This window comes from Hylobates moloch, unplaced genomic scaffold, assembly GCF_009828535.3.
Source record: "Hylobates moloch isolate HMO894 unplaced genomic scaffold, HMol_V3 SCAFFOLD_3, whole genome shotgun sequence".
Classification (NCBI taxonomy): Eukaryota; Metazoa; Chordata; class Mammalia; order Primates; family Hylobatidae; genus Hylobates; species Hylobates moloch.
This window is the reverse complement of record NW_026652278.1, coordinates 134,538,892-134,781,526: the sequence shown is the minus strand read 5'-3', so window position 1 is coordinate 134,781,526 and position 242,635 is coordinate 134,538,892. Positions and strand designations below refer to the sequence as shown.

Here is a 242,635-nt window from a genome sequence, read left to right as displayed (position 1 = left end):
GTGTGAATCAAAATTTTCTTGATAGTATACAAATAAAACAGGGCATAGCTATACACTGGCTGCTGGTTTCATCAACTATGTATAACTCCACATTTGTGTTATTCAGAAATAACTCAGAATCTTATGCTTAGTAATGAGCGAAAATGAATAAGCATAAATGTGAACCCAAAATACATTTATATTGATAAAATTGAGTTTTCAGGCTTTATGTATTGGGGTTATACATAAAATTTCATCTAAAAAGAGTCTAGTGCTAAAAATGTTTGGAAAATACTGCTCTGTAAGAAACTTTTAATTTAATTCTCTAATACAATGTTCAATGTGATTTAGTTTTCTAAAGCAAACTGCCTTTCTAATACATCACCATTTTAAAATTATTCAGAATGAAAAATTTTCTGAAAATCAGAGTGCTACAGATCTTCAAATATGGTGACTTGTAACAAGTTAATGATAAGTTAGACTAAAAACATTAAGTGCTTTAGACCATTCTGATAGGCAGCTGTAAAGATTTTTATTTTTTAATTAATCATGTATTTATTATTGTGTTTTAAATCTTAAATATATTCATCCTCCAAGTAACAGAATTTAGTATCTTTACACATTAGCTGTATCGTGTGTTTTGATAGTTTAGGCACATTTCAGTGATTTTTAGATTTTATTTTGTGGTTTCATTATAAAACAGCTTGCACACCAAACTCAATCAATCTTTTTTATTTAAAAATCCACCTAAAAATTCACTTCTGGGTTTTAGTTTTTGTTTAAAAAGAAGCAAATATTTAAAAGCATCAAATGTTACTAGTCTACAATTCATCTTGTTATGAACATTTTTAGTTTGAGGATTGGGAAAATAAACCTATTACATTGACTAGGCACAGTACTATGGCCAATGGGCCAGAAATCAGGGCATATCCGTGTACTCAGGCAACAGTTAGAGGTTGGAATGGAGGGAGTCATGCCTCAACTGTGGGCACTCCTTTCTCTATGCCCCCTCTAAAAATTGTTGTAAGTCTCAAATCAGTACATGAGATTGTATGTAACTTGGTTAAAAAACAACTATACGTGCTTTCTAAATTATGTTGCAAAGCCAAGACAGATGAATATAATTGTAGCCTCACTACAACTTGTGGTCTTAATATCTATGTCACAGGACCATGTTATAGGTGAGACAGAATTATACCATCCCTCTGGTGGTTTCAGAAATCTGGTTGGAAGGAGTCCATGACTATAACATTTCACATTGCAGCAAGGCTCCAATATTTCTTGAATTGGGGCAGTGAATATAAATCACAGTACAAAATCTGTAATTCTTTTAGTGGAAAAGCAACAGGTGCTACATATGAGAATCACTTATATAACATCTATTTTTTTAAAAAAATGTAGATATAAAATATTAATTGCATAGGGATTTAAATATAAGGCCAAGAAGAATATTAAGTAAAAAAATCATAGAAAGGGCACTATGGTGTCAAAAGACAGAATTTCATAGAGCAATAAATCTGAATTACTAATTAAAAATCACAGTATGTTGCTGTTGCTGTAACTAAAAGTGAATGTCAATTGCTTTATTAATTCCACACCGAAAACCAATATTAGGACTAACAAGAACACAACCAAAGCTCATTGTCTAAACCTGATCAGTGTATTAGCACATCACTGCCTGGTACGTACCTGATTGGTTACATAATCTACCTTTTGCAAATAACACCTAATACATGTTAACAAGTGTAAGAGCACATCATCACTGCATGCCATCAATGATTTGCAGGCTTACTTGGTAGTGTAATTATTCAGTCTTTCAAAGGTGCAAGATCCCACCTGGCAGAATCTTCACTCAATGAACCAAAAACACTGTAATTAACAAAACATAACAAAGTTCCACCATTAAAAACTAAATGTACATGAACCAGAGAACTAGGTCCTGACACCAGTACATACATTATCCTCAGCATTTTGGAAGGCAACAAATGATGAGTCCAAGTATAAGCTAATGGTTATCACCTGAAGCTTCAGGTAGAAAGCTAACTTGTGAATCAACCTCTCATTTTATTGTTGTTAGACTGTGGTTTAAACAGCAAATTCCAAATCTAAAAGTAGCTTAGTTGACTTAGTATTGTTATATAAAGTAGTGTGACAACGAACAAGAACTCCCAAAGGAATTATGGTAAAGTACATTGGGAATACCCAAAACAATGTTTTAGATGAAAAAGTGCATAAATACAGTAATACTACGAGTGTGTTAACTATGGAACAAATGTTTCTCTGGGAGCTAAACAATACTATTTTCCCACATTATTTACATGTTATGAATTGTTCAGATACCACAAAGCACCACTTAAGTCTAAATTGCTTGATTATGTCAGAAAGGTCCTTTGACTTCAACTCTACTCATTTGAGGATCTACCTAGAGTGGAAGTGTCAAGTCATTCTTCAAAAGGGATTTATCTTTACAATTCAGTTTTCTTTTGTTCAGAAATGGCAAGGCAGTATTTTCATTTCACACTCTTCGTTGGCGTTTCTGATTCTGTGGACTGTCTCCCATCTGTCCAGGCTTCCCGGGTACTCTTTAGAGCCAAGGTCTTCTGTTGGTCAACAACAACATAATCCACTCTCTCATCTGCTACACTGCTGCCTGAGCCACTGCTCTTTTGCTAAAACACAAAGAAAAAGCAAAAAGTCCAACATATAAAGGAGTGTTTCTGAGTACAACTCAGTCTTAAAACACAAAACACATGTACTGTGAATACTCTTTTTTTTTTTTTTGAGAAGGAGTTTTGCTCTTGTTGCCCAGGATAGAGTGCAGTGGCATGATCTCAGCTCAATGCAACTTCCGCCTCCTGGGTTCAAGCAATTCTCCTGTCTCAGCCTCCTGAGTAGCTGGGATTACAGGCATGTGCCACCATGCCTGGCTAATTTTGTATTTTTAGTAGAGACGGGGTTTCAGCATATTGGTCAGGCTGGTCTTGAACTCCTGACCTCAAGATCCACCCGCCTTGGCCTCCCAAAGTGCTGGGATTACAGGCGTGAGCCACCATGCCCGGCCATGAATACTCTTAAAATTCTTCTGGGTCATACACAAAAAATAACATCAACTACCTCAACTTAAAAATGTCTCTCTCCTAACTATATACTATTTTTGCCTTAAATTTAAAATTATTATATTTAAGAATTCAAAGCTGGGCGCAGTGGCTCACGCCTGTAATCCCAGCACTTTGGGAAGCCAAGATGGGTGGATCACGAGGTCAGGAGTTCAAGACCAGCCTGGTCAAGATGCTGAAATCCCATCTCTACTAAAAATACAAAAATTAGCCTGGCATGGTGCCACAGGCTGTAATCCCAGCTACTTGGGAGGCTGAGGCAGGAGAATCACTTGAACCTGGGCGGCAGAGGTTGCAGTGAGCCAAGATTGTGCTACTGCACTGCAGCCTGGGCAACAGAGCAAGACTCTGTCTCAAAAAAAGAATTTGTTAAATAACTATTTCAATGGTAACCACTAAAAGAGTAGAAAGTATAAAATTCTAACCATCAGAAAGGAAAAAAATAATCAGTCTCCAGAACTATGTTATTTGTGGTTTATGAGATAGCATCAAGTAGCAGACCAAATTTATATTAAACATAACTTAATAAAATTATCCCAAAGGAAATAATTCTTCAGGTTTGAAGTGTGAACTAACTATACACAAAGAAGAGGCATGTCACATGTCACTCACCTTACGTGGTGGTGTGGATTTCCCAGAATCTAAGTCAAGATCTAGATATTCCACCTGTTTGTCTCCTTTGGGCTTGATCATAGGGCTGCTTCCTCCATCAAGACTGTTACTGCCAAAGAGATTCTGAAAGTATTAGACAACAAAATCAACGGTCAGACATTCACCAGACATACCACTTATACTGTTGGACATCTACGGAAGCCTAAATATTTGCTTTCAAGAGGACATAGCTTAAAAATTTAAACGACCTTTTAGGATAGAAAGAAAATATGTAATATTTTAAAAACTGATTAAAGCCTAGCTTAGAGCGAGCTAAATGTAGTTTCAAAAGTTAAACTTGGTTCACACTAAGATTGAGACATCAAGAGATAGTTAGCTATGATAGCCCAAATTGAACATTATTAAAATTATATCTGTACTCAATTATGCATCTACAGGATCTTTATATTCCTTGGTTTCAAATTAAATAAAAAAAAAACTTTCTACGTTTTATTTAAAGGCTTTCACACTAAAATTTGTTTGACTTCATTGGCTAAGTCTATTTTGTTTCAGTCATCTGGATTTTTTACCACTTAATTTCCTTAGCCTGATCTTTTCCTTCCTGAAAGGCACACATCCTAAAGAACGTATTTAAGAGAGAAGGAAAATTATTACCTAATGAAGGCCTGAGATACAAGAAGTGATAAGCCACTAAACATGCAGAAAAACGTAAATAAGCATAGTTTATATAATAAGAGCAATAATATTACTAACTTACGGGTTTAAAAAGAATTAAAATTTTGGACAAAAATAGTGCTAAGATTTTAAAGAGAGCAGAGTGAAGACAACTCTGGAATTTGTAAATAACCATTTCAGATGATTTGTACAGTAGGACTACTCTCTAAGAAAAAGGGAAAGAAGGTAGGAAGATAGATGACAGCAATAAACAACAGGAACAAAAAACTTGAGGCAGAAAAATGAAAAATAGGCACTGGAACATCAATGCTAAATAGAAAGGAAAAGCTGGCATGAACTCAAGTCCCTATATCTTCCCTCCACTAATTACAACAGGGTTCTATTATACATGTGCTCAAACAAGTGACTTGTTTCCATGCCTTACTCCTTTCAACCCCATCTAGAAATGTTCTTGGCTTCTCATATGCAAGACTGTGTATTTCTCATTAGGGATTTTCATCCTTGTGCACTGTTGATATTAATGTTCATATATTATCTCATACTTTTGAAGAAAACCATGATGATTTAACAAAGTTAAAAATTTATACATGTTATGATGAATAAAACAATTTGAAAACTGCATACATCTGGTGGTTCTGTTGATTCTTTTTATGTTGCTACTTCATTTCTTTTTGCTTAGGTTAAACAGAAAAAACTGTGCCTTAGGGAAAGGACACTTCTAGGAAAATATTGAGACTATTCCCTCATTTCCTAGCAGGGCTGCTAATAGCTGGTATGGAACCTTTCTGCAAATTATTAAAAGGTGCTTCTTGCACTGGGGTGAGACAGCTCTGTGCTGTGGGCGACTGCAGCTTGGTGAGCAGCACATAGCCTGAATTTCATATAATCAGGTATGCAGTATGTTTATTCAGTAAACAACCTGCACAACTAAATGTAATGTTCCTATTTGAAGAAACAGATTTTTTAAACCAGATTTATCAATTACTGTAAATAAAACATTAAAAAAATATATAAAATGGCTAGGCACGGTGGCTCAGGCCTGTAATCCCAGCACTTTGGGAGGCTGAGGTGGGTGGACCACCTGAGGTCAGGAGTTTGAGACCAGCCTGGCCAACATGGTGAAACCCTGTCTCTACTAAAAACTACAAAAATTAGCCAGGTGTGGTGGAGGGCGCCTGTAATCCCAGCTACTTGGGAGGCTGAGGCAGGATAATTGCTTGAACCCGCAGGCAGAGGTTGCAGTGAGCCAAGATCCCACCACTGCACTTCAGCCTGGGCAACAGAGGGAAACTCTGTCTGAAAAAATTAAAAAATCAAAAAATCAAAAATAACATGTAGAGCACAAAAAATGTAAGCAAGTTTTGGTCCTCAATATAAATAGCAATCCCTCTCTTTTTTCTAATTCATGGAGAAACTGAAATCATCACGAAATTTTTTATCTGAATGACTCTATATATCATTGTCACATAAAATCAGCCATGAGTGTGTGAAAAATTCTATATTCAAATGTGATCAATGAAAGACCCACACCCTCCATTTCTCTGATTAGAAATATCTAGAAGTGTTCACAGTATTACAAGGCTATAAAAGAAATACATAAATTTGTTAAGACCTGCATGCATAATACCAATAAGTTGCTCCTAAACAGAATTTCTCAGGGTGGCTAGTTAACCTATTTTATGTCTGTTATTACTAGAACTGAACGTTTTTCCATCTTTGAGTATAGTTAACATTTGGGTGTCTACAAGGAAGTCTATTTGCTCTTGATTTAATCTCCACTGGAACAGCCTGTCTGTATTCTAGCCTTTCACCTAGTATTTTCCCAAAACAGTTTAGAGAAACTCTGATATTCTATAAGGTATTATAAGTGCTCTTTGAATTAAATAACGAACCAGTAGTGCGAGATTTTTTTTTTTTTTTTTTGGATAGAGTCTTGCTTTGTTGCCTGGGCTGGAGGGCAGTAGCTTGATTTCGGCTCGCTGCAGTCTCTGCCTCCTGGGCTCAAGTAATTCTCCTGCCTCAGCCTCCCGAGTAACTGGGATTACAGGCGCCTGCCACCATGCCTGGCTAATTTTTGTATTTTTAGTAGAGACGGGGTTTCTCCATGTTGGCCAGGCTGGTCTCACACTACCGACCTCAGGTGATCTGCCCACCTCGGCCTCCTTAAAGTGCTGGGATTACAGGTGTGAGCCACCATGCCAGGCCTAGATTTTTAAAAAATTCTTTAAAAATTATGTAAAATCATTTAACATATTTTTGTTATTATCACATAACAATATGTATGCCTTTAGTTATGGTTTACCATCATTTGAATTTCAGGTGTCACATTCAGAATTCACTTAATAATGCATGATTTTTGATCCAAAATTAAAGAAGTTTGTTAAATATTGCTATAATTCTCATATTCTTTTCTAAGGGAGAGTTGAATGGACTACAATGAGTCCTTGTATTTGGCAGCATGAGGAGATGGAATTGGCACTGTTGACTTTTCTATTGTACTTGGTAGATAGGTGCATCCTCCTGGGTCATTTTTGCTTTTTTCTAATACATATGACCTAAGTACTTCAGAAATTCATCACAGGCCAGGTGCAGTGGCTCACGCCTGTAATCCCAGCACCTTATGAAGCCAAGGCAGGCAGATCATTTGAGGTAAGGAGTTTGAGACAATCCTGGGCAACATGATGAAACCCCGTCTCTACCAAAAACACAAAAATTAGTCGGGTGTGGTGGTGCAAACCTGTAATCCCAGCTACTCGGGAGGCTGAGTCAGGAGAATCGTTTGAAACCCAGGAGGTGGAGGCTGCAGTGAGTTGAGATCGTGCTACTGCATTCCAGCCTAGGTGACAGAACGAGAATCTGTCTCCAAAAAAAAAAAAGAAAGAAATTCACCACATTGTTTATTTAGACACTTCTACTGGTGGCAAGTAAAAGTACCTTTCTGGCTTACTGTCATTAGGTGTAAAAAAAAAAAAAATTGTATTTTGATTTCCTTTGATTTCTGATTGTAATGCTCTTCTTTTTCATCTTTTCCCTTCATCTAACACCCATGACAAATCATATTTTTAAACTTTCCTATTACATGGGCCTTTCCAAAATTTTTATGGCTATTTACTATTTTAGGCAAAAAGACACACTCTTTAGTACCTCAGAAAATACTCTAATTACTTTACGATAAGAAAACAGTTCACTCAACTACCCAAAGTTGAAAATAGGTGACAATATCTACTCTGACCGAGAATTTAGGATTTAGAGTTTTACTAGAGTCAACTTACTATACTGAGGAAAACTAATTAACTTAAATAATAATAATAGAACTCCACTCAAATTGAAAAATAGTGAATACAAAAGCAAAGGTTTATAAAAATTGCCCTGCCTTGAAAAATCAGTGAAAACATTATTGATATATTGATTATATTATTTTTGAATACTTTATAAATTTGACATTTAAAACATTTTTATAGACGAGGTCTCACTATGTTGCCCAGGCTAGGTGTGAACTTCTAGGCTCAAGAGATCCTCCTGCTTCAGCCTCCTGAGTAGCTGGGACTACAGGCACATGCCACTGTGCCTGGCTAAATTTGGTAATATTTTAAAGTTAATTAATTTAAGCACAAAATCAAGTTTTTCATATCACTTAATTATGTTTCCTGACAATATGTAGTTTTAAGAAAGCTGGTTCTGCCTAAAGTCTATTAAGGATGAAAAGCCAATTCATTGATAGAATTGGGTTTTATATTTTATACCTCTAAATAGGGCTGTTTTAAATAATATAGGGCCACTAAAGTGTTACTCATTCTAAATTTTGACATCAGGTATTTGCTTATCCTGGTAGATATGGCCTGATTGTCCCTCAATACCTGCTTTCCCCTCTCCCATATGCATGGGATTTTTAGGTGGGCCCACTGTTCCTCGGATCTAAGGCTATGTTTTCTAGCTCCTTTGTGTCTAAGTGTGGCCACACAGGCTAAGTTCTGGTTAATGGTTTGTATACAGCAGTTTCGAGGAACTGTCCTTATGAGGCAGTTGGGCTGTACCCTTCTTTTTCTCCCTTTCCTCCACCTGGAGTTGGAGTGTGACTCTGCTGGCTGGAGCATCATCTTGTCCAATGAGCATGTGCCACACCTAAGGAAAGCAGACTGGAGAGCTGGAAAAGGTCTGAATCCCTAAAGACTCTATGGAACAGAGCTGCCACAACAGCCTTGGATTGACTCTCTCTAGACTTTTCCATGAGAAAGAAAGAAACTTCTCTCTTGAGTCACAAATATTTATTTTCTTTTACTCAGAGGGGAACTTAATCCTAATGGATATACTTATCTCCTAACATACAAATAACAAAGCAAATATTAAACCTGACTTAAGGAAAAGCTAAAGCAAAATATTTTTAAAAATTAAAATTGGTTTGTATTCTTAAACATTTGAAGTATTTTCTGGCAACTACCTGATTTCTGAGGAACAAAATGCTCACTACCATTAGAAAATTCTCATGCTTTGTAGTAGTATAGCCAACCTGAAACATGTTACGTTTAAAGAGGTCTTCTTTGATCTTTACACCTATCTAAGGGTATGTTACTTATTTATAGGACCATTTCACCATTAGAGTGCTGTGACATGGCCTTAGAGAACTGCATTATAAAATGCTGCCAGTATATTTTCTTGAAGAGTATCAAAAATCAAGTATCTCTTAAATGACATATAACTGAAAACTTAATTTTTTTCTAATTAGAGACAGGGTGACATGTTGCCCAGGCTAGCCTCAAACTGCTGGACTCAAGGACTCAAGTGATCCTCCCACCTCAGCCTCCCAAATAGCTGAAACTACAGGGTTGTGCTGCTGTGCCAGGCAACTTTTTTTTTTTTTTTTTAACTCATTTAGAGTTTATGACATTATTTTTAATAAGCTTTTAAAAAGTTGTCTTTTATTGCTTTTTCTTAAGTATATAAAGATATGAGGATAAAATTTATAGACAGAACAGTTCTAGCTTGAATGACTGAAAAGGGCTGCTCAGAAAGGGAAAAGTTAAAACGTTACATACTGGGTCTTCACTGGACAGGTTTGGGTTCATGGGAACATAATTCTCTTCACTGTCGTGTGAGTCACTGCTTGAAGTTGTGCTATGCACTGAATCTGGTCGGGGGGACATGGGAAACCTAGAAGAGCTAATTACAGAAATTATCATCACAAACATAAGCCTTGACAAAAATATCTAAAATTATTCTCCAAATAAAAATGAGAGACAGTCTGCATCCTTTCAGAAATATTCCCTTATGTTTACAATCATTCATTGTACACATTTATAACGACATAATTTTTGTGCACAAACATATAACTAATATTTATAATTGTATTATAAAAGTGTATTTTGAACAGCAAAATATTTTGTGTAAAACAAAAAAAACCCACTGCCAGTGACTTGGTGATAAGTAGAAAGTTACAGATATAAAATGGAAGACTTAAGAATTCCTGTATTTTAAAAAACTATATATGTATACACAAACACATAAAACATGAACATATGTTTAACATAGGTTTGTAACTTCATAAATTTCTCTCATTTCCCTATATACATTTAAATAAGTCTCGGTTACATAATCTCCACGAGAATACCATATTTTCAAGATTAGTAGCCCTCAGAAATTTTGGGTTTCATAAACCTTTTACACTCTTAAAAATTATTGAGAATCCCAAGAAATTTTTGTTTACTTGAGTTGTATCTATTAATTTTGCCATATTAGAAATGAAAATAGACATATTTTTAAAACACAAGTAATACACAATACACATTTCTATTGGGTGTCACAATGATATCATCACTTATCACGTAGCCTCTGGAAAACTCCACTGTATACTCAGAAGGAGAATAAATACAGCAAATAATATCTTAATATATTAATGAAAATAGTTTTGACTTCACAGAACCCCCAAAAAGGGGGCTCTTCAGATCATCCATTGAGAACCACTATTCTAGATATTTTCCATGATAATGAACAAGTCTAGATAGTCACATTATTCATACAAACTACATATTTTAGACAAAGGACTTACTCTCGAGCAAAACTCCTAGTGATGGGAGATCTAACTGGGGCTTGTAATTCTTCCCATTCTGGCAAAGGTTTTATTTCTAAAGGTGCTGGCTTGACTGAAAAGAAAAAGAGAAAAAGAGATTTTTAGTGTACAGAACTTTGGAAAACAAACAAGATTCTCTCTCTGTAACTCTATTTATATTTGATAGCCAAGTAAACCTAAGACCACCTAGTTTCACATGTGAAATGAAGTTCATGAATGTTACATGATTTGCCCAAGGTTACATAGCTAAGTAATTAGTGGTAAAAGCTAAATCAGATGTTTCATGATTGTTATGTCAAAGCCTAAACCTCTATTACAACATGTTGCCTAAGTACATATTTTATGAATATAAACTAAATGAGATAAAGAAAGAGTAATGTGACCCAGTTCCTCTATGGTTGCCTTATATGTTTCATTATTTAATAAATTATTTCACCAATTTCATACTCAATAGGGAAATTTCATCATCTATGTAAAATCATTCCTATTCTTCAATATTGAAGTATATAACTATATATATATAAAACGATGCATAGAAACTATTACAAACAAAACTTTGTTAAAACCCCAAACTGAAAAAATGTTCGAATCTTTTAAAATAATTCATGCCCAGTCTGGAAACAAACAAAACGAAACAATATTTGTATCTTTAGATCCAAACTCTGCTCTGAAAAAAGGCCATAATTATTTTATTTCAAATTGTTAGTGTAATTTAAGCAACAAATCTCTTGCTAAATTATATACAATTAAGTAAATGCTAATAATAATTTTCATTTATAAGTGATCTTTATTTACCTTATATTGCAGTAGACAATTAAACCAATATATACCACAGAGTTCTTAGCCAATTTCTTGAAGTCAAGACTGAGATTTTTTCAGAAATTTACAGAGTGAGCAAAAGAACTAAAACAATGCTATTTAATACTAGATATTTTAGGAGACTACCTAAACATGTTAGGTAAATATTTCAGTTATGTTTCATTCTGCCACTCTTAACAAAAAATTTCATCTTTCCAGATTTATTTATAGTCTTTGTCCATGTATGTTATGGCATAGTTACCATTACACTATAAAATGGTCATTTTAAAGGACCATACACATTGAGGCTCATAAGTATTTTGTCAACTCACATACAATGAAGACCAAATTAACTTATTAAATTTGAGCTAAAACCATTTTGCTTGTCTATATTCTTAAAATAGACACATACAGAATATTCCGCTGACTGAAAGTATTTCTTTAACTGTTAATGTTTTACTTTTTGACACCCAAAGGCTAATAGCAGTTTAGCTGTCAGTTTTTAAATAATGGCACAATTAATCCATGGAAATGATTCTTTATTCTGTCTCAGAACAGAATACATACACATAAAGACAGAAGACAACAGAAAATCACAAACAGTTCACAAACTGAAAGGATAAAATGTTGTCCAAAAAGTTAAAAGAATAATGCAAAACGACAAGTCTGAATATCACATATTATCAAATATTTAACATGCTGTTGTTAATGGCATAGTAAGTAGACTCATTGTGTATTACAGGAAGCATTCACTTTATAAATAATGTGCAGGAAAGTTTTATTTACAACAGCAGTAGTATTTAAGGTTCTTCTTTATTTTTAGAAAAAAAAAAAAAAAATTACAAAATAAATTCCCAATGCCCCATACAGCATGCGGTGCTAAAGTACATACCCTTTCTTCTTGTAGCAAAGTCACCTATGGTTTGTGAATCAGTTCGCTCTAAACCATGGGGTTTGAGTCTTAAAATTTTAGGACTTTGACCTAATTGGTAAAAAGAAGACTCTCTTAATATAATGTTATTTATTAATTGGAAAATGGATTCTGTAAAAAAAAAAAAAAGCAACAGAGCCCTGTGCAAAGATGTTACATCTAAAAGCATGAACAAAAGTTTGTTGTGGAGAATATTTCAGTCTTGTTACATAAAATTCATGCTCATGCTCAGCACAATGGAAAAGAGGAATTTACATGCAACAATGTAAGCAGCAAGGAGGTATAAAAGATGGTAGGATTTTAGTGCGATAACCAGCCTGGTTAGTTGTTATCTTCATTTGGGGGAACAGAGGGAAAATATGTGCCATGTTAGTTTTTCTTCTAACATGTCTTAGAAAACTGGATCAAATAAAAAACTTGTAGAATACCCTAGTCAGATCTCAATTACATCTTTCTTTTCTTTGAAATCTGGTGTCTCATATGAAAGCCCGAAGGCCTACGTCCTTGTAGTATTACTTTTCTAATTTGGTAGAGATGTTTTTAAAACCTTAATCTATTCCTGCACCTCCTGACCAAGACTCTTTTAGAGAAGCAAGTGGCCACTACTATATTTACTAATCTAAAACCAAAACAAGACCAACATTTCTTTACTCTGGATACTCACTGGTTGCCCAATGGCTTCACCTTGCAAGAATTATATGTTTAGATTCTGGTTCTACTGATTGCCTAGCTTCAGTTTAATTAAGTATATTTCTGAAAGCATAAATTCAGTTACCATCATCTTCCTTTCACTTAATGTCTACCACATAAAAGCACTGCTGAAAAGCCTATGAAAGGGCATCTTTCCCATTAGAAGCCTGGATGCCAGAGCTGCAATATCATTTGAACCAGTGATTTAAGCTACTCCATTATTAGTGGCACTAAATTTTCTTTTTTCTTGGAATTTACAAAGTTGAGTTGACATCTATTAGGTGGCAGAATCAGAATTTGCTGGTTAAGTGCTGATATCTAGCACCTTACCTGTGGAAATCTAAGTTTCTTAAAATATAATTCAGTAGAAGTTATAAAAAATAAAATTTTCTAACCAATTTTCTAAGTTAGACAATACATTGAGTTTATTCAGAAATGAGGTAGCCCGAGTTTAAAAGGTAAATACTAAAATTTTGGGCAAGATCCACTCCCTACTCCTAAAATTCCCTAATCCAGGGCCCATACCTGCAGGACCCTTTTCTAAAGCAAAGGAAGATGACAACTTTTTTTTTTTTTTTTTTTTGAGACGGAGTCTCGCTCAGTCGCCCAGGGTAGAGTGCAATGGCACGATATTGGCTCACTGCAAGCTCTGCCTCCCAGGTTCATGCCATTCTCCTGCCTCAGCCTCCCGAGTAGCTGGGACTACAGGCGCCCGCCACCACGCCCAGCTAATTTTCTGTATTTTTAGTAGAGACGGGGTTTCACCATGTTAGCCAGGATGGTCTCGATCTCCTGACCTCATGATCCACCCACCTCGGCCTCCCAAAGTGCTGGGATTACAGGCGTGAGCCACCGCGCCCAGCTACAATGACAACTTTTTAAACTCCCCCAAATAGTGTGCTACCCTTCCAAAAAAATAAGAGGCAGAAGGTAAGTCTTAGTATTAAAATAATACGATTATTTTGGAGTGAAAGGCCCTTACAAATCTAGTTTCTTCATTTTATGAATGAGATTCATCCAGAGAAAGAAGGAGTTAAGTGATTTGTTCAGGTTACACTTTAACCGGAGGCAGAGTTAAGACTTCCTTTAGCCTGCCCCTTGCTGGTGTGGCACTCTTGTTCTATACCACATTGTCTTACCTTTCCAGACCTTTAGGGATATAGAGAATCTTAGGAAATTTAGCCGGATACTATGTTGGAGCTGCTTGGAGTTCAGTTTTGAACTCTCCATTGTGGCTGGAGATCTTGCAGCACTCTGTGCTACACAGTCACAAACTAAGGAACCCAAGTAGAGGAAGGAAGAAATGTGCTCATTCCTAAATTTATGTCTATAGTTGATACTACTCTGAATTTACAGATGTGGCTTGGGGGGACATCTACGTGAATGCCACAGAGAGCTGACACACCAGTGATATCAGGTTTAATTACAAAATGCTCTTAGAACTTCTTCTGGTTTGCTGCTCTTGACCTACTGTGTGAGATACACTCCTCCTTTTCTGAAAGATCCGTTTTCATTAGCTCTCCAGCTCTCTCCTGATTTTTTTCACCAGTTATCTCCCAGTGGTCACTCTTTGCATTTCTCAGCTTTGCAACCCCAGTATCTTATCTAAGTTTGTGGTTAAATAATCAAGGTCACATGACTGCTAAATCTTACCGAGTTATAGTTTCTCACTTTTTCTCTAGTTCCACCTTCCAACTGCCTGACAGGTCATCTCCAATTATCCTTCTGAAGCTGAAACTGATTGTTTCTCCTCTAAACCAATGCCATTTTCCACCTCCGAAGCCCTTAGTAATGACACCACATCCTGGATCCTTAGGTACAAATTCTCGGAGTTATGTAGTCCATCCCCTTTAAGCATCTGCATTTGGTCTCAAAATGCTAATGATTTCCCAATATGACAACAAAAAGAGCTTTTAAAATGGGAAGGACTGAAATGGAAGGAGCAGGGAGTCAAGGTCAATGAGAAAGTTACCCGAGCCTGTGTGAAAGCTGGTGTGATGACTATAATCCAGAATGATCACGGCCTATGAAAAATTACATGGAGGGTCTTTTAAAACCTATTCCTGGAGGAAAAGAAACAAGGCAAGAACAAACCTGTTTGGGAAGAAAAACTAATCATAATAGATTAAAAAAAAAGAGAGAGAGAGAAACTCAACTCCTATCTTGCTTTAGTCTTCTCTAGCTAGGAGAATGATTTTCAAACTGAAAAGGACAGAAGAAAGATAGCAGCCATTAAAGGCCCATTACGTGAGAAAGGTGTGTGAAAGTTGATTATACAAATTGGGTCATTCTTGTTGTAGCCAACTAAATTAGGGTTGAGGGCCAGGGGAAAAACGACTCATGGCACAAAGCAACTGATCCAAGAATCAACATTTCCACAAACCCTGGTGCTGAAACAACCTGCTGCAACCCTAAGACCAGTTATACCTCGCAGCTGCTGAAATGACTTGCCATGACTCTAAAGCCGGTTTTACCTACCACCATCCTTCACCAATCCGATCTTGCCAGCTCCCAAGAAATTCTCTAGTGCCAGTGAGCTTTCTTTCAAAACAATACATAAGATTTCTCTTCCTAATAAAACTCCCAACCTCCTCTTTGTTCTTCAGACATAACAAAGACCACTTGGTCTGTGTATCTCAAATTGCAATTCTTTCTTCCCAAATAAAATGTTAAGGATTCATCTGTGTATTTTTATTCTGAGTTCAACAAGTACAACATATTATCCAGCTACTTTCAAGTTCTATTCGATGAATTACATTTCAAGACAGCAATGATTTTACAGACAAGAACACAGAATACATATGACTTATTTGGGGAAGTCATGGAGAATATGGAAATGCCGTAAGAATACGGATGTGTTTACATCACATTTTTCTCTTGAATTGTGCTCTGCTCTGGCTAGACCATTCTGTTCTCTATTTCTCATGTACATCTTTAAAATTTCAGCCCTTTTCTACATTCTTTCACTATCAATATCCATCACTGCTTTATCAATCAGTGACTTTAATTTCTACACAAAGCTCAAGTTAGAATACGTTCTCTAAGACTGCCCAGAGAAATGCCATTACACTTAATCATGAACATTTATTGAGGAGTTCTTAGGTACTAGACACTCTAAAACCTCCCAACAACCACGTAAGGAAGGTACAATTTAAAAGAGATTTTAATAATTTTATTACCAAGCTGGTTGGGGGCTTATAGAACTTAAGTAACTTGCCCAGAGTCACACAGATGATGACTGGTAGAGCTAGAATTTAAATCCTGTGAATCTAGAGAGAGGGTTCATGTTCTTAGTCCCATATCCTTATTTCAAACCTATAATCTTTACTATAGTTACTCTTAGAAGAGTATTTGTATTGCTTTGCTTTTGTATACAGTAAGTTCTCTCAACTAAATTTTAAGTACTTCCAACATTAGAGATGTAAAATCGTTACATTTCTCTGAAGGGTCTACCTTCGTGACCAGTAATTTCTTGTTGGTTACAGTGAAAACATATATAAAATGTAAGTGATTGTAATGATGAAGACAATGTGGATTAAGTAATTTTTAAAGATGTCACATGTTCCAAGGAGACTCGTATGAGCCAAAAGCAGATGCGTGAAATCAGTAAGCCTTTCACTCGAGTTCTTCTTCATCTCCATTACCTTTTTTTCTGGGGTGGGTACTAAAAGGGTACTCCTTTTCTAGGGTATTCCTTGGTTTTCTTAATAGAACAATATGATATAATCGTATTGAAATTTTTAAAAATGCATTTATAAAATTTACATGTATTTTCTACTCTGTGCAAAGCTTAAGGTTAATTTTAGGGCAGAAGCTACAATGTGGAAATGTTGCACTGAATTGTACTATGTCACTTAGGCATTTTGTTAGCTTGATTTCTCTATGCTTCCAAACTCAATTTGACATTTATGCTCCAAACAGAAATGAAAATCATGCCCAAAGAATAGCCTTATATTACTTAAGAGGAGAGAAACGAGAAAAAAAGTCCAAGGTGTCTTAGCCTTTTCTCCTCCTTTACTGCCTGTATACAATAGGCCAATGTGTTACTGATTGCTGAAGAAAAGTGTGAAAATAGATAATAAGAAATAAGAATACTAAAGCAAAGGCAAAAATAAACCAACTTTGGTGATTCTTAAATTCTGAGAGTAAACAGAGAACTCATGTGAGCCTGAACGTTTAAGTCCAAGGCAGTTAGTTACAACTTGGCTTTTGCTAGACTTGGTTTGAGCAAAGAGTGCAGCATAATTTAGTGAAGAGCACTGACTACTGGGGAAATTTCTATCTGTGCTTTAATCCTTAAGAGGGTTGTTAATATCAATCTCTTGATCATGTGATCTGCTCCCTAATTTGGAGTACGATTAGAGATGATCTAATTTTACATTTTAAAATAAGAAAATGTATGTGAAGAAAAGTCAATGGATTTGCCCAATGTCATTTAATGGGTGGGAGTGGTTGTTAATAGTATTACCAGAAATGAATTCTGGCTTTTTGGATTCTTGGTCTAATATTTTTCTAATATACTGCTGTATACTATAACCTCATCACTGTAACTTATTTTAATGGTTTTTAAAAGAAAAAAATGAAAACACGCTAACTAGAAAATATATGCCATCTAGAAGAGCCTGCAGCATATGATTCATACCCTCCCTTTGCTTTGCTCTCTTATATCATGTGAATTCTCATGGAGGAGGACACTTTTAAACTCTTAAAAGCTAAAGCCCTTCAAAAAAATGAGACAATTTTAATTATAAGGAATTGTCCCCAAGTATGCCAAAGCAAACAGCACTGCAGGCCAGGCACAGTGGCTATGCCTATAATCCCAACACTGTGGGAGGCCGAGGCGGGAGGATCACTTGAGCCCAGGAGTTTGAGACCATCCTGGGCAACACAGTGAGACCCGTCTCTAAAAGAAAAAGAAAGAAAATAGCCTTGCAAACTGCATAAAAACTTTCTGTGCAAACACTGATGTCAAGGCAAAACATAAAGCTAGTCTTAATGTAGCACCACCATTTCATGCAACCCTAAGAAACAGAGCAGCAAAGAGTGGGGTGCTCTTTTAAAATGAAGGCCCTGACGTGCTTCAGACATTCACACCAGAAAATAAAAAATTGTTTGTCTGATATTTTTTTTTAAAAATGAGCACTTCATTTACCTGTTTTGTTTCTCTGAAAGTGATGAACTTGTACTGTATGGCTGTATGAGTTCTGCTTATACTCCAAGTGCCTCAAAATTTCCAAAAATCACTGTAAGTTCCCCAAGTTGAGGGAGCCAGACAGGGGGACTTTTGCTATGCCTTTCCTGTTTGATCCTGTCTCAACAAAGGCTTCAAGAACCCTGGATTTGGAAAACTGGGCAAAGCACTCTCTGAGAAAGAAAAGTGATTTTTATAACATTTTACATTAAAGGATACAATTATTTTCTCTATTGTATTCTTAAATCAGAATGCGCTTTCTAGGGCCAACCTGATTATGCACTCCATACTTATTTCCTTTAAACGGTAACAAATCTAACCCAAAGCTTGACTTAAGATTTAAATTTATAAATCTTAAAGTTTACGTGCCTGCATAAAATTCTTTAATGGTACACTCAGAATAAAGTCCAAACTCATTACCATAAATTATAACTCCTTCAGGATCAGGCACCTGCAAGGCATCTGGCATTCATCCCTCCTTTGGTACTTACCTCCCTCCCTTTTGCCCACCCACCTACCTCCCCACGACTCTGGACCTGTCTCATCTCCCCTCTTTTTAAAGGACCTGGGCATGTTGTTTATTCTAACGAGAAGATCCTTTGCCAGGCTGCCCTCCCCTACCATCATTTAATTGCCACTCACACTCTCAGACTTTCCTCAGGGGAGCTTCCCTAATAGTGCCAAGAGTTTACTTCAACCACAGCCCCTTCCATGGTAATTATGATAATGTGTTTACTTCTCCACATCCCCTCCTAAACGGTGAGCTTCTTCAGGGGTCCTAGACGGTGAGCTTCTTCAGGGGAACAACCTTTTCCTTGTTTGGAGAATTTATATCCTGTAACTGATAGGTGCTTAAATCTGTGTTGTATGAATGTTAATGAACTGCCTTTCTCTTAAAGCTAGTGGTGTTTAATCTGATCAATCTCACACATTTTTTGCTTTTGTTTTTTTTTTTTTGAGATGGAGTCTTGCTCTGTTGCCCAGGCTGGAGTGCAGTAGCATGATCTCAGCTCACTGCAACCTCCAACTCCTAGGTTCAAGCAATTCTCGTGTCTTAGCCTCCCAAGTAGCTGGGATTACGGGCATGCACCACCATGCCTGGCTAATTTTTTGGTATTTTTACTAGAGACAGGTTTCACCATGTTGGTCAGGCTGGTCTCAAACTCCTGACCTCAGGCGATCTGCCCACCTTGGTCTCCCCAAATGCTGGGATTACAGGCTGAGCCGCTGTGCCCAGCCATTTTTGCTTGTCATTTAAATGGAAAAAGGGAAGAACTAAATTCTAAGGGTATTTCAAGTCGGTCATCTCAAATACAGTCAAGGCAGTCATGCGAGGTCATATTTCAAATAAATAGATGTGATCTATTAATGCATTATTCTAATAGGTAACTACTTACATAAGTTCCACACAAAGTGGACATTTTATTTTCTGTATTATTACAGGCTTTACAAAGCCTAAATTTTTTTTAAGCCCAAATTTTTTACTCTTCCCAAAGTTTTGCAGATTATGCTACTACTTCCAGTAGGCATCTCCAAAATCAAGAAAGAGTAAAAGTAATTCACATTATCATTTGTTAATTCCAGAAAGTAATGAAGGCAGAAAACTGAAAAATTTTTATATGTTTTAATGGTCTCATGGTATAAAGAGAAATGTAATAATGATAATTATACTTTGAAGTCAAGAGAATATTGAGAGGAAAAAACCCCACATTAAGGCTCTGCTGTAAAAATGGACTCCATACTTATTTCCTTTAAACGGTAACAAATCTAACCCAAAGCCTGACTTAAGATTTAAACTTTAATACCTGTTTATCAAAATCTAGTTTCATGTACTGGTATTACTCATACATTCTCCAAACACTTATTAGTGTATACATGTAGTTTTTAAAAAGCATGTTAATAATCAAGTAGGCTTTATTCCTAAGGTGCAAGTGGTTCAATATATACAAATCAATAAATGTGATTCACCATGTAAACAATTAAAAACAAACAACATATGATCATCTCAATAGACCCAGAAAAAGCTATTGATAAAATTCAACATCTCTTCCTGATAAAAACCCTCAAGAAACTAGGCATTATGACCAAGTCTTCAAAAGCAATTGCAGCAAACCGGAAATTGACAAACGGGACCTAATTAAACTAAACAGCTTTTGCACAGCAAAAGAAACTATCAACAGAGTAAACAGACAACCTACAGAATGGGAGAAAATATGCAGAAACTATGCATCTGACAAAGAGGTAATATCCAGAATCTACAAGAAACTCAAATCAACAAGCAAAAAACAAGTAACCCCATTAAAAAATGGGTAAAAGACATGAACTGATACTTCTAGAAATGAGACATACAAGTCGCCAACAAATGTATGAAAAAATACTCCATCACTAATCATCAGAGAAATGCAAATCAAAACTACAATGAGATACCATCTCACACTAGTCAAAACAGCTATTACTAAAAAGTCAAAAAACAACAGATGCTGATGAGGCTGGGAGAAAAGGGAATGCTTATATACTGTTGGTGGGAACGTAAATTAGTTCAGCCACAGTGGAAATCAGTTTGGAGACTTCTCGAAGAACTTAAAACAGAACTACCATTAAACCCAGCAATTCCATTACTGGGTATATATCCAAAAGAAAACAAATCTTTCTACCAAAAAGACACATGCACTTGCATGTTCATTGCAGCAGTGTTTACAATAGCAAAGACATGGAATCAACCTAGGTGCCCATCAACAGTGGACTGGATAAAGAAAATGTGGTACATATACTACACAGCCATAAAAAGAATGAAATCATGTCCTTTGCAGCAACACAGATGCAGGTGGAGGCCATTATCCTAAGCAAATAAACACAGGAACAGAAAACCAAATATCACGTGTTCTCACTTATAAGTGAGAGCTAAACATGGACATAAAGATGGCAACAACAGACACTGGGTACTACCAGAGAGGGGAAGGAGGCAGGGGGAAAGGGTTGAAAAACTAACGATTGGGTGCTATGTTCAGTTCCTGAGTGACAGGATCATTCATACCCTAAATCTCAGCATCACACAATATACACAGGTAACAAACCTGCACATGCACCCCCTTGAAACTAAAATAAAAATTGAAATACAAAAGAATAAAAATTTTAAAAAGTGCATGTTAATTTTTAATCACATTCAGAAACTTTAAAGGATCTCTTGAAAAAATGTTTAGAGCAAATCCATCACTGTGCCAAAAGAGTCACCCAGGGAAACTCTCAGGATTAGTCTTCTGTATGCTCCCCACACAATATTAAAGATCTAAGCCTGAAGGTACTTTAACCAGACTGGTGTATAAAAACACCATATAAAACCTTGTACTGGCTTAACAAAAAAAAAGTCAGTACAGTAACTAACGTTCAGACTGTTGCAGAAAGGCGTGAATGGACAAGGCCAAACATAACAACATAAAGACAGCATGTGGGCCGGGCGCGGTGGCTCATGCTTGTAATCCCAGCACTTTGGGAGGCCGAGGCGGGCGGATCACGAGGTCAGGAGATCGAGACCACGGTGAAACCCCGTCTCTACCAAAAATACAAAAAATTAGCCGGGCGTGGTGGCGGGCGCCTGTAGTCCCAGCTACTCGGAGAGGCTGAGGCAGGAGAATGGCGTGAACCCGGGATGCGGAGGTTGCAGTGAGCCGAGATCGCGCCACTGCACTCCAGCCTGGGCGACAGAGCAAGACTCCGTCTCAAAAAAAAAAAAAAAAAGACAGCATGTGGGGCTCACACAGCTGCTGCATCATGCTAGACAGAGACTAGACAGAGATAGGGGGCCTTAGATAAATTTAGCGATTAAATATAGTAGATTTATGTCATGACATAAAGAGAAGCTACAACAGATAAATTTCCCAAACTTTACAAAACTCCCTTTCCATCAGAAATATAAAATTTTCAATTGAAGAGGTCAAAATATAATTTGTCCTGTATTTCCAGTGACTCATCTGCTTTCCCAATATTTAATACAGTATGCTTAAAATACATTTCTCTTAGTACACACAAAACTTAGCTCAAAACAAACACTATAGTGACAGAAATAGTATGATGAAAACATCACTATCATGAATTGGGTGATAGGCAAAGGGTCTAAGATAATTATGTTTAAGTGTTCAGAACATCTATGTATTTCAGCAGTTTCAATTACTCATAAGTATTTGAAAAGCTCATCTGTACGCAAACTACAGCAGCTGACATCTATAATTGGGACTATAAACAAGACTAGAATGTTACTGGTTTCTTATAGATCCTTCCAAAGACAATCTCAAAAGCCAGACATATAGGGCGATGAACTAGTTATATGGAGCTCTGAAACTAATCAAGCCATATTTTACAGAATTAGATTTGATTATGAGTTTTATATGAGATACTGAAATAACAGATTAAGTCATTTATCTTATCTGATGTCATGAAATCTGAAATTAAAATAGATTCATCTGATGCTATGAACACTGGGAAAAATATAGGACCAAACGAGACATTATTTTCATTTAAGTGTTTGTGGATAAACTTTGCTTTGAGATCTGAATTTGGATTTTAAAATGTGTTTTTCTTGAAGCTGTAACTTTGTAAAGTGAGTTCACGAAGTCATAACTTTGTAAAGTTAGTTTACAAAGTTTGCCTTGTAATGTTAAATACATTCTCAAGCCTCCTCTCCTGTATCATAACTATTTAAAAAGTAGAATAGTACAGGCCGGGCGCGGTGGCTCACGCTTGTAATCCCAGCACTTTGGGAGGCCGAGGCAGGCGGATCACGAGGTCAGGAGGTCGAGACCATCCTGGCTAACACGGTGAAACCCTGTCTCTACTAAAAATACAAAAAGTTAGCCAGGCGTGGTGGTGGGTGCCTGTAGTCCCAGCTACTCGGGAGGCTGAGGCAGGAGAATGGCGTGAACCCAGGAGGTGGAGCTTGCAGTGAGCTGAGATCGCGCCACTGCACTCCAGTCTGGGCGACAGAGCAAGACTCTGTCTCAAAAAAAAAAAAAAATGTAGAATAGTACTAAAGAAAAGCAATTTTTTTTTTGAATACTATGACTTTAGGAACCTCTTTTACTGCTTTGCTAAGTCTATTCTTGATTCTAGCAAAAACTATATGGGTATTTCAATCTGGGTGCTCTTTTTAAGTTCATTTTGTATCTAAGCAAATATGCCAAATAAATAATGTGACCAATGAACTCACAATTGTCTCTGAACAGTTCAGTTAAATTTTAAAAGAATGAACACAATCTCCAGAAATAAGAACCTACTTTATTCTGTTCTATTAAGTTCTTTTACGTTAAAGAACTAGTGCGGTTAGTCTCTAGTGTACTAGAATAATAGTACTTTCACTAAATACATAGGGATATATAATTATAAAATATGTAGTATACATGACACATAGTATATATTCTGATATATACATAAAATATATATCATAATAATGTGGGATACATAAGTGATATCAGACCTAGAGGATACTAAAAGCTAATCATTATGATCTTAGGTCTTTTTTAACTTATAAACAGCGATGTTTCTTGATTTCATATTATGCTTACCGCATGGAATCACAACTGAAATATACTGGAGTTTTCAAACTGTGCTCTACAGAGCTCGAGGGGAGAAAAGAGCAGCAGAGGAGCAAGAGAGGTAGGACTTAAGAGCTTTGTACCCTCACACAAATCTTACTCCCTCCACATTTATGCGAGACCTCAAAATATAAAACTGTTAGGTTTGGAATTAAAAAGTAGAGATCTGCCACTAACATGCACTCGTTACTGGAAAATAAGGAAAGCACCAGTTTAACATTAAAAAAGATATTTCAATATTTTAAAGAGTTCCTGACACTTGTATCTCAATCCTTCAGTGATCTGTGTGAACCAATTATAAAGCTATACATGTCCAAACATATTTTTGCATATTATATGCAAAGAAAATGACTAGTAGTATCTAAAATAGATTTAGAGACAAAGAAAAAGAGAAACAAAAGGAAGCATTATCCGATAGAAAGCCTCTGATGCTCACATCCTTTCTGAGATCCACACCGCAATCACAGCCCTGCTGCCTGGGCAGACTGGGTCGTCGTGGGTGTGACACACATAGACCAATCACATAATCTCTAAGCACTCTAAAGTGGGTAAATAATAAGTAGGGCAATGAGAAGCTGATGCAGAAGCTGCAAGGGCACATAACAAGCAGCTAGGAGGCAGAACTGAGGCCATAGAAGGGGAGCATCGGAGGCCAAAGCTCTTGGAAAGCAGAACCCATTTAAGTAGAGGATACAGAGTAAGAAAACAAAAAAGAATCAGAAAAGAAAACAGAAAAGAAGGGAAGAATGTGAAAGAGAACAAACCAGATGCAAAGATTTCCCATAAAACGGAAATGCACAGAGAGAGCAGGACATAGCAACAGTCCCCTAGAATTGCTTCAATTCCAGATAACCTCCTTGTTGAAGGAGGTTAACCTCCCGTTGAAACGAGGAGGTTATCCTTACTTACAAACAAAACCAAATATTTTTTTCTTAAGATAGTCTGAGCCTCAATCTCTTTTCCTCACAACTAGGACTTAATTAGAACTAATATTAATGATCTAAGCACAGGTTAAGGAGAAATTCACGCCAACATTACGTGGTCTTAAAAAGCTACATATAGCACATGAGACTTTTCAAATGTGCTGAAACACCCTCACGTAAGCCAGATATTGTATCATTTACATTTACATTTATGCTAATCTACTTGGTTGTCAAGATTAAGCCACACTAACAGCATGGTGCGACACATCAAATTGTCTGTGTTTTAAACACTTAAACCCCAATTTTAAAAACCTGGGTAGATATTACCCAATTTGGCTAAACAGTTTCTTTTACAGACTTCTTAACAAACTATGTTACCTTAGATCTTAATGTTACTTATGAAGGCCAGCATGGAAAAAAAATGACAGACTAGAAGCATTTATTACCCCAGCAAAGGCAAAGTAATTTTTAAGAAGTTGTTATATGAACAGAATGGAAAGATTATACAGTCTCACTGTTCTTAAATAATTATGTCAAATACATTAATAATCTTAAGTCTGATTTGATATTATATACTCTGGAGAAGAGGTTACTAAATAGCAGCTGAAGGCCATTATCTAGCTTGCAGAAGTGTTTGGGTTGGCCTGCAATGTCTTCTTAATAATTAAATTAGTTGATAGAACTTTAAAAATTGAGAATAATACATATAAAATCTGAAATCTCTGGCTTTTCCTGATATACCAGAAGATTTGCCTGCATGGGTGCATCATTTCACAAGTCAACAAAGGATTGTAGCCATGTAGGTTAGTTTACTCCCATTAGATGGGGCTACGGCAGTCCAGTTTCTTCTAATTCTCCCCAGTTGTCCGCTCACCCCATGAGTATTTTAGCTTGTAACCTCTGCTCTAGAGATAGGAGACTTATAAATATCACCTCACATCAACATGTGATATAATGATTGTTAATTTATAAATGGCAGTACTGCTTTGCTTAAATAACTTGATGGCTATGGAACTATGAAATATTTCAGAATTTCTAGTCCAAATTCTGTCTTGGATTTAATGGCAGTTAAAAATATATCTAACTTGGCACTCCCCAAGCCTTTTACTTTGCCATGCTCTCCTTACCTTTTCTGTCTGGCTTGAGGTTCCTATCCACGGGGGGTGGTTCACAGTCTGCAACAGGAACTGGCCTTCTGGGAGGGGTTTTTGGGCTGGACCTGAAGCCCATATGAGCAGGAGGAGGAACTTGCATTCCAAATGAGGAAAAATCAAATGTTCCTGGAGTCATTGGCACATAATTTGCTTCCTGAATTGGTTCTGTAAAACTGCTGGAATGTTGTCGTGGTGGTGAATTGGGATTCATTGGGACGTAATTTTCATCCAGTTCTTCACTTGAAACACTTCCCACTGTCAACACATTTTTGACTTTCTAAAACACATATATATTTCTTTTAATAAACAAAAACTCTTGTCACACATGAAAACACAATTGTAAGTCACACTCATTCATATGGATCTCAGCGTACTTTTATTTCATGATATCACTTAGTCTCATGGCACTAATTATGAAGATTCAGACAATGAAATACACTTGATGATGCCAAGGTCAATTATACTTACAAAGTGGTTATGGAAGCCTTCAAGTGAACTAGATCTATCACTTGGAAATGTTCGTGGAATATCATAGCAGTCTTGAGAACTAGCATCTGAAATAAAGAACAAACTATCAACATTTCTTCCCATCTTTGTCAGCTCTCAGGGTCATTGGGATGACCTATTATCTTTCTCTCATTATACATATGCATACACACATGCACACACACAGAATTTTAAAAAGGATGCTCATAGAATTGTATCTTGAATTGGCATATTAAACCACTAGAAAATGCAGACACTCACTCATATGCTAACCAATACCAATATCTAATTTTGAGTGTGAGTGAATGTCTAAGTCTGGGATAAGACAGGTTATCTAAAGGCAAAGAGAAACACCTCTATTTTCTCATCGTTGGCACCATCTTGGGCATAACTTACATCTCACTAACTTATAACCGGGTTATACAGTCACTTCAAGAAAAGTTAGATATTGTTATTGAATGGTGAAATAAGTACTGATTTAAGTAATAATCACAGATACATTAAATATTTATCTTCTTGGAGATAGCTGGGGAAAACTCTACCACAAAATACAGAAATTTTAGCACATACTATTTAGGATATGTGCTACAGAATCGGACAGTTTTAATTGCATTAAAAACTTTAGCTTTCTGTTTTTAGGACTTTGAGAATCTCAGAGAATCACCCAGACTAATTTTTTCTTCTCCTCTCAAGGTCTGTAACTTTTGGTTACAGACTCTAGGAGACAGTATAGGAAAGTATACTCACTAGCAATGAGTGAAGCGGGTAGTGATAAGGGGAAAGAAGATTCAGCTCTTTAAACACAAGTAAAAATCAAGCAGCATAACGGCTTGACTGGAACAGAATATCACCTGTTAGACACAACATAAAAACTGCTTATATAGGAAGGAAGGAAATAGAGCCCAACAGATGTGACTTAGAAGCGGCCATAATGGCACACAAATACAGGAAAGGGTATGGCTCGGAGAGGCTTTGTGGCTGGTCCATTTCCTGCCCTTCTGTCCCAACAGAGGGCCTATCCACCCAGGATTATAGAAAGTGGGAGAGAGAAGGGCACACGTCCTGAGGCAGGAAGGCATTACTAAGGCCATACTTCTTCAGGGGTGAGAAACTCCAACTTTTTCCCTTCCAGCAGAGCATGAATGCACATATACCCTTCCAGGTAACTGTAGAGCTGAAAAAAAATGGACTGTATTTTGTAGCATAGTATATTTAACTACACTTAAAAGAACAAATATTCAGAAAAATCGATTTTCTATCATTAACCTCTAATAGAGAAGAAGTCAACTAGAGCTGACCTTTTCGCAATTTGTTTAAATCCACAGTGGAAATGGTATTACTACGTGAAGGCGACATCCCTGCTGTAGGGATACAGTAACTACTGTCAGTGTCTGACGCGGTGCGTGGGATACTACACGTTTCCACAGGAGATCGGTCATGAGCTGGATGTGGTTTCGGTGGCCGAGGTGGAGGAATATCTGGAATAGTGTCTAGCTTTGATGTCTGTCCCAAGGTTCCTTCTGGAAATGTTCGTGGAATCTGATAAGTATTACCAGGTGTTGGAGGAATGTCATAACTAATAGATACATGCCTCATTTGAGTCTCTACACTCGATGTCCCAGATGGGGTATTAAAAACATAGAGTTCTCCATCTGCTTCAGTACTTGATGGAGACACCTTTGGTAAAACATCATGGGAATAACTCCTGGGCAGGTTATAAAGGCTGGAGTCAACTGAAGCAGATGGGGCACGTGAAGGTGGAGAGTCGTATATCATTTGCTGCTGAAAAAAGCCATTCATTCCATGTTTGCTCTGGGAGGAAGCAGGATTTTTATGAGAAGGGACGTTATCATTGCAGTCTGTTTCAGAAGAGGTGGATTTTGCAGAATCAGCATGTGTTCTAAATAAAAATTGTTAATGACAGAATAAACAAGGTGAAGACTAAGAATACATTTTTTATAAACACATTTATAGCTAAGCAATCAAAAGATAGGGCTTTTCTCATTAGATTTTTTGTGTGATCCACAGGATTTAAAGCACAAATGTTCTTTAGCTTTTATGATTATACACCAGACAACAAAACCGCCACCACAAAACCAACAAAAGCATTCTCTCTAATTCTGTCCTATATCTGCCCACACCCCCAACTCCACCTATTAAATCTGCACATAGAAACACAATCCCTGAAGCACTGGAATTAAACATTACAAAACTCTGGGAAAGGTAAATGATTAATGCATAGACACAAGGAAAAGCATTTCCTCTGAAGAGCATGCAAAAACCTAGTACTAGTACAGTTTATATAGTTGATCCATTGGTCTTAAACCTCCCCATGGCAAATTTGTTGTTCTGTAAAATTAAAAGTCTAACTATTACTTGGTATTGAATAAGGTCAATGTGACTTACAAGGAGGGAAAATCTAATTGTTTTCATATATCTTCCTTTCCACTATTTTTCTTTAACAAACATTTAGCCAACATTATAAAGAGGATCGAAATACATGATACAGAGTTAACCAACTCCAAACAATAACTCACTTTGAGAAATCTCATTAAAGTACATTTAGGTACAACATTTTCAGTCTCTGCATTTTGAGGTATCAGAAAATTTGGGTATACGACAAGATGAAGCTAACAACACAAGCACACTCTCACTTCCTTAATGCTAAACAAGATACCTGAACTACTTCTGCATGTTGTCCGAAGTCTTGTAGGAATTTAAACAATATTTCTTTAAATAACTATGATTTTTTTTAAAGGGCTTACCTTCCTTGACTTCTTAGTAACATGTGGCACTACGCACTGTAAAGTCTCCCCCTTTACTATCAGAAAACCCACATTATGCCACATTGTGCTTTTGTTTTTCCATCTTAAAAACATCTTAAAACCCTCCATCTTAAAACCCTTCTCCCTTGCTGATTATTTCCTTGTTTCACTTACTGGCTCCTTCCCGTCTCTCTCCCTGGGAATGGCCAACAGAGTTGAGTCCTCTAACCTTTTACCACACACGCTATTAGAGATCATCCTCCTTTTTCAGAACTTCATTTTCTTCTCTGAATGCTGACGACTTCCATCATCTTACCAAATTCCAAGTCCCATATTCTCAAACTAATATTTCTACTTGGTTACTTCAGTATTACCTTGCTTGTGTGCCTCAAATCGAAATCCATTTACTTCTTAAGTTGACTGTTTTTCCTGGCTTGCATTGAAAGAAATGACTTTATCCAGATTGTCTAGGCTTAAAACGCAATCAGCTTGATTCCTTCTCTTTGGTTCCCAGTCATGCAGGCACCGAGCCCTTCTTCTTAGCCGCGTACTTATTCCCTTGCTCTATGGGAATACATTGCCACCATCCCAAGTTCAGGTCCCTGTCCCTGCTGAGATCTACATGACTGAACTCTCCTTAGTGGAATTTCCTCTACTCTGTGCCTCTTTCAATCGATTCATGGGGCCAGACTTCTATAAGATCAATATTTTCAAAACACAGTTGTTATACTACTCATGTATTCAAGAGAAAAACCTAGTAAGGGCCCCTACAGGGTGTAGGAACTATAAGGCCTCACACTAATCCACTTGACATTGAGGTTAGTAATAACCCAGCTCCACCTTCTCCATCCTATCCTCCAAGAGGCTCTCCTCCTCATTATCTTCCTCCCACCATGCTCACTCACATCTCTCCTTTCCCTCAAGCTATTTTTGCACAAATTACTAATGATTTTCTTCTCTCACCAACTAGGTGTAGTTCACATCCCATTCTTCCTATGAAGCTTTTGTTTTCTCCATCTTAAAAACACTTGCACTGTCCCTTTGTGGAATTTCTAATGCACCCATGCATATTCTAAAATTTGTACTTCATTTAATTCAAATGCAGAGTTAAGAGAAGCTAGAGGAATTATGAGTAATAAGTAAAGCTCCTTGCTCTGACTAGCTTACAGTTAGTGAAGAGTAAATAAAAACATCAAGTCGTTTCTAACACTGCAATAAAACAAGATATGAAGGCATAACCAGGATGCTATAAAAACCCAGAAAGATATTTAAGCTAACTTGGGAGTTTAAGAGGAATGCTTCCTAGAGGAGCACATTCTAACCAAAGTCTTGCAGAACAAACAGGAGTTTGCAAGGCAACTCTTGTATATTATCTTCATCTCTAAATATTTAATGCTTGCATGTTTTCACTTCTTAACAACTCTTTACTTGTAAACTCCAAAGGTGACTATATCTGAGTAGACTATATCTTATATAGTTTGTACCTTCATAGCACCTAGCATAATATTGGGCACATAGTGGTTACCTCATAAATATTTGCTACTTAACTGTCATTTTTGCAAAACATAGATAGCAAAATACATCTGGGTGATGATTTTGAGCACAAGTTGTACTGCAAGAGGAATGCTGTGATACCAGTGAAATCAATGAAATACACTATATAAAAATAAAATATACTGAGAACTGTCACTTGGCTGTTGGCTTCTAAAAAGTTGCTAATGAAAAATGATGTAAACTTTTGTAAAATATTAGTTAGTAGCATAGGTAACAAAGTTGCCAGTGTATAATTTTAAATACTCACAGCAAACAAGCAAAATCAAGTTAGAATTTGATATTAACAAATGTTGATTTATAAATTTTTTTCTGCTCTTACAGGTAAAATCCCATTACAACAAATACATAGAAATCCAGCTTTGGAATGAATGTGAGCTGTTTCCATCATCTCAGGGTATGGTTCACAGAAACTATTTCATGAATCTTAACATATTCTAGGTCGGGAGCAGTGGCTCACGCCTGTAATCCCAGCACTTTGGGAGGCCGAGGCGGGTGGATCACGAGGTCAAGAGATCGAGACCATCCTGGCCAACATAGTGAAACTCCGTCTCTACTAAAAAATACAAAAAAATAGCCAGGCGTGGTGGCAGGCGCCTGTAGTCCTAGCTACTCAGGAGGCTGATGCAGGAGAATGGCGTGAACCCAGGAGGCGGAGCTTGCAGTGAGCCTGGGCAATCGAGTGAGACTCTGTCTCAAAAAAACAAACAAACAAAAAAAAAAACCATATTCTACATTACAATTTTTGAACAAGTGCTTTGTCTGATCCTAGCCCAGTAATAATCATTTCCCGCATTAAAAAAATCTGTCATAAAATAATGCTTAAACATAATCTTGTTTAAAAAAATTTTTTCATGTCTATAAAGAAATATACTGTCTATCAAGACCCCAGTTGATTAATACATAAATAAAATATACTCAATTACTGGTATCACTAATTGTCACATAGCTATTAATGGCAGAGACTGGCCTCTCAATCATCATTTTTCTGCTCCTTTTAAAAACAGTAAAACAACTGCTTCTTGACTCTTTATTGCCTTAACTATTCAACATCAAGTAACATGGAGATCCAATTAAAATGCCTTATAGCTTAGAAGAGGAAAGGGGTGTGGGGGCAGGGAAGGAGATGGTAGAGAAACCAAGAATTTGGGACAGGCTTGATGATTCCTTCAGTCAAGTGCTGCACTCCATATACTTCTACTTAAAAATTTGTGAAGGGAGGCCAAGTGCAGTGGCTCACACCTGCAATCCCAGTGCTTTAGGAGGCTGAGGTGAGAGAACTGTTTGAGGCCAGGAGTTTGAGATCAGCCTAGGCAACAGAGTGAGACCTCGTCACTACAAAGAAAAAATTAGCCAGCATACAGATGGAATGCACCTGTAGTCCTAGCTACTTGCGGGCTGAGGCAGGAGGAATACTTGAGCCCAAGAGTTTGGGGTTACAGTGAGCTATGAGTGAGCAGTGGGCAACAGAGCAAGCCCTTGTCTCTTAAAAAACAAGGTAAATAAAAAGGCTTAGGGTAAGCTCTGCTTCATTGCTAGATACGAAGACTAAAAGTTTCGTAATTTTTAGGAATATATTTATTGATCAAATTTCACTAACATCCAATTTGTATATTCCATGGAATTTGCTATATTGGGATTTTACCTGTATGATTAATTTCTCACACAGATCCAAAACCACCACAACACACTCACTGCAATGGAATCGTTTTGCTTTCAAAATCTTCTAGTAGAAGGTATTCCTCTCCTTCTTCAGAAACAAAAGATGACCCTTGGCTGGTTTACAATCACATAAGAAATGGAGCAAGATCACCGTTTATAAATCAGTGAAATCTGTTAAGCAAGTAATACTGTGAGTCTGTAACAAAGACTACAAAATAGTAGACAGATTTCCAAAAGAGCCTTGTAGGGAAAACTGCTCTTTGCCAAAGATGGCAGAGATTGTGTCTCTTCGATACAATCTCCTGAATATCGGAAATCAATCAGGGAATGTAAACCTGAAGTATAAAGCCTGAAACATATGCCTATACACATGGTTTCTTACAAGCCTGCAAATCGAAATTTAAAAAGTTTAAAGGTAAGACTCTTAATGTGTACACACATACACACGCCTCTGTCTCTCTCTCTCACATGGGCATGTATAATTTACCTGGTGGGTTCAGGCTTCTTGCTTTGACAGTTGATGAGCAACAGGTAGTCTTGAGGATCCTCCTGAATGCCAAGAGTTTCCAGGTGTGGTGGAACATTGATTAGCTGATATGGAGGAGGTAGAGTAGCAGAGGATGAATCCGCCTGGGTGGATGGTGGTGCTGTATTTATAGCTAAAGGTAAATCAGCTGGTGCTTGTAAGGAGCTGCCAGGTGGCTTCACAGGATCTGCAACACCAAAGTTTAACTATCACGTCTATCACAGTTAAATAATTTTTGGAAAAACAAAGCTACTTTGGAGACAAATTGTTTCAACACACAAAAACAGAATAAATCATGACAACGTCAGCTAAGACAAACACTACCTAAATGGCGAGGTTTATACAGGAAATATTTTTTTCTTCTCAAAGAGATCTAAAGAGTAGGACTCTCTCTATATTCCAGATCCTCTAAAAAAGCCATGGCTAACCTTTGCCTTGGACAGTCTTCAGTTTCGAGGCTATGAGAAGGAAGCTGTTCTACAACCTTAGCAGAAGAGAAAGATACTTTAAAACTCCATGATAATAAAGTGCTTCCTAAGCCAACCCAACCTTCCAAGGAGACCCATTTAATTACACGGTATTTACCAGGCCCATGGTCCTGTGAGTACCAGGGTCAGCTCTTTACCCTATGTTTATTTTGATGATCATTCTTTTCTTTCTACCTCTTAGCAGACTAGAGAGAAATACTAATTCTGGGATTGGTGAAAATAAAGTCTACTCATGTTCAAGGAAAGAGCTTCTTTAAGGCATCACCTCTTCCCTCAGCTCACAACTTTATTTGCCATTTAGTGGATTTTTGTAGTATTTTCATGGACAGAAGTCCAGCAAGTAAAGAAGTAATTTATTATTCTCTTAACTATGTTCTGAGAGAAATATGAAAACAGCTAAATTGTACAGAATGAAGCAATTTGAAAACCATGTGAAATTCTAGAATAAAATCCCACTGTAGTCACTGACATAACCAAGTATATTAAAGGTCCAGAGAAAAATGCTGTTAGTCTGATTAGGAATAGAAGGCCATAAATAATCCAAAAAAAGGCAAATGCTCATACATAAATAAATTTGTTCTTCAAATTTATATAAATGTTATTTATGTTATTATAGAACAGAAAAAGCTTGGTTGAAACTGAAGCCTCTTCAGTTCCCGTGTGGTGGCCTCCTATTCAATCTGTGAGGTGGGCACCTGTTAGAAGGACCCCGTCTCGCTTTGCTGGAAGTTTATTTTTCTTCTTTTCCTTTTTTGCCCAATAAATTCTGTTTCCCTCAAAGTGTCCTTCAATGCATTCCTAATCCTTCCTGGTCATGTGACAAAAACCCAGTTTTAGCTGAACTAAGGAACAAAATTCTGCATCATTTTTGGTGCCCGAATGTGGGGCATGAGAAAGGGTAAGATGCAAACCAAAAACTCTTTTTACCTTTCATTTCTAAGCCTTTTTGTCCTCAGACTTCTTCTGAGGTTAGAGGGAGTTATGCCTCCCCACAACTCCCGTGGCTCCCAGGGATCAGGAATGTTGGCCTTTTCCTTCTTTTTTAGACAGCAGTGGCTAAGGCCAAAAGGCTCAGTGCGATGGGCTGGCCAGCATTCCCCACCACGTCTCTCTCCCGGTAGGAGAAACCTATTTGCATAAGAATGAGAGGTTCTTCCCCAGGCATCTTTTTCTTTTCTCCACCCTGTCAGCAGTTAACACAGCCTTGCATTTAAGCTGTCTTTTCCTTTTCTCCACCAGGTCAGGAGTTAGCTTTAAAGCGAGGCCTTTTTTTTTTTTTCAGATGTTTTACTAGACCAAGAATGGTAAGGAAAACTGTTTATTTCTCTGTAAAGTTTTAATTATGAAAAAGGATTTGTGAGGTTGGTCTTAAGCTTTAGCCAATCTGGTGTGCTCTGCATGTCTTTCTGTATGGTCAGTAGCAAACTTTGCTGCAGGCCTCTATCTTGTTTTATGTCCTTGGAAGTGTGACCTGTAACCATGTGGCAATGCCTTGTTTAGCCTCCGCCATTTTACAATGGTGGCCCAGGCTCAATCCTGGCTTAGGCAAAGAGTCCTTTCTGGTTTGATATCGATGTGACTTTTGCTATTTGTTTATTCTCTTCCTTTCCATGAACTGCCTTGGATTTTCCTTTCTCTGAGCCTTTAGTAAAGTTTGAAAGCCAGAAATACTGACCACTTGGCGCAGCTAAAGTCGGATAACAAAGAATTTAAAAGAATTTTCTTAAAGAGCACTCAGCTTAATTAAAAGTGGATATCCAGATTACAGGTATATTTAAAAGGCCTTTATGGTTTTCTCTTCCTGGATCTTGCTTTGCTGGAAAAGGGCTTTTTCTAGTCAACTGAATTATTTTTCTCCATTTTGCCTTGCCACCCTTAATGCTTGCATGAGAGGGGAGAGACCTCTGTTTTCCTCATGAAACCCCAGGAATTAAAAGTGAATAGATCCCTCTCAAAATCTGTTTTTGCCTCCCAGTTATGCCTGTTTATTAGGCCTTAGAAGCTGCATGTTTTCCTAATCCTGTCTCCTTATGGGCTCAACCCAGAGGCTGGCAAATGAAAAATCTTGTGGTTACTGGATTTTCTTCTGCCTTTCTGTGTAGTTATAGATGTGTTGTATGGGCAATGTCTACAAAAAGAGCTCTAATTAATTAAAGAAGGATAGGTGCTTCGATCAAATATTGAAAGGGAAGATAAAAGCTGTGGTACCTTTTAGTTCATGTGACTTTAATCTTTGAGACATAGAAACAGCCTAAAGATTATTGGTAAAATGCAGATGTCAAAATGTAAATTTTTGCCTGGGGCTAAAGGATTGTTTTGAATTAGGTAAGATAAAGCTAAAAGTTCAAACAAGTTGTGAAAGGATTGTAAAAATTAATCCTGCAAAAGAAATTCCAAATGTGAACATATTAACTAAATTCAAAAGGGTATAATATGGTTTTTCTGTAAATTGAGCACTGAAATAAAAGCACAATAAGGTATTCCTAAGGCACTAATCTCTTTGGCAAAAGTTTTAAGAGGTTATAAAAGGTTTCTGCTTTTTCAAGAATTTCTGAGTCATTATTTTGGCAAAATAAATAACTTATGGTAATCTGGAATTCTATTTCATAACATCAAGTGCTTTAACCCTCTAACATAATTAACAGGCTTCCCAAAATCAAACTTCAGTTTCAAAATTGTCTTTGCTGACACCTGGCTTTCTGGATGCTACAGAGGGCCCCTGGAGCACCCAGAAGAGAGATAAACAGGACTATCTGACATGTTTAGGTACATGGGATTGCCAGAATGATGTTTAATCTTCTTCAGGTTATATCTTAGGGAATAATATTAATACATGTTCCAAAATTGTATGGGATTTTTAAAATTCTAATGTCTGAGTATATGCTATCAATCACAATTAAGGTTATGTTATTGTAAACCACAGAGATAACCAAATTTCTTTTTCAATTGTGTTTCTGACTGTAACTACTGTAGACATTTCATTACTCACAGACAATTGTCTTGTTTTGATCCTCTCCAAAAGATGGTTTATAATCAGCTACATAACTTTGACAGGTGCTTTCAAAGGTAGGTTTCTGCTAACTTAGGAGATTGTGACATTGGAATAAAGGAAAAATGTACAGGACTCATGGAGGGCTGAAATGTTCACGAATATCAAGCAAAACAAGAGTTAACTAAATGGACTGAACTCATAGAAAACTGAAGTAACCTTTTTGACTTTTGTTTGGAACACTGCTGATCCTTGTTTATCAGAGTCCAAGGAAACTTATTTTGAGCTATTCATGGCCTTTAATAATTGAGTAAGGTATAATCCTGTGAACAAAATTTGGAGCATATTTGTCGCTCTGCCTCTCTTCTCCAGAATTTGGAAACTAGTTGTGAGTATTCTTAACTTATGGCAATATGGTTGTTTGCATCAGTGCAGTAAGAATCCATTTTCTTTTGCAACAGGATGCAATTGGAGAAACTGGTTGTTTTACCAAGGCTTTGACTAGAAAGGTATGCTTCCCTTTAAAGAGTCAAGCTCTACTTGCACAGCTGAATAAAGCCCCTTGGGAAAATTGGCCTCATAGCTCATCTACACAGTCCCGTACAGGGTTCCTAACCTGTGGTGAGTAGAGAACGCCACTTTCCAACAGGCCCAGGACCCACATGTTCTTGGGATCTCAAGGAGAGAGGCGTTTACCCAACTCACAGGTATTTGAGGTACAAACTCATGGATGGACTTGGCTTTAGAAAGTCCTATCTGAAATTCCTTGTGGAACAGAGTTCCATCAAAGTCAATCTAAAAGGCCTATGTTAAATTAATTATTCAGGCTGGGCACAGTGGCTCACACCTGTAACCCCAGCACTTTGGGAGGCTGAGGTGGGCAGATCACTTGTGGTCAGGAGTTCAAGACCAACCTGGCCAACATGGTTGAAACCCCATCTCTACTAAAAATACAAAAATTAGCCAGGTGTGGTGGCGCATGCCTGTAGTACCAGCTGCTCAGGAGGCTAAGGTGGGAGAATCACTTGAATCCAGGAGGCGGAGGTTGTAGTGAGCCAAGATCATGCCACTGCACTCTCACCTGGGCAATAGAGTAAGACTCCATCTCAAAAAATAAATAAATAAATAAATAAAAATTCTTGCTGCACTTTATGCAAATAATGGGGCCACATATAAGACTAAAGTCTATTTTGCAAACAACTCTGTCCTATCATGATTGTTTTTTACTTCATTTATTTTTTATTTTTTTTATTATACTTTAAGTTCTAGGGTACATGTGCACAATGTGCAGGTTTGTTACATATGTATACATGTGCCATGTTGGTGTGCTGCACCCATTAACTCATCATTTACATTAGGTATATCTCCTAATGCTATCCCTCCCCCCTCCTCCCACCCCACAACAGGCCCTGGTGAGTGATGTCCCCTTTCCCGTGTCCAAGTGTTCTCATTGTTCAATTCCCACCTATGAGTGATTTGTTTTTAACAAAAATGAAGACTGGAGAGAGAGAGAAATGTTTCAAAACTTGTCATACATTTGTCATTATATTCTAGACTCATTAGTTGTTTTTAAGTTCTTGCCTACATTTTAAACTAACCCTGTTTATTCCTGTGAACCAACAAGCTATCTTTGGCTGCAGCTCAGAAGAAGCTAAGGGGATGGATAATGTAAAAATCTGGATCAATATTCTAGTTCTAAGCAAATATCCTGCAATTCCTGTCAAGTGATGGGAAAAAAAAAAGGATGCCCATCACCCAGAGGTTTCCTTCTTGGAAAAGTAGACCAAGGGAGCTAACCAAAGCCAGGTCCCATGCACCCAAATCTTAGCAAGCATAACTACAGCCACCAGTTATCTGGGTGTGTCACAAGACATCCTTTTCTCTCCCTTGTTGGAGGAGGACTCAATTCCACAGCTTCACCTTAGCATTCAGCTTATGATAAGGAGTCCATACAACCCCCCAAGACACATTTTTGTCTCAAACTCAATTCTGAGCTTTGGGTAAAAGCCCTAGGAAATAAAACTAGATCTGACAGGTCCAGAGGCAGACAATGGAAGTTAAAAGGCACAGCTCAGGTGAGCATGATTTATCCCTACCAATTAAGCCAGACTTCTTCTTTCACAGATAAAGGTTATGCCAATATCCACAGCATAAATGCAGTCTAGGGAATTCAAAGGCTACTGGCAGCAGGGGAGACAGGGCATATGTGGGTAAGAGCAGATATTCCCACCCCCGTAAGCCCCCCTATTAACACAGGTGAAGGCCACTTTGACACCCATGGGTGGCACCCTGTAGAGGTTGCTGGGACTTGGGGATATAATGATGGAAGAAAGAAAGAGATGCTTCACTTTCTCTCCCTCACACACCCTGGGTATTCACTAGGAAGAGAAGGGAACCTGGGATGCTTTGCTCCCCTCTTTCTAGATGAGTAGCCATTCACCTTTAGTCTGTACCCCTTTCAAATGCATTCTGAATCCCTAGGACTCCTTAGAAAAAAAAAAATCTCCTTTTTCCTCCTCTGTCCTCCCTTCGCTGATAGGTAATTGTGTCTCTGTACTATGGGACACTCCCCTCTGATGCATCCTCCAAACTGGGAAAAGTTAATTTCCCAAACCTTAAACTGGTTGACTTAGGATTGCACTTAGGGGAAGGGAACACAGAAGCCTGACATGCCAGAAAAAGGGTAAAAGTTTTTTGTTTTTTTTTTACCAGTCAGGCTTTGCCCTCCCTCTCCCTGTGCAAACTGATAAAAGGCCTTGGGATTTTTTAGCTGTATTTACCCCCCACCCCGTTCTGTTTTGATACATGTTTCTAATAATCCGGTTTGTCTATTCTCGCCTTCAGGCCATCAAACTCCAAACAGTTATGCAACCAGAGCCTCGAATGATGGCCTCTTTTGCCAGGAACCCTTAGATAGGCCTCTGAGGGGGATCTGACTGCTGTTTTCCCAAAACAGGGACCTTTGTCAGCAAGAAAAGGTTAAGATTGGTCTTCGTCCTTATCCTTATTCTAAAGGCAGTTAGACGTACTTCTTTAGAATGGGGAGTGACAGATACGGGGAGGAGCCTGGCCTTTTCAGATCCTGTGAGGTGGGGAGCCTATTAGGAGGACCCCCCTCTCACTTTACTGAGAGTACTTTTTTCTTCTTTTCCTCTTTGGCCCAATAAATTTCGTTCCCCTCACCCTTCAATGTGTCTGTGTTCCTAATCCTTCCTGGTCTTGACAAGAGCCCGGTTTAGCTGAACTAGGGAGCAAAGTTCTGCATCAGTAATGCATGTCACTTGGCTTGTTAATTTACCATAGAGAGGCGAAATATCTGCTCTATTTTCTCTAGATAATAAATTATAATAAAGCCACATGCTTTTGATAATGCCTTTATGTATTTAACTATAATATTCATAAATGTACCACAAGCATGTTTATTTAGCTCATTTTATAACCTCCTGAGCCTAAGAAGTCATATCCTAATTATGAAGCCTGAATAATAATGTATTAATATGGCTAAATATGAGTTTATCTCTAATTGTGGTTCCCAATAACAAACAAGAAAGGATCAGAACTCCTATGCATTATGCGTTACACGTTGCAGATGCTGAAAAAATGTTTCATTCACAGGGCAGACACTCACTGAGCACTCCATTTGTTTTATTATTTATTTATTTTATTTTTATTTTTTGAGACAAGGTCTCCCTCTGTGCCCAGGCTGGAGTGCAGTGGCACTATCTTAGCTTACTGCAGCCTGGAACTCCTGGGCTCAAGTAATCTTCCCTTCCTACATAGCTGGGGCTACAGGCACACACTACCACATCTGGTTAATTTTTTAAATTTTTTGTTGAGACAGTGTCTCACCATGTTGCCCAGGCTGGTCTCAAACTCCTGGGTTCAAGAGATCCTCCAGCCTCAGTCTCCCAAAGTGCTGGAATTACAGACTTTGTGTCAAGTCAGAAGAAATTAAGGCAAGGGGCACTTCCAAATCTGTTAAGACCCATTCACCTGCATGTGCGGTTTTGGGATTTGCTCCTCAAAAACTCTGAGCACTCCTAGATGAATCAAATTCAAAAATTTTGTTAGAGAATCTGGCCTGAGTAAATAGAAGTTGAACTAACTTCTAACTTTTTAACTTTACTATGCTCCATGTAATGTCAAGTCTTCATAGCTCATCTAACAAAATCCAACATTCAAAAAAATTTTATTTAGATACTGATGTTTATTTTCCATGTTGCTTAAGAACCTGTGCAAGAACAGCTTAAGACAATTCAGTGGTTGCTCCTACCCATTCAGTGGCCTGAGCAGTGGGAGCTGCAGACCAGTCTTCTATGGCAGGCTGAGTGCTCCAGTCTTCAGGAGGGAACTGCTGAAGAGGCACAGAAGGCACCTGCACGCCTTCAGACCAGTGTGCAACCTCAGGCTGAGTAGCAGTGAACTCAGGAGCTGGAGCAGTCCATTCACACTGAAATTCCTCCTTGGTCACTGCCTTTTCAGCAGCAGCCTGCTCTTCTTTATTAATCACTTCAGGATCTCTGTAGAGCTCAGGCATGACCTCCCATGGGTGTTCACAGGAAATGGTGCCACGCATGCACAGAACTTCCCAAGCCAGCATCCACATCAAACCCACGGAGTGAGCTCCCTTGTTGTTGCATGGGATGGCAATGTCCACATGGCAGAGAGGAGAATCTGTGTTACACAGAGCAATGCTAGGTAGGTTAACATAAGATGCCTTGCTCTATGAGAGGCTGGTGTTCAGCCCTGGGGTCAGTAACCACAAGAAGCCATGGCTCCCAGAAGGCTGCCTGCATCTGAAGGTTCCAGGAGTGAAGCGGCCAGCAATTGGATTGGCTCCAGTGGCAGCAGCAAACTTCAGCATGGCCCTCTGGCCAGTATTCCTGGAGGATATAACACTGACATCTGCAGGGTTTTCAATGGCAACAATGGCACGAGCTGCCAGCAGAAGCTTCTCCCAGGTCCTCTTCAGATTTATAATGTAGATGCCATCATTTTTCCTTTTATAGATGTACTGTTTCATCTGGAAGTCAAGATTGGTGCCACCTAAGTGGGTTCCTGCTGCAAGGAACTTAAGGACATCCTCCTTCATTTGCAGGACATCAAGGGCTCTGGACATTGTGAAAGCTTCCCTTTAAGTTACAACGGGAATCCAGAACAACACCATATGGACCCCTCTGTGGGTAGCACAGAAAGGCCTTTAATTTTTCTTTTTTTAAAGTCAGAGTCTTGCTCTGCCACCAGGCTGGAGTGCAGTGGCACATTCTTGGCTCACTGCAACCTCCGACTCCCTGGTTCAAGTGATTCTCCTGCCTCAGCCTCCTGAGTAGCTGGGACTACAGGCATGCATCACCACGCCCGGCTAACTTTTGTATTTTTAGTAGAGACAGGGTTTCACCATGTTGGCCAGGATGATCTCAATCTCCTGACTTCGTGATCCATCTGCCTCGGCCTCTCAAAGTGCTGGGATTACAGGGAGCCACCGTGCCTGGCTTTTCTTTCTTATATATAAACATAAGAATAAAAAAATGAATTTTTGGATATTTATATGACATAATGCCCTAATTTCAGTGGATTCTCATAAATATCTGTTGTGGTATCTAAAAATGTTGATTATAAAATGGTCATCAGACCCTACCCTGTGAAATGTTTTACTGTTTTGATTCAGTTGCAAATACAGAGATTTATTTAAAAGGATTTAAAATACCACAAATGGTGACTCAAGAGTTAATCCTTGAGGATTTAAGAGAAGTATGAAAAATATTTATCTTTTAAAGAAGAGCTTAAGAAAAATATATACAGCATTGAGGAAAAAAGAGCAGCCCACTCAGAAAACTGTTAACGTATCCTACAAACTGTATTCACAAGTGTATTCCACATACTTCCCCTTTCCTCTACAGTACAGGCATGGTAAAATGGAATAAACCAGCTCAATTTTTAGTTCTGACCAAAAACACTACTCACTGGAAATACTTCCCTATATGAAACAGTATGAATTCTAGCTTTTCACTGTAACTACTAAAATAACTTTTTCAGGTGGTTGTTTTTACAGATACCCTTTTAGCACTTTTTTTAAACTTCATGGCTAGACACTAAATGCACTGAGTAGAAAAGAAAATCACCTAGCCAGGCAATTATGTTTGTCTGACTTTATTAACACAATGGGACCATCTCATTTTTGACCTTCCACTTCTCCTACCTGTAAATGACAGAAGTGTCTTACCCTCTTTGTTCTGAAAAGAGGACAGAGATTCAAAGGTTCCTTTAAAAAAAAAAAAAAAAATCCTTTTCACAGCATGTGAAGACATATATATATATATATATATATATATATACACTCTTTCTTTTTTTTTTTTTTTTTTGAGACAGAGTCTCGCTTTGTTGCCCAGGCTGGAGTGCAGTGGCGATCTGGCTCATTGCAAGCTCCGTCCTGGGTAGCCTCCTGAGTAGCTGGGACTACAGGCACCCGCCACCATGCCTGGCTAATTTTTTTGTATTTTTAGTAGAGATGGGGTTTCACTGTGTTAGCCAGGATGGTCTCGATCTCTTGACCTCATGATCCACCTGCCTCAGCCTCCCAAAGTGCTAGGATTACAGGTGTGAGCCACTGCGCCTGGCCGAAGACTTATATACTTCTAAGAGGCAATAACTAGAGAAAAACTTTCATTATGTTTGCTGGTAAGATCACGAAAAGACCTTTAAACAGCCATGAAAGAAACCCCAACCGCTCCAAACCACATTAACATGCAAAGGACTTTAAAAGGGAAGAGGGAACCACTCCACTACTTTGGCTCAGACAATGCATTATCTTCAAAGTTGTAGTCTTTGGGATTATTTTACTCATGTTAATTTGACTATGTACTCAGCTCTGCATATTTTAATACAAGCATTGCACTGTGTGTAAATATTCTCTAACATTACATTTCTGACCAAACCTAAGCAACTGGTCTGAAAAAATAAACTTCTGTTCTACTTTATAAAGACAAATGATTTGCCTCTATTCTATACTACGGTACCGGTAATGGAACAGACCATTTTGTTTTCTGCCTTGAGTTTCTGACTTACTGCTCTTTCTAAATAATGCTGGTATCAAGCTTCTAAGAACCAAACATTAGTTTATGGTTTGCTTATGTGTGTAAAATTATTTCCCATTTCTTAAATCAGAAGGCATGAAGAGCATAATTAACATCCATTAAAGGCTAATAAGCTGCTGGAGCAAATTCCTAATTGAAATTTACTTAGGAAGCTATTAAGTACTACTAGGGAAAGCCTTTCAGTGAACAAGCTTCCAGTGAAGAGTAGATTATCATGTGATGAAATCCACAAATAATAAACTGGCCCACATGACCCCTAGCTTAATGCACAGTTTATCCTATTTGAAACCATAATACCCTCGTGTTAGTATCCCTCACAAAAGTTGGGGTGCCAAGACAATGCCTCTAAACATTCAAAATAATTACTTAAAGAAACCCCAAATGGCAGAAGAGTTGAAGCCCTAGGAAACAATTCTACTCTTTCTTATTGGTAAGGTAGAATGTTTCAAACTTGACGTGATAGGCTCTTTGATTTTGTAACCACTAAATTACTGTATCTGAGCATACCATAATAAAACTGTGGTGATCCCCATGTTCTTTTCAGGGGACCAGATAGGTTTATTTTCTCTGACAATGGGCTATATCTACTGACAGAATAATTTTTTTGGTTTCTAGTGTAAAAGTTTACCTTTATGTTCACAATTAAATGTAAACAGGTCAGGGTTACTCTGCTTCTATTGATTAATGATTTATCTGGTGTGGTCAAGAATTTTTCTTTCTGTAAAGAGAAGCATTTCGAATAGAACTGTCTAACTTAGCAAATAAGGGTCTACAAAGAGCATGCATTATCATTAATACTAACATACCATTTTCTCACTTCTAAATACACCGTTTTTTATGGAAGAACATTTCAAACAGGCAAATCTAACAAAGTGGATACAAATAAGACGTAGCAGTAGTTTCAATTTTCTGTGAGGCAGCCGGCATTTCAGTTTCTTCAATTTATTCACTCAACTACTGAAGACCCTTAAACATAGCATGATCTGTTTAATGTGTTTCAAGTAGAAAAACTTTTTATTTGTCATGACTCTCTCTTTAGTAGATTGTGAAATATTCTTGGAGACTTTAAATTAAACCTTTAGACAATGCTGACAAATGCCATAATTCTTATACAGAGGTTTGAAGGCTTAAGAATCACTTGTGGGGAATTTTAGAAATCTAGGTGACTGGGCCCCACCACAGGAGACTCAATAAATCAAGATCTCAGGAGCAGTAGCTTGGAAATATGCAAAAAAAAGAAAAAAGAAAAGAAAAAAAGAGAAAAAAAACACTAAAAACTCTCTGGTTGAATTGGTTCTCAGGAAAATGCAAATTAATACCACAAGATACCACTAACACCCAACAGAATAGTTAAAATTAAAGACTGACAACATCAAACGTTGACAAGAATGTAAACTCTCACATGCTGCTGGTAGGTAGGCAACTGGTACACTAACTTTGGAAAACAAAGCTGTTAAACCTATTAAAGCTAAATATACGTCTGTACTATAACACAGCAATTATACTCATGGATGTATACCCAAAAGAACTAAGTGTTTATGTTCATCAAAAAACATATAAAGAAATGTTCACTACAGCTTTGTGTTAACTAAAAATTGAAAACAACCCAAACATCAATCAACACTCGAATAGATCCATAATTTGTGATATATTCACACAATGAAATGCTATAAGGAATGAAGAACTCTTGTTACATGCTACAACATGGATGAATCTCACAGGCTTAATACTGGAAAAAATAATGGTTCCAATGGTTCCTAAGTTCAAGAGTAGGCCAAACTAATCCATAGTAATAAAAGCAATTTTTAAAAAAGTTAATTTGGGTGAAGCCTTTATTGGAAAGAGGCATGAGAAAACTTTCTAGGGGAGGGGAAGTGTTCCATTTCTTAATCTGAGGGGCAGTTACACAGACCTTGTATCTACATGTAGATATAGATCAATATACAAAACTACATTGAACTGTATGCTTAAGATTTGTACCCTTCACAGTAATAAGTTATACTTCAATAAAAAATTAAATAAAAAGAAATTTTAAAAAGTCCCCAAATGAGAAAGATTGCTTTACAGGAAAGGAAGTGTATGTATATTCTTACATGTTAGTTTATACCTACTTGACTCAAGGGGAGAATATCAAACAGAGAATTGTACTTTTTTTTTATTAAGCCACTATGATCTGGGCATTTTGAGAAAAGCAACTCAGAGGCAACTTTCTAATCCTGCATCTAATTAGACTAGGGGCCTTTATATGAAGTTAGTGAGCTGCTTCCCAATACTTGTTTAGCAGATCTAACAGCTTCCACCTTGTGTTGTAGAAACAAAAACAAATCTGTACATTTCCAAGAAAAACAAAGAAATTAGTTTCTACCCTCAAATCTACTAAAGAAAAGCATTCATAGGAACCACACACAGTTTAATGAGCTAGGACTTAAAAACAGATACAGCCTGCCAGCACTTTCAGTATTCAATAATAGCAGTGGTCACCTGGGGCAGCGGAAATAACATGGTAACGATATTTTGAGAGGTTCCTGGAATCAAAACACAGGTCAGATTTTTCCCTTTTCCTTTTGTTTTCAGGGGAAAATTAGTTATTCTCACAGGGATTGGGGACAGTTATTTTCTTAGACTGTCATAACCAGGCATGGTCTATTTCTTCTCACATCTAGTCTGAAATTAGCATAGTAAAAAAATTATCTTGTGCTGTTAGCTAATTTTCAAGCCAACAGTAGGAGGACAGTCAGCTCTCTGAAACAGGAAGAGCAGAGGGCTTGGGACAGATCTAGATAAAAACAAAAACATCTATTATTTAGTGATTGGTGGTGACATCTATTTGGACACAAGAGAATATAAAGCAGGTAGTCAAGTCAGTGGAAGAACAAAGGCATTTTGATGTTTACCTTGTCATATTAAACTGCATGAATATGATTACAAAGGATAATAGCAGTATTCTGCTATTTAGAACTTAAATGGCTGAAAAACTTTGAAAGTCTTTTTGCAGTTTTGCCATTATAGATCAAAAGCCAAAATTACAGAATAAAATATGATTTTGGCTGCTTAATACTACATAATGAAGAACTGTTCATGCTTTACGGATTTATTCCAAGAAACTCAACAAATACTTCAACACAGTATATTAAGACACTTCTAAATGTGGCTATTTGGGGAAATAACCAGGATGAAGTTGTGAAAAATCTCAATCATAGAATTTAAAAAATAAATGCAGTTGCATTTAGACATAGCTCATGACCTCGGTGTAGAACATATTGGCAGATTAAAGTCCTTAGATACTTGTTTTATCTATTAATGAACACATAAAAATGACTTGTGATTAACAGAGCTGTACTTGGTAGCCAACTCACAGACTATATATAAGAAATCTGATTAATCATACTATGAATTTTCTTACAACTCTCCCCCAACCATGGATATTGTAAAGATGAAAAGTTCACAAATCGAGAGTTGCACTCAACCTAAATATACCTCTCATCTATTTTGTAAGGAATTGGGAGTTTTGCACTGAAAAGATCACTACAGCTTTTAAGTTTTGAAACTTCACCTCTCCCTATTTGGTAGAAATTTTGTAACGTGAAAACAGACATTGGGAAAGACTGATTCTGACTTCTAAAATTGATGAAAATGTTCTGCTAAGTACAAAAATAAAGCTCTCAGTACATTATCAGTTATAATCACAGAGCCACTGTAAACTACCTAGGCTTTTCCTGACCCTCTTAAGATTAAATCAGATGCTGCTGCTAACTATGCTTATCTAGTTCTTCTTTAGCAGAGCGCTTATGAATCAGTAGTATAATTCCTGGATTATTTGTCTCTCCTAGACTGACTGTAAGCTCTATGAGCACAAGAACTATATTCATAAACTTCCACAGAATTATACTTTTACACATATATATACACTGTATATATATTTTAATGCATAATTTATATATACATATGTATATATAAACTTGCACTCATCAATTATTATAATGAATTATTTTGGATATTTCTCTTAATGACTCCTCTCCCATTAGATGCTCAGTCTGTGATGTTTACCTTTTGTCTCCTTAACTAATCACCTAATATATATTTGTTGAATGAATTCCCACAGCCTAGTAGAGTGTCAGCAAACTCAAATAATTTGGTGAACTAATCAATCAGTTTTCTAAAAGCACACCAAGCTTTCCTTCCCAGAGCGGAGTGGGTGTTTGTCAGGCTCCCAAATGATAAGAATCATCCTAAGGTGGCCAAATAGACAAGACGCTGTGCCTTAAAACTTGCAAAGTTAATCTCAGACACTTGAGAATTAAAAATTCTTATTTTGGGTTCTCAACCCTACCCACCCTTGAATAGGCTTCAAAAAATTAGACTCACATTCCTTGACTGAAGAATGCACATCCTCTATGAGAACATCTCATTTCCTTTGTAAATATATTTAGGAGCATTGTAAAAAAAAAGTAAGAGAGGTGGAAGAACATCTACGATTTAGCTTTTTGGATCAGCTCAATCTATACAGACAACCAACAGAGACAAAAGTCTGCCCTTATGTCCCCCCAAACAAATTCTACATTGAAAAGGCAATAGGCAAAGGAACAAGAAGAAGATAATAAAATGACAAATTATTTTAACTGAAAATCCATCACATAAAAAAACTAATGTGCTGTCTAAATCCAATAATTATCATTGATGTCATTGACATCAACTGACTAGATGTTAACCATTAAAAAGAGCTATCTCATTTGTAATTTTAACTTTGAAACCCTCTGCTGCACTCAAATATAAACTATAAATGCAAACAGGAAAGGGTTTTAACTGAAGTTAGAAGTAGCACCCCCATGCCCACTTACACTGTGACCACATTAATTCCTCCTGTGAAACAATTTCTTGAAGTTTTTAATCACTAGAGCTCTGCTGAAGATCTCTATTTCATCAGCCCCCTCCCAGCTAAGCTGGATCCTTCCTTCCCTCCTAAGAGTGCTGTTCCCGTGAGATTCTGAACGCCCTCATCAAGGGGTTTCCCCGACCCCACTGGGCAAACCCCAGCCCTGGCAGGCTCCTTTCCCCAGGGCTGCTGACTGGCCAGAGAGGAAGCTGGCCTGAGCTCATTAGAGATGATTAGTTGCACTTCAATCCGAATCTTGGTGTTGATTATTAACACAATTTTCCACTCCTTATGGTATCTACAGCACTCCTAAATGTAGATGTTCGGAAATGCACACTTCTAAATGTGAGTATAACCACAAAGACAAGAAGGTCAAAGACCTCAGTTCACCTTTATTTCTGATTCTTGGCTCTACAAAACTACTTTGTGCTGGAGTCCCCTACCTACATGTTGAGCGTTTGTTTAGAAAGGAAGAGCAGAGAGAAGTGGTCAGCCAGCTATTAAAAAGTGCCTGAGGTCAGGTGCGGTGGCTCATGCCTGTAATCCCAGCACTTTGGGAGACTGAGGCAGGCGGATCACTTGAGGCCAGGAGTTGAGACCAGCCTGGCCAGCATGGTGAAATCCCATCTCTATTAAAAATATTAAAAATTAGCCCAGTGTGGTGGTGCACACCTGTAATTCCAGCTACTCAAAAGGCTGAGACACGAGAATCGCTTGAAACTGGGAGGCAGAGGTTGCAGTGAGCAGAGATCATGCCACCATACTCCAGCCTAGGCGACAAAGTGAGATCCTATCTCAAAAATAATAATAATAATAATAATAATAATAAAGTACCCGAGGTAGAACTCCACTTGTAAAATTCTTCTTGAGCCCTCTAGTCACTCAGCTCTTTCCAGGATAGGCACCCCAAATCTCAGTCCCTCATTCAAGATCTGTAAGCAACTGTCCCTGGGCCTTTTTCATTCAGAGCCCTACTGCCCCAGTCAAGTAAAATTCGACTCCTTCTCTGGATCTGTTCTTTCCCAAGTCCCTAAGCCTGGAGGGTTCTGCATCTCTCCTTTCATTGACATAGAAATACTGTTTCTTTCAAAAGCCTACATTTTGCAATTTATTTTCTTTTCAGAAGCTTTCCCTCACTACCTCTTACCCAAACGTTGAGCCCCTCGTCCTTCCTCCATGCTCCTTGTAGGACCTGTGCTAAGTAATTCATTTGTTTGGTACTTGTTCATTGTGTTTTGTGACTGATTCTCACTTGCATTTCATAGGTAATGATAATCACCTTGGCTATTTCCTAACTTCATAACCTATTTATGCTTGAGGTTGCAATTTTTTGAATGTCTGCAATCAGACCTTGGCGATGACCTTGAGTAGTGGGATATAAATAACTCCCACATGCTTAGTGTTCCAATAATGGAACACCAGGCATAAATGGGATAATCTAATATAGTTTTTTGAGATGGCGTCTTGCTCTGCTGCCCAGGCTGGAGTGCAATGGTGCAATCTTGGCTCACTGTAGCCTCTGCCACCTCGGTTCAAGCGATTCTCCTGCCTCAGCCTCCTGAGTAGCTGGAACTACAGGCGTGTGCCACCACGCCCAGATAATTTTTGTATTTTTAGTAGAGATGGAATTTTACCATGTTGGCCAGGCTGGTCTTGAAGAACTCCTGATCTCAAGTGACCCACCTGCCACAGTCTCCCAAAGTACAGGGATTATAGGTGTGAGCCACTGCACCCGGCCATAATCTAATATAATTTTTAAATATATTTTTAAATAGCACCTAAAGAATTGGGTTGAGCTACATAAAAGTGCTTTTTTTTTTTTGAGACGGAGTCTCACTCTGTGACCCAGGCTGGAGTGCAGTGGCGCGATCTCAGCTCACTGCAAGCTCCACCTCTTGGGTTCACACCATTCTCCTGCCTCAGCCTCCGGACTAGCTGGGACCACAGGTGCCTGCCACCAAGCCCAGCTAATTTTTTTTTTTTTTTTTTGTATTTTTAGTAGAGACAGGGTTTCACTGTGTTAGCCAGGATGGTCTTGATCTCCTGACCTCATGATCCACCCGCCTCGGCCTCCCAGAGTACTGGGATTGCAGGCATGAGCCACCGCACCCGGCCAAATGTGCTATTTTTAATAGGTGAAAAATAGTAAAATAGCAACAGTGTTATATGGTTAAACTGAATATTTACATTGGAACTCAATAAATGTTCTTAAAATGTCTTCTTGTCACCTTCTACTTCACGATATTTAAAAACTGCCCCAATATGTCTAAGTCTGTCTCTCTAAAACTTGTAAACAGTTTCTCCCCAAACTAATTAAAGGATTCGGTGCTTTTTCCAAACGTCAAGTTCCTATTATAAAAATAAAACATTATATCGTGTAACTAAAATAACAAAGAATTGTATGACATTTCTAGAAATGTAGCAGAAAAGAATTCAGGTTGAATAATAATATCACGAACTTACCTTCTTCTGTTGGATTAAACCCACAGATGTCACAAATACAACGAACCCACTTATTCATCTCCTCCTCGCTGTCTGCTACCAAGTAGAAAATCCGGTCAATAGTGTTGATATCAAAAATGTAGCTGTTTTCAAACTCTTTTTTGTTAAATGTCAATCCAGCATCTACTTGTTGACATAAATTTAAATCAATAATACGAATAGGCTTCTTGGCATGATCATTTTTGTAATATTCCAAAACATCTGGATCTCCAGTTAAACGGCCACTGCGTAACACGAACCATCTCCTCTTCCATGCCTAGAAACAAAAGAAAAATATCCATTCAGTATTAACTTGAGATAATGTTTTCAAAAAGATGCACATTTATCAAACTGATTTTACAAATGCATTGTTTAGAGAAAGTCACAATATGTGTGTGTTTGTGTGTGTGTTTTTACCACAGGATAATCTGCCACTCTGAAAAGCAATGTTTACTCATAATTCAATTAACTTAATAATGTTTATATATATTCAGTATCTTCTATTAAATCTCCTACTATATAATATTGAGGCAATACATCAAGGAGGATTCAGTTTTTACTAAATATGAAAAAGTCGTGGTTTCAACAAATGGTGTTAGGAAAACTAGAAATCCATATGCAAAAGAATGAAGCTGGACATTATGCTAAGTGAAATAAGCCAGTCACAAAAAGACAAATATTGCATGATTCCACTTATATGAGGTAGTTCAAGTAGTCAAATTCATACAGACAGAAAGCAGAATGGTGTTTGTCAGGCCCTGCGGAGGGGGAGGGGTGGGAAATGGAGAGTTATTATAGTATTTAATGGGCCTAGAGTTTGAGCTGAAGAAGATAAAGTTCTGGAGATGATGGTGGCCATGGTGCAATGGCGCTGTGAATGTATTAATACTTAATGCTAGTGAACTGTATATTAAAAATAGCTAAAATGATAAATTTTATGTTGTGTATATTTCGCCACAATTTTTTAAAAAGCAACAGATTTTCATGCATTAATATCATGCCATAAAGAATACACATAAAGCTGCTTCTTCCTAAGACTCCTACAGATTTTAAACACTTAAAAGGTTTCTCTTTTTTTTAGGTGTAGTGGCAAGGCATAGGGAGGGGAAAAGGTTTTGAAGCTTTTCTGGCTTCTTGCCTGGGAAGCAATTGATTCTGTCTCTCTTTTGGCCACACAGCCTGTTGTTCAAAGACTACACGAGTAAGACCTGTATTCTTGAGTATGAGATTTAACTCTTTTTAATATTTCCCCTCTTCTTCCCAACAAACATACATGGGCAATCTGTACTACACTCACCACATACCCCTCCACAAGTTCTGGTAAATTTTGAGTTTAATACTACACCTAGAGAAGCCTAAAAAATTATTTTACTATCACCCTCCCTAAATCTGTGGTCACCAAATAATAAAAGCAGAACCAAATGACAAACAGCCTTCCTTATCAGCCTTTAACCCCAACATGTGTGCCTGGAAACAAACTTATACCTTACTTCTCTTTGAAGTTCTTCCTCAGGGAGGCAGCCAGATAGAAAAGAGGCCTATTTTAGCAAGTCTCAGTCATTTACTAAGAAACATTCTCTGCTCCAGATTCAACATTCTAGGTAAGACTACCTCAAGAGGACACTCTAGGGCTGGGCGCAGTGGCTCATGCCTGTAATCCCAGCACATTGGGAGGCCGAGGTGGGCGGATCACTTGAGGTCAGGAGTTTGAGACCAGCCTGGCCAACATGGTGAAACCCCGTCTCTACTAAAAAATACAAAAATTAGCTGGGTGTGGTGGCAGGTTCCTGTAATCCCAGCTACTCAAGAGGCTGAGGCAGGAGAATTGCTTGAGCCCGGAGTCGCTGGTTGCAGTGAGCTGAGATCACTGCGCTCCAGCCTGGACAGAAGAAGACTCCTCCTCAAAAAAAAAAAAAAAAAAAAGGCGGCAGGGCGAGAGGCGGTGGGGACACTCTGGGAAGTGGAAGGACTCAGAAACCCCCAGTGGAATAAAACATTCCCTTTGCTACTTGTGGGAAGAAAAACAAGTATATAATTCATTATTCCTACCTTCAAAGAAATGACTAATTGTGAAGAAAATATTTAACATACATGAAAATACTTGAGACTATAGCATCCCAGGCAGAACGTCCGCAGAGGTATTGCTACATGAACAAGCATTCCTCTACAGAAAAATTTAGGCAATCCTTTAACAAGAGGATTACCAGAGATCATAAAGGCCTAAAAACATTACATAGGTCTTTAATCATCAATATTTTAAATTAACTTCTCATTCTTCACGCAGCTCAAAGGAATAAGTATATAATTCGTGTCCAGGGAAGGCAGGGTAGAGTCCTATAGATGTTTTAGATAATATTGAAAAGTCATAATGTGTTGGATTCACAGGATTTTAGCACTGTTTCTGGACTATAAAAATCCATTCATTGAATATGCATCTACTTACTGCAAAATAAATAAATATCATCTCTTAGTAAAATTATGCCTCTATGGATACTTCTCTATCAAGCAGAAAGCTTTAAAAAGTAATGCAGAAGTAAAGCAAAAGAATATAGAATATGATGTTATTTATGCAGGGCCCTCAAGAAATCATATCATTCAGTAAGTGATTTCTCCAGATAGTGAAGCTTCATCTTTAAATACAGAAATGACTTTTTAAAACTTTATTGTCTTGCACACAAATCTTTCTAAAATGCTTTACTACATACTTCACCAAACATAATCCATTCCCCAATGATTCAGACTAAGTATTATAAGCATCCATTTCTACATGGCACTTTAGGAGGCTCTCAGAGGCTGTTGCACTGTATGGAATGTCATTTGCCCCTATACTATTAATAAATAGTACCATATTGCTGTGCTTGTATAGTTCATCTTTTAAATACAGTTTCTTGTCTTTTTTCTCTCAATTTTTATCAACTGTCACTTATCCCCCCCAATAATAGGGTTTATAGGGGGCTAAACTCTTACCTGCCTCAGGGACTTTGCACATGTTTTCCCCTAAATACATTATATTCTTTCCCTCACTTTTTGCCTGGCCAACTCAAAATTCAGGGCTTCTCTTCCCTGACCACCCTCAACGCAACCAACTCCAATGTAAAGTAATAGCATAGTTTTAGAGATCCTATTACTTACCTATGTAGTGATTTGTGTTAATTTTGCAATTCAATTTTTCTTTGTATTTATTTGTGTAGTATGTAACTCCTCAAACAGACTGAAAAGTTCAAGAAGATAGTGACCACGCCTGCTTTATTTGCCATAGCACAGTGCCTAGTATATAGCATATCTGTACAATACATAAATAGAATTCTCCTGAGAGAGTAGACTTGTAAAATTTTTGAGATTAGATTTGATACATGGGCCACAATGAAGAGAGTGTTTTCCAAGCATCTTCCACTTGAGAAAAAGAGCTCCAATACTGAACATATACATAATAAAATAAACATAACTAAGATAACTTTACCAAAACACATGCACAAAACATCTTGGGGAAATGGCAAAAACAGAAAAGCATAGGACATGTCCTTTTGCTACAGCTTATGTGTCACTCTGTTTTCCAGTTAACTGTGGCTCTCCCCCATCCATTCCTTGGCTTCCCTGTTGAAATCACATTGTTAAAATTCAAAAAGCCCTTAGGAACTAAAATAAATAATCAAGAAATGAGTAGCAATGAATTGAGGTACACTAGATATATTGGGCTAGTGATTACAGAGGCTGAGTAGACATTATACAAGACGTGAACCCTTACGGCAGGAAATTACAGCATTAAAACACAGAATTTAGCCAAGCAGCACCTGCCATTTATTTATTTATTTTTAACATGGTCCAAATGTGAATGTTTGTCTCAGTCACAAAATGAGTCACCCTCATTGAATCTGGCACAGATTAAACTGGAAAACAAAAGCAATTACATAAACTACACACTTTAATAAGGCAGATACAAAGGTTCTCTGGATTATGGTACAAAGCACAATTTAGCCACAGAATAAAGCTTGATGCTCGACAAGAGAACTGACATCAGCACCCTTGCTAATCACAGCACAAAAGCGTCTCTATGTTTTGTCAGAGCACAAAATGGGCCCACATAAATCAGTCTTTGTTATCTGAAAATATCTGAGATTCTTAAAGTTTGTCCTATTTTTATCCTTGCTGCCTTGGTAGCTCCAGAGAAAGCCGTATACTGCCTTGCCAATCCTGCAGAGCAGTAGCAGACAAAAAGGACAGGCTTTCCAGAAACCTTCAAAACCAAATACTCAAAGTAATTTTAAAAGAAATTCACACAAAAAATCATTTTAATGACTAGACTTCCATTACAAGCAGAAAATGAAGAAGCTGAAATTTGCAAGATGTCTGCATAGTTGAGAAGGACTATGTAAAAACTTATTTTGTAGCCATTTCTTATATGTAACAGTCACTCCAATTTTGAGTTGAACAAATAATCTGTTAACAAGAAGTAAACAGTTAAGTCTGGATTTTGGGGTAACTTAAAAGTACCAAAATCTGAAGCCAATTCCCTATGCTCAGTGACTGCCTCCTGTGCCTACAGGATAAAACCCACACTCTGGCAGGGTACACAGGACCCTCCAATCAACTCCCGCCCCATCTCCACCCCTAAATCTCTCCAGCCTCACTTCTTGCCTCTCTGCCTTCCAACCACATTGGAAATACTTGTAGTTTCCCAAACACTCTGCTCTGTCCTGCCTCTCACCCTTTGGCACAAAATCTACCCCCTAGATTTAGCTCAGCCCTCTTTGGGGCACCATCCCTGAGTTGGCTCTGAGCTCTCCATTTCTACCTTTTTGCTAAATCATTTAACATCTCTATATTTGAATGTACTGAGGGCTGGAGCCATTTTAACCTTTCTTCTTTCCTTTCCCATTGCCTAGCGCCAAGGAGGTGCTCAGTCAATGTCTGCTAAATATGCAATCGAAAATGTTTGAGGCAAGGATTAAAAATACAGAAGTTCTCATACTATTTATGCATTACAGGGATAGTGATATAACTGTGATCTGCCCAGCCCATTCAAGAATTGGTCAGGCAAGCATACAGGTGTGTAAACAAATTAATTTGTTTTTAAAACTCTACAGACATATGAGAGATGTTTTTAAACATCATTTTAAAAGAACTATTCTTTTAAACATTTCCTGTATTTAGCAAATTGGATACGCTAACCTGTAGAACTGTCACACTGAAGCTAGGTCTTAAGACAGGCTTATCACACACCCTAGAGTATGGGTATGTACATACTGGCAGGAAAGTACAGATGGAGTCCCACTATTTGGTGGGAAGCAAACATTTTTTAACCTGGATTAACCCCAAGCCATTAATGGCTGTAATATTACTAACAAATTCACAAATTTTGCCTATATGGCTGTAACGTTACTAACAAATTCACAAATTTTGCCTAAGTAACCTAACTAGCAAATGGCTTCAGCTTTAAAGAAAAACATTGTAACTGCTGTACACCCTGTTTTGTGAGTTCTCTATGGTATAAATGACAGCTCACATGCCTGGTGTGATGCTTGCCAAAATTCCCTCATCTTTTCCCTGTACCTTTACTGGAAGAGCTAATTATTGAGGAAGTAGCCAATATATGGGAAGGCAAGAGAGAAGATCAGAGAAGAGGTCGGGGGTAGTCCATGGGTTCTCTGCCCTGAATGCACATTAGAAATATCCGGAGAGCTTTGCTTCAAAAAAAAAAAAAGTTTGGGGTTTCACCTCAGGCCAACTAAATTGTAGTGTATGGGGTGGGGGTGAAGATTGGAATAGGCAGCTTTAAACATTCAACAGATGATTCTAATGTGCCACTGTGATTGAGAACCATAGATCCAATCAATAGGATTATATTGCTCTTTAAAGTAAAATTTCCAAAAAAAAAGCCAAAAAAACCCAAAACACAGGTCCTTTCAAGCTTACGTCTCATTCTTCATCTTCTTATATTAATACCTTCTGCTCATGCCAATGCTGTCTCTATCTTCCTATTGTTCACAATATTTACCCCACTAGCAAATATCTTTCAAACCCAATTCATTCTTCAAGGTTATTTTTTCCCAGCCTTCCCCTTTCCTCCCCACACCCTCCCTTTCTACCACTGACAATCAATTACTGCTCTATAATATCTCTTGCATTGCTGTAGAATAGATTGGAACAGTCTATTATTTTACATTTCCAAACTCTCCAAATACTTATGAATTATTTTCCCAACTGGACATTAAGCTCCTTGAAAGCTAATTCCTCTTTTTTTTTTTTTTTTTGTATCTGCAACAGCGCTTCACACATTGTAAGTGCTCAAAGCCTTGGTGAGATGTTGTCCATCAGAATAATCATCACAGAGAGCCACTGAGACTAAATGAAAAGATTTCAGGGGGGGAAAAAAGTTCAAAGTTGTTATTGAAGTCCAAACTCCTTCAGTAAGATGGCATACAAAGTTCTTCCAAACCATACTTACCTGTCTCATCTCTCCAATCTCTCACCTCCACAGATGGCCTCAGACAGCACCCACATGGTCCTTGTTTCTTTTTCACTCTGAAATACCTTATTTCCCTCACCATGAGCTCCTACTCATCCTTCAAGACCTAGCTCAAGACCTGTTCTTTAAAGCTTTCCTCAACTTCCCCTGAGATAAGGCATCAGCACCTGTTCCTTTGAGCTCTCAGCAACATCACACAAGTAGTCCATTAACAAACCCATTCCCTTAAGCACTTGAAAAAGAACTCTGCTGACTGCATCTTGGGGTCTCTTGGTAGTTGTTAAGCCCTAACAAAGTATACCTTGTCGAGATAGCTGAAAAGCAATATTTTCTATATTCCTGAGCCAACTTCCCTTCTACCAGGAAGCCTCACCACTGTAATTTTACTAACCTGTTCTTTTCCTGAGAAAGTGTGGGGAAAAAAGTAGAGCGGAATTTTTTATTTTGAAATCTCTTAAAAGGTATTTCACAACTGATATTTAAGGAAAGATCATTACTGTGACTTCTTTAGTAGAATTCAAAATTTCAATATACTCTCAGAAATCTGTAAAATGTTGGGGTTGAAGATGTGCGTTTCACAAGATGAAAATGCTATTTTTGATAAGATAGGTTGTAATCTAAATTTTATCAGCAGGATAATGGTCAAATAAATTATGGGACATCTACACAATAAAGCTAGGCAAGTCATTCAAAAAGTGACATGGATATATATACATGAGCAATGCCCACAAGATAACTGTTAAGTAAAAAAAACAAGGTGAGGAATTGTACATATGGTATATGCTTCCATTTGTGTGAAATAACTGTGTGTTTGTAAAACACGGCACAAACTGTGTGTTTACACAAACACACACTATGTTTAGAGAACAGGTCTGGAAGGACACATACTAAGTTGTTAACTGTGATGACTAGGAATAGGTCAGATGAAAGGGCCAGATGAGTCTCATATTTTATATACTTTGTTTTTTCAAAATGTTTCCATTTATTGCTTTTATAATTTTAAAAAATTATATGTTTAAAATAATCTAGGAATGATGTGCACAAAACAAAAAGTTTATGTGTATATGGAAATGCTATTTTATTATTACTCTGCAATTAGTGAATGGATATTTAACCTTTCTTTTAAATATAGAATTCCGGGATACATGTGGAAGGAGTCTCAGCCAGGAAATAGCCTAGACAGATAAAGAGTCACGACTTTATTTTAAAGACTGGCACTTTGGGGGTTAAATAAACAAACAAGGAAAGTTGGGAACACTTAAAATAGAGGAATAAATTTATTTTTCTTTCCTAAAAGTCATTATAATATATTGCTTTAATTTTCTCTAAAAACCATGCAGTAAATGGTAATACACTGAGATATTTAAATATCTAAAATAAGCACTTTAAGAATTATTTTGCCTATTAAAAATATTTCCATAATACTATTACTAGGGTAAATAAAATAAAGAAAAACAAATTAACCATGAAGCAGGGACAAAGGAAAACCATTTGCTTTAAAATACTTGAGTTGTTTTCCAGGAAGCACCATCTTTTCTCATAGAGCAAAATAAGGAAAAAACAGGCTCGGTGGAAGTTTCCACTCCACTGGCTCTATGATTATGATCATCTGTTCCAAACACACAGAAGCCTAAAATTTCCTGTTTTCAAACTATTGTCACCATTTTCTAGCCTTGTGCTATCCGAGCTAACTTTGGCTTAGTAATATAAACAAAAGAATACACTGAAAATAATGCAGAACAATGCCTAGATCTAAGCTTTCAACTGTTCCATAAACTTAAGATATTAGAGTTTACATACATTGCCTGGATGCAACAAATTAGTTGGAAATAAAACAATTTCATAAGAGGAAAAAAATCAAATTTGACTCGGAAATACTATACTAGCTAGGGAAAGACTTTGGGAATTTTGAATTCTCAGTAATAGTGCATATAATTTACTTGTTGAAACTACTGCTAAATTAATGCCTACCTCAAAGCCTAGGCATAAGCACTACATAAAATAAAAAAAAAAGCAAAAAAAAAAAAAAAGCAATGACAAAAACCCCTTAGTATTTAATATACACAGGTGGTTCTTAAACCTTTTCTGGGTCATAGACTGCTTTGAGCATCTGATTAAAGCAATGAAAACTTTTCTTAGAAAAAAGGCATATAGGTAATATTGTATAGTTTCAAGTTTTCACAGGACCCCTGTTAACACGTTAAGAACCCTGAAAATAGGACTTGACTTTAATACATCTTACTACAGAGAACAATTTGGTATGAGGCTGGTCTGCCTTGGACCCCAATTAGGGAAATTTATTTATTAAGTTCCACAGGAAAGTGTGTCACCTCATGGCTGTATTAATTCTAAATACAGCACTGTGGGGCAAGCTGAGTATATTTTTACTTGAAAGTACCATTTCATTTCTCTCCTCATATTCCCAATTGTTGGGGCCGTGCCCATACTCTAACTCTGGTGGTTTTGCAAGCTTCCTTACCCTAACCAAGAGACTGAAAAAGTGAGAAACTGGCTGGGAGCCAAACAAAGTTAAACATGCAACGTTCCATGTGAGTCAGATGGCGGCCTGGGGTGACTCACAGCTCAGTGTGTACTGGGAAGAAAGGCCACTGGCCTTGGGTCCACTGGATCTCACCCTTTTCTTACCACCATGTGCAGTCAGAGTCAGTGAGCTCAGGTCAGGATGCGGGCAGAGGAAAATGGGGACACAGAGTTCACTCCATCTTTTGAGACTGGCTTTTGGCCTACTTCTGGCCAAGGCAAGAGTTAGTTGGAGTTTACATGCAATCTGGCCAGCTAGAGATTTGGAACACACGTTGCAGCTAGTGAAGAACAAGTCTTTGGCTCATCTCCCTAAGAACTTATGGAGGCAGAGGTGGTGCAAATGTCCAGGCAGACTCCTGCCAATCTAGCTGAATACAGCAAAAAATGCAATAAAGAACCATGAGCACTGCCATGAGCTCCAACACATGTCCACATTCATTGAGCCATTAATTCCATTTCTAGGACTCTCATCTAAGGAAATAATGGAAAAAAAAATGTGGCTAAATACCTAGGCACCAAAATTTTCAGCACAGTATTGTTTCTATAAGTAAATACTTGAAATGATCTAAATATTCAGTAGAAGGTAGGATGATCAACTATCCCAGTTTTCCCAAGACTATCCTCGTTTTAGCTCTGCAAGTCCCACATCCTAGAAAATGGCTCAGTCCTGGGCAAATCCAGATGGTTAATCACAGTAGGAAACTGAGTAAATAAACGATAATATACCACCACACAGGAGTCTTACACAGCCATCAAAGTGATGCTTAGGAATGGCTTTTTTTTTTAAGAGTTTTTTTTCTCCCCATGGTTTGCAAAATTCCCAAAATACTGAGAGACCATGGTAAGAAACTCATCTTTTCCATTTGGAGCAGATGGAATCTGGTGTGAAGGAATATTGGCAACACCTTTCTTTCTGCAAATTCTGGCTCCCCTGTCACCTCGGCCAGGTCAAGCTGACTACTCCAAGATGTCCACAGTACCTTGTGCAAACCTCCATCATAGCACTCTACCTTGGCATTTCAATCAACCCTTTGTACAACTGCTTTCCTCCCCCAAGACTCTGTCTTATTTCTCTTTAAGTGTTCAGCATAGTGTACAGCATGCAAGGACTTGGTGGTTAAAAGGCATGGGTGATAACTGTTGCCTGAATAAATGAACAAATGAATGAATCTCTTAATTCATTTGGTAATGATTCTGTCTGTGTTCTTCACTAACTTGGCCTTCAGGTATAATGGATGATACAACAAACCAATAGTGGGTTTTCTTATTGTTGTAAGAATTCAGCCATAAACTCTCAAATCTCCAGCCCACAAGGCTCAGAGAACAAAAAGTGAAACTAACTTAATCAGGGAATAAGTCAATTATGAACCCTGGGACTGAAACCGTGCCAATATGTTAATATTAGGCACCTACAACTTCACAGTGCCTACACTACTATGAGAAGGCCCACAAATTTCAGTCATTGAATATTATCTGTTAGCATTTTTATGTATATATACACAGTTTATATATAGTCCCTCTCTCTCTCTCTGTATATCCATACATTTGTGTGTATGTGTGTGTGTAATGACTTCCCAGTCTCTCAGAAGGTAGAATGTAACGTCATCGCAGAGGATAAGAACAAAATGGCATATGCTATGAAGTATAATGTCAGTGTCCATTTGATGTTTAATAACGTCTTGTTTAAATAAAGAACAAGACCATGAGAAAATAAATATTGTTTATGCAGTAGAAAATTCATGTCATCTCTCAAATTAAAGACAAAATTTTCCTGCACAGAGGCAAATTCTAATTGCAGTTTTAGAGCAGTGCTATCCAACAGAACTTTCTGTGATAATGGAAATGAATGTGCTGACCATCATAGGATCCATTAGCCACATGGGACTACAAAACTTGAAAAGTGGCTGATGCAACTGAGGAACTGATTTTCTAACTTACTTAATTTAAATTTAGCCACATGTGGCTAGAAGCTATCATATGGACAATGCAGTTTTTTTGTTTTCGGTTTTGAAACAGTGTCTCGCTCTGTTGCTCAGGCTGTGTGCAATGGAGCAGTCATGCTCATGGCAGCATCAACCTCCTGGGCTCAAGCAATCCTCCCACCTCAGCCTGTCCAGTAGCTGGGACCACACGTGCATGCCACCATGCCTGGCTAACTTTTCAATTTTTTGGTAGAGATGAGGTCTCAGTGGGTTGCCCAGGCTGGACAGTGCAGTTTTAAAGGATATTTCTTCAACTTAAGAGACAAGCAAGATCAATTGTTGAAGAGGGTACAGCTTTAATAATAAAATCCACAACAAATATTTAAATTGTGTAATGCTACTGTAAGCAGTTGTGCCTGAGATCCTAACAAGTATGTGGGTCTATTTCCTAATTTCACTGTGTTCCACAAACTTACTCCATCCTAAAAATGTGTCTCATATGTTGTTATTATCATGATTAGGAAAGGAAATGCTTGCTTAAATAAAATTGATCATTAATAAAATACACCAATGACAATCTAGAATTTTTCAATGAAAATTTATCTTCAAAAAATGTACTGATTCTAAATTCTATTTCTTGTTCAGCTATCCAATCCAAAATAATTATTTCTGGGTTAGAACTACTGTTTAGAATTTCAAGCAAAACAAAACATTCCCATTTTCGTAGTTTCTTATTAAACATTCACAATTTACAACAAAATAAAACACTGCTATATTAAGATTTGGATCACTGTTTAAAAACAACACTTTCACATTAAGAACTAGAGGGAAAGCACTGAAGTGTTACAAATCAAATTTCAAATTTCCATAATTAGATTTATATGTAAAAAGCCAAAATAATGCTTAAATATCACTTTCTTCTTAACGTAAATCTCAGTCTAAAGCTTCCAGAACAAGATATATGGCAATGAAAAGTTTCTTTAGAAAGACATCCCTCCAAAGAGATAAATTATGCATTCTGGAGCCACTGACTATAAACTACATTAAGTCCAATAAGCAAGAATGAATAACTTCATCTAAAGAGGACTAAGTACAAGGTTGAATGCAAGACAAAAATTATGGCACAGATAATGAAATCAAGATCTCTGATGCAAATGTGGAAGGCTCAGCCCAAGTGCCAATAATGACGTCTCCCTCTTTCCCCATGAGGGCTAGGGGTGTCACCCTTTCGTAAAACATGATTCTTGGAGGAAAACGATTCTTCATGCATGCACCATGCAGATAATGATCTCACCATACAAGAAAAATGACTGCCTATTTCTTTTTGTTTTCAATAAATCCAAGTGCCATCTTGCCCATTTTATGGTGTTTTGCCCCTAAAATGAGCCCAGCTTTCTTTTTTCTGTCAACTTTTCATCTCCCTCTACACCACCCAAGCCTCATAACCTTTGGTCAACAGGAAATAGATACAATGGACTGAAAATAACAGCGGCTGTAAGGATTTGTATTGTATATGCATGATTTAATGCTTGAGGACAAGGAGAGAAGTATTGAAGGAAAAGAGAAAATAACTAGCTACTTCTGCCAGAGAAATAACAGTGCCATCTGGCAGGACCCAACTCATCTTGAGCTCCAAGCAAAATCGTTACCAGTTCATAAAAGCTTAAACAAAAAGAAGAAAAAAGAAAACAAGTACACTATGTACAGTAATACAATCACCCATATAGATAGATTAGATTAGATAGACCATGTGCAGTTGACACAAGATAACTTACACACTCATCTGCTTTCAACATGCTAGAAACCCAGTGAGACAACCAGAGTCATTCAGAAAGTGCTGGCATCTGAGGTAACAGACAACAACCGACTGTGTCTGACTTGCCAACTTGGAAGTTCACTAAAGTCTGTAAAAGCTAAAAATAACCACATAAACATGTTTACAGCAATTTAAAAATACAGGATCTGCACTGTCTTCTAAATATAAACCTTGAGTTTGGAGCACAGGGATTGGCTTTGGGTTTTCAGAGATGTCATCTGGACATCCCACATTTCACCACATTTCAGTATTTTACTTTAAATATACAATTGCTGGTATTTAACTAGAATGAAGAAGGGTAGAACAGGGGAAGGTGAAGAGGAAAGGAAAAGATGGTACCTATTCCCCCATTTAATTAGAGGGCTTCAAAATACCACAAATCTCCAACTCTTTGTGGTGGGACCTGACCTTCATGAAATTCTGAAGGAAGTTATTTGGCCTGTATTTTTCCACTCAACACATCCCCTCCTCTCCAATCCAGTGATCTCTTCCCCATTCCTCATTCCTAAGACTGTAGATGCTGGTGAAATAGAGAAAAGTAGACCAGAAGTCAAGTGGAACACAGATATATATGCTATGAACACAGATAAAAGTCCTTATATCCCAACTGGTACAGAAGCATAGGCATGTTAAAGACAACAATTCTATTTATTGTTCTGTTCCTGAAAAAGCTAGATAATTCTAAATCAAACACAGGGAAAATTTTCCAACTAAAATCCATAATGCTTGAATCAACCTGGGTTGCCTAGGGCAGTTATACTAAGATTATTAAGGATTCAAAGGAATATTTTATTAGTGTAGACAAAAGTCTATTTGGTCTCTATAATTTATGTGAAGTTATTCTTAGATATTAATTTTTGGATAGCATTGGTTTAAATTTTATCTTGTCTTTAATTCTAAGAAATCTTAAAATTTTAGCAGCTGTTAAAAAGAAGAGGAAAAAAACCCCCACAAACAGAAGCTTAACTTATACTTGTATATCATAAATTTTAAATGTCTGTGCCTCTGAAAGTACTGTGGTGGAGTCTATTATTTCTGAAGGTTGTGCAATATCCAAGCAAAGCGTTCTCCAGAAAAAAATCATGTAAGCTATATGGGCATTTACTTTAACAAATTTAAATTTAATAAATAACTAGCAACAACGTCAACTGAAAAGTGAGGGGGAAAATTATACATAATCCTGCCACCATTAAAAAATCTATTTCTCCATATTCTCATCTAATCTTTATTCATATCATACATACTTTTAAATAGCTAGTTTTTAAAATAAGGATGAATATATCTTTGGTTTCAGGAGCCACACGACCTTCTGAGGCAGGTTTAAATTTTTAATTCCTTAATTTTCCACCTATTGTGACTTTTTCCAAGTCTTGCTTACCATGCTAGAATTACGGAGGGAAAGATGAAGCCCTCACTGAAATGTTTCCTGAAACCCATAAAGAAAATGCATTTCATGATTATAAAAACACTAGGTATTTATCTACTTTCTAACTTAACCCAGCATCCCAAAAACATTCTAGCATTTAAGATATTTAATTATAACTCAATGAATGTTCTCTTAGGCCTTGCCCAATCTGGTACAGAATACAGTTGATGCTCTAAGCAAATAATGAAAAATCTGTACAATCCTCTCAGCAGAATGTTATCACCTTGTTTACCAACAATTGCAATCTCACAGTGTGCAGAATGATTAAATCTAATAGATGAATAATTTATTCCAAAAAAAATCTCTTGATATTTCAATTTATGTTAAGCATTGTAACCTGAAGACAGTCTCAGAAAAAAAATTAGCTTCACTCCTAGGCAATTCAAGTGTTTATACTTTAAAACTTTACTAGACAACGTACTTACAGTTATCTGTTGCAAACTAGAAAGTTGAGAAAACAAAACATCTGTAGTTAAAATAAATTTTATGATATAAAAAAGAAATAAAAACAAAAACACCATTCTGTATTTTGTTGAATAACTGACCACAAAGAGGCAAAGCAATGACTTTTTTTTTTTGTGTGTGTGATGGAGTCTTTCTTGCTCTGTTGCCCAGGCTGGAGTACAGTGGTGTGATCTCGGCTTACTGCAACCTCTGCCTCCCAGGTTCAAGTGATTCTCCTGCCTCAACCTCCTAAGTAGCTGGGATTACAGGTGCGTGCCACCACACCCAGCTAATTTTCTGTATTTTTAGTAGAGATGGGGTTTCGTTATGTTGGCCAGGCTGCTCTTGAACTCCTGACCTCAGCCTCAGCCTCCCAAAGCGCTGGGATTAGGGATGTAAGCCATCACGCCCAGTCAAGCAATAACATTTTCATTTAAAGATTCTGTAACCCCAGGTTGGCTGAAGTAAATACATTTTTGGTAACTGGATTTGATTCTTGCTGGAGCAAAGATAAAGGAAGAATTAAAAATAAAAAATAAAAAGTCTTCAGCTAGCCTCCCTAGACATGGCATAGATTAAGAAGGGGAGCTTATTCTCTCACAGCTGAAGCCCCAACTCCAGCTCCATATGGCATTCTAATCATTATGAGTTGTTATAAAGGAATAATTAGAAATAAAAACCACCCAGCATTAGCCATCAAGAATTTCTTCCATTTCCTTTCACAGCCTAGTCTTTTCACCAAATGGCTTAGGAGGCAGCCATAACAACCCTCCTTTTCACACTCTACCATCCAGGCTCTTTCTCTTTGCTGCTCTGTTCTCAAAACTTAACACATGGACATGTGCCTGACAAAAAGTAGAGACTCAGGCCAGGCACTGTGGCTCACGCCTGTAGTCCCAGCACTTCGGGAGGCCATGGAGGATGGATCATTTGAGATCAGGAGATCAAGACCAGCCTGACCAACATGGTGAAACCCTGTCTCTACTAAAAATAAAAAACAATGAGCCAGGCATGGTGGTGCACATCCGTAATCCGAGTTACTGGGGAGACTGAGGCATGAGAATCACTTGAACGCCCAGGAGACGGAGGTTGCAGTGAGCCAAGATTGCGCCACTGCACTCCAGCCTGGGTGATAGGAGACCCTATCTCAAAAAAAAAAAAGAGAGACTCAATTTAGTATGGATGGGTAAACAAATGCTCCACATAAGATAAACCCTATAGGGATCATCATTACAGTCATCAATACACAACTAAGTGTTCGTTATTAAGTGGTTCACTGGTAGACATACCAGAAAAACCATAAAAAATTACTATGACAATGAATTTTAAAAATACCATTAAACTTGTGGAAATATGTTTATATTTTAAATGTAAAAATAAGTGTGCTAAAAATCACTTTGAGTGCCCTTATAAGAAGGACAAATGAATGGAAAGACTTTCCCCCACAGTATAGAGAAGGAGCAGCAAACACGTCATGTAAATGTATACCGGATGCAGTGTATTGATATGGGTTTCTTTTCTTCTCTATTCTTTTGTCTGCCCCCTAGTGGAGTGCTTATGAGCACGGAAAATTTCAAAAAAGGCAAGCACTGCCAAAATGTGGGAAAACAAACAAAAACACAAAAACAATATAAAACACAAAGCACAAAGAGGTTACCTGTACTTTGAACTGCAAATCAGTCATCACTCAAAAATATAAAGGTTGCTTGTGAATTCCTATTAAATCCTTTTGTCCTAAAGACAAAACTTTTGTTTCAACTTAGGTAGGTTAACTATTTCCTTGTGCACCTTTGGACTTTTGATCATTGCCTTTTAAGGAAAAGCTGACATCTTTGATTGCATCTAGGTAGTATATTGCTTTCTTAATATTTAAGAAGACAATTTACTGGCTGCTAGTCTCTAGACAGACATGGTCTGGCCACTTTACTTTTGGTTTTCAGATGTCCTAGACATGAATAACTAAAACAAAATCATTTCCATAAAGACAACTGTGAAAATCTAAGAATTCATTTCCACAGTATTTCAAAATCAAAGAACAGGTAAAGTAAAAGACACAATGGTTCAGTGATGGCAGGTATGGCTGTGTGACTCCTATTAGAAAGCACACGCATCTAGACGGGGATCTTTCTGTTTAGAAAGGGTGTGGGTTTTGTCTGTCTCTCCTCTAAACCAACTGCCCATTTTACTTACTTTTTTTTTTTTCCTGTAAAGATGAGGTTTCCTCATGTTGCCTCAGTTGGTCTCAAACTCCTGAGCTCAAGCGATCCTCCTGCCTCAGCTTCCCAAAGTGCTGGGATTACAGATGTGAGCCACTGCCCCGGACAGCTGCCCATTTTATACTAGAGTTTTGTACTAACATATACAGTTATTTAAATATGAAGATAACAGACACTACGACTAATTTACGTAAACAACCAATCAGATGACCCCCTCACCCACCTACCCCCTACCATGATTAGTGAAATATATTTTCAAGACAGCTGGCCAGGGTTATACAAATGACACACACTGAACAAAACATCAGAAAATCATCCCAAAAGGGTGATACAAGTAGTGGATATAGTTTCTGGCCTTAAATGATCCAGTGTTCTGTTTCTTGATTTCTAGAGCAAACAGAATGCATAACTCATGATTATTATAAACAAAATGATTTGTAGAGGCAATTCTAGATTTTCTCTCATATTTAAGTACTTGAACATATAAAACTCCCCCCTGCAACAGCAGAAATTCTGCTCCTAAAAACTGCGTAAAAATCAAATGAGAGGTCCATACAAAAAATATTCTGAAATGAATAAGGGTACTAAAATAAGCAGAGTTTATTTGCTTAATTACCTTTTTAACACCCTTCATAGAAGTGCATTAGTATGGTAATTTTGGCAGGTTCTAAAAGCAGTGAGCTTCCAATGATTCATGACTACATCTTACATGTATACAGTATCAGCTTCAAACACCCTCATCAGCTTTTTCATGGAGGAAAGAGAGTAGCCTGAATCAGAGTAGATGAAGTATTCAAAGGTTTATTTTAATAAGCAGATGCTCAGGATATAGGAACCCAGGACTTGAATTTGTCTGTTCTCAGATTGTTGTGAATGCTACAGGAGGTGGGAGGGATGAGGAATGAGCCTACATCTATCTTCCTCGGTTCATTTATCTTTTCCCTTTGGACAAAACCCTTCAGCCACAGGAAGTATCAAGGAAGACAGAATAAAACTCTTCTGCTTCTAACTCCTTTTTCCTGTCTCTGCCATTGCTCATATCTCCATTAGAAAGGCAAGACAAGTCAAATTTCATGCAGGGACCTTGGAAAGATATATTTTAATTATCAAGGTTCATATGTCAGGAGGAAGGTGGGGAAATTTCACAGCTCTCTATACTTGGATATGGATGCTTGGGTTGATTTCTAGCCCTTGTCTGTTTTACTGCCAAAGTATTTATAGAGGGTAAAATAGCTCAAATAATTTCTTTTCTTAAAATTTACTATATTTAGATAATGACATCACCCCTAAGTTTTAAATACACTAACATTATGATATAATCCTTAAAGTATGTTTATACATATAATTTAATGTTTTGGAGTCTGTTCAAATTATTCATTAAAATGAGTAACAGGAACAAAACAATGAAGCAGCAGCTGTTTCATCTGTACATCTGATTTGTAGCATGCAGTGTATTTATAGTTAAATAGAGCAAAATGGGCTACTCAAAAGAATTGTTCCCACTCCCAAATAATTAATTATATTGTAAAAATTACTGCAGTATCATTATTAAAGAATTAAGTTTATACAAGCAAGATTAACCTTTTTGTGTTCTCTGAAATTAAACTTACAGCATTAATCACAATGTGTAATAATATTTTTTGTTTGTTTTTTGCTAGTTTTGGTAGCATCTTGTCTTTCCAATCAGACTATACGCTACTTGAGGACAGAGATCTTGTTTAAGTCACCACTGGTCCACCAAGCTCCTTCACATTAGATGAAATAGTAGGTGCTAAATGCAAATATTTACATTAAAATATTCCATCTCCCTGCAAGAGATTATCAAACTGTACAGAACAGTTTATCAGGCAACACAATAACTCCACCCCAAGTTCTACCTACCCTCCCTGCTGGTTATTCTTCTCTTACCCCTCCCTGCTTTACCTAACCCCTGCTCACTCTCTGCCTTTCTCTGTGTTGAGGCAGGAGTGGGAGCATTTATTCCCTGTGCTTCCAGCAGTGGCTCCTTACATCCCTGACCACTGCACCCTTGAGTGGCCACTCTTTCACTGTCTCAGTGCTCAATGAGCCTGTGTACAGTTTTTAAAATTAGTATTTATTATTTCTTCCTCTGTCCCTCAACCTCAACAATGTAAACCAGCCCATAACACCATAAGTAGTCTGTTCACTAAAGTATGCATTTGAACCATCTGGGCTGAATCCAGTCTCTTAACAGGACACTGAAAGAGAAACCCCATATTTCCAAATAATATGCTTATATATGACTTATCTCTTTTAGATCTACTGAAATCCTGTCTTGACAGCTCACTTTCCTCCTTTATCCCAATATAGTGGCACCACACATTCCAGTCCCTCAACCAGAATGACATTAAGCCACACGATTGAGCTGCTATTTTTAATCCATCTTAGAGTGTATCTTCTAACTCCTTGGAACAATCAGTTCTCATCCTTTCCATCCATCTTTCCTCATGCCCTTCCACTGCCTAATTTCCATCTGCTGTATCTATAGTTTACATTTTCAAGGCTTATAACATTTACAGTCTGTTCTGCAACCAGCTCAACTTTCTATTGTTTTTCCACTCCAAAGGTGAGTTAAAGAGCTTAAAACCAATAAACAGCATTTACACTATCATGACCATGGATGAGTCTTTCCTTAAGGTCCCAAGTAGGGTTAGGAGTACATTTGCTTCTCTCATTGTCCTGAGTCAGTGTCACTACCCCATGCCATTCGGCAGAGAATGCTCCTAGGGTCAAGTTTTAGTGGATTCTCCTTTCTTCACCTCACCAACTACCTTTATCAGATCTTTAACTTTCCCCAAGCCTCCCATTACACTTACTGTTGTCCCCATCCCCTCCTTTCCTGGGTCCCCTCTGCTGGAATCCTCCCCACCTCATCCACATGCCCTTCTCCTTCAACAGGAATGGGTCCTGACAAGACTGGCACACAGATTTCATCCTGCAATTTCCTACACTGCTCTCCCGGGGGCGGTCCATCAATCTCGACAAGCTGTGCCTTCTTCTTTCTTGACTTACTCCTCATTTTGTTACCCCCAAGTCCTTAGAAGGGGTATGTGGAGGGATATGCTTTAAAAGAGGGAGCACAGCATAACGGGTAATAACAGAGTTCTATAGTTCACCTCATTTAAAAGAACATGGTTTCAAAACTTCATATTTATTATAATGCCCTTTTATAATAGAATAAAGGGAACAACATTTCACAAGCTCTCACAAACATTTTAGAGAGAGTTACAACTAAAGGTCTTTAACTTCCAGAGTTATTTGCATCTAACAATCCTATCGTTCACCATTTAAGCTGCAAAAATACTAATCCATGAAAACATGGATTTCGTGTTCAAGGTCCCTTTTATGTAGTCAACTGTGTATTTGTTAAATAGAATTCGTTCAAATTTTAAAATATTCTTTTTACAAAAAGAAATCAAAAATGCCATCAACTGGCAACTTGTATGTCTCTGGAAAGGATAGTTCATTAAAAAATAATGATTATATTTAACCTGTTCATTCATTCACTTATTCAAAAATATTTAGTGAACACCTACATGTTCCACTGTTCTAGCCGCTGGAGGGATAGTGGTTCAAGAAACAAAACTCTGCCTACCTCAGCAAACTTAAATTTTAGTGGAGGAAGACAAAAACAAGCAGGATTAATTTTAGAATTCTATAAATGCTAAAAATTAAAACTCAAGTTGATCTGAAAGTCCTAACCTTATCTAAACTATTCAAAAGACATAGAGAACTGTTATAACACTCTCATAAGATGTGTTTAAGTAGACTAAGCCACCACTATTCTTAACACAGTCCCTATGGGCAATGACAATGATCAAGCTCTTAGGATCAAATCCTGGTAGCTGTATAGGCTTGAAAGCCCTGCAATCTTGTCTTCTCAAACATCTCCATCAGCTAATAAGATGAGGTAATCAATGTGCAGCTTTACTGTGTAATCTTCATGCAAAGCCATTACTTTGAGTCCCCTGACATCATCAAATACCCATCCTAGAACACTCATCACTCCAGTCCAATATCCATCAACAGAATAAACAACCTGAGTACAAAAGAAGGAAAAAGAATGAATTACACTTCATTAAATTTTTTCCTGTTTTTTAACCATTGTCTACATTTTGTAAATAATTAAGTCTGTCCTTTCCTTACTTGAAAGAACAAGTAGAATAAAGAAGTATTAAACATGAAGAAACATATTTAGGAACCCAACAAATGTTTGATGATGACAATGATGATGATTAAACTAAGTGGCTAAGGGTTTCAGAATTGCTTGACCTAAAAATAAAGATACAAAATATGATGCTTTTGTATACATGTGATCAGTTTTCTGAGGGAACATGTTACATGTAATGTATATTCAGTTAATATTACTTGATGATAAAAATTTATTTCTGCAATAGAAAATAAACAAGTCAGGCTTTTCTTCAAATGGAAGCATTTAAATTGGACACATAGATTAACTGAGGTGGGTTCCCAAGGGAAGGAGGGATGTCAACACTGGACTTCCTTGGAAAAACCTCCAGCTTCCCTTTTGATCCGAATCTTTCTCCTCTTCTGCTGACTACCTTTTTGTTTTGTTTTGTTTTGAGACGGAGTCTCACTCTGTCCCCCAGGCTGGATGGAGTGCAGTAGCATGATCTCGGTTCACTGCAACCTCCACCTCCCGGGTTCAAGTGTTTCTCCTGCCTCAGCCTCCTGAGTAGCTGGGACTACAGGCACGTGCCACCACGCCCAGCTAATTTTTTGTATTTTTAGTAGAGACAGGGTTTCACCGTGTTAGCCAGGATGGTCTCGATCTCCTGACCTCGTGATCTGCCTGCCTCGACCTCCCAAAGTGCTGGGATTACAGTCGTGAGCCACAGCGCCCAGCTGCTGACTACCTTTCTTATTCCTGTTTCCCCTTCCTTCTAAGATTATCTTCCACATCTTTTATTTCCACTTTATTTCTTCTTATGCTTGTCCTAAGTATATAAAAGGATTTTTGTGCTTTTTTTTAAGTGTCATTTAATTCAAAGAGCTTTGATTGTCCTTTTTTTAACTTAAAAAGCAGCTGTGGTTACATTTTTATGTTTTCAAGCATTTTTTACATTTGACTATGGGCCTCTCTTTTCTTTTTTGGGTAAAGCAGGCACCATTAAAAAGAAAATGACCCTCCACTCTTGATGCAGAAATCAGAAAAATGGTCTTTAATAACGCAGACATTCGCCACTGGAAAGCCAACATTAGTTTACATGATCTTTCAAGATTTTTTCCAACACAATAACAATTATTAACATTTATTGAATACTCATTAAGTACCATTGTTCTATGTACTTTATACATTAACTTAATCCTCATCACAGCCCTATGAGGTAAGCTGTAATTTATTCCCATTTATAGATGAGAAAACGAGTCACAAAGACATTAAGTAACTTGACCAGGTCATACTGGAAATAGTAAAGCCAGGATCTGAACCTAGTATTCTGGCCTCACCCAGAGCCTGTGCCCTTAACCACTTAACACTGTACTATTTGTCTATGACAGGGACAGCAAACCTTTTTGTAAAGGGCCAGATCATAAATATTTTAGGCTTTGTAGGCTACACATGGTTTCTGTCTCGTATTCTTTTTTTTTTTTTTTAAAAACCGTTTGCAAATGTGAAAAACCTTCTTAAACAGTATCAGGCCCACAGGCCATACTTTGCTACCCCGGTCTACAATTTTATCATTTCATATGAGCCAGTCTAGTATTTTTCATCTAGACAAATTCAGACAGAAGCAAAACTGAAAGATTCAATGTATGCAGCTTACAGCCCATAGTCCACAAATGCCCAAGAGCTATCAGTTGTATGTAGTCACTGAAACAGTAAAGAAAATGCAAAAATCAAAATCAAAGAACTGCAGGTACTTTGTGGACATATACATGGAAATATAGCCCATAGACATGAAAAAGGTACCACTATCACTAATGGCAAGTAAAAATCTCAGTAAGCTTTAACAACCCAGTATTTCAGAAGTAAAAAACTTTAGATATCCATCTTCTTTATAGAGGGATAGCTATATACAATAGTAGTTGGGCCCAAGTACTATTGTAATCTGCTCAAACTGATGTATAGTAACAGCATCTGTATACTACACAAATGCATTCTTCTTCAAAGTCCCTTATAAATACAAATTCGTTGTTGCATTGTCAAAATATTCATTATCTTCAATGTCAGAAACTAAAGAGTAGGTTATTAACTATTAACTTAGGACTCCTGAGGCATTCAGAAATCATAAAAATATTAATGTCATCAACCCATATTCTTTCTGGTCATCTGGCAAGTTCCTACCCTTAACATGTCACCACCACCACTTAGCACCCTCTTAAGACTTCAAAACTTTTGAAGTAAGTTTTGGTAGGTTTCATGTATCTTACCACAATTTAATTGTCTTTTAAAAATCAAAAGCTCTATTTCAACAATGCAGCAATCATTTTGATGAATGCTATCAGAAAGTAGAAATTTAAGCAATTTATATTGGCTTTCAACTCCACCACATCAAATACTTCAACTGACAGATCCCCTCTCTCAGAAAGACTACCTTAGAAGAAAGCATTTTGATAGAATTTGGTTCAAATTATATACTGTTAATTATTTTTACCATTTTTGTGGGGTAAAAATAAAAACTGGGGAAATAGACTCACTTCTACTTTCTTCCCTACTAACTTGGGACCATCTGTTTAAAATAACTGCAGCTATTTTCGGTAGTTAGGCAATGAACTACTTATAAAAACAAAAACAGATGCCTCCTCTTTAAGATCACTCCGTTATCAAACATCTGAGCATTACTTGCACACAAAAGCATGTAGTGTATGTTACTTGTCAAGAATAAAATTGCAGATTTAAAAAAATACCATGTGGCAGCTCAGGACATTATTTCATTTCTTATAATTGTTTTTGGCAGTTGCTAAAAACACAAGAATAAAGTAATGTAAGGAGGTAATTCATATATGTATTTAAAAATATCTGTTATAACACTAGCTCTCTAACTCACAACTTGGCTGTCCTTAAGAATTTGGGCATTTCTTCTGTTGAGAAAAGTTGCTTAATAGTTAATTTTTACCTGAAATACTTTCTTCTGAATGCAGAAACTCGTGTATTTTACCTTTGTTTTTTCTTTGGCAACAGTGACAAATCAGGTAATCTCAATGAATATCTATATAGTTTTCCTCTTTACGTGGGACAAAGTTTATCTTTTAAAAAGAAAAGCCAAGATGAATGTTTTACCTGTGCAACTGCCCCTCCTTCTCTGTGCTTCTCTGTGCCCCCCGCCACCTTTTTCTGTGCTTTGAAATAACTACCTTGCTTCCAAGAAAAAGTTTCTTCAGAAGCCAGTGTACTTTGTCCTTGCCAGGTCAGATAAGGGGTTAAATTTATCTAACTTTAGCAAGTCTTTCTTGTTGCCCAGATGGCTGGCTGAGAGGAAGGAAGAAGCATATAGCTAATTAGCATTCACTCCTTTTAACACATTCCTATCCCTTCTACTGCTTTTTATCCACTCTTTCTTTTCTCCCTTAAGGTTCACCTTGATTTGAAGTTCAATACTTAAAAGACTCCCTTCCAAAAAATAATAATAACACTTCTGAGAGATATGTGCTATGTAGCACAAATTCTGTGTTACAGAAGCTCTTCGATTCCTCTTCCCCTAGAACAAAGACATTTAGACCGTTACTTGAAATGTTATTTTTAAATAAATAAATAATGGTTGCATTTATTAAGCACCATGGGGGCAGACTGTTCTGTTCTTCCACAGTGAATGAACTGTAACTGAGCACATGGTCATCCAGGTAGAAATTATACTACTCAGCCTACCTGGCAGCCAGATGTGGGCGGCCATGTGACTTAATTCTTCCCAATGCAAAGTACATGGCAAGGATGTGTGCCTTTTCTAGGTCTGAGCATAAAGACCTTGGGCATGCTGCCTCCACGCTGCTTCCTGTCCCCTCAAGCTGGGACACAGACATACCTATGACCTATCTTTGACTATGTAGATGAACCCTGAGATGTAGGAAGCATGGAGCAACAAGATGGAAGAAATCTGGATGCCTGAATTTCTGTGAAGAACATGATTCTTTGCAAGCCTGGAATGCTTACCCTTTTATATGAGCAATATAAAAAAAGCTGTATGCCCTTTAATTCACTGTATTTTGGGGGCTCTTTGGCCTAGCAGCATAGGCTTACTCATAACTGGCATAAACACTATTATGTAGCACTGTTCTGGGTGTTTTACATGAATTATCTTATTAATGAGTCTCTGAGGAAAGTAGTTACTATTCCCAGTTTCCAGGTGAAAAAACAAAGATTTGGAGGGTTGAGACAAAACAGTAGTGAGGTTGGTACAACTGCAGGTCTCTATGATGCAAAGTCAAAAACCTAACCACTACACTAGTGTGCTTCCTAAAAAAAAAAAAGAAACCTACTTATTACTTACAAATTATCTCACTCTAATTGAGATTTTTCTTCTGTGGTATCTTTATATACTCAGAGCAGAAATATTATGAGCTCAAAATTAAGGGATATAAATTATATTTGGTTTGCCCACAAACACCCTTAATCTTATTATTAGCTGAACACCTAAATTTGTGTTAAACTCCAAAACTTTGAAAGAAATCAGACTGCAGGCCAATGAGAAACAGCTTAGTAGATGAAACTTTTTACTCTACTTCTAAAATTCTATTCTGTTGCACACAAGGCCTAGATCTGTACCTTGAACCAGCACTATGAAATATTAATTCAAAATGAACTTACTTTGGCTGTGTCTAATATTATGTTTATTATGAAAGAGCCTGTGAAACACTGTTACACAACACTAGGGTTCTTCTTTTAGTAATATGAGGACACACACCTTCACTCCTCCCAAACTTTTAAAGCTAAATCCAGGAGACGTGCCAGTGAGGCATGTATTGAAGGGGGCTGGCAGAGTCAAGTGAGGAAGGGGACTGGAAGATAAGCTTCTTTTGTCTTTACATCTTTAAAAAATCATTTTGCTTAAGAATCTTTTCATCTTCCAAAAAGCTCTTATAATTAAGTGCCAGAATCCACTTATTTAGTCATTCAACAAATATGTACTGAGCACTTACTGTTTGATGAGTACGCTGCTAGACACTGGATATGGAATAGTAAATAAAAGTAGAGTTAGGAGAGGGAGGTGAAGCAGTAATGTTCACACAATGTTCATAGTTTTTATCTTAAGCTTGAGTAAAAATTCCAGAATTGTCTTATGCTTTAATAACTTCAAAATGCATAAACCACAAGAAAAGAGACCCCTGCACTTTCTCTCCTTATCTCTTAGACATCCCTAGGTCAGAGGGGGCTGGAAGCACTACTATATTTTATGCTACAAGCGCCTGCTGTCGAACTCACAGGTTCAACCCCCGACCACACTGCCTACTTAATATCTTTCCTACCAATCCCTTCAATTTTTCTAAATACACATTTGAAATTCATGTTCATCCATCTGCTTCCCAACATTGCCGCCAATCTCACTAGGTTTTAATTAAAAGGAGATGAGTGAATGACATAAATTCTTTTCCAGCATAAGCAAATATTTGATTATATATATTGGTCTCCTCATTCTATGCTTGGTTAAAAAGACAGAAGAAGGAAAAGGATTAGATTGGTACTCCATAAGCTAAATCATTCCTATAAAAATAAAAGCTCTTCTTACATTTGATTACCAACTGCGGAAAGATGAAGCTGTGAAAATACCACCTTCTGTGAGTATAATGTGAGTGATTTTAGATGGATCTTTGTGTAGTCAGGTGTGTCCCTGGCAGGCTGGTGTAGAAAATGCTCCAATCCTCTGCAGGGTGGACTGGGCATTTTCCTGCAGGTGGCCCAGCTCTTGCACTCACAGGGGGTTCTGCCCACATGCTCCTCCTTATGGCTTGCAAAAGTGCTGTCTGATTTCTGGCTCAGCCTTGGCTTTTCAAGGAACTGTTTAAAACTTCTAAATACGAATGTATTTAGATACTGCTTCAGGTCTGAAGAAAACAGTTAAACAGTTTTTTTTTTTCTTTTTTGCTAAAAACTACCTAAAAATTGGTGTTTTTAAGATCTTAAGTGGCACTTATTTTCAACACAATTATTAGAACTCTAGGCCGGGCACAGTGGCTCATGCCTATAATCCCAGAACTTTGGGAGGTGGAGGTGGGTGGATCACCTGAGATCGGGAGTTCGAGACCAGCCTGGCCAACATGGTGTAGCCCCATCTCTATTAAAAATACAAAAATTAGCTGGGTGTGGTGAGGCACATCTGTAATGCCAGCTACTCAGGAAGCTGAGGCAGGAGAATTGCTTGAACCTGGGAGGTGGAGGTTGCAGTGAGCCAAGATCGCTCTACTGCTCTCCAGCCTGGGCAACAGAGCAAGACTCTGTCTCGCACACACACAAAAAAACCTCTATTTGCATTTGCACTTAAATTCCTTCAGGTGTTAAGTTACATTTTTAGTGAAACACACTAAATTGTAGGTAGCACTGCTTGTAGACAGCATCATTGTAACACTGATCAACAAAATAGCCACTAGGCACCTACTAAATGAAACTAATCAGTCAGATCTGGACCTGGCCTCAGATTCTTTCTCTGCAAGAAGATTAGAAACATACATGGAATAACTATAATCCCACACAGAAAGCAGTAAGTGCCTTGGGAGTTATATATAGTGCTTGGTATAATTTAAAAAGGGAGCATTATAAAAGGGAGCACTTATCCTTAGGTTGTAAGGGAAGTGGGTAGGGGCTGGAGAGGGAAATACAGACGTTGAGAGGTGCCAAAACAAAGTCAGAAACCCCCTCTGCCCAGCCATGAATGCTCTACCATGTGCTAAGCCATAGTCCCAAATCCCCAAAGCCTTTGGAAAGAAGCAAGGAGACAACAGCAAATACGTGGTGGTGGCAAAGTACAGCGCAGGCACAAGGTGTTTCTGTTGGGCTGGAATCTAGGGCGTGTGTAAGATTGTGAAGGAAGACAGGATAGGATCAAGATCAGGATCAAGGAGCGAGAGGACCTTAGGGGCTTGGCTTTATTGAGTAGGTAATAGGGACTCCTTGGAAGTTCTTTAGATGGGACTAATGTAAGAGCCACACTTAGAGGAGGTGACTATGGAGGAGGGTGAATGTCCAGGCAGGGAGACCCGTAAGAAGTCAACGGGAGGAAAGAGTCTGACCTACAGGGGTGGCACTGCTGATAAGCAAGAATCGAATGCAAGACAGAGCAGTGAGCTGCAGAAAGAGTTGGAAAAGTCCAGGAGTTAGGATGCTCTACTTTAAAGATGGAAGCTCACGTCAGTAAGCAGCCTTCTGTGCCTTCTTCCCTTTACTTCCACCAGGCTACTTCATGCCTGGCTTCTCAAATCTGTCCCTGAACATTGCTTCTTCAACAATCACTTGCCAGGCATGGTGGCTCACACCTGCTATCCCAGTGCTTTGGGAGGCCAAGGCAGGCGGATCACCTGAGGTCAGGAGTTCGAGACCAGCCTGACCAACTGGAGAAATCCCATCTCTACTAAAAATACAAAATTAGCCGGGCGTGGTGGCGCATGCCTGTAATCCCAGCTACTCGGGAGGCTGAGGCAGGAGAATTGCTTGGACCCAGGAGGCAGAGGTTGTGATGAGCCAAGATAGCATCATTGCATTCCAGTCTGGGCAAAAAGAGTGAAACTCCATCTCAAACAAACAAACAAACAACAAAAAAAAAACCAATCACCTGCATACCAACTCACTGCCCCATGGGCCACTAGTATGCCTAGGTACAAAGTTCTAACTCTATATTTCCAAGGTAGTGATTCACCCTTGTTACCATTCCCTTTACTGTGGCAGAGACTACCAGTTGCTCCTCTCATGTTCATTTCCCCATTGTCTACAGTAGACGTCAACAAAAAAATCTTCTGTAAAGGGCAAGATAATAAATACTTTAGGTTTTGCAGGCTATATGATCTCTGTAGCAACTGCATGTTGTGTATTACTAATCTGAAAATCCAAAATCTTCTAAATCTGACACTTTTTGGGCACTGACACAACACTACAAATGAGAATTCACATACCTGACCTCATTTGACACGTTGTAGTCAAAACACAATCAAAATTTGTTTCATATACAAAATTATTTAAAATACTGTATAAAATCGGGCCAGGAGCAGTGGCTCATGCCTGTAAACCTAGCATTTTGGGAAGCTGAGGTAGATGGATTGCTTGAGCCCAGAAGTGTGAAACTAGCCTGGGCAATGTAGCAAGACTTCATCCCTATAAAAAATCAAAAAATTAGCTGGGCATGGTAGTACACGTCTTTAGTCCCAGCTACTAGGGAGGCTGAAGTGGGAGAATCACTTGTGCCCAAGAGGTCAAAGCTACAGTGAACCTTGATCACACCACTGCCACTCCAGCCTGGGTGACAGAATAAGACTCTGTCTCAAAAATAAAAAATATTATTTATATAAAATTGCCTTCAGGCTATGCATATGGTGTACATGAAACATAAATTTCATATTAGACTTTACTCTCATCTCCAAGGTATCTCATTATGTATTCACAAATATTCCAAAATCCCAAAAAAATCTGAAATCGGAAATACTTCTGGTCCCATGCATTTTGGATACTCAACTCTTCCACTGTCATGTGAAAGCAGGTAATTTATAAACAAATGGGCACATCTGTGTTCCAATACACTTTAATTTTTATTTATTTATCACTCTGTTGCCCAGGCTGGAGTGCAGTGGCATGATCATGGCTCACTGCAGTCTTGACCTCCTGGGCTAAACTGATCCTCCCATCTCAGTCTCCCAAGTAGCTGGGACGACAGGTGCATGCAGCCATGCCTGGCTAATTTTCTTTTTAAATTTTTTGTATAAACAGGGTTTCACCATGTTTCTCCGGCTTGTCTTGAACTCCTGGGCTCAAACTATCCTCCTGCCTTGACCTCCCCAAGAGCTGGGATTACAGGCATGAGCTACCATAACCGGCCAATACACTTTTATTTACAAACTATGCTTAATTTGTAAATAATTTGTGGCTGGCTGACTTGACACTCAGACCACTGTTTGCTGATCTTGTTCTATAGTAACAGAAGCTCTAGCAGGGTGTCTGCTGGCTAATGTTATATTTCCCAGCCTCCCTTGGAGCTCGCTGTGGTCATGTTCTGGCCAATAGGATGTAAATGAAAATGATCTGTACAACTTGTAGATCATCTCCTTTCCCTTGGGCTGAAATGAGATCACGGTGAGCCATCTTTGACTGTGAAGATGAGGGCAACTCTCTCAAGATGGCAGAGAAACAAGAGGAAGGAATTTTTCTATTCAGGTACCATGCTAGTCCTGAATCACTATGGATCCCTTGAGTTCTTCGGAGAGGAGGAAAGCACCAACAACCTCTTAACTTGTTTAAGTCACTGTATTTTGGGCATCTTTTCATAAAGACTTGCATATTCGAGTTTAGCTCAGTACATGAGGCTGTAATTAATTCAGAAAAGAAAACACTGTTCCAGGGCTACAGAACCCCAGTGATCAATCATAAGCCTACACAGTGAGGTCAGATGACTTGGCACTAATCTATCATTTTCATAGGAACTAATTAATATCTAGTGAGGAACTAATAACTATGCCACATACTTATATAAAATACAAGCTCTCACTCGTGTTTTAAATAATTATGATTATTTTTACAGAGGAGATTCAGAGAGGTTAAGAAATATGCCCAAAGTGATACTGCTCCTAAGTAGCTATGCTGATATATAAACTAGGACACGGGACTCTCAGATATGTTCATTTCCCCAAATCAACTCCCTCGGATCAAGGACAAGCCACTGTGCTATTACGAGTCAATGGCTCTGTGACTGCAGGTTTTCATTTTTAAACTGAAAGCTGCCACTAAGATCTACTGACTAATGGCTCCCATTGGTTTAATTACTACTACCCTTTAAGAGCCAAGTAAACCAAAATGACACAAGGTTAAGTGACTTAGCCAGATTCCTTTGAAAGACTTCAAGGATGCCAAAATGTGGATTTCATCAGACAGCCCCACTAGCTGCCAACTCAGCCCCAGCTACTGCCATCACCTCCTCCTTCACTGCCCATTAGAAGTTAACTGCCTGGACACTTGCTACACCAGACTGAACACAGCCTGCAAAAACTAGCTGCAAAATACACCAGCAGAAGGGAAGAGCTCTCCCCTCTCCAGGAAAGGGTGAGCAATCACCCTAACATGTGCTGCTGCCCCTAGTCTGTCGGGTGTAGCATTTGTCTCTGTTGGGAGCTTGGCATTGATCATGAGGACCATCTGGCTCCATTTCCCTGACGGCCACAGCCTTTCCTGTCCTGTACAGGCTGGAGACTCAAGGAAAGTCAAGTTCACCCTGAAATTATAGCACAGCCAATAGCACCAACTCACCATGGTAGACGAACCCAAAATTTAGTTGCAAAAAACTTTAACCTTACTTCAAATTTAAAGGAAAGAAATGTTTCAAAATTATTTCACTTTTTTTAATGCGATAAAAGTTGATGTTTTGAAAACTTCATGAACAGCTAATTAAAAATTATTATAACTAGTTATTGTTATACCAAGGATTATACAGCTGAAGAAAATGTTTTGTTATAGAAATGCAGCAAAGAATAAACAAGTCTATCTTGAATAAAGCACAAAGTTAGCATGTTCTTAATTTCCCTTTTAAGCCAATTATTTCTATAATATAGAAGGAAGACCTTATCACCAAAGTGGACTTTTTAATTTCTCTATCTTTTTTTTTCTTTTTAGAGACAAGGTCTTGCTCTGTCACCCAGGCTGGAGTGCAGTGGTGCAACCATAGCTCACTGCAGCCTCAAACTCCTGGGCTCAAGCAATCCTTCTACCTCAGCCTCCTAAGTAGCTAGGACTATAGGAGCGTTACCACGCCCGGGTAGTTTTTTCACTTTTTTGTGGAAATAAGTCTTGCTAGGTTGACCAAGCTGGTCTCGAACTCCTGGCCTCAAGTGATCCTCCTACCTCAGCCCCCAAAAGTGTCAGAATTACAGGTGTGAGCCATTGTGCCAGGACTATTTGGCAGATCTTGAACTTTTTCCAGAGCCAAATTATAATGGGTACAAAACTATGCAGACATTTAAAAGAAATATTTTTCAAAAATATTTGGGGATGTGGAAAATGTGCTCATATATATTGTTATGTTAAAAAAGCGAGTTACAGCCGGGCGCGGTGGCTCACGCCTGTAATCCCAGCACTTTGGGGGTCTGAGGTGGGCGGATCACGAGGTCAGGAGATCGAGACCATCCTGGCTAATATGGTGAAACCCCGTCTCTACTAAAAATACAAAAAAATTAGCCGGGCGTGGTGGCGGGCGCCTGTAGTCCCAGCTACGCGGAAGGCTGAGGCAGGAGAATGGCGTGAACCCGGAAGGCGGAGCTTGCAGTGAGCCGAGATCGCGCCACTGCACTCCAGCCTGGGTGAAAGAGCGAGACTCCGTCTCAAAAAAAAAAGCGAGTTTCAAAACAGTTTATAGTCATTCTTACAAAAGAATAACTATATATGGCTATATAAATATGTATAGAAAAATCAGTCTGGAAGTAAATACCTCAACATTTTAACAGGAGTTTTTCTCTGAGTAGTAGAGTTACAAGTAATTTTTCTTTTCTTATACTTCTCAGAATTTTCAAAATCTTCTACTATAACAAACAATAAAAGTATACATTTTTTAAGGAACTAAGTATAAAGAACATGACATTTAAGGCACAGCCTCCTCCTTTCATTGGATTCTATAAGAGGATGAAGAATGTGGTTTTGGAAACAGCGCAAGTTATTCTGTGTCCAAATCATATATAGAAATCTCAGAAACACACATTTTAAACTGCACATCAAGTCTCAATGATCTGATGGTGGCCATTTCAGAAAGATCAGAGGGGTCCCATAACATATTGAAATACAGAGCCTCTGGGGAGTGGGCCCAGACTCATTACAACACACAGCTATTATCTACATTTTATCTCCACCAAATTGACTTAAAAATGGAGAGGAGAGTGTGTGTGTAGCACTCAAACATCTGCGACATATCATTATGGAAGAAGACTATTTCTAGGAATTCTTATTCATAATTACTACTTTCAAACTGAGAAAACAGCAGAAAACAACTGTTAAATTAAAAAGAAGTGCATGCATGTCACAATTTAGCAATAGCCAAAGTCAACTAGAAATCAGTTTCTATTTCACAACAGCAGTTACAAAAAACATAAAAATCCTCACGACTAGGGAACACAGTCAGAATAAAGTGTAAACCTGAAGAATGTTACTTTCTCTGCGCTCTCACCCATCATAAAGCATAACAGGGTCTGAGGCCACATATTTACTTGCAGACATTGAAAAAAAAAATCTTAACTGCTCAAGCTAACAAATCAGTGTCCCAAGTTTCACACTATTGGTCATATGATCCTCCAAGTGTTGTTTCTCAGACTATCTTTGTCTGACAGTCTCTTCTTTCTTTAAAGCCAACAGATCAACACAATAACCTAAACTAACCAAGCTCTTTCACTTTTTGAATGATGGAACCTCCTAACAGAGCAAAACAGGACTTTGAAGGTAGTATTTCAGGAAAAAGAGAAGGTAGGGAGTTTCAGGAAAATGTCTGATAAAATTCCATTGCTTTTCCAAAATAACAAAAGCATAGTTTCCCCAAGTCTCAAATACAAAAGCGAAGCAAAAAATAAAAGCATGTTCTTTTTACACTATTCCTGAGGGAAACACACTTTCACTTGCTATTTCAATGAATACTTTCTCCACAGTATTATTTCATTTCCAGAGAAAAAATATATAGACTGAACAATCCCTAAATGTTTTAGAATATATCTATAATACCTAAACAAATATACAGCTTCACTGAGAAATTCTACCTGCCTTAAATAAATATTTAGTTAACCGAAGAAGAGATGTTTCAACAATGAAATAACAATGAAGAAAGTGCATAACAAAACAGCATTAGTCTCTCTAACCAAAGAATAAGCAAAATGACAGCCCGGCGGCATAAAGGTTGTAGAGTAAAAGAAAAAAATGCTACCAAGATACTGAATAAGATTCTGATCTATTAGTATAAAAATGATGAAGAAAGCAAACACACCTTTCATGTGAGCGGCCTAAAAAGGCAGCTTCTCTGTACCTCTGACTTCCAACATCCTGTTCATGACTAGAGTCTAGGAAAGTAATACATGACCTCAGTAATGCTGGCCTGGCCTGCACCCAAGTCAGTGACTTCAACTGCTCCACATTAATAACAAAAGCCATACAGAGTGGACGTGCAGGGAGAGTGGAAGAGATGGAAGACTCTGTGGCAGGCTTCTAAAAGCAAAGCCATCTCCTATTAAAGAAACTGGCCAAATACTGTTCAGAAACAAGAGCTTCTTCAGTTGTCTTTATAATGCCTATAGTTATTCCACACGATTTTAAAAAATGGTCTTCACTGAACTCTAACAAAATGATCCTCCCTATAACAGACTGGAGCAAAATACCACCTCCCAGGGACTGTTCTAAGCACTTTATATCAATTAAGGTACTTGATCTCCAACAACCCAATTAGGAAAATACCATTAGTCTCAGTTTACAGATAAGGAAACTGACCTAAAAGTAGGAGACATTTCAAGAGCACAGAGTTAGTAGACCCAAACACAGGCTCTTGGGCTACAGAGGCCAAGGGCTGCACCACTACAGCCAGTGATACCATACTGAATCTTTCTAGTGCTTACATCCTGTCTGCCTAACACCTTAAAGAGGCTGCAGACACAGCAACTCCCAGGGCTACAGTCTTGTTGCAGCCATATGTTTCCTGGATTTGGAGGGAAGGGCAAAAGCTAACTTGCATTGAGTACCTACTGTGTGCTAGCCCTTTCAGAAAAGACAAATTCCCTGGTGATATAAGCATTATCATCATTATTCCTATATTACAGATGAAAACTAGATTCTGAAGGTTTCAGTAACTTGCTTAATGCAAGGGAGAGGTAGTGCTAGCATCTGAACTGAATCTGTTTGTACGTGGCTCATGTTCCTCCCACTACAGAAAGTGTCCTACCTCCTCAGTCACAGGTTGATCCCCTAAATGGGTGACTTCTCCAACAGCCAGAGATGATCTCCCATATTTTAACCAGTCATTTTACATATGAACGCTATTTGAACTACTGGGAAGAACATGGAGAGGGAGGAAAGATAGGTCAGTAAAATTCCAACACAACAGCAAAAAAACTCTCAACCCACAGAAAATCCCTACAATTAGTTAACGGAAAGCATATCTGGCATACACTCAGCACTGCTGCAGAGAACCATGAACTGTAAATATACGTATCTATTTCTTTCTGGTGTATATAAACTAAACATCTGTAAATCATATTACATTTTCAATGCACTAGAGGAACTCACTATTGAAAAGAATTCTGTTGGCTGGGAGTGGTGGCTCAAGCCTGTAATCCTAGCACTTTGGGAGGGCAAGGAAAGAGGATCACTTGAGGCCAGGAGTTCAAGACCAATCTGGGCAACACAGTGCGACTGTATTAACAAAGAAAAGAAAACTGTGGTTAAATTCCTTTGTAGGGTCCAAAGCTCTTTTATAATACACAGTCCTCTAATTTACTTTCTAAGTCTTTGAATTTTCAAAAGCAGTTATATTTTATTTTAGGCAGAACTATGAGAATATATAATAATCTAAATTATTTTACATAAGCTTGGGATGTAGTTCTGCCTTAAAATTGAAGAAATGAACCATTATATATGTCCAAACTTTCTCTAGCCTGTGGTTATATGAATTGTTAAGTTGCCTCTCATAACAGCATATAAATTAGTTTGATTTTATAGCTTGGCTAAGAATATCTTGAAATAAAAAGAGCACTAGAGATTCAAAATCTGATAAGTAAAATTAAAGATAGTACCATGAGACTTTTGTACACAGAATGTAAAAATAAGAGGGTTTCAAGATTCAATATTCTCATTTTATGAATAAAAAAACTGAGGCCCAAGATTTAAATGATCTCTTAGACTTAACCAGGGTCCACGTTAGAAATTCAATGGAAGAAACAAAATTAGAATCTAGTATGCTAAGGCATAATTCAAGGTATGGTTCAGAATGGACCCCCTCTGATGACATCATACTGTATTGTAAACCCCAAAAAAGCAGAAACTGTGTCATATTGCTGGTTCTCTCCAAGCTCCTACAAATTACCTTACTTAATACATATTACTGGCCAGGCACAGTGGCTCACATCTGTCATCCCAGCACTTTGAGAGGCCAAGGCAGGATAGCTTGAGCCCAGGAGTTCAAGGCCAGCCTGGGCAACATGGCAAAATCCTGTCTCTACAAAACATACAAAAAATTAGCCGGGCACTGTGGTGTGTACATGTAGTGCCAGCTACTCAGGAGGCTGAGGTGGGAAGATCACTTGAGCCCAGGAGGTCGAGGCTGCAGTGAGTGGAGAACACTGCAGGCTAGCCTGGGTGATAGAGCAAGACCCTGTCTCCATCAGTCAATCGATCAGCCAGTCAACCTAATTCTCCCTATGGTGGGAGAAGGGAATCAGAGGTGGCTGATATAGTAGGCTACCTCCTATTTCATTTCTAGCCTTTATAGTTTGTTAGATCCCAGGGTCTCTAGTTATGCAAAATCAGTGCTAACCGTACCCAGGGAATAGAGCATCGCAAAACCCAGATGTATCATCTTAAGGATATCCTTAAGGATGCAGGATTGGAAGGCGGGAGATACTTGCAAATCAGTTAACCTATCCGGCTTAAGATTTCTCTGCTCTCTGCTCCTGTATTTTTTGTATCTCTAAGTCCTCTTCCAACATTAAATGTTATTGCTCTGCCTGTTTCCTGAATTTTATACATTTGACACAAACATTAATACTTTAATAAACTCTTTTCGACTTGCCTCTTTGTTTGCTGAATTATATGCATAACTCTGTTACATATATAACTCTGAATTGTAGTCCCTAGCAACCCCTACCCCATCTCAATGAATGAGGCTTTGGTCTGCAATGGCCACTGAGTCCCCCTTTTTTTCATAACACATTTTCTACCAGAAAAGCTCCTCAGGTTTAGGGGATCTGGCCCCTATCACTTCTAGTTCCTGGCATCAGGGCCTAAGGCTAGGCCACTGACATCAAAAATACTGTTGGGAGGCCATGGACTCTCCAGAGAGGCTGCCTCTGTTTGGTCTCTAGTGAGACCTTGAGCAAATGAATGCTGCTCAGACTACTGGGAGATACAAAGGGTCAGCTGCAGGGTCTGGCAGTGTGAAGCTTGTCCCAGGCCAGAGGCACAAAGTCAGAGAGAGGCCAGGGCTTGGAGTATGAGCTCTGTTGTATAACCTGAAACTTGAGAAGGTGGTTAAGAAAGATACTCAGACAAGGAAAAAACAAGAGAGGTTTAGAGGCTAGAAAAACGAGAGAGAGAGAGAGAGAGAGAGAGATACTTTGGAAGTTCCAACAGGCTGTCTCAAAAAAGCAAATGTTTCTATCATCCATGTAGGTCAAAATGACACGCATTTATTGTATTTGTGAGCGAAATAGGACCTTACTAATTGTTGTTAAGCATAAAGATTTTTGTTACTAATATATGAGTGTCAAGAAAAAGAAAGGCCAGGATACAGGATTTTCATAATTAAGAAAAGAACCAGAATATATATTGTATATTTGCATAGGACTTTACAGTTTGCAAATCACCTTCACACAAATTCTGCTCTGATCCACACAATTATCCCCATGACATTAAAAGAAACTGAGGCTTGCGAGTATGATTTACTTGTCCAAGATGCCCAAACTGCTACACATCTGCTACACCTTCAGGTCTGCTGGGAGTTCTTCTACCACACCACCAAGTCTCTTTAAAACTACTTTTCCTCAAAAGCAACCTTTTCAGAGAAACAAAATTTATCCTTATGCATTTTTATAATTTTTCAATTTTATTTCATTCTTAGTATTGAAAGTTGCTGCAGGTTGAGTATCATTAAACAGTGTTTTTATATGCTATACATCATTGCCCCTTGTACGGCAAAGTGTGTGAGTATATGATGAGTTAAATAATCTTTGAGGGCTAATCTGGAAACTTTGCCACCGCGTGTACTATACTATCATTTCTATGGGACGTTCTGTTCCAAGTTACATTCAACAGACCTAAAAGGGATTGTTTAAAACACATGAACGTGGCTAAAAATAATCACCATTGCAAACCAGAAATTTCTTGGATTTCACTTCTCTTTTTCATTTCATTTAAACATATACAGACATACACAGAGCCTGTTTTCACTGAGCAGCACATACAGCATAAAAAGCTAAGTATTTCAGTATAACAGAAGAAATTTCATAAAACTCCCACATTATCATGGTGGATTACATAAAGATGCGGGAAAGTCCCCTCTGTCCCCAAACTGTGCCAAGACATCTGACATGCTCTTATCTGCCAGGACTATACAGTTATTCAACTTAGAATCCATTTTTTAGACAAATTAGCATAATATCATAATGATCCAAAAAAGTTCAAAAAGAACTTCTTGTCAGAATACTTAATTTCCTGAGGTTCTCCAAAAGATCTGTTCTGAGAAAAACATCTCCCTGCCAAGGGATTTCAAATACTAAAAGCAGAGTGGCAGGTTTGCAGTTATAAATTTCAACAAATCACCAACCATACATGGTTGAAAGTTTTTTCAATGAGAATCAAGGTGTCAAGTTTAAGATACAAGAAACAAAAACAAACCTTCCCCCCAACAAAAGCCAGCTTCCAAAAAGGAACTAATCAAAGCATTGTTGCAACCACTACATCTATTAAAAGAAACACGTGACCAGAACATTAGGATAAGTTCAATTAACAAGTTCTTCTGATGCTTTTTATAGTACTTGGCTTATTAAAAATGGATTCATCCACAACTTTTCGCAAACATTTTTGTTGTGTAAATTCAGATGTGACTGTATTGAGCTTAAACCAAAGCAAACAAAACAAGAAAAAAAAAAACCCACCAGACTAAATCTAAATATTATTCTGGAAAACATTCATCAGTTAGCTTTTACTCTACCTCAAAGAGCAGGTATTGTGAGGCCTGGTGGCTCGAGATCCTGCCATTTTCTCCTGTGCCCTCAACTCACAACGGTCCTTCCAGTAGAATATTTGAAAAGACAAAGAACGATAGGGATCAAAATAAAAGCAGCTTACATGCATGAGAAACTCTGAATTGCCTAATTTCAGTCCCAATGCGTCTCAGTCTGCAGATCCTCTATAATTTTTGATGAAGTACAACATAAACCTGTTTAAAGCTGTTTACAATCAAAAGGTACAAAGTGTGAGAACCAAATTCTCTTGGTAATTGAGATGAGTCTTAAAATAACCACAAGAGCTAATATTTAATTTGGTGTTCTTACCTTTATGTGAGAATTCTTATTAAGACACAAAATGCCCTTATAAAACATAACAATCTATAGAGGAAATGTTAATATCTCGGCTATTTCTCCAGTATCATGACGGCTATTTTTCAGGTTTAGAAAGCAAGTCATTTTTTGAAAAAGGCCAATTATTGTTACTTTAAATACTCTTCTATATCTCTTTTTTGATGCATGTACTTAAAATAGCCTCATATGAAGCCCAGACAGCTCCACAGGGCTGTGCCAGCAATCCAGCCACATTCCAGTGAGTTCCTTTTAATCTGAAGTGTTCAACATACACCTTGAATTCCTTTTTAGTGGTGCTGCACAATAATTTTTCTGTGTTTTTCTCCCTGACCTATTTCTATAAGCTTATGCTTTCTTATTTTGAGTAACCTGAAAGTAGACACATGTTTATGATCTGTAAGCAAACTTAAAACAAATAACCCTACAAACCCTAAACAGTATTACCTCATATACTTGTATTTTTTTCTTTTTTTATATTCATTCCTTCCCTTAGGTTATAGTTCTGCAGGTATAAAGCATAAGTATAAAGGTGGGGTTGGGGGGTGGTGGTGTAGGGGTTTGGGGAGGGGTGTTGGTGCTGATGTGGGGCGAGGAGTTCTCCAGGATACAACATTCCAGATGATTTCTAAGTTCCCTTCCAAAGCCACATTTCTATTACTTGCTGGTTTCTCTGGTCTGCATTTGTCCCAGACAGGAGCTCCTATGCAGCAGCGGTTCTCAATCTCAATTAGGGGGCCGCTATTTTAACTCCAGGGTACACTTGGCAATGCCTGGAGACATTTTTGTTGTCACAGCTGGGGATGGGGTGCACTACTGGCATCTAGTGGGCAGAGACCAAGGATGCTGCTGCTAACTAAACACCCTACAATGCACAGGGCAGGCCACACAACAAACAATCATCCAGGCCACAATATCAACAGTGCAGAGGTTGAGAAGTCACACTGTAGAGTAACAAGCTTAGGAAACTAAATGATTTGTCATATTCGGAAAACTGCAGAGCCCATTTCCTAAAAGATTCACACTCCTAAACAGGTAGCTGAAGAGACTTCAACTCCTAAAAAGGAAGCAGAAAGCAACAGCGCTTATTCACAGCCCCCTTTCTTCCCTTATCTCCCTCTTTCTCATCCACACCTATTGCATGATCAATGTTGGGAGGCAAGATAAGTCAGCAATGATCCCTGACTTCCAGGTGCAACCATCTAGTGAGGGAGATGGAATGGTCTCCTTACCACCAGGTGGCAAGTGCTCAGATACAGCAAGACGCAATGGGGTTTGCAAAGCGCACACATCTTTAAAAGGTCCGTTAGGTATAAAAACTGCATTTAATTAGCAGATACTACTAAGGAGCTTTCATTGGCAAGTTTTAAAATAGATCAATTCAGCCAGAAAACTTTAGTCCCATTAAGAAAATGTGTTTTCAGGCCGGGTGCAGTGGCTCATGCCTGTAATCCCAGCACTTTGGGAGGCCAAGGCAGGCACCTCGCCTGAGCTCAGGAGTTCGAGACCACCCTGGGCAACATGGTGAAACTCCTGTCTCTAGTAAAATACAAAAACTTAGCCAGGCATTGTGGTGGGCACCTATAGTTCCAGCTACTCAGGAGGCTGAAGCATGAGAATCCCTTGAGCCCAGGGGGCGGAGGTTGCAGTGAGCCAGGATCACACCACTGCACTCCAGCTTGGGCTACAGAGTGAGACTCCAAGAGCATTCCTGGAGGAGCATTCTTGAAAAAGTATTCCAAGAATCACTGGGTTTACCAGTCTTACAAGTCATTCTGGATTCTTTCTGTAGCAAGGTAAGTAAGGAAGGCCAGATGTCAAAGCAGTAACTGCACAATGGGAATGACTTGCTTTCTAGAATACTTTGAGACATATCCATAGGAGCCATACAATTTTTCCTCCAAACCCAGACACTCATGAAAGTAATTCTTCCAGGACAACAGTAAAAACTAGGACAAGTGTTCATGAGAGCCATGACTGTATGGCAGCACTTCAGAAGCAACTTTGGTTGGACAATGATGCCCATGTGAACCCTGTGATAGCTACAGATAGTAAACCTAACTATGCTACCTTTTTAGTCAACTAAAAGCCAGTTATCGTCAAAAGGCAAGAAATTTGACACTCAGTATAAAATACACACCGAACACACTCAAGCAAATGCCAAATCTAGAAAATCTGAACATACTGTGTTTATGAATCTAAAGTATAAGATTCCCACAATAGTGTGCACCAGATGGGATTTAGCCTTTTCTCTGCAGCACATGAAAAGCAAGAAAAATTGTTTAACAGGTTTTCCTTTCCTTTGACTAATATCCTGATTCCCCAATCGGCATAGGCACATTTCTGGTACTTGCAACCAATACAAACCCTCAGTGACAAGTCACCTGACTTGACGTGTTTAATCACATTTTGATCCATGGACGCTTTGTATTAAGCAAGAGAAGCAACTCCTCTTGAAAGTCATGCTGCCACCAAAATGTATGGGTTCTTGGGCATTTGAGTGGTGTTGAGATGTTATACACATAATCTAGAAAATCCTATAAAATATGACACCAAACTCCTTGGAAAACAAAAAAGATCTCCAGGAAGAATGAGGTCAATACTCTCCCTGTCTTTACTCCAACTCATAAATAAGGAGGCATCTGACAAAAAACCCACTGTAGTCTTACATGGAGCTTGCAAATTAAAAACTAAACCAAAACATAGACCAATGCTTTGGACACATAACTAAGACTGAATGAAAAAGAAAGGTCACTCCCTGCAAGGTTAGAAAGGTAAATATATGTATATATATATATTTTATTTACAGAGACAGAGAGAGAGACAGGGTTTCACTCCCGTCACCCAGGCTGGAGTGCAATGGTGCAATCTCAGCGCACTGCAACCTCTGCCTTCCCGGCATAAGCAATTCTTGTGCCTCAGTCTCCCAAGCAGCTGGGACTACGGGCGCATGCCACCATGGCCGGCTAATTTTTGTATTTTTTGTAGATTTGCATTTTTGCCATGTTGCCCAGGCTGGTCTCAAACTCCTGAGCTCAAGTGATCTGCCTACCTTGGCCTCCCAAAGTGCTAGGGTTACAGGCATGAGCCACCAAGCCTGGCCTCTAGTATGTTTTTTGTTAAGCCTAGTACCAGATGGAAATTCCACCATGAAATGAAGACTGTATCTTCATTTTTCAAAATGTTTGGATAAAATGCAGAAATGTAAAATGGATGACATATTAAGGCTGTTCACAGTTATTTGAAATGTCATCCTAAAACAGGATTAATTATTGAGCTGCTATAATCTGAAGGAAAAGTCTGGTGCTATTATTCTTTTTTAATTAAACAATTATATTAAACACCTAGATGAAGTTTGAGAATATGCTTGTTAATTATGTAGACGACACCAAGTTAGATGAAAGACAATATTCCAAAGGATCTTCATGTAGAATACTGCACAGACAGTGATGAGATGACATTTTAATAGAGATGTTGGGTAATATATTTATGTACATAAATTGTACAAACAGAAGTGCTGGAGACCTGGCTTTACAGCCTACCTCAACACTGATAGTTAAGTAACACAGCTGTGTGTGTGTGTGTGTGTGTATGTGTGTGTGTTTTTAAAGGAAATTCAATCCTCAGATGCATTACTAAAATTAAATAACCAGATCAAGGGAAGAAATAGTCTGATAAGCATCACCTAAGTTGAAACCACATCTGGAAAGACGAGTTGAATTCTGGAAGCATCATTTTAAGAGGAAATTAATTATCTGGAGAAAGACCAGGACAGTTAAGAGTATAGACATCATACCATTTGAGAAACTGTTGGCAAAACCAGAAAGGTTTGGCCTAGGGAACACTCCATGCAAATATGACGGCTTTCTTCAGCTGTTTACAAGGCTATCACAGGGATACCCCTGAACAAGTTTCCATTTGCCAATGTCTCTCCAAAATGTAAACGCTATACGCCAGGCTCAGCTTGACAATAAGAAAGCAAACATGACCTCTCTAACGTGGTCATTTGATTCAAACAGTCTAAGATGAATTTAGGCTTTTTGGCCACTGCATTACACAGTTGACTCAGAATGACTTCAGACCCAATTTAAGCCACAGTTTTCTCTTGTGACCATGGTTAACTACTGTTAATCTCAGTAGTTATCACCTACAGAGACCATATTATGTATTTGCTCAATGTCTGTCTCTACCTACTACAATGTAAGTTTCACGTAAGGCAGAAGCTTTGTCTTGTTCACAGCTGAATACCCAGCACCGAGAACAAGTCCTGGCCCATAGCAAGCATTCAATAAATAGATGTTGAATAAGTGAATGCCTGTTAAACAAACACCAAAAATGTCATAAAGGGGCCAAAAGACAGAAGGCAAGAGAATAGCAAACAAAAGAACTAGCAAGCAACAGAAGGTACAGGAAGGCACATTTCAATGCAAGAATAACCTTCCTAATAATTACAGTTGTTCAAAAACAGAACAAGATGCAATTTTTTTTTTTTTATTAGAGATGGGGTTTCACCATGTTGGCCAGGCTGGTCTTGAACTCCTGACCTCAACTGATCCACCCACCTGGGGCTCCAAATGTGCCGGGATTACAGGCATTAGCCACCGCGCCCAGCCAAGATGTTTCATAATGCAAAATTTTGTTCTCCATAATTGAATACATTAAACTAGATGCTGAATGAACAGGAAGTCTGTATTTTTGGATGCTTGAACTGGGTAACCTCGAGTATTTTTGAAAGTCAGTGATTCTTCATAAAAATGAGTTCTGTACAGAGCCCTCAGAAATAATACCACACATCTACAACCATCTGATCTTTGACAAACCTGACAAAAACAAGAAATGGGGAAAGGATTCCCTATTTAATAAATGGTGTTAGGAAAACTGGCTAGCCATATGTAGAAAGTTGAAACTGGATCTGTTCCTCACACCTTATACAAACATTAATTCAAGATGGATTAAAGACTTAAATGTTAGACCTAAAACCATAAAAACCCTAGAAGAAAACCTATGCAATACCATTCGGGACATAGGCATGGGCAAGGACTTCATGTCTAAAACACCAAAAGCAATGGCAACAAAAGCCAAAACTGACAAATGGGATCTAAGTAAACTAAAGAGCTTCTGCACAGCAAAAGAAACTACCATCAGAGTGAACAGGCAACCTACAGAATGGGAGAAAATTTTTACAATCTACCCATCAGACAAAGGACTAATATCCAGAATCTACAATGAACTTAAACAAATTTACAAGAAAAAACCAAACAACCCCATCAAAAAGTGGGTGAAGGATATGAACAGACACTTCTCAAAAGAAGACATTTATGCAGCCAACAGACCCATGAAAAAACGCTCATCATCACTGGCCATCAGAAAAATGCAAATCAAAACCACAATGAGATACCATCTCACACCAGTTAGAATGGCGATCATTAAAAAGTCAGGAAACAACAGGTGCTGGAGAGGATGTGGAGAAATAGGAACACTTTTGCACTGTTGGTGGGACTGTAAACTAGTTCAACCATTGTGGAAGACAGTGTGGTGATTCCTCAGGGATCTAGAACTAGAGATACCATTTGACCCAGCCATCCCATTACTGGGTATATACCCAAAGGAATATAAATCATGCTGGTATAAAGACACAGGCAGACGTATGTTGATTGTGGCACTATTCACAATAGCAAAGACTTGGAACCAACTCAAATGTCCATCAATGACAGACTGGATTAAGAAAATGTGGCACATATACACCATGGAATACTATGCAGCCATAAAAAAGGATGAGTTCCTGTCCTTTTTGGGGACATAGATGAAGCTGGAAACCATCATTCTGAGCAAACTATCGCAAGGACAGAAAACCAAACACTGCATGTTCTCACTCACAGGTGGGAACTGAACAATTAGGGCAGGGAACTGACACAGGGCAGGGAACATCACACACCGGGGCCTGTTGTTGGGTCGGGGGAGTGGGGAGGGATAGCACTAGGAGATATACCTAATGTAAATGACGAGTTAATGGGTGCAGCACACCAACATGGCACACGTATACATATGTAACAAACCTGCATGTTGTGCACAGGTACATTAGAACTTTAATTAAAAAAAAAAAAGAGTTCTGTATTATCAATGAGGACAGCAGGGATGTCCCATTCACTATAACATCTGCACAGGACTGTTTCCACTTAACTCCAATCTACTCCCCACCTATTTGTACTCTTTGAGCCTGAAGAGTCTGATCTGTCAAGGACTGCATCAATCCTTGTCCTACACTGGTTGGGTTTAGTCAAAAGGGACAATGGCTGGAGACACAGGAGCCCAGGGTCAGGGAACAGAACTGCTGGCTGTGTCCCTGTAGGTTCTCAGTGGACAGTCTCCCTTGACTGCAGACCTCAACTCCTATAAGGCAGCCATTTGTACACAGCCAGTGGTTTGATAACATTCCCTCCTCACATACAGATATTAGCCCTTGCCCCATACCCTCTTACTTGCCCTTGTATATTCTTACTATACCCTAAATTTTTATTGTCTTTTTATGAAATGTTCCCCAAATAATCCAACTTGTGTGTGCCATTTGCCTCCCACCAGGTCCCTGACCAATGCAACACCTAAGTGAGTGCTCATGCCATTTTTGTTTGACCACTTACAAGGACCAAGAGGGAGCACGCTACGTTTTGGAGAACTGTAATTGTTAGACATATCTCCTTTATATTCAGCCAACTCTGTAACTCTTATTCATTAATTTTAGTGCTGCTATGGAAATAACACTAGGCCTTTTGCTTATTTGAAGCCAGTTTTCAAAACAGTTATAATGATGGGGAGACATACAATAGGCACAGGTCACAACGTATGAGTCTCGTGTCTCAGCACAACTGCATAGGCAGCTTGACTTCCTGTGCATTCTGTAATAGCAGCTTCCCGGTTTAGCAAGCATGTTGGCTTCAAATCCAATCATTCCTTCAGAAGCAGGAAGTAATGTCAGGTTATCATGCAACAATATCAGATTTGGGGCACCAACAGCAGTTATGAGGAAATCATATATATATTGTGTTCCTTCTCCAAATATGAGTTTATAAAAGAGCAAACACTACAAAACTTCTTTTTTTGTCTTCTATTATTGAGGCTGACCTTCTGTGGGAATTACTAGAGCAACAGGATATTTTCATCCTGCATTGATTTTTTCTTATAAAAAGTATATCAAGTGTAAAAATATTGTCTTTTCTCACTATAGCCAGAGTGAAAAACTAAATGAATTAAAGTGCTTGGTAAGAGCTGGTATTTCCTGGCCAGCTGCGGTTGTTCACACCTGTAATCCCAGCATTTTGGGAGGCTGAGGCAGGCAGATCACTTGAGGTCAGGAGTTTGAGACCAACCTGGCCAACATGGTGAAACCTCATCTCTACTAAAAATACAAAAAAATGGCCAGGTGTGGTGGCTCACAACTGTAATCCCAGCACTCTGGGAGGCCAAGGTGGGAGGATCACCTGAGGTCAGGAGTTGGAGACCAACCTGGCCAACATGGCAAAACCCCGTCTCTACTAAAAAATAAAACAATTACCCGAGCGTGGTGGTGCACACCTGTAATCCCAGCTACTCGGGAGGCTGAGGCTGGAGAATCGCTTGAACCCAGAAGGTGGAGACTGCAGTGAGCTGAGATCATGCCACTGCACTCCAGCCCGGGCAACAGAGCAAGACTCCATCTCAAAAAGTAAATACACAAACAAAAAAATTAGCCAGGTGTGGTGGCAGGCACCTGTAATCTCAGCTACTCGGGAGGCTAAGGCAGGAGAATCGCTTGAACCTGGAAGGCGGAGGTTGCAGTAAGCCAAGACGGCACCATTGCGCTCCAGCCTCTGTCTCAAAAAAAAAAAAAAAAAGAGTTTGTATTTCTTTACATGGCCTGCTGTCACAGAAAGCACCAAGTATTTCTTTATACAGCTTTGTATGGCAGCAAGCAAACAAAAGAGCAGGTGAGAAAAATGCACATTGAATGAGTTTAGATAAAAGAAAATAAATATAACTTTTTTTTTTTGAGACGGAGTCTTGCTCTGTCGCCCAGGCTGGAGTGCAGTGGCGCAGTCTCGGCTCACTGCAAGCTCCGCCTGCCAGGTTGACGCCATTCTCCTGCCTCAGCCTCTCCGAGTAGCTGGGACTACAGGCACCCGCTACCATGCCAGGCTAATTTTTTGTATTTTTAGTAGAGACGGGGTTTCACTGTGGTCTCGATCTCCTGACCTCGTGATCCGCCCGCCTCGGCCTCCCAAAGTGCTGGGATTACAAGCGTGAGCCACCGTGCCCGGCCTGAAAATAAATATAACTTTATAAGTATTATAAGCAAAGAGGAAAAAATCTGAAGAACTCTAATAAATATGAAGAAAAATCGCCAAAGGAATCTACTGCCAAGAACTACTTGTGTATTACAATTAAAACATTTTAAATTGCATATATTTATAGAAATTAGGCATATTTGTAGTAACTTGGAAGAATGGGAATGGAGAAGATAATGAAAACTGTAAAGCTTTTATAATTCCTACTTCAACAAGTTTTCAAACTGTTTAAATATCTAAGTTTTAGGCAATCACCACCAGCGTCATCCACTCCAAATACAGCACAGTCTAACAAAACTGACAACTGTTATGAAGAAAACAGAAATTAAGAGATCCCAAAGAGTGTGGTACCAACACTGGGCTGCTGTTCTGCCTATGGCTCCCTTCCTCTGATCTTTGACCACATAAATTATCATTAGAATAGAAGAAATTATTTGCCAGGTAGATAGGAATGCTTGTTTTTTTTTTTTTCCTCAAAAAACAGGACCTATCAATAATATCTTTTTTCCCTTTCAAAGGCCTGTGGATGTGACTAAAAATACTAGTCCAGAATCAAAGTCCTTTCCACTCTGCACCGGAGAAGAGTGCTCCGTGGACTGCTCCACGATTTGAACTTAAGGACCCTGGCCGAGCAGTGGTGGCTCATGCCTGGAATCCTAGCACTTTGGGAGGCTGAGGCGGATGGATTGACTGAGGTCAGGAGTTTGAGACCAGCCTGCGAAACATGGTGAAACTCTGTCTCTACTAAAATACAAAAAATTAGCCAGGCATGGTGGTGGGCACCTGTAATCCCAGCTACTGGGGGATCTGAGGCATGAGAATTGTTTGAACCCTGGAGGCAGAGGTTACAGTGAGCCAAGACTGTGCCACTGCACTTCAGCTGGGGCAACACAGCAAGACTCTGTCTCCAAAAAAAAAAAAAGAAAAAAAAAACCCTCATCTGATTTGCACTTCTACCTCTGACTTAAGGTTGATCCAAATAGGGCATCAAAAAACATGGAAGACACACCCTCAGCCTTTGCACTTACAGGAGAATTTATTACAGACTGTTTCATTGAGGTATTGGAACTTATACCTCTGTAGATAAAAAAAAAAAAAAAGCAAACATTTACTGACCATATCCAAATATGGCATGTCCAATATAAAAGTAAAAAGCAATGGCTCTGGGGCTTTCCTGCAAAGAGGTATTTTATATACATTTTCCTCGTTTGACCAACGTATGTTCTCACTCTCTCCCTTTTAAACTTAGGACTTCTAAGTATATTGTATAAATAAATATTGAATTTCCTTTCCAGGGACATTGAAAATGCCCCCAGTCCCACTACAGATATTGGATCCATTTCAACAAGCATTTATTGAGTTCCAACTATGTGCACAACATTAGATCACTGTACCAACGATGGGAAGATAGGTTTTCTCCCAAAATGTAGTTATCCTCCTTAATTCCTGAGACAAAGTTTTGTAGCTTCCCAATTAGAAATAATAACTACCAATTACCCTACATTGCAGCCTTTGCAAGGCTATTTCTGATACCAACAGAAATGTCCCTGTCTCATGGTTAGAATCTGAAATGAGAGACAATTATACAAGTAACAAAAAGCACAAGCTAAAACTGTGGCCTGGACAAAATACTGTGTGAATACAGTAAACACTGTTATTCAATGAATCAAGGGGAAAAAATTTTGGGAAAAAAGTACCATTTGAGACAGTCCTTAAAGAAGGAATGGCACCCAACCACGAAAGGCATGAGACGTGGAGACAGGTAAGAGAAATGAGCCTGGGAAATTACGGAGGGTCTTGAGGACCATGCGATTTTCAATTCAAAAATTAGTGTAATCCAGGCAGGCCGGTGCCTCACACCTGTAATCCCAGCACTTTGGGAGGCTGAGGCAGGTGGATGGCTTGGGCCAGGAGTTCAAGACCATCCTGGGCAACATGGCAAAACCCCGTCTCTACAAAAAAACACACCCACAAGAAAATTAACTGAGCATGGTGGTGCATGCCTATAGTCCCAGCTACTTGGGAGGCTGAGGTGGGAGGATGGCTTAAGCCTGGGAAGCGGACATTGCAATGAGCCGAGATCGTGCCACTGCACTCTAGCCTGGACGATAGAGCCAGACCATGTCTCAAAATAATAATATAATAATATTTAGTGTAGTCCATTTTGGAAAAATTGTGATATATCCACACAATGTGACATTATTCAGCAATAACAAGGAATGAGTGTGCCTGCGTATGTGTGTATGTATATGAGGTGACAGTGAGGGAATAACACATACCTAATATAGAAACTTTGAAAACTACAGAAACACATTTAGAAAAAACACAAAAATATTTGCAATCCCAACACCCATATATATTATCCTTATGGAATACTTAAACTTTTAAAGTCAAGTCTCTGTCATTCTATTTTTATGTCAATTTCATAATGTATGTGGCTCTACTCGTTTAATAATAAAAAGCTAGAATAAAATGATTTGTTCCTAGGTTTTTCATTTTTATAAATAACAACAAATTTAGAATTACTTAAAAGCTATAATGGTGGGGTTACTGCTCTTAATTGTTATTAATGAATATAAATATGCTTTCTCTATTATCTAAAAATAAATTTGATAACAGAACCACATACAACAAGGAAATATGCAAATGAATAGAGCATAAAAATCACAGAATTACTGAATTTCAGAGCTGGAAGTGACCTTGTGGACTATGAGTCCAATTTCGATTTAAACGGAAATCTGACTATGACCTCACCAGGATAGGGTCCCTATTTTATTCACGTATGATTCCTTTGTACAAAGCCCTACATGTGCCAGGCACTCTATAAATACATTTGAAATAAACTAGCAACGTTTGTTGGATGAATGAAATTCATTTTAATGTAATGATTTATAATCTCAGAAGGAAAGACTTCTGCCTCTGGTCTTTCTCCAAAAAAATGGCTTATTGTTCATTTATATATTAGTAATGAATAAAAGCCTGACAGGAGAACATGTAATGGTAGTCCCCAACTAATGGAAAAGTTTTAATCCAAAAGTTTGCATGTAAGTAGATTCATTTGAACTCAATGCATTTTCCCATAAAAACAACGTTGTACATTATGGGTACTATGGCCAGCCACAAAAGCTCCCTTAAGTATACAGTATAGTTCCAACAGACACTAACCACCAAGCAGAAAAATGCTCTATGGGAAAATGTGTTCAGCACCCATTGTGGGAACCATCTTCTTGCTGCTGGCCAGGAGGCAGGCCCCTTCAAGATCAGAGATTGGGAGATACACAGGTGAAAAATCAGAACAGGGTAAAGTTGTCAAGAGGCATATAGAGAAAAACAGTGTACTCCCCCAATCCCCCTTTCATGCCTCACTCATTCACCAAGGAAGCACATCCTGGTGTCTTCTATATGTCAAGTCTTGTACTAGACATTGATGGGGCACATCAGAGACCAACATTGACATGGCTTTCATCCTTCTGGATCTTATAGTCTAATAGGGAAGAAAGACAATGAAGGATGAGAAAAGAGATGAGGATGAATGGAGAGATGAGGGTGAATGGAGAGAGAGTAGGGGTACGATGAAGAGAAAAGAATATTAGTAATGTTAGGTATCATTTCCCCCTCCTTCTTCCTCTACCTGCATCTGCTTCACAAATTGGGGCAGGGAGGATGAGGAACAAATAACTAAAAAGTAGATGCAGGGAGAGCTTTAATTTTTGTCTCCCCTACTTCTACTCCTTTTCACAGATCTCGATGCCAACTAGCGCAGGCCAGAGTTGACTGGCATTGATGTGGGACGTGGGGAGTGAACAAGCAAACACTGGGGCTGTAGGAGTGAAGAGAAAGGAATGAAAGGAAGGAAATTCCCATCCCCCAGAACAAAGGAGAAACACGCTCTTGTGATGAGCACACATAGGATGAGGCTGCACCTATGTCAGGAAAAAGCCATTCTGCTGAAGGCCCATACGAGACAGACTCGACTCTGGACACTTAGCCCCATAAACATTGTCTGTTCCAACACATATCCAGTTTTCCCCATAATTTTATGTAAACTACTCAGGTATATTCTCATTCTTACTTGAAACTAAATTTGTATGTCTATGCCTGTGTACTCTAGAAGTTCTCTAAAGAGGGAGGAATTAAATAAGGAACCGTAAATAAGCTAAACTGTAATCACTCATCCTTTCTGAAGTTTAATTACCATGATGCTTTAAGGTGACATTAGGCTCTTTTGATTTACAAAAACACAAATAGCATAAATGGTCAGGAGATTTCACGAGCCCATGTATATAGGAATGAAAGTGGCAGATTAGCATCAATGTGGGCAGATACAAAATAACAGACAGAGAGAATGAATCTAAGTCATTCTTTTTTTTTTTTTTTTTTTGGAGACGAAGTTTCCCTCTTGTAGCCCAGGCTGGAGTGCAATGGTGTGGTCTCAGCTCACCACAACCTCTGATTCCCGGGTTCAAGCGATTCAGCGATTCTCCTGCCTCAGCCTCCCAAGTAGCTGTGATTACAGGTGCCTGCCACCATGCCCGACTAATTTTTGTATTTTTAGTAGAGATGGGGCTTCACCATGTTGGCCACGCTGGTCTTTAACTCCTGTCCGCCCAACTCAGCCTCCCAAAGTGCTGGGATCACAGGCCTGAGCCACCACGGCCAGCACAAATTTAAGTCATTCTCGAGGGATGATGGCCTCTAAGGCAACAGATGTAACTCTAGGGTGGGATGTGGGGAACATCCTAGTCCACCTAGGCTGCTCACTGCCTGGGTGTGGCCCCAAAGACCACCAGAGCAAAGGCAGCATTAAAAAACAAGAAACTAAAAATTCAAACACAAAATTGCATGTGTCCACTGAGTATGTGAACCTAAAATAGTGCAGGGGGTTCTATCACCGCACCTCATGGCATACTTACAGAGAAGGTAAAGATTCTGGAAATTTGATTTCAAACTACAAAGGCAAGCATAACTTCCCGCTTGGCCATCCACTCCAATGGCCTATTTTCCACCTTATCCTATTTTGGTTCCTGGCTCCCAACCACACTTTCCTTCTTCAACTATGCTCTTGGGCTCCCCTAACAGGTTCCTATTCAGGTTTTCCTTCTACCAAATAAAAACCACTCTGTCTCTTTCTAACCCACCTCCAGCTCATGTTTCATTAGGTCCTATAGCACTGCTTCTCTTACTCTGCAGTAACCAGGACCACCTCACCAATGCCCACAGCACCCAGGAGCTCTTAAGGTCTTATGACCCCTGAGTCTGTAGCTCTGGTCCCAGTCACTCTCATGAACCTAGCAGGATCTCACAACTCATGATAAATGATAAGTAGTGGATTATTAAGAGAAACAATACAGGACTCTCAAAAATTTCTAGTTTAAATCAAGGAGGTTATCTGTGCTTTTTCACAAAATTTCCATGAGGAGGAATGCTGGTATGATAGCAGGAAGAGAGGTATTGAAGCAGATACATGCAGGTTTGAATTTCAGCAGTGCCATATGTGCTGTGTGATTTTGGGAAGTTACTCTGAGCATCAGTTCCTTTGCCTTACAAAATGGGGACAATAATGTCTACTTTTCAAGGCTGTTGTATGAATCAGAGATAAAATTATAAAACAAAGAACTATCAAGCACACAGCAACTGTTCAACAGAGTATTATTATGCCTATGTGTCCACCTCCACCTCCAGTATGCCATGTACAGTGGACTTATGTGATTCTTTTAGGTTACCCAGTATCTGAACTTTCCTTCCTAAGTTTGAACCAGAGTGACTCCATCTTGAATGGGGCTGGGTAAAATAAGGCTGAGACCTACTGGGCTGCCCTGCCAGGAGGTTAGGCATTCTTAGTCACAGGATGAGATAGGAGGTGGGCACAAGATACAGGTCACAAAGACCTTGTTGACAAAACAGGATGTGGTAGAAAAGACCGGCCAAAACCCACCAAAACCAAGATGTTTACGAAAGTGAGCTCTGGTCATCCTCACTGCTCATTATACACTAATTATAATGCATTAGCATGCTAAGAGACACTCCCATCAGTGCCATGGCAGTTTACAATCGCCATGGCAACATCAGGAGTTACCCCTTAGGGTCTTTTTAAAAGGGGCAGAAACCCTCAGTTCTGGGAATTGCCCATCCCTTTCCTGGAAAACTCATGAATAATCCGCCCCTAGTTTAGCATATAATAAGAATAAAAATAGCCAACCAGCAGCCCTCAGGGCTGCTCTGTCTATGGAGTAGCCATTCTTTATTCCTTTACTTTCTTAATAAACTTGCTTTCACTTTACTCCACAGATTTGTCTCGAATTCTTTCTTGCAGGAGATCTAAGAGCCCCTCTCTTGGGGTCTGGCTCAGGACCCCTTTCTGGTAACATATGGATGCTGCTATTACGAAAATACTGAGAAACTATGGGTTTTGTTATTAACATTTTTCTCATAACTATTATTAGCATCTTAAGTACTATAGGAAGGTAGCTGTTGTCCTTATTTTTCTATCCTTCCACCTCCACCTCCACCTCCACCTCCACCTCCAGTATGCCATGTACAGTGGACTTATGTGATTCTTTTAGGTTACCCAGTATCTGAACTTTCCTTCCTAAGTTTGGAAAATCATTGACAATTAACACTACAGGCCAGGCGTGGTGGCTCATACCTGTAATCCCAGTACCTTGGGAGGCCAAGGTGGGAGGATTGCTTGAGCCCAGGAGTTCAAGACCAGCCTGAGCAACATAACACCACCATGTTTCTTCAAAAAAAAAAAAAAACACGCAACACTTCAAAAGCTGAAAACTCCAAGTAACTGCTTTTTCAACCACCCCTGCAATGAGACTGCAGTCACATTACTAGGTACACTGGCTCCACCAAATAATCCATCCCAGATTTAGAATCTCAAGCAGTTACAAATAGTAAGAACCGTACAGAAACCTGGTCCAGAGGTAGGGGCAGTGATGCAGTTCCCAAAGGCAGCGGTGGTGGCATTTGGGGTCTCATGTGACTGTGCTGGTGGTGCAAGATGCAGGGCCTATGATCATGTGCCAGGAGGCAGTGGCAATATATTCCCCAGATCAGTTCAGCATCATTGATCCTGGCTGATAAGCTGCCAAGGTGGGTTCTCAGCTTTCCCAGAGAAACTGTGGCTACCTAATATCCTTAATAAACTCCTTTTATGATTAAATTAGTCAGAGATGTCTATTGCTTGCAACTGAGAATCCTGACTGATATGGCAAGTCAGGTAACATTTCATTGCCTTTGGTCAAAGGCCACTGTAAGATTTGCAGAGCAAACAAGGCAGTGAGATCTCCCCAGTAAGAGTAAGTCAGGGTGTCAGAGTGAGCTGCTGAGCAAGATGTTACTAGCATTTCTGAAATATATTTCTTAAAAGGAAGGACAAGATGAATAAATCAGCATGCTGTTTTAATAGTAATCTAAAATATGATTTATTTTTACCTATCAGACTGAAAGATGCAAAGGATACTGGCTATACCCTAAAATGCATCCACAGTTACTTTCTGGCATGTCTGAAGGTTGCATATTGCAAAAGAAGTCCCCCCCAAAAAAAAACTCCTTCCCAAAAACTTGAATTTTTAACTCCCTGCTTAACTATTCTGACAGAAACAGTGATGCCATTCCATTAGGTTGGCTCAGTCAGTAGCAGCATTTTTACGTTAGCCTGACAGCAAAAATATGTCTCGTTGGGGAAAGGATGAGGTCGAAATTGAAAAATGTTAAGTTTTGAAACTGGAAATAAGCACTCACACTTTGTTTTTAATTAGAATTGATATTTCTCCTACAATAATCTGACTTCAATTACCTTGGGCAATGCATTTGATTTCCCCTACTCAATAAAAGTAAATTGTATAGAAGTTCACCTTAAATTTTCCTTTTGGCTTATTAGCAGTAACTTTTACCACTGTACTTAAAAAAATATTTTCAGTAAGACCAAAATTGCCGCAGAAGTCACATGAAAAACAAAACTTTGGCACATGAAAAAAATTCTTATTAACAACAAGCATCAGGATTCTGAGAAAAATCAACCCACGAGACAACTTTTTTTAGCATGATGGCAAGAATTTGGGAAAAGGGAACTTACAGGAAAAAGAGTTTGTTTTGCCAATTATTCATTCACCTTTTTTCCTTCTACTTTTGTAGTGTCCAAGTAGGATTCCTTACCCCAAACCTAATTTTATTTTCCATTTTGTCCTTTAAAGATCTCAATCTTCTGATTATAAAATCTAACAGTTAACCACTGAAAAGGCAATAATTCCATGAATGCAGGTTTTTTAACCTTTAGTTCAAAAAACAAAACTTAGAATGGAAACAAAGTATTTTTTATCTCAAATAATAAAAGCAAATTTAAAATAGAACAATAATGTAAGAAACAAAATCAGAATTAGGAGAACGTAAACTGAAAAATTTACCAGTTCTTGAATTCCGGTTTTTTAAAATCGATGTGATATATATGGGATTATTCTCCCCTCATTATTTCAGAGTAGGACACAGAGTGGTGAATTTACTTATACAAAAGAAACTTCTGTCTTCAAGCCAGGATTCATTTAAAGTTAGATCATTTGCACAAGGCCATATAGTTTTATGCAACATTCAACGAAGAGCCATTTCCTCTTCTACTCTCTAAAATCATTATAAACCAAAGACACTAAAAAATCAAGCAGGCTGCAACTTGCCCAACCTACAGAAATGAGAATCTCTTTTTGGGTATTTTGAACTAAGAGTGACTCATGGAAAAAGGCAGGTTCCTGTCAAATTGAGATCTTCAAAGTTAGGGTTCCCCAGCATTCCTTTGAACCAAGGAATCCTGAAATTGGAGCAAATGCACAGTATAACACGATAGGGAGAAATCATTACCATCACTTTAGGGGTTAACAAACACCCTTTGGCACTGGCAACCCTTGAAAATCTCAGAGAGACCCAGCAGGGAAGGAAGAGGTACTCTAGGAAAGACTTCGACATCCACCATTAGATTCCAATCTTTGGCTGGCTTGATTATAAATGAATATGAAAAGGACATACTCAACAATGACCGGGGCACACAGCCTTACAGAGAGCTTAGAGCACTCACACAGGGGATAAGGCACAACTTTTCATAATGTTAAACACTGAAGAGCAGCGGACGTTTTGGGAAACCCAACAATCCTACAACTGGACACAGTATCATGCAGCCATTAGAAATGGTCATCACAAAGCACATGGAAATGTTCTCTCATTATACACCGAGGGAGGAGGAGAACAGGACTTGTCTAGCCTTTACTGTTTTCATATTGGGTAAAGACAGATAAAAATGCTTCCATAGGTTTTTTGTTGATTTGTTCTGCCTATGTACAAAACTCATTAATGGAAATAGTTAATAATCTACTTTTAGTATCAAACATTTTCAGTATCAGATCCGGCATGCTACATCTCATCTGGATGAGGGGGTCATCATCTGACCAGACTTTACTATAGTTTCACATTTATTTCCTGTTACTCAGAGAAAACGGAAATGGCCCCAAAGGAGGCCAACTCTGGGGCACCTGACAGCTGGGGTTCTTTACGACATCACTCCTTAAGTACTGTTTAACTTCTCATACCATTTAAAATGTTATCACACATTTACTTAGCTCTGCAGTTTATAACCAACCTACCAAACGGGACAAGCCAGTCTGGATTATACAATATGTAAATAAGCCAGGGTGCTAAAGAGCAAGCTGAGAGTAGGACAAGTTGGAACCGGGATACAAGTTAAACCTTACTACACCTGAAGGCAGCCTCTTCATTCACTTTCTCTTCATAGTGCTTTATAACTAAAACATGGAGAATACAAACACCAATTCAAAAAATTCTACATATCCCCACAAATACCAATTAGTAAGTCACCAAAATTAAAGGAAACGTACAAGTCAATATTTAAATTTCATTTAGCTTTTTTAATCTGATGAACCTACTGAATACTCATATTTGGGCCTGAAAATATTAATGCATTCTAAAGAGATTATCAGTAATGTGTATCTTCTTCCCACACACACATGCTATCAGCTTAAATGTGGGCCCAGTAGCACAACTGAAGTTTCACTAATGTTGTTTTAGGACTTGAATAAATTGTTTTAGTTTCATGTATGTACTTGTTTGAAAAACAGATTTTATATTCACCACCTTCAGAGATGTTGAACCCATACCATGAAACTGGTAACACTGCATGAGTATTCCTATTGTGTCAAATACAACAAATTGACATAAGAGAGAAGCTCTACAAATGAAATAGTTAACGTTTTATAATAAAAAAGAAAAATACCAAAATGACATTCAAAGGTATTCATCAACTCACACTGCTTCATGATTACAATCGCCTATAAATTTGTCTTTTAAACAGGCTGTTACAATTCAACTGGAAAAAAAGCTATGAAACTTAAAATTGTGTCTATACAACTAATTATGAGTAGATGGTGATCATGTAAGAATCACTGACAAAATTACAAGTAAATCATTTAAGTGCAATAAAAGAGAGCTGAAATTTAGTAACTTCAATCTAAAAATTTTAAAGCATATACACACGTACACACATCAACGTATAAAATATATACTCATTAAAATGTCTGTTGAAAATTTAGGGCTTGGTTTAACGTACTGGAGTTCTTTCCTAGGTTCTTAGTTTTTAAAAGTGGTTTTTTAAAATAGCAATTTATATAACAGACACATTTCTCAGCATAGTTGCATCCTCTTTCCCTTCCACTAAAGGAGAGATTTACAAAACATATAAAAAAAAATAGGAATACTCAAATTTATTCTTCCCTGTTTCTGATAATTCGTGTGTGTGTGTGTGTGTGTGTGTGTGTGTGTGTGTGTGTGTGTGATTTAAAACTAAGTCTTAAGAACCATCTTTGAAGAGATAAAGGAAAAAGCCCTCAGGGTAGAAGGAATCATTTCCTGGAAATGCTACTAAATACACACTTAAGGAGGGGTGAGAGCTGGCATCACCAGACTGTATCTTTCCATTCCAAAGGGTAAGTACAAGACAGGTTGCAAACTGGCCCAAACTATGGAAACTACTACACTGTGGTGAGCACCCACAGCTTCCGCAGATTCTAGATTCAAATGCCACCTCATCACACTGTCATCCCTACCCACCCTTCACCACAATAGGTAAACAGGAAAAATATAATCAAGGTGGTGATTTTGATACTCCTCTCACCTGTCCCCCAGAATGAAAACTAGAGAGCTAAGTATATGCTGCCTCATGTTCTCACCCTTAAAACCCTGTATATTAAAATATCTGATAACCCCTGGTTCCAATGGACTCCTCCCTTGCCCAGTTTTAGAGACCAAAGTTGTGGTTTCAGCCAGACAGGTGTCAAAGTCAAAAAAGTATTTCTGAACAGATACAGATGTCAGGCCACAAAACTGAAGGCTTGTAAAAACAATGTCTATACTATATAGAGTTGAACCAGGCTGGCATCTTTATGATCTGAGCATCCACTAGGTAGGAGTTTACAGGTACTCTAGTTTATCCTATCTGTTCTGTTCCAACCACTGGCATTCACACATTAAGTTTGCAGAAGAGGTTCCCCAGCTAGACTCACAGAAAGAGCTTCAGGACTAAATTCTGCGAAGACAAAAAACAGGCTGAGTAAAAACTCAAACCCACCCAGGATAGATTACATAAAGGTATTTCAGAGACATGTCCTACGGTACCTCTTTTAAAGATATATAAAAAGGTGGTAGAAAGTCCGAAATTTCTGCAGAATTAAAAAAACAAAAAAAAAAGGTTGTTCTTTTGAGAGGGTATGGAAAGTATCCTAAATAGCATCCTCTAAAATCTTTTCCCTCAAGAAGAAAAAGTAAAAAGTTTACAAGCTCAAATCTCTACACTCCTCTCAGAAACTCCCATTTTGTTTGGCAGGCCTTCAGATGGCCTAGCCTAGCTGGCAAATATTCAAATACAGTTATTCAAAATATGTTAATGAGGCTAACGTGGTGTTTGCATCACATCACCCAACCCTCCCTTTCTTTGTGTGAACTGAACCTGTGCAGGTTAAAACAGGCGTGCCAAACACTTGCTAACTGAGATTACTGACTGTTGGCTGAGCAACTGCCAATTTAAAATAAGCAGTTAGGGAGAAGGGCTTTGCTCAAATGCATACTGTATTTAAAAATGGATACAGAGTTTCATTGTGATATTCAAGTGACTCCCACTCCCATATTCCTCTATCGGTATGAAAACAAGCATTAACCATTTACATTCTTTAAGCACCATGTTCAAAGTATCCTAAAGATTCCAACGTACTTTACCAGTACTTCTTTAAAGATAATTTTCCAGTGAAATGTTTTTCATTCCACAAATGAAGAAATGGAAATAGCATTTACACATTGTATAGATAGGGATAACTGGAATCAAAAGTAGAACTCAGTTATTTTATCTGAGTTAATATACCTATTCAACAACATCTTCAGCACAATATCAAGTATTTCTTTTGTGGGTAAAATAAAATCACAAAGCAACTAACTGCTCGTCTTTGGTTTGCACAAATTCTCAAAATTTGAATATTTCCCCCACAAAATCAGACTATCTTAACATTTTCATTCATTTTTCTCCCAGCCTCCCCACCGGCCCCGACCCAAAAAAAGGCATTGGCTTGTTTCTTCATCCACACAGACATTCCATACATAGCCTGAATTTCAGAACTTAGGCCATGCAGCTTCATGTTCAGTGGAACAGAAAGCACTGGTTCCAAAAAAAATCTCAACACCTTGCACTCCCAAAATTAGTCTCCAAATCACCAGCCCTTATGTAGGAAAGCAGGATCCAGTATCATAAATTTAAAAAATTAAAGGAGGGTTGGAAGAAAGGTATAAATGAGATTACACACTTACCCATGGTGACTCATTCTCATATGCTCAAGATTAAACAGAGCACTGAATCTAGGATCAGGAAAGAATTTTTTCCTCAGGGGAAGAAAGGGGTGTGGGATTTCCAAATGTGCACTACAGTAGGATCAGCTGTGTGGATCAGGTGAGCAAATCCCATGTAATTAACTTCCTACTAACGTGAAGGAGTAAACACAGGTGAGGCGCACGCCTTCCTGAAAGGTGTTTGCATAAAGACCCTTCTGTTGTTTCCAATGCTACTGAGATTGAATGGAGAAGCAGGAGAGATTGGGCTGGCATAACAATCTGAATACTTAACCTACTGTGCTGTACACTTAAAAATGATTAAGATGGTGAAGTTTATGTTATGTGTTGTTGTTGTTGTTTTGTTTTAACCACAATTGAAAATAAAAATTAAAAAGGCAGGAATTGGGATGAACTGCTCCATGAGACAGCCAAAAGGCTCTGGAAATGTGCAAGGGTTTGAATGCTGGAAATCACAGCAACCCACTGAAGATGGATGTGGATATAGAAATGGTAATGAGAACAGCTCTGGCCTGGGCATCAGGAAGCTGTGTTCTAGTCTTATCTCTGCATGCTGAAACCAACTGGCCTTGGACTCACGGTATTTCCTAGGCCTAAATTAAGAATAGAAAGAGTAAAAAATGTGTTTCTTCTTTCATTAAGAAAAACTAGCCTTTATCCTCTTTGAGTCATTTTCTTCTCCTTGAGGTATTTCAATAAAAATCTCAAAGAAAATCTATTCTGCTTTGGAAGTACATGGTTTAGAAAAACAACAGATCCTGTTTGAAAACAAACAGATGTTTTCAATGCTAGAACTTAGCTGAAGGATGAAAAATATTTCAATATCTATGTTTCAATTTCACTTAGTAAAAGCATGGGCTTCTCAACATATAACTAATTCTCCAACTTGGGGCAAAGCACATTTGCTAAAAAATTTATTGTGCATAAAAGCTACTATAAAAGAGCATCTTTGGGTTATTTAAGAATCACTGGCATAAGTAGGTAGATATTAAAGATTTGGAAATCTGAGTATTAAAAATTATAACTTAAAACAAAGAAATAATGAATAACAATATACTATACATTTTAAGTGAATCTATGCACATTTTCTGTTCAAATATAAGTAAACATAAAAATATTACAAGGTCAAATATGTATATTATAGTTTAATGATAAATCTTCTACATTAAGTTTTTTTTTTTTAAAAGAAACACTTCCCTTTAGTAACTTAGGCAAAGGGCAATAAATCTGCTTACCTAATATTTTGTAACCCTTTTTTTCTCTATACGTTAAACTCAAAATGGAAAACTAAGTTAAAATACTCCCACTGAAAATTTGTAACTGATTTCTTAATGTTGCATTTGGATAGCTATTTAATGTTATGCTTCTCTCTAAGAGCATTTACACTTGTTTTCAGAAAATATAAATATTCATTGGAAACACCCATCACTATGTTAAACAGTATATGAGTTAGAATAAATTACAAGGAAGAAAAAAAAAATCTGAAAAAAGTTAGGAATACTAACAGGCTCATAAACAGGAGATATACCAAGTGTATGATTTTAAAAACAAAAGAAAGCAAGAAAATAAGGTCACCTGAAATGAAGAGAAAGTCCTGAGCCCAGTCTTCAAAGTGCAGGATAGAAGTCACAGGAGTCTAGCCTTCCTTGATTGCCAGAGTAAATCGAAGAAGCTGGTTTTGGGTCTCCACCAGCATACAGCAACAACCCTTCTATTCACTTCAGAGCAAAGTGATCTACTAACTAAACTTACTCGGACTCTCAGTGCAATGAGAGGGTGTGGTAGACACTTCATACAATAACAATAATGATCCTCAACACTTACAAAGCAGATATGAAGATTCTATAAAATCTTGTGAGCAGATGGCAGGGAGAGAACATGAAAGACAGTAAAAAGGATTAGCAAGCTAGTTAATATACTATAGTGGTGAAAAGTTCTAAAGTACAACCTGGGTTTCTAGAGCATGTAGGTGGAAAAGTGAATACGTTAATACAGAGATAATTAGCATAAAGAAAGAATGATTTAACAAATGCTGGTGATACTCATCATTTTATAAGTAACTTCCAAAATTCTTTTTTTTTTTTTTTTTGGTCAGGATCTCTCTCCAAGGTTACTGAATCGAACTATAAAGTTCCCCTATGGAAATAATATGTCAAAAAAAATAAGAATAGCTGTCTAGAAGCAGAGTGCATTCAGTAGGTAGCTGGAAATCAAGTACTTTATTCCTCTGCTAGGATTAAGTAACCATTCCCATCTGGTCCACTTCTTGACCAATTTTCTAAAGTGGAGTCAGTCTGTCTCTATTGCTCTTTCTCTAACGTGGACTTTAAAATCAAAGTTTAGGTTAAAAGAGATAGATTAGAAAATATACATTTAACACACACATACACAAACACAAAATTGGAAAGCAAGAGAGCTTCTTCAATCGAGTAGACCCACTTTTGGTGTTCTTTTACAAATCAACCACATCTCAACTAACCAAAAATTAGGGCAAATCAGACATGTATTATAAAAACAATGGGAAAGAATATTAGAAATGTGAACTATTCCAGGAAATCTAGACTATACTTTAATAATATGCTTTCAGATCCAATAACCAGAATAACCAGAACTTCTGGTGAACAGCTAATCCTCCTTCATCTCTTCTCTTCATCTTTAAGCCATTCATAAACTCTTGATTCAAGAATGCACATTCTTTTTTAAACAGATACCTACAAAATACTTTCTTTGATTTAATCATGTCTTTTGAGTTTCTTGGCGACAGTTAGGTACTTTCTCATATTCTAACCTTTCTAAAAATTCCTTTTCACTTTTGTCATCCTCTAAATACGTCCTCTTTGGAGGACAGTTTGATCTCATTCACTGCCAGAAAAAACTAAACACTTATCTTTTTAAGCAGCACAGCATACTCACTCCCTTCATCTCACAGAAGAGAGGTTAAAGTTACTCTCTCGGTTTTGGTTCTTGCTTTCCTATTCCACTCTTTATAAGTATTTACTTCTATTGGATTTTATTTCTTGTCTCTTTTTCCCTTTATGCCCAACTCAGGATTTCTCCAAGAGTAGCCTAAGGACCATCTACTTCAGAATCAGCAGGGGTTCAAGTTAGAAACTGCAGTTTTCTGGACCTCTACCCAGACTTAATAAAAATATTAGAAGGAGGGTAGAGCCCAAGAATCTTCACTTTAGAAGTTGCCCAGTGATTGTTATGCACACTGAAGTTTAAGGACCACTGACTGCTCTAGACCCTTGTTTTTTCCCAACCAAATGACACAAGGACTCTGCCAAGCTGTAAGTATCTTAAGATCATCTGAAAAGAGAGAACTCCTTAACAGTTCTCTCTTTGCATTCCTTCTATTTGCCTTCCTTCTAAAATACACATGGAAGAGGAAAGAAAGCTTGGAGTGGGCTGAATATGAGACATCAGCATAAATGCAGACTTGTCAGCCCTGCTCTGTGGCTGCTGCCAATTACAGTAGCCAGACCTGCAAGAGGACTTGATTACATGTAATTTATAAAAAGTAAACAAGCTGGGTGGCTTGTGAACAATGAATGGTGATACTGCAGCCAAGAGGTAATAAAATGCATGAATAAATGACTCAGCATCCCCCTACCAGACAACAATTGGCTGTACTCTAAGCTAGGAGAGCAAAGTAAAAATGAGTATTTTGGTAATGATTTAAATGACAACAGATCCTTGGAGACAGAGTTTGCCTATCACCTAAACCCTCTAGTGATCAGCCATCTCAATGACTGTTTTTCTCAAACATTAGTCAGAAAAATAAATGTTTGCTTCCGGTGCTATGACACAATCCAACTGGAAACATAGGGAAATATACTAAATGAATAACATAAATGTAAGAACCAAGCTTTATGAACCCCTCTATATGAGGATTTCTCAACTTTAGCACACTGATATTTTGAGCCAGATAAATCTGTGCAACACAGAGTGTTTAGTGGCATCCCTGCTTCTACCCACTAGATACCAGAAGCATTCCTCCCTCCAGCTGTAGCAACCAAAATGTCTCCAGAAATTGTCAAATTGTTATGGAAGTGCTGGGACCGAAAGAGTGTGGTCCCTTTAAATGACATGGAAGTGGGGAAGGGAAGTGCCTGGTAGGGGAAGGGAAGTGCCTGGTAGAGGAAGGCATGGTCCCTGACTAGGGATCCATCCCCACGAACCCAGGTGAGGACAGGCACTCCAGCCTTGGCGCCCAAACGTCACCTTTCCCAGGACCACCCTGGCCGGCCACGCCCCATCCTATGCCTATAAAAACCCCCGAGACCCTAGGAGGCAGAAACACGCGGCTGGACATCCTGACGAACACATTGGCGGGAGAAGACTCAAGTGGCTGGTCGTCGAGGTCGAGAGAGCACACCGTGGAAGAGCACCCGCAGGCAAGCTGACTATCGACTGGCCGAACAACTCGGGGTATGGCCAGAGAAGTTGGAGAAGAGTCAGGCGGCTGAGTGGCCGGACTCCAGGGGAAAACCATCTGCCTTCTGGCTCCCCTATCTGCTGAGAGCTACTTCTACTCAATAAAACCTTGCACTCATTCTCCAGCCCCACGTGTGATCCAATTCTTCTGGTACACCAAGGCAAGAAACCCTGGGATACAGATATCACTCTGTCCTTGTGATAAGGAAGGGGGTCTAACTGAACTGGTTAACACAAGCTGCCTATAGATGGCAAACTAAAAGAGCACCCCGTAACACACACCCACTGGGGCTTCAGCTGTAAACTTTCACCACTAGACACTGCAGTGGGGTCAGAGCCCCTCGGCCTGCCTGTCTGTATGCTCCCCTAGAGGTTTGAGCAGTGGGGCCCTGAAGAAATGAGCACATCCCCATTGCATGCCCTGTGAGGGGGACAAGGGAACCTTTCCTGTTTCAAAATGTCCCGTGGAGGGGACAAAATCACCTACCCACCTCTACTAAAAACTGCTGTACACAGAAACATCATGAAGAAATGTGCATAGTAGTCAAACAGCTCATAGAACACTTTTTTTACATAAAAATCAATTTTTGCTCCTAAATACATATTTTTAAATATACTTTATATAAATCTATACATAATTTTTTTCCATTACCAGGGCCTAAAATACAGTCTTTTTTTTTTTTTTTTTTTTGAGACAGAGTTTCATGCTTGTTGCCCAGGCTGGAGTGCAATGGCGAGATCTCGGCTCACTGCAACCTCCGCCTCCCGGGTTCAAGCAATTCTCCTGCCTCAGCCTCCTGAGTAGCTAGAATTACAGGCATGCACCACCACGCCCGACTAATTTTTGTATTATTAGTAGAGACGGGGTTTCACCATGTTGGCCAGGCTGGTCTCTATCTCCTAACCTCAGGTGATGCGCCCGCCCCGCCTCCCAAAGTGCTGGGATTACAGGGGTGAGCCACTGTGCCCAGCCTAAAACGCAAAGCCTTAAGAGTGTTTTAGTGAGCTAAGCCATGATAACAGTGTCACATGACAAAATAACCGAGTAACTCCTCACTTTTCTTAGTCCCAATCAGTCAGTTGACATATGCTGTCAACTTTGTCTTAAAAGTGTTTCTGTTCATTTAACAGGGCCAACGTATCCATCAGAAGGCACGGTGCTTGGGGCCCATGATACATTAAGAAGCGTATAAAAAGTGTCTTAATATTTTCTTTTAAAAATCAAAATAAAAAATGAAAAATAATATATAACTACTCCAGGTTAGAATATATTCATATTTATACTGACACAGTTGCAAAATACAATTTTTAATTTTTTTAATCTAGGAAGGGGGGAACCTATGAAGGCAAATGTACCTGGGGCTCACAAAAGTCATAACATGGCCCCACCATGGGAAGGGAAATAAGCAAGTAAACAAGCAAATATCAAGTGTGGCAAGTGCTATGCTATGAGAATAACAGAGCATGACAGGAGGACAAAACAGATGCTCCCAGCACAGTATGTCTGTATGTACATGTGGTAGTGGTGGTGGAGTTCAGAGAAGGCTCCCAAAGTTAGCCTGGTTGTAAGACAGAAAAGAGAGGGTCAAGGACTCCTGGAGGAGAGGAGAGCATGTGCAAAGGCCTGGAGAGAGAGATCTCAGAGCTGATCTGGACCATGAAAGTTCAGTATAGCTGAAGGGGAGAGACTGAGTGGAGAAGGGAGCAACAAACACTACCGGAGGGATGTGCTGCTGCCACATAAAGGACCATGCAAGCCAAGGGAAGAGGCAGACACACTCCGAAGAGCAAAAGAGCGCCGCAGAACAGCTTCGAGCTATGGAATGGCTTTATCAGATTGGTATTTCAGAAAAGTCACTCTGGCTGCCTTGATAAGACAGTTAAGAGGGGCCCAAGAGGAGGCAGAGAGCAGCAACTGCAACTGGCTATTGCAGCAATCCAGAAGAAAGGCAAATATCGCCTAGGCAAGACTGGCCAATAAATCAAGATACTTGGGAGGTAAAACCGACAGGGTTTGGTCCCTGGGTGTGGAGAATGAGAGAGAGAGAAAAGTCAAAGAAAACCTTCTGGCTGAGCCACTGTACAAGGAACAGCCAAGAGGACCAGGTTTAAGGGAAAGGATAAGATCTGCTGTGGGCATTCTGACTCTGAGTCGCTGTGGGCTATATAAGCAGTTTTGGATTTCAACCGTTAGATCCATAGATCTGGAACGAGAAATGGGCTGAGAAAGAGTACTCAAATTATCAACATATAATTCAGGCATTTAACTAGGTGTTAAGAGCCACAGATGAGCTTTAAAGGTCAGAAAACATCCAAGATTATAATAATGTTTGTGTGTAAGTTGGTAAGAGTTCTTATGGTAACTGAGAGCCTCAAATTTTCAAAGGAGTTCACGATCTCACAACAGATGAAGAACCAACTAACAAAGATGAAAAGAGGAGGAGACCAACCAGGGCTAGCACTGGAACCCTCAAGAACTCCAACACTTAAGAACTCTTACCAACTGTTTAAATAAGGGTGATGGAAAAAGGACCCAGCTGTATTCCATTATGAAATGAACAGCAGGTGAAAAAGAGGAAGCGTCAAATGTAAACAACAATGCAAGAGTCTGGCTGGGAAAAGGAGAAACAGAAATCAGATCTTACTCCAGCCTCATCTTTGAAAACTGAATCCATCTTATAAGGTGCTGGTGAAATGCCTCTTGCCACCTTCATTAAGCCTTCACAGAGTACCTGAATTAACCTCTCTTTGCTGGATTCTTCTACCAGAATGTCTCACACATCACTGATCATGATGTTATTTGTAGAACTAAGTGTAACCTGTGTCCCCTAGCAGCACACAGCTCTCAAAGGTGAAAACAGTGTTCACTTGGTCCTCTTCTTTTGCATTCTTCACAGTGCCCTGTTCATGTGGGCATTCACTCTGACGGAAAGGATTTTATCTGGGAGGGTAGAGATGGGCCCCAACAGAACAACTGGTTAAGTAGTATGACTTTGGCCTAATCAATTCATCTCCCTTAGGCTTATTTTCATTCCATGTAAAAGGAGTGGGTTGGGTTCTTGACTGGTGGAGAAGGAGATATGTGTAATTAGAAAAAAGTTTCAATATAGCTATTGTTTTTGTAATGCAAATCATAGAAAGTAAAACTGGATTAAAAGCCAAAGGACACTCAAACAATACATGAGAGAGGAGTGGGTTAGAAAAGGTTAAGAAGCATTGGACAAGAGAATTTACAATTTTAGGCTCAAAATTCTACAATTATTTGATTGTGCTGTTCAAGAGTATATGCAAGGCACCATACTGTATATTTGAGACAGAGAACAAATGCTATCTCTGTCCTCTGGAAATTAATATCCTATTACAACACCAAAGAATGATAAATGAAGCCATAATTTTCAGATTCCTGTGTATACACCTTTTTCTGTGTATACTGTGGATCACTATGAAAATCAACTAGAAAAATATATTAGGCTTGCTTTTCCCATTTGAAACATTCAACATTTATACACTTGACTCTCAACTATTTGACTGCTTAAAGGAATAGAAAGAAAAATAATACCATTCAATAGCACCAGTTTAATTGTGTGCCTTTTTCTTTGAAGGTAAATGACCTACATACGCAGCAAAGATTACTCAGAAGGCTTTGGTTTTATGTAACAGCATCACTAGGAACAAAGTACCCTCCCAAATATTTTACATTCTTAGGAGTTCAATATTTCCTTTTACCTTTTCTCAACACTTCAAACATTTAAACCTGAAACTGTCAAGAACATGTAAAGTAAATAATCCTACATAACTTTGGGGTCAATTATAACTTTGCCAGAGGGTAGAGGGATCAAAAAATACCTCCCTAGCTGAATGAGGTAATAATTCCTCATCAAGCTCTACACAACAGCACTGGAATTCAAAACACCAAAGGTAGCTTTTACCTAGTATCTCTCTTACAAAAGTCAAAGATTAAAGCACTTCTCTCTCGATAATCAGGGAGTCATCCCTCCACCAGCACCTTAGTCTTGGCAACTCCACCTCTGGCCGCAGCAGTGATGGGAATGTGCTAAGGACTGGAGCTGGGAAGGCACACAGGCAGGTAATTCTTTCATCACGTAGTCATCTCAGGGAGGAGTTCTGCCAGTCAGAAAGTGGCCTAACCACATTTCCCAATACAGCAGTAACTAAAAGCTGCATTTCAGGAGAGAAAAACAATCTACATGCTAGTTGGAACATTATTATTTCTATTCTTGATTACTATGTAAGAGTGACACAAATTAACACTCTCTTTTTAGAGAAAAGGTGAAAGAATGTGTGTGTAAAGATTGGGACACAAATATTTTGTGATTTTGACGTCTAGGCTTATATCACAGAGAAGTAGAAATAATAGGAAAAGAGAGAGTAGGGAACTATGGCACAGAGTGCTTTTACCTTCCTCTCATTTAAAAAAGTTAGCAAATAAAATGTTATAGCAACTGGCTGGCTAATGCATTAAATACAACAATAAAAACTACAACGAGGCAAGAGATCACTTGGGGCTAGGAGTTTGAGACCAGCCTGGGGAATGTAGAGACACTGTCTCTATTTTCTATTTAAAACAAAAACTACAACAAAATGAGTTGAGTTCTTCCAATGCTTATGTCCAGGATTTCATTTCACAAAAGCAAATGTGAAACCTGCTTAACTTAAATTACATTTACCTGCTTATTTCATGTTTAAATAGCTAAATATCTCTAGGCAATAATGATAAATAACCAAGCAACATAAAAGTAAGTTAGAAAACCTTGGTATTATTTGACATTTTGCCCCTCTTCTGACAGGAGAGTGGCCTCCTCTCACATTTCTCTTGAAATGTAAAATGGAAGTTTGATGCTTTCCCCTACGTGCAGTATTCTTAAAGAAGTATGTATAAAACTGTTTTCAAAATAAATTTAAACTACATGAGTCAAACCAAAAGAAAATAAATAAAAAAGGGAAAGGAAAAACAATCAACAGGATAGTTAAAGCAAAGTTTAATATTTGTCTTCCTAAAAAAAGAAAGGCTTAATATTTTTACACTGAAATGTTTGGACTCTTGGTATATTGTTTTTAATTCATGGGACAATGTGGCCATTTGTTTTTTCCTCTTAGGACATTGTTTTTTGAACACATAACTTAAGAGAACTGCCTAGGCCAAGTATGAACTCAAAGTAAAAAGCTGGGAGAAAAGAAAATCACCATCACAAAAACACTTGGTAAATTTGGCATTCTTTCGAGTATATAAAAATAAAAGTCAGTTTAGAAAGATGATAAACATTACTGAAACACACACTAAGAGGTGAGGAAAGAATGATTAAATGGTAGAAAAAAGTTAACTCACATTTCTCCTTCTAGAAGCTCTATTCCTTTATAACTTATATCCTTCATGTGCAGTTTGCATATAGTAGCTCTGCTAAAAACAACCACATGGAAAATTTTTGTTCCAGATAATACTGCAGGACAGGGCTTGGCAGCTACAAGTTGTAATCTTCAAGAGCTAATGTAACAGAGATAACAACCAAACGTGCATTACAGTGCATAGTCTTAATTCTTTTTAAAAACAGGCTGGGAGGTCCAAAGCTCTTAGGTTATAGTGTACTTTATTCGGTAACGAGAACTTTTAAACTAGGGAGAACTTTGCTCCTATGAATAAGTGAATTGCTTAAAAGAGAAATGATTCTTTTTTCCAGTTAGGGCATTCTTCTATTATTTAAGATGCTCAAACATACAAGCCTAGAATGAGCAAAAAATTCCAGTTCCTAAAAATGACTTTCCTCAGCAATTCTACAGGCCTAAATTGTCATCTACAATTTATTGAGGCTCCTATAGCCATCCCACTGGCAATGGAAGGCCCTAGTTATTTAATAAATATGGAAATCCATAGTACAATGGGACACTTTTTGCCAGGGGTAATATCAAAAAGAAAGAATGCTAATTTTATGTGTGTTATACCCCAAGAGGGGAGAATAAAGAGACCTGTGACTTGATAAGTTTTCTGTATTAGTTGGCAGACTGAGATAAAAGGAGTCACAGAAAGATTGTGACTTCAATCCAAGTTCAAATGGCAAATTCAGATGGAGCTCTAACTTGGTGGAAATTAGGCACCATGTTGATGCGAGGAATGTGAAATGAGAGAAATCCCTCTGTCTGCAGTGAGAGGGGGTTTCATGTGATCCGTTGGTGTTATTCTCTCCCCCCCAACACGAGCTGGCACTCACACAGCTGGGCTAAGATGGCTTCCAAAGTCCGAAATAAGACGCTAGCCCAAGGCAGCCCTGGCCCTGCTGCTGGAACTCAGAAGCAAATGAATCAAAGGCTCTTTTATTCTCCCTCCCACCAGAACATGCTCCCTCTCTTTTGTAAACTAACTGCTTGCCAGAATGAATTACTTAGTTAAAACAGACATAAAGAAATCTTAAACAACTCATGGCCCTTGGAATTTTAATAAGTTCAGGTGACCAAACAAGTTGTTTTGTTCATTTCTAGTTTGATGCAGAAAATTCACTTGTGCTCAGGAACCCGTGAGGAACATTAGATCTCAGCAGAAACAAAAACTTCTCAAACTAGAAGATACAGCTGACAGCCAAACTCCTCACATGAAACTGGGGTGCTGGGAAGCAGTTTTTTTCATGAGGACGTCTAAACTCAACACAAATCTTTGTTCTTCCTTTAAAACCAGCCCTCCCTTAAGATTTTGCTGTTGCTGCCAGCAGTACACCAGCTCTTCCAAGAGCAAAGTGTAAAATTCATTTGCGGAGTCTTCCCTGGCATCTCCTACCCCTGCAGCCCCTGTTCTCATTCTAAACTCTTAGGTAATAGTCCTTCATTTGGCAACTAATCATATATCATAGCTCCTATAAAATGATTGACAGCTTGTCTTCACAGATTAGAAACTCCTTAAGGGCAGGGAGTGGGCCTTTCCTTCCTTGCATTCCACACATGGCACATAACAAAAGCTCCTGCGATACCTGTTTATTATTTAGTCAACAGGCATCTGTTGAGCTCCTACTCTGAGCCAGGCATTGCACAGGGGCTCAAGACACAGCACCCAGCCCAGGAGCACAGCAGCCAAAGGCCCTGCATGCAGGTCTGCCTTCAGTTAAAAACCAAGAGTCCCCAAAGAATACTGCTTAAGCAGTCACTAAACTATTTAAGATAAATAGTAATTTCCCCAAAAGGAAGATTTATGTCCTCCAAAAATTTATGTTGCAGCTTATTGAAGAGCTCCCCGTTTGTCCCTTCCACCTAAGAAAATGTCTGAGAAGAGGAACGCTAAACTGCAACAGGGCTTCCGCTGAAGATCTACAGCTCTTCCCTCCCTCGTTTTACAGATAAGGAAACTGAGGATCAGAATGGTCAAATGCTCCTGTGGGTGGGCAATGGCAAAGCCAAGTAGAATCTGGGTCCTGACACTCAGTCTCCTTCCACTATAGCAAAACATCCCCACTAAAAGCATCAGTGGTTGCATCAAATTACATTTTAAAACAAAATTCTTCAAAAGTAAAGTAGTAGCCCATCCACTACAATGCAGTCTCTTTAAGAAAATTAGGAGTGCTGAGTACCTAACACACGTTTTGAATCTGTCACCTCTGGCTGGGCACGGCGGCTCACGCCTGTAATCCCAGCACTTTGGGAGGCCGAGGCGGGCGGATCACCTGAGGTCAGGAGTTCGAGACCAGCCTGGCCAACATGGCAAAACCCCATCTCTACTAAAAATACAAAAAAAAAATTAGCCGGGCATGGTGGCGGGAGCCTGTAATCCCAGCTACTTGGGAGGTTGAGGCAGGAGAATCAGTTGAATCCGGGAGACGGAGGTTGCAGTGAGCCATGAGCCAAGATCATGCCATTGTACTCCAGCCTGGACAAGAGCGAAACTCCGTCTCAAAAAAAATAAATAAATAAATAAACTATCACCTCTGGAAGTTTCTCAGTCTGCAAACTGTCAATAGCTTATCTACATATTTTTATGTTAAGTCTAAAATATGGAATTTTACTTACTCTAAAAAAATGCTGTGTGTTTTATTCCTTACATTTTTAAGCAGATTATGGCAAAATACACTGAAATAACCAGTCACTTGTCGAACAGATTATCCAACTATAACTCTTGCTATCTTTTGTTCCAAGATGATCTCTTAAAAAAAAAATTTTAAAGAGCCAGCAGAATTCTCAAACTACCCTCCTAACTAATGCACCTTCCTAACAGTAATTTTGAATCTCAAAAGGTAGCAATCAGATTTAGAGATTCAGCAAGTTGCACATGGCGAGTTCTACACTAATCATTCAGCCCAGGCACAACAAATGAACTATCATTAACTATCATAAGGGCTTAATGTAATTGCAAGCTGATGATCTCTGTTAATAGAAAAAACGTTCTTGCTACACTTGAAAAGGTAAAAACATTGGGAGTCTGAATTATGTTTACTAACATGAGGATGGCAAGAAAAAATTTCCTTCATAGAATAATCACGCTTATTCAGTCACTGTAAGCAGAAACATCAGAATCCATTGATTGCTAGTGGTAATTGTCAAAAAAGGATAGGAAGAGCTTCTAGACATGACAGTCCTCTTTGTTGTAGTGACACTATTGAGCAGGGGTTTCATGCTTAGCACAGGTCCTGCGTTGTCCTTGAACCAAGGAGATGCTGACACTTGGCCTGCCCACGCCCCCCTCCTCCATGTCAGATGTCAGGTGCCCACCCAGTAGGAGAGGCTATTTCTGTTTCTAGGCCCATTTCCAGAACCAGGGGTGTGTTCCTGAAGTCCAAACAAGAGGTGTCCTGTTAATTGACAGCTGCAGAGCAGACAGAGAGCCCACGCTGGGTACAGATTACCCACCTAAGAACTGGCTGGGGCCTTGCTCCCAGGCTGGCTGTCAGCTAACAGGCCACCTTGCTCTGGCCTTAGAAGCAGGTTCTCCTGCTGAGATTGTGCACCTGCCCAATGCTGACAGCTGGGCTATGGAGAAGCCCAAACTTAGTGTTCAGGCTTCAGGCAAGGAAGCTCCTCCTGCAGAGCTATGGTGGTAGCCAGCTGTCTAGAAACAATACTTTGTTTACAGACTTGCATATTATTTCAGCTAAAATTTTAGGTTCTGATGAAAATTTCACTATTATTTCTTTAAATAATTCTTTGAAAATCTGAGCACCATTGTTGAGTGCATACTACCAAGACTTTACTTGTTTTCTGTAACCCTAGTGACAGCAATCTGTTTATGATTCCATCAGGTCCTTAACAAAGTAAAAAAGCAGCTGTTTAATATATAACACAGGATGAAAACAGCAACACCACAGTAGCAACCCTGAAACGCATTAAAATTTTCACCTACATTTTAAGTAGATTTTAAAAACTTCCAGGAGAATGAAACACATACAAGAAGAAAGAACCCTTTTGTGAATATAGAAAAAATTTAAAATAGAAGGAAAAGCTGGGGAATCTGCTGACTACTCTTGACTTTCATTTTCTTTTGTGTCATTCTTTAGAAAATTCAAGAAAAGCTTACACATCAGAATAACACTAGTGTGTACAAAAAACAATCCTGCTTGAGTTGACTATGAAACAGTAAACATAAAATGGAGTTGTAAATGGAATACATTGGGGGCCATATATGAGATGGCTTTAAAGGTAAAACTAAAACAATTTAAGGCCGGGCGTGGTGGCTCATGCCTGTAATCCCAGCACTTTGGGAGGCTGAGGCAGGCAGATCACCTGAGGTCAGGAGTTTGAGACCAGCCTGGCCAGCATGGCGAAATCCCATCTCTACTGAAAATACAAAAATTAGCTGGGCGTGGTGGTGCATGCCTATAATCCCAGCTACTGGGGAGGCTGAGGCAGAAGAACTGCTTGAATCTGGGAGGCGGAGGTTGCAGTGAGCCGAGATCGTGCCACTGCACTCCAGTCTGTGTGACAGAGCAAGACTCCATCTCAAAAAAGAATTAATTAAAAAAAACTAAAACAATTTTTTTGTCACTTAAAAGCCCTTATGGATCATCTTAATCAGTGCTCCGACTACCCTATAAATGCTGTAAACAGTGAGACAACTGTCAAAGTCCCATGGGCCAAATATTTCCAAACAGAATCATGATGCTCAAACTCCCTGAAGTCTCATTTAATAATTATAGTACCAAGCATCCAAGGTATCTTTTCATAGCAAATCCATTCATTACAAATAATTATCCAGAAACATTTTGCCTACTGGGTGGCCAACAATGTTTCCTTTATCCAGAAAAATAAACATTCTACATGAAAAAAAACAAGCATAGGAAATGCATGTATACATGCCTATATCTTTGATGGTCAAAACTACTTTAGCAAAAACCATCTAAACTGGACAGCAAAACCAAAAGATCAATAATCTGGGAATGTCAAAATCTTCTGGGCCACCAACCTGACAGGTAAAATACAAGCCTTATTTAACCTGACAGTTATTTAGGCCTTATTTAACTCACAACACTCCATGCTGGTTTCCTCTATTCTGACAGCCGCCCTGTCCACTGTCTTCCAGGACTATCTCCATCTACTTTATTCGTGGGTAAAGAAAACACCAGTGCTACACCAGGCAAAGAAAATCCTAGTTTCTCCCAAGCTGTTAAGCATATTCATCCTCCTGTGGAAAACACAATGTAGGCAGCCCACTCTCTCTCTCAAATGTTCCCATAGTTTCAGTCTACATTGAACTTGTTCCTCAGAAAAGCCAAAAAATACCCATACCACTCAACTTCAAGACACACAGTCATATACCACTTGGCACTGTTGGCTTTTTCACATATACTTGTCTCATGGTCCCAAAGACTCAAAAAGCTACTTAAAGGCAAAGACCAGGTCTTACGTTTCTTTAGCACTGTGCACCTGATCCATAGTCCACCTCATTCTTGTATTCTCAACCAATATTCACAGAGTCAGGAAAAGTTATAATCTGAAAGAACCTTTATTTTGTTGTTGCTATTTTTGAGATGGAGTCTCACCCTGTCATCCAGGCTGCAGTGCAGTGGCACAAACTCTGCTCACTGCAACCTCCACCTCCCAGGTTCAAGCATTTCTCCTGCTCAGCCTCCCCAGTCGCTGAGATTACAGGCGTACACCACCACGCCCGGCTATTTTTTGTATTTTTAGTAGAGACAGGGTTTCGCCACGTTGGCCAGGCTGGTCTCCTGACCTCAGGTGATCCACTGGCCTCGGCCTCCCAAAGTGCTGGGATTACAGGTGTGAGCCTGAAGGACCTTTAGAGATAACCTAGTCTAAGCTCCACACTTGAAATGAACTAGGTGAGAGTAGTTAACCTTTTACAGTCCAATCAATCAGGCAGATCTGGGTTCAAATGCAGGACTGTTTTCTGTAAAATAGAGATGACACCTACCTCAGAAAACAGTTGTAATGATCAAATTATACTTTCCTTTTTGTTTTTCTTGTTAATCTTTTTGGCTGAGTTTTTTCCTGGTTAGTAGTTCAATTGAATTCTAAGCCCAAGAGGCAGGGCTTTTTTCCTACTGTATTTTGTGACCTTATGGTCGGTGTCTAACACAGTGCCTGGCATCTTTTGAGTGAGCCATGAACTAACCACGTCAAAGAATGAATTAAATCTATATTATCACTTTCTCGTTCAGCAAATGTGTTATTCTTTAATTCCTCCAAGAATCTGTCTTTCCTAAATTGGGCCTTCTCAAAACAAATATATTTATCTCCCTACCCCTTCCTCCCTTCCTTCTCTGTCACACACACACACACACACACACACACACACACACACACACACAGACAACTTTCTCTTTAGAACAGCTGGAAAAAAAAAACACTGCCTCGCTCATATTTTTGGAATAAAGTTAGCATTTTTACTAGGATATTCAGGAAAACTGATAGATGGACAGGATTTGGAGGCATTACACATCTCTAGAGAGCTTTCTTATGATTTGTGGCATCGAGTCCTTCAATAAAACTACTTGTCTATAATAAATTCTGGCAGAAAGTAAATCAGAAATTCACTGGTGAGTTGTCAGTGAAGTTAAATACTTCACTCTGTTCTATACAAGCAAACAGTGACTAACAGGATTAACTTGAGCTCTAATACTAGGTGTAGATATTCTTCAACGACAAACGGGTTTCCTTAGTACAGGCATTAAATTTATATTATATTTAAGGGGGCATAAATTTTGCTTTTGCAAACACATTTTACTAGTAAAATATTTGGTCCAGATGTCAGGACAAAAGTGTCATTTCTTTCCTTTGCAAGGGGGCAGCAACAAAACAACCAATGGGGAGGAAGAATAAGATCCCAGATCTCTGAAGAGGACACAGGTTTCCACTAAAGCAAGGTTGATACTTTCAAGGAATATTTTTCCTAACAGCTAAAACGGTTTAACACATAGCATCTTGTATCAATTACACAAACACCATTAAAGCCACTCTGGTTCCCTGGGAAAGGACCGCAACTGAAATCCCTTCTGGCTTCAGCTGTCCCCTCCTGCTGAGTTTGACAGCACATCCAAGGCGCCCAAACACCAGCCACTAGGCTCCCCCCAGCGCCCTCCTCTCGCAGCAAACCGCCAAGGCTCCCGGGCCAAACTCCAAAGTCCCTCAATTCAAAACCGCGAAAATGTGAACCCTGCTAAGCAAACGGCAGGGCGCGTAATAACTTTTCTTTCTCTCCCTTTTGCGCGCATTCGATATGCTTGTCTGTAATACCAACTCCTCAGCTCCACAGCCCGCTTCCCGCAACTCATCTCGAGGGGCGGAGGAGAGGGAGCGCCCACCAAAGAAAGGGCTAGTGAGCCCTAAAACCTCGGCGGTTTTCCCGGTGCGGGAACTTTAGCACACATCAGCCCAATAATCACATGCAGGAATAAAGCAGGAAGAAGGCTCCTCTCTCCATCGCACCCCATCCTTCCTAAGGAAGAAGAAAAGCGTGCAGCAGGAGTTTAGCTGGACGTCTGGGTCCTTTTATGGGGCGAACAGGCCCGCAAAGCAGGCTGTCTGGAACCTAGAGGAAGAAAGTTGTCCGGCCAAGTGGATACTTGGGCGGCAGCGAGTGCAAGGCACCCGGTCCTGAGCCCGCCAGGGGTAGAGGCCAAGGGGAAAGAGACCGGCATTCGTTTAAGAGCCAGCCCCGCGCGCGGCCAGTTGCAGCCGCCGGCAAGCCGACTGGGGAGGGGTGTGGACGCCGAGGCCCGCGGAGTGGCGCCCGCAGCGCTACTTACATAACGCTTCAACTTTTTCTCCGGGGGGGACTTGCGAAGCCATCCGGAGCAGACCACTTCACCACCGCTCATGGTGCGCGCGTCTCGGGCTCCGGGCCGGGCAGCCGAGGGGCGGCGGGCGCGCTCCCGACACAGCCGACGCCTGTCTAGCGCGCAGCGGCGAGAACCTAGCTCTCCTGGTCGCGCACCCCGGACGGACTGGGCGGAGAGGCTCCACGGTGCGCGGGTCCCACGAGTTCGAGTCTCTCCTCTGCAGGCCCACGAACCTGAACAGAACGCGAGTCGGGGCCGCGGGCGCGCCGGCCTCCTTTCAGTGCGCCCGCCTCGCCTCCAGACGTGCCGTCTCGCCAGCTGCCTCAGCGGCGCTCGGACTCAGCGGGACTCTGCCCCCGACTCGGTGCCGGAGCCTCTGTCCTTTGCGCTCCGCCCCCTAGGGACAAGACCTCCCCAGAGCGCTTTCCGAAACAGACACAGCGCTGCTCACACACACACACAATGCCCCGCGCGGTGCCCACTCCCGCTCGCCCGCCCGCCCTGGGTTTCGATGCGCCCGGAGCGATCCTCCTTCCCTCTCCTCGGGGGAGGGTGGGTCACTTCGCGGCGCTCGGGGAACGCCGCCGAGGAAAGGGGAAGCCGCGAGCCGCCTACGGGCAGCGGGCACGGGGCTGGTCCCGGGTCACAGAGGGAGCCGTAGGGTTGGCAGCGAAGCGCGGGGCGTTTCTGAGCGGCGGGCGCAGGGAGGTCGCAGGTCAAGCCAGAGGGTGGGTCCGCTCTCGCGGCCGCCGAAGAGGGCGGGGAGCGGCAGAGGAACGAGGCGCTTGGCGGCTGGGCTCCTGGGAGGGATCCCGCTGTCCCGTCCTCTGGCGCTCCTCCCCCGCCGCCTCCCCCACCCCGGGGCTCGCGGCAGGTTCTGAGCGGCTCGGCCCCAGATCCCGATCCCTCCCTCCCTCTCCCGGCCTCTGGGCTCCCTCTTCCTCCCTTTCTTCCACCCCTTCCCACGTTCAGGCCCGGCTCCGGTTTCTGCCCAGACTTTCTCTGAAACTCCGCCGGAGTGCTTCCAGCCAAAACAACAAGGGCCGGGGGAGGAGACGGACGAAGGGAGGGAGCAAGGGAGGGAAGGAGCGCGAGTCCGAGAGGCACCCTGGGATCTGTAGTTCGGAAAGCAGGAGCAGGGTCCTCCGCGTCCGGCGGCCCCCAGTCGGCTCCTCGCCCGGGAAGACCGCAGAGGCCTCGGCTAGGGCAGAGGCACCGGGGCTTGGGCGCGGGGAAGACTGAGGGACGTTCGAATGTTCAGTCCGGGGTTTGCCATCTTGACTCAGCCTGGTGCCAGTTCGGAGCTTGTGCTGTGCTCGAGATCAGGAGTTTCGAGGGTTTTCTTGAGAGCCTGAAAAGCAAAACCGCGGGGAGACCACCATCCTGCCGGTCCCCGCCGCGCGAGATTAAAGGATAGACCAAGAGGGCGCGGGAACTACCAGCTTGGAGGGGAGGACAGAGGGGGACCCAGGGCTGGCCTGGGCTGGTCTCTGGAGCTGTTCTGCCAGAGTGATGGGGGCGCTTGGCGAGGCCAAGGATTTGGTTGGGTCCTATCTCTGGGACATTTTGAAGTCTCACACTCCTTCCATTTGTTGCCTATTCCACTTAACTTTGTATTTGTTTGAAATCTGCTGTTCGGATGCTGGACTAGAAGAGGGAAACTTGGCCGGGCGCGGTGGCTCACGCCTGTAATCCCAGCACTTTGGGAGGCCGAGGCGGGCGGATCAACTGAGGTCGGGAGTTCAAGACCAGCCTGACCAACATGGAGAAACCCAGTCTCTACTAAAAATACAAAAATTAGCCGGGCGTGGTGGCGCGCGCCTATAATCCCAGCTACTCGGGAGGCTGAGGCAGGAAAACAGCTTCAACCCGAGAGGTGGAGATTGCGGTGAGCGGAGATCGCGCCACTGCGCTCCAGCCTGGGCAACAAGAGCAAAACTCCGTCAAAAAAAAAAAAAAAAAAAAAGAGAGAGAAAGAAGGAAGGAAATTTACTGGGTACCCTAGTTCTATTTGCCTACTTGCTTGTGTGTTTCACAATTATTATACTGGTCTTGAGTTTAACATGATTCTGTAATAGAAACATCTTCTCTAATTTATTTGTGAAAAAGCTCCAAAGCAAATTTCAGCAGATAATATAATCAGATAAAAGTGCTAAAAATATGTGAAGATAAATGAGCATTTCTGGAAAGACATAACTTCAGTCATATTCTTATTAACACAACATTCATATTCTGAAGCTCCTCTGAGTTTGAAAATGTTAGATGATTGTAATAAGAAATTAGGTGCTGGAGTGGTGACAAGACAAAGTTCCCTGCACATATGGAGGTGGTGGCATAGGGTAGTAAGCAAATAAAGGGTCAACAAAAACTACAGATTGAGACTCAGTCTCAAAAAAAAAAAAAAAAAATCTGAAAAAGCCTGGTTCCCACTGGGGTTTAGAGACCTTCATCTTTTGGCAGGCACTTAACAGTATCACAAGGGCGGAACTTCTTGTAGATCTGGATGCACTTTTCAGGTCATCAACTGAGTAGTCGTGACCTTGGGTAAATTACACAATGTCTCTGAGTCTCAGTTTCCCGATATGTGAAATGGGAATTGTAACACCGATTTTGCAGAAGTTTAATGAAAAATAGAAATGGTAGTGTTGGCCCAGCGCGGTGGCTCACGCCTGTAATCCTAGCACTTTGGGAGGCCTAGGTGGGTGGATTGCCTGAGCTCAGGAGTTTGAGACCAGCCTGGACAACTCAGTGAAAACCCGTCTCTACTAAAATACAAAAAATTAGCCGTGGCGGCGTGCGCCTATAGTCCCAGCTACTTGGGAGGCTGAGGCAGGAGAATCGCTTGACCTGGGAGGCAGAGGTTGCAGCGAGCCGAGATCGCGCTACTGCACTTCAGCTTGGGCGACAGAGCGAGAATCCGTCTCTTAAAAAAAAAAAATAGAAAAGAAAAGAAATGGTAGTGTTGGTCGGTTAGTCGGGCACGATGGCTCGCACTTGTATTCCCAGCACTTTGGGAGGTCTAGGTGAGCAGGTCACTTGAGGCCAGGAGTTTGAGACCATTCTGGCCAACGTGGTGAAACCCAGTCTCTACTAAAAACACAAAAATTAGCCGGGTGTGGTGGCACGCGCCTGTAGTCCCAACTACTGAGGAGGCTGAGGCACAAGAATCACTTCACTTGAACCCGGGACAGGGAGGTTGCAGAGAGCTGACATGGGGCCACTGCACTCCAGCCTGGGTGACTGAGTGAGAGTCTGTCGCGAAAAAAAGAAAAAAAAAAAGGAAAAAAATGGTAGTTTTAAATATCAGGCACATATTAGATATTGTAGAATTTTTGCTGTTTGTTGCTGTATTTCTTAATGTTCTTTCTGAAACATAAACAAGTGTAATTTTTATGGCAGCTAATAAATCAAAGCACTTCTTTTTAAGTATGTGAACATAAATCATGCCACAAATCTTTCAAATGAAAATAAACCATCAAATTTGTTTTCCTCTTCTCCCACAGGCAGCCTGTATCTACATTGAGCCAAAAGTATAATTAGCATTAGTAAGACTAGTATTGTTGAGTAGTTAACTATTGGCTTTAGCAAATTTACCACTTCCTACACTCTTGTTATAAAGTCCTTTGTAAATGGAAAATTGTAATATATCTTTTATTATTTAGCTTTGGGAATTTCTTCTTTATTTCAAATAAGGCATTCAGTTATCTCATTCCTATGTAAAAAATCTTTAAGTGTTTTTCCTATCTTCTACTAAGTTGTTTTAGGCTTGTATTTCTAGAAATTAGATCAGGGTTGAAGAGAAGTTGAAGATAGATATGTCTCCATGTATATATTTTAGAAAGGAAATTTGCCTTATTTTTATATGTCATGTTTAGATTATTTGTTAAATCATATTTTATATCTTTATGCCTTAAAAGGCATGCTGGAAAAAATTATTATATATAAGTATCTTAAATTTTATTCATACAACAAATATTTATGGGATGCCTATTATATGCCAGTCCCTGAGGACCCAGGATTCAGTAGGGAGGAAAGCCAGACCTGTTCCCGCACTCCTCTTTCCTAGAGAAAAGCTTTTGCAGATAATTAACCCCATCATTTTGGCAATACAGTTGATAAATGCTATGGAGAAAATATAGTATTGTTTGGGCATATAACAGAGGATGTACCCCCCAGGAGTAGGGTGGTAGGTTGGGAAGGACTTCCCTGAGGAAAAGACTTTTTTTTTGAGACGCAGTCTCACTCTGTCTCTCAGCCTGGCGTGCAGTGGCACAATCTTGGCTCACTGCAACCTCTGCCTCCCGGGTTCAAGCTATTCTCCTGTCTCAGCCTCCCAAGTAGCTGGGATTACAGGCGCGCACCACCACGCCTGGCTAATTTTTGTATTTTTAGTAGAGGCAGGGTTTCACCGTATTGGTCAGGCTGGTCTCGAACTCCTGACCTCAGGTGATCCACCCACCTTGACCTCCCAAAGTGCTGGGATTACAGGCGAGAGCTACAGCGCCCACCAGGAAAAGACTTTAAATTGAGATCTTCAGGATAAGAAGAAGTTGGTCTGGTGGACATAGTAAGGGAGAGTGTTCCAGGCAAAAGAGAAGGTGCAGGTGTACAGGTCTTCAGGCTGGAAGGAGCATTTAATGAACTGAACGAAGGCAGCAGTGAGGTGAATGACGGAGACATTGGCACTGGCTGAGGTACAGAGGCAGGCAAGGGACAGATTGTGCAGGTCCTTAGAGATCATCTTCAGATTTAGACATTTTCTTAAAGCAAATGACCATTTCATCTCCTGTGACATTCAAATCTATCCAAATCAGGCCGGGCGAGGTGGCTCACACCTGTAATCCCAGCACTTTGGAAGGCCAAGGCGAGCAGATCACCTGAGGTCGGGAGTTGAGACCAGCCTGACCAACATGGAGAAACCTGGTCTCTACTAAAAATACAAAATTAGCTGGGCATTGTAGCGCATGTCTGTAATCCCAGCTACTCCAGAGGCTGAGGCTGGAGAATCGCTCGAACCCGGGAGGCAGAAGTTGTTGTGAGCCGATATTGCACGCCATTACACTCCAACCTGGGCAACAAGGCGAAACTCTGTCTCAAAAAAAAAAAAAACGAAAGAAAGAAAAATCTATCCAAATCACCTCAAGCAATCACCTTTGTGCATTTTGTTATTCCCTTCCAGCATCCCACTTTAGCTATACATCTTTCAACTTGATTTTTCAATATCTCCCTATGTAATTATTCCTTCTTCTCAACAGCTTTGCTAGTCTATTAAGACTTGTGCTTTCCCGTGATCTATCAGATGTCTCCATTCTTCACTCCCTTCCTGTTATCCAGCTTAAATTCTGTGGTCCACATTTTCAGTAAACATTCCTATCTCACAAAACCCCAACTCTGGACAAACCTGACTGTCCTTTCTTTTTTTTTTTTTTTTTTTTTTTTCTTTTTTGAGATGGGATCTCACTCTGTCACTTAGGCTGGAGTGCAATGGTGCTATCGCAGCTCACTGCAACCTCTGCCTCCCGGGTTCAAGTGATTCTCCCACCTCAGCCCACCCAGTAGCTGGGACTACAGCTACACACCACCATGCCTAGCTAATTTTTGTATTTTTTTTGACAGAGACAGAGTTTTGCCATGTTGGCCAGGCTGGTCTCAAACTCCTGGCCTCAAGTGATTCACTTGCCTTGGCCTCCCAAAGTGCTGGGATTACAGGTATAAGCCACCATGCCCAGCTTGACTGTACTTTTGCATGCAACGAGCCAAGTGCTGTTGGAGCAAGTCACAGAACAGGATGAGTGGCATCACTGTAAATTCATGTTCAGTGACCTCAGATGGATACACAATTATTCTGCAGGGGCAAATCTTCATGTCCTGGGACCAGAAGTTTATATAGTTTGGGGAGTCTTTTTAAAGAAAAAAAATGCAATTACAAATACGAAATTAGGATGAATATGTATTTAGAATGAGGAAATAAACCACCAACAAATTCCTGAAGCCCTAGAGATGCAGATGTCCTTCTTCTAAGATTTATAGGTAATTTACCAGAATCCTTACATATGCCTCCTGAGTACAGCTTGACACCCCCACCCCACTAGGACACTCCACTTCTCCCAGAAGCTCCCCACTCTCATGAGAGGCCTGTGCAATGACAGGCCCTGACCTGAAGCTTCGCTAGCTTTATGGATGTCTCTGCCACCCAGTGACCTAGACTGTTCAAGCTGCTGTAACAAAATACCTTAGACTGGATAATAGATAAACAATAGCCATTTATTGCTTATAATTCTGGATGCTGGTAAGTCCGCCATCAAGATACCAGCAGATTCAGTGTTTAGTGAGGGCCTGTTCCTCATAGATCGTGCCTTCTTGCTGTGTCCTCACATGGCAAGAGACACAAACAGGTTGCCCTAGGCCTTTTGTATAAGGGCACCAGTTCCATTTATAAGGGCAGACCTCTTGTAGCCTATTAGGTTGGTGCAAAAGTAATTAGGGTTTTGGACTGCGAATTTTAAATCATCATAACTAGTCTCCAACACATCTTTATTAATCAACACAGGAACCATACAATCAACACATTTTTGCCAACAAGAAATAAATTTGTTTATTCCTGTAGCATAAAAATTCGTGCTTCAGGATTCGACGAACTCTTGGAAAGCATTTTCTGCCTCCTGCTGGTGTGGAAGCATTTTACCTGCAAGAAGTTGTCGAGATACTTGAAGAAGCTCTCCAGTAGTCAGTTGGTGAGAGGTCAGGTAAATATGGTGGATGGGGCAAAACTTTGTAGCCCAATTCGTTCAACTTTTGAAGTGTTGGTTGTTTGACGTAGGGTCAGGCACTGTTACGGAGAAGAATTGGGTCCTTTCTGTTGACCAATGCTGGCTGCAGTCATTGCAGTTTTTGGTGCATCTCATCGATTTGCTGAGCATACTTCTCAGATGTAATGGTTTTGCCGGGATTCAGAAAGCTGTAGTGGACTGGCAGCAGACCGCCAAACAGTGACCATGGCATTTTTTGGGTGCAAGTTTGGCTTTGGGAAGTGCTTTGGAGCTTCTTCTCAGTCCAACCACAGAGTTGGTTGTCAATGGTTGTCATATACAATCCACTTTTCATCGCATGTCACAATCCCATTGAGAAATGCTTCATTGTTGTGTAGAATAAGAGAGGATGACACTTCAAAGTGATGATATTTTTTCATTTTCAGTCAGCTTATGAGGCACCCACTTATTGAGCTTTTTCACCTTTTCAATTTGCTTTAAATGCTGAATGACCATAGAAGGCTCAATGTTGAGTTCTTCGGCAACTTCTTATGGAGTTGTAAGAGGATCAGCTTCAATGATTGCTCTCAAATGGTCACTGTCAACTTCCAGTGGCCAGCCACTACACTCTCCAGCTTCAAGGCTCTCATCTCCTTTGCAAAACTTCTTGAACCCCCACTGCACTGTACCTTCGTTAGCAGCTTCTGGGCCAAATGCTTTGTTGATGCTGCAAGTTGTCTCCACTGCTTTATGACCCATTTTGAACTCAAATAAGAAAATCGCTTAAATTTGCTTTTTGTCTAACATCATTTCCATAGTCTAAAATAAACATAAAATAAACAGCAAGTAATAAGTAGCAAAAAAAAATACAGCGAGAAATGCCCATTAAAATGATGTATAACATAACCATATTTATGTAAGAATGTATTTCAATATCAAATGGCAAATTCCAACAGTGCAAAAACTGCAATTACTTTTGCACTCACCCAATAATTACCTCTCAAAGGTCCCACCTACACTTTAGAACTTGAAATGTTTACACATTTAATCATTTCTAAGGAAGTTATGTTTAAATCTCAAAATGAAAATATCCTTGCAATAAGATTTATATTGTTATAATGTGAAAATGGTCCTTTGACAAAGGAATAAAATATTGCTTATTTTTAGAATATTTTTGAGGACTAAGCTCTGATTTTTTATCTTGCCCAAATTCCTACCTAAGGAGTCTGGGGAGTCATGCCCTACAAACCATATATTCTCATCAGACGGGTTTTATTTGACCCTGTATATTGTAACTTACTTTTCAATCTGACTCTGGGATAACATTATGAGACAAGGAAAAAAATATTTAACCCCAAAAATATATTTCCTTGCCATACCTCAAAATTGTCTTGCAAAGTATCTTGCGGGAAAAATCCACATTCTATAGAGAATCCTCTTCCTCTTTGTTTTCCTTCCTTCCTTTCCAGATCTAGGAGATAGGAGCCAGGCACCCTTTTAGGTCCCATAAGAAATATTTTATGGCTGGGCACAGTGGCTCACGCCTGTAATCCCAGCACTTTGGGAGGCCGAGGCAGGTGGATCACAAGGTCAGGTGTTCAAGACCAGCCTGACCAACATAGTGAAACCCCGTCTCTACTAAAAATAAAAATAAAAATAATTAGCTGGGTGTGGTGGCAGGCTCCTGTAATCCCACCTACTTGGGAAGCTGAGGCAAGAGAATTGTTTGAACCTGGGAGGCGGAGGTTGCAGTGAGCTGAGATTGCACCACTGCACTGCAGCCCGGGTAACAGTGTGAGACTCCGTCTCAAAAACAAAAAAAGAAACATTTTACAACCTGATCTCTCTCTCTGAAGTCTGCTATCTGAGAGATTCCTCTGCACAATAAAACTTGGCCCCCACAGTCCTTTATCTTAACCTGAACATGCCTTTCCATTAATCCCAGGTATTCAGATAAACTCAACCAATTGTCAACCAGAACATGCTTAAATTTACTGATAGCCTGGAAGCACTCCGTCCTGCCTTGCCCCTAGCTTTGAGTTGTCCTGCCTTTCTGAACAAAACCAGTGTATTTCTTAAATATATTTGATTGATGTCTCTTGCCTCCCTAAAATACATAAAACCAAGCTGTACCCTGACCACCTTGGGAGCATGTTCTCAGGACGCCTGAAGGCTGTGTCACGGGCCATGGTCACTCATATTTGGCTCAGAATAAATCTCTTCAAATATTTTACAGAATTTGACTCTTTTCATCGACATTTTAATTACAATCATTACGGGGTAGATTATGATAAATGTAAACACATTACGGAATCACTGCCTGAGCTGCATAATTTTATCTCTAAACTTGATTTTCCAAATTTAGGTTACGAAGTAGGCTAAAAGAGAGTTTTTATTTAAAAACATAAACTAATCCCTTTGTAATTGTGACATGAAAACACTATATACAAAATAGTATTAGAGCTACTTTATATAGTTATTACCTTTTCACACTTCTTGAATTTAAACTATTCTTTTTCTCCTTTGCATAAGCAAAAATATTCCATTAAATTAAAACATATTACTTAACTCAATTTTCTTTTAAACTCAAAATTATGAGCCAGACATGGTAGCTCATGCCTTTAATCCCAGCACTTCGGGAGGCCGAGGCAGACAGATCACTTGAGGTCAGGAGTTTGAGATCACCCTGGCCAACGTGGTGAAACCCTGTCTCTACTAAAAATACAAAAATTAGCCAGGCATGATGGCACATGCCTATAATCCCAGATACTTGGGAGGCTGAAGCATGAGAATCACTTGAACTCGGGAGGCAGAGGTTGCAGTGAGCCAAGACCGTGTCACTGCACTCCAGCCTGGGCGACAAGAACGAGACTCCATCTCAAGAAAAAAAAAAAAAGAAATTTAATTGGAGTCTTCATAATATCTTCCATGTCTCTACCTACCATGCTAAGTCATTCCTCTAGTTTTCTGAACATATGGGATATAGCTATAATAACTATACGTTTCTAACGTTTTTGTCCACTAATGTCATCGTCTGTAATTTCTTTGATTTTTTCCCCCTCATTTTGGGCCATATTTACCTAACTCTTGCTAATCTCTGATTGGATATCACACATTGTAAATTTTATCTTGTTGAGTGTTGGATATTTTTGTTTTTCTATAAATATATTGAGCTTTGTTCTGGGACATAGTTACTTGAAAACAGTTTGATTTTATGGGGTGTTGCTATTACGTTTTCTTAGGCAGGACCACAGCATCATTTAATCTAGGGCTAACTTTCCACCACTACTGAGACAAAATCCTTCAAGGAACTCATGAATGCTCTGTGCATTATGGTGTTTTCTGCTTTGGCTGGGGAGAAGGGGAACTATTTCAACACTGTGTGATCCTCAGCAAGGATTTTTTTGTACTAAAACTACAAAAAAATTAGCCGGGCCTGGTGGCAGGTGCCTGCAATCCCAGCTACTCTGGAGGCTGAGGCAGCAGAATCGCTTGAATCTCTTGGGTTCACCATGCCCAGCTAATTTTTTTGTAGTTTTAATAGAGATGGAGTTTCACCATGTTGGCCAGGCAGGTCTCAAACTCCTGACCTCAGGTGATCTACCAGCCTCAGCCTCCCAAAGTGCAGGGATTACAGGCGTGAGCCATCGCGCCCAGCCTGACTCAAATTAAATTTCTAGAGATGAAAAATACAATGACTAACATGAAAAATATGCTGCATTCAATTAATAGTAGATTAGATAGCACAAAATTAGTGAATTTGAATACATAGCAATATGAAACAAAGAGAGAAAAAAACATTGAAATAAATGAACTGAGTAATAATGAAAATAAAACCACTTTTAGCAGCCTAATATATATATAATTAGAGTCCCCAAAGTGTGGGTGTTGAAAATTCTTGAAGATATAATGGCCAAAAAATTTGACCATTGTAAATCCACAGATGCAAGAGACAACATTGCTGAAAGAAATTTAAAAAGACTGTAGTAAGATATACTGAGTTGACAAACCAAAAGACCAAAAATGACTAACTAGGCACGGTGGCTCACGCCTGTAATCCCAGCACTTTGGGAAGCTGAGGCAGGTGGATCACCTGAGGTCGGGAGTTTGAGACCAGCCTGGCCAACACAGTGAAACCCCATCTCTACTAAAAACACAAAAATTAGCCAGGCGTGGTAGTGCATGCCTGTAATTCCAGATACTCGGGAGGCTGAGGCAGGAGAATTGCTTGAATCTGGGAGGTGGAGGTTGCAGTGAGCCAAGACTGTGCCACTGCACTCCAGCCTGGGCGACAGAGCGAGACTGTGTCTCAAATATAAAATAAAATAAAATATTTTTTAAAAGACCAAAAAAATTTTCTCGAATTGGGGTCTCTCTCTGTATTGCCCAGGCTGGGGTGCAGTGGCACGATCATGGCTCACTTCAACCTTGAATTCCTGGGCTCAAGAGATGCTGCCACCTTAGCCTCTCAAGTAGTTGGAACTATAGGCATGCATCACCATGCTCAACTAATTTTTTGTAGAGATGGGGTCTCACCATGTTTCCCATGCTTGTCTTAAACTCCTAGCCTGAAGTGATCCTCCCACCATGGCCTCCCAAAGTGCAGAGATTATAGGTATGAGCCATTGTGCCCAGCCAAAAGACAAAATTATTAAGTTGTCAGTTTTTCTCCAGAGTGATCAATAAATTTAAGACAATCACAATCAACACCCCAGTATCACAGTCGTCAACTTTGTTTTTCAAAATGACGAGCTGATTCTAAAATTCATGTGAAAATGCAAAGGACCTAGAATAGCTAAAGCAACTTTGAAAAAGAATAAAATGACAGCACTTACACTACCTTACTTCAAGACCTATTATAAAGCCACAATACAGTGGCTCATGCCTGTAATCCTAGCACTTTGGGAAGCCAAGGTGGGTAGATCACCTGAAGTCAGGAGTTTGAGACCAGCCTGGTGAAACACCATCTCTACTAAAAATACAAAAATTTGCTGGGTGTGGTGGTGCATGCCTGTAATCCCCACTACTTGGGAGGCTGAGGCAGGAGAATCACCTGAGGTTGCAGTGAGCCAAGATGGCACCAGCCTGGGAGACAAGAATGAAACTCCATCTCAAAAAATAATAATAATAAAATAAGGCTGGGGGTGGTGGCTCACGTCTGTAATCCCAGCACTTTGGGAGGCCTAGCAGGGTGAATCACCTGAGGTCAGGAGTTCAAGACCAGCCTGGCCAACATGGCGAAACCCCATCTCTACTAAAAATACAAAAATTAGCTGGACATGGTGGCACGTGCCTGTAATCCCAGCTACTTGGGAGGCTGAGGCAGGAGAATTGCTTGAACCCAGGAGGCAGAGGTTGCAGTGAGCTAAGATCGAGGCACTGCACTCCAGCCTGGGCAACAAGAGTGAAACTCCGTCTCAAAAAAATAAAATAATAACAATAATAAAAAAAGCCACAATAATGAAGATAATGTAGTGTTGACATCAAGATAGACAAATGATTGATGGAACAAAATAGAGAGTCAAGAAATAAACCCGCACATATGTGGCCAATTTTCTTTTTTGGCAAAGGTACATAGACAATTCGAAGAAGAAAGGATAGTTTTTTTTCAATAATTGATGCTGAAATAATGGGATATCCAAATGCAACAGACAAACCAAAACTTTAATCTATTCTTTGTAGCACATGCAGAAGTGTACTCACAGTAGATTACAGACCTAATGTTAAATCTGATTAGAATAAAACTTCCAGAAGAAAATATAGGAGAAAATCTGTGTGACATTCTGTTATGGCTTAAATGTGTCACCCAAAATTCATATGTTGGAAATTGAATCCCCAATGCAACAGTGTTGAGAGGCAGGACTTTTATTAGGGCTCTGCCCTAGTGAATGGATTAATAGCATTATGGTTTGAATGAGTTAGTTTTTGCAGGAAAGGGTTCCTATAAAAGAATGCGTTCAGCCCTCTTTCTCTTGCTCTTGTTCTCCCTTGCCTTTCTGTCTTCCACCATGAAGGTGCCCCCCACCTGATTCCAGCACCATAGTCTTGAACTTCCTAGCTTCCAGAACCATGGGCCAAATAAATTTCCATTAATTATAAATTACCTAGTCTGTAGTATTCTGTTATAGCAACAGAAAATGGGTTAAGATACATTGTTTGGCAAAAATCTCTTAGATATGACGTCTAAAGCATGACTCGAAAAAGATAAAATAAAGGCCAGATGTGGCAAATCACATCTGATAAAAGACTTGCATCCAAAATATGTAAAAACTCAATAATAAAACAACAAACAACCCAATTTAAAAATGCACAGGGCTGGGCATGGTGGATCATGCCTTTAATCCCACCACTTTGGGAGACCGAGGCATGCAAATTGCTTGAGCCCCAGGAGTTCGAGACCAGGGCAACATGGCAAAACCCCATCTCTACAAAAAATACAAAAAATTAGCCAGGTGTGGTGCAGCACACCTGTAATCCCAGCTACTTGGGAGGCTGAGGTGAGAGGATCACTTGAGCATGGGAGTTTGAGGCTGTAGTGAGCCAAGATCGCGCCACTGAACTCCAGTAGGGTTAACAGAGTGAAACCTTATCTCAAAAAAAAAAAAAAAAAAAATGCAGAGAAGATTTGTACAGACACAACAACAACAACAACAAATGCAAGCTGGTGCCAGGTGCGGTGGCTCCCACCTGTAATACTAGCACTTTGGGAGGACAAGGCGGATAGACTGCTTGAGCCCAGGAGTTCGAGACCCCAGCCTGGGCAACATAGTGACACTCTGTCTCTACTAAAAATACAAAAATTAGCTGGGTGTGGTGGCATGCGCCTATAGTCCCAGCTACTTGGGGGTCAGAGGCAGGAGGATTGCTTGAACCTGGAAGTCAAGGCTGCAGTGAGCTGAGATTGTGCCACTGTACTCCAGCCTGGGTGACAAAGTGAGACCCTGTCGTGGTGGTATACGCCTATGGTCCAGCTACGTGCGAGGCTGAGGTGGATTGCTTGAGCCTGGGAGGTTGAGGCTGCAGTGAACCATGATCACTCCACTGCACTCCAGAGTGGGCACAAGAGATCCTGACTGAAAAAAAAATTAAAAAAGACAAAGGGAAAAAATGACAAATTGAACTTTCTCAAAATTAAGAATCTCTGCTCTTTGGAGGACACTGTTGAGGCAATGAAAAGACAAGCCACAAACAGTGAGAAGGTATTTGCAAATCACATCTGATAAAGGACTTGTATCCAAAATATATAAAGAACTATACAAACTCAGGCTGGGCGCAGTGACTCATGCCTGTAATCCCAGCACTTTGGGAGGCCGAAGAGGGTGGATCACTTGAAGTCGGGAGTTCGAGGCCGGCCTGACCGACATGAAGAAACCCCGTCTCTACTAAAAATACAAAATTAGCTGTGCATGGTGGCACATGCCTGTAATCCCAGCTACTCAGGAGGCTGAGGCAGGAGAATCACTTGAACCTGGGAGGCGGAGATTGTGGTGAACCGAGATCACGCCATTGCACTCCAGCCTGGGCAACAAGAGTGAAACTCCGTCTAAAAAAACAAGACAAAACAAAACAAAAAAAACTATAAAACTCAACAACATAGCAACAAACAATCCAACTTAAAAATGAGTAGAAGATTTGTACAGACAACAACAACAATAACAACAAATACAAGCCGGGCGTGTTGACTCACGCCTATAATCCCAGCACTTTGAGAGGCTGGGGTGGGAGGATTGCTTGAGTCCAGGAGTGTGAGCCCAGCCTGGGAAACATAGTAAGACCTTGCCTCTACAAAAAAAATTTTTTTAATTAAATAGGTGTGGTGGCATGTGACTATAGTCCCAGCTACTCAGGAGGCTGAGGTGGGAGGATTGCTTAAGCCCAGGAGTTAGAAGCTGTAGTGAGCTATGATCATGCCACTGCACTGCAGCCTGGGTGACAGGGCAAGACCCTGTCTCAAAAAAAAAAAAAAAAGATGGCAAGCATATCAAAAGGTGTGCTCAAAATCACTAGTCAATAAGAATGTGCAAATTAAAATCACAATGAGATATAATTTGACATGTGTACACATATTAGAATGATTAAAATTTTAAAAGACTGATCATATCAAGTGTTAGTGAGAATACTGAGCAAGTAAAACTCACTGTTTTTGGGAATGTGAAATAGAAGACATTTTGACAGTTTCTTTTTTTTTTTTGAGACGGAGTTTCGCTCTTGTTGCCCAGGCTGGAGTGCGATGGTGTGATCTTGGCTCACCACAACCTCCGCCTCCCAGGTTCAAGTGATTCTGCTGCCTCAGCCTCCTGAGTAGCTGGGATTATAGGCACCTGCCACCGTGCCAGGCTAATTTTTGTATTTTTAGTAGAAACAGGGTTTCATCATGTTGGTCAGGCTGGTCTCGAACTCCTGACCTCAGGTCTGCCCGCTTCAGCCTCCCAAAGTGCTGGGATTACAGGCGTGAGCCACCACGCCCAGCCGACAGTTTCTTATAAAGTTAAACACACACCTACCATATGACCTAGACATTCCATTCCCAAATATTTACCCACAGTAAATTAAAGCATATGTCAATGCAAAGACTTGTGCACAATGTTCATAACAGCTTTATTTTAAATAGCCCCAAACTGGAAACAACCCAAATGCCCATCAGCAAGTTAGTGGATAAAAATAAAGTGTGGTGTATAATGGGATACTACTCAATAATAAAAAGCAATGAACTTGTGTTACATGTAACAACATGAATGAATTTCAAAATCATAATGCTGAATGAAAGAAGCCAGACGAAAATAAGGACATATTGTAGGATTCCAGTTACATAAAATTTTAGAAAATACAGACTAATCTGTAATGACAGAAGATAGATCAGTGGTTGCCTGGGGATGGATATATTCACTATATTGATTGTGCTGATGGTTTCACGGTAGGTATTTATGCCAAAACTTATCAAATTATATGCTTTAAATACTTGCACTTTATTGAATGTCAATTATCCCTCAATAAAATTGCTTTAAAAAATAAAAAGATAGTCAACTCAACTAGGAGAAAAAAGGCAAAAGATTTAAACAGGAATTTTAGGCAAGGCTATTCTCTGGAAGTCCAGAGAATGGTTACTTTGGGTGTGTGTATGGGCAGTCGGGGGGGTTGCTTCTAATAGGATGGTAATGTTGATATCTTGATTTGGGTACTGGTTACATGGGTGTGTTCACTTTTGGAAAAATCAGCCAGTTGAACACTTATGATTTGTGCATATTTCTGTATGTTATACCTCAATAAAAAGCTTGTTTATAATAAAAAGTCAATTATATTTACATCTGTGATCATGGTGGAGAATTCTGCAAATGTTGTCAGCTCTATTTCAGGGTAAATTCTCTGCCACTCCTATTCTGGGAGATGAATCCTCTCACTGTGCTTTTCCAGGTGGTAGGAAAATTTCCTCAGAAGTTTCTCAGAAAGCTGTTTATTATTTTTATAAGTGAAGGATGTGCCTATTTTAGCTTCAAAGAAATCAGCAACCTCTTCCAGACAGGAAATTGCTTTGGAAGTGCAATTAGATTGTTCAGAATGTTAATGCAGTTAGATTCCAGTGGGATGGTGCCTTGGTGTGCTAGCCAATTTGCCTGTTCAGCCTGTGTGCATCCTCCCTCAGAACTACCTCCCTTCAGGAGCCCAGCAGGGTGGACTCTTTGGTCATGGTTTCACTCTCTGAGGCTGTTGTCTCTGGTGACAGCATCACTTGAACTATGAGAAAACAATTGATAAGAGCTATGCCAAGTCAATCAGTGAACCTTGAATGTAACCATTGATCCCAGAATAAGAAACTCTGAACCTTGAAGAATTTGGAATTGAAACAGAGCGTGTAGTTTGTTAGTGATGGGCCTGGGAGCTGGGAGGCCCTGTGGCTGTCCAGTAAGGAGAAATGAGATGTCTGCTAAGAGGAAGAAATGAATGCTCATGAAGCACCAGAAGGATTGAGAAGCCATCCTGGTTTCAGTCCTGCCAGGGGACACATTGGAGTTTCTATCCTGAGTCCATGAGATTTCACATGTTAAATTAAAACTTCTCTTTTTATTTCATGTGACCTGAGTGAGTTATCTTCCTTTCATGCAAATGCTTCCTGTCTAAGACATGTGGCAAGCAATAAATCTAAGCAAAAATCTGGGTTATGATGGAGAAGGGAAGAGTCCTATCATAGAATCTTAGATTTGCAGTAAAACTTTGAAGTTATCCAAGCCATGCTTCTCCCCATTTTAGGAATTCCTTCTCTGCTTGACCACTTGCAGTCTTTTTTCCCTTCCTCTTTCCTTTGCTCTATTCTTCTGGCTTACTCCCCTTTTCTTCCTCCCTCCCTCCAATGAATGTCCATTCAGTGTTTACTATTAGTCAGACTCTATTCTAGGTGATTAGCATTCAGCAAATCAGACAACAAATTCAATGGAGCTTACTATTCAGGTGAGAAGAAACAGGTAATAAGCAAGACATCAGAAAGTAATTTACATTAGTATGTTAGAAGGTGATAAGTCCGGTGGGAAAAAGAAAGTGAGTAGAGTAAGGGGCATGGAGAGTAACAGTGGTGATAGGGGAGGGGGATTGCAATTTAAAATAGGGTGAGCCTCACTGAGAACATGCCATTTGCAAAGACATAAGGAAGTGATGGAATTTAAGGAACAGAGAGGAATCAAAATGAGCTGGAGGGAGAGTTATGGGAGATGAGGTAGGAGGCATAACAGAATCAAGTTCATATGAAACCTTGTAGGCAAACGCAATTTGGCTATTACCTTGAGTAAGCTGGAGAGCCTTGGCAGGGTTCTGAGTAGAGAGACTTACTCTGACTCATATTTTAACACAACTGACTTTTGAGAACAGATTTTAGTAGGGCAAGGATAGATACAGGGACAATGTGATTATTCCTGAGACAACCAGTACCATTGAGTTACAATCTGTGTTCTTGTTAATTCCATCCACTGTTCTAAACTCCATGTAGAACAGTTAAAAACTTAGTTTCTTTCATTAAAAAAAATGGTTATCTCACTATAAAAGTAGTCAGATATATTCTCGGTAGTATAATTGGAAACCACGCAAAAAAAAAAATAAGAGCCATTCATTATACCACTTCCAGAAAGAACCACATTTTCATTTTTACGTAGCATTGCAATTTTTTTTACTATGCATGCATTTCCAAATTGTCATCCCCTTTCCCAATAATTCTTTAGCTATTTGATTGCAGATAATCATATTTTCTCCCTTAAGTATTTCATTCTATAGGTCAAGGTTTCTTATTCTGGGATCAATGAATACATTTCAAGGTTCTAGGAACCTGTTATAAAGGCATGGATAAAATTGTGTGTGTGTGTGTGTTTTGTGTAGAGGAAAAGATAAGTTTCTCCAACTTCTTTTTTTTTTTTTTTTTTTGAGACGAAGTCTTGCTCTGTAGCCCAGGCTGGAGTGCAGTGGCAAGATCTGGGCTCACTGCAACTTCCGCCTCCCTGGTTCAAGCAATTCTCCTGTCTCAGCTTCCCGAGTAGCTGGGACTACAGGTGCCCGCACCTTGCCTGGCTAATTGGGTTTCCATATTTGGCCAGGTGGCCTCAAATCCTGACCTTGTGATCCCACCTGCCTCAGCCTCCAAAGTGTGATTTTAGGGTGAGTCTGTTGCCCAGGCTGGAGTGCAGTGGTGCAACCTCAGCTCACTGCAACCTCCACCTCCTGGGTTCAAGTGATTCTCCTGCTTCAGCCTCCCCAGCAGCTAGGATTACAAGCACCCACTACCACATCCAGCTAATTTTTGTATTTTTAGTAGAGATAGGGTTTTGCCATGTTGGCCAGGCTGGTCTTGAACTCCTGAGCTTAGGTGATCCACTCACCTCAGCCTCCCAGAGTCCTGGGATTACAGTCGTGAGCCACCACGCCCAGCCAAGTTTCTCCAACTTCTTAAAGGAGCCTGTGACATCAACGAAAATTAAGAAACTTATATAAAAAGTTTTGGGGTATTTACCTGCCATGGAATGACTGTATTAATCATCCCCATCTCAATCCACAGGAGTGGGTTTCTAGCAGCCATATTTACCTAAGGTACTCCACCCACTTGGCCACTGTTGACAGGGGAAGGCACTTGACCCATACGCTCTCAGAAAAATCCCTTCTATTGGGAATTTGGAACCAGGATTGAGTGAAAACCAGGTTCTGACAAGCGGAGTAGGGTCTGGAGAAAGCTGTCTCATACAAACAAAGAAGAATGAAACAGAAGGGAGAAACCAAGAACCAATATTGCCAGCCTTTCCAGTGACATTCCATTTCCTGGCTGTCGCCTTTACTAAAGCTCAGCAATATTCCTAACCTTGGATTGTACGAGACATTCCTGTTTCCAGGGGTGATAGTCAAAATATTTAAAGCCAGCACTCTATGGGAACCAAAGAACCAGAGCAGATGCCAGAGATAAACAACTAGCGCAGGAATACCTGTGCATCTCATCTGAATGGCAGCTCTTTCTATATCATTAGGATCCACACCCCACTTTGCCTAAACCAACTGAACTATTTATTGAACCAAAAGAGTTTTAATTTTGATATAGAGTCATTGCTCTGGCTAAACACTTATCCCAACAATTCCCTGCACAATGGAAAGCCCAGACCTCTCCTTCCCCTGTGTTGTCTGTGGTTGTTAATGACCCTCTTGTAGAATGGAGGTCACAACGGAATAGTCAGCTGCTGCCTGACCAGTTGAAGGTGCGTATATTGAGATTATTGCCTTACGTGATTTGGACGCAATCCTATTAATGCAGCCTACAGGAGGATTAGCTTTTAGAGCAACTAAGTCACTTTATACTGAACTCGTGATCAACAAAAACACCCAGGCCTCTTCACATAAAATAGTCAAGCCATTTTTTCCATCATTTATATTTATGAGATGGTATTTGGAACCCAGACTCAGGGCTGTTAAATTTCATTCTGTTGCTCTTGAGCCAGCCTTTTAAGCTCTCAAAAGCCTTTAAAAGTCTCCATCATATTAGCCATCTCTTTTAGCTTTGTTTCATCCACATATTTGAAAATTTTGCTCTATTGCACTCTCACATGTTTAGGCTTATTTGAAACCCAGTCTGGAGTTATACTCACTCAGTGATCAGGGTACTAGTTGGATATCAGATCTTGCCCAATATCTGGAAGGCTGTATTGTGGTGAGGCAGCTGAACTGGCAACAGATATTCTTATGAAAGGCTGTTTATAAATCTGTTTATATTTTCTCGGGATTCCTTTAAAAAAATGTACTAAGGTCATTTAAACTGAAATAGGTTTTAGGAGGTATCAGAAATCTGTAGCCAGGAGCAAAGCTAAATTGCAAACCAAATGGAATAGAGATTGGGGTAATTGATGATATAAATTTCAGTGACCCAGGAGGTAAGAATGGGGAACCCAGTTATACAGATAGAGGACTCAACCCAGAACTGCTCTTGTCTACTTGAGCAGGTGACCTCCGCTGCCTCTGACCTCACTGACCTGGCCATGATGGCATAGCCCTCTCTTGGAGCATGGTGTGGACCCTTCTTAGCCTTCCTCCAGGTTGTTTAATACAAATGCTGATCAGAATAGTGTAAAAGACAAAGACACCAAAGACCTGGATATTGGTGGACCTATAAATCTACAAAGAGCTGAGGTCAGGAAGCATGAGAGAAAATGAGATGACAATTCTAAATAGGAATGAGAATCCAAGGTACAGAATGAGAATCCAGAAGTGACTGCAGAAGATCCAGCAATGTTTTCTTGCAATGGGGACACTTGTGAGTGGCAGCTCTTTCATCCCAGACTTCCAAACCTTCCTGCTTTAAAAAGTATAATTTCCTAAACCCAGTGTCTAACTGTCTTCACTGCAAAAGTTATTTTGCACGAATTACAGCTAATGGCCAGGTGAGGTGGCTCACACCTATAATCCCAGCACTTTGAGAGGCCGAGGCAGGTGGATCACCTGAGCTCAGGAGTTTGAGACCAGCCTGGGCAACATGGCGAAACCCTGTCTCTACTAAAAATAAAAAAAATTAGCCGGGTGTTGGGGCAGAAACCTGTAATCCCAGCTATTTGGGAGGCTGAGGCATGAGAATCGCTTGAACCTGGGAGGCGGAGGTTTCAATGAACTGAGATTGTGCCACTGCACTCCAGCCTAGGCAAAGAGTGAGACCCTGTCTAAAAAGATAACAAAACAAAAAAACTGTTGTAATTTATTTATATTTTCTCAGGATTTATTTTTAAAAATTTGCTAAGGTCATTTAAACTTAAGCAATAACATATTCCACCAAATATCATTCTTTTTTGCTTTTCTTTTATTCCTGCACTTAGATACCTAAATAAAAATGTCCAGGCATGGTTGCTCATGCCTGTAATCCCAGCACTTTGGGAAGCTGAGGCAGGCAGATCCCTTGAGCCCAGGAGTTCAAGACCAGCCTGGGTGACATAGTGAAACCCCGTCTCTACTAAAAATACAAAAATTAGCTAGGCATGGTGGTGCATGCCTATAGTCCCAGCTACTTGGAAGGGTGAGGTGGGAGGATGACTTGAACCCAGGAGGTGGAGGTTGCAGTGAGCCAAGAATGCACCACTGCACTCCAGCCTGGGCAACAGAGCAAGACCCTGTCTCAAGTAAATAAATAAATAAATAAATAAATAAAATATCTAGTAAGTTGATGGAAACACCTACAATACTAACAGTATACAAAGACAAAGGAGATTCAGTAAAGAGACTTGGCCCATCTCCTTTTGGTGAAAAGTAGGAACTCCTTTTGGAGACTCCAGATCAAGATCAGGAATTTCCTTCTGGAGAACACGATTTATTCAGCTATTCATTTACTTTCTTGTAAAAGACACCACCCTAGGCACTATGTGAGAAGATACCACAAGGAAATTTTATGAAATCTTTTCCATCAAGAAGCTTATAGTCTAGTAGGGTTAACCTCCAGGTTGTCTAAATTCTAGGCAATGTAAATAGTGCCAAGATATTAGAAAAGGGCCCGTCTGTTCCTTGACTGATTTGTCCATGAGGCATCCACTGCTCCAATTGCTTTTGCATGCAGGTTGCCACTAAGATGTCCTTCATTCCTGAAGGCTCTGCATGGCCCCTTCAGGCCCTACAAACCTCTGGAACACTCCTGTGCTATATCTGGAAGGCCCAGGAATTATTCTGCTTCCTTCTTGCCAAATTGAGGTTAAGAGTATTTGTGATGTTCATAACCTTATCTGCTCAGACAAATATTGCAGACAAGTTCTCTGGGCCCTAACTGTCTCCCTGGAGCTCTATCCAGTAAGCATCATACAGACACCTGTTGCTTTCCATCCCCACACCTCTCAGAGGTCCTGGCCCCTCCCTAGGGATCTGCCCTGAAACAGGTTGAGAAACTTGTCAGTGGAATGCATTGGTTTCTCTTGGCTCCATATCTCTCCTTCCTTACTCCTCTCTTCTCCACCCAGTCTGGGGGAAACTTCTGTTAGTCTCTTCCTCCCTTTGATCTAATTTTAAAAATTGCTCTGGCAATTCTGGCTTTTGGGACACAAAACACAGATTTTTTTTTTTCTTGCTTCCTTCTCTGTGGCTAGAGCTTGGCCCTGACCATGTTGCAGGGAAAGGAAAGAAGCAAGAAAATCTAAGGAGAAAACAGTAGCTAATTATTGTACAATAATGTTCTCCACAACTGTGAAACCAGATGACCATGAACGCTAGGTGTGATATCACTGGTATAGACTTCTAGTAGTTTACAAAGTATTCAGAGAAGGGAGAAATTAGTGTTTATTGTAGGGGTAGGGCAGGCTCCTTGGAGGAGGTTGAATCTGAGCTAGGCTTTGATGGGTGGTTCTGTTTGGGGCAGATAAGAGGCCAGAATCTTACATTCTAGACGGAGAAAATAATATCCCTGAGGCCCAAATGCAAAAAGATGAGACTAGGGATCATTGATTAGGAAGGCTGGGAAGATTCTGAAGAGCCTTGAAGCCAGATAAGGAGATTGGGCTTAATATGTGAAACTGTATGTGTATATATACTTTTTTGTTTTGTTTTGAGACAGAGTCTCGCTGTCACCCAGGCTGAAATGCAGTAGCATGATCTTGGCTCACTGCAACCCCTACCTCCCAGATTCAAGTGATTCTCCTGCCTCAGCCTCCTGAGCAGCTGGGATTACAGGCATAGATCTCTTATTTACTTTGAAGTCCTACTTACAACTAAAAAGAACCCTGCATACCCTAGGCCCTTAAGAAATATTTGTAAGAATTTGTGAATTCTTTGAATTAATTTGACCATATAAGTATTTATTTATTTATTTATATTACCCTAACCTGTATTTAAAAATATTGTTTTGGCAGGGTGCGGTGGCTCACACCTGTAATCCCAATACTTTGGGTGGCCGAGGTGGGTGGATCACCTGAGGTCAGGAGTTTGAGACCAGCCTTGCCAACATGGTGAAACCCCATCTCTACTAAAAATACAAAAATTAGCCGGGCGTGGTGGTGTGTGCCTGTAATCCCAGCTACTAGTGGGGCTGAGGCAGGAGGATTGCTTAAACCTGGGAGGCAGAGGTTGCAGTGAGCCAAGATCGTGCCACTGCCCTCCATCCTGGGCAACAGAGCAAGTCTCTCTCTCTCTCTCTCTCTATTTCACAGCTGGACATGGTGGCTCACGCCTGTAATCCCAGCACTTTGGGAAGCCAAGGCGGATGGATTACCTGAGATCAGGCCAACATGGCGAAACCCCGTCTCTACTAAAAATACAGAAATTAGCTGGGTGTGGTGGCACTTGCCTGTAATCCCAGGTACTCAGGAGGCTGAGGCAGGAGAATCACTTGCACCTGAGAGGTGGAGGGTGCAGTGAGCCAAGATCACGCCGCTGCACTCCAGCCTGGGTGACAGAGCGAGACTCCATCTCAAAAACAAAAACAAAAACAAAAAAATCCCAACACAGTTCATTTCCAGGGATGAATGTGATGACAGGAGATGTGCAAGGGCATCTGTGGGAATCTATAGCCAGGAGATGTAATCTGACCTCCAGGTCATGGTTGAGGGAAGATTTTCAACTGAGACCTGAAGGATAAGTTGGAGTTGGCCAGATAAAGGAGTGTAGGAAGAGTGGGCCAAGTGGGGTGAATGGTATACAGAAAGATGGGCAGGAGAGATGGAGCCGAGCATTGGAAAATATCAAAAGATTCCTATGTGACGCATGTGGCGTATCAGGGGTTTTAGGTCAGAGAAAGGGTCTGGGCCAACTTAGGGACTCTGGACCTTGTCTTAAAGGTTTGCATAGTGAGGTGATTTACATATTTAAGATCATCCTTGATATAGTATGGGGGATAGATTAGAGGAGGGGAAAGACTGGAAGCAGGTGAATCCAATTAGTTTGCTGCTACAGAAGGACTACAGTGACAGAAGCCAGGTGACAGGCAGCGAGTATGTAGAGATGGGCAGACATACAATATGTGTGTGGTGGGGAGGGGAGAGGCTGGGCGGTGTGTCTGAAAGTTTCTGATATGGGTAATTGGATGGAAGATAAGATAATACCATTTACTGAAACAGGGAATATTTTTTAAACATGCTAGATTAAACTAAATTAAACCAAATTATTTGCTGAAGGATTTTTGTGCACGGAGAGTATCGAGGAAGGGAATATAACATACTGTATTTTCTAAAGGCAATTGGCCATTAAACCTTTTTTTTGTTTTCTCTAGAGAATGAACAGTGTGACACAAAGCACCACCATCATATCTTGATTGTCATTATCAACAGATACTAAACTCGTGCCTGAGGCAATAGTTCTATAAGAAAATAGAAGCAAGGATGCTGAGCAAAACTACTGGAGAAAGAATTTCTGGGTCTTGGCCAAGTCAGGTGGCCTTTTTGGATCTCAGTTTATCCACCTCCCAATGGGTCAGGCTCATTTTTGCTTCACCCAGAACCCAAGGGAAGGGCATGGAAGCTGGTCCATGGTTATAGGGAAGAGCTGAGGCCACAGAAGGAGCTCAACCTCAGCTTCAATCTCAGCTCTGCCACTTCCTAGCTGAGTGTCCCTGAGCAAGTTGTCTAACTTCTCTGATCCTCGGTTTATTAATCTATACCTTGAGGGTTAAGAATATCCACCTCACTGCTGTGAGGATAGCGTGATATAAAGAATATAAAGCTGCAAACACCTTCTTCCTTTAAAATAGGCACTCAGTGTTATTTTCTTTTCCTCTTCCCTTCAGGAAGAAAGGGGCTGTTCAAAGCCCTTTGAGAGAGAGTAGTAGAGCCAGTTCAGACCCAGAATTCTGTGTCCAGGGTTTATTTGACCGTAACTGCCTTACAGGCATTAAAAAAGCATCAGCTCATAGTGGACAGTGATACTGAGACATGTTCAAATTCTACTCTCTAAAATTGGGAGAACTCTGTCAAATCAAGGCGTTTGTTTCCTGCCAATACCCTTTCTCCTCTGTCTCTAAAAATCATATTGTGTTTTCATACCAAGGAGATCTGACAGGTCTCCTAGATTCAGCTCTCTTCTGGCCTTTCTGGGTGACCCTTCTTTCTCTCAGGACCTCAGAACTAAGGTTCTTTAGAGCTCCAAGTCTTTGCAAAGATTATGTTGGAGAAGGAGAATGGCTCTTGTTTCAGGGGCCAGAGCTGCCTTTCAAAACCTATTCTTCCTGTCTTCCTCAGTAAGAGAACTTTTTTTTTTTTTTTTTTTTTTTTTTTTTTTTTTTTTTTTTTTTTTTTTTTAATTCAGTCAGGGTCTCAGGGTCTCCCTCTGTTGCCCAGGCTGGAGTGCAGTGGTGTGATCACGGCTCATTGCAGCTTTGACTTCCTGGGCTCAATTGACCCTCCCACCTCAGCACCCCCAAGTAGCTGGGACTACAGGCACACGCCACCATGCCTGGTTAATTTTTGTATTTTTTTTTGGTAGAGACAGGGTCTCACTATGTTTCCCAGGCTCTTCTTGAACTACTAGGCTCGTGGGATCTGCCCACGTCGGCCTCCCAAAGCTTTGGGATTACAGGTGTGAGCCACTGCACCCTGCCAAGAGAACTCTTTTTTTTTTTGAGACGGAGTCTTGCTCTGTCACCCAGGCTGGAGTGCAGTGGCGCGATCTCGGCTCACTGCAAGCTCCGCCTCCCGGGTTCACGCCATTCTCCTGCCTCAGCCTCTCCAAGTAGCTGGGACTACAGGTGCCCGCCACCACCCCCGGCTAATTTTTTTTTTTTTGTATTTTTAGTAGGGACGGGGTTTCACAGTGGTCTCGATCTCCTGACCTCGTGATCCGCCCGCCTCGGCCTCCCAAAGTGCTGGGATTACAAGCGTGAGCCACCGCGCCCGGCCCAAGAGAACTCTTAGAAGACTGTGTTTCCAGCCTACTTTGCAGCTAGGTGTGGTTGTGGTCATTTGACTGTGTTCTGGCTAATGACACGTAAACAGAAATTTTAGCTGAGACTCTGGGAAGGTTCATGGAAGGAAATAGAGCCTGTCTATGATCTGCGATTCAGACATAATGGCTGGAGCTCCGTCTTCCACTATGAAGTAACCTTAAGGAAGGAAGCCACATGAAAGGAAGCCTGAGCAAACAGTGGCAAGGCTCTGGGATCCTGATGATTGTGAGACGCCATACCTACCCTGGACTGCCCACCGCTACTCTTATTTTTAAAGCCAGGACTGGCTTTGTTGCCCAGGTTGGCCTCGAACTCCTGAGTTTAAGCAATCTTCTGCTTCCTGAGTAGTTGAAATTACAGACGTATGCCACCATGGCCAGCTTACTCTGCCTTGAGAGAGAGAGGGAGAGAATATGTCTTCTATTTTGCTTAAACCACTGTCATTTCAAGTCTCTATTATCAGCAACCCTCTATGTGTACCTGTCTCTGTGTCCAAATTTTGTCTTTTCATAAGGACAGCAGTCATATTGGATTAGAGCTCACCTTAACGACCTCATCTTAACTTGACTGCCTCCAAATAAGGTCACATTCTGAGGTGATGGGGGTTAGAACTTCAACACGTCTTTCTTCAGGCACACAATTAAACCCATAACAGGATGAAACCCAGTTTACAGAAGCATATGTAGGAGCAAAGGTAGAGGAAACCATGAAGTTAAAAGGTCAGGAATTCTTGGAAGCGTCTTTAGGGGCATTGGACTCACACAAGCTGCTACTCTAGAAGTTCAGGCCAAGTTTACCTAAATCTCCAAGGGTCAGGGAGGCTTTCATATGAAATCTGGACTGCAGAAGCACAGGAAGAGGCAAGGACACTGCCCCCGGAAGGGAACACCCTCTTTGATGGAGCTGTGAGAATCCTCCACTGTGAGGTGGTTTCACTGTCCACAGGAAGGCCTACTCACAATGCAATTTCCAAGTATTTTTAATATGGATATTAAGGTGCCTTTCCAACTGCCACCAGGAAACACCTAAAATATAATCTTGCATCATGTTACAACAACATTAAAAAGTGGGGAGGGGAGATGTAGATGATATTTTGTACTTACACAAATAGATGAAAATCTTGAAAAAAGACAGTCGGAATATGATTTTTTTTCTTTTTTTTTTTAATGAGATGGAGTTTCCCTCTTGTTGCCCAGGCTAGAGTACAATGGTGTGATCTCGGCTCAGTACAACCTCCGCCTCCCGGGTTCAGGTGATTCTCCTGCCTCAGCCTCCCGAGTAGCTGGGATTAAAGGTGCATGCCACCACGTCCGGCTAATTTTTGTGTTTTTAGTAGAAACGGGTTTCATCGTGTTGGCCAGGCTGGTTTCGAACTCCTGACCTCAAGTGATCCACATACCTTGGCCTCCCAAAGTGCTGGGATTATAGGTGTGAGCCACCAAGCCCAGCCTGGTTTTTCTCTAGTGCTATCAAAGGTAGGGAGTGATGATTCTAGATCAAGAGTCTCAATTACCCCAATATTGAAATGGTTAGGTTCATGCAGCACCCTAGTGTTCATTTTCTTCCTCTACTGATCCCAGTGATTTTCAGATGTGCTGCTGATCTCGCCACACATGGCTCAGTTCCCCTCACTTGCCAAAACAATTGACTTGAGGCAGGATCATTTCAGCCACTTTAGGCTTCTCTCAAACCAGTGAAACATTATTATTAACTCTCTTGCAAGTTTATCCCAAATGTAATATACAAAGTATGGCTCTGTGCTACAAATCTGTGTTGACCACTAAGTTTCCCTGATTTGTAGTGTGCTCATCTTTGGTGCTCTCACCCTAATTATGAGGTTTCTGCCTTCAGTGTTTGAATTACACACTGATGAACACACACACACACACTCAGACACACTCACACTTGCACACTCACTCACCCTTGTCCATTGCCTTGTTTAGATGCTTATTTGGAAGAACCATGCATCTACCTTGGCTTTCATTGTGACATCACATCCAAATCACCTGTTCAATCCTCTAATCCTGCTGTGAACTCTGAATTACAGCCCTGCCCTTGTGATTTCCTTTTTCCTAGTGGCCATGGCCCTATAACTTTGCAGATGCCTATGACCTTGTGCCTAGATTTTAGGGTACATTTGTTTTTTTTATGACCTTGCTTTGGTGGTTGGGACCAGCATAGGGATTAGCAAGTTTTTCCAGGTTGGGCTCGACTGCAAACATTTAGGTTTTGCAAGCCATATGGTCTCTGTTGCAATTAATCAATTCCACTGTTAGCACACAAGCAACCATAGACAATACATAAACCAAAAAGCATCACCGTGTTCCAATAAATCTTTATTTATAAAAATAGGCAACAGGCTGGATTTGGCCCAAAGCCTATAGTTTGCTGACCCCCTTGTCTAGTCTATAACTTATCTCTTTATTGCTTCATTTTTTTTTTTTTTCTTGAGACAGAGTCTCATTCTTTTGCCCAGGCTGGAGTGCAGTGGTATGATCTCAGCTTACTGCAGCCTCTGCCTTCTGGGTTCAAGCAATTCTCCTGCCTCAACCTACCAAGTAGCTGGGACTACAGGCATGTGCCACTATGCCAGGGTAATTTTTGTATTTTTAGTGGAGATGGTGTTTCATCATTTTGGCCAGGCTGGTCTCGAACTCCTGGCCTCAAGTGATCTGCCTGTCTCTACCTCCCAAAGTGCTGGGATTACAGGTATGAGCCACTGCACCCAGCTTATTGCCTCATTTTCTATTTTCTTCTTCTTTTTTTTTTTGAGATGGAGTTTCGCTCTTGTTGCCCAAGCTGGAGTGCAATGTCGTGATCTCGGCTCACTGCAACCTCCACCTCCCAGGTTCAAGTGATTCTCCTGCCTCAGCCTCCCAAGTAGCTGGGACTACAGGCGCCTGCCACCGTGCCCGACTAATTTTTGTATTTTTAGTAGAAACGGGGTTTCACTATGTTAGCCAGGCTGGTCTCGAACTCCTGACCTCAGGTGATCCACCCGCCTCACTCTCCCAAAGTGCTGGGATTACAGGTGTGAGCCACCTCACCTGGCCTCATTTTCTATTTTCTTACTCCCACCTCCTCCAGCTTCATTCCTTTCCCTTAGATTGCTGAGAGTAAAGCATCATGACTTCCATGTAAAATCACAAGATAAGATACAAATCACCACTGGATAAACCAATAAAAATGAGTCTGTGTACCTGAGTAACAAGTCTGCTTCGGTGCCCATGGGGGCTTCTTAGAAGAGACAGCATGCAGATTATGGTCCCAGATGGCTAATACTTTAATCAGATGCTATTTCGGCAATTTATGCTATTTCCTTCCTAAGAATTGGAACCTTGCCTTGGTTTTTTGATACACTCTGGTGTTAGTCTCCATTTGTTGCTTTATCCAGTACTGTTTTGTCCTTATTCCTTGCATAAGAACTCTGGATTTTGTTCAGCTATAATAACATTGTGTGCAGGGAAGACATATCTCTCCCAAGTTCAGGGAATGCATTTTTGTCTGGAATTTGTATTGGGTATGTCTGGGACCCAGTTTAGGCAATAGTATCTGAGGGAAGTATCCCTGGGGCTTCTAGGAATGAATTTTTCTCCATGATAGGAAAGAGAAACATGACATGAAACCCCAGCACCTTTCTCCTGGCTGTTGATTATCACTGAATGAAAACAATACTCTTGTATCTGCTATACCCATCGCCATCTTGGGACCATGAGGGGGGACATGATCAACACTTTAACGTTGGCAGAAGAAAATAATGAAAAGAATTTGTTTCCCCATCCTCTCTTAGTTATAGAGTATATATACCATATATTAACATTTTAAATGCTAATGATCATCTGAGCCTTCAGCAAGTCTTAATCTTTTTTTTTTTTTTTTTTTTTGAGACAGGGTTTCACTCTGTCGCTCAGGCTGGAATGCAGTGGCGTGATCTCGGCTCACTGCACCCCAACCTCCTCCTGGGCTCAGGTGATCCTCCCACCTCAGTCTCCCAAGTAGCTGGGATTACATGTGTGCACCACCACACCTGGGTAATTTTTTGTATTTTTTTATAGAGTCAGGGTTTTGCCATGTTGCCTCGGGTAGTCTCTAACTCTGGGACTCAAGTGATCCTCCTGCCTTGCCCTCCCAAAGTGCTAAGATTACAGGCATGAGCCACTGCCCCAGCCCTAACTTTTAAGAATTGGAAAGATTCTATTTTATTTTAACATTTTTAGAGATGGGGTCTTGCTCTGTTGCCCAGGCTGGAGTGCAGTGGTACAATCATAGCTCACTATAACCTCAGACTCTCAGGCTCAAGCAATCCTCCTGCCTCAGCTTCTTGAATAGCTGGGACTGCAGGCATGAGCCACTGTTCCTGGCCTTAAGAAATGAAGGATTTCAAATTCTGAAACACATCTTGCCCCAAGGGCTTTAAATAATGGATCCTGGACCTGCACTATAATTTGTATCCTGTGTTGTGTAATAAAATTCTATTTCTAGGGGACTAGTACTCCATGCTCCAGGAAAAGCATATTTTCCAAAGGAGAAGATTTCCTCTATCCAGCACCTCCCTAGAGTCTCTGCCTCACTGAGGTCAAGTCTACAAAAAAAAAAAAAAAAAAGAGAAAGAAATCACTGGCTTCTTCCTATGAGAATTTAGTGGTAGCTTCTCTCTCAGTACACGTTTGTTTTTATGAAGAATATCCCACACAAAGGTACAACTAGCCTAAAGTCTCCTTCCTTCTTCAAGATACTGGGGTGGAATGCCGTGAAGCCATGTGGAGACACAAAGATCAGTGCGCCTCTGCTGCGATCCTATGTGCAAATGCTCACGAGAATATGCCATGACATTGTGCAATTTATCATTTCTCACCAAAGCTGCTCATTTCATCAAATTTCCCCCATTTGATAATAAAAAACACTGTATCTGCTTGGCTGATAAAAGCTGCTTTAATAAGGCCCATATACTTTGGGTGGCCCACACGAACCTCTAAGGACAGTAAATTACATCTTGGAAATGCAGGCTTTTTGGAAATGTGTCTGCATCAGGACTCTAGGGGATTTAAATGCAGAGGGATTTGCAAGGTTTGCATTTTTCATTCATTAGGGCAGTGTTGCTGCCAAACTTCTCTTCCTGTTGGTCATACAGCGGGGTGGGCTCAACACAGCGGGCTGGTTGTAAATTACCCTGTGGCTTGGAGCAGCCCAAATGTAATACCAAGGGAATCACAGATTTTGGCACAAGTTTTGTGAACAATTTCTGGGAAATCCAAATGTATTGAAAAATCACATGTTTACAGAGGAATGAAACACTGAGCTTATCTTAAGTTCAGCAGGCCAAGAATTAAGTTTGTCCTTTACCTAGACCAGTGTGAGAACCCCAGAATTAGATGACCGTGAGTACTCTACTTTTGTAGCATTCCACAGAAAAAAATACTATAATTCAATGGTTCTTTAGTCTTGATCTGTGATTCTTCATCTTTTCTTTTTCCTTCTTCTTCTTCTTTTTTTTTAATCCTTTTGAGAATCTGAAGAAAGTGCTGGACATTCTGAGTAGAAATTACCCACAAATACACACACAATTGTGTACACAATTTCTGGAGGTTGGCGGGTCCTTCAAGCCTTGTCCATAATTCTCAAGTTAAGAATCCCTGCTCTTTATACCAGAAGCTCCTTTTTTTTTTTTTTTGAGATGGAGTTTCGCTCTTGTCACCCAGGCTGGAGTGCAATGGCACGATCTTGGCTCACTGCAACCTCTGCCTCCTGGATTCAAGAGATTCTCCTGCCTCAGCCTCCCGAGTGGCTGGGATTACAGGCATGCACCACCATGCCCTGCTAATTTTGTATTTTTAGTAGAGACAGGATTTCACCATGTTGGCCAGACTGGTCTTGAACTCTTGATCCCAGGGGATCCTCCTGCCTTGGCCTCCCAAAGTGCTGGGATTACAGGCATGAACCACCACGCCTGGCCAGAAGCTTCTCAATGGCAACAATCACGTCTAATCGCTGTGTCTAATTATGTCCAATTGGCACAGCATCTCTCCTGTTTGTGCCTAATACTCCATTACATACTCAGAAATTCTAGTTAGTGTTTCACATGAACTTACAATAATAAAGTTATTCTCTATTTTTATAGTGTTCTTAAAAAAATTCGAGGTGTTTATTTGGTTACAATTGCAAGTCTGTACTTTAAATAAGTTCTGCAATGTATCATTCCCTTGATGCAGGAAAAAAATATTTTTTAAAGTTTTTTTGGCTGGGTGTGGTGGCTCATATCTGTAATCCCAGCACTTTGGGAGGCCGAGGCAGGATGATCACTTGAACCCAAGAATTCAAAACAAGCCTGAACAACAAAGTGAGACCGCCCCCACTGTGCAAAAAAATAGAAAAAAAAAATTAGCTGGGCATGGTCATGCGTGCCTGTGGTCCCAGCTACTAGGGAGACTGAGCTGGGAGGATTGTTTAAGCAGGGAGGTCGAGGCTATGGTGAGCTGTGATCTCACCACTGCTCTCCAGCCTGGGCAACAGAGCAAGACCCTGTCTCCAAAAAAGAAAAATAATATTTTCTCCTCTCTGTCTCCAGAATTGCCCTGAACCAAGTGTACGCTTGGTGTCACTGCTGGGAATTGCCCACTCTCTGTCTAACTTCTGCTTCATGTGAATTTTTAAAGGTCCTCATCTTTACTTACATCTTCCCAGAACTATGGGGTAAAACGTTCCTGCAGCCATTGCACTGAGCAATTCCAGGGAGCACCATTAACACATATGACCATGTGGACCTGAGCTTTCACCCAATACGGGTAATATCTGCCATTGTTGAATATTTACTGTGCTAAGCAAATGTAGAAACATGTATTATCTTCCCAGTACCTGGCAAGTTAGCTGTTATCTCCTTATCTCCTTTATTTACTTGAGGAAATGAAGGCCAAGAAACCCAAAGTGATATGCTTGCAGACATAAAACTGTATGTTACAGAGTCACAATTTGAACCCAGACTTTTCTGACTTTAGAACCCTGAACTTACCTACTATACTACCCCTCTTCACCTTGGATTTGCAATTCTGTAAAGCAAAATCAGATTAAAGAAATGGACAAAGAAGAGCTCTATTATTCTTTCTTCTGTGCCAAGGAAAATCTCCCAGGAGATGTGTCTGAGAAGCTTCAGGAAACTGACATGCATGCATATGAACCGGTGTCTCCACTGAAGTGCGGAGGTGCACCTGGGTGCACAGCTTTTTTTTTTCTTTGTTATGAACTGTTATATTTTATTTTATTTTTATTATATTTTAAGTTCTAGGGTACATGTGCACAACACGCAGGTTTGATACATAGGTATACATGTGCCATGTTGGTTTGCTGCACCCATCAACTCATCATTTACATTAGGTATTTATACTAATGCTATCCCTCCCCCAGCCCTCCCCACCTCCTGACAGGCCCCAGTGTGTGATGTTCCCCATCCTATGTCCAAGTGATCTCATTGTTCAATTCCCACCTATGAGTGAGAACATGTGGTGTTTGGTTTTCTGTCCTCATGATAGTTTGCTGAGAATGATGGTTTCCAGCTTCCTGCAAAGGACATGAAATCATCCTTTTTTATGGCTGCATAGTATTCCATGGTGTATATGTGCCACATTTTCTTAATCCAGTCTGTCATTGATGGACATTTGGGTTGGTTCCAAGTGTTTGCTATTGTGAATAGTGCCGCAATCAACATATGTATGTATCTTTATAGTAGCATGCTTTATAATCCTTTGGGTATCTACCTAGTAATGGGATTGCTGGGTCAAATGGTAATTCTAGTTCTAGATCCTTGAGGAATCGCCACAGTCTTCCACAATGGTTGAACCAACTTACACTCCCACTAACAAGGGTGCACAGCTTTTATCATTAGAGAAGCGTTGAAGATAAACTGGTGAGGGGTACATAGCATGGCCTCAGGAAAAACTATGTAGCAGGTGGGAATTTCGTGGGTCCCCCCTAGTTTCTCTTTCATCCTTCTCACACCTGAGTAATCCCACTCTTTTCAAAGGTGAGAGTAGGCAGATATGAGAACTTTGGGTGTTTTCTCACCAACCTGTAAGAAAGTGGCAGCAGCTTGCTATTCTGGCTTTCATTGACAGGTAACAAAGGGAGGAACATGTGAAAAAGGATATTGAAGCTGAGAAGTTCAGAAGCTGATTCAGGGTGACATGGAGGTGGGGATGCAGGAGTGGCATGTGCAAACTAGCTGAAAGGAATCACTTTCTCTTTTTTCAGGTCTTATTCATCTAGGAGGTGTCCCTGGGGACTCCTCGTTGGAGACATATTCCTTCTCTCAGGCTGAAGTATTATCTAAGTCTCCCAACTATGCTCCTTGAGCCTCTCTAACTGGCCTGTTCCCTAGGATAAGCAAGAGGTCATAGGCAATGACTCAATCTAGACTAGTCAGTGAAGAAGCTGAAGAAGAAACAGGTTCTATTCAGTTTTATACTTCCTAAGTCAACCTTAGATAATAAGAATATACTACTGAGATTGCCCTGGAATTTACAATCTAACAAGGGGGTAGTACAAGAGAGTTACCTGGCAGAGCCAAGGTGGGCAGGGCACACAGGACAGTAGGAAAGGAAGAGGAGGGAGGATGTCTTGGAACATAGTTACTGGCAATGTCCAGGCCAGAACTATAGGCACCCAGGGCAAGCCTTTCCTTTTTTTTTTTATTCCCCAGGCTGGAGTGCAATGGCGCGATCTCGGGTCACTGCAACCTCTGCCTCCTGGGTTCAAGTGATTCTCCTGCCTCAGCCTCCCGAGTAGCTGGGATGACAGGCATGTGCTACCACGCCCAACTAATTTTGTATTTTTAGTAGAGACAGTGTTTATCCATGTTGGTCAGGCTGGTCTCGAACTCCTGACCTCAGGTGATCCACCCACCTCGGCCTCCCAAAGTGCTGGGATTACAGTCATGAGCCACCACACCTGGCCTGCCTTTCTTTAACCTCACAGCACACCTGGAGAGGCACCAAAGTCTCCTGAAAACTACCATGCCTTTGTGCAAACTGCTCAATGGACAGTCCTCATCAGCAGTTCAGGCCATCTGGGAGCACTGCCCCTCTCTGCCCAGAAGACTGGGACCATGTCCTCTGATGGGCAGTAGTGGCACAGAAAGAAAAAAGCCTAAGCAGCTTTTTTCTTGGGTGAGGTTGGCTGGTGGGAAAAATGCCCTTGCTGTAGAACAAACTATTAAGTGACTTAGTAAAATGAAAATGCCTCTAGAGTATTCAGGCAAAATTTAAAAATTTAGCATGGGCTGAGCGTGGTGGCTCACGCCTGTAAGCCCAGCATTTTGGGAGGCTGAGGTGGGTGGATCACCTGAGGTCAGGAGTTTGAGACCAGCCTGGCCAATATGGTGAAACCCCATCTCTACTAAAAATACAAAAATTAGCCGGGTGTGATGGTGCATGCCTGTAATCCCAGCTACTCCGGAGGCTGGGGCAGGCGAATTGATTGAACCTGGGAGGCGGAGGTTGCAGTGAGCCGAGATCATGCCACTATACTCCAGCCTGGGCAACAGAGTGAGACTGCATCTGAAAAAACAAAAACAAAAACAAAAACAAAAAACCTTAGCCCAGAGAACCATCCAGATTGCTACCTAAACCTGCTTTTGGATTAAGGCTTAAAAAATATGCTGTTCTATACCATTGCCCAGAGGGGACTACGAAGCCACAGGACACTAGACCCTATTGTTGATGGTCTCTCCAGATGTTAAAAAAGTCATAAACTTTTAATTTTTTTTTTTGCACTAGATATAAAGCCTTAATATAGAAAGTGACCTACAAAGCTACCAAGCAAGTCAGCATGGGAGATGAACAAACAAGGCTGCTTGGCCGGGCTTCTGATCTCCTATTACTTCTTTTTCTCCATGATGGGCCATAGCCTGTGCCCACTCTTATCCCTCTAGATGAGTATTGTCACCTCCTGGCAGGATCACAGCTAACTGAAGGCAAGGCGTGAGAACACGAAACTTAACCTCATATTCAAAGCAAGGCAGGGGAGGAGCCCAGGCAGATGGGAAGTTAAAAAAACTCAAGAAGGAAATAGTCTAGAATTATTTATTTTCATTGTCTGTCTGAAATTTTCATCTTATTTCCATTGGAAAAGACATTTATTGAACACCTCCTCTGCTCTAGACACTGTCGCAGCCCTTTCTAAAAGTACAAGCATGAACAAGCCCTGTTTCCTTTTCTGGTAGAACTTTTAGTAGTGAGAATCTGTTATAGAACACAAATAACTATCACACGAGGCCCATTCAGTAACACAAAGGTAATACCTGAGAGGTTCCGACAGGGAGAAATGTGCCACCCTTGGGAAGAAACAAGAAAGGGACCTCGAAAAAATGGGCATTTCAAATGGGCCTTGAGAAATGAATAAAACTTAATTAAAGTTTAATCTACTATTAGTTTAATTAGGAGGGAGATTGAGGACTGTGAGAGTCTGTGTTTGGAAGAGAAAAACGGCTTGAGCAAAGGCCCACAGACGGAAGGGCCAGGGTTAAGATGGAGAAATAGTGGGGTGGCCTGTGGGCCTGAAGTGATGGCATGTATAGATGTGGGCCTGGGAGGAACAGTCTGTAATTATGCCATCACCGACATAAACTGTCCCCTCTAGTGGATGCCCTAAGAGTGGTGATTGGGAAAAACATAGATCTATATTAAGTGATAAAGAACAGATGGCAGGGTTCTGAAGACCTGACCTACTTTTTTCTTCTTTCCACTATTCATATTTCCTCCTCCTTCTATTTTCAACCATTGTAGAAAAGGTGAATTTTTAAGCAAGGAGTGTTTGTCTAAGACCATTAAGGCAAGCTTGACCTTCTGCACCAGTAAGGGGGTCTCCATCCATCCTTCTTTGGAAAACATAGCATTGAATTTTTAAATGTACAGGCAATTTTTTCTTAATAATAGGCCAAAGATACTTTATGTAACTTTTGCTTTGAAAGCAAATATGTAGTTTAATATTTTAGTTTCTTAAAATTGCTATGGCTATATGTATTCTGATGCTAAACAAGATAGGACTTACCAGCTATTCAACAATCCTAGGCAAGTTGGCATGCCTGAACAAAGAATATTTTGAGTACTATACATTAAAAAAATTAATTTCTTTTCTTTCTTTCTTTTTTTTTTTTTTTTTTTTTTAGACAGGGGCTTGCTCCAGCAGAGTCACTGCTGCTAGAGTGCAGTGGTGTGATCATAGGTCATTGCAGCCTCGAACCCCTGGGCTCAAGTGATCCTTCCGCTTCAGCCTAAGTAGCTAGGACTACAGGCACATAGCACCACACCCAGCTAATTAAAACAATTTTTTTTTTTTTTTTAGAGATGGGGTGTTGCTAGCTTGCCCAGGCTCGTCTTGAATTTCTGCGCTCAAGAGACCCTCCTACCTTGGCCTTGCAAAGTGCTGAGATTACAGGTGTGAGCCACCACACGTGGCCTAAGTTTTCTGATATATAATACTTAATGACATATTTTCAGGGAAACTACACATTTCAATTCTTCTAAAATTTGGGCAAGTCACATAGGTCTTTGAACTCTGATAGGTTTTCTTGGTGCTATTTTAGTTCTAGGTGGAAGATTATTCATGGAAATATTAAATCTTTTTATTTAGAAGAAACTGCAGCAGCAAAAAGGCTAATCAAATCAAAACCTGGTAAAGTTAGATCACACTTCAGCAAACTTTCACTTTTTCTTTTTCTTTTTCTTTTTTTTGAAGACAGAGTCTCACTCTGTCACCCAGGCTGGAGTGCAGTGGCACGATCTCGGCTCACTGCAATCTCTGCCTCCTGGGTTCAAGCGATTCTCCTGTCTCAGCCTCCCGAGTGTCTCACCACCACACCCGGCTAATTTTTTGTATTTTAGTAGAGACGAAGTTTCATCATGTTGCCCAGGCTGGTCTCGAACTCCTGAGCTCAGGCAATCTGCCTGCCTCAGCCTCCCAAAGTGCTAGGATTTCAGGCGTGAGCCATTGCGCCTGGCCTTGGCAAACTTTCATATGGGGGACACCAAGTCCATGACTGCTCCCTGATGATTGACAGATAAGAGTGAAACATGATAGAATCAGAAAGAAATACATCTAGGAAAAACTTCCAGCTCATGAAAATTTTCACAGTGTTCAAAATTCATTAAGAACTCTTCCTTTAAAATACAGATATCTCTGAATAGTTGAACCCATTTGTCATTCAAGTGGTGCAAATTATTTTATTCCGATAGCATTTTACTCTCATTTCACAAATTGAGCCCAGGTATATGGAAGCATTGGAAGTACTGAAAAGAGATTAGTGGTGAGAGGGGAAGGGTTAATTTTTAAGCAAGAGGTGTTTGTCTAAGACTAGTATGAGATGGGTTTCTTCTTGTACAAAGGACCTCTCCTCGTACACTGGTACAATTACATGGTCTTTATGACATTGGATGAGAGACCACATCAGGATTCTGGAAAACTCCAGGAGTGAGAGGGGAGCTCTGATGAGGGGCTAATGTAGGCCCTGGGTGGTAGAGGAGTAGTAGAGGTACAGGAGAGGGAGGCTGGGATATAGAAAGGTTGTAAACCAACATCACCTTTTTCACAATGTTGCAATGTTGCCCAAGAACCTGGTGGTGGGAATCACTCCTTGATATTGAGAAAAACCTGCAAACTACTTATTTCGCACTCCGTGTCTGAATGGCTTAAAATAATAAAATAGTGTTGAGTTGTTTTTAACTTTCCCCTTTTCTATAGTTAATTGGAGGAATCCAGTGGAGAAGACAGTTACTTTGCCATAAAACAGGCTCTTGTCCCTATCCTGATTCTGTCACTAATGTGTTACGTGATGTGGGGCAGATGACTTAGCCTTCCTCCTCACCCTTTTTTCCCCTAGTATTATAGAAAAGGCAATAATCTCTGTCTTGCAGTGTTAATGCAAGAACTAAATAACATGTTTTAAAAGCTCAGTAGGATACTTTCAGTAAATACTATATTTCTTTCTCATAATGCTTAATTCCATTCATTCCATTTTGAAATTCTGGAAGGACAGCTCACATTGCAGAGCAGAGCATCAGGGTCATTCTTTAAATTTTTTCTTTTTTTTTTTTTTTTTTGTAGAGACAGGGTGTTACTATGTTGCCTAGGATGGTCCCAAACTCCCAGCTTCAAACAATCCTCCTGAAGTGCTGGGATTATAGATGTGAGCCACTGCACCTGACTGAGGCCATTCTTGACAGGGTCCTCCAGGTCTCCTCAGCTATAGCCCATTTCTCCAAGGCTCTGAAGCCATTTCATTATCTCAGGGGACCTGGGAGCAAAAGAAGAAATGGACTTTGATTTACTGCCAACTAGAGCAGAGCCTTTCCAGAGCTCTCCCAAGCCCAAGGCATTTCCCTGGAACTGGACCAGCCATGGATGGAACAGGCCTGGTTTCCCTGTGCTTGGCTTGCCTTGGAATTTCCAAAGAACCCTGCCAGGATCCTGCCAGACGTGAGATGCTGTTCTCTTTTTCCTCAAAGCTGTTTATGTTAATTAATCAAGACATTTTGGAGCAGAAATCCTTCATATAGAGAACATTTCCCACAAACATTCCACCCTGCAACACATCTTCCAAGCTAAAAATATTTTATGTGTTCTAGCCCCTAAAATTTTATAAATGACCATTCAAGCTGGAAGTAGTGATGGTTTGTACATATTCCTTAATTGAATGCCATTTGAAGTGAAAAAAATCAATAGCTATCCCAGCAACTATCTAATGCATTATATAATTAACTCCAGCCTCTCTAATTTGCATGGTTAAAAGCATTTTAAGTGGCCGGGCGCGGTGGCTCACGCCTGTAATCACCGCACTTTGGGAGGCCAAGCTGGGCAGGTCACTTGAGGTTAGGAGTTTGAGACCACCCTGACCAACATGACGAAACCCCATCTCTACTAAAAATATAAAAATTAGCCAGGCGTAGTGGTGCGTGTCTGTAATCCCACCTACTCAGGAGGCTGAGACAGGAGAACCAGCAAGGCAAAAGTTGCAGTGAGCTGAGATTTTGCCACTGTACTCCGGCATGGGCCACAGAGTGAGACTCTGTCTCAAAAAAAAAAAAAAAAAAAAAAAAAAGAAAAAGCACTTTAAGAAACCATAGGTCTTACAGAGAAAAATAATTGGGAGGTTATTGTGTGTTGATCTCTTCTGTGGATGTTTCTCTAGGATGGCCAAATAAAATGTCTGTCATGATATTTTTATTGGATGTGCCAATTTCTTTATTTTATGGTAAATATTTTTGCAAAGTGTAGTTCATCTGGCAAAGCACGTGACTATAAACCTTGTTAATTGCACATCTAAACTTAACCTTATTCTTCCACAAAAGCGATGATCAATAACTTGGTCATTATGATAGGGAGTGGAGTTTCTGGGGGAGAAGCAAGGGGGTTAACATTTTTTTCTACTGCTTAGAAAACCCTTTGGAGGGAAGTGGGACTTACTTTGCTCTTCAGACTGTCTTTTCAATTTTGTTTTTCTTTTTTTCCCTATGTATCTGGTGCAATAAGAGATGGGCCTGAGGTAGCCTGTCAATTGAAAGGTGGCCCTGGGCCTTTGGAAGTCCTAGGAGGATTCAGGTAGGGCTCTGGGGAAAGGAGGGGTTGGCCAGCTGTTCTTGCCGTTGTGTAGAAGTGCATTTTCTTGGAACCTGCCTTGCCTCCTCCTGCTTCTGTAGCTGTAGGATCCTGGGGACAAGTCTTGAGTGTAGGTCTATAACAGTCATTTTCAATGTGTAGTCCACAGCCCAGTGGCATCAACATCATCAGAGAACTTATGAGAAATGTAAACAATCCTCAGGTCCCACTCTAGATAAACTGAATAAAAATCTCAGTGGGTGGGGCCCAGCAGTCCAACTTTTAACACGTCCTCAAGGTGACTAATGCAGAGCCACTGGCCTACAAAAGTTCACCTGCTTCTAGGCTAAGTCTTACCTAGGCTAGTGGGGTTGTGTTTATGCAGTTCAACAGAGGAGGAAAGATTTGGGGTCAGAACCTCAGCTGATAATAAAGTATATGGGCATGGGATGACTCTATGTATATGCCTTTTTGGGACCTGTAGCAAACATGTCTGGCCGAGGAATCAGGATTTTGACTCCATTTGTTTCTTGAAGACACAATTTAGATACTAGCCATGTCTTCTGAAGAGATTTGTCTATTAGCAACTGGGCCCTCTGAGCTCTAATACTACATTAACCATTGCCTTGCTGAAAGATCTTATACAAGTCATTTTCTATGCATCAGATGGGGAGTGCTTCTAGCCAGGGCAAGCCGTGGTGCTACAGTTGGGTTTGTTGTTGAGGCTGAGGCCATTTTCTACTTCTCCTGGGTGTCCAATGCCCTCCTTTTTTCACCAGTAAACTGAGACTTCTCTTGAGTGTTTCTCAGGACTTTGTCACAAACTTAGTTGGTTATTATGCTATCCATTCTAGCTTGCTCTTGCATTTAACTGGGTTTTCTCATTGGCTGACTGAAAGTGTGAAATTTTAGGCACTAAATCCAGTGGTGACAGTTTCTGGGCACTGGCTCTATTCACATTTCTCAGTCTTGTGACTTTCCATTATCTTAAGAATTATGAGGGACTGAGAAATAATTATGTGATGAGCTACACACACCAACAGTTCTTAGTTACAGACGTTAGTGCAGTTAGGAAGGCTGCAGGCTTATAAATGAGAAACACCCAGGTTTGAATCTAGGTTCTAGCACTTATTAGGCCAATGGCCTTGAGCAAGTTGCCTAATTTTAGTTTTCTCAACTTGATATAGAAATGTTAATTTCTACTTTCAAAATTAGAGCTAACATAATCAATGTTTAGTGGCAACTTTTACTGTTGGTATTAATAAAGTGATAGATCCAAGCTTATCTGAAGATGAGAAGTCTTTTTTATTTGACTTGGAATGAATCATATGTCTTTTTATTGTTATTGTTATTTTATTTTATTTTTTTTTTGAGACGGAGTCTCGCGCTCTCACCCAGGCTGGAGTGCAGTGGCGCGATCTCGGCTCACTGCAAGCTCCGCCTCCCGGGTTCACGCCATTTTCCTGCCTCAGCCTCCGGAGTACCTGGGACTACAGGCGCCCGCCACCGCGCCCGGCTAATTTTTTGTATTTTTAGTAGAAACGGGGTTTCACCGTGGTCTCCATCTCCTGACCTTGTGATCCACCCGCCTCGGCCTCCCAAAGTGCTGGGATTACAGGCGTGAGCCACCGCGCCCGGCTATTGTTATTATTTTTAGAGACAGAGTCTCACTATATTGCTCAGACTAGAACTCCTGGGCTCGAGTCATCCTCCTGCCTCAGACTTCCGAGTAGCTGGGACTACAGGTGTGCACCACTGTGCTTAGCTCTTGAATCATATATCTTGATATTGTTTTCCCCATTTGATTTTGTCTTTGCAATGCAATGTTGTTTGGACTAATATTAATATTATTCTTTAGCCATTGAGCACATACCGTTGATAGGGACCTGAAAGTTACTGAGTATAAGGAAAAGGCCAGGACAAGATGTAACATTCACTATAGGTAGCTGACAAAGTGTAAGGCTGGATAATTGAGCCCCAAATTTTTAACTGTTCTTAATCATGCTTTTAAAGAGAAGGAGTGTCTTCCCTTCATTTCACTCTGCTGTTTGCTTTATTGGGAGGGGAGTGCCTTACCAAAGGTAAGTGAGGTTGAAGAGTCTCTCTTCCAACACCTACTAGCTGTAAGGCCTGAGGCAAGTTGCTTAACCTCTGACACTCATTTTCATCAGCTATAAAAATAGACTAATACCTAGCTTTCAGCAGTGTTGTCAGGTTAGAGACTCAGGTAACCCCAATTATCTGCCTTAATGGAGGAGAGCAAGAGATAATCCGCAATGAATAGATTTTTCTTTGACATTGGAGGCTCTGTTATTCCTTTTTCCCTGCAGATTTATCTTCCTACTACTTTGTGTAGGCCAAGATGAAAATTCCTTTAACTTGTGGAATTATTCTCTTGTGTTGTCGAAATAACACTTATGTGCCAGAACTTTGCCAAGGAGATGTGCAAGCCTTTTGCAGATAATCAGGAGTTGACTGTGGAAGGTTGATCCATTCAAAGGTCATAGGCTACTGGAAATACCTCCAGTGCTAGTTTACGTGCCAGCTGATGTTCCTTCTTTGTGCCAGATGGACAGTGTGCAGAGAGATGTAGAGCCGACTGAGTGAGAAGTGTCTGTGTTGAGGGAACACGCAGACCTAGGCAGGGCCGGAAAGGACATCTTCCCATGTTGAAGGTGGCCACTTCTTACAAAGCAACACAATGACTGCTCCACAGACACCTTGAGAAAAATAAAAGGATCATTGCACTTAAATGTTTTCATTTGCAAAATAGTCATAGAGCATATGCCGTACGTGGTTGACCTGAGGATTACATGAGAGAGCTGTATAGACCCAGCTGTAGTAGATTACTTTATTGGTGGGGGTTCTCTTTAAATCCTTATTGGCCTTAGATATTTTTCCTGACTCTATATCTCCATATTCTCTCCCAGAAGAGCAACATTTTCTATTTGTAAAGTATTAGGTGCAATTATTAGTATTTTGCCATTAAAGTGGCAAAAACCACGATTACTTTTGCACCAACCTAATATAAAAATAGACTATTTCCACCTGACATGTTGCACTATAGCTTGCCAAAACGAAAATACCTTCATTTCTTGAGGACAGATAGCTAATTCTTTCTCTTTCTTCGCACCCTGTAGTACAGCTGTTGCCTGGTCTTTTCTTTCTTCATATGGTAAGAGAGGTGCTGCTGGCTTCTGAGCTCAAACTCAAACTCAGAAAAGCTCCTGAGGTCTTCAGGCCCTCCATCTGCTCAAGTGTGGAAACTTGCCAGTTCTAGGAACAGGTAGGACTCCTATAAACTTCCTCACGCATTTTATTTTGTCTCAAATTTTAGGTCATTTTGTCTCATTTTCTTAAGAATCCTGTTGGCGGTAACTTGTATTTGTTCTATTTTTCCATTCTTGAAATATGATAAATCAGTACTATTTTCCTTGATGGTTATTTTATCAATCCCATATGTCAATGTGTGCTATGTTCACTTGTTTATTTGTAATCTTCTTGCTGTATTATACAAAATAGAGACTATGGTGAAGTGGCAGCATGGTGATATGAAAATTATGCATGCTTTTGAGTTGGGTGGGCTTTGGGTTCAATAGACTCAATAGAATCTGTGGAATACTAGCTGTGTACTTTAGACATCACTTTTGGCTTCAACTTCCTTATCTATAAAATTGGACTAATGATGCCTATTTTATATGATTATTGTGTAGGTTAAAGATGATATATTAAAAGACTTTGCACAAGGCAAGCATCCAACAAAGTATAGCTATGCTTGATCCTAACATTGGAAACTGCAACATTTGTCTGAAGGTTTAACAAAAGTCATGCTGTTCATAGTTACCCTCTGAGGCACTATTGTTGTCTTTCTGTTATGAGGAAACGGAGGCTCGGAGAAGTTATATAACCTGCTCAAAGATATGCAACTAGAAAATGGAAAAACTAGGCTTCAGCCCAGATTTTTTGACCCTAAATTTACAGCATTTTCTACTACATACCACGTGCCCTATCTTGTGATGAGAACCTAATTCTTCCTAATTCTACCATAATGTGGTATCACGGGGCCAAAAATTGTGAATGCCAAAAACACACACTTCCCCTTTTCCCCTTTACAGCACTGATTACCTTCTGCCTCACAGTATAATTACTTCTGCATATGTAACAGTTTTTCTCTTAGTCTATAACAACAACAACAACAAAAATCAATGGAGAACGTGACTCTGGGCATTTTTTTTTTTTTTTTTTGAGACGAAGCCTCACTCTGTTGCCCAGGCTGGAGTACAGTTGCCTGATCTTGGCTCACTGCAACCTCCAGCTTCTGGGTTCAAGTGATTCTCCTGTCTCAGTCTCCCAAGTAGCTGGGATTACAGGCACCTGCCACCACTCCTGGCTAATTTTGTATTTTTAGTAGAGACAGGGTTTCATCGTGCCGGCCAGGTTGGTCTCGAAATCCTGACCTCAAGTGATCTGTCCGCCTGGGCCTCCCAAAGTGCTAGAATTATAGGCATAAACCGCCAGGCCCGTCCAACTCTGGGCATTCTTGCATTTTCTGTAGTGTCAGCACAGGGCCTCAGAGTCAGTAGGTATGCAGCATATGTTCATTGACTATAGAGCTAAATGGTACAGCTTTACACCCAGCTTTCTGCAACAGTCACACAAGCATGGCATTCCACTCCTCTTGCGTCTCTGAGTTCAAGTTTTAAAAATAAATTATTACACCTGTTTCTATTCCCAAAATGCTTGAGGTGGCTGATTGCCCAAGTTAATCTGTACCTGCCTTCACTGATTCATCTGGAGGGATCAGCAAGTTCACACGCTGATGTGAATAAAAAGGAGGGAGGGGACAGGCATTTTATAATTTATCAAGAGACAAGCACAAACATATAAAAAAACTGTACGCAAATGAATTGTTCTGTTTAAATAAATCAATTAAGAAAAAGTACATTTAGCAACCATTTCCAAGAAATGCTCTGCAAAAAATTAATGTGGTTGAGGGACTTACCAGATAAAATCTAAAAATGTTCATCTGCTCAGCTAAGTCATCCTTGAGCTCCTTGTCCCATCCCATTCTGCTCCATCAGCAGCTCTGCATTTAGTAAAGGCTTTAAGCTATAAATGATTCTGCATGTACAATAACAGGGTTGCTTCTGGTCCGTTTCATGCTATATAGACTTACCTGCTTTCAGAAAGAAGTTAGTCTCAGAATTCACTTAGTGATCCCCAAGAGAATAACGCCAATCAGTTATACACAACACAGCCAACCTTTCAGTGCAGCGTGAGGGAAAATTTTTACTGACAACTAAGTCCTAGTGGATGTGTTTCCAGAACTAACCAAACTCAGGAATAAATTAGTGACTCGGGTGGTCTGAGAGATGAGTTTCCACTAAAGTAGGGAGCACTGGTGGTATGGGTTACATGTTTGGGACTTGGGAATTCTCATTTTCTTCCAGTTTTGAGACTGCCTTTTGGCTGAGTGCTATCGTATGTCAATTTTTTTTTTTTTGAGAAGGAGCTTTGCTCTTGTTGTCCAGGCTGGAGTGCAATGGTGTGATCTCGGCTCACTGCAACCTCCGCCTCCCAGGTTCAAGCAATTCTCCTGTCTCAGCCTCCTGAGTAGCTGGGATTACAGGCATGAGCCACCACATCCAGCTAATTTTGTATTTTTAGTAGAGATGGGGTTTCTCCATGTTGGTCAGGTTGGTCTCGAACTCCTGACCTCAGGTGAGCCGCCTGCCTCGACCTCCCAAAGTGCTGGGATTACAGGCATGAGCCACCGCGCCTGGCCCATATAAATCTATTGACTGCTCTGTGCCTTAGTGGGTTCATTTAGAACAGTGTTTCTCAACTGGGGGCTAGTTTGCCCCCTAGAAGATACTTGGCAAGTCTAGAGACATTTTTGGTTGTCACAACAAGGGAGGAGGGACATGGGGGGATGGTGAGGCTACTGGCATCTAGTTCCGGGATGCTGCTAAACACCCTACATTACACAGGACAGGTTCCACAATAAAGAATAATTCAACTCAAAATGTGAGTCGTGCAGAGGTTGAGAAACCCTGATTTAGAGAGATAGTGGTAATATCCTGAACCTACCCCCTCCAATGGGATGTTAGATAATTTTCCTTTTATAGAATACGTTGAGATCTTTGGCTAAAAGTTGCTGTGTAAGTTCAACAACAACAAAAAATCATGTTGCTACAAGTCACCAGGCCTCAGTGAAGCTTGCTGACAGAGTCTGACTCAGCTTCTTCTCACATTTTTAAAGGGTTATCTTTGCTCTCATTGGGGTTTGTCGTTTTTAAAAGCTTGTTTTTCTTTCTAAAGTATTTTGAATATTAAAGATTTTGTCCGAACCACCTAGTTATCTAAGTCATTTCTGGCATATTAAGATTCTTAAAGAGAACTTTTCAACCTGGTTTTGATCCTGGACTAAATGATACTTATTTTCCTGAGGTCAAGGAATCAGAGGAGTCTTTAACAATGATTCCATTGCTGGCTGATGAGACAGCTCACCAACACGCGAAAAAGAGTTGTTATTAAGAGCAAACTGAGTTTTTCACTGGCTTTTCTCTTCCTTTTGCTCCCGGAAAATTCTTTCCAGTAGCCCCTTGGGATCACACAGAGAATGACAAAGAAGGGAAAAAACAATTTCCAAAGTAGACACTCTCAAGAATCGTATTTATTTTTTCTGGAACCATCTAGGAAAAAAATAACAACCACATAGACAAGACAATTTTAAACCAAGCCTGCTTCTGATTTAAGTCATTTCCTTTCTGCTAGCCTGTCAAAATTCAACTGCATCATATCAAGTTGGTCTGAAAAGTAGATTGGTGCATGATGTACTTTATGAACTCCTTTGACTTCGGCAGACTCTAGAAAAGATTAAATGTGCTAGAAATCTGGGAGGCTAGGAGAATGGAGAAATGGAGTTTATTTTCATGGAAAGTCAGTTGTGTACTTTAGGTTGCTAGGAATATTTTCCCTATGAAAAGATAATTTGACTGAGGCTGAAGATTAGGAAACAAAAAATTAAACCACTGGTGATCAGGCAGAGAAATAGAATTTGTACCTGTGAAAATTTATTTTGGCAGAGAAACCTCTACCTCGTTATCCATGGAAGAGCATCCTGCCAGCCTTGTTAATAATATTTCACATTAGTTCAATGAATTCCTTTAGCGGATGGCAAAAAGTTATAAGAAAAAACATTATAAGCTGGAGGGTAGCACTGGAAAACCCTAGAGAAATAGCCGAAGAAGCTGCTCTGAGAGTCAGAAAGCAAGAGCTACAGAAACAGGCTATTGCAACATTGCTCTCAGCCTTACCTTTGACGTCCCAGGGATAGATATTTCTGGGGAGTTTTCTTTCTTCCACTCTTGGAAGGGGATTATGGGAATACAATTGGCTCATGGTGCTGACATTAGCATTATAAATAATGCTTGGAGGCTAGACCTAAGATGCTGAGAACTGACTGTTGGATTCCCAGAACATTTTACATAATGATGTCTTGGATGCCAGGTCAGCAGACTGGCTGTCGAAAGAAATGCAGGCAGCAGAAATCCGTTGGAAGTAGATGTTAGAAACTAGATACTTAGCCACAGTTTTACAACAGCTTCTTTATTTTGTTTGCAGTGTGGTGTGGTGGTATTTGTCATAATTTTGTTATTCTCTATACATAGAATTATATAGCTTGAAAAAGTATTCTTTTGCTGCTACTTAAATGTGATCTCCTTCTTGGCTTCCTATGGCTCCTATAATCAGTCATGGCAGAAATCCATGACTTATCAAGAAACCAGCACTTCAAGCACTTATGTCTGTGTTCCTGTTCAGATTTTTCTCTTCCATGTAGGTTAAATGGAGAACTGCAATTAAGTTAAAGAAAAATGTAACTTGATCTGATTGGTAGAACATTGAGGTAGGAATGAAATTTTTCTTGCAGGTTGGAGGTGCAAGCAGGGAGATTTAGCTTTTGCAAGAGCAGCATAATGAGATGTTTTGTCACGGGGTGGGGGAAGGGGGGAGGGATAGCATTAGGGGATATACCTAATGTAAATGACGAGTTAATGGGTGCAGTACACCAACATGTTACATGTATACATATGTAACAAACCTGCACATTGTGCACATGTACCCTAGAACTTAAAGTATAATTAAAAAAAAAAAGAGAGATGTGCTTCAGGAGTGTTAGCCATATCTAATATATATCTAATACTAATATGCTTTCAAGAGAAAGCATAGTAAAACTGGGATTATTATTTTTTTAAATGATACTTTTAAAATTTCCACTACCAAATTAAGAGACAAGGTATTGCAAAACAGAGGTTGGCAAGCTTTACTTAAAAAGGCTAAACAGTAAATATTTTAGGCTTGTGGGACAGACGGTCTCTGTAGCAATTACTCAACTGCCATTGTAGTATGAAACAACCATAGATAGTATGAACGGGTGTGGCTGTGCCCCAATGAAACTTCATTTATGGACACTGACATTTGAATTTCATGTAATTTTCACATGTCACAAAATAACATCCTTCTTTTGACTTTTTTTCAACCACTCGAAAATGTAAAAGACATTCTTAGCTTGCAGACTGTGAGGTGGCATGGTGGACTTCGCACGTGGACTGTAGTTTGTCAACCCACGGTATAGAGAAAAACATAGAGATTTTGGAATCAAACAGACTCAGGTTAAAAATCTGACCCCACCCGCTATTAATAAGCTGCTAGATTGGCTGGGGGCAAATCTCTTTTGTAAGCTTCAGCTCTTTCTTGTGGAAAATGAGGACAGTAGAATCTCCCATTTATGGTTATTATGGGAATTAAGAAAAATAATATTAGTAAAATGTCTATTACTCTGTCTGTCCCCTCTTAACAAATGAAAACAAAATAATAAAAACTATTTTTATTAATTACATGTACCAAATTTCTGAGTCACCTACATTTGCAGTGAGAACATGTTATCATATATTCCTTTTTTTTTTTTTTTTTTTTTAGAGACAGGGTCTCACTATTTTGCACAGGCTGTTCTCAAACTCCTGGGCTCAAGTGATCCTCCTTCCTCAGCTTCTCCAAAGTGCTGAGATTACAGGTGTGAGCCACAGTGCCTGGCCACAAGGGTTTGTTTCTATCCAAATGTATTTCTGTAGTCTCCTGCTACAGTCCACATATACGGACTTAATATGAATCCAGGTGTATGTATCCTTTTCCACAGGAACAGATGAATTAACATTCAAAACATGTTTTTTCTGAACTTTCTTACATTGCTCGAGGGAGAACCTTTTCAGGTTCACATTGTAATTTATACCCGGGGGTTGCTGTGTTCCCAGTTTACTTTTTTTTTTTGAGACGGAGTCTCTCTCTGTCGCCTAGGCTGGAGTGCAGTGGCGCCATCTTGGCTCACTGCAACCTCCGCTTCTCGGGTTCAAGCAATTCTCCTGCCTCAGCCTTCTGAGTAGCTGGGATTACGGGCGCCCACCACCACACTCGGATAATTTTTGTACTTTTAGTAGAGACGGCGTTTCGCCATGTTGGCCAGGTTCGTCTCGAACTCTGACCTCAGGTGATCCACCTGCCTTGGCCTCCCAAAGTGTTGGGATTACAGGCGTGAGCCACCGAGCCTGGCCAGTTTGCTGTTTTCATCAGAGCTGGTGGGACAAGAGTCTTTGGTTTTATTTCAGGGCCTAATATCTGTAACAGATCAAGACGTAATCATTATAATGTTTATGTGTGGCTTTGGTTAGATCACGTAAATGAGCACCCAGGAAAAACTTTATTCAGAATAAATCTTCCCATATAGTTCTTCAAGGTATAAGCATTTCTCTAACTCCATAATTTGTGAAAATAGCCTCCCAAGAGGTCTTCTAGTCTTAAAATCTTTATTTACCTTAACCCAGATGATTAGCTGGTCTTTCCATTTGAAAGAAATGCCTCTATATCTCCATTACTTATTCTGATGATACCAAACTAAATTTTGAAGAAAAGTGTGATTGATTCATGGGGCCAAGACAATGGTAAGTGAGGCACTCACCTTGGGTGCAAAATTTAAGGGGCACCAAAAACTCAGTAATAAAGGTAAGTAATATTTTAATGGAATATTTTTAAAAATAAAATTATGCAAGAAAATCCATAATGAACAAAATTTCTAAATTTTACATAAAGACTGTCAGTAGCAGTGCTGGCCAAGCCACAATGGAGTCTAAGGTGAGAGGAAAACTCAGTAATGCTGATCCAATAGATCTTAGACTTCATCATAACTATTTTTCCCTCAGAGGCTGGGCTTAAAATTATTACCATAATTAAGAATTTTGAGTTAGAAATTGATTTTGTTCTATTGCACTAATTCCCTCTATTCACTGTGTATTTCCTTTCCACATTCTCTTCTTTGACTGTTGTGTTTCCTCCTCTTTTTTCTGTTGTCACTCACATTTCTTTTTGCTACTTTCTTTCTGCACATCAGCTTTGACCAATGTAGTCTTCCTCAGATTTTACGAGGAAAACAATCAAAGAGCTCTTTTATTTATAATAACCGAATGGTTTCCTATAAGTCTATACTAGTCTTTTTTTCTTTTTTCTTTTTTTTTTTTTGAGACGGAGTTGTGCTGTGTTGCCTAGGCTGGAGTGCAGTGGTGCCATCTCAGCTCACTGCAAGCTCCGCCTCCCGGGTTCACGCCATTCTCCTGCCTCAGCCTCCCAAGTAGCTGGGACTACAGGCACCCGCCACCACACCCGGCTAATTTTTTTGTATTTTTTTTAGTAGAGACAGGGTTTCACTGTGTTAGCCAGGATGGTCTCGATCTCCTGACCTCGTGATCCGCCCACCTCGGACCCCCAAAGTGCTGGGCTTACAGGCGTGAGCCACCGCGCCCGGCTGAGTCTACTAATTCTACGGCTAGAATGCCTTTCGTTGATGTTGGTTTATGTCCTCTTGGCTTGAAGCCGATATCCTGACCTCTTTAACAATTCTCATGATTCCCTGAGCTATGGAAGTCTCCAATCTGGGAAACATTGCTCCATGTGAAAGCTGATAAACCACAATAAGTTCTTGGGATTTCCTTTTAATCTGTCAGTGGCAAGTGCTCATGAATGTAGTGGGCCACTCCTCTGTGACTCCTGACAGTTACCAGCACATTCTTTAGAGAGGAGAGTTGGAAAATCAAATGTTTGAAGTAAGCACCATTGGGATCTATAGGGCTATTAATGTGGTAGCATCTGGCATTTATAATCTGATCAAAAGCTCCCCTCCTCTTTCTTAATCTTTATCCCAGATGGGAGAATGGCTCAGTACCAAGAAAGTTTTCAGCTTTTCTTCCCAGGGAAAGCCAAGCCAGAAGTGCAGAAAGCCACAGGGAGGTGACCATGGGAAAAGGGGTCAGAGCCTGCATATATTCTAGGCAATATCTGGAGCATCATGGGGACATAACTTCTGAAGAACAATTTTTACATGCAAGCAATTATTTTTTCACATAGATTAAATCCAATATTCAGGCAGAACCATGCTTTGAGAATTTCTGCTATTATCTGATATTTAAAAATGTGTTTGACTCCCACATTGCCGGAGAGTGCGTACATGGTATATTTCCTTTAGTCCAGAAGTTGAAGCTCTAAACAGTAAAATAAACAACGTCACATGTTTATTCACATACTGTCCAAACACACACCAACTGCACTTTGTGGTTGGTTTGAAGTTTTGATTTCAATTTCTGTGTTTATTTATTTTTCTCTTAAGAAACAATGTGAATATCCTGTACTGGGATAGGGTTGGAGCTGGGGGAGGCGGCTCTTTCCAGATGATGGGAGAAAATGAAGTTAGTTTCTCCAGGCTTGGAAAGCTTTATGCATTAAGTAGAATTAGCAATGAGCTTGAACAAGACAAAAAAGAGAATTTTCTAAGGAGATGAGAGGAAGCCGTTTTCAGACAGATGAGAACTGGCTTTTTGACAGAGTCTCGCTCTGTTGTCCAGGCTGGAGTGCAGTGGCACGATCTCAGCTCACTGCAACCTCTGCCTCCTGATTCAATCAATTCTCTGCCTCAGCCTCCCAAGTAGCTGGGACAACAGGCATCTGCCACCATGCCAGATTAATTTTTATATTTTTTGTAGAGATGGGGTTTCGCCATGTTGGCCAGGCTGGTCTCAAACTCCTGACCTCAAGGGATCTGTCCACCTTGGCCTCCCAAAGTGCTGGGAATACAGGTGTGAGCCACCATGCCCAGCTGTGTGGCTTTCTGAGCTAAATCTAAGGTAAGTATAGAGCAGTGGTTCTCAAATTAGAGTGTGCATTGCAATCACCTGCAGGGCTTCTTAAAACACACGTGGCAGGTTCTGCAATGAAGGAAAGCTGCAGCATTCATAAGATATATTAAATACACAGATTTTAAGTGTTGGGAACAAGTTTCAAAAGGCAGTTATTAAGGACGGGGGCAAATCTCCAGCAGGTAAGTAAACAAAGAAAAGCGAATTCTTTCTGAATTTTGTTAATCACAGACTATGGTGTAAAGCAAGATGCACAGTAAACTGCAAAAGCTGTGGGTTTTGGTTAGAAGACTTAATCTTGAATTCAGACATTGACATTTACTAGCTGTGTAATCCTGGAAAAGCTATTGCTGTCTGGAAACTCAGCTTCCTTTTTTGAAACATGAGGATACTATAGATCTTACAAGTCATTGTGAAATTAAGATATGTTACTTGCCTGGCATACAGAAGCCACTTTCCTATGGCATAACTTTTCCCAGGGTTCGAAACTGTTTCCTTTTCTTGTTTTCTCTTCTTTTATGTATTAATTAGTGTTTTTGAAAATATTCTGAATTTGAATTTTGTGTCTTTTTTGTCTTTATGCATTGAAATACTTCTTCAGATTTTATGTCTTGCCTTTTACTTTTTCTTGATGGCTTTTGAGGAATTATTAATTTTAATGTAACTGAATTTGCCAACTTTTTCTTTAAAATTGTCAGTTAAAAATCTTTTGGCTGGGTGCAGTGGCTCACATCTATACTTCCAGTATCTTGGGAGGCCAAACAAGAGGATCACTTGAGCTCAGGAGTTCCAGACCAGCCCGGGCTACATAGCAAAACCTTGTTTCTACTAAAAATTTAAAAGTTAGTCAGGTGTGATGGCTCATGCCTGTAGTTCCAGCTACTTGGGAGGCTGAAGTGGATGAGCTGCTTGAGCCTAGGAGTTTGAGGCTGCAGTGAGCTATGATTGTGCCTGCAGTGAGCTATGATTGAGCCACTGCACTCCAGCCTGGGCTACAGAGTGAGACCTTGTCTCAAAAACAAAACGAAAAAAACCAAAAATCTTTGTAAAAGTCTTCATTACCCTCAAGGTCATGGAGATATTCTCTTTTGTCATATTTTTAAAGCTTTATTTTTTTGCCTTTCACATTTAGATCTTTCCTCCACTTGGAACTGGTTTAGTGGTACATTGAAGTGCACAATTACTTTGCACTGAACTGCAACACCAACTCTATCATTTACCAAATGGCTATATGCGCATAGGGTTCCATTCTCTTCCATAACTCATTTGTCTGTTCCTGTGCCAAAACCACATTATGTTAGTTATAATCTCTTTACAATAAACTTGATAACTGGTAGTACAAGTTCCTACCTTCTTCATTCTCAAGAGTGTCTCGAAGCCGGGCACAGTGGCTCATGCCTGTAATCCCAGCACTTTGGGAGGCCGAGGTGGTTGGATCATGAGGCCAGAAGTTCAAGACCAGCCTGGCCAAGATGGTGAAACCCCCGTCTCTCCTAAAAATACAAAAAAATTAGCCAGGCATGGTGGTGGGCGCCTGTAATCCCAGCTACTCAGGAGGCTGAGGCAGAAAATTGCTTGAACCTGGCAAGTGGAGGTTGCAGTGAGCTGAGATAGCGCTACTGCATTCCAGCCTGGGTGACAGAGCGAGACTCCATCCAAAAAAAGAAAAAGAAAAAGAGTGTCTTGGCTCTTATTGACCTCTTGCACCTTCATTTACATCTTAGAAATGGATTGTCAAATTCCACAAAAACATTTTAGAATTGTTTGCATTATATTAAATCTTTAGATCATTTTGAGGAGAACTGACACTTTTTTCAATTTGTCATTCTAATTTTCACAACTCTGATCACTTTTAAAATCTTATCTGACTTTGGTCTTTTGCAATTTTACTATGAAATAGATAGTTGTGGATTTTTTAAAAATATATCCTGCTTGAAGTTTGTAAGTTGTTTTGAATCTGTGAGTTGCTATATTTTAAGAATTTGAGAAAATCTTAATTAACCATTCACTAATGATTAAGATTTGCTGAAAATATTCATCAAATATTTTCTCTGCTAAATTCTCTCCTGTGTCTTCTTTTGGGACTGTAACTAGATATATGTTAGCCTTTCTCATTCTAGTCTTCTTATTTCATAACTTCTTTTCACAATTATCCCTGTTTCCTTTTTTTTCTTTAAAGAGTCTCACTCTGCTGCCAAGGCTGGAGCACAGTGATGTAATCTTAGCTCACTGCAGCCTCTGCCTCCCAGGTTCAAGCGATTCTCCTGCCTCAGCCCTGCTGAGTAGCTGGGACTACAGGCTCCTGCCACCGCACCCGGCTAATTTTATATTTTTAGTAGAGATGGGGTTTTGCCATATTATTGGCCAGGCTGGTCTTGAACTCCTGACCTCAAGTGATCTGCCTGCCTCGGCCTCCCAAAGTGCTGGGATTACAGCAATGAGCCACTGCGTCTGGCCTCCTCTGTTTCTTTTTTAAATTGTAATTTATTTAAAGACTTTTAAAAAAAGTTTTAGGTTCAAGCAAATTTGAGGGGAAGGTACAGAGCCATCCCACATATCTCTATGCTCACACATGCCTAGCCTCCCCTATTGTCAACATGCCCCTACCAGAGTGGCACATTTGTTACAATGTTTGTTGTGTCTTGCTTCAACCATGTTCATTCTATTAATCAGCTTATCAAAGGAAGTTACCTCTATTACTAAGAAAAAAAATTCTAGCATTTTCATTGGACTTTTTAAAAAAGTTTTCATTTCTCTGCTGAAATACCAATGTGTTCAAGGAGGTCATCCATCTTTTCCTGTATATCCTTTAACATATTATTTGCAGTTATTCTGAAGTCCCTGACTGTGATACTTCTCATATCTGGGTCTTTTTTTTCTTTTCTTTGAGACAGTGTCTCACTCTGTCACCCTTGCTGGAGTGCAATGGTGTAATCTCAGCTCACTGCAACATCAACCTCCCAGGTTCAAGCAATTCTCCTGCCTCAGTCTCCTATTTATCTGGGATTACAGGAACCTGCCACCACACCCCTCTAATTTTTGTATTTTTAGTAGAGATGGGGTTTCACCATGTTGGCCAGGCTGGTTTCGAACTCCTGACTTCAGGTGATCCACCTGCCTTGGCCTCCCAAATTGCTGGGATTACAGGCGTGAGCCACTGTGCCTGGCCTCTGGGTCATTTCTGAGTCTGCTTCTAGTAATTCATTTATCTCTTGACAATTGGTGGTGTTTTTTTCTCCTTGCCTTTTGTATGACTAATATATTTAATGAAATGTCAGACATTGTACATTGAAGAATAGTAGAGACTGAGGCAAATAATATTTATGCCTAGAAATAATAATGCTTCTTCTATCAGGCCCTTAGTGTGGGACACTGAGTCAATCTAGTCATAGCTTGCGCTAGATTAAGGTTTTTGTTGTTGCTGTTACTTTCAGTGCACTACTCTGCACTGTATTTACAGTAATCTTGTCCCTCTTCCAGTGTCAGCAGACACATTGGGGCAGGAATCTCAGCCCAAGGGGTATTCCTGTGTTTTTCCCAAGAGCAGAGGGTTTTTGTTTCTGCCCTTCCTTCAAGTGGTGGCTCTTTGCACAAGGGTTTACTGCTCCTTTCCAAGTGGTACAAAGCTCTTGCTTTCTATGAGAGAAGGATCTAGGAAAGCAGGCAGTGTTTTTTTGCCTTTTCTCCCAACATCAGTCAGTTATCTGCATAAGTGTTCCAGCAAAAGGGACTTTCTTGAGTCTTCTGCCTCACATTTAGTTTTTCTTGTGAACACCTAGTGAAAGACTGCAGAAAATAATTTTCAAGTGAGTGCCAATTATCTTTGTGCTAGAGACTTCCAATTATTCTAAACTGATACCTTAGTATGTACTCCGCCTTTAAATATACAGTAAGTAATCTTAGCTGATTTCTTCATAGCCGCCATTAAGGGACCAACCTTTTCTACTCATGCTTTCTCAAAGGCGATATAGTTCATGGGTTCCACCTCTCTCTGTGGAGGGGATTGTCACTTCTTAGAATTCAGTTTACTTGGTTGTCTTGTAACCTCAGCTCTCTGATGAATTCAAAAAGTTAAAATTTTATCATCTATTTTTTTTCCTGTTGGAATGAGAGCAACCTTTTGTAGCAGCTTTTTATATCCTAAGCACAAACAGAACCCCCTCATGATTCATTATTAACATATTCTTTATTAGCATATTAATGATCTTTTATTAACATATTAAACATGGTCATTTTATAGTCTGTGTCTGAAAATGTATTAGGTTTCAAACAAACAACAAACTTAAATCCCCTACTGGGACACACACACACACACACATGCACACACACAAACATTTGTTATAAGTTTATGCAACTTGGGGAGCTGGTTAAGAATTTTCTGTAAGGCTGGACCGAAACATGTGTCGAATCTTGTTGCCTCTGCTCTTAGTGGCAAGGGTATCCTGCAGGAGCTGGGACCCTTTGTCCCAGAACTGTATGCAAACCTCACCCATGAGTTGGAAAAGCTAAAGAAGGATAGAGGGGGAGGTAGAGCAATTGTAGCCTCAGATGGTACTTCACATCAATGAGGCGAGTCAGCAAAGCAACAATAACACAACTTGTGTGTGGTTTAAGATGGCTGCTGTTTCTCTCCTGCCTTCCAACTAATAAGGCTCTCCCTTGTAGTATACCATAGCCAACGAAAAATGGCTTCAGCTTAGCCAAGCTGACACATTACATTACAAAGCCACCAGAGATAACTCCACTAGCTGAATTGATTATGTGACTGCTTTTTGGACCATATTGTTCCACTAATTCTCACTCTTTGTGCCTTTTTTCTTATGTATTTTGCTATTTCTGACTCTTCATTTTTCTTAGAACTTTGTTTGTGGGAAAACTTACAGGCTTAGTTGGAAGTTGGAGTTTTGCGGAGTGTTCTACCAGATTCTTAGAAGGGATTACTCTAGGCTGAATTACTGGTTCGATATTTTTGGACTACATGAGTTATGTAATTATGAGTACAAACCCACAGTGAACACTCATTTGTGGATCCAAATTTTTGGCATCACATTTTCTGTCACCTTTTTTCAGTGCCATTTTTAAGAGAATTGATTTTTCTTGCAATGCTTTGAGGTTGGGAACAGATTTACTTCCAGTTCACCTTTACACTAAGACCATAGCCCTTTAGGTCCTGGAGTCCTAGGTCCTAGAGTCATGTTGGGAAGCCCTTTAGGTCCTAGGTCCTAGAGTCATGTTAGGAAGGAGGGGAATTATATTTTGTTAGATTCCTACATTAGCTTGTCCCTGGGTTTCATTTCAGTTTCTTATTTTGGAAGAAAGAAGTTTCAAAGGAAATATTTGTAAAGGCATAATTGAGAGTAAAAATGTACACTACCTTAGCTATGCAGATCTCAGGAAATGAACAATTTGATAAAATCTTTGCTCTGAATATTTAAAGGTTAACTTATAATTTAAATATTAAAATTTGAACTATTTTAAAGGAAAATATTTCCAAAATATTTTCCTGTGATCTTTAACATAGGATATCAAGCATAATTAAAGTTTTTTTTTCTTAGGATAACCATTGTGAGTGTTCTTAAAATTATAATCATAACAATAATTCTATAAGACAGGCATTTTAAAAATTATCCATTGAAAAACCCAGAATGGGTGCAGTGGCTCATGTCTGTAATCCCAGCACTTTGGGAGGCCAAGGAGGTCAGGAGGTCAAGACCAGCCTGGTCAATATGGTGAAACCCTGTCTCTACTAAGAATACAAAAATTAGCTGGGCATGGTGGCACACACCTTAAATTCAAGCTTCTTGAGAGGCTGAGACAGGACAATCTCTTGAACCCTGGAGGCGGAGGTTGCAGTGAGTCGAGATCGCGGCACTGCACTCCAGCCTGGGTGACAGAGTGAGACTCGGTCTCAAAAAAAAAAAAAAAAGAAAAAAGAAAATAAAAGAAAGAAAAAACCCACAAAACACTAAATTGAAGTTCTAAGAGTACCAAGTAGTAACAAATAATAAAAATATTACCAGTTGATAATTTTGATCATGGATGAGATCTATAATCACTACATTTTAGATGAGCTATTATCTCAGCAGTGTCTTTGGAGGATATACAGTCTTACCTTTAGTAACCACTGAAGTGAAATACTAACAGCTTACATTTATTGAGTGCTTACTGTTTGCCAGCATAGTTATAAATTCTTTAATCCTCACAAAAGCATTTTGTGGTTGGCACTATTTTTATTCCCATTTTGTAGCTGGGAAATGAAAGTACAGGGAAATAAAGTAACTTGTTCAAAGTCATATAGTTAATATGTGAAAAAATTGAAAGACGAACCCAGGAGGTTTGACTCTAGAGCCGGTGTGTGTTGTTTTTTTTTTTTGAGACAGAGTCTCGCCCTGTCGCCCAGGCTGGAGTGCAATGGTACGATTTCGGCTCACTGCAACCTCCGCCTCCCCGGTTCAAGCAATTCTCCTACCTCAGTCTCCATCTCCTGACCTCGTGATCCGCCCACCTCAGCCTCCCAAAGTGCTGGGATTACAGGCGTGAGCCACTGCGCCCGGCCGAACCCATGGTTTTAATACTACCTTGCGCTCTTTCACAGTGCTATTCTGTACGAGTAGATGAAGAGAACTGTAGTCCACTTCTGACAGCAGAACACTTGTATTTTTTTTTTACCATCTTTCTCTTTGGAAAGATTCAAACCTACAGAAAACTTTCAAGATGAGGACGATGAGCACTATATCTACTTTTCATCTAGACTTTTTAATTCTTCGCTTCTCTATTTCTTTCTTTTTGAGCGATTTGCAGATGTAATACTCACTCGAATCTGAATATTTCTTCTTGTCTCTCCTAAGAACAAAAGTATTCACTTATCTTGTACATGGCCCACTATCAAATTTCTGTAATTATCTGAATATTACCGTTTATAGATTTATTTAATCCAGATTCCAATGAAGATGACACATTACCTTCAGTATTCATATTTATTTTGTCTTTACTTTAGAATAGTCTCCTATTCCCCCTTTTTTCTTTTATGACATTGACTTTATTTATTTGTTTTTCTCTAGATTAATTATTTTTGCACAATGTCTCTCAATTTTGATTTGTTTGTTTCCTCATGAGTAGATTCAGGAGTACTATGCAGGTGATGTGGGTTATTCTTAGTGATTCACATCATAAGAATGCTGTGTCAGTTTGTCCCATTATTGGTAATGTTAAATTTGATCAGTTTCTGTCAGATTTCTCAAATGGTAAAATAACTTTTCCTTTCAAATTAATAATATATGCGATAAGATTTTGTATCTATATAAATATTTTTTTCCAAATAATCTTTCACCTAATAGCTTTGGCACCCACTATGGTTTTGCTGAATCAGTTGTTGCTATTAGTGATTTTAAAATGGGGATTTTCTGTTTTCATTGTGTATTTGCATTAAATGCTTGGCATTTTTTTCTGTAAAGAATCATGCCTCTCCACCTTGGCTTTCTAAAAAAATTTTGTTAGTTTCAATGTGAACTCCATGGGTACTTTTTCTTCCATGTGTCATATCCATTCCACACAATATTAATTCTGATGAATGCACTGTCTAAAATATTGCCAGTGGTTGCCCCTTCATGTTGACTCATACAATCTCTTGACATGTCCTGGTGAGTTCTGAGTACTATCTTACTTTCTGGCACTGACTTTTCTGTAATAAGATATTCCAGCCTCATGGAAGTCTTGTTTTGGGTCTTCTATCTCTGCTCTCCCAATTTCTTCCCTCATCTTCTCTTTTTGTTTTTTTTTTTCTAGTTTACCTTGATGCTCCCATTTACTTTAGCCATTGTGCTGAGAGAAGAATCTTTTATATTGGTTCCACTGGTCTCACAAGTGGAACAAATAGCCTTTGTGTCATGAACAGCACAAGGCAAGGCCCTCTTGTATCATTGCATCTCCTATTCGCTTTCTCCATCAAAGCACGTGGCCTGACATGAGAGTAAACTCTCACCAGATGCTTTTAAAGTGAGTGTTCATTGTGGTTATAGCCTCCACACATCCAGCTTCCACATATATAGAATGACTTTCATCTCCAGAAACAGTAAAAATGCAGCTATTAAAATACAGCCTTCCATAATTCATATGTAATCAAAATGCATCATTCGTGTCATAAAATTTGGTCCAAGTTATACTATGAAATAGCTTCCTAACTTGTCCCTTGCTTCTGTCTTGCCTCTTACAGTCCATTCCTCCAAAAGCAGCCAGAATAATCTTTTAGAACCACAAATAAGATATTACATTTCTACTTAAAATATACCAGTGGCATCGCACTGCACATGGAATAAAAGCAAAAAACTTATTCCTATGGCTACTGTGTACTTCTACAACCTTACCTCCTACGACTTTCTCATTTCCATGCTTTAGCCTTCATCCACCAACTCACTAAGCCTGTTATTATCTCAGAGCCCTTGCTCCTGGACTTTTCTCTACCTCTGATTCTCATCCTTGGATCTTTGCATGGCAGACTTATAATTATTCCAGCCCTTCTCTTGAAGCCCTTCCCTGTTCGCCTGTCCAAATAAACCCACTCACCTTTCATATCTTTCTATCTTAGTTTTCTTTATAGCATCATCATTTGTCTTCTCCATCTCCCCTGGAACATAAGGCTCCATAAGGGCAGAGGTCTTGTCTGTCTTAATTCACTGCCATCCCCTCACCCCTTTGAATAGAGCCCATGGTATATGGTAAATAAATATTTGTTGAATGAATCAACAAATGAATGCATAAGTAAACCACATGATTATAGCACATCAGACCCTCAGGTGTGATACATATATATTGAGGTAGTTTTGGGAGGTTTGTTTTCACTAGATGCTCAAGTACTATCACTATTATTGTTTTGTTATTGTTATTTGTTTGTGTATCTGTGTATGAGAATAAAGAGGTCAATGTTAATTCCAGATTCAAATCCATTTTGAAAAATCTTGGGGTTCTGGAAGATTGTCTTTTAATAGCTGCAGTTTTACTGTTTCTGGAGGTGAAAGTCATTCCAAATATGTGCAGGCTAGATGTGTGGAGGCTGTAACCATGATGAGCACACACTCTAGAAGGTCCTGGTGAGAATTCACTCTCATGTCAGGTCATGTGCTTTGAAGGAGATAGCGGATGGGAGATGCAATGGTAGAAGAGGGCCGAGGGCTGTGCCTGCCTTGCCCTGTTCATGACACAAAGGCTATGTGTTCCACTTGTGAGACCAGTTTGGAAGAGAGAACTAGTAATTAATGATACCACTCATATTTCTAAAAAGTTTAGATATTAAACAAAAATCTGTTTTAGTATTTATCTCTTCAATTTCGGCTTATAGCAGAGAGTTCTTCAAACATAACACAAGTTCTGAGAAAAATATTCTATGTGTTATTGATGTGCCTCCCAAAGTGCTAGTATTATAGATGTGAACCACAGTACCCCGCCTTTATTTTTAATAGTTGCCAAAAAATGTATCTTGCTGGCAAAAAGATCTATAGCACCAGCTTTTAAAAGAAATTCATATTTACTGAAATGCATATTTACTATAGCCTTCTAGCTTATGGGATTAATCTTTGTTTATGCTACATTAGTTTGTATTTTTCATAAGTAGTTTGTATGATAGCCTCCAGTTGCTTATGCTTATGTATTTTCTTCCAAAATTGATTATGAATGCTATGTAGGGAGTTGGTTTTTAGCATCTTTTTGTGGAAAAACAATTTTACGACTCCATTGTTGGTACTATATGTTGATGTCATCATTTTGGAAGTATCTATTAACATTTAAAATATATGTATCTTTTAGCTAACACTTCTATGGTTAGAAATAGATCCAGCAGAAATACTTATACAAATTAGTAAGGACATACTGTATGTGTAAGGATAGTGTTTGAAATATTATTAGCTGAAAATTATCAACAATCTAAAGATACATTTATAAGTTGCTGATTAAATCATGATAAACCCACAAAATGGAAGACTACAGTTGAGAAAAATCAGATAGATCTCGAAATACGCATGATAAAAAATATTCATGAAATATTAAGTGCCATGTGGCCAAATCCAATTTTTCTTTAAAGCATTGTATATGCAGACATGTTTTATTTGTTTGAGTGCACAGACATGAATTTATATACATTATATACATTTGCATATGCACGGGGAAATGTGTGGAAGGTGAAAGGTATAGTAAGAGTAATGGTATGTACTTAAGATTAAGTTTTTGAGACAAGGTCTCCCTGTGTTGCCTAGACTGGAGTGCAGTGATGCAATCATAGCTCACTGCATCCTCAACTTCCTGGGCTCAAGTGATCCTTCTGTCTTAGCCTCCTGAATAGCTGGTACTACAGGCATGCACCACCATGCCCAGGCTAATTTTTAAATGTTTTTGTAGCGATGGGGTCTCACTGTGTTGCCCAGGCTGGTGTCAAACTCCTGGGCTCAAAGAATCCTCCTGTCTTAGCTTCTGAAAGTGTTGGAATTACAGGTATAAGCTACCATGCCTGGCCAAGATTAAGTCATCTTAAGAAACTTGAAATTTGTTTTTTCCAGCTGTGGGTTTCGGGAGACAAAGGAAAGGAGGACCCTGCTTTTTTTACTTTGTAAATTTTTATGTTTTATATTTTGCAATGCAAGTACATTGCTTTTATAACTAAAAATCTAACAGGTTTTAAACCTTTGTCATATCAAAGTAAATCATATCATTATATCAAACTTTTTTCCAGAGAGTTTAAAAAGATAAATGTAAAAGTCCAATCTCTTAAAGAAAATAGAAATGAATATTCGGCAATTAAAATTAAAGAAAATATTAAGAGACTTACAAATTTTATTTGTCCTTTTTTTTTTTTTTTGAGACGCAGTCTTGCTCTTTCGCCCAGGCTGGAGTACAGTGGCGTGATCTCGGCTCACTGCAAGCTCCGCCTCCCGGGTTCACACCATTCTCCTGCCTCAGCCTCCTGAGTAGCTGGGACTACAGGCGCCCGCCACCGCGCCCGGCTAATTTTTTTTGTATTTTTAGTAGAGACGGGGTTTCACCATGGTCTCGATCTCCTGACCTCGTGATCCACCCGCCTCGGCCTCCCAAAGTGCTGGGATTACAGGCGTGAGCCACCGCGCCTGGCCACAAATTTTATATTTCTACATTAAACCAATAACCTTCCTGATTAAAAGCTCTGTGCTTATTTAAAGATAGTTTTTAATGTTTGGTTCAGAAGTTTTGCTAAGGCAAACTAAACCAATTGTTAGCTTTCAAAAGAACTTCAAAACAAAATGAAAAAGTACTTTTGACCTGTGGTATCGTAAGAATGCCTTTGCTTTTTAAAAGCAAAGTTTTAAAAGTCAGAAAGAAGGGAAGGGGGCCAGTGGTGGACTGTTCTCCAACTGGAACACAGTGAGATGGGGAAGGTTAATAGGGTGACTGTCAGGGAGACTGGGGCTCGGGAGGAAATGGCAGAAGAAATGTCTGGGACACATGTTCCTGTGCTACCAAGTAGTCTCTTCTTTTTTCTGTCTGGCCATAGGCAAGAACCCCAGAAAAGAAAGAAGTAAAGCAATTGTTTGAAAAGGAATGTCTGGTGGGCCAACCACCTTCTCAGGTGGAGCCACCTCCATCACAGGGTAAAGGAAGGAGGTGGTGGTAAGGAGAGCAGTGCTCTGGCTTTTGACACCAACCTGGCACAAAAATCCAAGGGAGGACCTAATATTGAAAGAAGATTCAGGATGGGCTGGGGAGAAACAAGCCTGGAGAAGAAGTTGATTAGATTTCAACCAAGCATTCATTATTAACAGGGAAAGAAAACTGAGGCAATATTATTATTATTATTATTATTTTAATATAAACAGTGTCTTGCTATGTTGCCCAGGCTGGTCTTGAACTCCTAGGCTCAAGTGATCCTCCCACCCTGGCCTCCCAAATTTCTCAGATTATAGGTGTGAGCCACTGTGCCTGGCCACAACAAGAGCTTAATTGCGCATATTTCCTTAAATGTTACGCAAATTTTACTTCCAATTTAAACTTAGCATTTAGAAATCCCAGTTAACCTTTATGCTGAGATTTCTTTTTCCTCTAAATGAAGAGCTCTATTTTGTTGCGAGGATGGTTTTTAGGGGCATAATTGAATGGAATAATATGGTAACATCTTCATCCCAGTAAACTACACCTGTGAATGGCCTCATCTTAAAGGCCACGACATCACAATCTAAGCATAACCCCTGTTACAGATGGCCTGGTGCAGTAGTCAGTTTTCATGCTGCTGATAAAGACATACCTGAAATTGGGCAATTTACAAAAGAAAGAGGTTTATTGGACTTAGAGTTCCACATGGCTGGGGAGGCCTCAAAATCATGGTGAAAGGCGCATCTCACATGGTGGCTGATAAGAGAAGAGAGCTTGTACAGGGAATCTTCACTTTTTAAAACCACCAGATCTCCTGAGACTCACTGTCATGAGAACAGTGCAGGAAAGACCTACTCCCATAATTCAATTGTCTTCCACCAGGATCCTCCCATGAAATTTGAGGTCAGGAGTTCGAGACCACCCTGACCAATTGTGGGAGTTACAATTTGAGATGAGATTTGGGTGGGGACATGGCCAAACCATATAATTCTTTCCCTGGCCCCTCCGAAATCTCATGTCCTCACATTTCAAAACCAACCATTCTTTCCCAATAGTCCCGCCAAATCTTAACTTATTTCAGCATTAACTCAGAAGTCCACAGTCCAATGCCTCATCTGAGACAAGGCAAGTCCCTTCTGCCTATGAGCCTGTAAAATCAAAAGCAAGTTAGTTACTTCCTAGATACAATGGGGGTACAGGCATTGGGTAAATACAGCTGTCCCAAATAGGAGAAATTGGGCAAAACAAAGAGGCTCTAGGTCCCATGCAAGTCTGAAATCCAGCGGGGTAGTCATATCTTAAAGCTTCAAAATGATCTTTGACTCCATGTCTCACATCCAGGTCATGCTGATATAAGAGGTGGGTTTCCATGGTCTTGGGCAGCTCCACCCCTGTGGCTTTGCAGGGTACAGCCTCCCTCCTGGCTGCTTTCACAGACTGGCATTGAGTGTCTGCAGCTTGTCCAGACTCATGGTGCAAACCATCAGTGGATCTACCATTCTGGTGATGGCCCTCTTCTCACAGCTCCTCTAGGTGGTGCCCCAGTAGGACTCTGTGTCGGGGCTCCAACCACATTTCTCTTCCCCATTGCCCTAGCAGATGTTCTCCATGAGGGCCCCAACCCTGCAGCAAGCTTCGACCTGGACATCCAGGAGTTTCCATACGTCTTTTGAAATTTGGGCGGAGGTTCTGAAACCTCAGTTCTTGACTTCTATGCACCCACAGGCTCAACACCAAGTGGAAGCTACCAAGGCTTGGGGCTTGCACCCTCTGAAGCCATGGCCTGAGCTCTACGTTGGCCCCTTTCAGTCATGGCTGGAGCAGTTGGGACACAGGATACCAAATCTCTAGGCTGCACACAGCATGGGGACTCTGAACCCAGCTCACAAAACTATTTTTCCCTAGGCCTCCGGGCTTGTGATGGGAGAGGCTAATGTGAAGACCTCTGACATGCCCTGGAGACATTTCCTCCATTGTCTTGGGGACTAACATTCAGCTCCGCATTACTTATGCAAATTTCTGCAGCTGGCTTGAATTTCACCCCAGAAAATGGGATGTTCTTTTCTAGTGCATTGTCAGGCTGCAAATTTTCCAAACTTTTGTGCTCTGCTTCCCTTATAAAACTGAATGCCTTTAGCAGAAGCCAAGTCACTCTTGAATGCTTTGCTGCTTAGAAGTTTCATCAACCAGATACCCTAAATTATCGCTCTCAATTTCAAAGTTCCATAAATCTCTAGCGCAGGGGCAAAATGCTGCCAGTCTCTTTGCTAAAATGTGACAAGAGTCACCTTTGCTCCAGTTCTCAACAAGTTCCTCATTTCCATTTGAGACCACCTCAGTCTGGACCTCATTGTTCATATCATTATCAGAATTTTGGGCAAAGCCATTCAACAAGTCTCTAGGAAGTTCCAAACTTTCCCACATTTTCCTGTCTTCTTTTGAGCCCTTCAAACTGTTACAACCTCCTACCTGCTACCCAGTTCCAAAGTTGCTTCTAAATTTTTGGGTATTTTTTCAGCAATGCCCCACTCCCAGTACCAATTTACTGCATTAGTCTGTTTTCATGCTGCTGATAAAGACATACCTGAGACTGGGCAATTTACAAAGGAAAGAGGTTATTGGACTTACAGTTCCACATGGCTGGGAAGGCCTCACAATCATGGTGGAAGGTGAAAGGCATGTCTGACATGGCAGCAGACAAGAGAAGAGAGCTTGAGCAGGAAAACTCCTGTTTTTAAAACCATCAGATCTCCTGAGACTCACTATCAGGAGAACAGCACAAGAAAGACATACCCCCATGATTCAATTACCTCCCATCAGTTGCCTCCCATGACACATGGGAATTGTGGGATTTACAATTCAAGATGAGATTTGGATGGGGACACAGCTAAACCATATCATCTGGCTTAGGAGGAGTCAAAGACATTTCCTCTGATTTATAACTTCCTCTTCAAACTGTACCAGGTTGGTCAAACACCCGAACTGTTCTAATCATACTTATATATTAGGCACATCAATAAAAAGAAGTGTGGATTGGCCTTTCATCCTATTTATTCCTGTTCTGCTGGGCTCCACGTGGGATGCAGACATAATCAGGACTCCTGCAGTGAGGTGGCAAGAGATGGAATGGTTAAGGAATGCTCCAAATCAGTTTCCATCTTGGCTTCTGACCCAAGTTATATAGTCTCTTCCCAAGGTTATGTGTCCAGTCCCTTCTGCCTGAGAGTACAGTTCTAACTCTTAGGTTGTGTTAGATTTTAAATGGCTCAGAATTCAAGTGCTGTATTCTGGATCCTTTTTTGGGTCTGTTTTTGTTTTAAGGTATTTCCTGCACACTCGAGTAGCTTTTGTACTTGCAGTGCAACTTAGTTAAGGAAAGGTGGAGTTCCTTAACTTTATTATCCCCTTTTCTGGCTGACAGGAACAGTAGAAAATTAATTGTTGCTTCCTCTTGTCAGTTGGCTTTTTTTTTTCCTGTAGCTGAGGCTACTTATTAGCATATTAACAATATTCCCTAAATTTACATAATATGTGAGTGATCCAGTTTCTTGATATCTTTTCCAGCATTTGGTATTGTCACTATTTTTTAGCTGATGTGATAGGTATGTAGTGATACCTCATTGTGGTTTTAATTTGCATTTCCCTAATAGCTAATGATATTGAGCACTTGTTTTTGGTACATATTTACCATCTGTATATCCTCTTCTCTGAAATGTCTGTTCATGTCTTTTGCCCATTTCCTAGTTAGATATTTTACAGTTTTTTTTCCTGTTTAGTTTTGAGAATTCTTTATATAGCATAGATACTAGGCCTTTATTAGGTATGTAGTTTTCAAATATTCTTCCCCCTCTGAGGTTTGATTTGTCAATTTTTCCTTTTATGAGTTTTGTGTTTTGGTGTTAAGTCTAAGAACTCAGCCTAGCCCTATACCTTAAAGATTGTATTTTATGGGTAGACTTGTGTCTTTTACCAAATTTAAACAATTTTCAGCTATTATTTCTTCTCACATTTTTTCAGCTGATCCTTACTCAACTACAGTGGTGTGAAAGTTGGACCTTTCAGTCCTGTAGTGTTGGCTCATGCCTATAATCCCAGCACTTTGGGAGGCCAAGGCAGGAGGATCGCTTAAGCCTAGGAGTTTGAGACCAGCCTACACAATATAGTGAGACCTTGTTTCTTAAAAAAAAATGAAAGAAAGTTGTATCTTTCTTTATTGTCCCACAGGGAGTTGCTTCACGTTCACTGCCTCTCTCCTCTGTTATCTCTACTCTACTATTGAGCCCATCCACTGAGTTTAAAAAGAATTTTTCTGTTACTGAATTTTTCAGTTTTATTCTGTTACTGAATTTTTCAGTTTTATAATTTCTAGTTGGTTTGTTTTAAAAAGGAACTTCTGTTTCTTTGCTGAGCGTTTCTATTAATTTTTTTGTTTCAAGAGGATTTGTTATTGATTGTTGAAGCATTTGTATTATGCATCCTTTAAAATCCTTGTCAGATAATTCCTACCTCTTATTTTTTCTTGGTGTTGGCAGCAGTTGATTGTCATTTTCATATTCAAATTGTGATTTCCGTGGCTTTTGGGTATGACAGTGATGTTTAATTGTGTTCTGAATATTATGGCAATTATGTTAGGAGACTCCAGGTCTCATTTAAGTCTTTTGTTTAAGCAGGAATTCACTCTGTTCAGGTTTATCATGCAGGTCCTGGCCTAGTTTTGTGGGCAGTGGTTCCAGCGGCAGTTTACTTTCTAGAGCCTTTGCACTATTATTTTGGTCTGCTGCATTTATCAGGTGTCCCTGATATCAGGCTCCCATTACTCCCTGCTGGTGCTGGCTGAGGGAATGGAAGGGTTGTCTCCAGATCTGGATGCTGAGTGACTCTTTGTGAGGAGGGATGGGGTAGATGCCCCTGTCAGTGCCCCCTGGCTGTTTCTGTGTCTCTGAGTAAAGGAGTCTTGGCCTGTGGGAATAAAGAGGCCGCCTGAATTGGGCTGCTTGCTGTCACTAGGTCTGTCTTGCCATTTCTGCCACTTATCTCAGTCTTTCTTGGCAGAAAAGCCAGGTCACAGACCCTACAGGGAAGGAAAGTGCCTCCCCTAGCCACATGGCTTCCAACTGATGGTCTTCTTTGTGGAGTTGGGTTTGCCTGATGCCATTAAAGGAGAGGAATGGGCCTATGGTGCTGCCTTCCACTGCTAGACAGTGAGTTCGGAAATGATAGGCCGGGATGGCCTTCTGTTGGGTGGCAGAGATGATAGATGCCCTGCCACCATGTTGTTCCTTTCCCCTGGGGTCCCAGACCAGCTTGCCTTCCAACCAGGTTTCAGAGTTGTCCTTTGGTTGTCTCTCATGCCTTTCCTAGGGTTTATAGTTCAGAAGAAAAACATGACAGCATCCCATCTTATCCAGATTGGAAATCTCTGTATGTGTTTATGTCTTCTGTTGTATCGCTTTGAGAAGTCGGGCTGGGAGATGAAGACAGAAAGCTTCATCTTGAAGCAGTAGGCAATGTTAGTTGAAATAATGTAAGAGTTACTTCACATTGTCTTACGATTTTTTTTTTTTTTTGAGATGAAGTCTTGCTCTGTTGCCCAGGCTGGAGTATAGTGGTGCGATCAGCTCACTGCAACCTCTGCCTCGCGGGTTCAAGCAATTCTCCTGCCTCAGTCTCCTGAGTAGCTGGGATCACAGGTGCCTACCACCATGCCTGGCTAATTTTTGTATTTTGTAGAGATGGGATTTTGCCATGTTTGCCAGGCTAATCTCAAACTCCTGACCTCAAGTGATCTGCCCGCCTCAGCCTCCCAAAGTGCTGGGATTACAGGCATGAGCCACTGTGCCCGGTCTGGCTTAGAATTTGATAGTTTACTTCTCGTCAGTTTATTCCTTGAAGATTTCTACTACATTTGTCTCAAAACATTACTTTTCTTAACATCCTCGCTGGCCCTTGCACTGGTTTGACAACTGGAAGAGTATTCTTTCTGTTCACAATATGCGAGAAGACCACAGGCTGATTGAACCTGAGAATTAGCCTTTCTATCTTCTACTTCACCTTCACCTTCACCTACAGCTTATCCAAGGTACAGGTAAAGTTTCTAGGAAGCAACAGCAGTCTCAGTATTTACCAGATTTAACAATCCCCAAACTAAAAAATAGCTACAGATATCATAACTGTAAAATGATACATGTAAAGAGTCATCAATAACTATCAGCTGAATGAATGAATCAATTGCCATTTACATTTTCATTTTCTTTGTGTATCTGAATCCCCCTTTTTTCAAATTCAGATACATTTTTATTCACAATTGAATTGAATGGATGTTGAAACTAGGTTGTGTGTTCTGGCTTTGTATTTCCATAGTTTCCTGGATTTCCTTTCATGCAAGGCACATCCACAGGAGTTCACTGAACTCCTCAGGAATGATGAAGCTCACATACGTGTTAGGATAAGCAATTAACTTTAGGGATATGTAGAAAGACATTCATTAAAAGCATTAGTCAGCAAATCTGGGGAGTTGGAGGAAACCAGAATTTCCTGCCACCTACCCCAAACCCTCAAGATGCCTTTGGGGACCCTTTTCAGTTTAATGCCTGTACAATCTGGATGTGAAGTTCACATGATTCTTATCAAAGACTAGTAACTGACATCTTAATTTCTTCAGCTTCCCAGGAATTCATATTTCCTCTCAAAGAGAACGCTACCCTACAAACATATCACATTTCATGTCAGCTGTGGAATACTGCCTTTGAGGCACTCAGTGCAGGCATGCCACTGACACAAACCCTCACTGAACACATGGACTCCTATCAAGGATGAAGGGCCTGTTGTTGTTGCTTATTTCCTCGTATCTCTTATCCATTCTAGACTATAAGCAAAACACACAAAGAACTGTGCTAATTGTTCTTTTATTTCTTTCTTTTTTTTTGATATGGAGTACCGCTCTGCCGCCCAGGCTGGAGTGCAGTGGCACGATCTAGGCTCACTGCAACCTGTGCCTCTTGGGTTCATGCCATTCTCCTGCCTCAGCCCCCTGAGTAGCTGGGACTACAGGCGTGTGCCACCACGCCCGGCTAGTTTCTTGTGTTTTTAGTAGAGACGGGGTTTCACCGTATCAACCAAGATGGTCTTGGCCTCCTGACCTCATGATCAGCCCGTCCCAGCCTCCCAAAGTGCTGGGATTACAGGCGCGAGCCACCACGCCCGGCTGGAACTGTGTTGATTTTCCTATCCATATCCATCTTCTCTCCAGCCCCTACCACAATACCTGACACATAAAAGGAGACACTGGTGGGGGTGGGAAGGAGTAAAAAATATGAAAGAACTTGTTGTTTCCCAAATAACTTCTAACTTTGATGAGGAAGATTAATGGATAAATAACTATCAATAATGTAAGTCATTCAAATAAAAACTAGAAAGAGGGTAAAAATTTTAGCCTTGGTAGTCTCCAACACAGAGAAGTTAATCGCTAATTTATGGGATCAAGGAAAGCTTTATAAAGAAGGAGGTTTTCAGCTGCCTGTGGAATAATGTAGTCTAGTATATGGGAAATTCTTTCTCTAGAGTGCATTCCCCTTTTCTTGACTTCTATTCTTTTTTCCAAAAAAAAAGAAAGTTTTATAAATTCTTCCTGTTACTAAGGGTCTGCTTCCTGCGGAAAGTCCTGAATTAGCATTTAATGATTTATAAACAAGAACTTCTGTGTGATAATAATGGATCCAGATCTGGGTGCTTAAGTTGGGAATAAAAATATCAACCAAATTTTCAACGCAAATACTTCTCCAAGGCTTTTGGGAGTCTGGTTTGGTTTAAGCAATTTGTTTTTGGCTCATAAGTAATCTCAGATGGTAGCAGCATTTCCAATTAGATCTTAGTCCTGCTGACTATAATTCATTTACGGTGTGAACATTTTTTAAAAAATTAGATTTATAGTGTTATTGAATTCTCCAATGACCAAGAGAAATTATATAGATTTCAGTAATTGGATTTTCTAGCTGAAAGGCTATTAACTCTGTAAAGAAGAGAGAATATATAACAAATCCATTTAAACTCTGTTATGTTTTGTAATAGGACTGCACATTATCATAAAATATTTTGTAAAATATTACCAAGTTTTTTTCACCAATCTTTATCAGGAACCTGGTTGCAAAGGTGGGAAAGAGACTAATCATATTCTTTTTTCCTTAAGTAATTTTTCAGCATAGAAAGTAACTTGATACTTATCTCACAGCAGACTAGTAGCAGAATCCTCTATCTTATACTGTGTTCTTGTTTTGTGGCTATAAAAGAGGTTTTAAAAATCTTTGCTCCTAATAATCAAGTTTTTATTAGTCACTCTGAAAATGAGAGCATGGGGTGGGGGTGAAAGAGTTGAAATGAATGTCTTTAAAAAGGCAAGAGAAGGTGAGGAAGATGAAGTCTGCTTGATGGGAACAGAATTTCTTGAGGCAATGTGTAAGCCCATATTGTTGGCCCACACCACCAAAATAGCCTGCATCCGAAGAGACCACGACCTTAGGGTGTTGGGTGACTAAGAAAGAGCTGTGGCATGGCTGGATACGTGAGGGCTGGTTGAGTGGACTAAACAATTCCAGGCCTTTCCTCCACCAGACATAGTTTCTATCCTGTTACTGTCAACAAAGCTTACTAGGGGAAAAACATTTATTGTCTGTACCTTACAATTAGCATTCGTCTACTCCTGTGGTGTCATTACACCAGGAATCTCTTCAAATAGATTGCAGTCTCTTTTGCGGCAAGGACCAAAGCTTACAGATTGTGTCTCCACAGGATTTGGTACAATTCTTTATACAAGTTAGGAAGCTAAATTGTATTAGTACATTCTTGCATTGTTATAAAGAAATACCTGAGACTGGGTGACTTATAAAGAAAAGAGGTTTAATTGGCTGCAGACTGTACTAGAAGCATGACGCATCTGCTTAGCTTCTGGGGAGACCTCAGGAAACTGGTGGAAGGTGAAGGGGAAGCAGGCACATGGCAGGAGGAGGAGAAAGAGAGAGAGGTGGGGAGAGGTGCTACACACTTTTAAATAACCACATCTCACAAGAGCTCACTTACTATCATAACAGCACCCAGAGGGATGGTGTTAAACCATTCATCAGAAACTGCCCTCAAGATCTGATCACCCCTCACCAGGCCCCACCTCCAACACTGGGGATTACAAGTGAACATGAGATTTGGGTGGGGATACAGATCCAAACTATATCGTCAATAAATATCTTTTGATGATATTTCATTTAGCTTAGATGTCAGGGATGTCCATGGTGTTTATCTCTGGCTCAAGACAATTCCAATTTTTTTGAGGGCCGATGCTTGTCCCCTTTCCCAGCTGTGACATCTTAACTGACATCTTAACTTCTTCGGCTTCCCAGGAATTCATATTTACCCTCAAAGAGAATGCTGCCCTACAAACATATCACATTTCATGTCAGCTGTGGAATACTGCCTTTGAGGCACTCAGTGCAGGCATGCCACTGACACAAACCCTCACTGAACACATGGACTCCCATCAAGGATGAAGGGCCTGTTGTTGTTGCTTATTTCCTCGTATCTCTTATCCATTCTAGACTATAAGAAAAACACACAAAGAACTGTGCTAATTGTTCTTTTCTTTCTTTTTCTTTTTCTTTTTTTTTTTTTTTTTGAGATGGAGTCTCACTCTGTCGCCCAGGCTGGAGTGCAGAAGAGGCACCAGAAGTCAGGCCTCCACTTTGTGATTCTCTCTGATAGGGCAAGCAGAGCCATAAGACTCTTTCTCTTAGAAATCTGGAGTTTTGACCTAGAAAAAAAGAGATTTGGGTTTCTTGCTGCTGAAAACCCATACTGTAAGAAAGAAAGATCCACAAACTCCCTGGTTTGCACCTGTGGCACACATGATGTTTACCTACCAAGAGACTCAGTTCCATTCTTATTCACTACCAGACACCACAATTTCCCTCTGGTATCAGCTGAAGATTCCTTGATTTCATGGAAAATGGGCCCAACTTCTAGTCTAGGGATCGTCATAAAGCCACAGCCCAGTTCTACCTAATGGTAATTATAAAGTATCTAGTAATAACTATGAATCCAGTTCTATCTAAACAGGCATGATGGGAAGTTTGCTGAGGGCTTTCTGGGAAATACTCACTGCTCCTTGAAAATAAAAGAGAAATAATGAGAACTCTCTGCCCGAGCCACCACCCCTGCTTCCTGCTTCCTGGCTTTGAATGGCATGCTGGTGTTAAGGCAACCATCTTGTGGCTATGAAGCAACTACCCATAAGAATGACTGACACATTGAGTCTGGTTAAATGAAAGCATGGAAAAAGTCTGGCTCCTGATGACATTATTTAGTGGCAAAACCAGCCTCAAAATATCTAGAATGTTATTTTGCCAGATAAATCTCTTTATTCCTGAAGCCATTGTTAGTCAGAATTTTTGTTATTGGCGGTAAAATGCATCATAAATGGCAGACCGTATGATCCAGACCTTTTTCCTTATGTTCTATTAGACTTATCAATATGCTTTCTGTAAATTCTTTTTCCTCTTTTGGTTAACTAGAGTAAATTTCTATTTTGTGCAGCCAAAGGAACATTAACTTATTACGCAGGCTTTTCACAAAATATTTGAGCTTTTCTTTTCTTTACAACATAGGAGGAAGTCAGGAAAATGTTCATCCAAATAAAGAGTAAATGATCTTTTCTGTTTTCCTTGAGTATTCTTCTTCAATTTGGCTTAACTCTAAATGGAGGCAATAATAAGCCATGAATTGCTGTTATGTGCTCAGCTTTGCAAAAGAATTGCAAAAGAGAGATGAGGGAATTAGAGTGTAGCTTAACCAAAGGAAGGGTGTGCTTGTTAGTAACCAAAGAAATGCAATTCAGAATTACTATTTTATGTTACCTGAGGTGAAGGTAAAGTTTGGATATGGATATGTAGCAAGGAGCATTTCAAGTTGGCGTAGCCACCTTTTGAAGGATAGGATAACAGTTAGTAAAGGCTACAAAGACGACCTTTGTAATACTACTTTGTAATATTGCTTTGACCAAGTAATACTACTCCAGAGAATTTTTCCTAAGGAAATATTTTGACAGATGTAGGACAGATGTTTTTATCAGTAATACCAAAAAAAAAAAACTGACAGAAAAAATTAAATATTTAAAAATAACAGAATAATTCAGTAAATTATAATGTATCAAAAAGAGGGACTGCAATTCAACCATCAAATATAATAACTTATAAGCAAGATAAGAAGATAGAAAATGTTTGTGATATGGTGTTGTTTAAAAGTGTATTGTAAATTATGATTGCAATTTCGGTAAGATCTGGAAAGTACAGGAAAAAATAAAAAATAGTTTTTGGAGCGAAGTGGAATTGAGGGTAATTTTTTTTCATTTTTTGGAGTGTTACTCAAATGTGTTTTATTGTTATGCCAAGATCATAACCTGTGCATAGAAAGAAAAGTTTTTTTTCTCTCTTCAAACGTCATAAGGAATTAAGCATTTGCTTGTTTTCTGTCTTTATGCTGAATAATTGGAATAATGGAAGATTCTTAAGGAGTAATATCTGAGAAGTGACAGGATCATCATCATAAGAGACACAAATGTTTAAAACATAGCTTGTGAAGGCCTTAGCAGGATCAATGAGATGATGTCTAAGTGACATCAGGGTGGCTTACTTTCTTCCTAATCTGTAGTTTCTCCCAGTTATCTAGTGGGTGGCTATCTTTCCTTCTGGGAAATATATCTGAGCCTAAGAAGTCCTCTTCTAGGCTTTCTGAAGTCAACCCAATGGATGGACACACCACATATATTGCTGGGAAAAGATCTCAATGAATAAAAATAGTTTCTCCCACTAGGATTGATAGTTCTTTTCTTGAAGAGAATATAATTGGTACAATAGCAACATCTGGGAAACACTTTCATTTGTATTTCAGATGAGAGAGTGCTAGAATATGAACAGGGCTGGGTTGATATAACCTGGGAGTGAACTCCTAGGTGAAACAAACACATTAAACTCTGCTTCCAGGCTTGGTGTTGTGGCTTATGCCTGAAATCCCAGTGCTTTGGGAGGCTGAGGCCGGAGGATCACTTGAGGCCAGGGGATCAAGACCAACCTGAGCAACATAGCAGGAACCCATCTCTCCAAAAAGAAAAAAAATTAGCTGAGTGAGGTGGCATGTGTCCTAGCTACTGGGGAGGCTGAAGCAGGAGAATGACTTGAGGCCAGAAGTTCAAGGTACAGTGAGCTGTGATTGTACCACTGAGCTCCAGAGAGACCCCATCTCTTTAAACAATTAAATAAATAAATAAATTCTACTTCCATATTTGTTCATGCCTTCAAATAAGATAACACAAATAATTATACACTTTAAATGTATGCAATTAAAAAAAAGGAAAACACTAAACAGCCGCGGTCATGTTGAATAGCAAGAATGGACCCATGTTCAGAAGGAACCATGCCTTGAACGGAGATGTATACACGCTCAGAGAAAATCTGCATTATGATTAAGAAACGTGGTGTCCCAGCCACAAGAAGTGTAAATTGCCTTTAGGGCTATGATAAACAGCAGTTGTGCATATAGAAACATGCATTTGCGGTATAGTGGTTCTCAACTCCATGAAATCCACTCTCCTCGTAGGCATTTGGGAGATGTTACTTGATTTAGTGAACAAGGACCAGGAATACCAAATTTGCACAATGTTGGAGACTGTCCTGGACAATGAAGTCTTCTCCCCCATAAAACTTCAATAGAATCCCTGAAGGAAAACACTATGTAGAAAAACCAAAGCTGAAAATCATCTTGAAATTGTCATAAAAAATGAAAGGAAGGCTGGTGCAGTGACTCACACCTGTAATCCCGGCACGTTGTGGGGCGAGGCAGGAGAATTGCTTGAGCCCAGGAGGTCAAGGCTGCAGTGGGCTGCAGGGTGATAGGATGATAGAGACCCTATCTTCTGCATGCCCCCGCAAAAAGGAAGGAAAACGCGACTGCAGGAGAAAAACCTACTTTCCTGAACATACGATTTTGTTTTGATGGTGATGATTCAACTGTTCAGAAATGCTTCTGGTATATTAGGACAGGCTTTATCAAAGACACTTGTATAACATTGTCCTGGGCAATTCTCAAAAAAAAAAAGGCGATTTTGAAATTCTCTAGTTAGATACATTCTGAAAGTAGTGACATTTAGAGATTTATTTCAGAGAGGAGCTTTAAAAAATTAGGTTTCAAAAATACATCTGCTGGAATTTTTCTCTAGCTTTGTCATTTTTCTAGGTTTTATAATTTCATGTAGGCTTCTGGGGTGGTAAATCTGATGGCAGAGAGTACCAGTCAATTAAAGAGATATAGAAGTAGTACTTTTCATTTTCATTTCTCATTTTGAGTCTAATTCTTACTCAAAATAATCCAGCATTTTTTAAGCCTCATACATTTTTTTTTCCAGTCTGGGGACAGTTGGGTTTGTAATAATATATTTTGCTATGTAGCATCTATTAGCTTCATGGAAAGTTATTCTTACAATCACATAATTGTGGCTGTGTTTGTTTGCTCAACCTGTAGTTTTAGCCTTTTAATTTTAATCCCTTTTCCCTTATAACTGATTATTCATTATTATAGAGATTTAATACAAGGGGAGGATTAGTCCAGTAATGATTCTTCCTTAATTACATTCCACATTATATAATGGGGAAAAACATAAATTGAAGCACCCCACCCCTCAGGTTGGGAATGTGAACACACTGAAAAGAAAAATATTATCAACTTATTTTCAGTCTTTTCTATGTGCTGCTAATGTATATGAAAGTGTATGCAACTAACATAATCTTCCTCATTCCTCATACTAGATATTTTAGTTTTTTTTTTTTTTTTTTTTTTTTTTTTTTTTTTTTTACAGAGTCTTGCTCTATTATCCAAGCTGGAGTGCAGTGGTGTGATCTCAGCTCACCGCAGCCTCTGCCTCCTGGCCTCAAGCGATTCTCCTGCTTCAGCCTTTCAAGTAGCTGGGATTACAGGCACCCACCACCATGCCTGGCTAATTGTTTTTTGTATTTTTAGTAGAGACAGGGTTTCACCATGTTGGCCAGGTGGTCTCAGACTCCTGGCCTCAAGTGATCCACCAGCCTCCGTCTCCCAAAGTGCTGGGATTACAGGTGTGAGCCGCGGCGCCTGGCCAAGATTTTAGTTTTGCTTGAAAAAAATTAAAGTTCTCTTTCTCCTTTCTCTCTGTCTCTCATTCATTCTCTCTCTCTGTCTCATTCCCTCTCTCTCTCTCTCTCTCTCTGTCCTTTCTACATCCTTGCCCTTTAAAGCAGGATTCTAGTGCTTTGGCTAGTTCTCAATGTATTTTTGCTCTTCAAGTACTTATCTTCACTCACCTTTAAAAAGGGAACTCAATGAAGAAGCAGCATCTTAAAAATCTTAATGAATTTTCTCACCATTTCTCTCCTTGCACAACCACATGTTGCTTTTGGCTAAGCTCTCTGGTACAGTTACTGCTATATGTGCTGGAGGGAAGAGGGTGTGGATTCTTGGGCTGGCCCTGGGTCATCTTCCTAGGTGGCTTTTTGGAGCCTGAATTTCCCTTGCACTTACAAGAGAAAAACTCCCTAAGGACTGGAGAGAAAAAGATAAAAGAGTATTTTTCTTAGTTTAGAGATCAAAATAAGAACCTGATACTTGTTATTGGTTTTCAGCACTCCCTAGCCCAAGGAAATCAGTGAGAAGAGGGAGGGCAGGGTTACAGGACCCTAATCCTGTTCCCAGAGGCATTCCCTCCAGAGCAGAACACTGCTCACAGCCTGGGTGGCCAGGGAAGCTCCCTCGTGGAGAGAGGAACGGAGGGCAAGGGAGTGGCCAGGGCGTGCAAGGAGGTGAGGTGGTTTATGCTTACCCTTCCTTGCACTGCCAGGGGGGACTCAACTGGCAGCCTCACGTTGGGAGGGCTGATGGAAACTATTCTTTTGTTTTGTTTTAAATGAGAGGAATATGACCCCAGTATATTGTTCTACTCTCTATCTTCTCCTTAGTCCTACTTCTAGAATATGCCATTTTCCCCCAACAGATCTCACTAACCAAAAAGAGAACTTAAAGTGAAGGTCTATTGAGTGGATACAAGAAAACGTGTAAAGGGTCGAGAGAGACTCATGTTCCCCGTTCTGTTAAATTCTAGTGGAGGCTTATCACATGCTGTTTCCATTGTCTTGATGGCCCACTGCTGTCTGTTCTGCTCAAAGAACCTACTAAATTTTAATCTACCCCTGCATACCTTCCCTGAAAATATCCACCCTTTCCTCCCCAGGTTGTCATGTCCTCCCAGACCATCAGGCAACACACTCTAGTGGAAATAAAGCTTAACTGAAATACAGTTTCCCAAGAAGTCCACAGGCAAACTGCTTACAAGGTTTTGTCCATTCCGGACAACAAAACAGTAGTCAGTAGGTTCTACTCAGTGCATATATCTTCTATGATGATACTAGAGGGGTTTCTTGAATATGAGACTATTCATTTATTTATTTTGGAGACGGAGTTTCACTCTTGTTGCCCAGGCTGGAGTGCAATGGTGCCATCTTGGCTCACTGCAACCTCCGCCTCCCAGTTTCAAGCGATTCTACTGCCTCAGCCTCCCGAGTAGCTGGGATTACAGGCGCGCACCACCACACCCAGCTAATTTTTGTATTTTTAGTAGAGATGGGGTTGATGGGGTTTCATCATCTTGGCCAGGCTGGTCTTGAACTCCTGACATCAGGTGATCTGCCCGCCTCGGCTTCCCAAAGTGCTGGGATTACAGGCATAAGCCACCACACCCAGCCAAATATGAGAGTTTTAGGAAGACAAGAACTACAAAACTTCCACAGGAGAGTGACTGAGTCCATATGATGGATGAAAACCATTTACATTTGATGATAGACTTAGCCTCAATCTTTGTGCTGGATTTCTGTTGGAATGTTAGCAACAGTCTTACTCCCATCTATTTTCTCCCTTATCATGTAGGATCTGGAAGCCTGGAAATTATATTTTCCAAACTGCTTTGTCACTGGATTTCTAATTCAGGTTCCATGTATGGAGGTCACTCCTTGAGATTTAGAGTAGAACCGAAGGCAAAAGAGGAGAAGCCATCATTGACTCAGCAGCTGTGGGCAAGCAGTTAAACAAATCTTGGCAAAGAGCAGACATGAGGCTTTGCCTGAAGCTTTTAGGTATTCTTCTGGAAATCATCCACTTTGGTACTGCAGGAAGTTGAGATCATTAGCAGAGGTTTCTTCTGATCTCTGAATTTCCTGATGTCCTGAAAACTATGAAGAGCTTCCCCAACTTTTCTTCTCCTAGTCCTGACAGTGGTTTTGTGTAAGGGCTCTAATTCTCTGTATTAAATCCCTTCCTTCTTGAAATACCTAGAGTGATTTCTGTTTTCTTGACCAAATCCTAACTGACACAATCTAACCAAGTAGAAAAAATACTAAAACTTGAAGAGTAGGTTTTTGATGTGAGCTTCTGGTTACTACCTACCAAGGCCCAGACGGTTAAAACAAGGGTCATTTTTTTTCTTTGTGATATCCAAAATCTGCTCATCTTTTGTGTATGTCATTTATCTTTTGTCTCATACTTGTGATTTGCTTCTTATATCAGAGCTCATATCCTTACAGGTTACAATGATTTGCACATAGTAGGTCCAGAATACTTATTTTTTTCAAAAACATGAACTATACTATGTCCTTGCTTTAAATATATTTTAGATGAAACATTTGGTAGCTGAATAGCAAACAAAGGAGGCTACTTACCACATTTTCTAAACATTTTGCAAAATGTCCGATGCTTACATGTTCCAAGAAATAGTTCATCCTTCAGTGTGAATAATGTTGAATCATTGCTTATTCATTCATCATGCATTCATCTAGTAAATATTTATTGATCACCTACTATGTTCAGGCACCATTATAAGCACTTAGGACATATCAATGAACAAAACAGGCAGAAATCCCTGCCCTATTCACCACACTGCCTTGATTTGGTCTTGAAACCTGAGACTGGATGCTGTTTCCCTTGTTCCTTTGTGTTATGTGCCTCATCGTCACCAAGGCAATTATTCTTAGTGGGATAATAAGTGTCCTGATGGCAGATCCAAATGGAAAACTGATTCTTCTTTTCGGGAAGAAGCATAGATTCTAAGGTCCTGTCTGTGAACCTTGTTTTCCTGGATGCTTACTATAAGGATGACACTGTCTGTCTTCCTTGCTGCCTGATATCACATACATATATAGATAGCATGTCTGCCTGCATGAAAATGCCAAATCCCTCCTCTTTATTTCTAACAGTAGCAGTTACACAGTTTCTCCCCAAGCCTTGGCAAGTTGTAGTTCTACTGGGATGGATAATATTTACTAGCACTCTCATTTAAGTTTCTTCTTGTCCAGTTTATAATATTGCTTTTGTAATTTACATTTAGACAGAAAATAGTCTGGAGTGTTTTCTTATACTACATATTGTTTTTGGCCTATTTCCATGAAGAAGTTCTTGTTATCTTTGATCATATGGCACCACTGAATGATTTCTGGGATGAGACTGACTCATTGCTTGTGACTAAGTTTAGTACATTTCCTTGAAAACGATAATCCTACAATTAATCCTAATACATTGTAAATATTCCAAAATATTAATTTATATAGTTGTGGGTAAATGATGGAAATGTATTTCCCTCATGTGTACATTTTGTCTTTCTTAGTAAAAGAAACACATGGAAAGGATAACTGACTGAGCAATCATTTAGGATAATTTTTTTTGTGTGTGAAGAAATAAAAGAGGCTGAAGCAGTGGCTGTGCTACTGATGGTCCTGAAGAACGGCCAGAAGGAAACCAGGGACCATTAGTGTTTCTGGTTGATGAAGAGTCTAAGGCCACTAAAATAGTGTCGTGGCCTTTATTTCCTTATTCAGGCCTTATTATTTCCTGCCTTACACTTAAGGAGAAGGGCAGGGCTGGGTGTGGTTGTGGGAAGATCTGCTGATCTGGGCCAGAAAAGCAATGAGAACCCAGGCAATGGCACTGTTCATATCCAGCCAAGAAGACATTGGTGCAGCTGGGATTTGGCTCTATTCAAAGGGCCTGTGACTAAAGTATAACATAGGACAACTGCATTCATTTAAAAATTTTAGGCTAACCTGTATAGCATGGATTTTTTTTTTTTTTCAGAAGATGGAAAAACCTATGCTTTTAGATTCTTATTCTCTACATCCGAGCATGTAGAAACAGTAAGTCAGGCCAAACATAATTTACAGTTTATATCCTGTTGGCTGCCTGCATACAAAAAGCAGACTGAGCTAGGTAGGAGAAAGGTTAAAACAATTGTAAAGGGAATGGTAAGAAAAAAGGTGAGCAAGGTAGTACAGAGAACTTTTAAATCAGTTATCAAAAAAAAGAAAAGAAAAGAAACACAGGGAAAGAAAAGACCAGGAGCCTACTTTTAAATAATGCCTTGAAGTGTCTGAAATCAGCAAAAAAAAAAAAAAAAAAAAAAAAAAGCCCTAGAAAATTCAAAGCTAATTTTGGTATCTTTTCCACCCAAGCCTATTTAAAGTGTTCCAAGCCTGTGGCACAGCTGGGAAGAAGCAGAAAGATGATGCTTAATCTTGCCCCCAACTTCATGTCTATTTCCACTTTAATCCAGTCTGTTAACATTCTGCATGGTGTTTATTTTAATAGAGAAAGGTATGTAAACACATTGAATGTAGAAAGGCATAGATGGAGATGTTCCAGCTTTGAAGATGTGGTAGGTAACATGGCAGCAGAGTACCCCTGGCTAGCACATTCCAGTGCTGTCAGCTAACCAAGGCTTGGTACTGGAAAGAGACCCTACCGTAAATATTTTTTTTCTGTTAATGGGCACGATTGCTGAAATTTCACACAACACTTCAATCTTGCATAGCAGTGCAATTTCCATCCCACATTCAATAGCCGACCTTTTAAAATACACATTTGCAGAGTTAAATTTGCTTTAGCAAGTTTTTAAAAGTCCAACAAATGGGTGGAAACACGGTTTGGCTTGGTTTAGGCTGTGAATTGCTTCCCTTTTCCACTTTGTTTTTCCCACATGTTCCTGTCCTCGTTTGGGAAATGCGTTGAGTGCAGGGAAGCAGGTGGGGTTTGGAGGCAGGAATAGGGAAGGGGGATTTGTCTGTATTGTCTGGAATGTCTGAGGATGAAATCTCCTTGGGGAGTAGCCACAGCATTTCCCATTCCAGTTGACATGTATTTACTGTAATATCTGTATTCAATTATCTTCTTTATTTCTACCACACTCATTTCTACCAAGAAAGATTTGAGGATATTGTAATTAAAACCGTATACAATGAATAGGATAATAAAATTAATAGGTAAAATTGAAAGCCATATACTGCAAGCAAAGGAAATACACTATTAATTATATTCAGATCTTTATAGTAACCAAAACAAACAAACAAAAGCAATCTAAACATGTATTTGTTGAGTTCTCACAGTTGTATCCAGCTTTGTGTTAGAGCACAGAAAAGCATGCACTTTAATGCAAAATAATATCTAATTGTAGCATCTTTGGTGTTGTTGGGGCTCAGAACACAATCCCCAAAGTATGGCGCTTTGGCATGCTGAGTACTTTTAACCGAAGGAGGTTGGAAGGCCTTAGAAGCAATTTTAGAATAAAGGTCTTTCTGACTTTCCCATCCTCCTGTCTTCCATCCTTCTTTCTCCCTTGAAGCAAGTCATGGAAACCAGACTTTATCTTCCTTAAGGTGGATCATAGAAACTAGAACCATTCTCCCCAAAGCAAGCCATTAAAACCCAGGAGTATTACTCTGATCTCCCCCTGTCTTTCTGTGTAGGAGCTGGCCATAAAGAAATTCCCTGGCCTGCTTTATCTTACTGTAGGTCATAAGACCCTTGTTCCAGAGGGATCCTGCCCCATACCTGGGAGAAAGGAATGCTACACAGAGAGGCCAAGAAGCATCTGAATAAACAGGCCTTGCTGGGTTTCCCCTTCCGTCTCTAACCATTAGATCCTACCTTTTTGTCCAATCACATTTCTTCATGGCTGTCCATTTTTCATTGTACCTAAGCATAAAGATAGTCTTCCCTGGGTCTTCATTTCTGATTCTGCTGTCACATACAACTTTGAAATAAATTTGTTATGCTTTTTTCTTGCTAACCTGTCTTTTGTTAGAGGAGTGTTGGTTGTGACCCTTATGATGGATGAGAAGACAATTTATTGTGGAGAAAATTTGGTGATAATTAGCTTTATTCTGACTATAGTCAGCTATGGTGTTTAAAATATACATTAAGCAAAAGTCATGTCTAAGGACTTATGGACTATTTGTGAACACATCTGGGGACAGGTGTGTCACCATATGTGATTGAGGAGGCTGGCTCCCGGTCAAAATCCTACCAGTGATCTTTCTGTCCTGATCACAGGCAATTACAAAGGCTTTATCTGGCAGGCCTCATGGGGGAAACTGTCCTTCCCACACCACAATTGGTGCATGGTCTGGAGGGAGTTGCAATCAAGGACACAGTGCCTCCCAGACTGGCCATGCTCCTACACATTTCTACATTCCTAGTCCAAACGCCTCCTTTCAGAGATCTCCTTATCAAGACACTTGTCTCCATTGTGACATTGTGACTCAATATTCAGTACTTTTCCACTCCTTGTCCCCAACCCGTCTCCCATCCCTAAGGCAGTGAGCGAATCCCCCACTCTGGATTGATCCATCTGATGATCCTCCCCTGGAGCTGTTCCGTGGGGAAAAATGGAACATTAGAGAGCTGATGTTTTGTCCTGTTGGCCTCTTGCTTATACAATTGCAGTCAGTGAACAAAAGCTTAATTGTTACTTTCAGCTTGGCTTGTTGTCTTAATTGACCATATTAACAGCTGTCAGCTCCTCACTCTCCAACTCAGCTCCTGACAGTAATTAGATATCAAACTTTGGAACAGAGACACAATTTACACTTCTTATTGGGGGTGAATGGATATTCATCTATAAAAATCAGGCAGCTTCTCTGAATTCCAGAGTTCCCGTGCTATCGAGGAGACTTGAAAGGCATCGTTGTTTCATGTATAGGACACGGAACAACAACAACAAAAAAGCCGGAAATCCTGGGTTCCAGTGTAATTGAACCTTGTATAATTTGGACATAAACCCATTGTCCAAATTTGCTTGGTTTTTGTTTTCTTGACTGCAAAGAGAAGAACTCTGGATGAGTTGATATCTAAGATGCCTTTTACTCTGGTTTTATGAAGAGAGTGCGCACCTGGGTCCTCAGGTCTCCGAGTATCTATCCAGACTTACCTAGGATGTGGGACTGATGGAGTGGGGAGGTTGAGGCTGGTATGGTTTGAATGTGTGTCCTCTGCAAAATTTATGTGGAAACTTACTCTTCATTGCGATAGTATTATAAGGAGGGGCTTTTTGGGAAATGATTACATCATGAGGACTTTGTCCTCATAAATGGATTAGTGACTTAATATAAGGGCTGGAGAGAACTAATTTAGGTTTCCCCTTTTGCCTTTCTGTTCCTCTGCCATGTGAGGACACAGCATTTGTCCCCTCCCAAGGGCGCAACAACAAGGTGCCATCTTAGAAGGAGAGATTGGACCCTCACCAGACACAGAATCTGCTGGTGCCTCCATCTTGGACTTCCAGCTTCTAGAACTGTGAGAAATAAGTTTCTGTTGTTTATAAATTACCCATTCTAAGGTGTTTTGTTATAGCAACACAGAAAAGCTAAGACAAAGACCCACAGCATAATCCTTAGTGCCTTCAGGAACAATTACCCCAGCCATGGGTTATCTAGTGGTAAGCTCTAGGTCTCAGGTAAAAATTTGGTTTGTCTCTGAGGACAGGAGTAATTTGGCCTGGGAATTATAATATGTTATGCATATTTCCCAGAGGAGATAAGCCCATGGTTTAGTTTTAGGGCAGTGGTCCCCAACCTTTTTGGCAGCAGGGGCCAGTTTTGTGGAAGACAATTTTTCCAGGGACCGGAGGTGGGGGTGGTTTTGGGATGATTCAAGTGCATTAAATCTATTGTGCACTTTATTTCTATTATTATTATATTGTAATATATAATGAAATAATTATAAAACTCACCATAATGTAGACTTAGTAGGAGGCTTGAGTTTGTTTTCCTGCAACTAGACGGTCTGATCTGGGGCTAATGGGAGACTGACTGATCATCAGGGATTAGATTCTCACAAGGAGCCCGCAACCTAGATACCTTGCATGCACAGTGCACAGTAGGGTTCATGCTCCTATGAGAATCTAATGCCGCTGCTGATCTGACAGGGGGCAGAGCTTGGGTGGTAATGCAAGCAGTGGGGAGTGGCTGTAAATACTGATGATGCTTTGCTTGGTCTCCCACCACTTACCTCCTGCTGTGTAGCCCGGTTCCCAACAGGCCATGGACCAATACTGGTCCGTGGCCTGGGGTTTGGGGGCCCTGTTTTAGGGCATCCTAACGTTTCCAGACTCTTGGTAAATGAATACTTTTCTCTATATATGGAATAGGGGCTTACCTCTAGAATAACCTATTCTAGAGAATTGGCAAATACCTCTATAAATACCCTGTTATCTTAGTATTTACTACATTTGTAGATTTTGAACAAACACAGGTGTTATGGATTGAATTGTTTCACTCCTTCCTAAATTCATAAGTTGAATCCTAACCCCTAATGTGACTATATTTGGAGGTGGGGACTTTGCTAGTGTAATTAAGTTTATATGAATTCATAAGTGTAGGTTCCTAATCCCATAGGGCTAGTGTCCTTAATGGAGAGGAAGAGACATCAGGGATCTTTCTCTTTGCATGCATGCACAGAGGAAGGTCCATGTGAGGATACAGTGAGCAGGTGGTTGTCTGTAAGCCAGGAAGAGAGGCCTCACTAGGAACTGACCCTGTTGGCATCTTGATGTTGAACTTCCAGCCTTCAAAATTGTGAGATAATAAATTTCTTTTGTTTAAACTACTTAATCTGTGGTATTTTATGGCAGTCTGAACAAACTAATACAATGGGGGAAAATAATCTGTACGAAATGCATTGTCTAAACATGAAGCAACAAAAAATCTGGAAGGGCATTGAGGAATTGATGGGATGTAAGAAGAGAATATCCATTTGGCTTTGACTTTGGAAAAAGTTCCTTCAAGCAATATGGTATATTGACCTACGATTATGTTTCACTCTTTGTGGGTCCTATCATATCAATTGTTCTGCTAAGAATAGTATTTCCGGAATCATCATATTTTAAATATTAATAATTGTTTTTCAGCTTTGGCCTTTAGAAAAACATTAGGACATTTAATTGTAAAAATTACATGTATGTACCTATGTGTAAGTCTACATAAAATAAAAATATTATAAGCTTTAATAGTGTAAGACTTGAAGATAGAGTTGATAAACTGGAAGGTGGTAGAGGGGGAAATTTTGGAGCAAAATGTAGGGAACTAATTGCTCAGTTTATAAATCAGAGCATTGAGAATACTATCTGAAGTAGATACAAAAATAGAAGATAAAGTTCTTTAAAGTTACAAAGATTACCAGTGTTATAACCACTCAACAAGTTCTTCCTGCCTGCTGCACAAAGACCACAGCATTGCAGTAAAGAAAGTTCAACTGACCTGAGGCCAGCCATGCCATGCAGAAGACAGAGTTATTACTCACATCAATCTCCCTGAAAATTCAGAGACCGGAGTTTTTTAAGGATACTTTGGTAGGGAGGGGGCCTGGGAGTGGAGAGTGTTAACTGGTTGGATCAGAGATGAAATCGTAGGGAGTCAAAGCTGTCCTCTTGCACTGAGTCAGCTCCTGGGTGGGGACTGCAAGATCAGATGAGCCAGTTTCATCGATCTCAGTGATGCCAGAGTCTGAAAAATATCTTGAGCACCAATCTTAGGTTTTCTAATAGTGTTATTATCCCTAGGAGCAATTGAGGAGGTTTTGAATCTTGTGGCCTGTAGCTGCATGATTCCTAAACCATAATTTCTAATCTTACAGCTAATTTATTAGTCCTACAAAGGTAGCCTTGTCCCCAGGCAAGAAGAGGGCTTGTTTCAGGAAAGGGGTGTTATCATCTTTGTTTCAAAGTTAAACTATAAACTAAGTTCCTCACAAAGTTAGTTTGGCCTATACCCAGGAATGAACAATGAGACCTTGAAGGTTAGAAACAAGATGGAGTTGGTTAGGTTAGATCTCTTTCACTGTCATAATTTTCTCACTGTTAAAATTTTTTTAAATGTAGTTTCAGTGGTAGAGCTAAAACTAAAAAATGCTAACAATTTTTTGGAGAAGAAGTAGCTAGTTAGTGAGCTAGATCCCTCCTTATTTACAAAGTAGGACCAACAGATACTCCAAAAGCTGACACATCAAGAAATAGAGTTGTAAGTGTATTCTTTTGAATTGAAATCTCAAACAGTCATAAATAGGTGTTACTGAAGCCTCTGAAGAGAGCAAATCCTCTTCCACATTCAGTTTCTGAACAAATCAAGGAATAAGGTTGATGGAAGATTCAAATGTTTACCTTATTATTAATAAAATCTAACTTGGAGAACATAACTTGCTGTGAGAGCTAAAAGGCATAATAAGTTCCTTTAGTAGAAGGAACTTTATCCAGGCAGTTATAAAAGTGCTGGACCAGGGCAGCCCTTCCCACATTTTGGGAAAAGCCTGCACCTGGAAAAGCAGCAGACACGTTCTCCCTCGGGGTGCCAGCTCCCAGGTGAAAGAAAGGAAGGAGCTGAGTCAGGAATGCACGGGTTTGGCTTTTTATTTTCCCTGAAGTTTGCTACTCAGATGAAGCCACATTTTAATGTGGAGTGGAGAGAGGCCAGGAATATCACATCTCCACGTGGAAGGAAACATTAAGGAGTTTCCCCTTCCAACTTGCATGAGATATGGGGTAAATAGGAGAATAATTTTACTTTTCATTTTATACCCCTTTGTCTCTTTACACCTGTGTGAAGCTTGTAATTATGTTTTTAAAAAGCTTGGGAAGAATACGAATAGAAGATGGGAGGTGAATGAGGGTTTACTGTGTGCGTTACCTTTTCTTTGGCTTATTTTTGTTCCTATTCTACCCCACTTTCATTCCCCCTAGAAATTTTGTTTGAACCAAATAAGAAGGGGAGATTATGAAAAGAGTAAAGAAAGGATTAAATGCCAGCCCAATACTATAAGTCAGTTCTCCTAAATTTTATCTTCAAATGCGCATTGTCTCTAACGCAGCAGCCACACCTCAATCCACTTCTATAGAGTTATCTTTATTTTGCCCACCAAGACTTAGGCCTGAGATGACATCTCAGCCACCCTGTCCTGTTTTCTGGATTCTCAATACCTTTTTCCTGCAAATAAGTTCTAACAAGAAGAGAATTTGGGGAGGACCTTCGGGCTCCCCAGGTCCTGAAGGTCACTCCAACAGTGCTGGTTTGATGCTCATGACTCTTCATTCCCTTTACTCTCCCTACTCCATCGCACTGGAGAAAAATTTCTCTAACTCAAAGAACTAAATATCCCTTCTTCTTCCATTTGCCAGGTGATCAAGAACTTGGGATTCATGGTGTCTTTATCTGTGTGGTAGTTACACAGGTCTATACATATGTGAAAATTTATTGAGTTGGATACTTGAGTGCCCTTTATTCAGTTTACTATATGTGTATTACCCATCAATTAAAAAAAAAAACTAGCCTTTAATTTTTTGGCAGTTTCACCTCTGCCCAAAACCAGCACAAGAACAAGTGAGGCCTTTCCATTAACCTTTTATTCTGGCAACACCTTGAAAGTGGGGCTTTCGAGCACTCCATAATCTACCAGTGTTTGTCGGTCTTTCAAATATTGATTTTCCTCAAAACTTACTAAATGTTTTCAGCATATAGTTAACTTTTATCTTCCCTGGACATTTCTAACTATGACTGGAATCCAGAAAATCTAGAATCCAGTAAAAAAGATTGTTACATTTTGCCAAAACAACAACAACAACTTCTGCATGGCAAAAACACCATGAATAAAATAAAAATATGCATGAAAGGTAAATAAAAATGGAGAAAAGTATTCATAATCCAAATCACAGGCAAAGAGTTCTGCCCCTGATATAGAGTTCTAACCAGTTTATAAAGGAACAAGAACCCAATAGAAAAATGGGCAAGGGATATGAACAAACAATCCCATGAAATATAGAGCCCCAAATACATAAACAAATGCTTATCCTCACTCACAAGAAGAGAAATAAAAGTGGAAACTACACTGAGATATTATTTTTCAAGCTGTCAGACTGAATAAAATCCAAAGGTTACACACCACATGGTGTTAGCAAGGCTGGAGGAAACAGACTCTACCATACATTACTTGGGAAGGTACATTTTCTTGCTTTCACAGGGGGCAGTTTAATAGTACCTATCACTATTGTTACAAATATATATGCCCTTTGACCCAAAAGTTCCATTCCTAGGAATTTAAGTGGCGAATACACTTTAGACAGGCAAAATTATGCTTATTCAAGGTAGCATCATTGTTTGTAATTGTAAAGTATTATAAATTACTTAAACGTTTATGACAGTGGTCTGGTTAAATAAATAATGATATACATTTACAATAGAAAACTAGCTAGCTACAAAAAAAGGAGAAAGTTCTTTTTGTTTTAATATGAAAGCCATCTAAGTTTTTGTTGAGTGAAAAAGAAAAGATGAGTAGAATAATGTGCAAGGGTATGGTAATACTTGTGTAAAGAAGGAGGGTCAAAGAGTATCTGTGTATATATATCTTAACCCATTTATGCCTGAGGTTGCAATTTTTTTGAATTTTTGCAATCAGACCTTGGCAATGACCTTGAGTAGTAGGATGTAAATAACTCCCACATGCTTAGTGTTCCAATAATGGAACACTAGGCATAAATGTGTTTTAATATGTGCATAAAATTACTCTGGAAGTATAACGAAGAAATGAAATAAAGATATTACCCATGGGGGTATAAGGGAAAGAAGTTTCATTTAATTTTTTAAAAAATGTTTAAACCTTATGAATGTATTACCTATTCAAAGCAAAACAAACAAAAGCTATCTTGACATTTGTAACCCTCCTTTGTGGCCCATAATGGCTGAAATATGCGCAGACTTATGTCAGGTTCTAACTGAAGTCCGAGGGGAGTTGGTAGGTGAGTGTCAGGTAGCTGGAAAAACACTTGAGGAATCGTAGACAATTTTGACAGGGCTTTACTCTCTCTCTCTGGGCATAAGCGAGCTATATGTACACGTTAGCAGGGTAATTATACCTTTTACAGACAATAGTGACTGTGAGCCAAGCACAAGCTCACCTGGGTGATCACCTAATGCAACTCACATGGCATGGTTACCTAATGTGGGGGGTTGTGTGCCTGCACTCCAAACCCGCTGAGTCGTGCTGCTCCAGAAAGCAGCCTTGGCCTACTGCTGATTAAAGCACAGCCATTTCCCTTAAGACTTAGTTTATCACCAGAAAGAGCTAAGTATTCCTCAGAGTCAATTATTAACACATTCAGCATTTAGAGGTGGATGAAAGGATATAAAATATCTATTTTTGTTCCTCTTGGGTTACTTTTCAATCTGAGTGTATGTCCCCATTTATGAGGCTGTAGAAATTGTCCCTTGGTTTCCTTCTTTGCTTTCCTGTTCCTCTGCTTCTATGGTCCTTACCCTATTTCCCGGTACTGGCGTCCTTTTTGATCTACAGCCTCTTAAAGGGAAAAAGCCCCAGATAAAAAGCTTTTCTCTTGCTAATACTAATTACTCTTCCCAGAGTGCCTTTGATGAGTTATGTTGTTAAAACACCCACTCAACACATGAACCTTCATAGCACTTGTTACATTTATAACTTTTCATTTATTTAAATAACCTTTCTTTTCCATAAACTAAGCTCTAGGAAGGCAGAAACTATGCCTGATAATAACCCCATTCTATCCCCGGATACAGTCACTGGTGCATTGTAGGTATTTAATAATTACATAGAGGAAAGGAAGAATGCAGGAGGAGGCAAGTCTGTATCAGCATAGGGTGTGTTTAGGGGGCCAGGGAGGTCAAGGTTAATAGGAAGATAATCTGAACAGTCATCACTTGCCTTGTGTAGCTTTCCCTCCTATCTCAACCCCTTTTCTCTTATTAGTTCTTTATTTCTTACGTTAACCCTGCCCTTCTTCATCAAGTGTGCAGGTCCTGCTCTGGCCTCAGCCTGGCCAATCTCTCTGATAAACAAAACCACATTTAACATTCATGAATGATTATAGAACTGCTTCCAATTGCAAATGAATTTTAAAGAAGAACCCACAGGATGTGCATATCTACTATTCTTTCCACAGCTGTATGGCCCATGACCTTTGAAGCATGGTCATACCTTCAATATTTTGGGGGCAGCTGTGGTTAGAATGTTTGAAATGAAAATGCTTAGTGTTTTCTGAGTGCTGGAGATGAGAGTTTTATTTTTTTGAGTTTTGTGGAGAGTCACTTCTTGGAGACACTGGCTGCCTGAAAGCCCTACTTATTTTATCAAAATAATAAGGTTATTGAAGAAAAATAAAGAGCTCTTTTGATTTTCTACCAAAAGAGAAAGGAGAAGACAAAATGAGGTCCTTGAGGGTAATATGGAAAGCAGTGTGCCCTTCCACACAGAGTGGAGGGAAGGTGTTGCAGAGGAACAGGAGAGGGCAGGAGAAAAGAGAGGAAGCAAAAACCTCCCCAAAACAGAAACAGGAGGCAGCTGGGAATTAGAGGTATCTATGCAGGAATAACAGGAGTCAAAGAGCTATGAGAACACCTGGTCTTCGTGATAAGGTAGTGAAGCCCCTGAACCTACTGCAGTGCCTGGGTCCACAGGAGTTAACACTTGAAGAGTTGGTAGCAGGCAGACAACCCACCATCTATCAGTGAGGATTAGTCTAATGAACTATTGTCTATCCATACAATGGGGTGATTCTAGCTCTAAAAAGAAATGAAAGCTATCTCTCTATATAGCATGTCCTTGAATAATGTTTCATTCAACATCATTTCACTATAGCATTGATGAAAAAAATTGATTCCTGGCTAGGGTCACTGTTTGTGTGGAGTTTGCACATTCTCCTTGTGTCTGCATGGGCTTTCTCCAGGTATTCTTGTTACCGGAAAGGGATCCTGATCCAGACCCCAAGAGAGGGTTCTTGGATCTCCCGCAAGAAAGAATTTGAGGTGAATCCATAGAGTAAAGTGAACGCAAGTTTATTAGGAAAGTAATAAAAGAAAGGCTACTCTATAGACAGAGCAGCCCTGAGGGCTGCTTGTTGCCCATTTTTATGGTATTTCCTGATTATATGATAAACAAGGATGGATTATTCATGAGCTTTCTGAGGAAAGGGGTAAAGATTTCCCAGAGCTGAGGGTCCTTCTGCTTTTTAGACTGTATAGGGTAGCTTCCTGATGTTGCCATGGCGTTTGTAAATTGTCATAGTGCTGGTGAGAGTGTCTCTTAACATGCTAATGCCTCATAATTAGCATATAACGAGCAGTGAGGATGACCAGAGGTTATTCTCATTGCCATCTTGGTTTTTGTGGGTTTTTGCCAGCTTCTTTACCACAACCTGCCTTATCAGCAAAGTCTATGACCTGTATCTTGTGCCAACCTCCTATCTCATGCTGTGACTAAAAATGCCTTAACCTCCTGGGAATTCAGCCCAGTAGGTCTCAGCCTTATTTTACTTAGACCTTATTCAAGATGGGGTTGCTCTGGTTCCAACATCTCTGACATTCAGGTTCCCACCCACATCCTAAATATGTGCATGTTAGGTGAATTGGTGTCTCTCCATTGTCCCAGTCTGAATGAGTGTGGGTGTGTGTGAGTGCGCCTTGTAATAGGATGGCATCCTGCCCAGGACTGGTTTACACCTTGCATCCTGAGCTTCTGGGATGGGCTCCAGCTACCTGTGACCCTGAACTGGAATAAGCAGGTTGGAAAATGAAGAACAAATACTAATTATTGTAAAATAAAAGTTTGTAAAGCATACAATAATCATACAAATGCACCACAGTAGGCTGGGTGTGGTGGCTCATGCCTGTAATCCCAGCACTTTGGGAAGCCAAGGTGGGTAGATTGCTTGAGGCCAGGAGTTTGAGACCAGCCTGGCCAACATGGCGAAACCCCATGTCTACTAAAAATACAAAAATTATCTGGGTGTGGTGGCACATGCCTGTAATCCCAGTTACTTGGGAGGCAGAAGCAGGAAAATCACTTGAACCCAGGAGGCGGAGGTTGCAGTGAGCTGAGATGGTGCCACTGCACTCTAGCCTGGGTGTCAGAGTGAGACTCTGTCTCAAAAAAACCAAAAGCAAATGCATCACAATAAACTATGCAATGCAAAAGCACTCAGCAAGCCCGCTGTATTTATTATTGTTTGTTTTTGAACTGTGTAGTAGAAGGTGGGCTTTACAATTTTCTCTTTGCAAATACTTATTCCTTGACTTAACCCACTACCACTGTGACAGCTATCACTCACTGATTCACCAAAAACTGGGTAAATAATTATCTTCCTTTTAAAATTAATGTCTCTGAAGTGTATTTATAGCTCACATTGATTTCAATGTTTAGTATTAGAAGTGTTTTGGATCTTTATTTAGAAGTTTGCTAATTTTTTTGACAAGAAATATGCTGTAGGAACTTACCTCTTGTTTACATCAACTAACCTATGGTAAAATTGGTTTTATTATACATAATTTCCCTTACAATTGCAGTTTCTGAGAACCTATTGAAAACATTAAGTGAGAACTAAGAGTACTACTATGGAATGAGCTCCAGGATATACGTTTAAAAAGGTAAAGTGGATAAAATAATGTATAATGTGCTACCATATATCTCAGGGAGGGCTATAATTACATATATATATATATAAAAAAAAAAAGAGAATTCCCTCTAGCCAAGAGAATCAACTACAAAATTAAACAAAATGATTACCAATGGGGGAAGGAATAGAAATTGGTTGTCTTTAAATATAACTTGTTTTGAAGTTTTTTATTTTGGATTCATGTGTATGTTTTATACAATTTAAAAATAAAAATTATATTAATAAAGAACTCCTGGCCAAGCACAGTGGCTCATGCCTGTAATCCTAGCACTTTGGGAGGCTGAGTGGGCAGAGCTCAGGAGTTTGAGAGACCAGCCTGGGCAATATGGCAAGACCCCGTCTCTAGAAAAAATATAAAGATTAGCCAGGTGTGGTGGTGCATGCCTGTAGTCCCAGCTACTCTGGAGGCTGAGATGGGAGGATTGCTTGAGCCCGGGAGGCCGAGGGTGCAGTGAGCTGAGATTGCACCACTGCATTCCAGCCTGGGTGACAAAGTGAGACCCTGTCTCAAACACACACACACACACACACACACACACACACAGAGAAAACTCCTAAAAATAGAAATTAAGAAAAAAAAATGAATCTAACTCTGTATCAAATTAGAGGCATAACCATATAGCAAGTAAGATTTTTTTTTTTTTTTCTTTGAGTGACTTTGTCATTGTCAGGTGGTTCGAGCGGATTTCTCTCCACCTCTGGTTCCACCGTGTTAGCCAGGATGGTCTGGATCTCCCAACCTCGTGATCTGCCCGCCTCGGCCTCTCAAAGTGCTGGGATTACAGGCATGAGCCACCGTGCCCGGCCAGCAAGTAAGATTTTAAGTGTCTTAATAAGAGTCATCTGGTTATAATCTCTACAGGATATATTCTACAGGAAACTATAGAACAAGGAAACTGATTTCTTCAGCAATAATGACAAAATTGTAAGAAAAATAAAACAGAGGCTGGGCACTGTGGCTCACACCTGTAATCCCAGCACTTTGGGAGGCCAAGGAGGGTGGATCACGTGATGTCACGAGTTCGAGACCAGCCTGGCCAACATGGTGAAACCTCATCTATACTAAAAATACAAAAATTAGCTGGGCATGGTGGCAGGCACCTGAAATTTCAGCTATTTGGGAGGCTGAGGCAGGAGAATCGCTTGAACCCGGGAGGCGGAGGTTGCAGTGAGCTGAGATCGTGCCATTGCACTCCAGCCTGGGCAACAAGAGTGAGACTCCATCTCAAAAAAAAAAAAAAAAAGTTTTTTTCATGAACCTTATCATGACTTAGTGCACCAGCGACATGCTTGGACTTTCTGCTCTGTCCTATGCTTCCTCTTTCTTCAATAGCCATTCATTTTAGTTAAGACAGAAATTTATCATACAAGATTTATTTTCATATAAGATTTTTCCTTTCTTTTTCACTTTTTTAACAAAACGTATAGTGTCATATCCATAAATTTCTTTACATCTCTCTTTTCTACTTACTGGTTTCTTTCTATCTTGTTTCTATTTCTTTCCTAAATCCATATTTTGAATCAACTTTTAAATAACCTCCGAATTATATAAAATTATTCTTTTTCTCAATAAGCCCACATTTTAATGCCATCTTATAATTATTTTCCTAAAAAAAAAGCACTTACTTTTCTGGCCCCATTTTGCATATGAAATTATATAAAAATTAGAATTTTTAGGCCAAGCACTAGCTCATGCCTGTAATCTCAACACTTTGGGAGGCTGAGGCGGGCAGCTCCCTTGAGGCCACAAGCTTGAGATCAGCTTGGGCAACACGATGAAACCCCGTCTCCACTAAAATTACAAAAATTAGCCCGATGTGGTAGTGCATGCCTATAATTCCAGCTACTGGGGAGGCTGAGGCAGGAGAATTGCTTGAACCCAGGAGGTGGAGGTTGCAGTGAACCCAAAAAAAAAAAAAAAAAGAATTTTTAACTCTTAGTAACCTGAAATTTTAGCAAGCAATTTTAAACTGTCACATCTCAGTATTTTATAAATAAGAACCATTTTATAATTTTCAGAAACATGTTTTCTGGTAATTTTTAAATCTTAATTGGAAATGACCCAGATATTTAATGAGCATCTATTATTTAATTTAACATACTTTAAGATTTTAAATTACATGAAAATTCCATTTACAGACATTTATCTCATTTACACTTACCTAATCTGTTAATTTTTACCAGTTTTGCTAGATTATTTATGTGAACTGAGATATTTATCAAAGCTAGTCACCATTTCAAAATATATTCCTTTTAGCCATTTTTATAACCTGTGAACATTAAGTGTTCACTTAAGTAAGAATCTTAAATATATGGGTATTTTGCAGATAACTCCGAAGGTGGGATTACAGGCACCAGCCACCATGCCTGGCTAATTTTTGTATTTTTAGTAGAGACGAGGTTTCACCATCTTGGCCAGGCTGGTTTTGAACTCCTGACCTTGTGATCCACCCGCCTTGGCCTCCCAAAGTGCTGGGATTACAGGCATGAGCCACTATGCCAGGCTGGTTCATGAAAAAACTTTATGAAATAAATTTTGCATGTGATTCAGTTGGCTTTAATTAAAAGGAAATTATTTATGTGTTCTTAAAGATTGAGCTTTGATGTTAAAAGTACATTAATAAAAACTAGAAATGTTGGTCTCCTATGTTAGAACAGCAAGATTTTCTTAAATTATTGATTTGATCTTAATAAAACTGCAAGAGGTTTTAATTTCTTTTTTTTTTTTTTTTTGAGACGGAGTTTCACTCTTGTTGGCCAGTTTGGAATGCAGTGGCGTGATCTCGGCTCACTGCAACCTCCACCTCCCAGGTTCAAATGATTCTCCTGCCTCAGCCTCGTGAGTGACTGGGATTACAGGCGCCTGCCACCATGCCCTGCTAATTTTTGTATTTTTAGTAGAGACGGGGTTTCTCCATGTTGGTCAGGCTGGTCTCGAACTCCTGACCTCAGGTGATCCACCCGCCTCGGCCTCCCAAAGCGTTAGGATTATAGGCGTGAGCCACGGGGCCCAGCTGATGTTTCCGTTTCTAATTCTGAACTCTATTCCTTTCTGAAACTTGTTTTTATCAAGATAATTCCCACATTATCTGGGTTAGATTTTTGATTACTTAGGAAAATGAAGCTTTAAAAGGATTGATTTTTACACCCATGCAACTTTTTGTATTGCTTCTGAAGTCTTTTGATTATCACTCTGATTAAATGAACAATTATTATTTAACAATAAGCTGTGATTCTGTTATGGTCAACTGTTTTGAATCTTTTGACATCTTTGGCAGGTTTCCCCAGGATCAAAATCCTAAGTTAAGTCTTATTGGCTTAAACTTAATTTTAAGATTATCTAGTTGGGCCCCTGGAGAGTTTCAAAGAATATATTTCTCATCTTATAGAGAGAGCAGATGATTAGACTTATTTGGTAAATTGTATGGGAGGCATTGTCAAATGGTAAATAATACCAAATTTTCTCAGTTACATTTATTGGTATGTTATTGATGTCAATGTTACAAAAGTATGCAGATTCATAACAATATAATGTAATGTTAGTGGTCATAATTTTGTAATGTTAGTAGTCATAATTTTGGTTTTATTAAATCTTTTCTAAAGTTATATTTGTATGGATATGTTATTAATGTGAATATTCAAGAGTATGTGAAACTTATTAAAATCTGATAGCCCTGATATGATGTTATCAGTTATGATTCTGGTTATTATCTGAAAATGCTGCATGTAATAGAAATAACTAAATTTCCTTGCCAACTGGGAACTTTCATCAAATTTTAACCATGACTATTTTAGAATTTTGTCATCCATAGTTATTATTTTGAATTCTCCTCTAAAAGCACTGGCAACCAACTACAGTCCAAAATTACTTTCATGAAAAGACTCTGACAAGTGCTCTTGAATACAGGCTTCTGATAACTTTGGAGATGATATCATTGAACTAGATAAAACCTTCCAGAACTCTAATTAAAAAAAATGACATGTTCATGAAGATTGCTAACATGACACCAAGCAGAACAAGAAGTACACGGGACTGAACTGATGAGGGAATAAAGTGATTTTTATGACCTTTTCTTTGAAATATTGCTGATTCTTTTTATGTTTTGTTTTTCAGAATCAAGAAAACTTATTTTCTTTTGAGCAATTTGTATCTTACAGTAACTGGTAAAGTATTCTTTTGCAAGCAAAATTGAAACATTTACCTTTCTCTCTCTACCTGAATTCTCCAGGATTTGGAAAGTATTCATAAGCATTCTTATTTTATTTCAATATAGTTATTTGAATAAGTTCAATAGAAACTATTTTCTTTTGTTATAGGACATATTAGAAGCACTGGTTATTTTACCAAGGCTGTGGCTGGGATATTATATTTTCAAATATGGCAAGACTGCTTTGAAAGACTGGGATTGAAATTATAAAGCCAATATAAAGAGAAAGACTGGCCTGGTACCTGGTCTGCACAGTTCTCTTACAGGGTCCCTGACCTTGCGGTAAGTAAAGAATGTCACTTTCTGGCTGGGCACAGTGGCTCACACCTGTAAGCCCAGCACTTTGGGAGGCTGAGGTAGGCAGATTATTTGAGCTCAGAGTTTGAGACCAACCTGGGCAACATGATGAAACCCTTTCTGTACCAAAAAAAGCTTAAAAATTAGCTGGGTATGGTGGTGTGTACTTGTAGAGCCAGCTACCTAGGAGGCTGAGGTGGGAGGATCACTTGAGCATGGGAGGTTGAGGCTGCCGTGGGCTGTGATCACACCACTGCACTCCAGCCTGGGCAACAGAGTGAGACCCTGTCTCAAAAGAAAAAAATAAAAAGACCAGCCACAGTGGCTCAAAGTGCTGTAATCCCAGCACTTGGAGAGACTTGACACTGGAGGATGGCTTGAGCCCAGGGGTTCAAGACCAGCCTGGCCAATGTGGCGAGACCGTGTCTTAAAAAAAAAATTAGCTGGGCGTGGTGGCATGCACCTGTAAGTCCCAGCTACTCTGGAGGCTGAGGTGGGAGGATAACTTGAGACTGGGAGGTTGAAGCTGCTGTGAGCCATAATCATGCCACTGCACTCCAGCCTGGGTAACAGAACAAAGGCCCTGTCTCACACACAAAAAAAGATGTCACTTTCTGACAGGCCCAAGAATGTCAAGATACTTGGGGGACTTTAAGAAGAAAGGAATTCACCCCATTTGTACAGGTATTACACGCATATTCTCATGATGAATCCTTGATTTGGCTTGCTAGCCTTGAGATGCTCTTAAAAGTCTAATCCAAAATCCCTTATGAAAAAATTCCAGCAAAGCCAACTTAAAAATGATCCTATGTGGGCAATGGCTATTCTTTTTACACTTTATGCAAATAATCAGGCCAAGTATAATAAGACTAAAATGTATATTGAGAATAAATCGGTGTCGCTGCGATTTCACTTTAATAGAAAAGGGGGACTGAAGAAAGAAAAATAATGTTTCAGAAGAAAACTATAGCACACCTGTTATTAGACTGTAGCCCTGACCATTGTTTTTGAGTTTTTTATTACTTACCTGCAATTTGGACTGAATACTAGATTATTTTTTGGCTATGAGAAATCTCTAAAGAAGAAGCTGGATTTAATTTTCTTCATGATGTTTTTAGTTGGCTCCCTATTGCAATCAGTTCTTTATTTTTTTTTCTTTTTGGCATACAAATTCTCTTTTTGATTATAATTCTTATGTGCAATATATTCCTACTATTCAAATTATTAATGCTATGTATCTCTTGTTGTTTTACTTTCACAAGAAAACTAAAATCACGGAATTCCATAGACTAAAGGTGATTCAACAAATGCTAGCAGCTATAAATTGATGACTTGTTTAGTCATCCCTTGGGACTAAGTTCTGTATTTTGTTCTGGTTTTCAAGTTGTTATTATTAAAATCATAAACATGGTTGTGATTTTTCTGGCTACTTCATATTGTCTTTATGAGAAAGACCCTGGAAGGGTTTTCTCACCAGATTATACTTAATAAACATAATGAACCCACTCTGAAAAGTCATAGGCTTAACAGCCAACCAAACTAAACAGAGGTTACAAAAATGCATCATGCTAAAAGCCAAAGAGTCCATGAAGTAAATAAATGCCAAAAGAAGTCCACAGGAATTTAAATATAACTAAAATTGGCCAGGCACAGTGGCTCATGCCTGTAATCCCAGCACTTTGGGAGGGCGAAGTAGACTGATTGTCTGAGCCTAGGAGTTTGACACCAGTCTGGGCAACATGGTGAAACCCTGTCTCCATTTTTAAATAATAATAATAATAATAATAAATAACTAAAATTGCTAAACAAAGGGAACCCTCCTTTGTGGATTTTAACTCTGTATTGTAATTAAATAGATTAAGGCACAGTTGAATCATACGTTTTCTCTAAAAAGCCTAGTGCCTATTCTTCACAAATTGACATTTTTATACCTTATCTTATTCTGCCATTTCCAAATACTATAGCCTTAAAAAATCCAATATATATATTTGAAATTATTTGTCACCATTGTAGGAATCATAGACTATTTGGTCTGACAGAGATCTCTTTCCAGGGTTTTTATTTCAAAATTAAAGAAAATACATAAATTATAATTTAAAAAATTACAGGGTTATCATTGGATTCTAAAAATGTCTCCTGTCAAGACCATACTCTGGGCTCAAAACATTTTTTTTTTCCCGAAGGGAAATATCCCAATATTTTGCATTAGGACTCTGTCTTATTTGTACAAGTGCTCTATCTTGCTAAATTAATCTTTCTCCTGCCCATGCCCTCTGTCTATCATAAGGGTGCATATTAAGATGTCATAATAATAAGTCTCTTGTCTTTCCATTATGTGCAATTGTGTTTTGAAGCAATGGTATTGCCTGCAGCAGACTCTGAGTTGTCTCTAGGGCCAACATGTGGTGTTATAAGTCGATCTTGGGTTTGTGTTTTCAATGATTTCACACAGTAGGAAAGTTATCACTACAAATATACGATCTGAGAGAATCAATGCTTGGCATTGATGAAATTTCATTAAAACAAACTTTAATGCTGGCTTACAAGGGAGAAGAAGACATAGAAGCATATACCAGTTTTCTCTGGACTTAATCACATACCTGTGCCAAGGGATATTGGTAGCTCTACCTACTCAACTTGGTGGAGGAAGGGATAGGTGGGAAAAGTGGGGTAAAGTGGTTTTCTAAGACAATTCCATGTATTCATATGATCCTTAGGTTTTTTTTTTTTAATTGCCAGCTGTCAGAGTTGCTGTTTCACTTTGGCCAATGTACTTTATTTCACCTAGCCTCAATTATGTGGTGTGTAAAATAGGAATAATGATACCTGTTAGAGTGATTGTATTGATAAGATTATAAATGTAAACCACCTAGCTGACTGGTTTAGTTGAAGTTATCTTAGGGCAAATATTAGAAACTCATTGAAATAACTTCAGAGGAAATAAAGGCTTATTAAGGAATACAAATATAGGGGAACAAAGGAAGAATTAGACAACCAGGGAGGAGAGGAACTGGTTTGTCTCTAAGGATTATCCCTTCTCTGTCTCTCTTTTTTTTTTTTTTTTTTTTTTTTTTCTGCCCCTCTCTACAGGTCTGCTTTTTGTCCTCCTTCTGTCAACCAGCTTCCTTATTTTACAAATCACTCAAATGGCCTCTCTAATCTCCAGCCTATATAGTCACTTGGAATCAGCACCCACCACTAACAGGTAATTCTCTATGTCCCATTATTTTACTTGCAGAGATTCCTGATTGTCGAAATTCATCTTTTAGAGCAAAGAAAGAAGTCCTGGCTTGTTGGTCATGCGCTGAATGGATTGTCTTTGAGGCTTGTATTTCCTGATTCAAAAGCAATGGAAGGGAGTTACAGCATCTGGTGGGATGCTTCCTATGGAATGCACTCTGGGTGGGGCAGACAGTGATAAATAACTGTAGAGGGATGTTTATTAAGCACTCCATAAATGTTGGCTCTCCTTATTGCCTTTCCTCTTCCTCCTCTCCTGAGTCATTTTCTTCCTAACACCGAGGTCCTAAGGAAGGAATTACAGGCTCAGGATTACTGATGAAGGATGCCTGGGAGATAGGCCTCTGTGGAGTACATACTTCTCATTTTCTATGCCAGTGAAGGAGGTTCCTTGTGAAATGATAAGCAATACTTATGTGCTTTTTGCCACACTATAGCCAGAATGGATCTGTCCTGTTGTAAGTAATTTTCTGCAATGTCATGGGCAGCAGGAGCTGTGATTAATAAACTGAAAACAGACCATAAATTCTATAACAGTTATCAAGTCACTATGACAAGATGTCTCTTGAAATCTACTGAAATATATAATTATTAGGCTGCTAGGACCCCTTTAGATATTTGCTCTTGCCATGTTTAAGTGCAGCAGCTCATATTTCCCCTATGACTATAATTGCTGGTTTATTTCCCTTCCCTGCCAGACTCTGAGCTACAAAATAAAGGGTTGGGGCTGTGTCCACTTTGTTCAAGTTCAACTTCATTACCTTGCTACCCAGCATTGTACCTAGCACATAGTAGATGCTAAGAAATATTTTCTTAATGATAAACAAACTTACATAACAGACTTACAAATGCAGCTGGTTTCCCTGAGACAATCACTGAATCATTTATGTGCTTACAAATTATGTTTTGGTCCATTAAAGCTCACAGTTATTATATTTGTCTTCTTTAAACTTCAAGTAAACTCAGGTTGTCTCCTGAGCGTCTCGTCTTTGAGAACTGCCCATTCAGAACAGTGGTATACATTGTATAAGTTTTGCCTGAGAAAGGGCACCCAGATGATGGTGCTTGAAAAGGGGTTGAAATTCAGCCCTCAAGAAATACAGTCTTGATTCGCATCAAGCCTCTTGGTATAGACTTAATTAGCTTAGAACAAGAGATATTTGTTTCTTTTTGATTGTCCAAATAGGGCTGGTGCCTTTTTCAAATTGTCATAGACAATTAGACGTAGGCACTAGGACAGCCTGGCCCACTCCACCATGGTGAACTCTTGATAGGTGGATTGCCTGGAAAATGGAGATACAAATTGTTTAAGGCATTTATTCCGAGTCAACAGTCGATCTGGGAAGATAATTTATTTGCCAGTTGGCAGCCAATTTATTATTTTGCCTCTAGTATTTAACACAAACTTAGCTCTTTATATAAGTGCGTAACCATGATGGCCTAATCGTGATGTTCCAAAAAGGATAGTGGAATATGGAATAACTGTTCCAGACAATTGCTGGCCAGTTTATATTGGCAGCCTGAGTCCTTACTGAAGATAGAATATTCTGGACAATCACTTTCCAAAGCCAGATTTTAAGGATAGTTATAGTGTTTTCTCTATTCTAAGGCAGTGAAGATTGAGAAGCAAGTTTTGTATTATTATTATTATTATTATACTTTTGGTTTTGCATTCATCTTAGCCATGAGTGAGGAAAGTAATAAACTTGTGTCTATTGGCTAATCTGCTTACGTAGTTGCTTCTGCTATTACTGAAAGCCAAGAGGGTAGAAATTACCCAATTCAAGAAATTATTCAGCAGAAACCTACAGAGGTGTATCATTGGAAATTATTTTTCCATGTTCTGAGTCTCGATTTCAATATTTTCCTCATTAACACTAGACTACGGTTTGAGAACAAACTGCTCCATACAGAACTAAATTAAGGTCAAGCCTGTCATTCACACCTAAAAATGAAGTTCTCTGGAAATATAAGCTGCCAAAAATACAGATAAGTAGTATTTATAAACATGTGTCTTGGACTTAGCTAAGTGTATATCATCGTGGAGAAATTAAAGGGCAGCAGTGCTAGTGCTCTGTACTGAAATATTGTGATTTTGATATCAAGACCATAACAACCACAAGACAGGCATCCTGAAAAATATTCACCTCTATTATTGTGTGTTTCAAGAAACTAGGATCAGCCTGGCACAGTGGCTCACGCCTGTAATCCCAGCACTTTGGGAGGCCAAGGCAGGTGGATCATGAGGTCAGGAGATCGAGAACATTCTGGCTAACACGGTGAAACCCTGTCTCTACTGAAAATACACAAAATTAGCTGGGCGTGGTGGCATGTCCCTGTAATACCAGCTACTCGGGAGGCTGAGGCAGGAGAATTGCTTGAACCTGGGAGATGGAGGTTGCAGGGAGCCGAGATCGTGCCACTGCACTCCAGTCTGGGTGACAGAGCAAAACTCTGTCTGAAAAAAATAATAACAAAAAAAACAAAAAACCCCAAAAACCAAAAACCAAAAAACTAGTATCAGTGGTAGGAAGTGGAGGACTGAGTATAAACCAAGACCCAAGAAATAAAAATAAACTTAAAAAGATGTTCTAATGGGGTCTAGCAAGCAGACAGACTGGTTAATAAGTGGACAATAGCAGCAACATTAAAAAATAAGTTTATTGGTCTGTTGTCTTAACAATAGGGGAAACCATGAATAATATTGTAAGTTCTTTCAGAAGTCACAGACGGTCCATTCTCTAAATGGAATTAAGCCTGAAGTTTCCAGGAAGATAGGTGTGCAGATTTTTTTCGTAGCATTTTCATTTATTTCAGTAATTAGACAACATATGTGTTTAATTTTTAAAGGGTACCCAAATAATGGACAGGAAGGGAAGGAGGCATAAAATGATAAAATGTAGTTTATCACCATTATGGCTTATCACTACAGTTGTGCTGTTCATTATGGCAGCCATGAGCCTCATGGCTCATGAGCATCTAAAATGTGGCTAGTGCACCGGAGTAGGTGACATTTAAATTAAAAAATGGATATTCAATTTCGATATATACAAACAGTTCATTTCATCCTGTCCGATTTTCTGCAACTCTCTTGTTTTAGGCCCATCACCCATCACTGAGGCTCTTCCAACAGCCTAACTACTTTCCTTTTCTAATGAAACACTCTGGGAGGCTAGACTCAATAGAGCTTCCAGTTATAATTAAAAATTTAAACTTTTTTTGAAGTATAAAAGACATACACGGAAGCACAAAATTATAAGTAGATAGTTCCACATGTAATCACAGAATCAACACAACCTGGTAAACAAAGAACCAGGTAAAAAAAGGTAACATTAATCACACCACAGAAGTCCCCTATTCATGATCTTTTCTGAACACTTCTTCCCTTTCTCCAAAGGTAATATTATCTGTACTTCTAATACCACAGATTAGCTCCTGCCTGTTTTATAGAAACAGAATCATAAAAGTGTGCATTCTTTTTTTTTTTTTTTTTGAGATGGAGTCTTGCTCTATCTCCCAGGTTGGAGTGCAATGGCGCAGTCTAGGCTCACTGCAACCTCTGCCTCCCAGGTTCAAGTGATTCTCCTGCCTCAGACTCCCGAGTAGCTGGGATTACAGGTGCACACCACCACACCCGGCTATTTTTGTATTTTTTGTAGAGACGGGGTTTCACCATGTTGGCCAGGCTGGTCTCAAACCCCTGACTTCATGATCCACCCACCTCGGCCTCCCAAAGTGCTGGGATTACAGGCTTGAGCCACCACGCCCGGCCGCAGGAGTGGGCATTCTTTTGTGTTTCCCTCAGTATTATGGTTGTGGAATTCAAATGTTGTGACGTGTATCTGGAGTTCATTCATTTTTGTTGCTATAAAGGAATTTAATATATATGAATGTCCATCCAGAATTTATATTTTTCCAAAAGCAGCAAGAAAAATGAATATCCACGGATTATTTATCCATTCTTTTCTTCATGAATATTTTGGTTGTTTCAAGTTTTAGGCTACTATGAATAATACTGCACTGAACATTTAAAACTTTTTGTGTACACAACATTTAAAATGTGCTTTATGCACACATTTTTGTAGCATCTCTTTTTAGCAGTGAAGTTAGCAGATAACACAGTAGGCACATGTTCAGTTTTAGAAGATAGTGCCAAAGAGTTTTCCAAGGTAGTTTTATCAATTTACGCTCCTGTAAGTAGTATATGAGAATTAACTTTCTACATCCTCACCAATGTTTGATATTGCCAGTTTTTTTAAGTTTATTCATTCTATGAGCATTTAATGGCGTATTATTGAGGTTTGGTGATTAATGAAGTTCAGCACCTTTTTGTATGTTTATTAGAAATTTCTTTTCTTTGGAAGTGCCTGCTCAAGTCTTGCCCATTTTTCTATGGCTTTTCTATGTTGATTTGTAGTTCTTTATATGTTCACTTGATTTACACAGAGGTACCACTTTGTGGCTTTGTATTTTATTCTTATTTTTTTTAAATTAGAGACGATGTCTCACTAAATTGCCCAGACTGGTCTTGAACTCTTGGGCTCAAGTGATCCTCCCACCTTGGCCTCCCAAAGTGTTGGGATTATAGGTGTGAGCCACCGCACCTGGCCCGTATTTTATTCTTAATGGAGTTTTTGATGAAAAGCTTTTCACCTTAATGTAATCCATTTTATCACTGTTTTCCTTCATGACTAAGGATTTTTTGGTCCTGTTTAAGAAATCTTAACCATACACCTAGATTTTGAAGATGTTCTAAGTAATCTCTTTGAAGTGTTATTTTGCCTTTCAGTTTAGAGTTAAAATCCACTTGAAATACATTTTTTATATATAGTGTGCAGTAAGGGTTGTTTCTTTTATTTTACATGATTACCCACTGTACCACTAAAATTTATGAAAAAGGCCACCCTTTTCACACTGCTTTGAAGTGTCATCTTTGTCTAGGGGCCAAGTCCTTGCAGTTTGCCTGGGACTTTCTTGGTTTTAGCTGAAATTTCTATGTCTTAAGAACAGCCTCAGTCTCAAACAACTAGGATGGTCACATTATTTTTGTCATAAATCACATATGCATGTAAGTATGGGCGTATTTCTGATAAGTCCCCTTATCTTAATTATTTTAGCTTTATAAGTTTTATCTTTTAAAGAAAGTCATTCTACCTTGTTCCTCATTTCCAAGAGTCTTGACAATTTTTGGACTTTTTCCCTTTACATTTCAGAATCAGCTCCTCAATACAAAATAGAATTCCCAGATTGGGATTGCATTGATTCTATAGACTGGGAAAAGTTAGCTATTTATTTTGAGGAAAAATTAGGCATTTATAATATTGAGTCTTCCAAGCCATGATTTATCTAGGTCTTCTTTAATTTCCTAAATAATGTTTTGTGGCATCGTATGGCAGTCTTATGCATCTTTTATTTCTAAAAAGCTGTTTCTAGATTTCTAAAAAATTGATTTTTTACATTATTGTCAATATTTTAAAATTTCGTATTCTAATACCTGTCACTGGTGTATAAATATACCCTTCAACTTTGTATATTAACTTTGTATTTAGGAGACTTGTTAAACTCAATTCTAGAAGTTTATGTGTAAGTTAAAGATTCTTACTTTGGATTCTACATAAACAGGTGGCTGAGTCACAGGCTGTAGTTTGCCCACCTCTGTGTTAGTCCATGTTTATACTTCTTTTCCTGGGAGTCTTTGTCTGTACAGTGTGTGTTTGATGCACAGTGGATGCAGCAGGAGGTCCAAATTGCTGCTTATGGGCACAGTGTGTCTTGAGCTTCCCAAAACTGTCCCTGCTTTCTTATTCTGTAAATTGAGTCAGTGGTGCCAAATTCATTTCCAAATCTTCCTTCCTTTTTGTAGATCCAAATTTCCACCTGGTACGCTCTCTTCAGCCTGAAGAATTTTAACCTATCTTGTAGTGCAAATACTCAAGAAAAAAATTCTCTCAGCTTTTGTCTAAAAATATCTTATTTCCCCTTCATGTTGAATGAATCTTCACTGGATATAGTGAGTATTCACTAGGTTGACTTTTTTCTCTTCTGCACTTTTTAGATGCCATTCCACCATCCTCTAGCTTTCATATTCTGATAAAATTGTCTTTTGTTTCTCTATATCAAGGATCAGAATTTTTTAATGTACCACAGTAAATATTTTAGGCTTTGCAGGCTGTATGGTGATATGGTTACACCATATACAATCTCATCTTGGATTGTAATTTCCAGGTGTTGAGGAACCTGATGGGAGGTGACTGGATCATGGGGGCGATTTCCCTCATACTGTTCTCAGGATAGTGAGTTCTTATAAGATCAGATGGTTTTATAAGGCAGTTTTCCCTGCTTTCTCTTGCCTGACACCTTGTAATACAAGCCTGCTTCCCCTTCTGCCATGATTGTGTTTCCTGAGGCTTCCCAAGCCATCCAGAACTGTGAGTCAATTAATCCTTCTTTATAAATTACCCAGTCTCAGGCAGTTCTTTGTAGCAGCATGAAAACAGACTAATATATATAGTCTCTGTCACAACTACTCAGCTCTACCATTGTAGTGTAAAAACAGCCATACACAATAGGTTACAGGTGTAGCAGTGCTCCAGTAAAACTTTACGTAGGAAAAAACAGGACGCAGGATAGACTTGGTCTGTGGGCTGTGTATTGTTTGCCGACCTCATATTCTTTTCCTCTGGGTGCTTTTAATTTTCTCTTGGATAATTGACTCTCAGATCTTCCATTTTTCTCTTCACTGTGCTCATGATTTTCTACATTCCTTTTAAGCTCCTACTTTGCAAATTCCTTTCTTTCCATAATTTCTGGATTTTTCTCCTTCTTTGAATGCCTCAGACTTTTTGATCAGATGCTGGATATTGTGAATTTCACTTTCTTAAATGCTGGGTATGTATACTGCATTTCCTTAAAGAGGCTGCAATTTGTTCTGTATGCAGTTAAATTACTTAAAGAATTTAACCAGCATTAGAATTTGATCCTTTTAAGACCTACTTTTAATCTTTGTTGGGTGTAAACTTTATACTGTAAAGGATTAGCCTTTACTCCAGTGCTAATTTAGCCCCATTGCTAAGCACAATACGCACCTCAGGATAAAGGGGGAGACTAATCAGCTTGGGAGGTCAGTATGAGAAGATATGAACATACTGAAGAGTAGGAGGCAATTAATTAGTCCGCTGAAAGCTGGGAAGAGAAAGTAGCGTAAGGGGAATGGTATGCTATCCTGAGACCTGAATGTGCAAAGGTCTCGAGATGGCAAGTATATGGTGCTGTGTGAAAAAAAATGCAAGGTCCAATATGCATGAGAGAGGGCATAAAGGCAAGAATGGAAGAGATAAGCCTAGTAAAGCAAACAGAAACTAGGCGGGTATAACAAATGACTTTAAGAACCACATTTCTCAACCCTTTAGATTATCACATATAGGTTTTAACAAAGTAGATCTTTTTTTTTTTTTTTCTTAAAGAATCATGTTTGGAGTGCAAAAGGATAAAGGAAACACACTGTTATTTCATTTTACAAAATTCATTGTTAAGCTTTTGTTAATATGTAATTTGCTTAAGTCCTGTTGCTCCATTAGAGTATTGACTTTGGAGCTCTGAAGACTTGGGTTAAAATCTCAGTTCCGATTTTTACTAGCTGCACAATGTTGAGCAAGTTCCTTAATCAGAATCTTTATTTTCTTTGTCCATTAAGGGGTGAGGGAGGATATGGGTATGAACCCACTTACAGGGCTGGTATAAGTTAAAAAGACACATAAATATCTGCCAGCGTCCAGCACACGGTAGACTCTTGATATACGTTAATAATCCCCTTGAATGAAAGACCTATGGGGAAAAAATTCCTTTTGTAGTCCAGTTCTCAACCCAGGTGCCACATTAAAATCATGTGAGGAACTTCAAAAAACGTTGATGCCCAGTCTCCACATAATGTAATTGGTCTGGGATGAGGCTTGGGCATGGTATTATTTTCAAAAAGCTCTTCAAGTGATTTCAACATGAAATGCAAGGTTAAAAACTGATGATCTGGCCAGGAAAGGCTAAATTTTTCACCCTCTGAAATCAAGGGATGTGTGTGTATGTGTGTGTGTGTGTCAAAACCACAAGCAAAACATGAAAATATGAGATCCATGAAGAGAAAAACAACTGCAGGTCATAACAGACACTGACGAGAGCTGGCAATACACTTGGCTGACTTCTTAGATTCTATTTTTAATGTTAAGTCCACACTGGTTATGTAACAGTGGGGCTAATGGTTTTATATAATAAATCCTTTTGAATTTGTGAAACCTAGATTGCTGATTTTATAAAAATCTTGATTCTCATTTCTCTAAAAATTATTTCTATACAAATTTCTTCATATGGGAAAGCTTTTTTTAAAACAAGCTAGTTTTTTTTAAAGCAGTTTGTTTTTTTAATCCCCCATTCATTTTGAGGTTTGTTCACTTCTAAAAAAGGACTGTAAGAAAATTAACTTACGCTAACACTGAAGATACAGAACAGTTTGATAAAACTTAAGAATATACATATGAAACAGCTTATATTTTAGAATTATTTGTTTTTTGGGGATAGTAACTTTTAATTCAAATTTCCTTACTGTTGAATTTTAACTTAATTACAGGTTTGCATTATCTAAGATTTAACCTTACTCCTCTGGATGATGTTACTGAGTTGCTAATAATAACCAGTTAGCATTTCCTAGTATGTTTTTGTAAAATGTGAATAACTTACTATTCTCTACTTCAGGAATATTTAGTTTCAGAAATCTAAACTCATTAGAAGAAATGTATGATGAAAGGATATATAAACTATCACATTTTTATGAGAAAAAATACTATATATAAATGTAGAGTATTTTTGAAATACTCATTTTAAAAGAGCTCTTTATATGGAATGTATCATGTGAAGTACACAATCATAGGAAAAGACAGACTGAGAATTAAAGACCTGGAACAAAGTACAAAGCATCAAAATGGAGATTTCCAGTAACTGGACAAATAGTGCCAATTATTTTTTTCCTAAACTGTGCTGGGCACACAATAAGCATCCAATTCCACTTATTATAAGATGATAGCTTTAAAGAGGTAGTATGTGAAAAGAAGACAACTACTTTTGTAAGTATTATCATACAAAGAACAGAACTGAAGAGAAAAAAATTATAGATTTGAACTTAAGACTTAGCTTGAAAATTTTTGTTCTTTCCAGATGTGCGTTAATGTAATAGGCTGTGTGAACCGTTCGCATGGAACCCCCCAATACCTCTAGGCATCATAATGAATTTTTATCTCTACATCCAAAGGATCTACCAACAATTTAAGGTATGGAGATAAAAGTCAGGGATCTCCAGGCACATACTGCCCTGCTTCTTTGATTATTTAGCTGGAAGAGAGGCAGTGGGGGAAGGTGCTTGAATGGAGAATGAGCTAGAATCCTTCCTTCAATTTGAGATATGTTAACGCCATAAATCAGAGTTGCATAGGCACCTGCTTTAGTGGATAGGTTACCGGAGCTTGTGTAACATCATATATATTTCCTTCTTTGCGTATCTCTAAACAATTTTTTACTTCGTGTCAATAAACATGTTTGAAAGAGACTCAGATTTATAGTTTTTCATTTTTGCTAGCAGTGAAGCCTAATGCTTCTTAGCAGCAATGAGCAACTTCATTTAAACTGATTACTTTGACTAAAGGAAAGAAAAACAGCAATAGTAATCAGTCTTCAGAGTCAAACCTCACAACAGTTGGAGCTAAGTACAAGGGTTCGGAACATGGGAGAAAGAAAAGACCTAATATGACAAATCTGTAATTAACAGGGATCTGTTAGAATCAGAGCAGTCCTGAGTATTACCTTACTAAAAAAGTTCAGATGCATAGGTTTTGAATGAAGTTTCTGATTATTCTGGTTCCAAATATGTGGAATTAAACAAATCATGTAAAAAGTTACTATATTTTTAATGTTAAAAGGAAGTCTTCAAGTTTTTGGTACTGGTATGAGTTATCATTTGAATACTCTCAGTGTTACTATATTCAGTCAGCTTTCCATATCCTCAGGCTCTGTATCGTTAGATTCCAATAACTTTGGACAGAAAATTTAAAAAACCAATAAATATCATAAAAAATAGTACAAATGAAAAAACAATATAACAACTACATAGCACAATGTAAGTGCTATGCAATAATATCTAATCATCTAGAGATTATTTAAAGTATATGGGAGGATGTACATAGGTTATATGCAAATACTGTGCTATTTTATATAAATAAGGGACTTGAGCATCTGTGGATTTTAATACCGGGGGATGGTGTTCTGACCAATCCACTGCAGATACCAAGGAAAGACTCTAACTAGAATTCATTTTATCATTTAAAAAAGTCAATACATATTATCTTGAAACATAAAATCCTTGAGAGACCTGATATTCATAGATAAAGCTGCATAAGTCTAATTGCTTTTATGAAAGTTCCTAGAAGCATCTTAGCCCAATATCAATCTATCAAGTATTAAATCACTTTACCAATTTCAATAAATGCCAAGACTGATATAATCTGGTCATAAGTTGCTATCAAGTAAGCGGATAACTGAATACACAGGATAGCTCAGAAATTCACTATTGGGATAGGAAGACCACAGAAAAGCATGATAACTGGTTCATTCATTTATAAGGAGGAGAACCTTCATTAAAGCTGCAAAGAATTTTCAGTTTTTAATCTAATCTGCCTTCCTAATCTTCCTGAAGACTGGAAACAGGTTAGGAATGGGAGGTAAT

The 242,635-nt window shown here is 39.6% G+C and overlaps 1 protein-coding gene across 2 annotated transcripts; it reads right to left on the bottom strand.

The window, feature by feature from the left end:
- Nucleotides 1–695: 695 nt before the first annotated feature.
- GAB1 (GRB2 associated binding protein 1) lies at nt 696–129,656 on the bottom strand. Of its 2 annotated transcripts, XM_032147703.2 has the most exons (11): nt 128,729–129,656; nt 50,616–50,910; nt 32,670–32,895; nt 27,503–28,104; nt 26,187–26,272; nt 25,692–25,995; nt 12,137–12,226; nt 10,426–10,519; nt 9,416–9,539; nt 3,708–3,830; nt 696–2,648 (listed from the first exon to the last, which is right to left on the bottom strand). In XM_032147703.2, the coding sequence occupies exons 1-11, from the start codon at nt 128,798–128,800 to the stop codon at nt 2,490–2,492; spliced, it is 2,175 nt and encodes a 724-aa protein (XP_032003594.1). In that variant the 5' UTR covers nt 128,801–129,656; the 3' UTR covers nt 696–2,489. The 2 variants fall into 2 exon arrangements, with proteins under 2 accessions (XP_032003594.1, XP_032003596.1); XM_032147705.2 differs by lacking the exon at nt 12,137–12,226 and having other exon boundaries at nt 128,729–129,652.
- Between the last annotated feature and the right edge of the window lie 112,979 nt (nt 129,657–242,635).

Excerpts from the sequence above, each read along its gene's own strand:
- GAB1 (XM_032147703.2), bottom strand. The coding sequence starts at position 128,800 with ATGAGCGGTGGTGAAGTGGTCTGCTCCGGATGGCTTCGCAAGTCCCCC. Across the intron at positions 50,911-128,728 it reads AGAAAAAGTTGAAGCGTTAT|GCATGGAAGAGGAGATGGTT; the intron begins GTAAGTAGCGCT and ends TTTTGTTTCTAG. Across the intron at positions 3,831-9,415 it reads ACCTGTCCAGTGAAGACCCA|AATCTCTTTGGCAGTAACAG; the intron begins GTATGTAACGTT and ends TAATACTTTCAG.